Source organism: Chiloscyllium punctatum, chromosome 30, assembly GCF_047496795.1.
Source record: "Chiloscyllium punctatum isolate Juve2018m chromosome 30, sChiPun1.3, whole genome shotgun sequence".
NCBI classification, from domain to species: Eukaryota; Metazoa; Chordata; class Chondrichthyes; order Orectolobiformes; family Hemiscylliidae; genus Chiloscyllium; species Chiloscyllium punctatum.
The window spans coordinates 38,771,231-39,059,588 of record NC_092768.1 but is presented as its reverse complement, the minus strand read 5'-3'; the positions used below and the strand labels follow the sequence as shown (position 1 = coordinate 39,059,588).

Below are 288,358 nucleotides of genomic sequence, written 5' to 3'. Positions count from 1 at the left end.
GCAGTGGTGAGAGTGTCTCTTATTGGTGATGGTCATTGTCTGGTATATTTATATTATTTTGGTTACTTGTGGTTGGTTAAATTAAAAGTGAGGGAAATGTCTCTTAAGAATTGGAGAAGAGGTATGTCCTTCCACTATCTTTCTAAATGGTGCGAATGTTACTTGTCACTTCTCAGCCCAGCCTGAATATTGTCCAGGTCGTGTTGCATTTGAGCACAGCCTCCTTCAGTACTTGAGGAGTCGCGAATGGTGCTGAACACTGTGCAACCATCAGTGAACATCCCCACTTCTGACCTGATGACAGAGGGAAGGTCATCGATGAAGCAGCTGAAGATGGTTGGGCCTAGGACACTACCCTGAGAGATGTCCTGGAGCTGAGATGACTGACTCTCCACAACCACAACTCCATTTGTATATATCACTACCTTTTCTCTGCATCTCCATCCTTTTAATTTGATTTTCCTGACTAATTCGCAACTTCTGAAGTTCAAATTCTCTCTCCTTTCTCTTGCGCTTTGCTCAGCTCTTTCTTTCTTTTTCCTCTCTCTCTCTCTCTCTCTCTCTCTCTCTCTCTTCTCTCATGGTTCTTCTTCTCTTCCTTTATCAACTAACTCCATTTCTCTCAATTGCAATTTAAGTTTTTCTAACTCTATTGCACTGGTCTGTTTCTCTGAGACACCAAAGTGTTTGACCAACTCCATGACAATTTCAGCTTTACTTTTGTCCCTGGTTAAACCCAATTCGAACCTACTTACTAATTTTTAAAATATGTCCTTCCACTATCTTTCTAAATGTTTTTGCCAAATTTGGGAAACAAATTTTCTTCAAACCCCAGAACCTCCTCTGCAATTCTTAAGAGCCATTTCCCTCACTTTTAATTTAACCAACCACAAGTAACCAAAATTATATAAATTGCCTCACTTAGCATTTATTTAAAAATCCAGGAGACTAATCAGCAAATGGTTAAATCTGCTGGGATCTTTCAAACCCCAAATCTGTTCAAATCTGTCCTAATCTCAGACTGGATCTGTGTAAACCTGTCCAAATCACAGACCCAAGCCCCCAGACTGTTAGGACATGGGGTAAACTCTTCTGCTAATTAAACCAAACACACAGAAAAGCTCATCTCACCTTGTAATCTGTTAAAATATGAGTGACAGAGAACTCACAAATTTCACTATTTAAAGAAAATAACATCAGTTTATTTTTTTAATTCTAAAATTGAACATTAACCAACAACTGTTCACAACTCTGAGCCCCCCTTTCTCATATCTGTTTATTACCTGCCTCCAACTGTATAACAATATACTGTTCCAGTAAGACACTTATTAAAATTACATCAACTTAATTTCAAAACCACACAACAGCTGTCATCATCGGTGTCTTTCTTCTTCTGGATGAAGATCTCTCTGGGTCGTCATCTTTCTTTATCCTTTGATCATGCTTCATATGAAAAGGTTCCTTTGATAGATAGTCTTTCCTAATTTCTTGGATCTGTGTTGATGGCAGTTGCTCTGTCTGATTTTCAAAATGCCTTCCTTTTTTATATTGCCAACATTGGATCATCTCATTGGGTCAATGTTCGCAAGACAATAAATTGAAACTTGATTATGTTTTAGTATCCTGGGGCATAATTTCAACTGATTGGTTAAATTCAAATTGCTGTCAAAACAGCAATCGCACAGCTAATTGATGCATGTTTCAATTTCAGAACTGCCTGTAATATACATCTGCTTATTAACTTGGTCTCTGTGTTAAACATGAAGCTTAGATAAGCACTTTATCTCTTAAAGGGACCTCGCACTCTTTCCTCCTATCATTTTAACAAACAAATTCCTTTCCACTTCAGGAGTACTCTACACAACTTCATAACAATATATTTGTGATTATTTCTGACACCGGCACTTGGAATTTAGACGATCTGCCTAATTTTGTCCAAAGACCTGAAGGCACAGGACCAGAACTGGATCATCTAGCTCATTAGTTCCTGCTCCATGATTTGATTAAATCATGGCTGATCTGATAATCTTACAACTGCATTTTCCTTCCTGACCCTGACTGATTAAAAATCTGTCTGTCTCAGCCTTGAAAATACTTAATAAACAAGCCTTGAAAGACCAATGTGGTACAGAATTCCAGAGATTCATCCCCCAAAAAAACACTCCTTAAATCGCTAACCGCTTACTCTGGGTTTAAGCCCTCTTGTCTTCAACTCTTCTACAAAGAGAAATAATCTTTTCACATCTCCCCGTCTAATTTCTATAAACATTCTGGTGATCTGAATACTGACTGATGCCAGTGCCATTCTTGAAGGACATTCTTCATTTGGACAAGCACTGTCAGTCTGGAGATTTCCAGACTGCTTTCTGAGATCTTCCCCGGTCATGGCATACAGGGGGGAGATTTTGTGTCCCACATTGTTGACAGGTACCTGGAGGCCCTACTGAGCAGGGTGATGCAGAGGAGGGGTGTCCTCTTTCCTCAGGACCACAGAGAATGCTATGGGAATAGATCCGGCCAGTCTGCCCTGACATTGCCAGTCAGGTCAGTGCAGTGTGGGCTGATTGGAGGAATGTCCAACAGTGTAGGAAGGGGATCAGTGACAATGTCCACTCAGACAGTGTGGGGGTCCCCATTTCACTCCAACACCTCACGTTCACTCTATCTCTGCAACTGGACCCAGCTCCCACCAAGGTTAAATTCCACCCACTCTCACTTTTGCATGCAACATCTTCCCCCAATCGTTCCCACCGACCCCAACATCAGAAACCCTGAATGCTCCCTCTGTGCTGCCTGCTCAGTGCTTGGGACAACTCCCCACTTGCCCCCACCTGCACCAGCACCAAGAGCTGTACAACCCCCTTCTATCTCCTTTAATAATTCCCTTTCTCTCATCCCCAGGGTAAAACCCCCACTGTCGGGCAGGAAGAACCGAGACAGGCAGTGGGCTGTCTGACATTCAGTTCCTCACCCTTCATGAGGAAAGGATCTGACAGACTGAGTATACTTCACAGGGAAATCAGGAAGGCAGAAAGGGGACATGGGGAAGCTTTGGCAAACAGGGGTTAATGACAATCGAAAGGGGTTCTGGAAATACATTAAGGACAAAAGGAGAGAACAGAGTCCCTTAAAGATCAGCAAGGACACCTATGTGTGGAACCACATGAGATGGGGGAGATACTAAATGAGTTGTATCAGTGTTTATTGTGAGGAAGGATATGGAAGATCGGGGACATGAGGAAATAAATAGTGACAACTTGAAAAATGTTCATATTACATCCTTCTGACAGCAGGGAGACCAGAATTGCACACAGAATTTCATAAGTAGGCTAACCAATGTCCTGTACAGCCACAATGGGACCTCCCAGCTCATGTACTCAATACTCTGACCAACACGGCGAACATACCAAATACCTTCTTCACTGTCCTATATACTTGGAACCCCACATTTGAGGAACTATGAGCCAGTACTCCAAGGTCTCTTTGTTCAGAATCACTCCTCAGATCTTACCATGAAGTATATAAGTCCTGCCCTTTCCAAAATCAGCACCTCACATTTCTGTAAATCAAGCTCCATCTGTCACTCCTCACCCCACGGGCCCATCTGATCAAGACCCCATTGTACTCTGAGGTCACCTTCTTCACTGTCCACTCCACCAAAACTGTTGGGGTCATCTGCAAACTTACTCACCACACCCTGCGATGTTCTCTTACCATTTTGGGAATACACGACACACCCCTTTTTCCTGTCAAAGGGGGTAACCTCCCATTTCCCACATCCCATTCCTTATCCTCCTGATTTTCCTCAGATATTGCGTTCCCAGTCATGGTTGCCATATCATCATTGTATCTGTCATTTAGGTCATTCCAAAGCCTTGAGTTGAGCCTTCCGTTGTTTACCTCATTGTGAGTGTTACATCCATCCAAGTGGGGACACCTGAACTTGCTCTTTTTGACATCATTCCATTTCCCAAGCACACTGGATGCTCCACTTTCTTTCCTCTGCCTTCTCGTCTTCCTCATGGCTTTTTAACTCACTGTCACCAACTTTACTTCCTTTAGTTTGGTTCCCATCCATCTGAACTCATCTCATCAGCATCAGCAAATCTCCACATAGGCATTTCACTTGCAGTCCCAATAGGGTGTAACCAAGTGGTAGTGTCCCTTCGCTAGACCGCGAGGCCTGGTTCCAGTCCTACCTGCTCCAGAGGTATGGAACAACATTCATTAGGAAAATGGGTAAAATAAAACAAAAGTTCCCCTTGACAAGTCTCACCTGCCCCAGGATTAGATTGAATTCCTCGGAAGTCTCATGCCGTCCCCCAGCATTGCTTCTCTCACCATAGATTGAAACAACTGATCCTCCTGTTCTTATACTCACTTCTTCCTTTGGATTGTTTAATGTCCTATTCTTTAATCAGCCGAAACCTCATGCTACAACAATCACCGTCCTTTAAAAGTTCCCTGTTAACTTGGTGCCTCCCTCATTCCTGAGAACAAAGTCTCACAATGTCTCCTCTCTGACTGAACTGGAAGCATGACAGAGAATCATAGAGTCACAGAGATATACAGCATGGAAACAGACCCTTCGGTCCAATCCGTCCATACTGACCAGATATCCCAACCCAATCTAGGCCCACCTGACAGCACCTGGCCCATATCCCTCCAAACCCTTCCTAAACATATACCCGTCCAAATGCCTTTTAAATGTTGTAATTGTACCAACCTGCACCACTTCCTCTGGCAGCTCATTCCATACACATACCATCCTCTGTGTGAAAAAGTTGACCCTTAGGTCTCTTTTATATCTTTCCCCTTTCGCTCTAAACCTATGCCCTCTAGTTCTGGACTCCGCGACACCAGGGAAAAGACCTTGAGTATTTACCCTATCCATGCCCCTCATGATTTTGTAAACCTCTATAAGGTCACTCCTCAGCCTCCAACACTCCCTGGAAACATCCTTTTAAATCTTTTCTGAACCCTTTCAAGTTTCACAACATCCTTCCGATAGACAATATTCCAACAGTGGCCTAACCAATGTCCTGTACAGCCGCAACATGACCTCCCAACTCCTGTACTCAATACTCTGACCAATAAAGGCAAGCATACCAAACGCCTTCTTCACTATCCTATCTACCTGTGACTGTACTTTCAAGGAGCTATGAACCTACACTCCAAGGTCTCTTTGTTCAGCAACACTCTCTAGGACCTTACCATTAAGTGTATAAGTCCTGCCAAGATTTGCTTTCCCAAAATGCAGCACCTCATATTTATCTGAATTAAACTCCATCTGCTATTCCTCAGCCCTTGGCCCATCTGGTCAAGATCCCATTGTAATTCAGCGTAACCCTCTTCGCTGTCCATTACACCTCCAATTTTGGTGTCATCTGCAAACTTACTAACTGTACCTCTTAAACTCACATCCAAATCATTTATATAAATCATTTACATGAAGCGTAGTGGCCCAATCCTTGTGGCACTCCACTGGTCACAGGCCTCCAGTCTGAAAAACAACCCTCCACCACCACCCTCTGTCTTCTACCTTTGAGCCAGTTTGGATCCAAATGGTTAGTTCTCCCAGTATTCCATGAGATCTAACCTTGCTAACCAGTCTCCCATGGGGAACCACAGGATTCCCTCCAACAACTTGCCCACCACTGAGGTCAGGCTCACTGGCCTATAGTTCCCTAGCTTGTCCTTACTGCCCTTCTTAGACAGTGGCACCATGTTATCCAACCTCCAGTCTTCCAGCACCTCACCTGTGACTATCGATGATACAAATATCTCAGTAAGAGGCCCAGCAATCACTTCCCTAGCTTCCCACAGAGTTCTAGGGTACACCTGATCAGGTCCTGGGGAGTTATCCACTTTTTTGCGTTTCAAGACATCCAGCACTTCCTCCTCTGTAATATGGACACTTTTCAAAATGTCATCATCTATTTCCCTATATTCTATATCTTCCATGTCCTTTTCCACAGTGAATACTGATGCAAAATACTCATTTAGTATCTCCCTGATCTCCTGCAGCTCCACACATGGGAGAAAATCTTCTTCAGCACACTCTCACACTCTTGGACTTTACTATTCTGTATACTCCTGATATTCCCGTTTGGCTTAGTTCCTAATTTTGTTTGTTTAAATACCTTTCCCCCCGTCCCACATTTCATATCATAGAAAACGAGAGATGCTTTATGGCTGATTTCTTTACCCAGCAGTCTATACGGTGGGGAATATCCCCTCCCAAGGTCACAGGGGAGTGGTGCACAGACACACTGACAGCCAATGTTTGGAGCATGCCCAGTGCGAGCAGTATACACACATAAGCACATCTTGTTCCCTGTCTGATCTTCCTTTGTGTGATCGGCCCAGACCAGGTCTAATATTGATCATTACACCCATCACACACACTCTCATCCTCACTGACTGAATATCAATGGGATGGGAGAGATCTCCAGAGTCTCCATAAGGTGTAAGGATGGAGGGGAGTGTGGGAATGAGGATCTCTGACACAATCTCCATCCCCTCACACTTGTTGTGTTCTCACTCTCTGAGAATGGATTCTTCCCCATCCTAATGGACATTTATTTTGTTTCTGCAGGTTCACCAAGCGGGACCTACACAACAGCTCCCAGTAAGTGACTGAGGGGACAGTGTTGGGAATGATGGAGAGGGATTGGAATGTGGAGAATTAAACTTCCTGGGAATTACTCAGTAGTGGAATCCTCAACATCCAGATCCTCAGCCTGCAGTTGTTCCTTCTTTTGTCCTTGCTCTTCAATCTCTCTTCCTCAATCATTTTTCATCCACTTGCTCACTGTCCAGGTCTCTCACCATCCTCCCCTCAGCCACAGCCCTCCCCACCCTCTCCCTCACCATGTTCTGGTGTATGTGAGGTGTGACAGTGCTGTGCCTTTAAGAGATGTGTTTTGTCCTGTTTCTCTTGCAGAGGGGTGTTGTCACACTGGGACCTAAATGTCTCATTCAGACAAGCAGGTGGTGAACAGCTTTGAATCCTGAGTGGGTGGGGTTGGGCTGCGTGGGCTGGGTTTGGTGAAGTCTTTGCTGGCTGCTGGAGCTGAAAACTTGAGTTCTCTGCTGCTGGAGTGAAACCTTCGACAGAGAGGCTTCCTTTCAGGAATCAACTTGGGCAAATGTTTATTTGGGTGTTTCCTCCAACTGAGCTGGAGAGAGGCACCATGTGAGAATAATAACTTCTGCTCAATTTCATTTGTCAAGAGTTTAAGGGATGCTTTTCAGTTTATCAATAGGATTAAAGTTATGCCTTTCTTTTGAATTTTAACTGCACTGCAAAAATAAAGTGTGTTTTGTTTAAAGCCTAGCGATGGGCCAAGCAAATCACATCTGGAACACAGCACCTTGACTTGCCTTTCAATAAATATAAAAGTTCGGGTCGAGGCAATTTCCACAATATACTTTGTGAGGGAACTGGTCTGATCTGTAATAAATTGGGACGTCTGGTCTGGGATCAGAACCTCCAACTCCAAGTTGGGTTCAGGAGGATAGTCCTCAAAGGCAGCAAATGGTGAGTGTTGGTATTCTCTTTTGATGTGTTGCATTCAGTTGGTTTGAATAGGGGTGTGTTGTATAATAATGGCTGTTCTCAGAGGTTAAACGTTTCTGGGCTGTGGGGCAAGTCGTCACTTGGGGTGGATTGCAGATGGTGAATAATGGAAAGCTTTTGGAGTTGGCAGATGAGCTACAGTTACCTGAAGATGTGAGGAAAGTGGGAGATAATGGCAGTGAGAGCTCTGCATTTCTGGCAAATGTAGGTGCTCTCAGAATCGTTGGAAATGGCAAAACTTCAATTGCACATGAAGCAGCTAATAATCGAGGCAACAGTAAAGGAGAGAGAGAATTGCAGTCGAACAAAGTGCAAAAGAATTAGAACAGCTTGAACATGAAAAGGAAATGAAACAGTTTGCTTTACAATTGCAAGCAGAACAAAAAGAGAAAAAGAATATTGTCTTTTATAACTGATGACTGAAAATGTAAAATACTATTTAAACTCTCTTGTCTTTACTAATGTTGACTGGTTGATAGAGTCATAGAGTCATCGAGATGTACAGCACGGAAACAGACCCTTCAGTCCAACCCGTCCATGCCGACCAGATATCCCAACCCAATCTAGTCCCACCTGCCAGCATCCGGCCCATATCCCTCCAAATCCTTCCTATTCATATACCCATCCAAATGCTTCTTAAATGGTGCAATTGTACCAGCCTCCACCACTTCCTCTGGCAGCTCATTCCAGACTTGATGTGAATTTGTATTATTTTCTATCGTTATTTGGAGATCGAATACAGTTGTGTTGTTTAATCATTGTATATGAATGCCAAAAGGAAATCAATAGCTAACTGTTGAAGTAAATAGAAACTGCACCAGTCTTCTGTGTAATACAGACAGGTAAAACATAATTTGAACATTTGTACAGGGCTATTCAAACAGATTTATTAGCATTTTACAGGTCTTATGTTTTCTCCAAATTAGTTTGCAGATTATGAATGATGTCACGAGTGCCCAATAAGTGGACAATATGTGACCTGTGACAATGTTATCTTGTTAACCTCGGAAATCATTATGCAAAACAATCTGACAGCAATTATTCAAAATTCCAATTCCAGTCAACAAATCCTAAATGGCTGCAATTAGTTAAACATTCTATAAGATTTACAGTCAATTTTCTATGTCCTCTTACTGAAATGGAATGAATTTTATTCAGTTGACAATAAAATAGCTTATTTCATCCAGTTTATTTTAATCTTTGCAAACAATTGAATTCCTGAATAAAGCAGTGCAGAGTCAGGCTTGTGGTTTTGGATGAGTCAAAAATGATCAAGTAACAGCTATAATAACTTTTTTTTATTCAGGCTGTTTAATTGGCCAGTTTAACTTTTTACTAAATATCATAATTGGTTTCCTCAGTGGGCAGTATCTACATAGACAGAAAATCTGATCATTGAAATGATGTTGAAAAATATTTAATGAACCAACTTTGATTCTACAGGTATTGAACAAGAATCTTACTAAAGATCCTCACTAAATATAATGTTCTCCACCAAAATGTGCTGAGGGGCTAAGGTGAGGATTGAAAACATTGGAGGGCAGAGGAGGTGGAAGCCATAGCATTTGCAAGGGAGTGAAGGAGTGCAGGCTTAGAAAATCAGCAAATGCAATCAATAAAGTTGAAAGTTAGGAATATGAGGATAAGGAAAGGAGATGAAGGAGCAGCAGTCGAAAGCTAGTGCTTCCAAATATATATGTTGGACGATAACCTGATGTTGTGCAATCTTGTAGAATGGGTTGCAGGTTTCAGAGGGTCCCAGACTATGGGCCACAAAATCTTCTTGATGGAGCAACACCACCACCTGCTGCCTAACAACGGGACTTCATGTATTTGTTCATCTCCTGCATTACCGGCGGTGGACAGTTGGTGGTGGTATTGTCCATCTTCCACCATCCAAACCCACACAATGGAGTTAATGTACTTCTTTCAAGCCACCGTACTGCCATCGTTGATTATGATGTATCTCTCGAAACACAATTTGTCAAATAAAAAACTTTTCTATTCTACAGACATGATCCTGAACTTCCAGTCACATTGTTTTAATTGTCCCAATCTCACTTCAACTTCGATTTGAACAAATCAGATTTACAAATGCCACAGGGACATGTAATAGGACAGCAAATTATTGCAGATACTGGAATTCTAAAATATAAATTCCAAATTCTGGAAATCCCCAGCAGGTCAGGCAGCATCTGTAATGAGAAAAATAGAGTCAAAGCTTCAGGTTCAAGATCTACACCAATCCTGAAGAAGGGTCTTGTTTCTCTCTGCACAGATACTGAGAGACATGCTGAGCATTGTCAACACTTGCCATTTTCTGCTGGAGCAAAACAACCTCTTTGTCCATCCTGCAAAAAGCCATCAGAGCTCCTCATTCTCCAACAGCAAGAAACCCAGAGGCAGCTGCTTGGGGTCTCGTTTAGCACAACTTTAAACTTTAATTTTATATCATCTTAATGTATGAAGGAAACATTCACAGCTTGCTCAGCAATCAAACTACACAAAGCAACACATTGATAGCTTTTTAAAAATTGAGTAATTGATAAAAATAACCAATGAAATGTGTGAAGGTGCAGAGCGAGCTAAAAATCTTTGTCTTTTTGCTTAAGGATCAGAGCTCGAAGGGGACAGCCTGAAACTCAGATCTGGGTCATCAGGGAGGGGGAGGAGATTCAATAAGGAGTTGGGTTTAAGTAACACTGAGTTTACATTCTCCTCTGGTGGTGCACTCTCTGAGCTGCTGTAGATGGAATTCATACAAAAGAAGGTGTAGGAAGTGGGTTTCCCTCCCAACTGGGTTTTCTTCCCCTCCTGGTCCAGGGTTCACACAGTGGGTCACACACCAACAGTCCCCTACTCCCACATTATACCATTGTGAAGGAGAAGGTTGGTTTGGGAGATGGTTGACTCAGGGCCTCACACCAGCCAGAAACAGTCCATTGTTAATTTTCTTGAAATAGTGTCCATGTGGTCAGGTCAAGTGCAAATGAAAAATAATTTTGGTAACTTACTGGGATAAGAGCATTGCAAGTGTATCATAGAAATGAAACATTTGTTGTCACCAAAACAGAGAAAATGAGTTTGTAAATTAAACAGAAAGCACGGAATGAAGAAATATGAAGAGCTAATAAAGACATTGATCGGCCAAGGATCATTACTACTATTCATGGTCAGAGTTCAGTTACCTTCCAATCAGCAATCAGATAATTAGTGAATTACAAACAGGAAGGATATAAAAGAGAAATATTCAAATAGTCACGGTCCACTCGGGATAGAGAGATATTGGAATGGTCACGGTCCACTCGTGATAGAGAGATATTGGAATGGTCACGGTCCACTCGGGATAGAGCGATATTGGAATGGTCACGGTCCACTCGTGATGGAGAGATATTGGAATGGTCACGGACCACTCGGGATAGAGAGATATTGGAATGGTCACGGTCCACTCGTGATGGAGAGATATTGGAGTGGTCACGGTCCACTCAGGATAGAGAGATATTGGAATGGTCACGGTCCACTCGGGATAGAGAGATATTGGAATGGTCACGGTCCACTCGGGATAGAGAGATATTGGAATGGTCACGGTCCACTCGTGATAGAGAGATATTGGAATGGTCACGGTCCACTCGGGATAGAGAGATATTGGAATGGTCACGGTCCACTCGGGATGGAGAGATATTGGAATGGTCACGGTCCACTCGGGATAGAGAGATATTGGAATGGTCACGGTCCACTCGGGATAGAGAGATATTGGAATGGTCACGGTCCACTCGGGATAGAGAGATATTGGAATGGTCACGGTCCACTCGGGATGGAGAGATATTGGAATGGTCACGGTCCACTCGGGTTAGAGAGATATTGGAATGGTCACGGTCCACTCGGGATAGAGAGATATTGGAATGGTCACGGTCCACTCGTGATAGAGAGATATTGGAATGGTCACGGTCCACTCGGGATGGAGAGATATTGGAATGGTCACGGTCCACTCGGGTTAGAGAGATATTGGAATGGTCACGGTCCACTCGGGACAGAGAGATATTGGAATGGTCACGGTCCACTCGTGATAGAGAGATATTAGAATGGTCACGGTCCACTCGGGTTAGAGAGATATTGGAATGGTCACGGTCCACTCGGGATAGAGAGATATTGGAATGGTCACGGTCCACTCGGGATTGAGAGATATTGGAATGGTCACTGTCCACTCGGGATAGAGAGATATTGGAATGGTCACGGTCCACTCGTGATAGAGAGATGTTGGAATGGTCACGGTCCACTCGGGATAGAGAGATATTGGAATGGTCACGGTCCACTCGGGATAGAGAGATATTGGAATGGTCACGGTCCACTCGGGATAGAGAGATATTGGAATGGTCACTGTCCACTCGGGATAGAGAGATATTGGAATGGTCACGGTCCACTCGGGATAGAGAGATATTGGAATGGTCACTGTCCACTCGGGATAGAGAGATATTGGAATGGTCACTGTCCACTCGGGATAGAGAGATATTGGAATGGTCACGGTCCACTCGTGACGGAGAGATATTGGAATGGTCACGGTCCACTCGGGATAGAGAGATATTGGAATGGTCACGGTCCACTCGTGATAGAGAGATATTGGAATGGTCACGGTCCACTCGTGACGGAGAGATATTGGAATGGTCACGGTCCACTCGGGATAGAGAGATATTGGAATGGTCACGGTCCACTCGGGATAGAGAGATATTGGAATGGTCACTGTCCACTCGGGATAGAGAGATATTGGAATGGTCACTGTCCACTCGTGATAGAGAGATATTGGAATGGTCACGGTCCACTCGTGACGGAGAGATATTGGAATGGTCACGGTCCACTCGGGATAGAGAGATATTGGAATGGTCACGGTCCACTCGTGATGGAGAGATATTGGAATGGTCACTGTCCACTCGTGATGGAGAGATATTGGAATGGTCACGGTCCACTCGTGATAGAGAGATATTGGAATGGTCACTGTCCACTCGGGATAGAGAGATATTGGAATGGTCACTGTCCACTCGTGATGGAGAGATATTGGAATGGTCACGGTCCACTCGTGATAGAGAGATATTGGAATGGTCACGGTCCACTCGGGATAGAGAGATATTGGAATGGTCACGGTCCACTCGGGATAGAGAGATATTGGAATGGTCACGGTCCACTCGTGATGGAGAGATATTGGAATGGTCACGGTCCACTCGTGATAGAGAGATATTGGAATGGTCACTGTCCACTCGGGATAGAGAGATATTGGGATGGTCACGGTCCACTCGGGATGGAGAGATGTTGGAATGGTCACGGTCCACTCGTGATAGAGAGATATTGGAATGGTCATGGTCCACTCGTGATAGAGAGATATTGGAATGGTCACTGTCCACTCGGGATAGAGAGATATTGGAATGGTCACGGTCCACTCGGTATAGAGAGATATTGGAATGGTCACGGTCCACTCGGGATAGAGAGATATTGGAATGATCACGGTCCACTCGTGATAGAGAGATATTGGAATGATCACGGTCCACTCGGGATAGAGAGATATTGGAATGGTCACGGTCCACTCGTGATAGAGAGATATTGGAATGGTCACGGTCCACTCGGGATAGAGAGATATTGGAATGGTCACGGTCCACTCGGGATGGAGAGATATTGGAATGGTCACGGTCCACTCGGGATAGAGAGATATTGGAATGGTCACGGTCCACTCGGGATAGAGAGATATTGGAATGATCACGGTCCACTCGGGATAGAGAGATATTGGAATGGTCACGGTCCACTCGGGATAGAGAGATATTGGAATGGTCACGGTCCACTCGGGATAGAGAGATATTGGAATGGTCACGGTCCACTCGGGATAGAGAGATATTGGAATGGTCACGGTCCACTCAGGATAGAGAGATATTGGAATGGTCACGGTCCACTCGGGATAGAGAGATATTGAAATGGTCACGGTCCACTCGGGATAGAGAGATATTGGAATGATCACGGTCCACTCGGGATAGAGAGATATTGGAATGGTCACGGTCCACTCGTGATAGAGAGATATTGGAATGGTCACGGTCCACTCGGGATAGAGAGATATTGGAATGGTCACGGTCCACTCGGGATGGAGAGATATTGGAATGGTCACGGTCCACTCGGGATAGAGAGATATTGGAATGGTCACGGTCCACTCGTGATAGAGAGATATTGGAATGGTCACGGTCCACTCGTGATAGAGAGATATTGGAATGGTCACGGTCCACTCGGGATGGAGAGATATTGGAATGGTCACGGTCCACTCGGGATAGAGAGATATTGGAATGGTCACGGTGCACTCGGGATAGAGAGATATTGGAATGGTCACTGTCCACTCGGGATAGAGAGATATTGGAATGGTCATTGTCCACTCGGGATAGAGAGATATTGGAATGGTCACTGTCCACTCGGGATAGAGAGATATTGGAATGGTCATTGTCCACTCGTGATGGAGAGATATTGGAATGGTCACGGTCCACTCGGGATAGAGAGATATTGGAATGGTCACGGTCCACTCGTGACGGAGAGATATTGGAATGGTCACGGTCCACTCGTGATAGAGAGATATTGGAATGGTCACGGTCCACTCGTGACGGAGAGATATTGGAATGGTCACGGTCCACTCGTGATAGAGAGATATTGGAATGGTCACGGTCCACTCGGGATGGAGAGATATTGGAATGGTCACGGTCCACTCGGGATGGAGAGATATTGGAATGGTCACGGTCCACTCGGGATAGAGAGATATTGGACTGGTCACGGTCCACTCGTGATGGAGAGATATTGGAATGGTCACGGTCCACTCGGGATAGAGAGATATTGGAATGGTCACGGTCCACTCGGGATAGAGAGATATTGGAATGGTCACGGTCCACTCGGGATAGAGAGATATTGGAATGGTCACGGTCCACTCGTAATGGAGAGATATTGGAATGGTCACGGTCCACTCGGGATAGAGAGATATTGGAATGGTCACGGTCCACTCGGGATGGAGAGATATTGGAATGGTCACGGTCCACTCGTAATGGAGAGATATTGGAATGGTCACGGTCCACTCGGGATGGAGAGATATTGGAATGGTCACGGTCCACTCGGGATGGAGAGATATTGGAATGGTCACGGTCCACTCGGGATAGAGAGATATTGGAATGGTCACGGTCCACTCGTGATAGAGAGATATTGGAATGGTCACTGTCCACTCGGGATAGAGAGATATTGGAATGGTCACGGTCCACTCGTGATGGAGAGATATAGGAATGGTCACGGTCCACTCGTGATGGAGAGATATAGGAATGGTCACGGTCCACTCGGGATAGAGAGATATTGGAATGGTCACGGTCCACTCGTGATGGAGAGATATAGGAATGGTCACGGTCCACTCGTGATAGAGAGATATTGGAATGGTCACGGTCCACTCGGGATAGAGAGATATTGGAATGGTCACAGTCCACTCGTGATGGAGAGATATTGGAATGGTCACGGTCCACTCGGGATAGAGAGATATTGGAATGGTCACGGTCCACTCGGGATAGAGAGATATTGGAATGGTCACGGTCCACTCGGGTTAGAGAGATATTGGAATGGTCACGGTCCACTCGGGATAGAGAGATATTGGAATGGTCACGGTCCACTCGGGATAGAGAGATATTGGAATGGTCACTGTCCACTCGGGTTAGAGAGATATTGGAATGGTCACGGTCCACTCGGGACAGAGAGATATTGGAATGGTCACGGTCCACTCGGGACAGAGAGATATTGGAATGGTCACGGTCCACTTGGGATAGAGAGATATTGGAATGGTCACGGTCCACTCGGGATAGAGAGATATTGGAATGGTCACGGTCCACTCGGGATAGAGAGATATTGGAATGGTCACGGTCCACTCGTGATGGAGAGATATTGGAATGGTCACGGTCCACTCGTGATAGAGAGATGTTGGAATGGTCACGGTCCACTCGGGATAGAGAGATATTGGAATGGTCACGGTCCACTCGGGACAGAGAGATATTGGAATGGTCACGGTCCACTCGTGATGGAGAGATATTGGAATGGTCACGGTCCACTCGGGTTAGAGAGATATTGGAATGGTCACGGTCCACTCGGGACAGAGAGATATTGGAATGGTCACGGTCCACTCGTGATAGAGAGATATTGGAATGGTCACGGTCCACTCGGGTTAGAGAGATATTGGAATGGTCACGGTCCACTCGTGATGGAGAGATATTGGAATGGTCACGGTCCACTCATGATAGAGAGATATTGGAATGGTCACGGTCCACTCGTGACGGAGAGATATTGGAATGGTCACGGTCCACTCGGGATAGAGAGATATTGGAATGGTCACTGTCCACTCGGGATAGAGAGATATTGGAATGGTCACTGTCCACTCGGGATAGAGAGATATTGGAATGGTCACGGTCCACTCGTGATGGAGAGATATTGGAATGGTCACGGTCCACTCGTGACGGAGAGATATTGGAATGGTCACGGTGCACTCGTGACGGAGAGATATTGGAATGGTCACGGTCCACTCGTGACGGAGAGATATTGGAATGGTCACGGTCCACTCGTGACGGAGAGATATTGGAATGGTCACGGTGCACTCGTGACGGAGAGATATTGGAATGGTCACGGTGCACTCGTGACGGAGAGATATTGGAATGGTCACGGTCCACTCGTGACGGAGAGATATTGGAATGGTCACGGTCCACTCGGGATAGAGAGATATTGGAATGGTCACTGTCCACTCGGGATAGAGAGATATTGGAATGGTCACTGTCCACTCGGGATAGAGAGATATTGGAATGGTCACGGTCCACTCGTGATGGAGAGATATTGGAATGGTCACGGTCCACTCGTGACGGAGAGATATTGGAATGGTCACGGTGCACTCGTGATAGAGAGATATTGGAATGGTCACGGTCCACTCGTGATGGAGAGATATTGGAATGGTCACGGTCCACTCGGGATAGAGAGATATTGGAATGGTCACGGTCCACTCGGGATAGAGAGATATTGGAATGGTCACGGTCCACTCGTGATGGAGAGATATTGGAATGGTCACGGTCCACTCGGGATAGAGAGATATTGGAATGGTCACGGTCCACTCGTGATAGAGAGATATTGGAATGGTCACGGTCCACTCGGGATAGAGAGATATTGGAATGGTCACGGTCCACTCGGGTTAGAGAGATATTGGAATGGTCACGGTCCACTCGGGATAGAGAGATATTGGAATGGTCACGGTCCACTCGGGATAGAGTGATATTGGAATGGTCACGGTCCACTCGTGATAGAGAGATATTGGAATGGTCACGGTCCACTCGTGACGGAGAGATATTGGAATGGTCACGGTCCACTCAGGATAGAGAGATATTGGAATGGTCACGGTCCACTCGTGATGGAGAGATATTGGAATGGTCACGGTCCACTCGGGATAGAGAGATATTGGAATGGTCACGGTCCACTCGTGATGGAGAGATATTGGAATGGTCACGGTCCACTCGTGATGGAGAGATATTGGAATGGTCACGGTCCACTCGTGATGGAGAGATATTGGAATGGTCACGGTCCACTCGGGATAGAGAGATATTGGAATGGTCACGGTCCACTCGTGATGGAGAGATATTGGAATGGTCACGGTCCACTCGTGATGGAGAGATATTGGAATGGTCACGGTCCACTCGGGATAGAGAGATATTGGAATGGTCACGGTCCACTCGGGACAGAGAGATATTGGAATGGTCACGGTCCACTCGTGATAGAGAGATATTGGAATGGTCACGGTCCACTCGTGATAGAGAGATATTGGAATGGTCACGGTCCACTCGTGATAGAGAGATATTGGAATGGTCACGGTGCACTCGGGATAGAGAGATATTGGAATGGTCACGGTCCACTCGTGATAGAGAGATATTGGAATGGTCACGGTCCACTCGTGATGGAGAGATATTGGAATGGTCACGGTCCACTCGGGTTAGAGAGATATTGGAATGGTCACGGTCCACTCGTGATGGAGAGATATTGGAATGGTCACTGTCCACTCGGGATAGAGAGATATTGGAATGGTCACGGTCCACTCGGGATAGAGAGATATTGGAATGGTCACGGTCCACTCGTGATAGAGAGATATTGGAATGGTCACGGTCCACTCGTGATGGAGAGATATTGGAATGGTCACGGTCCACTCGGGATAGAGAGATATTGGAATGGTCACGGTCCACTCGGGATAGAGAGATATTGGAATGGTCACGGTCCACTCATGATGGAGAGATATTGGAATGGTCACGGTCCACTCGGGATAGAGAGATATTGGAATGGTCACGGTCCACTCGTGATAGAGAGATATTGGAATGGTCACGGTCCACTCGTGATAGAGAGATATTGGAATGGTCACGGTCCACTCGGGATAGAGAGATATTGGAATGGTCACGGTCCACTCATGATCGAGAGATATTGGAATGGTCACGGTCCACTCGGGATTGAGAGATATTGGAATGGTCACGGTCCACTCGGGATAGAGAGATATTGGAATGGTCACGGTCCACTCGGGATAGAGAGATATTGGAATGGTCACGGTTCACTCGTGATGGAGAGATATTGGAATGGTCACGGTCCACTCGTCATAGAGAGATATTGGAATGGTCACGGTCCACTCGGGATAGAGAGATATTGGAATGGTGTTGTGGTTCTGTTCACCGAGCTGGGAATTTGTCTTGCAAACATTTCGTCCCCTGTCTAGGTGACATCCTCAGTGCTTGGGAGCCTTCTGTGAAGCGCTTCTGTGCTGTTTCCTCCAGCATTTATAGTGGCCTGTCTCTGCCGCTTCCGGTTGTCAGTTCGAGCTGTCCGCTGTAGTGGCCGGTATATTGGGCCCAGGTCGATGTGTTTGTTGATAGAGTCTGTGGATGAGTGCCATGCCTCTAGGAATTCCCTGGCTGTTCTCTGTTTGGCTTGCCCTATAATGGTAGTGTTGTCCCAGTCAAATTCATGTTGCTTGTCGTCTGTGTGTGTGGCTACTAAGGATAGCTGGTCGTGTCGTTTCGTGGCTAGTTGGTGTTCGTGTATACGGATCGTTAACTGTCTTCCTGTTTGTCCGATGTAGTGTTTTGTTCAGTCCTTGCATGGGATTTTGTACACTACATTAATTTTGCTCATGTTGGGTATCGGGTCCTTTGTTCTGGTGAGTTGTTGTCCGAGAGTGGCTGTTGGTTTGTGTGCTGTTATGAGTCCTAGTGGTCGCAGTAGTCTGGCTGTCAGTTCAGAAATGCTCTTGGTGTATGGTAGTGTGGCTAGTCCTTTGGGTTGCGGCATGTCCTCGTTCCATTGTCTCTCCCTTAGGCATCTGTTGATGAAATTGCGAGGGTATCCGTTTTTGGCGAATACTTTGTATAGGTGTTCCTCTTCCTCTTTTTGTAGTTCTGGTGTACTGCAGTGTGTTGTGGCCCTTTTGAATAGTGTCCTGATGCAACTTCGTTTGTGTGTGTTGGGGTGGTTGCTTTCATAGTTTAGGACTTGGTCTGTGTGTGTGGCTTTCCTGTAAACCTTTGTGGTGAATTCTCCGTTTGGTGTTCTCTGTACCATCACGTCTAGGAATGGGAGTTGGTTGTCCTTTTCTTCCTCTCTAGTGAATCGGATTCCTGTGAGTTTCACCTCCATCAACAAAACACTAGCCAAAGAAACAATAGCCAACCTGCTGGACAGACATAACAGACAACAGGATGTTGAACCTATCAACAAAGACGGCATACTTAAACTACTGGACTTGTGCCTCACAACACACTTCACATTCAATAACAAAATATAGGAACAAATCAACGGAACACCCATGGGCTCACCGATCTCTGGACTCATAGCAGAAGCAGTAATGCAAAGGTTAGAACAGACAGTCTTACCACAACTTCAACCCAAACTCTGGGTCAGATACGTGGATGACACCTTTGTAATAATTAAAAACACAGAAATAGAGAACACACACCAGATCATCAACGCCACACTCACAGGAATCGTGCGACCACTAGGACTCATAACAGCACACAAACCAAGAGCCACGCTCAGACAACAACTCACCAGAACAAAGGACCCGATACCCAACATGAGCAAAACTAATGTAGTGAACAAAATCCCATGCAAGGACTGCACAAAACACTACATCGGACAAACAGGAAGACAGTTAACGATCCGTATACACTAACACCAACCAGCCACGAAATGACACGATCAGCTATCCTTAGTAGCCACACACACAGACGACAAGCAACATGAATTTGACTGGGACAACACTACCATTATAGGGCAAGCCAAACAGAGAACTGACAACCAGAAGCAGCAGAGACAGGTCACTATAAATGCCGGAGGAAACATCACAGAAGCGCTTCACAGGAGGCTCCCAAGCACTGAGGATGTCACCTAGAAACGTTTGCAAGACAAATTCCCAGCTCGGCGAACAGAACCACAAAAACGAGCACCTGAGCTACAAATCTTCTCCCAAACTTTGAATATTGGAATGGTCACGGTCCACTCGTGATAGAGAGATACTTTTGAATCAGGTTGTATGGATATATTGTGAAATCTATGGAGCAGCTGAGCATTCTGGGATATTACCATTGCCTCACACGAGCCCAACCCATTCCGTATAATCTGTGATGAACAGATTGAACAACTAGAACAACTAGATTTCACAGCCCCACGCAGGGAGAGGGTCCTTGGAAATAACACACAGAGTCCGATCGTGGGTCAGAGCCTGTGGGAGGCTGACAGAGTGGTCACTGACAGACATGGACTACATCCCCCAGAATGCAGCCTGTGATCAAAATAAATGACCACATGGAACAGGGCTGTCGTTCCAGGACAGTGGGAACGTGAGAGCTGGAATTCTGACCCGGATCAGAGAGCCTGTTCTTTATCTGCTCCCGATTGAGGTGTGAGGCAGCCACTGGAGAAAGGGGCAGTGCTGCCTGAGTCTGGGACCCTCTGACAGCACAGGCCCTGGGGATCAGCACCGTGTGTAACCCCCTCTCCCTGGACCTGATACAGGATCCCCATTCACCTTTGATCAGATTGTTTCACAGTTTAAGTTAAGAATTAATTATTGATTAATTATTGCGTTAGTGACAGGAATTCACATCTTTCAATAGTTTATTACTGTTGAGGTCAGTGATGGTGGCTCTGAGAAGGGATCGATGAGATTTGGATTTGATGGAAAGGATTATATCAGTTTAGACCCAGACAGAATGAGATGGATCACACCCAATTCCATTGCAGTGATGACTAAAGAGGAATGGGATTCTGATGATTCCTGGAACAATTACTGAGAAACACAGCAGCAGGGACAGTTTGTTGAGCATTTAAAAAGATATCTGGAAGTTGGAAAGGAATATTTCACAAGGAAAGGTATGTATTTCGGTTTTGATCCCATGTTCTGATCTAACCTCACTGATCTATGAAACCGTTCTCCCATTCCATTCAGTATCTGTCTATTGTTTGTGTTTTCACCCTTTCCCATCACAGTTCAGCCTGAAGTGTTCATCTCCAGGAGGGAGCCCAATGGTCAGGACAAGCCACTCACTCTCTCCTGCCTGGTCACTGGGTTTGATCCTGTAGACATCGAGGTGACCTGGCTAAGGAATGGAGAGGTCATGTCTGAGACCCAATCTTCGGGGGTTCGACCGAACCACGATGGGACCCATCAGATCCAGAAAGAGATTGGGATCAATGCTGGGGATGAGGATCAATGCTCCTGTCAAATTGAACACAGCAGCCTGGCAGAGGCCCAGCTCTATCAGTGGGGTAAGGGACTGGAGTGTGTGTCTGTGTGTGTGTGTGCGCGCACGCGCATGTGTGTGTGTGTGTGTGTGTCTCTGTGTGTGTGTGTGCGTGCGCATGTGTGTGTGTGTGTGCGCGCATGTGTGTGTGTGTGTGTGTGTGTATACGCGTCTCCCTTATTCTATTCCACAATTTAACGAGTTGCTGTCTGATCTGTCCCTCCCCTCCTTCACTGACGTTTGCCGTCCTTCCCCAACAAAACCCTCCTGATCTCAGGCTGGAAATACCCCACTGATCCTCAGTGCTCAGCGTTGTGGTGAGACAGTCCATCGTTTCCACACCCATTTTTATGGGCAAATGTTTCCTAATTTCACTCCTAAATGAGCTCACTCTATTGACGATGTTTCTGTCTTGTCCAGGATTCTAGCACCAGATCTTTCACAGCCCCAGAAATGGGATCTTCAGGAATGACACTGAAGAGTGAAATCAGGTGAGGGTCAAACCAACATTCCAACCAATTCCATCAATTCCCAGTGGGCAAAATTGTCCCCAAATAACACAGGCCTGGGAATGGATTTGGGAACAGAGACAATCTTGATATTATTCCAATATGTTTCAGAAATCCCAGAAAACAATGTGGGACATTTCCATCTCTTACCTGTGCTTGTGTTAGACACTGTAATGGCTGCGATATTTGGAATAATCATCTGGAAAAGGCCGTGGAGAGGTAAGAAATAAGGAGTGGAAAATGTCAAACTGAGGGGTCAGGGTGGTTGTGGGGAATATCCAGGATACAAAACAAAGGGAATGAGTTGAGTTTGTAGCGCAGGTTGAAATCGGTAGGTTTATGGTTCTGGGCATCACAGAGACATGGTTACAAGGAGATCGGGGTTGGGAATGAAATATCCAAGAAACAAGTCCTCCCAATAAGACAGGCAGGTGGGCAGAAGAGGCAGGATTGCCTTGTTCACAAGAAATGAAATTCAAATTACAGCAAAAAGCAACATCTGGACAGAAGGTGTGGAATCTGTCTGTATCCAGTTCAGGAACCACAATGACATCATAACCCTGATGGGATTTGTGTACCGTTCCCAGCAGGAATCAGGATGTGGGGCAGAAAATAAAGCTAGGGATAGAAAAGGTCTGTAAGAAAGGCACTATTCCAATAATCATGAGGGACTTCAATAAGAAGGTGCTCTGGGAAAATCAGCTCGGCAGTGGAGCCTAAGAAATGAGCTTGTGTGGAATGTCTATGAGATGTCTTTTACAGCAGCTGGTGGTGGAGCCCCCAGAGAACAGGTCGTTCTGGGTTTGATGATGTGTAATGAGGCAGACCTGAGGTGAAGGTGAAGGAACCCTGAGTCGTCAGTGATGATAATATGGAAAGGTTCACCTTGCAGTTTGAGAGGGAGAAGCTTGAATCAGATGTTACAGTATTACCATTGAGTAAAAGGTAACCACTAAGACATGAGGGAGGAGCTTGTCTGAGTGAATCGGAAGGGGAGCCCAGCAGCAATAAGAGGAGTTTCTGGGGGGTGATCCAGGAGATACAGCTAAAACTCATACCAGGGAAGAAGAAACATACTAAAGGGAGGATGAGGTAACCACGGCTGACAAGTCAAGTCAGGACAGAGTAAAAGTCAAATGATAAAGGATAGAGTGTGGTGAAAATTGGGATAACTTTAAAACCCAGCAGAGGACAATTGAAGAAGCAATAAGGGGGAGAAGTTGAAATATAAGTGAGGCTAACTAATAATATGAAAGAAGGTTGCAAGAGATTTTTTGATGACTAAAAATGTGAGAGACAAGAGTGGTCTTTGGATCACTGGAAACTGAGGCTGGAGAAACAGTAATGAGGCCCAAGGAAATGGTGGAGGAACTGAATAGATACTTTGTATCAGTCTTCCCAATGAAAGGCCCGACCCTCTCCCACCTCAGCCCTGTTGGTGGATATAAAGGCATGGCCTCCTCCCTTCTTCGGGGAGTCAATAATCAGCTCATTAGTTTTGCCAACATTGAGAGAGGGAATGTTATCATTGCACCATGGCACTGAGCACTCTAACTCCTTCCTGTGTTCGGACTCCCCACTGTTTGATACCCATCCTACCACAGTGGTGTCATCAGCCAATGTGCAGATGGTGTTTGTTGGGAAGTTGGTAACACAGCTATGAGGGTACAGGGAGGATGGTAGAGGACTGAGTACGCAACATCGTGGGGTGTCAGTGGTAAGGATTATCATTAGATTAGATTAGATTACTTACAGTGTGGAAACAGGCCCTTCGGCCCAACAAGTCCACACCGCCCCGCCGAAGCGTAACCCACCCATACCCCTACATCTACATCTACCCCTTACCTAACACTACGGGCAATTTAGCATGGCCAAATTCACCTGACCTGCACATCTTTGTGACTGTGGGAGGAAACCGGAGCACCCGGAGGAAACCCACGCAGGCACGGGGAGAACGTGCAAACTCCACACAGTCAGTCGCCTGAGGCAGGAATTGAACCCGGGTCTCCGGCGCTGTGAGGCAGCAGTGCTAACCACTGTGCCACCGTGCTGACCTGTTTTGCTGGTAGGCAAATTGGAGGGGATCAAGGGGGAGACTAGAGTTGGTGTGAGTCATGGAGGAGGTGCTGTTATCTATCTTCACTGATTGTGGTCTGTAGGTCAGGAAGCTGAGGGTGGAGGCAAGACCTAGGTCTTGGTGTTTTGAGATCGGACTGGAGCAGGTTATGGTGTTTAAGGAGGAGCTGTAGTCATAGGTTTCCTTAGTGTCCAGATGTTCCCGGGATGAGTGTCGGGATACGGACACTGACCTGTTTTGCTGGTAGGCAAATTGGAGGGGATCAAGGGGGAGACTAGAGTTGGTGTGAGTCATGACCAGCCTCTCGAGCACTTCATGATGATGGAGGTCAGAGCCACTGGGCAGTCCACATTAAGGCACATTGTGTGGGTTTTCCTTGGCACCAGGATGATGGTGGTCTTCTTCAAGCAGTAACATGGATTGGGAAATGGTTCACATAACACCCCTGTTCAAAAGCAAAAGAAAGAAATAATTGGCCCTTTAGCCTGCCCTTGGTCATTGGTGAGATTTGAGAGTCTATAATGAAGGATGAGAATGTGGAGTATTGGAAGTGAAGGTAAGGTCAGGCTGAGCCAACATGTCTGACAGATCCGTTAGAATTCTTCGAGGAGGTAATGAGCAAGTTTGACAAGGAGAGGCAGTGAATATATTCGGATTTCTAGAAGACCTTTGACAAGGTGCCACACAGATGGCTGCTCAAGACAACAAGAGCCCACACTGTTCGGGGCAAGGTACCGGCACGGTTACAGGATTGGCTGACTGGCAGAAGGCAGAGAGTAGGGATAAAGGGATCTTTTTAAGGATGGTAGAATTCTGTAGGATTCAGTGTTGGGACCACAACTGTTCACGTTGTACAATAAAAGGATCTGGATAAAGGTAAACAATCAGTGGAGATATAGCCCAAAGAGAGAGAAAACCAGTTGTACAGACAAAGGAGTGGATAACAGAGCCTGGGAGAATGAGTCACTGCGAATGGGGATTATTAATGGCTGACAGGGGTTGTGTGTGTGTGTGTGTCTGTGTGTGTGTGTGTGTGTGTGTGTGTGTGTGTGTATGTGTGTGTGTGTGTGTGTGTGTGTGTGTCTGTCTGTATGTGTGTGTGTGTGTCTGTATGTGTGTGTGTGTGTGTGTGTGTGTGTGTCTGTGCATGTGTGTGTGTGTGTGCGTGTCTGTATGTGTGTGTGTGTGTGTGTGTATGTGTGTGTGTCTGTGTGTGTTTGAGTGTAACATGGGGAAAGATACTCAAGCCTGAAATTGTTAAACTCTGTATTGAGTCCACACGGCTGCAGGGTTCCCAAGCAGAAAGTGAAGTGCTGTCCTTCAAGCTTGTGCTGAGCTTCACTGGTGCACTGCAGCAAGCCTGAGACAGAGATGTTGGCCAGGGAACAGGGTGATGTGTTGAATGATAGGAACTGAAATCTCCAGGTCGTTTTTGCGACTAGAGCATGTGGTTGTGTGGAGCGGTCACCCAGTGTACGCTTTGTTTCCCCAATGGAAAGGGGACCACAGTCTCAACAGTGAATACAGTCGCCGGGATTGAGTGGAATGCTTCACCTGGAAGGTGTGTTTGGATTCTGGGATACGGAGGACAGTGGAAGTAAATGGGTAGGTGACACACCTTCTGCCATTGCAGGGAAAGGTGCTGTGGGGCTGTGGGGGGAAGGGGATGCAGAGGTCAGTGGCGGGCTTGGGGAAGGGGTTGGGAGTGAAGAAGGAATGGACCAGGGTTTCCCAGAGGGAATGGTCCTTGTAGAAGGTCGGGAAGGGTCAGGCAGTGGAATGTGGGTTTGGTGCTGGCATCCTGCTGGAGGTGGAAATGGCAGCTAATGATCCTCTGGATGTAGATGGTGGTGGGACAGTGGGTGAAGACAAAGGAGACCCTATCACTGTTGTGGGAAGAGAGGGGGGGTGAAGGCCAAAGTGTGGGAGATGGGTCAGACCCGGCCAACTGCCCTGTCAACCACGGTGTTGGGAACTCCTCGTCTGAGGAAGAAGGTGGACATTTCTGAGGCCATCTTGTTGAAGTTGGCATCATTCAAACAGATGCAGTGGAGACAAAGTCACTCAGAGAATAGAACAGTCTTTCCAGGAAGCAGGATGTGAGGATGTCCAGTCAAGGGACCTGTGGGACTCGGTAGGTTTGCAGTGGGTATTGTCACCAGGCTCTCCCAGAAATGGAAACGGGTGTTAAGGAAGGGAAGGGTGGAGTCAGAGATGGACCAAGTGAAGGTGAGAGCAGGGTGGAAACTGAAAGGGAAATTGATAAACTTGATAAACCAATTCCAGACAAGAGAGAGAAGCAGCATTGGTGATATCATTGACCTACCGGAGAAACAGTTGTGATGGAGGCCAGAACAAGAGTGGAACAAGGAATGTTCCAAGAGGCAGGCATGTGGATATGTCTGGTACGCATACCTTTGACCTGAAGAAAGAGTTGAAAGAAATTTTAAGGATGGGCTTGGCCAGGAGGAGGGTGGTGATGGATGGAGATGGTTCAGACCATTTTACCAGGAAGACGGGGAGAGCCCTGAGACCATCCTGATTGGGGGTGGACGTGTAAAAGGGGATGATACACCCAAAGTGAAGAGGAGGTGGCCAGAGCCCATGAACTGGAAATTCTGAAACTGACATAAAGCAGAGGAATGTCAGCTGTAAGGGAGAAGGGACTGGATAAGGGCAGATCACAAAACAAAGTTGAGGAAGGATAAGATGGTTCCTGTGCAGCTGGAGCAGTGAGTCTGCCCAGGCAGCCCAGTGTGGGGATTTTGGGAAGGAGGTAGAAGTAAGATGTGTGGAGTTAGGAGACTATGAGCTTGGATACACTGAGGGTGAGATTCTTGGATGAGATGAGGTTGGTGACCATTGTGGACACAATGCACTGTTGTGCCAATAGTAGGGTCATGGGTCAGGGGGAAATAGGAGGAGGGACCAGAGAGCTGGTGCTCATCCTGTGCAATGTAGAGATCAGTACATCAGGCAACAACCACAGGTCTGAGCCAGCATGAGGCGCTGCTGTTGGACAGAGGTTGGGAATGTACATATGACAATGTATGACACTGAGTGTGGATCTCAGGAAATGATGAGAACAGCTGTCCGGGGACCGTTGAACAGCACAGCGATACCTGTGATGCTGGATGGATTCAACACAAAGGATGGAAGTGGAGTTGGAATCCACGTGGGGGGAGTCTGAGCCAGAGGCAGTCTCTGAGAAATATGATGTGATTGTGGACAGGGGTTTTCACAAATACCTTGTCAAACACCAGGAGTGACAGCAAAATTAACGGTGGTGAACAAGAAATAAGAAAGATTGGAATGAAAATCCTGTCAGAGACAGGAGCAGCACTTCTTCAAATTGGCCGTACCCAGAAGAGACGTGGCAGAGAGTTAAACAGTTAACAAAAAAAAACTGAATTAACTGTGTGCGGAGGCTGGAAATCCAACAAAAACAGAAATTGCTGGGAAAACTCAGCAGGTCTGACAGCATCTTTTGAGATAAATGTTGTGGGGGATGGAGATGGGTAAACAATAGGTGGAAATAGTCTAAAGAGAGAGTTATAGTGTTAGACAAACAAAGGTGTGGATAATGGTTAGTCTGGGAACATTAATAGCTGCTACTGGGACGATTTGCATCTGACAAAGGGTTATGTCCAATAGCAGCTGATGTGATAACAAGGCCTGGTTTGTGGGGGTGGGGAAAAGTGACATTTAGCTTGGATCCATTTATGTATCTGAGACATTTTCACTCTCTCAGAACCCGGTCCCACCCTCCCAGACACTTAAACCTGTCAAAATAATTCCCCTCCCTACCCTGAAGTGATTGCCTCATGTCTGTCCATTCCTGATCTTGTGGGTTTCCTGGGCTCCACTGCAGGACATTTCCGGAGCCTCATTGCGGGATAACAGGATCTCCTGTTCCAGTGTGAACATGAACATCATTGTCCATCCTTCTATATCACAGCTTAATACCATCACCTCAGTATTTTGTCACCAAACCAGTTTGGAATACCTGCTTAGTTGGCTACCTTTTTCATACTTCTGTTATGCTTCTCGCATTCACTTTGTTACCTTGTTCTGAAAGATTCAAAGCAGTTCCCAATTGTATGTTGTATTTGCATCAGTCATAAATACACTTCCTTATTTGTCAGTATTTTGACATCTTTTGCCAACAGGAAGCTGTATTTCATTTTGCCCTACTTTTACTACTGAGAAAACACACTTGACTGTGCCTGAAATGCCCCCTCTTCATTCAACTGTGATTTTCCTACCAATCTTTGACTCCAGTTTGTCTTTATAGATACATTGCTACCCCCATTAAACTGTCATTCCCACAATTGTTCTTATGAACATCAGAATAGGAGTACACCAACTCGGTCTGCTCAGTTGCTCAGTATGATCATGTCTGATTGAATAATACAATACATTTTACTCACCTCATCCCCAAAACCATGTATGTCATTAGAAACCAAATTTATCAATCTGTGATCTGAACAAACTCAGGCTGAGCATCCTCCAAGTATGATTCACAACCCCTCATTAAAAAAACTCCTCACATTGGACCTTAATCACATCTACCTTATTTGTCCCCACTTGTGACATTCAGTTCTGGTTTCCCCATCAGGGCAAACACACTACAATACATCTCTTAGCTCTCTTTTGTCAAGTTTGGTTTTCCAAACCTCGAGCAAATTTGACAAACACATTGTGATTTACAAATTCAAATTGATTTTATCATAAATATGTAGTAGAGAAAATGTTAGATTTCAAAGTCTAATCAGCTTCTGTTTCTCGGTTTTATTCTCACTCTCTTCTAAAATAACCATGTGATATTTGCAATCTTCCAGTCAAAAGGAATAGAAAATTAAGGTATTCATGAATGCTTCAAATATTTCAACATCCAACTCCTTCAATACTTCAAAATGAAGAATATCAAGCATTGAGGTTTATCCATTTTCAGCCTCATTAATTTCTGCTGTGTACAATCTTATTACTAATGTTACTTCCCTCGAACTCCATTCTCCTTGGTGACTTAGATTTCTACTTCTTGGAGACTGATGGTATCTTCCTCAGTGAAGACAAACATAAGGTATTCCTTTAGCTTCTCTTCTATTTCTTTATTCTCCATTTTAAAGTCTCTTGACTCTACTTTTAGTGGACCCACGTTTGTGTTGGGCAAGCATTCCCTTTTATATATGACAAAGGCTTTTAGCATCGGTTTGTGTGTCTTATTCTGCCTGAGTACAGTGAATTGTATTCTCCTGTTGCTTAACAGTATTTGCATCTTATATTTTGTACTCTCCAAACCTTCCAATACTCAGAATTACTGTTATTTCTGGCAATTTTGTAGGCATTTGTTTTTTCTCTGAGTCCTGAACTTCTTTTGACAGGCTGGTTGATGCAATTTTTTTCTTTACTGCCCATTAACAGAATGCATACTGGCTGCAAGTTGTGTGATAGTCCTTTAATGACTGTCCATTGCTATGTAGAGTCATGCCGTTTATTGTATTTTTCAACTGCACCAAAACTAATTTGGACCTCAGGTCTTCATAATTCGCCTTACGTGAAAATTAACACCCTTGCTAGAATGTTACCATGATTTTAAAGATTCTATAACATTCTGTCGTTTTAACATCACTCATTTCTGAAGTCTTTTTTTAAAATAATAACAAGATTATTAATTAACCATTTCTTCTTCCAAAATACTAGATCCAGAATAACACATCCTCTCATTGACCCTCCGACACTGTGTTTGAGAAAACCACCCGATAAAGACTCCACAATCTCGTTCTTCACAGCTTCGGCGTTCAACTGTGTTGTGTTTTCTCATTATATATGCGGATAGAAGTCACCCATGGCAACTTAGATGTCCATGTGACATAACACTCTCATGTCCTGATGAAAATTATGCCACACCCCCACCGCTGTTTGGTGGCCTCTAAATGAATCTAACTAACGTCTGCTGCCCTCTGCTATCTTTTAGCCACATCTGAAGAGATTCCACACACCACTCCTGATCCAAGCTGTTCCCTTGGTAATCCATTCATGGCATTCCGGAATATTGTTCTAACACAACCTCCCTTTACAACTTGTCATCTATTCTGAATCTTCGAATTTCCTTGACGATTCAGTTCCCAGTTCTGCTAAGCATGTGACCTTTGTTTCTGTAATAGCAATTAGCTCATAGTGAGCTCTATTCGAACGTTTTGCTTGATTGAAGCTGAAAAATATGTTGCTGGAAAAGCGCAGCAGGTCAGGCAGCATCCAAGGAGCAGGAGAATCGACGTTTCGGGCGTAAGCCCTTCTTCAGGCTTATGGCCGAAACGTCGATTCTCCTGCTCCTTGGATGCTGCCTGACCTGTTGCGCTTTTCCAGCAACACATTTTTCAGCTCTGATCTCCAGCATCTGCAGTCCTCACTTTCTCCGTTTTGTTTGATTGCCTTGCTGTGAATGTTCCATCCATTCGGGGGAGTGCCATTAACTTTACCTTTTTGACACCATTTCACTTTCAGACCATGCACGATGTTCAGCTCTCTGTCCTGCCTTCTCGTCTTCCTTGCCTTTGTTCTGCTTCCTGTTATCAAAATTACTTCCTTCCAATTAGGTTTGCATTCCCTAATGAGCTGGTTTAAACCACACCAACAACTCGAGGAAATCTCGCTGTGGGGATATCAGCTCCGACACTGTTAAAGGTGTAATCCGCCCAGCAGGTGATCGCGGAACATTTGCACTTCATTGTTCTTTACACTACCGCTATTCAAGTATAATTTGGTTCCACATTTTATTAATTAAAAACCACCATCTCCCTGCCCACACTCCCTATCCAACGAAGAGAAGTTACACAGCAATGGCTAGTTTACCTACCCAGAAATCCCCGCGGTTGAGAACCTCCCCTATACAGGCCACAACAGGGAAGTACGCAGACGCAGTAACTCCCTCACTCTGGAGCATGCGCATTGTGACAGAGGGCTGGGTGATGCTGTTTCTCCCACGTGCTGTTGGTGAGGATGTGGGAACGAGAAGGGAACCTTGGAGCCGGAGGGTGGATGGGGAATGGTTCAAAACATTTATTAAAGGCTGCAAACCTCGATTAAAGTCCTGCCTCCGACCGAAGGAAGGGCAGGAAAAAGGAGCAAACCCTGAATGGTCAATGTCAGGGTAGCACAGGGTAGCTCAGTGGTTAGCGCTGCTTCATTACAGCTCCAGGGACGGAGGTTCGATTCCAGACTCGGGGCCATTGTCTGTGTTGAGTTTCTCTGTGGGTTTCCTACCACAGACCGAAGATGTGCAGATTAGCTGAATTAGCCATACTTTAAATTGCCCACGGTGTTCAGGCAAGGTGGGTTGGCCGTGGGGAATGCCAGGTTACAGGGTAGGGAATGGCTCTGGGTGGGATGCTCTTTGAAGGATCTGTGTGGACTAAATGGAATCCTATGAGTTTGAAAAGCCAGCAAAAGCTGACAGCCTCTGGGAATATTCAAGTTTCCAAAGAATCAAGTTGCTCCAGTTAAGATTTTATTTCTTACCTTTTTTTGTTGTATTTGAATAAAGTGTCTGCATGCTTCATTTATGGTTGGCTGTTGGTGTGTAGTCCTTTCCCGATTACACTGAAAAATACCTGGGTAAGTAAATTTTGCTCATTTTTCCCAAGGACTTGAACAATTGGGGCATTGAGTTAATTGCTTTTGCCATCTTTAAATATTGTTAATAGTTTTTGATGGCTTGCTAACAGTGACCTGTTTGAATTGTTTACTTTGGGGACTGAGTGTCCACCTTTTGAAACCGGAGTATGTACCTAATCTTCTGTATTATTGAGGTGTATCTGCCCCATGTGGTGATTTGTTTGGAAGGAAATATTGAGTTGCCCTTTACACTTTGTAAAGCAGTCTTGAATCTCTCTACTTTTGAGTTGTCTGGGCTTGAATCTTTGCAAGGACCTGTTTGGGCAAAATTGTCTGTCTTGGCATAGGTGTTGCCACCATACCTTGCTTTTTGACCAGTGTTTCAGCCCTGTTATTTCAGTTGTTATGATTGTATTTCTGGCTTTCTTTTTTAATGACTAGTTTTCTTGAACAATAGCAGGCTACTCCATCTAAGATGGACAGATTTGTATTGAGCAAATGTATCAAGATTTTAGTATGTAGATTTAGGTCATAGGCCAGCCATGTTTAATTGAACGATGGAACAGCCTCGAGGGGCTGAATGGCCTCTCCCTGTCCTCAGTTTATATGAGCTGCAGATTTGGAAATATTGCATTTGATCCTTGCCTCCAAATCACTGATGTACACTGTGAACAGCTGGAAGCTAAGTACAGATCTTTGTGTTATCCCATGAAGCACAACCTGCCAACATGAGAATGACCTGTATCTCTGGTTCTGTCTGTTTGCCAATCATTAATCTGTGCCAGTCCTATCCAATTCTGTACATTTAATCTTTCTAACTAGGTTGCTCAGAGGACTTCTTCAAACATATTCTAAAAATTAAGTTTATCACATCATTGGCTCTCTTCTTAAAATTCTGTTTTAAGGAAGCTCCAACAATTTTGTCCAACACAATTTCTCTTTTGCAAATCCACACTGACTGTGCCCAAACCAATCTTCAACACCTAGGTGTGTATTTATCCCATCCTCCACAATAGATTTATATGATGTGGAGGTGCCGGTGTTGGACTGGGGTGAACAAAGTCCGAAATTAGACAACACCAGCTGATAGTCCAACAGGGTTAATTGAAATCACAAGCTTTTAAAGTGTAGCCCCTTTGTCAGGTGAAGTGAGTGAGAAAAACACAGAACACAGTTTATCGGCAGAGAGATCAAGGCCAGAGAAATCAGATCATATAAATGGTGTGAGTCAGGTGTTACACAATAAGCCTCTGCAGGTGATGAAGAGTATTATACAGTGTGAGTAAAGTGTCAACAGCTGAATAACAACTGAAAGGATAACCTCAAATCAGTTTAAGTAAGGCAGAGAGATAATTACAAAAAAATGAAAATAAAGTGGTGTTGGATACAACCCAAATGACTGGAGTAACAGGGAACACAAACGGAAGGTACTGGAAAAGCACAGCAGGCCCGGCAGTATCTGGGAAGAAAAACCAGAGGAAGGATCACCGGACCCAAAACGTTAACTCTGAATCTTTTTCACAGATGCCACTAGACCCACTAAGCAAACCCCCTCCTGGTTTACAGTATCCGTAGTTCTTTTGGTTTTTGTTTGACTGGAATAATATGATCGGTATAAGAATCGCATGTTACAGGTCTAACAAAAGTAATAAATCTAAAACTATATGATGTAATTAAGATAGATCATAATTTATCATGGTGATTGTGTCAAAATAGGACAGAAAGAAAGGTTTTACAGACACAGAACTGTGGTGGGGTCACATGTAAATGACATGAACCCAAGATCATGGTTGAGGTCATCTTCATGGGTATTGAACTTGACTATCAGTTTTTGCTCATTGATTCGGTAGATTTGTAGCATTTTTTCCTGTTACTATGTCGGACTGACATGTTTGTAATTCCTTATTTTCTCTCTGGCTCCCTTCTTAAATAATAGTGACATTCACTTAATTCCAATCAGCGAGAACAGATCATAAAAATGCATCAATTATCTCTATAGCCATCTCCTTCAATATATTGGGATGAAGACTCAGGTCTGAGGGATTTATCCATTTCCAGCTGCATTAATATCTCCAGTATAACCATATCATCTCTCAAATTTCTGGAGATCTCTGGTATCTTCCTTATTGAAAATATATATAAGGCTTCTCTGCCATTTCTATATTCATTAATATAAATTTTCTGTAACATATTCAACTTTATTTCAGTCGTGTTTTTTGTTTATATCTCTATGTAAGCTTTTACAGTCTATTTACATATTTAAGTTGCTAAATTATGTTAAAGTTCTATTAGTTTATCAGACTCTCGGGCCTCTGTCATTGTATTCTATGAACCTTGCAAACCTGAGAATTGCTGCTATTTCTGGCAACTTTACAGATCATTCCTTTTAGTGCAAGGCAACTCTGAACTTCATTTGTTAACCTCCGTTGACTGGCTTTTTTTTTCCAGTTTTTGCAGCATGAACAAATGGATAGCTGCTGTAAGTCATGTGACCAAGCTTTCCAAACAAACCCATCCATTACTTTGTACAGTCATGCCTTATAAAGTATTTTTCCAATTCACCTGAGTCATTTGTTACTCTTGCCTCCTTCATTTCCTTAATTAGAATGAACTTCTTCACTTTTAAACATTATGTTTAAACATTATGTTCCATTTGGGTCTTGAAGAATGAGATTACTAATTAGCATTTTTATGTTACAAAATACTAGATAAAAAATGACACATGATCTAGTTGGTTAACCAAGATATTGCTTGACAACCCTATCCCAAATACATTCCATTGAGGTGAGGATTAGTGTACCAAGTAACTTATCTTCTAACTTCCCAAAGCCTAGCCACTATCTGCAAGGCACAAGTCAGGAGTGTGATGGAATACTCTACACTTGTCAGGATGAGAAAATCTCAAAGAACACACAAGGAGCTTGAAGCCATCTCTCATAAAGCAACCAGTTTGATTGGTACCTAATCCTCAAATATCCACACTCTCCATCACCCACTCAGTTGCATCACTGTATACTAGCGATAAGATTCACGACAGAAATTTGCCAAAGATCCTGAGACAGCACCTTCTGAACCCATTACCACTTCCTTCCAAAAGGACAAGAGCAACAGATGCATTCCAAGCCACAGATACTTAGCATCACCACCACCTACAGTTTCCCCTCTAAGCCATTCACCATTCTGTGTTGGAACTATATCACCGTTACTTTATTGTTGCTGAATCAAAATCCTGTAATTCCCTCTTCAATGGCATAATGGCTGTAACTAGAGCAGATGGACTGCTGATGTTCAAGAAGGCAGCTCACAGCTGTCTTTTCAAGGGTAGCTAAGGACGGGCAGTAAATTCTAGCCCAGCCAATCTCACTCTCATCCATCAGCGAATTGAAATAAAATATTGTCCTTCACTGCATTATGCATAATTAGTTTACCCAGTGCATATGCAGATTGAAGTCACCCAGCTGTCTTGCCCATGTTAGAACATAATGTCATCTCCTGATTAATACCACACTCCACACCATTACTACTGTTGGTGGCAAATAAACAAATCCAGCTGATATTGCTGCCTCTTCCTGTTTCTTAGCTCCACGCAGACAGCTTACACACACTTACTCTGCTGATCTGAAACCCTCCCTCATTACTGTATGATCCCATCTATTATTATCAGCACAACACCACTTCCTTTTCCTTCTATCCATCTTTAAATACTGCATTCCCAGTCCTGGTTACCATGCAGCCATTGTTTCAGCAGCAACATTAGATCACACCCACGATCTTTATTTGTGCCTTTAGATTGATTATATTGCTGTGAAAGCAGTGTGCTTTTCGGTCAAGTGCCTTTAACTCTGGATTTTTGACATCATTCTATTTTCAAACCTTAATCAGTGCTCTACTTTGTTCTCCTACCTGCTATTCTCCCAAGAATCTTCTTGATATCCTTTTACCAACTTCACTGCTTTCTAATTTGGGTTACCCCTCAAGTTTCCTTTCCCTGACAAGGTGGTTTAAACCCACCCCTTATCAGCAGGAACAAATCTCTGAGAGAATATTGGGTCAGGTCCCATGAAGCTTTCACCCATCCAGCTTGACCAGGTTCCACGTGCCACAGAACCAGACTGAATTCCTCAGAAATCTGAAACAATCTGAAATATCAACCCTGGCTGATATTTTTGCATCATTGTTAGCCATGGGTGAGGTGCTGGAAGATTGGAGGGTAGGTATTCACTAGTGTTGACATAACCTCCAAAGCTGAAAACTTAGACTTTTGTTCACCATCAATATTCCATTCCATTTCTGTTGAAAGGTAATCAACACCATTAGTAAATGTTGTTTTTCTTGCTCCACAGATCCTGTTGACTTCAGCTGAACATATCCAATATTTTCTATATTTGTTTCAGTTTCTAATGTCGGGGTGGAATGACCAAATGATTCACTTGACACCCAGGAGTTCACTGCCAGCACCAAAGAGTTTATTCCATTGGGGAAGAAAAACAGCTGAAAATCCAAAGAAGTCTTCACTAACAACGAACAATATACGACCGGTGCTTAACGTTTACAAACTAATTGTTAATTAATTACATATAATTTCAATTCAGGTAATTGTCTGTCTAAACAGCTACAGATGGACATGCTTGTGGTCAGCCCCCAGTCCTCCATAGTCTCATGTTTCCCAGACTCTCCTCACTCCCTTCTTGGGGTTTTTCACAATGGACAATGTATTCAAGTACATTCCCGCCCAGGTATTTGTCAGCTGCACCATGTTAACTGTAAATTAATTGGATATTCACCTATCACTTAAGGACTTTTTAAGTTCCTCATTAACCTCATTACATGAAATGCAAAAAAAATTTTACTAGTTGTTATAATATCAGTTCCAATGAAGTTATATGGTTTCCACTTAATGTTCGAATTCTTTAACTACTGAGTTGTGAGCAGTGTCTTTCTCACCACATTTATGAGACACCCTGATCTTTACCCTTGGGTGTCTTACAATATGTTCATTTAACCTGCATTCTAGTTTCTGTACCTGTTCTCCCTGTAATGATATAGAGGCTGCTTTTACTTACTGACACTGGTTTCCCCTCCTGATTTTATTTAGATCTTTCCCCTTAATGTTTTCAGTGGGTTTTTTTTGTATATAGATGAATATATAACTACCTCAGAATCCATTCCGATGAATATTTGAAGGATCTTAATGAAAACCTACGATTAGTATTGTAACAGATTGATTAAATAATTCAAGACAGACTCACTAATTAAATGTCGTGTTAAAATTTCTTATCTATGTCTTTTGGTTAAACAACTGCAGCTGCATATTCGATCTCAGTTCTGGTACCTTGGGTCCACAGAGCAACTATGTTGTGCAGGCTACATTCAGCAAATATTTTTCCAAGGTCTCTAAGACAACTGTCAGCCACGTTCTGCTGTTTCACCCACGTGCAGTCATTGGCCGTTTTGTGTTGCTCAGTCATGGTTACCCGAACAATCCCCCTTTTGATAAGAGACACCATCCGAAGGCTCTTAAACCCATTTATCACTTGGTATTACTCGCCTCATTTGTGCTCACCACTCATATGATTTGAAGAATCCAGGTCACTTAAATCAAACCAAATTGCCTGGATGTGGATGTTTTCCATGGTTTTTATTGTTCCTTTACTAAGGTTGTTCCTTTTCTTCAGTCAAACATGCCAAGTGAATGATCTTAACACTGTATACCATTGAAGTTTTATGCCCAGACAACATTCCAGCAACAGTAGTGAAGACTAAGGCTCCAGAATGAGCCATGCACCTAGCCAAGCTGATCTAGTGCAGCTACAACATTAACATCTACCAAGAATGTGGAAAATCATCCAGTTGGGTCCTGTACACAAAAACCCTAGCCATCCTCTTTCCACCCTGTTAGTCTACTCTCAATCATCAGCAAAACTATAAAACGTGTCATTGACAATGCCATCAAGTGGCACTTACTCCACAATAACCTTATCACTCAGTTTGGGTTGCACTTGGCCCATTCACCTCCTTCTGTCATTACAGCCTTGGTACAAAATGGACAACAGAAAATTCAAGAGGGAAAGTAAGGATGACTGCCAATGATTTCAGTGTTTTATTTGACTGAGTGTAACCTTAATGAGTCCTGTAAAACTAGTCAATAGGAATCGGGGAAAACTCCCCACTGGTTGGAGACATGTCCCGCACAATAAATAATGATTGTAATTGTTAGGAATCACTCACCATATCCAGAAGCCATCACTGTATGAGTTCTTCAGGGTGGTGTACTTTGCCCAACCATCTCCAGCTGTTTTGTCAATGATCTCTCCCCCCCCCCCCCACCGTCCATCATAAGGACAGAGGTGGGGATACACAATATTCAGCACAATTCATGTCTTTTCAGATACTGAGCAGTCAAAATACAGCAAGGCCTGGTCACGATCCCAACATCTACTATTAAGTAGCAAGTATCATCCAGCTGACACACGTGTTAGACAATGACCATGCAGCTAGTCACCCCAGCTCCACGCCTGCTGACTGCTGTCCCACCTCACTCTGGGCTGGTAGCTAGTGGGCCCAGAACAGAGTCAACTAGTGTGCCCAAAGTGGGGATGCCAGCAGCCCAGAGTGAAGTGGGGACAGTAGCCAGTGGGCCCAGGGGAGGGGCAACCAGCATCTCTAGAGTGGGGAGGCCAGTAGTCCGGAGCAACGATGAGTACTGGTTGGTAACCAGTGGAAAGCCCTTGTGGAAAGACTAATGTCTATCTTATTAGCTTTGTTTTGTATTTTCTTGATTTCTATTATGTATATCTCTAATGTAGTGTAATGTTTTTTTGTTTTATCTTTTTTTTGTACTAAGATTTGTACCTAAGCTGGTGCAGTGTGTTGGTGACATTGTACACTTTACACTGTACTCCTGGTCTTTTGTAACTTGAATACACAAGACAATAAACCTAATTCTAATTCTGTTGAAAATACACAATGTAAAGTCCTTGAGGAAAAATAAGATTGACTTTTCAAAATCTCAATCTAAAACCTGAAAGTGTACTTTCCCGATTCAAATGCTGACTAACCTATCATGTATTTGGACTATTTTCAATTTGTATCTGTTTTATTTTAGTTTCAGAGAAGAAAATTATTTAATAATTCCATATCACTTTTCTTATTCTTGAGTAATCTGTCCATACTGCACACAGCGATGATCAGTACCATGGATAGGGCAAGGAGGAAGGTCATGAATGTATCGAAAGAAAATCAGGAACTACCTTCAGAAACAAATAGTAACGATCACACATTCCTAAAATATCAGTTTCGGGAGGTTAAACACTACATTAACATTTCTACTCAGTTATTCCTATCATTATATGTTATGATTTTACTCTTTGAAAAATGTTTTCTTCAAATAATCAAATAGTAGATGACAAGTGTGCTTAATTATTGGACAATATGTAGTTCCTGGCAATGTTGTCCTTTTGTAGGATTTTATAATCGTAAGATAAATAAGTTGTTTAACATTCTACTTTGAAATAATTATTGCACTGGTTTAGAATGTTAATTTCATGGTGAGCAAAGGCTTGAATTCTGTTTGAAAGTGTTTGAACATAATTGGATTTCCCATAAAGTCTGAAGAAGTGGTCCTGCCTTCCATTAGTTAACTCAACTTTATCAAGCAATCGGGCTTGAAACTGTACAAAATTTAATCAGCAATTAATTACTTTACAAAAAAAAATTAATCCAGCTTCATGTAACCTTTAATAACAACTAAATTCTTGGTTAAATCTCCACAAAGAGTAACTAGAGGATGGGTGTCTCACTTTACCAAGTAATGTTTCACAATACTATTTGAGTATTATGTGTTTAATATGTTTTCAAACTCATGTTTCGTGCCAAACATCACTTCATTCGTGAACATCTTATTTCCCCACTCCACCTTGGTGACTGGTCCATGATTGCTCCCAGTTAAACAATGCCTTGATTTTGAAAATTTTCATACATGTTTTAAAATCCCTCCATGGTCTCACTTCTCCCTGTCTCCGTAACATCCTCAAGCCCACAACCCTTCAGGGTCTCTGTACTCCTCCAACTCTGGCTTCTTCAAATTGCCTCTGTCTTAATTCCTCCACCAACAATGTGTGTCTCTACAACTCATTGGACCCTGAAGTAGGGAATGCCCTTCCAGAACATCTCTACCTCATTCAATATTGTTTTAAGATGCTCTAAAACCACCTCTTTGACCAAGCGTGCAGTCACCTGATCATTTTATAAAAAAGCTTCATTCACAGGATGAGGGCATCAACAGCTAGGCCAGCATTTATTGGCCATTCCGAATTGGAATAATTAAGAAGCATTCATCAACAATGGTTTCATCAACATCACCCAGTAGCTGCTTAAGTGCTTTGGTCTTAAAGTGTGTTTGCTATTTATTCTTCTGAAGTGTCTACTTCATCAAAGATACTATATAAATGCAAGATATTGTTGTTGCTTAGATATATTTTAGAGGGTGTGATGTGCTTACCATTGCTGGGACAAGCAACAGCTGGTTTGTAAATCAGGTGCCCCTAAGCTAATGTAAAAGGTGATGTTTCGATGTTAGGTATGCAATTTGCGTCACCCTATTAGTCTCCAATAATATGGAGGATGTGTTCTGTGTATATTGTAAAATATAACCGACAATTCCTGGCAGCGGGGGCCTACAGGTGAAAGCCTCCCTGTACCTTGATGACGTTGCTGTTTTCTGCTCGGATCCGCTGTCCGTGCACAGACTCATGTGCATCTGTGACCAGTTCGAACGGGCCTCGGGGGGCCAAGGTAAACCGAGGCAAGAGCGAGGCCATGCTCTTCGGGAACTGGGCCGACCAATCCTCTATCCCCTTCACCATCAGGACTGACCACCTGAAGGTGCTGGGTATTTGTTTCGGGGGGGCTGGGGCGTGCGCCAAGACCTGGGAGGAGCGGATCAGGAAGATGAGACAGAAACTAGGCAGATGGGGGCAATGGTCGCTCTCCATCGTGGGAAAAAAACCTGGTCATCAGGTGTGAGGTACTCTCAGTATTGCTATATGTGGCACAGGTCTGGCCTATCCCCAGGACCTGTGCCGCCGCAGTCACCCGGGCCATCTTCCAATTCATTTGGAGATCAAAGATGGACCGGGTCCGAAGAGACACAATGTCCAAAGACCGGTGCAATGGGGGAAAAAACACGCCCAATGCCACCCTCACCCTGATGGCCACCTTTGTGTGTGGATGCATCAAGCTGTGCGTGAATCCCCGGTACGCAAACACAAAGTGTCACTACGTACTGAGGTTCTACCTGTCCCCGGTGTTGCGAAGGATGGGCCTGGCCTCGCTGCCGCGGAACGCTCCGAGTAGTTGGACCGTTCCGTATCACCTGTCCTTCGTGGAGAAATTTATGAGGAAAAACACCTTTGACCACAAGTCCATCAGGAAGTGGTCAGCACAAAGTGTCCTTGAGACCCTTCTAGGAAAAGGAGAGGGCGGATCCTGTCGAGCGGTTCCCTGAGCAGACTGTCAAAGCCATTTGGCAGAATGCCTCATCGCCAGAACTTTCCAACAAGCACCAAGACGTGGCTTGGCTGTTGGTGAGAAGGGCTCTGCCTGTGAGATCCTTTATGCATGCCCGGACTCTCTACCGCACCGCACGCTGCCCTCGAAGTGGCTGCGGTGGGGACGAGACTGTCACACACCTCCTTCTGGAATGTGCCTATGCAGAGGAAGTCTGGAGAGGAATGCAGTGGTGCTTGTCGAGGTTCGTCCCGAGCAGCGCCGTGACGCGGGACTCCGTGCTGTACGGCCTGTTCCCCGGGACTCACACTGAGACGAACACCAACTGTGCCTGGAGGATCATCAACTCGGTGAAGGACGCTCTCTGGGCGGTCCGAAACCTGTTGATCTTCCAGCTGAAGGAGTTGACCCCGACCGAGTGTTGCAGACTGGCACATTCCAAGGTCCAAGACTACGTGTTGAGGGACGCGCTGAAGCTTGGGGCAGCTGCCGCCAAGGCACGGTGGGGAAAGACCACCGTGTAAGATCGGCCTGCCTAAAGAAGAACAGGGGGCCCATGCGGACATTTTTTGGGCTCTGCTGATGCCTCATCTAAATATATGTACAAGATTGAAAAATGCACAGGCCTGTATATTACAATGATAAATTCTGATCTGTGTATAAATGTTGACATATGTGTGGCATGACTAAATGTACAGACCATCAAATCATTTTATGAATAAAGTATATTTCTGAAATAAAAAAAATATAACTGACAATTATAAATGTAGTGAGGCAGCTCAGAGAGCCACAGACTGCACTGAAAGGATGTGACTGACTTTGGACTTTGTGTCATGCAAATTGGATCCAATGTGGAAATTTTTTTAAAATTTTTCGACGGTAAATATGCAAATAGGAAAAAAGTCTTTTCCTATTTTTATCATTAAACTGATTGTAAATGCTGCTAATTGTGGTTAGTCATCAATAAATAATTGTTCGTTGTTGATTGAATTCATTGCTAATAATTTCATGAGATTTTCAGGGTCAGTTCAATGTGATCTGGGAGAGTTAAGGCTATTCATGGGTCACAGGTCAGTATCAGTCACTGCTAACCCTTGGCTGGCTGGGAATCCCATGGACCCTGGTGTCCTTCCTGGTACTGAGTCTAATTTAGGACACAGTCACAGGGGAGACACTCAGACCCTGGGGGAGAGAGGGGTGTGCAGAGAGAGAAACGAAGAGTGTGGTTTGGGGGCTTCATGGAGTGGATTAATGACAGAGAGTGGTGTGGGACGTTTAGTTCCAGAGGAACCAGTATGGGAGTTGGTGGTGAGAGTCTGGTACAGAGAATCCAGCATGGAGATTCAGCTGGTTCCCTGCAGTCATGGGAGAACCCATCTCCCCATTGAACCTCATGGAGCATTCCATGTGCTGGAGGCAGACCCACAATGTCATTAGGGAGGGAGGGAATTCCAAGATTTGGAGCCAGTGACAGTGAAGGAATGGATGGTCAGGATGGTGAGTGGCTTTGAGGGAACTTGCAGATGATGGTGTTCCTCGGTGAAGCTACCGAACAGGCCGAGGTGTGCAGCAAACAACAGGAGCAGCAGAGACAGAGCTCAGTGATTCCACAACCAACAGATCAGATCTGCTGTCCTACCACATCCAGTCATGGTCATTCAACAACTCAATGTAGGAGGAGGAGGCTCCACTTGGGTTGCTGGATTCCTGCTCCAGGGACAATCCCGATGTACTGTCACCTCCCCCAGTTGGAAGGACTGAGCCATATGTTTACTGTGAGAGAGGGATCCCAGGGTCCTAGTGCTGTCCTGATGCTCTTTGAGCTGGTGGGGGAGGCCTCTTCTCAGCCCCAGCCTTACTGACTCAGAGCCTGAACCTCAGCCTGACTGTGCTGGAGCTTCCCCGTCACTGGGACCGAGTCATCACTTTGCACCTGTTCCATTTTTCTGCTTCTGCAGCTTCACATCAAACAATGGATCAAATTTCTCAACAAATCGGGTCCAGTCTCCAAAGATTGTTGTGTTACTGGTTTTTCCAGTTTGTAAACAGAAGCTGTTTCCCCTCAGAGTGTTTAATTCCCAGTCCCTGATTGGAATAGGGACAGTGTATTCCCAGAATGTTATGATCCTTTCCTTTCCCTCCCTGTGTTTTCCCTGAGTCCCTCCCGATGAGGACAGAACTCAGCTTTCCATTCTGTCTCTCAGTTCTGCAGCTCAGGATGAGGACAGGAACTTTCCCGGGATTTTACGTGAGGGGGTTAGCAGTGTTTCATGAGGGAACTGGTCTCTCACCAGTATAGGCCTCTCACCAGTGTAACAATCCCTGAGAGACTGGGAGCTCAGGTTGATAACTGTCCCTGGGAGGCAGGGAGATGAGCAGATTCTTCACCATCTCCGGGCTGCTATTGAAAGCAACCAGGAAGATGGGAAAAGGGAATAGGCTCCCAGTAATGGACTCCCAGTGGGAGCAGGGTGCCAGATGAAAGGGTGATGAGTGATTGTGTTAATAAGCAGTATTCCCACTCAGGGGCAGGGTGCTGACAGGCAGCATTTATATAGCAGCCAAGGACTACACTGTGCTCATCGCTGTCTGGCCTGTGTTATACAATGTTCACTGATACTGATCCTGAGAGTGAATGAAGCTCAAGTCTATAAAAAGAGAGGTTAATCAATTACAACTACAGCCAGTACGTCTGGTAAAACAACATGGCCAGCGTCACTGGCATCACAATTAGCATTGCTGGTTGTATGAATGGTATTGTTGGTACCATGTATTAGTGTCACCACAGACACTGTGACTGATCATGACCAGTTACACAGATACCATGGGCCGTATTTCCAGTGTTACATCCCTTATTACTGATATACTGGCACCCGTGACCACGTCCATCTCAAAGGGCAAGGGTAATAGATCGATGGTAACACTACCACCTGCAAGTTCCCCTCCAGACTACTCATCATCCTGACTTGGAAATCTATCCAGGATGAGGAGGAACCAGCGTGGGGCGGGGACCGCCCAGAGAGCGTCCTTCACCGAGTTGATGATCCTCCAGGCGCAGTTGATGTTCGTCTCGGTGTGCGTCCCGGGGAACAGGCCGTAGAGCACGGAGTCCCGCGTCCCGGCGCTGCTCGGGACGAACCTCGACAAACACCACTGCATTCCTCTCCAGACTTCCTCTGCATAGGCACATTCCAGAAGGAGGTGTGTGACAGTCTCGTCCCCCCCGCAGCCACTTCGAGGGCAGCTTGCGGTGCGGCTGAGAGTCCAGGCGTGCACAAGGATCTCACAGGCAGAGCCCTTCTCACCACCAGCCAAGCCATGTCTTGGTGCTTGTTGGAAAGTTCTGGCGATGAGGCATTCTGCCAAATGGCTTTGACAGTCTGCTCAGGGAACCGCTCGACAGGATCCGCCCTCTCCTTTTCCCGAAGGGTCTCAAGGACACTACATGCTGACCACTTCCTGATGGACTTGTGGTCAAAGGTGTTTTTCCTCATAAATTTCTCCACGACAGACAGGTGATACAGAACAGTCCAACTACTCGGAGCGTTCCGCGAGAGTGAGGCCAGGCCCATCCTTCGCAAGACCGGGGACAGGTAGAACCTCAGTACGTAGTGACACTTGGTGTTTGTGTACCAGGGATCCACGCACAGCTTGATGCAGCCACACACAAAGGTGGCCATCAGGGTGAGGGGAGCATCGCTGAACATTTATCATAATTTTTTTTTATTTCAAAAATATACTTTATTCATAAATGATTTGATGGTCTGTACATTGGATCATGCCATACATATGTCCATATTTACAAACACAGATTTGACTTTATCCTTGTCCTTTACAATCCTGTGCATTTTTTCAATCTTGTATATATACATATATTTGGCTGAGGCATCAGCAGAGCCCAAAAAAACGTCTGTATGGGCCCCCTGTTCTTCTTTCGGCAGGCCGATCTTACACGGTGGTCTTTCCCCACCGCGCCTTGGCGGCAGCTGCCCCAAGCTTCAGCGCGTCCCTCAGCACGTAGTCTTGGACCTTGGAATGTGCCAGTCTGCAACACTCGGTCGGGGTCAACTCCTTCAGCTGGAAGATCAACAGGTTTCGGACCGCCCAGAGAGCGTCCTTCACCGAGTTGATGATCCTCCAGGCGCAGTTAATGTTCGTCTCGGTGTGAGTCCCGGGGAACAGGCCGTAGAGCACGGAGTCCCGCGTCACGGCGCTGCTCGGGACGAACCTCGACAAGCACCACTGCATTCCTCTCCAGACTTCCTCTGCATAGGCACATTCCAGAAGGAGGTGTGTGACAGTCTCGTCCCCCCCGCAGCCACTTCGAGGGCAGCGTGCGGTGCGGCAGAGAGTCCGGGCGTGCATAAAGGATCTCACAGGCAGAGCCCTTCTCACCACCAGCCAAGCCACGTCTTGGTGCTTGTTGGAAAGTTCTGGCGATGAGGCATTCTGCCAAATGGCTTTGACAGTCTGCTCAGGGAACCGCTCGACAGGAGCCGCCCTCTCCTTTTCCCGAAGGGTCTCAAGGACGCTACGTGCTGACCACTTCCTGATGGACTTGTGGTCAAAGGTGTTTTTCCTCATAAATTTCTCCACGAAGGACAGGTGATACGGAACGGTCCAACTACTCGGAGCGTTCCGCGGCAGCGAGGCCAGGCCCATCCTTCGCAACACCGGGGACAGGTAGAACCTCAGTACGTAGTGACACTTGGTGTTTGCGTACCGGGGATCCACGCACAGCTTGATGCAGCCACACACAAAGGTGGCCATCAGGGTGAGGGTGGCATTGGGCGTGTTTTTTCCCCCATTGCACCGGTCTTTGTACATTGAGTCTCTTCGGACCCGGTCCATCTTTGATCTCCAAATGAATTGGAAGATGGCCCGGGTGACTGCGGCGGCACAGGTCCTGGGGATAGGCCAGACCTGTGCCACATATAGCAATACTGAGAGGACCTCACACCTGATGACCAGGTTTTTTCCCGCGATGGAGAGCGACCGTTGCCCCCATCTGCCTAGTTTCTGTCTCATCTTCCTGATCCGCTCCTACCAGGTCTTGGCGCACGCCCCAGCCCCCCCGAACCAAATACCCAGCACCTTCAGGTGGTCAGTCCTGACGGTGAAGGGGATAGAGGATTGGTCGGCCCAGTTCCCGAAGAGCATGGCCTCGCTCTTGCCTCGGTTTACCTTGGCCCCCGAGGCCCGTTCGAACTGGTCGCAGATGCACACGAGTCTGTGCACGGACAGCGGATCCGAGCAGAAAACAGCGACGTCATCCATGTACAGGGAGGCCTTAACCTGCAGACCCCCGCTGCCAGGAATAGTCACCCCTCTCAGGCTCGCATCCTTCCTGATGGATTCGGCAAATGGCTCTATGCAACACACAAACAAGGCGGGTGAGAGGGGGCATCCCTGCCTGACTCCAGATCTTACAGGGAAGCTATCTGATTCCCACCCATTGATTGAGACTGCACTGACAATGTTGGTGTAGAGCAGTCTGATCCAATTTCCGATTCCCTCCCCAAAGCCCATTTTGGAGAGGACATCCCTCATATATGTATGCGATATCCTGTCAAAGGCTTTCTCCTGGTCCAGGCTGATGAGGCAGGTGTCCACCCCCCTGTCCTGCACGTAGGCGATCGTATCCCTGAGGAGTGCGAGACTCTCAGAGATCTTCCTGCCCGGGACAGCACAGGTTTGGTCCGGGTGGATCACCGATCCCAGAGCAGACCTGACCCGGTTGGCGATGACCTTTGACAGGATTTTGTAGTCTGCATTTAACAGTGAGATCGGTCTCCAATTTCTAATTTCCTCCCTCTCCCCCTTCCGCTTGTAGACGAGGGTGATGATGCCTTTCCTCATGGATTCACTCATGGTACCTGCCCGAAGCATACTGACATACACCTCCAGCAGGTCCTGGCCGATCAAGTCCCAAAGAGCGGAATAAACCTCGACCGGTAAGCCGTCGCTTCCGGGAGTTTTATTCTTTTCGAAGGACTCGAGGGCCTTGGTCAGTTCATCCAGAGATAGCGGCTGGTCCAGCCTCTCTCGTGTTCCGTCATCTAGGACCTCCGTGATAGAGGACAGGAACGACTGGGAGGCCGCGCTGTCGGTCGGCTTCGAGTCATACAGGCTGGCGTAGAAGGATTTGCTGATCCTCATGACGTCAGCCTGAGATGACGTTACCGAGCCATCTTCTTTCTTCAGGCTGCTGAGCACCGAGCTCTCTTTGTGCACCTTCTGGAAGAAGAAACGTGAGCACGTCTCGTCCTGCTCCACCGAGCGGACCCTGGACCGGAAGATTATCCTGGAGGCCTCCGAGGCAAAGAGCGAGGCTTGCTGGCCCTTCACCTCCTTGAGGTCCTCCGTGACATCCACCCCCATCGTCTGCAGCAGGAGCAGGTTCTGCATACTTTCCTGGAGCTGGGACAGTTTTCCCCGCCTCTCTCTCGCCTCCTGGACACCTTTGAGGATTAAGAACCTCTTGATGTTCCCTTTTACCGTTTCCCACCAGTCCGCTGGAGACTCAAAGAGGGGCTTCACGGTTCTCCAACCTGCGTAATCCCTCTTGAGCTCTTCGATGTTTCCCGGGGTCAACAGCTTAGTGTTCAGTTTCCACGTTCCCTTGCCCGCCCGCTGTTCGTCCTGTAGGTGACAGTCGGCCAGCAGGAGGCAGTGGTCAGAGAAGAACACCGGCTTGACGTCGGTGGATCTGACCGAGAGCGTTCGGGACACAAACAGGTAATCTATCCTTGAGCGGATAGACCCGTCTGCCCGTGACCAGGTGTATCTACGCTGCGCTCCGTCTGCAGGGGCGCTGAAGACGTCGTGCAGCTTGGCGTCTTTGACCGTTTCCATCAGGGCCCTGGACGTAGCGTCCGGTTTACTGTCCCCCCCGCCGGATCGTCCATCAGCATCAATGATGCAGTTGAAGTCTCCGGCCAGAATGACCGGCCTGGACGTAGCCAGCAGCAGTGGAAGCTGTTGCAGGACGGCCAACCGTTCACTCTTACCCACTGGGGCGTACACGTTGATTAGTCTCACGGGAGCGTTTCTGTATTTGACGTCCACGACGAGGAGGCGCCCGCCCACTACCTCCTTAACCTCGGAGATGGTGAAGTTGCCTCCCCGACCACAGGATACACAGGCCGGAGGCGCGGCTATCGTTGCCCCCCGACCACACTGACGGCCCGTGGGCCCACAAGCTCGACCATCTCCTGTAACTGCTGAGGTGCGGTATCCCACACTCCTGCAGAAACAGGATATCGGCTTTGACGTTGGCCAGGAAGGCCAGCGTTGAAACACATCGCGTAGCCGCTTTAATGCTACGCACATTTATGCTGGCAATTTTAAACCCCATTTTAACAGTTTACGGGGTTACCAGTGTCCATTTTCTTCTGGTCTTGCTCCAGTGGGGTAGCTGCGTGCATCCCCGTGGTGACAGCAAACTGCTGGACCTTCCCGGGGCTGAGGTAGTTGTCCGGCTCCACGCTGGAGTCATTTCCCCGCTCTGGTGTCATCGTGTCAGACCCAGGGTCCGCATCGCCCCGTTCTCCATCTGACAGCAGGGCTGTCACTGGGACGCTGCTCCCAGTTCCCTGGAGCTGTGGGCCGGTGGGTACCCCTTGGTTCTCACCGGGTAGGGGGAGGCCTTCACCCATCCCCTCAGAGGGATCGTCTTTTCCTTCTTGGGCGGTGTTGCCCTCCTTTCTCCCCACGGCGCTCTGCCTCTTCCTCCGGAGGCGACCCTTCTTGCGCCCGTCCTCACCCTCAGAGGAGCTGCCTGTATCCTCCTCTTGGAGGTGTCTCTTCCCCCTTCGCTTGGTGGCTTTGGGGCCCTCGAGAGGTTTCCTTTTCCTGTTTTTAACGATAATCCACTGCTCTGCCTCCTTTGATCCCTCCTCTTCCATTTCCTCCGTCTGTCTTGCAGGAGCTTGGGTCGGCTGCTGCATCTCCCCGCTGTCTGCCGCCTGCTCCTCTACAACCTTCCCTTCCTTCTGGGTGCCTCCAGGCACCGTTCCTTTGCTGATTCGCGGTACCTCGTTGGACTTTGTCGGTCCGCGGCTCGTGTTGCCACCTCCGGCCATCTGTGCGTAGGTGGCGGCTCCTCGTCTTGGGCAGGCCTTGTACATGTGGCCCGCCTCCCCGCACAGGTTGCAGCTCTTTTCCTCCCGACAGTCCTTTGTCAAGTGACCCTCCTGTTTGCAGTTCCTGCAGATGGTCACTTTGCAATCCACCGCCACGTGTCCCGACTTCCCGCAGGTTCGGCACACTTTGGGCTGCCCTGCATATGTCAGGTAGCCTCTGCTCCCTCCGATTGCGAAGCTCGAGGGTGGGTGGAGGATGTTCCCACTGTCATCGGCCCTCAGAGTTACCCTGACCTGCTTCTTACTGGTCCAGATCCCAAAGGGGTCGATCACATCGGTGGCTTCTCCCTCGACTTGGACGCACCTTCCCAGGAAGGTCAGGACATCAGCCGCTGGAACGTAGGGGTTGTACATATGGGTTGTAACAACCTGGTTCCTCTGTGCAGGAAGCACACACAATGGGGTCGCCGACAAGATGGAAAACAGCGGCTCCCCTTCCTTCTCCTTGAAGACCTTCAGGAGCTGTTCGCACTGCTTTACGCTTCTGAAGGTCACATCGAAGTAGCCTGCCCCAGGGAAATCCTGCAGGAATTCCCCTTTTTTTTTTATTTCAAAAATATACTTTATTCATAAATGATTTAATTTCCTGTACATTGGATCATGCTAATACATATGTCCATATTTACAAACACAGATTCGACTTTATTCTTGTCCTTTACAATCCTGTGCATTTTTTCAATCTTGTATATATACATATATTTGGCTGAGGCATCAGCAGAGCCCAAAAAAACGTCTGTATGGGCCCCCTGTTCTTCTTTCGGCAGGCCGATCTTACACGGTGGTCTTTCCCCACCGCGCCTTGGCGGCAGCTGCCCCAAGCTTCAGCGCGTCCCTCAACACGTAGTCTTGGACCTTGGAATGTGCCAGTCTGCAACACTCGGTCGGGGTCAACTCCTTCAGCTGGAAGATCAACAGGTTTCGGACCGCCCAGAGAGCGTCCTTCACCGAGTTGATGATCCTCCAGGCGCAGTTAATGTTCGTCTCGGTGTGAGTCCCGGGGAACAGGCCGTAGAGCACGGAGTCCCGCGTCACGGCGCTGCTCGGGACGAACCTCGACAAGCACCACTGCATTCCTCTCCAGACTTCCTCTGCATAGGCACATTCCAGAAGGAGGTGTGTGACAGTCTCGTCCCCCCCGCAGCCACTTCGAGGGCAGCGTGCGGTGCGGCAGAGAGTCCGGGCGTGCATAAAGGATCTCACAGGCAGAGCCCTTCTCACCACCAGCCAAGCCACGTCTTGGTGCTTGTTGGAAAGTTCTGGTGATGAGGCATTCTGCCAAATGGCTTTGACAGTCTGCTCAGGGAACCGCTCGACAGGATCCGCCCTCTCCTTTTCCCGAAGGGTCTCAAGGACGCTACGTGCTGACCACTTCCTGATGGACTTGTGGTCAAAGGTGTTTTTCCTCATAAATTTCTCCACGAAGGACAGGTGATACGGAACGGTCCAACTACTCGGAGCGTTCCGCGGCAGCGAGGCCAGGCCCATCCTTCGCAACACCGGGGACAGGTAGAACCTCAGTACGTAGTGACACTTGGTGTTTGCGTACCGGGGATCCACGCACAGCTTGATGCAGCCACACACAAAGGTGGCCATCAGGGTGAGGGTGGCATTGGGCGTGTTTTTTCCCCCATTGCACCGGTCTTTGTACATAGAGTCTCTTCGGACCCGGTCCATCTTTGATCTCCAAATGAATTGGAAGATGGCCCGGGTGACTGCGGCGGCACAGGTCCTGGGGATAGGCCAGACCTGTGCCACATATAGCAATACTGAGAGTACCTCACACCTGATGACCAGGTTTTTTCCCGCGATGGAGAGCGACCGTTGCCCCCATCTGCCTAGTTTCTGTCTCATCTTCCTGATCCGCTCCTACCAGGTCTTGGCGCACGCCCCAGCCCCCCCGAACCAAATACCCAGCACCTTCAGGTGGTCAGTCCTGACGGTGAAGGGGATAGATGATTGGTCGGCCCAGTTCCCGAAGAGCATGGCCTCGCTCTTGCCTCGGTTTACCTTGGCCCCCGAGGCCCGTTCGAACTGGTCGCAGATGCACACGAGTCTGTGCACGGACAGCGGATCCGAGCAGAAAACAGCGACGTCATCCATGTACAGGGAGGCCTTAACCTGCAGGCCCCCGCTGCCAGGAATAGTCACCCCTCTCAGGCTCGCATCCTTCCTGATGGATTCGGCAAATGGCTCTATGCAACACACAAACAAGGCGGGTGAGAGGGGGCATCCCTGCCTGACTCCAGATCTTACAGGGAAGCTATCTGATTCCCACCCATTGATTGAGACTGCACTGACAATGTTGGTGTAGAGCAGTCTGATCCAATTTCCGATTCCCTCCCCAAAGCCCATTTTGGAGAGGACATCCCTCATATATGTATGCGATATCCTGTCAAAGGCTTTCTCCTGGTCCAGGCTGATGAGGCAGGTGTCTACCCCCCTGTCCTGCACGTAGGCGATCGTATCCCTGAGGAGTGCGAGACTCTCAGAGATCTTCCTGCCCGGTACAGCACAGGTTTGGTCCGGGTGGATCACCGATCCCAGAGCAGACCTGACCCGGTTGGCGATGACCTTTGACAGGATTTTGTAGTCTGCATTTAACAGTGAGATCGGTCTCCAATTTCTAATTTCCTCCCTCTCCCCCTTCCGCTTGTAGACGAGGGTGATGATGCCTTTCCTCATGGATTCACTCATGGTACCTGTCCGAAGCATACTGACATACACCTCCAGCAGGTCCTGGCCGATCAAGTCCCAAAGAGCGGAATAAACCTCGACCGGTAAGCCGTCGCTTCCGGGAGTTTTATTCTTTTCGAAGGACTCGAGGGCCTTGGTCAGTTCATCCAGAGATAGCGGCTGGTCCAGCCTCTCTCGTGTTCCGTCATCTAGGACCTCCGTGATAGAGGACAGGAACGACTGGGAGGCCGCGCTGTCGGTCGGCTTCGAGTCATACAGGCTGGCGTAGAAGGATTTGCTGATCCTCATGACGTCAGCCTGAGATGACGTTACCGAGCCATCTTCTTTCTTCAGACTGCTGAGCACGGAGCTCTCTTTGTGCACCTTCTGGAAGAAGAAACGTGAGCACGTCTCGTCCTGCTCCACCGAGCGGACCCTGGACCGGAAGATTATCCTGGAGGCCTCCGAGGCAAAGAGCGAGGCTTGCTGGCCCTTCACCTCCTTGAGGTCCTCCGTGACATCCACCCCCATCGTCTGCAGCAGGAGCAGGTTCTGCATACTTTCCTGGAGCTGGGACAGTTTTCCCCGCCTCTCTCTCGCCTCCTGGACACCTTTGAGGATAAAGAACCTCTTGATGTTCCCTTTTACCGTTTCCCACCAGTCCGCTGGAGACTCAAAGAGGGGCTTCACGGTTCTCCAACCTGCGTAATCCCTCTTGAGCTCTTCGATGTTTCCCGGGGTCAACAGCTTAGTGTTCAGTTTCCACGTTCCCTTGCCCGCCCGCTGTTCGTCCTGTAGGTGACAGTCGGCCAGCAGGAGGCAGTGGTCAGAGAAGAACACCGGCTTGACGTCGGTGGATCTGACCGAGAGCGTACACTTTTTTTTTATTTCAAAAATATACTTTATTCATAAATGATTTGATGGTCTGTACATTGGATCATGCCATACATATGTCCATATTTACAAACACAGATTCGACTTTATTCTTGTCCTTTACAATCCTGTGCATTTTTTCAATCTTGTATATATACATATATTTGGCTGAGGCATCAGCAGAGCCCAAAAAAACGTCTGTATGGGCCCCCTGTTCTTCTTTCGGCAGGCCGATCTTACACGGTGGTCTTTCCCCACCGCGCCTTGGCGGCAGCTGCCCCAAGCTTCAGCGCGTCCCTCAACACGTAGTCTTGGACCTTGGAATGTGCCAGTCTGCAACACTCGGTCGGGGTCAACTCCTTCAGCTGGAAGATCAACAGGTTTCGGACCGCCCAGAGAGCGTCCTTCACCGAGTTGATGATCCTCCAGGCGCAGTTAATGTTCGTCTCGGTGTGAGTCCCGGGGAACAGGCCGTAGAGCACGGAGTCCCGCGTCACGGCGCTGCTCGGGACGAACCTCGACAAGCACCACTGCATTCCTCTCCAGACTTCCTCTGCATAGGCACATTCCAGAAGGAGGTGTGTGACAGTCTCGTCCCCCCCGCAGCCACTTCGAGGGCAGCGTGCGGTGCGGCAGAGAGTCCGGGCGTGCATAAAGGATCTCACAGGCAGAGCCCTTCTCACCACCAGCCAAGCCACGTCTTGGTGCTTGTTGGAAAGTTCTGGCGATGAGGCATTCTGCCAAATGGCTTTGACAGTCTGCTCAGGGAACCGCTCGACAGGATCCGCCCTCTCCTTTTCCCGAAGGGTCTCAAGGACGCTACGTGCTGACCACTTCCTGATGGACTTGTGGTCAAAGGTGTTTTTCCTCATAAATTTCTCCACGAAGGACAGGTGATACGGAACGGTCCAACTACTCGGAGCGTTCCGCGGCAGCGAGGCCAGGCCCATCCTTCGCAACACCGGGGACAGGTAGAACCTCAGTACGTAGTGACACTTGGTGTTTGCGTACCGGGGATCCACGCACAGCTTGATGCAGCCACACACAAAGGTGGCCATCAGGGTGAGGGTGGCATTGGGCGTGTTTTTTCCCCCATTGCACCGGTCTTTGTACATAGAGTCTCTTCGGACCCGGTCCATCTTTGATCTCCAAATGAATTGGAAGATGGCCCGGGTGACTGCGGCGGCACAGGTCCTGGGGATAGGCCAGACCTGTGCCACATATAGCAATACTGAGAGTACCTCACACCTGATGACCAGGTTTTTTCCCGCGATGGAGAGCGACCGTTGCCCCCATCTGCCTAGTTTCTGTCTCATCTTCCTGATCCGCTCCTACCAGGTCTTGGCGCACGCCCCAGCCCCCCCGAACCAAATACCCAGCACCTTCAGGTGGTCAGTCCTGACGGTGAAGGGGATAGAGGATTGGTCGGCCCAGTTCCCGAAGAGCATGGCCTCGCTCTTGCCTCGGTTTACCTTGGCCCCCGAGGCCCGTTCGAACTGGTCGCAGATGCACACGAGTCTGTGCACGGACAGCGGATCCGAGCAGAAAACAGCGACGTCATCCATGTACAGGGAGGCCTTAACCTGCAGGCCCCCGCTGCCAGGAATAGTCACCCCTCTCAGGCTCGCATCCTTCCTGATGGATTCGGCAAATGGCTCTATGCAACACACAAACAAGGCGGGTGAGAGGGGGCATCCCTGCCTGACTCCAGATCTTACAGGGAAGCTATCTGATTCCCACCCATTGATTGAGACTGCACTGACAATGTTGGTGTAGAGCAGTCTGATCCAATTTCCGATTCCCTCCCCAAAGCCCATTTTGGAGAGGACATCCCTCATATATGTATGCGATATCCTGTCAAAGGCTTTCTCCTGGTCCAGGCTGATGAGGCAGGTGTCTACCCCCCTGTCCTGCACGTAGGCGATCGTATCCCTGAGGAGTGCGAGACTCTCAGAGATCTTCCTGCCCGGTACAGCACAGGTTTGGTCCGGGTGGATCACCGATCCCAGAGCAGACCTGACCCGGTTGGCGATGACCTTTGACAGGATTTTGTAGTCTGCATTTAACAGTGAGATCGGTCTCCAATTTCTAATTTCCTCCCTCTCCCCCTTCCGCTTGTAGACGAGGGTGATGATGCCTTTCCTCATGGATTCACTCATGGTACCTGTCCGAAGCATACTGACATACACCTCCAGCAGGTCCTGGCCGATCAAGTCCCAAAGAGCGGAATAAACCTCGACCGGTAAGCCGTCGCTTCCGGGAGTTTTATTCTTTTCGAAGGACTCGAGGGCCTTGGTCAGTTCATCCAGAGATAGCGGCTGGTCCAGCCTCTCTTGTGTTCCGTCATCTAGGACCTCCGTGATAGAGGACAGGAACGACTGGGAGGCCGCGCTGTCGGTCGGCTTCGAGTCATACAGGCTGGCGTAGAAGGATTTGCTGATCCTCATGACGTCAGCCTGAGATGACGTTACCGAGCCATCTTCTTTCTTCAGGTTGCTGAGCACCGAGCTCTCTTTGTGCACCTTCTGGAAGAAGAAACGTGAGCACGTCTCGTCCTGCTCCACCGAGCGGACCCTGGACCGGAAGATTATCCTGGAGGCCTCCGAGGCAAAGAGCGAGGCTTGCTGGCCCTTCACCTCCTTGAGGTCCTCCGTGACATCCACCCCCATCGTCTGCAGCAGGAGCAGGTTCTGCATACTTTCCTGGAGCTGGGACAGTTTTCCCCGCCTCTCTCTCGCCTCCTGGACACCTTTGAGGATAAAGAACCTCTTGATGTTCCCTTTTACCGTTTCCCACCAGTCCGCTGGAGACTCAAAGAGGGGCTTCACGGTTCTCCAACCTGCGTAATCCCTCTTGAGCTCTTCGATGTTTCCCGGGGTCAACAGCTTAGTGTTCAGTTTCCACGTTCCCTTGCCCGCCCGCTGTTCGTCCTGTAGGTGACAGTCGGCCAGCAGGAGGCAGTGGTCAGAGAAGAACACCGGCTTGACGTCGGTGGATCTGACCGAGAGCGTTCGGGACACAAACAGGTAATCTATCCTTGAGCGGATAGACCCGTCTGCCCGTGACCAGGTGTATCTACGCTGCGCTCCGTCTGCAGGGGCGCTGAAGACGTCGTGCAGCTTGGCGTCTTTGACCGTTTCCATCAGGGCCCTGGACGTAGCGTCCGGTTTACTGTCCCCCCCGCCGGATCGTCCATCAGCATCAATGATGCAGTTGAAGTCTCCGGCCAGAAGTCTCCTGAACATTTATCATAATCTAAGATCAGCCTGAAAAATCACACAACACCAGGTTAGAGTCCAACAGGTTTATTTGGAAGCCCTACCTTTGGAGCACTGCTCCTTCAAATGGTGGTTGTGGAGCAGGACCAGAAGACACAGAATTTATAGCAAAAGGGTTACAGAGTCACGGAGTTGTAATGACATATTAAACAAACTTAGATGAAGTCTTGCATCTTTTAGGATGGGACATGTTGGTTTCAGCTCTTTAATATGCAAATTTGAAAACTCCTTTGAAGGTACATTCTCAAGATCGCTTCAGTTTATCTAACAATAGATGGTATCCCAGCTCAGACAATGTATTAAAGGGGTGAACTTAAATCTGTCCCAGTGTTGAGTCAGTTTTATTTCTAAAGTGGGACTTTTAGAATCTGACATGGATTTATGCAGTTTTTGAGCAAAAAAAAATGTAATTCAGCAACTGCAGATCCACCCCATAAATGTATATGTGCGCGCGTGCAGGAGAGAGAGTGGGTGTGTGTATGTGAGTGTGTGCATGTGGGTGTGAGTGTGTGTGAAAGAATGTGTGTATATGTGTGCGTAGGTTTGGTCAAGTGTGTGTCTGAGTGTGAGAGGGTGTGTGCATGTGGGTGTGGGTGTATGTGAAAGAATGTGTGTATATGTTTGTGTAGGTTTGGTCAAGTGTGTGTCTGAGTGTGAGAGGGTGTGTGCATGGGTGTTTGTTTGGAGGAAAAGGTAGATTTTCACTCCCCCCCACCCCCGCCACCCCCCTCACAAACAGCAGCCTGGCCAGGCACTAAGTGAAAGTGCAATATCTTCTGGGGTGTGGGTACATTTTATTTTGTTCCAAAACTGCAGACTTACAGACATTATCAACCATCCAATTCTGAACACACATTGAATAAACCTCACTTTGAGCTTCCTGGTTAGTTTGGGGAAGGCTTGTTGGGGAGTTGGATGGTCTTAACTCCCCCAGTTCACATTGAATTGAAGCTCAACATCTGCTGATTCCAAGAGCCACAAGCTGCTGAGTGAATGAACTAAACCTTTCTTGTGAAATTCATTAATGAAAAACGTGGACAAATCAACCACTGACAATTATTTATTAATGACACACTACAGTGATCAGTATTTGCTGACACTGACTCCCCCCTCCCTCCCCACCCCCTCCAGCCGGTGTGTCCAAAGGCAGCACCTGTCAGAAGGAAACATTGACAATGAAGGTTCCTCTCCATCTGTCCCATCCCAGAAGCTTGTGTGCTCAGCCCTGGGTGAAACATTCAGCTGGTGAGCCTGTCCTTTCCTCCCTCCAATAGCTGCTGGGTCACCAGTCAGTGAAGTATTCCTGATTCCCAGCAGCTGCCCAGCCCCCTCTTCACAATCATTCAGATCCTTCCAAAAGGATGCATGGAAGCACGGATGGTGTTTCCATGTTCACACTGGAACACGAGAATCCCGCTATTCCTCAATGAGACTCCTGGAATGTCCTGGAGTGGATTCCAGGGAACCCACGAGGTCAGGAATGGACAGAAACAAGGTAATTGTTTCAGGGAGGGAAGGAGAGGGGAATTAGACTAGCAGTTATTAACAGTGTCCGGGAAGGTGAGGCAGGGCCAGGAGGAGAATGAAATCAGTCTGACAGCATTTAACAGTGTCTGGGAAGGTGGGACAAAGTCAGGAGGGGATTGAAATTGGACTGTCAATTGGACTACTACAGCTGTAACTGTATCTGTGAGGGTGAGACAGGGCAAGGAGAGGGTTGAAATTAGTCAGACAGGTTTTAAAGGTGTGTGGGAGGATGTGACAGGGACAGGAGGGGAGGGGAATTCGTCTGACAGGGTTTAACAGTGACTGGGAGAGTGGGACAGGGTCAGGAGGGGAGGGGAATTAGTCTGACAGGGTTTAACAGTGACTGGGAGGGTGGGACAGGGTCAGGAGGGGAGGGGAATTAGTCTGACAGGGTTTAACAGTGACTGGGAGGGTGAGATAGGGACAGGAGGGGAGGAGAATTAGTCTGACAGGGTTTAACAGTGACTGGGAGGGTGAGATAGGGACAGGAGGGGATGGGAATTAGTCTGACAGGGTTTAACAGTGACTGGGAGGTTGAGATAGGGACAGGAGGGCAGGGGAATTCGTCTGACAGGGTTTAACAGTGTCTGGGAGCGTGGGACTGAGTCAGGAGGGAGGGGAATTAGTCTGACAGGGTTTAACAGTGTCTGGGAGGGTGGGACAGGGTCAGGAGGGGAGGGGAATTAGTCTGACAGGGTTTAACAGTGACTGGGAGGGTGGGACAGGGTCAGAAGGGGAGGGGAATTAGTCTGACAGGGTTTAACAGTGTCTGGGAGGGTGGGACAGGGTCAGAAGGGGAGTGAAGAAGTTCCAAATAAGTCTACAGAGAGAAATTGACATATCATTTACTCAATTATGAAGAAGCTGGAATAGAGATGTCCAAAACTGAGAAAATAAACAAAAGAATGTTTGAAATGGAAATAGATATAAAATTAGGCACATGAAACATTCACTCTCACTCACTGGACCCAGGATTCAATCACCCTCAGCACTGACTAACCACATTCACACAGCACAGTGCAGAGGGAGTCAAGGGTGAAGGAGTCATAGAGTCGTAGAGTCATAGTGATGTACAGCATGGAAACAGACCCTTCGGTCCAACCCATTCATGCCGACCAGATATCCCAACCCAATCTAGTCCCACCTACCAGCGCCCAGCCCATATCCCTCCAAACCCTTCCTATTCATATACCCATCGAAAAGCCTCTTCAATGTTGTAATTGTACCAGCCTCTACCACTTCCTCTGGCAGCTCATTCCATACCCGTACCACCCTCTGTGTGAAAAAGTTGCCCCTTAGGTCTCTTTTATATCTTTCTCCTCTCACCCTAAACCTATGCCCTCTAGTTCTGGACTCCCCGACCCCAGGGAAAAGACTTTGCCTATTTACCCTATCCATGCCCCTCATAATTTTGTAAATCTCTTGTAAATCTCTTTACTCAGAGAGTAGTAAGGGTATGGAATGCTTTGCCTGCAACGGTAATAGATTCACCAACTTTAAGTACATTTAAGTCGTCATTGGACAAGCATATCGACGTACATGGAATCGTGTAGGTTAGATGGGCTTCAGATTGGTATGACAGGTCGGCGCAACATTGAGGGCCGAAGGGCCTGTACTGCGCTGTAATGTTCTATGTTCTATAACGTCACCCCTCAGCCTCCGACGCTCCAGCAAACACAACCCCAGCCTGTTCAGCCTGTCCCTATAGCTAAAATCCTCAAACCTTGGCAACATCCTTGTCAATCTTTTCTGAACCCTTTCAAGTTTCACAACATCTTTCTGATAGGAAGGAGACCAGAATTGCATGCAATATTCCAACAGTGGCCTAACCAATGTCCTGTACAGCCACAACATGACCTCTCAACTCCTGACCAACAAAAGAAAGCATACCAAACACCTTCTTCATTATAATATCTATCTGTGACTCCACTTTCAAGGAGCTATGAACCTGCACTCCAAGGTCTCTTTGCTCAGCAACACTCCCTAGGACCTTACCATTAAGTGTATAAGTCCTGCTAAGATTTACTTTCCCAAAATGCAGCACCTTGCATTTAGCTGAATTAAACTCCATCTACCACTTCTCAGCCCATTGGTCCATCTGTTCAAGATCCTTGTAATCTGAGGGAACCTTCTTCGCTGTCCATTTCACCTCCAATTTTGGTGTCATCTGCAAACTTGCTTACTGTACCTCTTATGCTCTCATCCAAATCATTTATGTAAATGACAAAAAGTAGAGGACCCAGCACCGATCTTTGTGGCACTCCACTGGTCACCGACCTCCAGTCTGAAAAACAATTCTCAACCACCACCCCCTGTCATCTACCTTTGGGCCAGTTCTGTATCCAAATGCTAGTTCTCCCTGTATTCGATGAGATCTAACCCTGCTCACCAGTCTCCCATAGGGAACCTTGTTGAATGCCTTACTGATTACATCTACTGCTCTGCCCTCATCAATCCTCTTTGTTACTTCTTCAAAAAACTCAATCATGTTTGTGAGACATGATTTCCCACACACAAAATCATGTTGACTATCCCTAATCAGTCCTTGCCTTTCCAAATGCATGTACATCCTGTCCCTCAGGATTCCCTCCAACAACTTGCCCACCACTGAGGTCAGGCTCACTGGTCTATAGTTCCCTGGCTTGTCCTTACCGCCCTTCTTAAACAGTGGCACCACATTAGCCAACCTCCAGTCTTCCGGCACCTCACCTGTGACTATCGATGATACAGATATCTCAGCGAGAGGCCCAGCAATTGCTTCTCTAGCTTCCCACAGAGTTCTCGGGTACACCTGATCAGGTCCTGGGGATTTATTCACCTTTAACCGTTTCAAGACATCCAGCACTTCTTCCTGTGTAATCTGGATATTTTGCAAGATGTCACCATCTATTTCCCTACAGTCTATATCTTCCATATCCTTTTCCACAGTAAATACTGATACAAAATACTCATTTAGCACCTCCCCCATTTTCTGTGGCTCCACACAAAGGCCGCCTTGCTGATCTTTGAGGGGCCCTATTCTCTCCCTAGTTACCCTTTTGTCCTTAATATATTTGTAAAAACCCTTTGGATTCTCCTTAATTCTATTTACCAAAGCTATCTCATGTCCCCTTTTTGCCCTCCTGATTTCCCTCTTAAGTATACTCCTACTGCCTTCATATTCTTCAAAGGATTCACTCGATCTATCCTGTCTATACCTTACATATGTTTCTTTCTTTTTCTGAACCAAACCCTCAATTTCTTTAGTCATCCAGCATTCCTATACCTACCAGCCTTCCCTTTTACCCTGGATTCTTATTATCTTATTTCTGAAGGCTTCCCATTTTCCAGCTGTCACTTTACCTGCGAACATCTGTCCTCAATCAGCTTTTGAAAGTTCTTGCCTAATACCATCAAAATTGTCTTTCTCCAATTTAGAACCTCAACGTTTAGATCTGGTCTGTCCTTTTCCATCACTATTTTAAATCTAATAGAATTATGGTCGCTGGCCCCAAAATGCTCCCCCACTGGCACCCCAGTCACCTACCCAGCCTTATTTCCCAAGAGTAAGTCAAGTTTTGCACCTTCTCTCGTAGGTACATCCACATACTGAATCAGAAAATTGTCTTGTACCCACTGAATAAAGTCCTCTCCATCTAAACCCTTAACACTATGGCAGTCCCAGTCTATGTTTGGAAAGTTAAATCCCCTACCATAACTACCCTATTATTCTTACAGATAGCTGAGATCTCCTTACAAGTTTGTTTCTCAATTTCTCTCTGACTCTTAGGGGGTCTGTAATACAATCCCAAAAACGTTATCATCCCTTTCTTATTTCTCAATTCCACCCAAATAACTTCCCTGGATGTATTTCCGGGAATATTCTTCCTCAGCACAGCTGTAATGCTATCCCTTATCAAAAATGCCACTTCCCCTCCTCTCTTGCCTCCCTTTCTATCCTTCCTGTAGCATTTATATTCTGGAACATTAAGCTGCCAGTCCTGCCCATCCCGGAGCCATGTTTCTATAATTACTATGATATCCCAGCCCCATGTTCCTAACCATGCCCTGAGTTCATCAGCCTTCCCTGTTCGGCCCCTTGCATTGAAATAAATGCAGTTTAATTTATTAGTCCTGCCTTGTCTTTGTTGGCCCTGACTGTTTAACTCACTTCTGTTCTCAACAGTACCAGTCTCAGATTGATCTCTTTCCTCACTATCTCCCTGGGTCCCACGACCCCCCTCCCCCAATCGTACTCATTTAAATCCTCTTCAGCAGCTCCAGCAAATTTCCCTGTCAGTATATTAGTCCTTTTCCAATTCAGGTGCAATCCATCCTTCTTGTACAAGTCACCTCTACCCCAAAAGAGATTCCAATGATCCAAAAATGTGAATCCGTCTCCCATACACCAGCTCCTCAGCCATGCATTCATCTGCTGTATCCTCCTATTCCTGCCCTCACTAGCTCGTAGCACTGGGAGTATTCCAGATATAACTACTCTCGAGGACCTCCTTTTTAAATTTCTGCCTAATTCTCTTGTATCTCCCTACAGAATTGCATCCATTTCCCTTCCCTTCCAATGTGGGCAATGATCTCTTGCTGGACCTCTGTCCCCCATGAGAACATTCTGCACCCTTTCTGAGACATCCTTAAACCTGGCACCAGGGAAGCAACACACCATTCAGATTTTTCTCTGCTGGCTACAGAAACGTCTGCCTGTACCTCGGACTACAGAATCCCCTAACACAATTGATCTCTTGGAAGCTGACGTACCCCTTGTTGCATTAGAGCCAGTCTCAATACCAGAAACTTGGCTATTTGTGCTACGTTCCCCTGAGAATCCATCACCCCCTACATTTTCCAACAGCATACCTGTTTGAAATGGGTATATCCACAAATATTCCTGCACTAGGTGCCGATCTCTCTTACCTTTCTTGGAGTTAGCCTATCTATATGATTGTATCTGAGACATTCCCTCCTTCCCAGAACTGCCATCCATCACATACTGTCGCTGTTCCAAATTCCTTATTGCTTCTAACTGTCTCTCCAAATGATCCATTCGATCTGATAAGATTCGCAGCTAACAGCATTTATGGCAGATATACTCCGCAGTAACCCTTGAACTCTCTTTATATTCCCACAAGAAGTACTTATCACTCTATTAAAGGCCATTTTTGCTCCTTCACAATCTACAGACACAGAAAATAACACTTATTCCTCTACAAACACTGCCCGGGTTAAATTAATAGTTATGGCTTATATTTTAAGTTTAATCAAGAGACATATCTCCAAAAACATATAATGAAGAAAGAACCCACTCTACTCACTACTGCAGATTCTCTGTCAGCCACACTTAAAACACGATTAACTTATCTGATTCTGTGCTGTAAACTTCGCTCAACAGTTCCTAAAAGATTAGTTGTGAATCTCACTGTTTGATCATTTTCCCAGATGCACTTTGATGTCCAGCGATACACAAATTCAAACATCAAAGGCACTAACTGTGCCGGTTCTCTCTCTCTCCTGCAATGTCCTCACCATGTGCTTCCTTTGTATGTTCTTCTCCCTTTTAAGTTCAAGTCTTAGATAGATAGTGTTGTGATTAGCTAGGGAGTCAAAAGTTATGAAGAAATGGCAGATTATCCATCATCCTGTTGAATGGAGACAAGGCCAATGGGCCCAACAAGTCCATCCCTACCCTCTAAACAGTAGCCTACATAGCCCCCTATCCTATTACTGACTAACACACCTACACATCCCTGAACACAAGGGGTCAATTTTACATGACCAACTCACCTAACCTGCACATCTTTGGACTGTGGGAGGAAACCCACGCAGACACGGGGAGAATGTGCAAACTCCACACAGACAGTTGCCCGAGGCTGGGATTGAACTCAGGTCCCTGGCACTATGAGGCAGCTGTGCTCGCAACTGAGCCACCCACATGAACATCAGCCCAGATTGGGGGCTGGACCTTCAGTTAGCTCGGCTCTCACCAACTCCCTCCCTACACCTTTCCATCTGTCTTTCATAAGCTCGTTCTGAAAAAGGGGCATTGGACACATAACCTAAATATTGTTCTCTCTCCAAAGTTGCTGCCAGACCTGCCGAGTTTCTCCAGCAATTTCACCTTTTGTTGATCCCACTCTCGTAACCTGCCCAAACCGGTTGTTTCTCAGCCCATCAATCTTCCCAATCTGCCTGATGGCAGTCTGTGAGAGAGGGGAACCCTTCACATTGAGGACATCCTGCAGAAGGCAATGTCAGAGCACTGCAGCCTTTTCCCCCGGGAGTAATCAGGGACCCTGTTCATCCTGTGGCTACCCCTCAACAACACGGAGGGTGGAAAATGAGAAAATGTGGCTTGGTAGCATCCTCTGTTCGGTCAAATACTCCTTGAAGAGACAGGAGATGTTTAGCACTGCCTGAAGGGGACAGTATCGACGTGTGTAGTTGTTACTGACTGTAACCTGACTGAGAGACATCTTCCCAGAAACTAGTGACGAGTGACTCCTTATCTCTTGAATTGGATGTTCCTCTGAGACTAACCAGATCTCTGCTTCTGCAATCCGGAAATGATCGAGGATCAACATGAAATGCTGCTTCGAGAAAGTTGTCTTTGATGATTTCCGGTTTATTAACAGCTGTTGAGCTCTTTCTCCTCGGAGTAATCAAGTCCCTGTTTAGGAAACAGGGTCACTGGATTCCCAGAATGTTGTTGATCCTTTTCTTCATCTCCCTGTGTTTTTCCCGGGTCTCTCCCGGTAAGTACAGAATTCAGCTTTCCATTCTCTCTCTCTGTGTCTGGGGTGAATGTGAATCTCTTGGGGAGAGTTTGAAATGGGGGATGTTTGATCAGCCGCCTGTTATACAGCCAGCCTGATCTTTCAGACCACCAGGAGGTTGGAAGAACACAGCAAGCCAGGCAGCATCAGGAGGGACACAAGTGGACGTTTCGGGTGTAATCTTTCTTCAGGAATGGAGATAGGGATGGGGGGAGCTGCAGGTACAGGAGGGAGGGTTATGGGTGGGGAGAGGGGCAGAATGGTGAGGTGAATACAGGTAGTGGGTATGACCTGGTTGGTCGATGGGAGGGATGAATCCGGTTCGTAACTGGAAGGAAGGCCTGAGGTTGTTGAGTCCTCCTTGGCTGTGGGCTGCCCCAATGGAAGTGTCCTTCCTCCAGTTTGTGGTCTGATTCACTGTGGCAATGGAGGAGGCCGAGGGTAGACATGTTGGAGAGGGAGTGGGAGGGGGAACTGAAATGGGCAGTGACTGGGAGGTCAGTTCGGCCTTTACAGGCCTGGCTGAGATGCTCCACCACCAAGAATATCTTCCCCTCCCCACCCCTGTCTGTCTTCCATAAGGATCATTTCCTCTGTCACTCCTTGGTTTGTGCAACTTCTCTCCCCACCAACTCCCTAACCTCACCGCCCCATACCTCCCCCTGCAACCGTACAAGATGCAAAACCTGCCAGTACACTCCTTCGCTCACCTCCATCCAGTCCTTCAGGGTGAGACAGAGATTCACCTACCTCTCCTCCAACCTAGTTTACTGTAAGGAGTGCTCCTGATGTGATCTTCTATACATTGGCAAGACCAAACGTAAACTAACAGCACAATTCACCGAGCATCTCAGCTGGGCCCATAAGGACCAGCCTGACCTCCAGGTCATTGCCCATTTCAATTCCCCTTCCCACTCCCTGTCTGACATGTGCATCCAGAGGGAAAAATGGTGGCCTGGAGTTCTGATGCCGTGTGGTATGAAGCCAAGACAAGAGAAGGGGATGAAAGAAAAGGCTAAAGGTGAAAAAAAAGGAAAAGGGACAGACGAAGCTCTGGCTGAGGTATCCTACTGTGCCGCCATCTTGTTTAGAATGTTGTGGATGTCGTGCCAATCAAGCAGCTGCTTTTGGATGGGGTTATGGACCAGACCAAATCCCCTCAAAATATTTTAAAAAGGTATCTTAGACCCCAGCCTTTTCTTATTTTAAATGGAAATATAATATGCTGTGTTCCAAATGAAACGTGATTGATCAAACTATTCAATATTAAGCAAAAGGCTTTGGTTAAAATACGACAAAAGAAAGATGAATTTAGGGTAATAACTCTATTGGAAAACTTGACAGAATAATTGATACAATATCTATTACTAATTGACTGTTCCAATGTAGTAGCATCCCATACACACACCCCTTGGCAAAAAGGCAAATTATCTGTTGTGATTCTGTTCGCCGAGCTGGGAATTTGTGTTGCAAACATTTCATCCCCTCTCTAGGTGACATCCTCAGTGCTTGGGACCCTCCTGTGAAGCGCTTCTGTGATGTTTCCTCCGGCATTTATAGTGGCCTGCCTCTGGCGCTTCCGGTTGTCAGTTCCAGCTGTCCGCTGTAGTGGCCGGTATATTGGGTCCAGGTCAATGTGTTTGTTGATAGATTCTGTGGATGAGTGCCATGCCTCTAGGAATTCCCTGGCAGTTCTCTGTTTGGCTTGCCCTATAATAGTAGTGTTGTCACAGTCGAATTCATGTTGCTTGTCATCTGCGTGTGTGGCTACTAAGGATAGCTGGTCGCTTAGCTATCACCTAGACAGGGGACGAAACGATTGCAACACAAATTCCCAGCTCGGCGAACAGAACCGCAACAACGAGCACCTGAGCTACAAATCTCCTCCCAAACTTTGAGGCAAATTACCTGTCTCCTAGGTAACTCAGCAGCAGAGAGAAACCCCAGCTTTCAGCTGTAACTGCGAGACAGAAAAGATATCTGCTCCTTATTCAAAACTCCAGCAGCCTCTGTCAAATCTAAAAGCTAAAAAAACTAGCAATATTGGTCTGTGACAGCTAGCCACACCCAGCCAGGCTGCTACTATTGTTCCAACTTTTAAAAAACCCAAGGCCCCCCAAGTTGTTTAGTTTATGGGTCTTCACTAGCCAGCTTGGTACCTGTGCCCTAAAGCCTCTCCTCAAAAAAAAAGCAAAATAACCTCTTAAAGCCACAGCACCATCATAATGGTGTCAAGCTTCTTGAGTGTTCTTGGAACTGCACTCATCCAAACAAGTGGGGAGTATTCCACCATATTCATGGCTTGTGCCTTGTAGATGATGGACAGGCTTAGGGGAGTGAGAAGGTGACTTACTCACCGAAGTATTCCTTGCCTCTGACCTGAACCTGTAGCCTCTGTGTTGATATGGTTTTGGTCAATGGTAAGCCCCAGGATGTTGATGTGGAATATTCAGGTGATGCTAACACCATTGAATCTCAAAGGATCGTGTTTAGATTTGTATCTTATTGGAGATGGCCATTGCCTGGCATTTGTGTGGTGTGACTGTTACTTGCCACTTGTCAGCTCAAGCCTGGATATTGTCTAGATCTTGTGGCACTTGAACATTGACTGATGAACAAAAGTGTAATCAGCTGCGAACATCCCCACTTTTGACCTTATGATGGAGGGAAGGCCATTGATGAAGCAGCTGAAGATGGTTGCCCTGGGACATGAACCTGAGGAACTCCTGCAGAGATGTCCTGGATCTGAGATGACTGACCATCAACAACCATATCAATATTCCTGTGTGCCAGGTCTGACCCAAACCACTCACTGCCCCCTGATACACATGGATTCCAGTTTTGCTAGGGCTCCTTGATCCCACACTCGGTTTAGTGCAGCCTTGAGTTCAAGGGCTGTCACTCTCACCTTCCCTCTGGAATTCAGCTCTTTAGTCCATGTTTGATCCAAGGCTGTAATGAGGTCAGGAGCTGAGTGGCCCTGACAGAACCCAAACTGGGTGTCACTGAGCAGGTTATTGCTGAGGAGGTGCTGCTTGACAGCATTGTTAATGACCCCTTCCATCACTTTACTGACGATCGAGAGTAGGCTGATGGAACGGTTATTGGCCAGGTTGGATTTTTGTTCACACTGATTTTTGGGCGTTGGACATACCTGGGCAGTTTTTCACATTGTCGATAGGTGCCTGTATTGTTGCTGTACTGCAACAGCTTGGCTAGGGGAGCATACGTCTCCAGTACTATTGCTGGCATGTTGTCATAGCCTTTGCAGTATCCAGTGCCTCCAACCATTTCTTATTATCACATGAAGGAAATCAAATTGGTTGAAGTCTGCGATGATGGGGATGACTGGAGGTGGCGAGATGGAACATCCATTTAGTATTTATTGCTGAAGATTGCTGTGAGAGATTTAGCCTTACCTTTCGCACTGATATTCAGGGCTCTTCCATCATTGAGGATGGGGATATTTGTGCAGCGTCCTCCTCCGGTGAGTTGTATAATTGTCCACCATCATTCACAACTGGATGTGGCATGAATGCATTGTGGCTGTTGATTGTGGGATCCCTTAGATCTGCTGATCACTTGCTGCTCATACTATTTGGCATGCAAGGAGACCTGTTTGGTAGCTTCACCATATTTGGCATGCAAGGAGACCTGTTTGGTAACTCCACTATAATTGGCATGCAAGGAGACCTGTTTGGTAACTCCACTATAATTGGCATGCAAGGAGACCTGTTTGGTAACTCCACTACAATTGGCATGCAAGGAGACCTGTTTGGTAACTCCACTATAATTGGCATGCAAGGAGACCTGTTTGGTAGCTTCACCATATTTGGCATGCAAGGAGACCTGTTTGGTAGCTTCACCAGGTTGACACCTTTATTTTTAGAAATGTCTGGTGCTGCTCCTGGCTTACCTTCCTGCACTCTCCATTGTTCATCGTGGAATGGGGTTCTCAGTCTAGCTGAGTTTCTGGATTAACAGACTAGCAATATTACCACTTCCATTGCCTTCCCTTAGGTGTACACTAGGTGTTCCCCAGGTCACTATTCCAGGCTGCTGACAGACCGAATGTGTTCCAGTTAATAGTAGACCCGGTGTGTCCCATGTTACTGTTCCAGGTTAGTAATAGAGTCATAGAGTCATAGAGATGTACAGCATGGAAACAGACCCTTCGGTCCAACCCGTCCATGCTGACCAGATATCCCAACCCAAACTAGTCCCACCTGCCAGCACCCGGCCCATATCCCTCCAAACCCTTCCTATTCATATACCCATCCAGATGCCTCTTAAATGTTGCAATTGTACCAGCCTCCACCACATTGTCTGGCAGCTCATTCCATACACGTACCACCCTCTGCATGAAAAAGTTGCCCCTTAGGTCTCTTTTATATCTTTCCCCTCTCACCCAAAATCTATGCCCTCTAGTTCTGGACTCCCTGACCCCAAGGAAAAGACTTTGCCTATTTACCCTATCCATGCCCCTCATAATTTTGTAAACCTCTATAAGGTCACTCCTCAGCCTCCGATGCTCCAGGGAAAACAACCCCAGCCTGTTCAGCTTCTCCCTATAGCTCAAATCCTCCAACCCTGGCAACATCCTTGTAAATCTTTTCTGAACCGTTTCAAGTTTCACAACAGCTTTCCAATAGGAAGGAGACCAGAATTGCACGCAATATTCCAACAGTGGCCTAACCAATGCCCTGTACAGCCCCAACATGACCTCCCAATTCCTGTACTCAATACTCTGACCAATAAAGGAAAGTATACCAAACACCTTCTTCACTATCCTATCTACCTGCGACTCCACTTTCAAGGAGCTATGAACCTGCACTCCAAGGTCTCTTTGTTCACCAACAAAGGTTCCCTAGGACCTTACCTTTAAGTGTATAAGTCTTGCTAAGATTTGCTTTCCCAAAATGCAGCACCTCCCATTTATTTGAATTAAACTCCATCTGCCACTTCTCAGTCCATTGGCCCATCTGGTCCCGATCCTGTTGTAATCTGAGGTAACCCTCTTCGCTGTCCACTTCACCTCCAATTTAGGTGTCATCTGCAAACTTACGAACTGTACCTCTTATGCTCGCATCTAAATCATTTATGTAAATGACAAAAAGTAGAGGACCCAGCACCGATCCTTGTGGCACTCCACTGGTCAAAGGCCTCCAGTCTGAAAAACAACCCTCCACCACTACCTTTGAGCCTTTGAGTCTTCTACCTTTGAGCCAGTTCTGTATCCAAATAGCTAGTTCTCCCTGTATTCCATGAGATCTAACCTTGCTAATCAGTCTCCCATGGGGAACCTTACTGAAGTCCACATAAATCACATCTACTTCTCTGCCCTCATCAATCTTCTTTGTTACTTCTTCAAAAAACTCAATCAAGTTTGCGAGACATGATTTCCCACGCACAAAGCCATGTTGACTATCCCGAATCAGTCCTTGCCTTTCGAAATACATGTACATCCTGTCCCTCAGGATTCCCTCCAACAACTTGCCCACCACTGAGGTCAGGCTCACTGGTCTATAGTTCCCTGGCTTGTCTTTACTGCCCTTCTTAAACAGTGGCACCACGTTTGCGAACCTTCGGTCTTTTGGCACCTCACCTGTGACTATCGATGATACAAATATCTCAGCGAGAGGCCCAGCAATCACTTCTCTAGCTTCCCGCAGTGTTCTCGGGTACACCCGATCAGTTCCTGGGGATTTGTCCACCTTTAACCATTTCAAGACATCCAGCACTTCCTCCTGTGTAATCAGGACATTTTTTGCAAGATGTCACCATCTATTTCCCTACAGTCTATAGCTTCCGTATTCTTTTCCACTGCAAATACTGATGCAAAGTATTCATTTAGTATCTCCCCCATTTTCTGTGGCTCCACACAAAGGCTGCCTTGCTGATCTTTGAGGGGTCCTATTCTCTCCCTAGTTACCCTTTTGTCCTTAATATATTTGTAAAAACCCTTTGGATTTTCCTTAATTCTATTTGCCAAAGTTATCTCATGTCCCCTTTTTGTCCTCCTGATTTCCCTCTTAAGTATACTCCTACTTCCTTACTACTCTTCTAAGGATTCACTCGATCTATCCTGTCTATGTAGGTTTGCTCACTGAGCTGTAGGTTTGATACAGACGTTTCATTACCTGGCTCAGTAACATCATCAGTGGCAACCTCCAAGTGAAGCGAAGCTGTTCTCTCCTGTTTTCTATTTATATGTTTGTCCTGGATGGGGTTCCTGGGGTTTGTGGTGGTGTCATTTCCTGTTTGCTTTCTGTGTCCCAGGTTACTGTTCCAGGTCAGTGATATTCTCGGTGTGTCCCAGATTACTGTTCCAGGTCAGTGACATACTCGGTGTGTCCCATGTTACTGTTCCAGGTCAGTGATATACTCGGTGTGTCCCAGGTTACTGTTCTAGGTCAGTGACATACTCGGTGTGTCCCATGTTACTGTTCCAGGTCAGTGATATTCTCGGTGTGTCCCAGATTACTGTTCCAGGTCAGTGACATACTCGGTGTGTCCCATGTTACTGTTCCAGGTCAGTGATATACTCGGTGTGTCCCAGGTTACTGTTCTAGGTCAGTGATATACTCGGTGTGTCCCAGTTTACTGTTCCAGGTTAGTGATATACTCGGTGTGTCCCAGGTTACTGTTCCAGGTCAGTGATATACTCGGTGTGTCCCAGGTTACTGTTCCAGGTCAGTGATATACTCGGTGTGTCCCAGTTTACTGTTCCAAGTCAGTGATATACTTGGTGTGTCCCAGGTTACTGTTCTAGGTCAGTGATATACTCGGTGTGCCCCAGGTTACTGTTCCAGGTCAGTGATATACTCGGTGTGTCCCAGTTTACTGTTCCAGGTTAGTGATATACTCGGTGTGTCCCAGGTTACTGTTCCAGGTCAGTGATATACTCGGTGTGTCCCAGTTTACTGTTCTAGGTCAGTGATATACTCGGTGTGTCCCAGGTTACTGTTCCAGGTCAGTGATATACTCGGTGTGTCCCAGTTTACTGTTCCAGGTTAGTGATATACTCGGTGTGTCCCAGGTTACTGTTCCAGGTCAGTGATATACTCGGTGTGTCCCAGTTTACTGTTCCAGGTTAGTGATATACTCGGTGTTTCCCAGGTTACTGTTCCAGGTCAGTGATATACTCGGTGTGTCCCAGTTTACTGTTCTAGGTCAGTGATATACTCGGTGTTTCCCAGGTTACTGTTCCAGGTCAGTGATATACTCGGTGTGACCAGGGTACTGTTCTCGGTCAGTGATATACTCGGTGTGTCCTAGGTTCCTGTTCCAGGTCAGTGATATACTCGGTGTGTTCCAGGTTACTGTTCCAGGTCAGTGATATACTCGGTGTGTCCCAAGTTACTGTTCCAGGTCAGTGATATTCTTGGTGTGTCCCAGGTTACTGTTCCAGGTCAGTGATATATCGGTGTTTCCCAGGCAACTGTTCCAGGTCAGTGATATACTTGGTGTGTCCCAGGTTACTGTTCCAGGTTAGTGACATACTCGGTGTGTCCCAGGTTACTGTTCCAGGTTACTGTTCCGGTTTAGTAATGGACCCGGTGTGTTCCAGGTTACTGTTCCAGGTCAGTGATATACTCGGTGTGTCTCAAGTTACTGTTCCAGGTTAGTGATTTACTCGGTGTGTCCCCGGTTACTGTTCCAGGTCAGTGATATACTCGGTGTGTCTCAAGTTACTGTTCCAGGTCAGTGATATACTCGCTGTGTCCCAGGTTACTGTTCCAGGTCAGTGACATACTCGGTGTGTCCCAAGTTACTGTTCCAGGTCAGTGGTATACTCGGTGTGTTCCAGGTTACTGTTCCAGGTCAGTGATATACTCGGTGTGTCCCAAGTTACTGTTCCAGGTTACTGTTCCAGGTTAGTAATGGACCCGGTGTGTTCCAGGATACTGTTCCAGGTTAGTGACATACTCGGCGTGTCCCAGGTTACTATTCCAGGATACTGTTCCAGGTTAGTGACATACTCGGCGTGTCCCAGGTTACTATTCCAGGTTAGTGACATACTCGGCGTGTCCCAGGTTACTATTCCAGGATACTGTTCCAGGTTAGTGACATACTCGGCGTGTCCCAGGTTACTATTCCAGGTTAGTGACATACTCGGCGTGTCCCAGATTACTATTCCAGGTTAGTGATCTTCTGTTGTATTGATCTTCTGGGATTGTATCCCAGCTTCCCCCCACCGTGTCCACACTGACTCCATTGAGTATCTGAGTGAGTCTGATTTTGTGTTTACTCCCTGTTCTGAGAGGCTACAGCAGCTAATTCCATCCCAGTTGTATCTGATTCTGTTTATTATATCAGACAGGATTCTGACAGTGTGATAAAGTAGTGAATTATTGAAGATTGCCACTGTTTGGATGCGGCCTCACTTTTCGCTAATGTTTATTTGCCTGTTCCTGAAGTGTGCCTTCCAGACATTAACATGTTTAACGTGGTTTTCATGATAGTCTCTGACATTAGTGATTTTCCTCAGTTTTGCGGTGTTATTATTATGGTCAGTGCAGCCTGTCGTTATGATGTTGTTTCTGACGGTGATTAGTAATCAGCTCCTTTCTTTGATTTACAGCCACTAATGACCTTACTGTGATTTACACAATTGTTTCTGGAATTAATGATTTTCCTGAAGCTACAAGCACTGCAATAGTCAATGGAGTTACAATAAGTTATCGTGACAGCAAAACCCATCGATGCATCCCCAGGCTGCAGTTCATAAAAGAATATTTTGACATGAAATTCTGGGATTACATCACAGACCTTGTAATAGAGCATACTGAAATGGCAAACAAAACTCTGAATGTGATAACGAAGAGGACAAACCAGACATCAGGTAAGAACAGGCGTGTCTGAAATTCCCTGTTTGCTATCCTTTTACATCACAAAACCTAATCCATTCCCCAGCACTGACTGTTGGGCCCCAGGGCTGGGAAAGACATGCCTTTGTGCTTCTCCTGTTTCCTTGTACCTTTTTTCCATCACCTCCTCAGCCCTGACATTTACCAAACTCCTCACATCCTTGGGTATTGAAGAATGGGAGCCAATGTTACAGAAGAGCCAAATTGTTTTACGTACTTTCAGCAAAACTTCTTGGCCTTTGTGCTCTGTTCCTGTATTTAAAACACTCATTGAAAGCTTAGGTTTCAGTTTGACTCACTTTATCACCACAGTGACACAACTTCATAAGAAACATTGAAGATAGGTGCAGGGATAGGCCATTTGTCCCTTTGAGCCTACAGCACCATTCAATATGATCATAGATAATCATGCAATCTCAGTGTCCCATTCCTGTTATTTATCCTGCATTGTGTGATAAATATTTTCTCATTTTGATTTAAACAAATCAGATTTACAAATGCTGCAGGAACATAGAATCGGACAGCAAATTATTGCAGATACTGGAATTCTGAAATATAAATTCCAAATTCTGGAAATCCCCAGCAGGTCAGGCAGCATCTGTAATGAGAAAAAGAGAGTCAAAGCTTCAGGTTCAAGATCTACACCAATCCTGAAGAAGGGTCTTGTTTCTCTCTGCACAGATACTGAGAGACATGCTGAGCATTGTCAACACTTGCCATTTTCTCCTGGAGCAAAACAACCTCTTTGTCCATCCTGCAAAAAGCCATCAGAGCTCCTCATTCTCCAACAGCAAGAAACCCAGAGGCAGCTGCTTGGGGTCTCGTTTAGCACAACTTTAAACTTTAATTTTAAATCATGTTAATGTATGAAGTATACATTCACAGCTTGCTCAGCAATCAAACTAGACAAAGCAATACATTGATAGCTTTTTAAAAATTGAGTAATTGATAAAAATAACCAATGAAATGTGTGAAGGTGCAGAGCGAACTAAAAATCTTTCTTGTCCTTTTGCTTAAGGATCAGAGCTCGAAGGGGACAGCCTGAGGCTCAGATCTGGGTCATCAGGGAGGGGGAGGAGATTCAATAAGGAGTTGGGTTTAAGTAACACTGAGTTTACATTCTCCTCTGGTGATGCACTCTCTGAGCTGCTGTAGATGGAATTCATACAAAAGAAGGTGTAGGAAGTGGGTTTCCCTCCGAACTGGGGTTTCTTCCCCTCCTGGTCCAGGGTTCACACAGTGGGTCACACACCAACAGTCCCCTACTCCCACATTATACCATTGTGAAGGAGAAGGTTGGTTTGGGAGATGGTTGACTCAGGGCCTCACACCAGCCAGAAACTGTCTATTTTTAATTTTCTTGACATGTGGTCAGGTCAAGTGCAAATGAAAAAAATAGTTTTGGTAATTTATTGGAAATGTATTTAATAAGAGCACTCTCAGCGTATCACGAAATATAATACTCCTCACCAGTGGGTGGCATGGTGGCTCAGTGGTTGGCATTGATGCCTCACAGCACCAGGGTCCCAGGTTCAATTCCTTTCTGTGTGGCGTTTGCACGTTCTGCCCGTGTCTGTGTGGGTTTCCTCCAGGTGCTCCTGGTTTCCTCCCACAGTCTAAAGATGTGCAGATCAAGTGAATTGGCCATGCTAAATTGCCCATAGTGCCAGGCGCATTAGTCATAGGGAAATGGGTCTGGGTGGGTTACTCTTTGGAGGGTCAATATGGACTTGTTGGGCCAAAGGGCTTGTTTCAACACTGTAGGGAATCTAATCTAATCAAAACACAGAAAGTGAGGAATGAAGAAATTAATTGGATAAGGATCATTCCTATTATTCATGAACTACATACTATTTGTAGTTCAGATATTTCCCAATCAGTAATCATATAACCGGTGAATCGAGAACAGGAGGGAAATAAAAGAGAAATATTTGAATGGTCATGTTCCATTCATGGAGGCTGACAGGGTGGTAACATACAGATATTGACTACATTCCCCCAGAATGCAGCCTGTGATTGAAATAAATGACAATATGGACTAGAAAAATCACTCCAGGACAGTGGGAATGTGAGAGCTGGAATTCTGACCCGGATCAGAGAGCCTGTTCTTTACCTGCTCCAGGTTGAGGTGTGAGGCAGCCACTGGAGAAAGGGGCAGTGCTGCCTGAGTCTGGGACCCTCTGACAGCACAGGCCCTGGGGATTAGCACCGTGTGTAACCCTCTCTCCCTGGGCCTGATACAGGATCCCCAATCTGCTTTGATCAGACTGCATTTCTCAGTTTCAGTTCACGATTAATCACTGATGATCAATCCCTGTCTGGTCACTGACAGGAATTCACACTCTCCAATGGATACATTCTGTTGAGGTCAGTGATGGTGGCTCTGTGAAGAGATCGATGAGATTTGGATTCGATGGAAAGGATTATATCAGTTTAGACCCAGACAGAATGAGATGGATCGCAACCAATCACTTTGCAGTGATGACGAAAGAGGAATGGGATTCCGATGAATCCTGGAACAATTACTGGGAAACACAGCTGCATGGAATCTTTGTTGAGCATTTAAAGAGATATCTGGAAGCTGGAAAGGAATATTTCACAAGGAAAGGTATGTATTTCAGTTTTGATCCCATGTTCTGATCTAACCTCACTGATCTATGAAACCATTCTCCCATTCCATTCAGTGTCTGTCTATTGTTTGTGTTTTCACCCTTTCCCATCACAGTTCAGCCTGAAGTGTTCATCTCCAGGAGGGAGCCCAATGGTCAGGACAAGCCACTCACTCTCTCCTGCCTGGTCACTGGGTTTGATCCTGTAGACATCGAGGTGACCTGGCTAAGGAATGGAGAGGTCATGTCTGAGACACATTCCTCGGGGGTACGACCGAACCACGATGGGACCCATCAGATCCAGAAAGAGATTGAGATCAATGCTGGGGATGAGGATCAATACTCCTGTCAAATTGAACACAGCAGCCTGGCAGAGGCCCAGCTCTATCAGTGGGGTAAGGGACTGGAGTGTGTGTGTCTGTCTGTCTGTCCTGTCTGTTCCACCATTCATTGAGGTTGCTCTGATCTGTCCCTCACTCCCTTTACCCATTCCTGCTCCATGTCTTTTGCTGCTCTTCCCCAACAAAACCCTCCTGATCTCAGGCTGGAAATATTCAATTGATCCTCAGCGCTCACAGCAATTTGGTTAGAAAACTCCAGATTTCCATTAGCATCACTAGGAGGCCTCTGATTGGGCTGTTAACCTGATCCAATCAGGGTGTCCTGACTGACATTTTAAAAAGTATGAGTGTCAGAGGTATTGAGGGTCTGGCAGCTGAATGTGAATTAGGTACTACTAAAGTCTAGGACTGTTCTTGTGTAAATAAAGAGTGACTTGGTGAGTGAATGCTAGCTTCTGTAGGTTTATTTCAGTGGCAATGGGAGTAAAGCATGATCGTGAAGAAACTTGCTCTCAACAGGCGCCTTTCAGTCAGGGAAGCATTTGGTACATCATGCCTTTGTTTGGGAAACTTGACTCGTTCAATCCTGCCATCGAGGACTGGGCCCAGTGTGTGAAAATAATGTGGCATATTTTCTGGGCAAATGGCATTGTGGCAGGTGAAAAGCAACAAGTAATTCTCCTGACAGCTTGTGGAGCTGCAGCTTTTTCTGTTATTAGGATTCTAGCTTTCCCTGTGGCATCAGGTACTAAAACCTTTCAAGCATTGATAGGAATAATTAAGGAATATTATGAGCAAAAGCCTCCTCTAATTCTGAGATGCTATCATTTATATTTGGCAATTCAAGAACCAGGGAAATCCACACTGGGATATCTGACTAGGTTAAGAAGACTGGCAAAAGTATGTGAAATTGGTTTAACCCTTAATGAGATGCTAACCCTTAATGTGAAATTACTGATGTAACTATGATGTAATACTGATATAACTATGATGCAATTAATGATGTAACTATACAAAAACACCTACTGGCTGAATCCCAACTGCACTTCAAGCAGGCACTACAACTGGCTTTATCATTGGAAAATGCAGCAAGTGGAGCTCATGAATTACAGGGTATTCCAATGGAAGTGGACACCCTGGACAGTCCGACTGAACTTAGAGGACACCACCTGGGTACATGCAATTGCATAGCTTCACTCAGGACATATCGATCAGAGGGACTTGAGGTTGGCTCACAGTAAAACACTAAACCAAGCCTCAACAAACAGTTAAAATGTTGATCAGGATCCTGGCCATTAAGGCATTGCAGTTTCTGTCGGTGAGTGGACAGCAAAAGTGTCCTACATGACTTAAATTGAGTGAGATAAATTATAGCCCCATATCCAGTTGGGTATCCTGAAAAATCCACCTATATCTGGTTTGGAACAGTTAAATTGCATCGCGACATCAAAATCAGAACCAACCAATTTAAATGTCTGGTTAAATGGTCATTCTGTTCTGATGGAGGTCGATCCAACTGCAGCTGTATCAGTGATCCCAGAACCAGCCTTTAATATAATTCACTCTGAACTCCAACCCTTAACTTTGCACAAGATCTTGGCCAGACTAAGAACGTAAACTGAGGAAGCTTCAGAGAATAGGGGTACAACTTCAGTTCCGCTCTTTCACGGAAGGCAGCTGGTTCAGTTACCAATGATTGTGCTAAAAACCTCAAATCCAAGCTTCATGGGGAGAAATCAGTTGTGAGAGATTCGCCCCGAATGGCTCAGTATGTTTTAATTAGAAAATGGCTGCTTGAGTGAAATTCAATGTAATTACCTGGAGGTCATCCAGGAAGATCTAGGGGTTATCAGAAGAGCCAAACCACCTTGCATGTTGACCAGGAATCAATCCCATGATGCTGTAAGGCCTGTCCAGTGCCATTGGCCTTACAGGCAAAAGTCAAGGCAGAAATTAGAAGGCTGGAAAGTGAAGGAATTGTCAAACCCGTCCAGTTTGTGGAATAGGCAGCAGTGATTGGAATGGTTCTGAAGCCCAGTGGGTTGGTTTGCCTTTATGGGGATTTTAAACAAAGTGTAAACTGCTTTTGACAGCAGAATAGATAGCCAGGCCCTCAGGATTTATGCACAATGTTGGTGCAGGATGGGAGTTCTCCTTCACAAAGCTGGACATGAGCCACGCTTTCTTTCAATTGTGATTAGACCACGATCCCAGACGTATGCTCCAATTAATATCCATCAGGGATTGTACCAAGATACAAGACTGCCATTTGAGGTATTGTCAGCCTGTTCGATCTTTCAGTGGACAATAGAGAACATCCTGCATGGTCTACCCCTGGTCGCCATTTACTCAGATGGTAAATGAGCCAATAACAGGGAAAACTAATAAGGAGCAGTCAGAGAACTGGATATAGTCCGAAGGTGGTTTTCCAAGGCAGGCATTGGAAGGGATAAAAGGCATAAAAAGGGAAAAATGTGTATGCCAAATGATCTACTTGGGATACAGATTCAACAACTCTGGGTTACACCTGTTGGAAGATAAAGCGAAGGAGATCAAAGGTGCTCTGGTTCCTACGTCTGTCCAGGAACTTACATCATATCTTGGGCTGGTAAATTATTTTGGAAAGTTTGTACATAACCTGGTCTCCGTCCTGGCACCATTATATCAACTCATGACAGAAAGGATCAGCCTGGGAAATGGTTGCAAACATAAGACCGAGCTTTCAATGAAGGAATGATACAAATGTCATCCTCGAAGGATTGGCACTCTATGATCCCAAGAAAGATCTAGTATTGACATGCGATGTTTTCCCGCACAGCATTGGAGTTGTATTAGCTCATGGTGGCTCAGTGGAGAGGAACATCCAAGAGCATATACATCTAGGACTTTGGCCAATGCAGCACATAAGTACACCCAGATACAGAAGGAAGGATCGATGGTCATATCTGGAATCAGGACATTCCACCAATACCTTTATGAATTAAAATTTGTGATAATCATGGACTACTTGGTGTGCTTAAAGAAGACAAGGCAGGGCCACCCTGTAATTTTGGGCCACCATCAATGGTGGGTTCTAATACGAAGTGCTTACAATTGCAAGCCAGAACACTGCCTGGGAGGCTGAGTAGTGAATGTGGATGCATTGAACTGCCTACCATTAGCAAATACCCCACTGGGTAGCACCCCCAATGGAAAAGTTATAATGGTATTAAACTTTTTGGACAAGCTCCTAATCAGAGCTGACTATCGGGCTTTGGACACAGAAAGATCCAATCCCTTCAAAACAGAAATAACCTGTATTTATGAGGGAAACCAAAAGGCACTTGAAATCCTTTGAATTGAAAAATGTTTGGACCCAGAGATACCAGCTCATGGCAGAGGATGGAATATTGTTAGAACTTGTTAGCGAAAGTGTGATTATCCTGAGTAAAGGCCGCTGCCAAACTCCAGCTGAACTCCACCAGGGATCTCTAAAATGAAATGTGCGGGGAGACATTGCATGTCAACACTAGATCTTCATTGGGATCACAGAGTGCCAATCCTTAGACAATGACAGTTGTTTCATGACTTCATTGAAATCTCGGGCTTATGTTTGCAAGCAAGTTAAAGTGTTCGGCTATAGTGCATGTTTCGAGCATTTCAGTGAACATCACACACACACACACACACACACACACACACACACACACACACACCCACCCTGTGGCTGAACACTTTAACTCCCCTCTCACTCTGCCAAGGTCATGCAAGTCTCTGGGCCTCCTCCACCGCCAAACCCTGACCACCCGATGCCTGGAGGAAGCACGCCTCATCTTCCACCTTGGGACCCTTCAACCACACAGGATCTTTGTGGATTTCACCAGTTTCCTCATTTTCCCTCCCCACACCTTAATCCCAGAAGCAACCTTCCAACTCAGCACCGCCCTCTTGAACTGTCCCACCCTGTCCATCTTTCTTCCCACCTATCCACTCCGCCCTCCTCTTCGACCTATCATCTTTACCCCCATCTTCATCTACCTATTGCATTCCCAGCTACCTTCCCCTCACCCAACCTCCCCTCCCATTTATCTTGGGCCACAAGCCTCATTCCTGATGAAGAGCTTATGCTCGAAATGTCGATTCTCCTGCACCTCAGATGCTGCCTGACTGGCTGTGCTTTTCCAGTGCCACACTCTTCGACCCTGACCAATGAAGGCAAGATGCCATACACCTTCTTTACCACCCTCTCTACTTGGGTGATCACTTTCAGGGAGTTATAGACTTGAACCTCAAGATCCTTTTGTCTATCAATGCTGTTCAGAGTCCTGCCATTAACTGTATCCTGTTCCTTAACATGTGATCTCCCAAAGCACAGCACCTCACAATTACCTGGATTAAACTCCATCTACCATTTTTACGCCCATATCTGCAACTGATTTATATAAATGATGAAAAGCAATGGAGCCAGCACCGATCCTTGTGGCACACCACTGGTCACAGGCTTTCAGTCCAAAAAGCAACCCTCTTAGACCAACCTTTGTCTCCCACCTTGAAGCCAAGCTTTATATTCAGTGAGCTAGCTTCCTCTGGGTCCCATGTGATCTAACCTTACTAACCAGTCTACATGCAGAACTTGGTCAAACACTTTGCTGAAGTCCATATGGACAACATCTACCCCCCTACCTTCACCAATCTTCTTTGCTACCTCTTCAGAAAACTCAGTGAGGTTACAGAGACACAATTTCCCATGCACAAAGCCACGTTGACTATCCCTAATCAGTCCTTGCTTTCCAAATGCATGTAAGTCCTATTCCTCAGAATCTCCTCCAACTATGTACCCACCACTGACGTATGGCTCATTGGTCTATAGTTCCCTAGCTTTTCATGACAGCCTTTCTTAAATAGTGGCACCACATTAGCCACCCTCCAGTCTTCTGGCACCTCTCCCTTGGCTATTGATGATCCAAACATCTGAGCTAGGTACGCAGCAATCTCTTCCCTAGCTTCCCACAGAATTCTGGGTAACACCTGATCAGGTCCTGGGGATTTATCTACCATTATACATTTTAATCTTCAGCACCTCCTCTTCTGTAATGTGCACTGTTTTAAAGACATCACTATTTATTTTCCCAAGTTCCCTTGCTTCCATGCCCTTCTCCACGATACGTACTGACACAAAATATGTGATTAGTATCTGACTAATCTCTTATGGTTCCACACATAGACAGCCACATTGATCTTTAAGGTGCCCTATTCTCTAACTATTTACTCTTTGCTGAAATATACTTTTAGAGTCTCTTTGGATTCTCCTTAACTGCATTTGCTAAAGCTGTCTCATGTCCCCTTTTTGCCCTCCTGATTTCCCTCATAAGGAGACTCCAACTGCCCTTATACATTTCCGGGGATTTACTCAATCCCTGCTGTCTATACCTGTCTATGCCTCTTTCTTTTTCTTGACCAGAACCTCAATTTCTCAAGTCTTCCAGCATTCCCTACGTCTCCCAGCCTTGTCCTTCTATTATCATGCAGTGGTCAAACCCCTTTGTTACGTAACAATGTATTTTCCTAACTCTAATAGTGAACATTAAACCAAAATAAATTCACATATCCAAACCCCCCTCCCCGCTTCTCTTAAGTTCTTACGATCTGACCCCAACTCTACAAAAAAAAGCTATTCCAATAACACACTTATTAAACATTAAATTAACTTAATCTCAAGACCACATACTCTCTATCTTCTTCGGTGTCTTCAATCGTCCCTCTGCTGATCTTCTTGGGGTTGTCTTCTTTCTTGGTTACTGTGAGGATGTTTCACATGCAAAGGTACCTTTGATAGAGACTGTTTCTAATTTCTTTGAGAGCAAGATGTCAGATGGGCAGTTGTTCAGTGGATTGATGGCAGTTGCTTTCTGATAAATTTTCAAAACTCCCAGTTTTTATAGCCTCCATGACACAGTAAATTGTTATAATTTGATTGGTTTCCAGGTGTCAAAACAATAAACACAAACTCAATTGGGTTTTTAGTATCCTCGGCACAATTTAAACTGATCAGTTAAATTCACATTGTTTTCAAAACAGCAAGCAAAACTCAGGGTAGACAGGCAGGAGGCTGGAAGAACACAGCAGGCCAGGCAGCATCAGGAGGTGGAGAAGCCAACATTTCAGGTGTAACCCTTCTTCAGGTTGGGGGCTGGGTGTAAGGGGAGCTGCAGGTAACTATTTAACAGCCATTTGCTGGATGTATCTATTTTGGAACAGCTCGTCTCCCAGTCTTTCCATTCAGGCAACTTAGCCTGTACTTGAAGTTTACTTCAAACTTCAGAAAACACTTTCTATTTTAAAGTGAACAGACAGGCTTTTGACTTTGTTACACTTCACACTAATAGGAGCATACGGACTTTTGGACCCTCGATATCTTATTCTCAAAGGCCTCCCACTTCCCATTCATCCCTTTACCTGCAAATAGCCTCCCTCCAATCACCTTTTGCAAGTTCCTGTCTGATACTGTCCAAATTATCCTTACTCCAATTTAGAACTTTAACTGTTTGATCAGTTCTATCCTTTTCCACCACTACTTTAAAACTATTGGAATTATGATCACTTGCACCACAATGCTCCCCCTGGACATCTCATTCACTTGCCCTTCAAATTTTCCCAACAGAAGTTCAAGTATTACTCCTTCTCCAGTTGGTACATCCACATATTGAAGAAGAACGTTTTCTTGGACATACTTAACAACTTCCTTCCAATCCAAGCCTTTAACACAATGACAGCCCTAGTCTATGTTTGGAAATTAAAACCTACTGTTACCACCTGAATATTCTTACAGATATGAGATCTCCTTACACATTTGGTTTTCAATTTCCTGCTGCCTACTGGGGGCTATAATACAATCTCAACCAGGTGATCATCTCCTCCTTATTTCTCAGTTCCACCGATATAACTTCACTGGTCAATCTCCCAATATTTGCCTCCCTAAGTAAAGGTGTAATTTTATCCTGAACCAAAATCTTGTCCTCCTCTCTTGCCTCCCCCCCCCCCCCCCCCAACCCAGCTTCTGTCCTTCCTATAGCATCTATACCTTGGAACATTGAGATACCAGTCCAGTCCATCCCTGAGCTATGTCTCTGTAATAGCGGTGAAACCCTAGTCCCATGTTCCCAACCATGCCTTACCTATCAGACCTCTTACATTGAAGTAAATGCAGTTTATCATTCTGACCTTGGTCACTGCCAAGCTCTTGCCTGTTTTGACGATTTGAGCTGTTTCCCCTTACCTGCTGTACCAGCCTCAGCCCTTTCTCTTTCCTCACTGTTACTTTGATTTCAGTCATTCCCCTTCCTAGTTTAAAGCCTCTGCTGTAGCACGATAAAGCCTCCCAGTTAGCACAAGTAACGGACCACAATTTATAAACCAGAAATTTTGTCATGTTTTTAAAATGGGATGAGATTCTTCAGATAAGGACAGCTTCATACCACCCAACATTGAATGGCCTGGCAGAAAAAGCAGTCCAAACTTTAAAGGCTGTCTTGAAAATCAGCCTACCCTCTTTATAGTTACCAAGGTATCATGGTCCTTATTTGATTATGGGATTAACCCACATGCAACAGCAGAGTTGGGACCAGCAGAGTTGCTAATGGGTAGAAGACTCTCTACCAGGTTGAATCTGATCTTCCCGGACCTGTGGGGGTCGGGTGTAATGACCTCAGAAACACCAATACTGGACACAAGTCTCCATCAAACAAGAGAAACTGTTTGATGCAGGGAATTAAGGATCAGACCAGACCCCTGCAAAATATTTTAAGGAGGCAGCCTGGAGCCTAACTTTATCTTATTTTAGAGGCACATGTAAAGTGCTGTGTTCCAGATGCAATTCGATTGGTCACACTACTCAGCTTTAGGCAAAACACACTTTATCGAAACACTAGAGCTAAAATATAACTGAAGAAAGAGGAATTTAGAATACCATAAATCTATCAGAAAAATTAACAAATCAATAGACACAGTACCGATTACTCATTAATGATTCAATGTAGTAACATCCCATAAACGCACCCCTTGGCAAAGTTCAGAAAATAGATTTGTCTCACAGGTAACTGCAGCAAGCCAGAAGGAAAAGCTTCAAGAGAAAGCTCAGAGAGAGGAGCAGCAGGGAGACATTTACTGTAATTCCAAGCCTGTTGAGACTCCAACAGTAACTGATGCTGAATCACAAAGCTAAAAAACTACAAACTAGAAATCTAGGTCCGAGAGCTGGCCACACCCATCCAGGCTGCTTCTATTGTTCCTGCTTTAAGAACCCAAGGCCTCATAAGCCAGTCACTTCACTGGCTTTCCAATCAGACAACTCGACACCTCTGCCTTACAACCTCTCTTTAAAAAGAAGCAGACAAAATAACCTCGTAAAGTCATAGTATCATCACAGTAAGGGGAGGAGGTTTGGTGTAAGAATAATGGAAATGGCCCTATCTGGGAAAGAGGCATGCTCCATGTGAGATCAGGACCAGTGATGTGGAAAGGTCAGGCAGGTGCAATGGTCCTGAACCAGCACAAGGTCCGTTTGAAAGTTGTAAATTTGTAAACAATGCAGGAGCAAAACGTACCCTGCCCCTCTGAGCAGTCAGAAAGGCTGCCAGAACCCATGGGTTCCCTATCTCTGTCAAATATTGTTGAGAGTTTAGAATCGGAGATGGACATGATGGAGGAGCCAACTCGATGCCTTTGCCACTGGAAGAAGAAAATAAAATCTGCCGAGGCACTCCTGGCACAAGAGGTGAGCTCCTGTGCATTCGATGCTGGTGTTATTATCTGCTGAACACAGAGGAAGCTGCCCCAGTGTTAAAACGCCCCAGGATGCTCTCCAAGGAAAATGGCTGGCCTATGTTCTCAGACTCAGAGGGGGAGGGAAGTTGTGATTGTAACGAGGCTAGCCAGCAGGACCTCAGAGAATATGAGTTCCCTGATTGATCCAGCCCCAATCAGAGAGCCCTGGCTGACAAATACTAAGGGGAGTGTCAGAGATGATGACACTCTGCTACCTGACTATTTGTATATGAATAGTCCTTGACTTTAGGACTGACTCTGAAAGAGTCAGTCCTAAAGTCAAGGACTATTCATATACAAATAAAGGGTGACTTGGTGAAGGATACCATCCTCTGTGCAGTTATTACATCGATCCCATCAATGAGATCTCGAGTGCAAAATTTATTGAACCAAGTCCATCAATTCCCAATGGGTGGGTTAAACTAAAACTGACCCCAACCAACACAGACCGAGAATGGATCCAGGAATAGAGATAATCCTGATATTATTCAATGTATTTCAGAAATCCCAGAAAACAGTGTGTTACGTTCCCATCTTATACTTTTGATTGGATTAATCGCTGCATTGGCTACAATATTCGGAATAATCATCTGGAAAAGGCCCTGGAGGGGTAAGATTCAGAGAGAGGGGAATGTGGAAGTGAGGGGACAGAGTGAGTGTGGGGGAATCTCCAGTACTGGGAGTCCAGGGCACTGTGGGGAATGGAACTGATTGAATTCCCACACAGATACACACGTATAAATACATCTTATTCCCTGTCTGATCATCCTTTGTGTGATTGGCCCCAACCAGGTCTAATATTGATCATTAAACCCATCATACACACTTACATCCTCACTGACTGAATATCAATGGGATGGGAGAGATCTCCAGAGTCTCCATAAGGTGTGAGGATGGAGGGGAGTGTGGGAATGAGGATTTCTGACACAATCTCCATTCCCTCACACTTGTTGTGTTCTCACTCTCTGAGAATGGATTATTCCTCATTCTAATGGACATTTATTTTGTTTCTGCAGGTTCACCAAGTGGGACCTACACAACAGCTCCCAGTAAGTGATTGAGGGGAGAGAGTATTGGGAATGATGGGAGAGGGATTGGAAGGTGTAGATGGGACATTCATCAGTTTCCTCATGGTTCAGTTCTTCATGACTCTCTTATCCTTCATGACTCTCTCGTCCTTCTCTTCCTCAACTCCATCCCCCCCAACCTCTCCTTCCAATCCTCCCCCCCTATTTTTCCATTCCCTACTCCCTCTCCCTCCACTCCTTCACCCTTAATTCCTTCTGCATTTTGCTGTGTGAATGTGGTTAGTCAGTGCTGAGGGTGATTGAATCCTGGGTCCAGTGAGTGAAAGAGAATATTTCAGAGTGTGTAGCTTTATATTTCATTCCATTTCAAACATTCTTTTTTATTTTCTCAGTTTTGGACGTCTGTATTCCAGCTTCTTCATAATTGAGTCAATGATATGTCAATTTCTGTCTGTCGACTTATTTGGAAATTCTTCACTCCCCTCCTGACCCTGTCCCACCCTCCCAGACACTGTTAAGCCCTGTCAGACTAATTCCCCTCTCCTCCTGAACCTGTCCCACCCTCCCAGACACTGTTAAGCCCTGTCAGACTAATTCCCCTCTCCTCCTGAACCTGTCCCACCCTCCCAGACACTGTTAAACCCTGTCAGACTAATTCCCCTCCCCTCCTGACCCTGTCCCACTGACGTTTAAAACTTGACAGACTAATTTCAGCCCTCTCCTGGCCCTGTCTCACTCTCCCAGATACCGTTACAACCTGCCAGTCCAATTTCACTCCCCTTCTGACTCACCCTCCCAGACACTGTTAAACCCTGTCAGACTTATTTCACCCCCATCGTGACCCTGTCTGACTGACCTTTAAAACTTGACATACTAATTTCAGCCCTCTCCTGGCCCTGACTCACCCTCCCAGATACTGTTAAACCCTGTCAGACTAATTCCCCTCCCCTCCTGACTCACCCTCCCAGACACTGTTAAACCCTGTCAGACTAATTCCCCTCCCCTCCTGACTCACCCTCCCAGACACTGTTAAACCCTGTCAGACTAATTCCCCTCCCCTCCTGACTCACCCTCCCAGATACTGTTAAACCCTGTCTGACTAATTTCACTCCCCTCCCCATCCTGAAGAGATTGCCTTGTGTCTGTCCATTTCTGACCCTGTGGGTTTCCTGAGCACCACTACAGGTCATTCCCGGAGCTTCATTGTGGAATAATGGGATCCTCCTGTTCCAGTGTGAACATGGACATCAACGTCCACCCTTCCACATCACAGCAGACACACAGAATTACAGCTCATTGCTCACACCCAGTCGATTCAGGATTGAGATTGACTTTTCCTGAAAATGTGTTTCCACAGATTGAGCAGTGGATTCCAGATCCACATGTTTGGATCCTTATTCTGCAAGTGGGACCTTCTCAAGTCGTGTTTCCATCCCGCCTCAGAAATGTGAGCAGTGTCACGGTCAGAGGGATCTTCATGGATGCTTCCTCCCTCACACTTTCTCATCTTCACTGTCTTCAGTGGGTCAGTGATTGACCTGAAATGTAGCAATGTCCTGAACTCCCTCTGAGTGAGTTTTTGTATTGGAGGACATGAATCATTTCTGCACTTTATACAACGAAATTTTAACTTTTATGTTAAAGTCTCTATGAATTTTGTAACTTTTTTTGTATTGATATCTCTCTCACTATTTAACTTCTCCTCTTCTATTTTTATCCTCATCTATTTTAAGCTGAACTGATCTGTTTTGCACTTTACATAAACAGCGTGATCAAATGTGAACGTTTATGTAAACTTCCTTGATTTTATTTGTTCACAATCATGTATTTATGGCAGCAAACATCTGTCATTATTTATCATCAACAATTAACTGCAGATACTGATCATTGCAGTTGCCAATCAATAAATTATTCTTGATCATTGATTTGTCTGAATTCTTCATTAATGATTTCACAGGAAAGGGTTAATTCATTCACTCTGCAGATTGTGGATCTTGGAATCAGCAGTGTCTGAGCTTCAGTTCAGTGTGAACTGGGAAGGGGGTTATGACCATGTAACTCCCCAGGAAGCCTTCCCCAAACCAAGCAGGATGCACACAGGAAAAACTCACAGAACTGTACATGCTGTAAATCAGAAACAACAATGGAAATGGCTGGAAAAGCTCAGCAGGTCTGGCAGCATCTGTGCAGAGAAATCAGAGTTACCGGTTCAGGTCTGGTGACCCTTCCTCAGAACTGGTCTGATTTCTTTGATTTCTCTTGACAGATGCTGCCAGACCTGCTGAGCTTTTCCAGCAATCTCTGTTTTTGTTCAGGATGCACAAAGTGATGTTTATTTAATATGTGTGTTTCAGAGTTGGATGGTTGATAATGTCTGGGAGTGTTCATTCCCCGGGGTGGGGGGTGATGTATCCTTTCGGAAGGATCTGAATGAGTGTGAAGAGAGGGCCAGGCAGCTGCTGGGAAGTAGGAATACTTCACTGATTGGTGACCCAGCAGCTATTGGAGGGAGGAAAGGATGGGCTCACCAGCTAAATGTTTCACCCAGGGCTGAGCACACAAGCTTCTGGGATGGGACAGATGGAGGGGAACCTTCATTGTCAATGTTTTCTTCTGACAGGTGCTGCCTTTGGACACACTGCCTGGAGGGGGAGGGGGGAGTCAGTGTCAGCAGCTGAGGCTCTGTCTCCCTCCCTTCTGTGACCTGGGGCTCAGTGCCCCCTCCAGGTCCCCTGTCCACTCCCTCAGCTGCTGTCACACCCACCACTACCCCACTAGACACACACACACACACACACAGACACACACACACAGACACATACATACAGAGACACATACTCAGCGACACAGACACACACACACAATCACATACATACAGACACACACACACACACACACACACAGACATATACTCAGCGACGCAGACACACATGCATACACCGAGAGACCGTGTATTCAATGCTAACATCTGTCAGAAAAAAACATTGACAACAAATACTCCCACCTCAGTGAGTGATGTTTGTGTCATGTAGTGGTTTTGAGTTTTATTGGCGAAACTCTAAGAAAAACATAAGTGGTCGTGTGATGATGGCAAGTCAGTGTTTACAAAATAAAAGTTGCATTTCACAAATGATATCTCTTTTTATTTAAAATACATTAAATGTGTCAACTCTCATTTGCAGTTAAAACTTAATTACTAGATACAGTTCACAGAACCAATTCCTCAACAAAACTGTTCCTTGCAGTCTGTCCCACTTTCCCCTGAAGCCTTCCCACCTGGTGTGGGCACAAGTTGGGGATCTTGGTTGTTTGAGTGAAAGCTGCTTCTTGTTCCTGCCCCATTACCACTGGCCCTCCTCAGGAGTGAGCTTGTACATTGGTTCACAGTCTCATGACAAATTAGACAAGAACTTTCCAGTGTGGTTTATGTGACCAACACAACACTGCACACTTCTCACATCTGTTCATCCCCATGTCTTTGTTACAGCTCTCACCTTGTCAGGATCAGGGTGAAATCCTCTCCCTATCGAACATTTCCCGTGCACTCGACTTCAGTTTCCTTCACCTTTTCCTTTTTCAGCTTCCACTTCATCTGTCAGGACCCCTCCGCAGTCGCATTACATTTTAATCAGAGTCTGTGCAATGGCTTCTTTCACTGTCTTTCACATCTATATATGAGAAGCTAATCCACAATAATATCCACTGTCAGAAGATCCCTGATGTTCTCATGCTGTCTGCTTTGATGCTGTTCTGGAACAATCATTGAAATCCTTTGGATCTATGCAGCCTCTCAGATTTCCAGGTGTTTTTTCCCCATGGCTGCGATGCTGCAAATGCATTCTGTAGGAGTTGTCCCTTTCTTGATAACTCCCTTTATTTCCCCCAGCTCGACTATCTTTCCTTTCAGATCGGATAGGAGGGCAGCTGGATCTCTCCTCAGCAAGTGCTGCACTGGTCTCACACTCTCATCCTCTTTGAGATGATATGTGTTGCCAATCTAAGCTTTAGACTTGCTTCAGCTGGGATGGATGGATTGTAACTCAATGTCTACGATCTGGATCTGCTGGTCTTTATTGTGACAATCACATTGGTTTCTCAGCTTCATTTGTCCTCTTAGGAAGAGTGATGTATCATTAGATGGTCTCAAATTTACCTTTGATGGATTCATTTTCAGGTCATAAATAGAGCCACTTCACACTGTGTCTATCAAGATTATGATGTTACATGAATCACTGGTGTCTGTCTGACAGTTCACATTCACCTGATGCTCTCCTTCTGCAGTCATCATTCTAACAAGAACAAACCATTTGTTACCTTGAGACCCAGTGATGCTGAGAGGTTATATGGTTTAGAATGACCCGTTTAGAATCACCATCTGACATGTCTCCAGCAATAATCAGTTTGGGCCTGCTTTTCCTCTTTTGAGCTGAAAACTTGTGTTTAAAGTGAATCAGATTCTTGCGTGTAGACCACACATTTCCCAACACTTGATGTCCTTCCTTTTCTGGGTTGTCCTCTGCAACATTTACATCCTGTCCACTGGGCTTGATGTTTCTGCTGGCCCTTCAGCAAATGTTTCTTCTTGTTTTTCCCATTATGCTGTTCTTGTTTACCGGGACAGAGTCTCAGCATAATACAAAACCTTGTCTTTGTCCGTTAATCCTCTCCAGCTTTGATTGACAACCTCAGAGCTTCTGCACATGGCAATAGATTTCTCGAACAAGTTTTTCCTCTCTTAGAAGCTGCGCTGCCATGGTGGGACCTCTCAAAAGACATTCTTATCTCCAACAAGATTAACTTTCTATTATCCAGACTCTGAGATCCCAGCCAGATACCTCAATGCCATCACCGTACTGATCCATATTCTTTGTCTCCTTCAGGGATCTGATGTCCAGCACAGCTCCGTTCTGTGTAATCAGTAATGGAGTGCTCAAAGAATAGCTTCAAGGCTTTCAAAATGTCTCCAGCCTGATGTTTCTGTCCCCCGTGAGGTCTAGAATGTAGTCCAGCTTGTAGCTGTAGCTGGACCTGATGGGATGCATCCCAGTGTATTCAAGAAGTAGCCACAGAGATAGTTGATGCATTGAATCTTCTGGAAATTACTCGATTCTGGAAAAATTCCAGAAGATTAGAAAACTGCCACTTTTACTTAAAAAAGAAAGGAAACAAAAATGATAACTTTTGGCTAGTCAGCTCAATGCCTATTGTTGGGAAAATGAATCTAGAAATAAACAGCATGACCAAGCAGAATCAGCATGGCATTGTGAAGAGGAAATCCTGCCTGAAAAATAAACAGAAATCTTTGAGGAAGGAACCAGCAAGATAGATACAGCGGAAGCAGTGGGTGAAATGTCTGGATTTTTGATAATGGCCCATATATGAGGCTACTTAATAAGATAAGAGCCCATAATGGTGGAGGTAGTATATTAGTATTGATGGAGGATTAGCAAAGGAATTAAAGAGAGAGAGTTCCAATAAAGGAAGCATTTTCACAATAGCAGCCTGTAACCCCTCCACAGGGATCAGTGTTGGGGCAACAACTATTTACAAAAGATATTAATGACATGGAAGAGAAAAGTGAATGTAATACAGTCTGGTTTGAGAATGACACAAAAAGATGTGGGATGGCAAGTGATGAAGATGACATGAAGTGTCTGCAGAGGGATATAAAGAGATTGACTGAATGGGCCAATACTTGGCCGATGGAATGTCATGTGGGAAAATGTCGGTTTTGCACTTTGTCAGGACAAACTCAGGGACTGAATATCATTCAAATGGAGAAAGCCACAGGAAAGAGGGATTTCAGGGTCTTCACCCCCGATCACAAAAAGATGGTGTTCAGGTTCAGCCGGAAGGCAAATGGAATGTTGGCCTTGATTTCAAAAGGATGGAGTGTAAAAGTAAGGAGGTTTTGTAAAAACTATAGACGGCACTGGTCAGACCCAGTGGGAAGACGGTGATCAGGTTTGGGCCCTTTATCTAAGGAAGGATATCCTGGGAGTAAGGGCAGTCTGAAGAAGGTTCACTCGGCTGGTCCCAGATATGGAGGTTCAGTCTGATGGGGAAAGCTTGAGTAGATTAGCCTGCACTCATTGGAACATAGAAACATGAGGTGGCCGTTCCCCAGAGGAGGGGGAGTCCAAAACTAGAGGATAGAGGTATAAGAGGGGAAAGATTTAAAGGGACCTGAGGGGCCAGTTTTTCACACAAGGAGTTGTGGGTATATGGAACCAGCTGCCAGAGGATGTGGTAGAGATGAGTACAATTACAATATTCAAAAGGCATTCGGACAGGTCCATGGACAGGAAAGGTTGGGGGGAAGTACAGGACAAACACAGACAAATGGGATGAATCTAGTTTAGGGAACCTGGTGGGCATGGACATGTTGGGCTGAAGGGTCTGTTTCCATGCTGTATGTTTCTCCAACTCTCTCTGACTCTACGCCTGCTCCAGAAATAACTCTCAGACCATGGGCCCTTCAGGACCCCACTCTGGAGCTCAGGGACACCTGGTCCTTGCCTTGCATCATCCAGGTCACTGTGTGCAGCGATAAACAGTATCTTCCATATCCTGACAGACTGACCTTAATACATAACACTGGAGACATGGGGAAATGTACAAGTTTAAACGGATGCAAAGAGGGATGGATCCACCCGGATAGAGATGAGAGTTCAGGGTCTCACATGACCAGCTTTTATAATTGGATAGGGATCACTGTCCTTTCTAATGAAGAGTGGGAGCGGGGCTGTCGGATGGAGAATGAGGATTTCCCTCCCAATTCAGCTGCAACACACGGTCTGTGCTTTCACCTCCTGGAGCGATCCCCGTTCCTGATGTGGGCAGCGTCTCAAACCTGCAGCTCTTGGTGTCAAACCCCTGTGTGTCTGCCTTTCAGTCTCCCGGTAACTGGTGACAGGCTCACGGTTTCACATTTAATTGGGTGGTTTTAATCTGATACGAACCAATCATTCCCCCCTCTCTGTTTGAGTTGGAGGAAGTGATCAAATTTCCATCGAACTTGGAGAATGGACTCACTACAGACGTTTTTCTTTGTCATTTCCAGTCCATTATCAGCAGCTTTTACCCCAATCCGTTTTTGATGGGAATAACGACAGTGGATTCCCAGAATGTTGCTGATCCTTTTCTCCATCTCCCTGTGTTTTTCCCGGGTCTCTCCCGGTAAGTACAGAATTCAGCTTTCCATTCTCTCTCTCTGTGTCTGGGTGAATGTGAATCTCTTGGGGAGAGTTTGAAATGGGGGATGTTTGACCAGCCGCCTGTTATACAGCCAACCTGATCTTTTACACATTGAAGGCAGCACAGTCTGGAAGACTCTGATGGGATTTGTGTCCAGGTCTCCTGACAGCAGGATGTAGAAACCCCGAGATCAGAGAAGCTCCGAACAAATGGGAAATGGTTCCAATGGACAGTTTTAATTTTCACATCGATTGGGAGAAGCCAAACAGCTTCATCATTCCTGGTCTAAAGTCTTGTAAACACTGTGGGGAGGAGAAGGATACTCCATGTTTAACCCAGCCCAGGCTCAGCTGTGATGCCCTCATGGTTGAATAGGCCAAGTTATTCCAGACACCAACATCTTAATGGTCTCCTCTACCTTGGGGAGACTGGACACCTCCTCGCAGAGCGCTTTAGGGAACATCTCCGAGACACCCGCACCAATCAACCACACTGCCCTGTGGCCCAACATTTGAACTCTCCCTCCCACTCTGCCGTGGACATGGAGGTCCTGGATCTCCTTCACCGCCGCTCCCTCACCACCAGACGCCTGGAGGAAGAACGCCTCATCTTCCGCCTTGGAACACTTCAACCCCAGGGCATCAATGTGGACTTCAACAGTTTCCTTATTTCCCCTTCCCCCCACCACACCCTAGTTCGAAACTTCCAGCTCAGCATTGTCCCCATGACTTGTCCTACCTGCCTATCTTCTTTTCCGCCTATCAACTCCACCCTCCTCCCCTGACCTATCACCTTCATCCAGAGATTGATAGATTCTTGTTGTCTCGGGGAATTAAGGGCTACGGGGAGAATGCGGGTAAGTGGAGTTGAAGTGCCCAGCAGCCATGATTGAATGGCGGAGTGGACTCGATGGGCCGAATGGCCTTACTTCCACTCCTATGTCTTATGGTCTTCATCCCCTCCCCCACTCACCTATTGAACTCTATGCTACTTTCTCCCCACCCCCACCCTCCTCTCATTTACCTCTCCACCCTTCAGGCTCTCTGCTGTATTCCTGATGAAGGGCTTTTGCCCGAAACGTCGATTTTACTGCTCCTTGGATACTGCCTGAACTGCTGTGCTCTTCCAGCACCACTAATCCAGAATCTGGTTTCCAGCATCTGCAGTCATTGTTTTTACCAATATCTTAATGGCCATCCCCCTGTTTGACAGAGAGACTGTTCACACAGTGACTGTCCCTCATGGTCTCACACTTCATCCTCCCAATATTCCTGTTTCTCTTCATTTCAATTCGGATTCACTCACTCCACATCTTTCCTGGTTATAGCAATAAAGCACAAACCTGCCCTTGGGTTATCCTGAATTCCTCACACCAGATGCTCCGCAGTCAGGAAGGTTTCCTCAATGTCTTTCTTCACTTTATTCCAGGTCACTGTTCCAGGTTAAACAGGGAGCTCCAGGATTATGAAACAACAAAAGTAATCGAATAGTGATATCTTTCCAAATGATGGTGTGTGGCCTGGAGGGGAATTTCCAGGGGTTAGTGTACTCTTGCATCTGTTGCTGTTGTCCTCCTTGAAGATAGATGTCACAGGTTTGGAAGGTACTGTCAGGCACTTGGAGACAGTACACACTGCTGTGTGTCAGTACTGTAAGGAGTGAGTGTTGTGGATGGGCTAACAATTAAGCAGGACGTGAGTCAGCAGTTACTCACTGCAGAATTCCCAACACCTGACCTGCTCTTGCATACAGTATACATGTGGTTCATCCACTTCAGTTTCTGGACAATTCAGAGATTACAACACCATTGAATATCGAAGGGAGATAGTCACATTCTCACCGGTTTCAGTTGGTCAGTACATGAAGCCTGTGTGTGCTGCCAGTATAACTTGCCACTTACCAGCCGAAGCCTGAATATTGTCACAAGTGTGGCACTGGAAAAACACAGCAGGTCAGGCAGCATCCGAGGAGCAGAAGAGTTAATGTTTCGAGCGTAAGCTCTTCCTGAATATTGCCCAGGTGTTGCTGCATTTGGAAATGGATGGTTTCAGTCCCTGAGGAATCACAAGCAATGCTGAACATGGTGCAATCATCAGTGAACATCCCTATTTCTGACCTTATACTGGAGAGAAGGTCCCTGAGGAGTTCTTGTAGTGATGTCCTGGAGCTGAGGTGCCTGACCTCCAACAACTACAACCATCTTCTTCTGTGCCCGGTATGACTCCAACCGGCAGAAAGTGTTCCCCCTGAGTCCCACTGATTCCAGTTTTGCCAGGACTCCTTGATGCCACACTTGGTCAAACATAGCCGAGATACCCAGGGCTGCCACTCTTGCCTCCCCTCTGGAATTCAGCTTTTTTGTCCATGTTTGAACTAAGTTTATAACGAGGTCAGGAACTCAGTGGCCCCAGGAGAAGTGAAACTGGGTGTCACTGAGCAGGTTATTGCTGCTTGATGGCACTTTCTAACAGTTAACTGATGATCGAGAGTAGGCTGATGGGGTGGTTAATTCACTGGGTTGGATTTGTCCTGCTTTTTTGTGTACAGGTCATGCCTGAGCAATTTTTCACATTGTCATGTTGAGGCTGGTGTTGGAGCTGTACTGGAACATCTTGGTTGGGTGTGTAGGGATTTCTGGGGCATATGTCTTCAGTACTGTGTAGATGTTTATTAACCCCTTCTTTAACTGATATTTGCAGACACCGACTCACTGACTGTGATCTACACGGCAGTCTCTGGCATTAAGGATTTTCCGGAGGTGACTAACATTGCGATAGTCAATGGAGTTCAACTCAATTATCATGACACTAATGTTCGTCGGATGGTCCCCAGACAGCAGTTCATGGTGGAATATTTTGATGCAGAATACTGGCAATATCTCACAGGTCTCGGGAATACACGATCAGACATGGCAAAGGAGAATCTGAATACAATGATGAAAAGTACAAACCAGACATCTGGTAAGATCGGTGATGGGGAATTTCTGAAGGGTAATGTTGACTGTGGTGTAGGTGGTGTCCCTCTGGGTTCTGCATCAGAAGGTTGTAGGTACAAAGCCCCAGCCCAGGGCATAAACACAGCAATTACACTGAACATGCCAGTTCAGGCTTTACAGAATGCTGTGCTGTTGAAGTTGCTGTCTGTCAGATGAGATGCTGAACAGAGTCTCCGTTGGCTTTATGTCAATGAACCTTTGAAGAAGAGCAGGGAAGTTATCCCCAAAACCCTGGTCAGTATCAAACTTCAATTATCATCATTTGAAAGTGTGTAGGAGCTTTTCTGTATGCAAATTATCTCCCACATTGCCTCCTTTTAAAACAATTACTAAAGGTAATGAATTACATCACACTTCAGCATTCCTAGAGATCAAGAAACTTGCTTTTTAAAAACAAGCTTAATTTTATTTGTTCTTTCCAATGAGTGACAGGCAGGTACTGAGCCTGAGTTATCCTGTTCGCTGTAACACTTGTACATTCCACGTGTGACACTGTGTGAGCCAGAGGTATGCAGAGTGATACTCTGTTCTTTCTGCCTATTCTGAGTGAGAAATTTATGAAGTTGTGTCATAATAATGAAGATCAGGAGATGGTTTATGATTGAGTGAGTGGGAATCTGGTGAGATGGGTGTGATCCTCCAGGAACAAGCAGCTTGTTGGAGAATTCCTGTCATCTCACTGGGTCTCAATGTCTGTTCATATATCAGGTGGGCGGGGGGCATTGATCTTCTCCTGTATTACGGAATGGACAATGTGAATCCAGCAGGCAGTGTGAGAGGACAATGAGAAGCTCTGTAGAAAATATCTGAGAGAGGTAAGGCAGTGAAGATGACCAAGTCCATTCTCCAGCACTCACCTCTTGTTCACTCCACTCAGTCCATCCCCCAGCACTGACCCCTGGGTCACTCCACTCAGTCCATCCACCAGTGCTGACCCCTGGGTCACTACACTCAGTCTATCCCCCAGCACTGACCCCTGGGTCACTCCACTCAGTCCATCCCCCAGCACTGACCCCTGGGTCACTCCACTCAGTCCATCCCCCAGCACTGACCCCTGCATCACTTCACTCAGTCCATCACCCAGCACTGACCCCTGGGTCACTCAGTCCATCCCCCAGCACTGACCCCTGGGTCACTCCACTCAGTCCATCCCCCAGCACTGACCCCTGGGTCACTCCACTCAGTCCATCACCCAGCACTGACCCCTGGGTCACTCAGTCCATCTCCCAGCACTGACCCCTGGGTCACTCCACTCAGTCCATCCCCCAGCACTGACCCCTGGGTCACTCCACTCAGTCCATCCCCCAGCACTGACCCATGGGTCACTCCACTCAGTCCAACCCCCAGCACTGACCCCTGCGTCACTTCACTCAGTCCACCCCCAGCACTGACCCCTGGGTCACTCCACTCAGTCCATCCCCCAGCACTGACCCCTGGGTCACTCAACTCAGTCCATCCCCCAGCACTGACCCCTGGGTCACCCCACTCAGTCTATCTCCCAGCACTAACCCCCTGATATCATTCGTTACTGGACTATAATTTCCAATTCTATTTGATCCTAGATTACTCTCCCCTCAGATCAGACAGGTTGTCATTTATTTGCAAAAAATTGAATACTATTTCCTGTTTGGTCACCGATAGGAATTCACACATTTCAATGGATAACAATTGTTGAAATCACTGATGACGGCTCTATTAAGAGATCGATGCGAGTTGGATTTGATGGAAAGGATTACCTCAGCTTAGATCCAGATAGAATGAGATGGATCGCAACCAATCACAATGCAGTGAAGACTAAAGAGAAATGGAATACTGATGAATCCTGGAACAAATATTGGGAAACCCATCTAGAGCAAGGGTTTGTTCAGGATTTAAAGAGATATTTGCAAGCTGGAAAGCAGTATTTTGGAAGGAAAGGTATGTATTTCAGTTTTGCTCCATGTTCTGATCTAACCTCACTGATCTATGAAACCATTCTCCCATTCCATTCAGTGTCTGTCTGTTGTTTGTGTTTTCACCCTTTCCCATCACAGTTCAGCCTGAAGTGTTCATCTCCAGGAGGGAGCCCAATGGTCAGGACAGGCCACTCACTCTCTCCTGCCTGGTCACTGGGTTTTATCCTGTAGACATCGAGGTGACCTGGCTAAGGAATGGAGAGGTCATGTCTGAGACCCAATCCTCGGGGGTTCGACCGAACCACGATGGGACCCATCAGATCCAGAAAGAGATTGAGATCAATGCTGGGGATGAGGATCAATACTCCTGTCAAATTGAACACAGCAGCCTGGCAGAGGCCCAGCTGTATCAGTGGGGTAAGGGACTGGTGTGTGTGTCTGTGTGTGTGTATGTGTGTGTGTGTCTGTGTGTGTTTGTGTGTGTGTGTCCATTTTTTTTACAACACCTAAACTTTTAAAACTATGAACATACTTTGATAGCTCTCTCTGAGATTGACCTTAGATTTTCTTAGACTCACACTTTCCCAGACTGGGTAAAATGATGGTGGGTGGAATTCCCCCTTTTCGTGAGGAGGGGAGGTGATGACGTGGTGGTATTATCACCAGACTATTAATCCAGAGACCTGAGTAACATCCTGGTGACCTGAGTTTGTATTCCATTTGTTAGATGGTGGAAGTTGATTTGAATGAAAATCTGGAATGAAGAGTCTAATAATGACAATGAAACCATTGTTGTGTAAACTTGTTTGGTTCATGAATTCCCTTTTGGGTGGAAATCAGCCGTTCTCACCTCCATGTGACTCCAGACATACAGCAGTGTGGGTAACTCTCAACTGCCCTCTGACCAATTAGGATTGATTTATAAATGCTAGACCAGCCAGTAACACTGCTGTTTATGATTTATAGAAATTATATAAAGTTGACTGTTAGAGGGTTATTCAGTAAGTTCTCAGATGATATGAAATGAGTGAGGTGGGACAGAGTGAGGAGGATAGCCTTCGATTACAGGAAGATATAGATGTTCTGGTCAGGTGGGCTGGTCAGTGCCAAATGGAATTCACTCTGGATAAGGCAAAGGTGATGCACTGGGGCAGGACAACCAAGGCAAGGGAATCCATGATGGATCCTGGGAAGCACCGAGAATCAGAGGGACCTTGATGTGGCTGGTCACTGGTCCCTTAAGGTATGAGGACAGGTAGATAAAGTGGTTAAGAAGGCATGTGTTACACTTGCCTTTTATTAGCTGTGTCATAGATTTGAAGATAAAGGATGTTACACTGGACCTGTATCAAAACATGGTTATATCACAGCGAGATTATTGTGTACAGTTCTGGAATCCATATTACGGCACGGTGGCTCAGTGGTTAGCACTGCTGCCTCACAGCGTCAGGGACCCAGGTTCGATTCCCACCTCGGTGGACTGTCTGTGTGGAGTTTACACATTCTGCCCGTGTCTGTGTAGGTTTCCTCGGGGTGCTCCGGATTCCTGCCACAGTCCAAAGATGTGCAGGCTAGGTGAATTGGCCATGCTAATTTGCCCATAGTGTTAGGTGCATTAGTCAGAGGGAAATGTAGGGAAATGAACAAAGAACAAAGAATATTTACAACACAGGAACAGGCCCTTTGGCCCCCCAAGCCTGAGCCGATCCAAATCCACTGTCTAAAACTGTCGCTCAATTCTTAAGCATCTGTATCCCTCTGCTACCCTCTTACTCATGCATCTGTCCAGACGCACCTTAAATGAATCTATCGTGCCTGCCTCTACCACCTCTCCTGGCAACGCGTTCCAGGCACCTACCACCCTCTGTGGGAAGTATTTGCCGTGTGTATCCTCCTTAAACTTTTCACCTCTCACCTTGAAGGTGTGATCTCTCGTTATTGAATCCTTCCCCCTGGGAAAAATTTTATTCCTATCCACCCTGTGTATACCCTTCATGATTTTGTAGACCTCAATCAGGTCCCCCCTAAATCTCCTTTTTTCTAATGAAAACAATCCTAACCTACTCAACCCCTCTTCATAGCTAGCACCTTCCATACCAGGCAACATCCTCGTAAACCTTCTCTGCACCCTCTCCAAAGCTGAAAATATGTTGCTGAAAAAGCGCAGCAGGTCAGGCAACATCCAAGGAGCAGGAGAATCGACGTTTCAGGCATGAACCCTTCTTCAGGAAGGCTCATGCCCGAAACATCGATTCTCCTGCTCCTTGGATGCTGCCTGACCTGCTGCGCTTTTCCAGCAACACATTTTCAGCTCTGATCTCCAGCATCTGTAGTCCTCACTTTCACCCTCTCCAAAGCGTCCACATCCTTTTGGTAATGTGGCGACCAGAACTGTACACAGTATTCAAAATGCGGCTGAACCAATGTCGTGTACAATTTTAACATGACCTGCCAGCTCTTATACTCAATACCCCGTCCGATGAAGGCAAGCGTACCATATGCCTTCTTGACCACTCTATCCACCTGTGCAGCCATCTTCAGGATACAATGGACCTACACACCCAGATCTCTCTGCCCATCAACATTTCCCAAGACTCTTCCGTTTACAGTATATTTCGCTCTAGAATTAGACTTCCCAAAATGAAACACCTCACATTTGTCTGGATTGAACTCCATCTGCCACTTCTCCGCCCAACTCTCCAGTCTATCCATATCCTCCTGTATTCTTTGACAGTCCCCTATGCTTTCTGCTACCTCAGCAATCTTCGTATCTTCTGCAAACTTACTGATCAGACCAACTCTGTCCTCTCCAGATCATTTATGTATATCACAAACAACAGTGACCCCAACACTGACCCCTGTGGAGCACCACTGGTCACCTTTCTCCATTTGGAGAAACTCCCTTCAACTACTACTCTCTGTCTCCTGTTGCTCAACTAGTTCTTTATCCACCTAGCTAGAACACCCTGCACACCATGTGACTTCACTTTCTCCATTAGTTTACTGCGGGGAACCCTATCAAATGCCTTACTAAAGTTCATGTATATGACATCTACAGCCTTTCCTTCATCTATCAACTTGGTCACTTCCTCAAAGAACTCTATTAAGTTGGTAAGGCACGATCTCCCCACACAAAACCATGTGGCCTATCACTGATAAGTGCATTCTTTCCTTAATATAAATCGATTTTATCCTTCAGTACCTTCTCCAGCAAGTTTCCCACCACTGACGTCAGGCTCACTGGTCTGTAGTTACCTGGAATATCCCTACTACCCTCCTTGTACAGGGGGACAACATGAGCAACCCTCCAGTCCTCTGGCAGCTCACCTGTGTTTAAGGACGCTACAAAGATATCTATCGGGGCCCAAGCTATTTCCTCTCTCACCTCCCTCAGCAACCTGGGTTAGATCCTATCCGGTCCTGGAGATTTGTCCACCTTAATATCCTTTAGCCTATCCAACACATCTTGCCTCTTTATGTCAAAGTGATCCAGAGTAAACAAACTTCTCTCTCTAATCTCATGTCCCTCTCCTCAGTGAACACTGATGCAAAGTAATCATTGAAAATCTCACCCACTTTCTCAGGTTTGACGCACAACCTTCCTTCCTTATCCTTTAGTGGACGAACCCTTTCTCTAGTTACCCTCTTGCTTCTTATATATGAATAAAAGGCTTTGGGATTCTCCTTATTTCATGAGCCCTTTTAGCCCACTTGATTCCTCGTTTAAGATTGGTCCGACTCTCCCAATATTCCTCCAAGGCCCGTTCTGTTCTAAGCTGCCTGGACCTTATGTATGCTTCCCTTTTCCTCTTGGCTAGTTGCATGATTTCTCCGATCATCCACGGTTCACGAATCTTGCCTTTCCTATCCCTTGCCCTCAACGGGACATGCCTATCTGCACAATCTTCAACCTGTCTTTGAAAGCCTCCCACATCTCAAATGTGGACTTCCTTTCAAATAGCTGTGTCCAATCCACATTTCCCAGCTCCTGCCTAATTTTGATATAATTCGCCTTAGCCCAGTTTAGTACTCTTCCGTTAGGACCACTCTCATCTTTGTCCATGAGTATTCTAAAGCTTACACAATTGTGGTCACTATTCCCAAAGAAAACCTCCCACTGCAACTTCTACCACCTGGCCCGATTCATTCCCCAACACCAGGTCCAATATGGCCGCTTCCCTTGTCAGGCTATTGACATACTGCTCCAGAAAACTTTCCTGGATGCTCCTTACAAAATCTGCCCCATCCAGACCTCTGACACTAAATGTATTCCAGTCAATGTTGGGAAAATTAAAATCTCCCATCATCACCATATCTTTCCATAATCTGTTCACCTATTTGTTCTTCTAAGTCACACTCACTGTAGGGAGGCCTGTAGTACAGCCCCAACAATGTAACTGAGCCCTTCTTATTTCTCCACCCCACCCATAATGCCTCACTACCCAATCCCCCGTAGTGTCCTCCTTTAGCACAGCCGTGATATCATCGCTCACCAGCAATGCAACTCCTCCCTCACTTTTACTTCCCTCCTTGTCCTGTCTGAAGCATCTATATCCTGGAACATTTAGTTGCCAATCATGCCCTTCCTTCAACCAAGTCTCTGTGATCTCAATAACGCCATACTCCCAGACACCAATCCAAGCCCTAAGTCCATCTGCCTTACCTACTATACTTCATGCATTAAAGTATATGCACTTCAGGCTGCCAGTTCTTTTGCATTCATCTGCTGTCTGCCTACTCTTCCCCTCGGTAATGCTAACTTCATGATCCTTACAGTCTCAGTTTCCAACTCACTGTCTACTAGTTGTCTCTTCTGGTTCCCAGCCCCCTGTTGCATTAGTTTAAATCCTCCCCAACATCAGTAGCAAAAACTCCCCCAAGGACATTAGTTCCGTCTGGTTCAGATGTATACCGACAATTTGTAATTGTCCCGCCTTCCCCAGAACCAGTCCCAATGTCCCACAAATCTGAACCTCTCCCTCCTACCCCATCCCTCAAGCCACATGTTCATCCTGCCTATTCTTTTGTTTCTACCCTGGCTAGCATGTGGCACTGGTAGTAATCCCGACATCACTACCTTTGAGGTCCTCCACTTTAACTTCTCTCCTAGCTCCCTGAATTCTGCTTTCAGGACCTCATCTCTTTTTTTTACTTATATCGTTGGTGCCTATATGCACCAAGAGAACTGACTGTTCACCTCCCCTTTTAGAATGCTCTGCAGCCAATCGGTGACATCCCTGACCCGAGCACCTGGGAGGCAAAATACAATCCAGGAGTCTCGTTTCCGGCCACAGAATGGCCTATCTACTCCCCTTACAATAGAGTCCCCTCTGACTATGACCCTACAAGTCTTTTTCCCACCCATCTGAACAGCAGTGCCCGCCATGGTGCCATGATCCTGGCAACTGCTGCCCTCCCCTGGTGATCCATCTCCCCCAGCAGTATCCAAAGCAGTATACCTGTCTTGGAGGGAGATGACCGCAGGGGACACCTGCACTGCCTTCCTGTTCTTTTTCTGCCTTTTGGTCACCCATTCACTGTCTCCCTCAGCAGTTCGAACCTGCGGTGTGACCATATCACGAAACGTGCTATCCACGACCTCCTCAGCATCTCGGATGCCCCACAGTGAGTCCATCCGCAGTTCCAGAGCCGTCACACGGTCAAACAAGAGCTGCAGCTGGACACACTTCTTCCAAATGTAAGAGTCAGGGACGTCAGCCACATTCCTGAGCTCCTACGTCAAGCAAGAGGCACATGCCACGGGTCTGAGTCCCCTGCCATTGGAAGCCTTAGTTTTATATCAACTAACTAAAACCAAACAATGCACTTAAATATATGAAGGAAACAAAAGTAAAAGAAAGCCTTACCTTACAGAGTCCTTTTCTTCTGGTTAGAGTTGGGGGGGGGGGGGGGGGGGGGCGTGTTTCGGGAGAGAGGTACTACACGTGTAGTATCTCGGGTTTAGCCGCTGCCCAAATTTATACTAAGTCCTTACTTTCCCGGCAACCTCCTCGTCTCCACCACTCCCTCTGCTCTGTCTCCTGCTGCTCCCGGACAGGAAAAAGGCCTCAGGCTTCGAAGGTAAGAATTTTTAATGTTCTCTTACTTTCCCGGCAACCTCCTGGTGTCCAACATCACCTCCATTCTGTCTCCCACTGCTCCCAGACAGGAAGAAAAAGACAAAAAAATGGGTCTGGGTGGATATTCTTCGGAGGGTCGGTGTGGACCTCTTGGGCTGAAGGGCCTGTCTCCACACTATCGGGAATCTAATGTAATCAAAGAGAAATTACAGGCACAATGTGTCATCAAGATGGCGGTGGAGTATAGCTCCACGTCTCCTCTGAATGGTTTTCCATTTTTTTGGTCTTTCTATTTGGACTCACCTCTTTTCCTGAGCTTGGACAGCATCAGCAGCAGCAAAGTATCCCAGTGTGGACTCGACTGGGCCTAGTGTGGACCTTGTGATGGTGGGAAGTGAGCCTTGCTTACTTACTTTACCAGGACCGAGCATGGGGAGCTGGCATCGAAATTGGCAGCTGTACCCAGCAGGGGCGATGTTGGTAGGGTAGGCTCAGCAGCGAAAGGTGGCACCTGAGGATCAGTAACTTCGTCATTGGTTGGACCTTGCTCTAGTGATGGAGATACAGTGGTGGGAGGGCCTCATAATGACATTGATGAGTTTGGCCAAATGGTGAGAGATGCGACTCTGATGTTGGTGGATCTGGTGCAGGTGGCAGCAAGGCGGTGGCAGAGGAGAATTGGCCCAGATATACAAGATGGCGCGTGAAGAGTGGCAGTTTCAACGTTGGTTGGGTCCAGTCTAGAGAGTGGGAGAGGCAGTGGGAGAGGGATAGTGGTGCAGCATCATCGATGATCGGGACTCATGGACTCTCTTGAAGCTTTAACTCTCATTTTTTTGGTTTTTTAAAAATAGAATCCCAACAGTGTCGAAACAGGTCCTATGGCCCAACAGGTTTACACTGATCCTCCAAGGAATATCCCACATGAACCCATTCCCCATTACTCTACATTTACCCCTGACTAATGCACCTGACCCACATTCCTGAACACAATAGGCAATTTAGCATAGCCACTTTACCTGACCTGCACATCTTTGAACTGGGGGAGGAAACCTATGCAGACCTGGGGAGTATGTGCAAACTCCACACAGACAGTAGCCCGAGGCTGGAATCGAACCTGGGTGCCGAGCACTGGGAGGCAGCAGTGCTAACCCCTGAGCCACTGTGCTGTCCCCTTGTTCTTAAAACTAATCAAAATGGTGTCAGATTGTGGTGACAGTGAAAAATCTTCTCACTGTATTTTACTGTTTTCTCACTGTAAAATACACATGACAATGAAATCATTCGTTCGTTCACGTGATAGGACTGTCGAGGGTGCAGAGGAGATTTACCAGGATATGCCTGGTCTGGAGAGTTTCCGTTATGAAGAGAGATGAGACAGACTGGGATTGTTTTACATACAGCAGAGGAGATCGAAGGGGGAGGGGACATGATTGTGATATATAAAATCATGGGGAGCACAGATAAGGCAGACAGAAGAAACATTTCCCCCTGTGGGGTGGAGAGATCAATGAACAGGGGGAATAGATTTTAGATAAGTCTGAGAACATCCTCATTAATACTGAGAATGTTCCGAGGAGCTGTGAGGAAATGTGGGTCGTGGGAATCTGGAACTCACTGCCTGTTCGGATGTTGGGGCAGAAACCCTCATTAGCATTTAAGAAGTATTTAGATGTGCCCTTGTGATTCCAAGGCTGACAAGGCTATGGCCAAGTGCTTGAAAATGGGATTAGAACAGTTTGTTGGTTGTGGTTAACATGATGTGCTGAAGGGTGTCTCTCTGTGCTGCAGACATCTCTGTCTCTGTGACCCCCACATCCCAGAAGCAGATTAATGAGGTTAATGTGACCAGTGCTTATCATTCACTCTACTGACTCTCCACTATACTCCCCCTCCAAGAACAGTCTGTCTGATGTGAGGTTTGATGTTCAGGACACAATGTCATTCTCTGGATAGAGTCTAACCGAAGATGCACTTTGCCACTTTGTATTGTAACCCCCTTGAGGTAACGGCCAACACTCTATTAACTTTCTGTGTTTTTTAATGAAGCATGCATGAGATGTTTATAATGTTTCTACATGGCCTTGCTAAATGCACTATATTTAACATCTTATAATCTCACAACAGCACGAAAGGGTTCAAATTTGTCTTCCTCAGATCTAAAGTGGATGAATGCACACTTCCCCAATTGGATAAAACGGAAGCAGATGGAATTCACTCATTTACTCTGTTACTGTACCTTCAGTCTGTCTCTTAACCTAGCGCCTTCCGTAAACATGGATATTATCCCCCTAGATTGGGACAACACGGTGTTTGCACCCCCTTCAATAAGATCTTTAGAGACTTCACTGGAGAGTGAAACTGGGTGACGGTCAAACCAATGTTAAACCAACCCCATCAAGTCCCAACGGACAAGTTCTTTTCAATTGTCTCGAATCGACACAAATTAGGAACGGATCCAGGAACAGAGACAATCCTGATGTTATTCAAATGTATTTCAGAAGTCCTGAAAAACAGTGCAGGATATGCTCATCTTGGAATTGTGATTGGATTAGTCGCTGCAATGGCTGCAATATTCGGAATAATCATCTGGAAAAAACCCTGGAGAGGTAAGAATCAGAGAGAGGGGAATGTGGAACTGAGGGGACAGGATGAGTGTGGGGGAATCTCCTGTACTGGGAGTACAGGGCACTGTGTGGAATGGAACTGAATAAACCCCCCCACACACATACACACGTGTACACACGTCCTGTCCCCTGTCTGACTTTCGTTCAGGTGATCGGCCCAGTCCAGGTCTAATATTGATCATTAAACCCTTCACACACTCTCACCTTCTCACTGACTGAATATCAATGGAATGGTAGAGATCTCCAGCATCTCCATAAAAGGTTAGGATGGAAAGGAATGTGGGAACTAGGATTTCTTACAGAACCTCAATTGTCTCACACTGTGTTGTCATCGTTTGAGAATGGATTATTCCCCATTCTAATGGACATTTATTTTGTTTCTGCAGATTCACCAAGTGGGACCTACACAACAGCTTCCAGTAAGTGACTGAGGGGACAGAGTGTTGGGAATGATGGAGAGGGATTTGCAAGTACAGAGTTACATTCCACTGAGTGTTACTCAGGCTGACACATATACCACCCTCCGCACTCTGAAGACCCTCAACCTCTTAACCCACTTCTTCCTCATTTTCACATCTTCCCCACTCCCCATTCATCTCCATCCAATTCTTTGCTCTTTCATCCGTTATCCCCATCCATCACCATTCACTTCCTGTTCCCTCAGACCCCAGTGTCCCACTGCCTCACCCTTCACTTCCCCATCCCCCACACTGCACTCCCTGACCTCACCATCCACTCTCTCCCTCCAATCCCTCTTCCTCCACTCCCTTTGTGCTGTGCCCTCTGGGTCTGCTTTGTTAATGCTGAAGGGAATTGAATCCTGGGTCCTGTGACTGAGCGACAATAACTCAAAATGGTCAAGTTTATATTTTGTTCCATTTCTCACAGTCCGTTTTTATTTTCTCAGCTTCTGACATCTCTGTTCCAGTTCCTTCATGATTCGGTGAGTGACATTTTAACGTAGCACCAGTGATGTATAACATTTTCACCCCCCTCCTGACCCTGTCCCAACCTCCCAGTCACTGTTAAACCCTGTCAGACTAATCCCCTTCCACTCCTGACCCTGTCCCATCCTCCCAGACACAGTTAAACCCTGTCAGACTAATTCCCCTCCCCTCCTGACCCTGTCCCACCCTCCCAGACACTGATAAACCCTGTCAGACTAATTCCCCTCTGCTCTTGACCCTATCCCACCCTCCCAGACACTGATAAACCCTGTCAGACTAATTCCCCTCCCCTCCTGACCCTGTCCCACCCTCCCAGACACAGTTAAACCCTGTCAGACGAATTCCCCTCCCCTCCTGACCCTGTCGCACCCTCCCAGACACTGCAAAACCCTGTCAGACTAATCCCCTTCCGCTCCTGACCCTGTCCCACCCTCCCAGACACTGATAAACCCTGTCAGACTAATTCCCCTCCCCTCCTGACCCTGTCCCACCCTTCCAGACACTGTTAAACCCTGTCAGACTAATTCCCCTCCCCTCCTGACCTTGTCCCACCCTCCCAGACACTGTTAAACCCTGTCAGACTAATTCCCCTCCCCTCCTGACCCTGTCCCACCCTTCCAGACACTGTTAAACCCTGTCAGACAAATTCCCCTCCCCTCCTGACCCTGTCCCACCCTCCCAGTCACTGTTAAACCCTGTCAGACTAATCCCCTTCCACTCCTGACCCTGTCCCATCCTCCCAGACACAGTTAAACCCTGTCAGACTAATTCCCCTCCCCTCCTGACCCTGTCCCACCCTCCCAGACACTGATAAACCCTGTCAGACTAATTCCCCTCTGCTCTTGACCCTATCCCACCCTCCCAGACACTGTTAAACCCTGTCAGACTAATTCCCCTCCCCTCCTGACCCTGTCCCACCCTCCCAGACACAGTTAAACCCTGTCAGACGAATTCCCCTCCCCTCCTGACCCTGTCGCACCCTCCCAGACACTGATAAACCCTGTCAGACTAATCCCCTTCCGCTCCTGACCCTGTCCCACCCTCCCAGACACTGATAAACCCTGTCAGACTAATTCCCCTCCCCTCCTGACCCTGTCCCACCCTCCCAGTCACTGTTAAACCCTGTCAGACTAATTCCCCTCCCCTCCTGACTCCATCCCACCCTCCCAGACACTGTTAAACCCTGTCAGACTAACTCCCCTCCCCTCCTGACCCTGTCCCAGCCTCCCAGACACTGTTAAACCCCGTCAGACTAATTCCCCTCCCCTCCTGACCCTGTCCCACCCTTCCAGACACTGTTAAACCCTGTCAGACTAATTCCCCTCCCCTCCTGACCTTGTCCCACCCTCCCAGACACTGTTAAACCCTGTCAGACTAATTCCCCTCCCCTCCTGACCCTGTCCCACCCTTCCAGACACTGTTAAACCCTGTCAGACTAATTCCCCTCCCCTCCTGACCTTGTCCCACCCTCCCAGACACTGTTAAACCCTGTCAGACTAATTCCCCTCCCCTCCTGACCCTGTCCCACCCTTCCAGACACTGTTAAACCCTGTCAGACTAATTCCCCTCCCCTCCTGACCCTGTCCCACCCTCCCAGTCACTGTTAAACCCTGTCAGACTAATTCCCCTCCCCTCCTGACTCCATCCCACCCTCCCAGACACTGTTAAACCCTGTCAGACTAACTCCCCTCCCCTCCTGACCCTGTCCCAGCCTCCCAGACACTGTTAAACCCCGTCAGACTAATTCCCCTCCCCTCCTGACCCTGTCCCACCCTCCCAGACACTGCAAAACCCTGTCAGACTAATTCCCCTCCCCTCCTGACCCTGTCCTATCCTCCCAGACACTGCAAAACCCTGTCAGACTAATTCCCCTCTCTTCCTGACTCTGCCCTATCCTCCCAGTCACTGTTAAACCCTGTCACACTAATTCCCCTCCCCTCCTGACCCTGTCGCACCCTCCCAGTCACTGTTAAACCCTGTCAGACTAATTCCCCTCCCCTCCTGACCCTGTCCCACCCTCCCAGTCACTATTAAACCCTGTCAGACTAATTCCCCTCCCCTCCTGACCCTGTCCCACCCTCCCAGACACTGTTAAACCCTGTCAGACTAATGTCCCCTCCCCTCCTGACCCTGTCCCAGCCTCCCAGACACTGTTAAACCCTGTCAGACTAATTCCCCTCCCCTCCTGACCCTGTCCCACCCTTCCAGACACTGTTAAACCCTGTCAGACTAATTCCCCTCCCCTCCTGACCTTGTCCCACCCTCCCAGACACTGTTAAACCCTGTCAGACTAATTCCCCTCCCCTCCTGACCCTGTCCCACCCTTCCAGACACTGTTAAACCCTGTCAGACTAATTCCCCTCCCCTCCTGACCCCATCCCACCCTCCCAGACACTGTTAAACCCTGACTAATTCCCCTCCCCTCCTGACCCTGTCCCACCCTCCCAGACACTGTTAAACCCTGTCAGACTAATGTCCCCTCCCCTCCTGACCCTGTCCCACCCTCCCAAACACTGTTCAACCCTGACAGACTAATTTCACTCCCCTCCCCATCCTGAAGTGATTGCCTCATGTCTGTCATTCCTGACCTTCACTGCAGGACATTCCTGGAGCCTTATTGTGGAATAATGGGATTCTCTTGTTCCAGTGTGAACATGGACTTCATTGTCCATCCTTCCATATCACAGCAGACACACAGAATTACAGCTCATTGCTCACATCCAGTTCTTTCAGGATTGAGATTGAGTTTTCCTGGGAATATTTTTCCACAGGTTGAACGGTGGATCCTGGATCTGCAGGTTTGGATCCTGATCCTTCAAATGAGACCTTCTCAAGTCGTGTATCCATCACGTCTCAGAAATGTGAGCAGTGTCACCGTCAGAGGGATCTTCAAGGATGGTTTGTACCTCACACTTGCTCATCATCACTGTCTTCAGTGGGTCACTGATTGACCCGAAATGAAGCAACATCCCGAGGCAACTCAGAGGCACAGTATTTATTGGGGTGAAACTGATACATTTTTTTGCACATTACGTGCCAAATTTGAACAACTCTCTAAATATCTGTATAAATATGTTGACAAAAATTTCTATTCATCTGTTACTGTTCTATTTTTATTCGAACTTAATTTAAGCTGAACTGACCAACTTCGCACTTTCTGTAACACTGTTATTTTATTTTATCACCATAATGTATTATGATGGCAGCAATTTGATCCTACTTATTATCAATGTTTAGCTACAGATGCTGAGAATTGTGGTTTGTCATCAATAAACAGTTATTGGTGTTGAATGTGAGGAAAGGGCAGGCTCACCAGCTGAATGTTTCACCAGGGCTGAGCACACGAGCGTCTGGGATGGGACAGATGGGGAGGAACCTTCATTGTCAATGTTTCCTTCTGATAGGTGCTGCCTTTGGACACACTGCCTGGAGGGGGAAGGGGGGAGTCAGTGTCAGCAGCTCAGGGGGGTGAAAGGGGACCTGGAGAAGGCCCTGGGACACAGAGGGAAGTGAGACAGTAACTGAGCTGGAGGGGGAAGGGGAGTGACATCCAGATGAACAGGAGGGGGAGCACCCTGGGGCTGGGAGAGCAGGTGAGTGGCACTCTCACTCTTGTCCCCATGTTGCACCTTCGGGTGTTAATGTGGGGGGTGTCCCAAGTCTGGGATGATAATCCGATCCCCCGCTCTCCATCTCCGAGCCCCTCTTGGTCTGAGGGAGGCATTAGGGCAGCCATGAAGCTGATGGGGTGGGGTTAGTGGGAGGGTGGGTGATAAACCGATCTGATCTGTCAGGGCCTGAGGGACCTCCAACAGTTCAAGGACTTGCTCCATAGTCTTCAGTGACACAGGGACCACATCAGACCCATGTTGGCACTCTGCTGGAAGAGGTGTTCATTACTGACCTGAGCAATGGACTGGTGGCTCAACATGACAGGCACCTTGACTCTCTGCACTTGAGCAGCAGGAGATGGGGGAGGTTCAGACAAGGGCTTCTACAGCAGCTGGGCCTTTGGAGAAAAAGCATTCCTGATGCATTGCCTGGTCCAAAGCAGACCCATCTCAATCCTTCCGACCACATGGAGGATGCTGCAAGGCCCCATAACCAAAGGCCAATACAAACCCAGCTGTTGGAGACAGCTGCTCGGGCAGGAATACAAAGTAGCCCAATAGAAGGCCTCCTGGCAGCTCCGAGTACAGAAACAGGGCAGGCCCAAGGGAGAGCAGCTGGAGCTCTCATGGATGCAGCTCCTGGCCAGCAGCTCCCCAGGGAGGAGTTCTCAGCTGCTGGGCATGTCTCTGGGACAGGAGGGGGGCAGGATATGGGCACAGGGGGAGATACAGGAAGCATGAGGGTGACAGCTCTAACAGGGGGATGTCTGTCTGCCCTCCCCACTCCTGCCCTGTGAGAGTGACCCTCAGGCACTGATGAGCGTGTGGCTTTTTAACGTTTCATTTTGAGGAAATCCCCTATTTAAAGAGAGTTCTATTTCTAAATTATAAATTGTTTCTCTTCTGTTGGAGTCCATTATTTTATTTACAGATTGACCTGGAGTCAGTTTAAATCACACAAAACAATTTTTATTGACATGTAACACTCAGACATTCCAACCAAACTGTTGGGGGATGCTACAGAAAATACAAATGACTAAACATGAGCCCAGACACACGAGTGGCTCTGAGTGTAGTGTACTTTTGTGGAGACCAGGTGTTGGAATAAAAGTTAATTCAATTCCTCCTCCCTCCGTGACCAACGGCTTGTCCTTACTTTCCACAAGCGAACATAACTGGTACAACATGAGAGTTACAGATTCCCAGTATGAACATAACATCCTGTCACTGCCGTGAAGGAGCTACCTGGGCCAATGGCACTTTAAAGGCCTTCAGTGAATTCCCGGTCGTTTGGGAATATCAATTGTGGATATGTCCCGAAATAACAGGAAGTGTGGAATATTTCTCCAATGACATTCCCCTTTTGGTCACCCTCCCTGTCTCTCCTCTGGAGAGAGGAATGGGTCATTGTTTTGTTCCTATTTCGCAGGCTGACCCAGAACCTTTCTGGGTGTGATCTTCCTGGTAACTGGTGACAGTTCCCTCCCTGGCCCTTTAATTGGCTATTTTACTGAGACTAACCAATCATTCACCCTCTGCAGCCCGGAGATGGTTGAAGTCGGAAGTGAAACTGAAAAGGGAGCCTCGATCGACGGGGATTATTTTGATTTAATTCAAACCTGTGTTCAGATTCCAGTCCCTGATGGGAATAACGACAGTGGATTCCCAGAATGTTGCTGATCCTTTTCTCCATCTCCCTGTGTTTTTCCCGGGTCTCTCCCGGTAAGTACAGAATTCAGCTTTCCATTCTCTCTCTCTGTGTCTGGGGTGAATGTGAATCTCTTGGGGAGAGTTTGAAATGGGGGATGTTTGATCAGCCGCCTGTTATACAGCCAGCCTGATCTTTTACACATTGAAGTTAAAAGTCACACAACACCACTTTCTAGTCAAACGGGTTTATCCGGAAATACAAGGTTTCGGAGCGCTGCTCCTTCATCGGGGGAGCTAACGGGGCAGGATCACAGGACACAGAATTCAGAGCAAAAGCTCAAAGTGTCATCCAACTATGGACCAACCGAGATTGCTGTTAAATCTTTAATAACTCAGGTTTCGATTTAGTAATATGTAAATCCCAGAAATTCTTTCAGGTCGCATTCTCGAGATAACTTCAGGTTTTATCTCAAATAATGTGACATTTCAGCTCAGACAAAAGGTGTAAGGTTAGAGTCTGTGTGTATTCCAACATTGAGTCAGACTGGTTCTATTTCCAAATAGGAATTTATAAAATGTCACATGGACTGACTGCCGACAGATTGTACGTGAGCGAGCATGTGAGAATGTGTGAATGTATGTGTGAATGTGTGTGTGCGTGTTTCATAGTGTGCGCGCGAATATGGCAGAGTATATACCTTTGAGAGGGTGAGCTTGTGAGTTCGTATGTATGAAGTGCGTGTGCAAGAGTGTGTGTGTGAGTGATCATGTCCAAGAGTGTGTGTATGTGTACCTGTGTGTGTGAGTGTGATCATGTCCAAGAGTGTGTGTGTATGTGTACCTGTCTGTGTGTATGTGTGCCTGTGTGTGTGATCGTGTCCAAGAGTGTGTGTGTATGTGTGCCTGTGTGTGTGAGTGTGATCATGTCCAACAGTGTGTGTATATGTGTACCTGTGTGTGTGTGTGTGTGTGTGTGAGTGATCGTATCCAAGAGTGTGTGTGTATGTGTACCTGTGTGTGTGAGAGTATATAGTGTAGTGGGGTCACCTGGAGTGTGCCAGGAACCCAAGATCCCGGATGAGGCTGTCTTCATGGATACTGAACCTGTCTATCAGCCTCAGGACATGGTGTAGTTTCCCTGCTCCTGTGAAACACTGGACCACAAAGGGTACCATATCAGTCACATCCCGTGTCTGTCTCCTGAGGAGGTCAGTTCAGTTTCTCACTATGGCACATCGGAACTGGCGATCGATGAGCTGAGCGTCGTATCCTGTGCTTATGAGGATGTCCTTCAGGTCCTTCCATGCCTCAGGGAATCCTTCTCACATGAGTTCCTCCTCATCTGAGCAGATTCAGTGTATGTGTAGGGCTTGTCCATAGAGGATGACTATTTTAATTTGTTTAATTTTGAAGCTAGGGAAGTGTAACATCGTGAGGTTATCTGTACGTTTGCAGTAGAGTGAGGTACTGAGGTGTCTCACTCTACTGCACGTGTGTCCAAGAATGAGACAGATATTAAAAAGTGGTCCATGGTAAAGCTGATGGTGGATGAAACGTGTGGATATCACTGTGTAATTATTTCAGTGACTCCTCCCCATGGGTACAGATAAAGAAAACATCATCAGTGTATCTGCTCTATAGTGTTGGTCTGAGGCCCTGTGCAGCAAAGGAATCTTGTTTGAACTTGTGCATGAAAACGTTGCCATATTTGGGATGCAGGTTTGGTCCCCATGGCTGTTCCGTGTGTCTTGATGAAGAACTGGTTGTCAAAGGTGAAAAAGTTGTGTTCGAGGATGAAGTGGATGAGCTGTAGGATGGTGCCTGGAGATGGGCAGTTGTTGGTATTGAGTACTGAGGCTGGTGCCCTGATACTGTCATTGTGGGGATGCTGGTGTAGAGTACTGAAACGTCAGTTGTGACAAGGAATGTTCCTGGCTTGCTTGGTCCATGACAACCAGTTCTTCATCTGGACACAAGACCTCTTTGCTGCACAGGACCTCCAACCAAACGCTGTACACCAGATACATTGACAAGATTTTCTTCCTCTGTACCCATGGTGAGGAGTCACTGAAATAACCACACAGTCATGTTAATGAGTCTCATCCCACCATCATGGACTACGGTTTACTGTCTGTCTCATTCTTGGACACATGCATCTCCATCAAGGATGGGCACCTCAGTGCCTGACTCTACTGTAAACCCACTGTTAACCTCACAATGCTGCACTTCTCGAGCTTCTACCTGAAGCATATTAAAACAGCCATCCCCTCCGGACAAGCCCTACGCATACACAGGACCTGTTCAGACGAGGAGGAATGTGACGGACACCTGAGGGTGCTGAAGGATGCCCCTGATAAGAACAGGGTACGATGCTCAGCTCATTGATTGTCAGTTCTGACATTCCACAGCAAGAAACTGGAATGACATCCCCTCAGGAGACAGACACGGGATGTCAAGTACTTCCCAGGAGTGAAGAAACCACGCCATGTTCTTCGCAGCCTGCAACAGATTGAGGATGAGCACCTCGCCAAGACCTTCCCTACACCTCCAATTCTTGCCTTCAAACAACCACCAAACCTTAGACAGACCACTGTTCAGAGCTTTCAGGACAACATTGACCACAAAACCATACAACCCTGTCATGGCAACCACTGCATGACATGTCAGAAGGTTGACATGGATACTCCCAGTACCCGTGGGGCACCACCCACCACATACACAGCAGGTACCCATGTGACTCAGCCAACATTGTCTATCTCATACGCTGCAGGCAAGGATTCCCTGAGGCATGGTAAAATGGAGAGACCATGCAGATGCTACGATAATAGACGAATGGACACCGCATAACAATCGCCAGACAAGGACATTCCCTCCGAGTTGGGGAACACTTCATTAGTCAAGGACATTCAGCCTCAGATCTTCAGGTGATATGCAACAATGAGGAGTGGCCAAGCAGAGCTGATAGCCAAGATGGTACCCATGGGGATGGCTTCATCCGGGACCTTGAGTTCATGTCACACTATAGCTGACACCACTACAAACACGCGCACACACATGCACGCATGGCCACAGTATCACACTCACACAGATACTGTCTCATACTCATACTGTCACTCAGTCTCACACACACTCATGTGCACACCCTCCCATAGGTATATACTCCATTACGGTCACGCACGCACACTATCAAGCACACGTACACACACACAGACACACATTATCTCCCTCTCTCCTGCACATACACACACACACACTCCTGCACACACAAACTCTCACTGTAATTGTACCAGCCTCCACCACTTCCTGTGGCAGCTTATTCCAAATATGCCCCATCCTCTGCGTGATAAAGCTGCACTCATCAGGAAAGTGGGGAGTATTCCATCAGCCTTGTGGCTACTGTCTAGTAGCTGTTGGAAAGGTTTTGGGCAGTAAGGAGGTGAATTATGTATCACAGTATTCCAGGATTCTGACCTGCTGTTGTAGTCCCTGTGTTTATATGATGACTCCATTTAATTACTGATTATTAGTAATATCCAGGATGTTGATAGTGGGGGATTAAGTGATGGTCACACCATTGAATGTCAAGAGTGGTGGTTCGATTGTCTCTTATCGGTGATGGTAATAGCCTGGCATTTATGTGGTGCAAATGTTACTTGCACTTGTCAGCCCAAGCCTGGATGTTCAGGTTTCAGTGTCTGAGGAGTTGCTAACGATGCCGAACATCATGCAATCAAAGGTGAACAGCCCCATTTCTGACTCAATGATGGAGGGATAATCATTGATGCAGCAGCTGCAATTGGTTGGGCTGAGGACATTCCCCTGAGGAACCTCGACAGAGATGTGCTGGAGCTGAGGGGACTGACCTTAAACTACCACAACCGTACCCCTGTTTGTCGCATATGACTCCAACTAGCAAAGAGTTTACCCCGATTCCAATTGGTTCTAGTTTTGCTTGGACTCCTTGATGCCATACTTGGTCAAATTTGGTCTTGATATCAAGGGTTGTCGCTCCCACATCACCTCCAGAATTCTGCTCTTTTTTCCATTTTTGAGCCAAGGCTGCGGTGAGGTCAGGAGCTGAGTGACCCTGGTGGAATGCCAACTGGGCATCGCTGAGCAGGGTATTGCTGAGCAGGTGCTGCTTGATAGCACTGTTGATAACACCTTCCATCACATCCCTGATGATCAAGAGTAGATTGATGAGGTGGTGGTTATTCGGGTAGGATTTGTTCTGCTTTCTGTGTACTGTATACCAGAGCAATTGTTGACTAGTTGCTGATGTTGCAGTTGAACTGGAATGGCTCGGGTCAGGGTTGGCAGGTTCTGTTTTCAGTACTGGATTGTTATCAGGGTCCATAGCCTCTACAATATCCCATGCCTCCAACTGTTTTGGAATGAATCAAATTGATTGATGACTGGCATCAAATGGGAATGTTCAGTGATGATTGCACAGTAGATGCAGGGGACCTTGGAGGAGGCTGAGAAGGAACTTTCATTCACCACTTCTGGCTGTAGGTTGATGCAAATGTTTCAAAACTATCTTCAGCACTGATGTGCTAGGCTCTCCCATCTCATGCAACCAACACTCAGACGATCATCTATTCAGTCCCCCTGGAAGCTCCGTGTATGTTGGAATCCCATAGCTGCCACCATCTGTTAGGTTCTGTTCCTGAGGTTTCACACAAGAGATGCAATTCGCGCACACAAACTTCTGCAAACAGTTAAAGTTTATTAAAGCCTGTACAAGCGAGGTGACCCCCTTTGACACTCTTCGCAAGTGTGCAAAGTCAAGTTAAAAGAAGCCCTGAGCAAAGGAACACGTTCCCTTTGTACAGGGCAGTTGGTAATGCTCACAGGTACACTGGCCACTCCCCTTCCCATAGCCACATGTTACCCCAGGTACAGTGTCAGGATGAGGTCATCCTTGGGGATAATGTAAATGTAAATGCCCTAATCCTGAGGAATTGTTCTGCAAACTATTTCCTCACTTAGTGATTCCCCAAGACATTGTTGGTGTGATATACTTAAGTATCAGGAGATGATCACACAAGCAAACTTAATTGGCTGGGGGATGACTATGAAAGTATTTCTATATGGAAAGGGCTGAGTGAGAGTTTCATTTGATAATAGCAGTAAAATAGTAGTAAATGGTTGCCAAAATGAAGTGTGGATTACAATGGTTAGTCATCCACATTCCTGCATGAGACAGAATGTTGCTCCCACTCACTTGCAGAATGTTCAACTTCTTGGAGAAGGACAGTACAGTTTCACCCTTTAACATTACACTAATGTCCAGAGAGAGAGTACAATTTAATCTTTTAACATAACATTATCACTACATTCAATTACCTCTTGACCACTTTCTCATCTCACTTCCTCCTTAACAGCACTGCCCATATCTCTGTACTGCCTTGATCTCCTGTTTAGAATCTCAGATTAGGATCCTGATGTTGAAATGGGAGTGGTTGACCAAAGGAAGCTGTCATCATGTGGTCATGATACAATTGGATCAGTTGGTGCTGTTTGGAAATGTTGTTAATTTATTATTAATCAATTATTTCATTTGTTTATTTGACAGACACTGGGTCCTTTACTGTGCTGTACACAAGAACCTCTGGGATGACGAATGGCCCTGAGTTTGTTGGGGTGGCAATGCTCAATGGAGTTCCACTCTCCTATTATGACAGTGACACCCTCAAGATGGCTTCCAGGCAGCAGTTCATAACAGACTATCTCAATGCGGACAACTGGGATTATCTCAACCTCCTGGGGAAGAAACGTTATGATGTGATGAACGAGATTTTGAATATGTCCATGATATCGATGAACCTGACAACTGGTACGATGAGTCAAACTGTCATCTCCAACCGACAGCTAAGTGACAGTGGCTGTCCGGGGAGCTGGTTGCTGCTTCTTGGGCATGAAGCAATGTTTTTCATGTTGTTCTGCTCAGTCTCTAACTCCAGATGTTTCCACTGTCCCCAGTCAGCCCCATCTGAAATCCTGCTTCATTCTTGATTATATCCACTCATGGATCCTCCCACTTCCCCACAATCTGACCCTCGATTTCTGCAGGTTTCTGTTCTTCCCACTTCTATCCAATGGGTATCTGTCGGTAAAGGTGAGGCAGAACTGCTGAGCAAGTTGACAGAAAGAGAAATATGCAGAGAAAGGAAAAGAAAAGTGACCAATGGGCAGGAAAAGAGAGATGGAATACCAGAGAAACTTCAACAAAGAGGTAGCAGCAGATATGATGGAGAAAGGGGAAAGAAGCCTGAGCAGACAAGGTGATAGTGAAGTGATAGAGGGGAAAGTCTGGTAAAAGAAAGCAGCACAGACACAACATGCAAGGGACTCATTCAGCCCATGGTACCTCTGCCAGCTACTTGCACGAGAAGTTTGGCATCTTTCCACCGTATATACTCGTGTAAAAGTTGCATTTTTTGAATTTTTTAAGCTGAGATTGAGGTGGTCGGCTATTACACGAGCATTGTCTTCGAGGGGACGGAATTTATGTTTGGTATGAGTGAAAAACCATGGACAAACAAGAGCCAGATCTCAATATAAAATAATAAACAGCAAAAGGAAAAAGAACGATGGCCATTATTGAATATTTATCTCTGAAATAACTGTCTCCATTCTGCCTGCTACGATGGAACGGTACTGTCGTACCCCATTCCAGTTCCCACTAACCGTAAAGTACATGTAGGTCTACACATGTCACACATACTCAAGTAATAGTGGAATTTTTGACTATTTTTTAAGGTTAAACTTATTGGGTCGACGATTTCAGGAATACTACATCTGAGGGGCTGAAATTCATCCAATCACAATCTATACCGTATCGTTAGCAAAAGCCCAATTGATGGTGAAACGAAAAAGGCAAAAAAGACAAGAATTACAGTAATTCTGAAAACCTGGAGCAGTGCATGATGGCTGGTGGACTGGAAGATCCAGAACGGAGCAGTACGGCCAGCAGACTGGAAAGCTGGAGCGGTGTGCAATGGGCAGGCACACTGACTTATAAAGAAGAACTAGGGTCAACTTTTACATGAGATATATGGAAAATTCCAGATTTGTTGACCAAAAATAGGGGGTCGACTTTTACATGAAATCAGCTGACCCTCGAGTAGATGTGGTATTTGAGAGGGGTGATGGCCTGACTCACAGCTTTGCTGAGGTCACTTCTGCACTTCTTTCAGCAGCAGAACAAGCTGCTTCTAGGAAGGCAAAGTCTGTAACAAGCAACCCACCGGAGCTGTCCCTCTGGTGGTAGGTGAAGGTTTCTGTCACTATCTTGTTTATAGGGTCAGTAATTGCTTTGGAGTGTCTGAAACAAAATGTCATCGTGGTGGCAAAATGTTGCCCTGAAGCTGATCTCACCATTTACGATATTTCCCTTGTGTTGCAATTGATGCTGAAGGCTGTCAAGTCAGTTTCTAACAGCATCCTTGAGAAGAGATTTTGGGTGCCTTGCTGGTCTCTTTGCACTGGCTTCTGCCCCCTATGGCATATCCTTGGGAATACAGCTGCCTCCTTCCATCCTGGACACAAGCCCAAGCCCATGAAGCCTCGTTTCCATGATTAACCTCCATGCCTTTCTTTCCATGTTGTGCCATAGATGCAGGATAAATCCCAGAGATGGGAATTAGTCTCTGTAGCCTTTTATCCTGATAGATGTAAGTTGTCCAGGCTTTATTGTCGTAGAGAAATATGCCAAGGACACAGACAATGTCGGTAAGGTTCCTGGTTCTGCAGGTCAACTTATTGTTCCTCCCCCAGTTTGATGAGACGGCCGATGATGCTGTGGCTGTCCTTCCAATACATGTGCTCAGCTCTTTGCCAAGAAATAGCTTGTCTATCACCAGCTGAATTTCCTGACTGCTTCCAGTGGTGTGCTGTTGATCATCAGCAGAGATACACAGCCTTTCCTGTATCTAATTTTGTCTTGAAACCAATGGTGAGGTAGAACATGACACAGGCGTGGGGTATAAGATTCATGAAGCTTGGAGCTGTTCTTCGATCTGAACAATGAATGCAGCAACATTCATCAGCCTATCGACGTGTGGGATAAAGACATACTGCATTTTTTTGTCTTGACTTTCAGGTTTGTTCATTTGAGGAGTTCCTAATCAGATTGTAAAGATTTAAAATCTTTTCGTGTCATCAGGGAAAGCCTAGATCAACACGACAAAAAAAGGAATACGAAACAAAATATGGGTTAGGACTCAGGCCAGTTCCGGCCAGGCCAATCTTATTCCATCTGTTACAATTGAGAAATCCATTGAACTGATTGGTACTGTGCACATTTCCATGGAAGCACTGAATGACAGGATGAAGCTCAGCAGGTCAGCTGATTCTCTCCAAAACCCAACAGAGCCTGGTCTCCTCATGGTGTCAAATACTTTCATGGAATCTCCAAAAGCAAGGTAGAATTTATTCCTTTTTTAGTTGCAGTCTGCCTTCTCTTGAAGCTGAGATTGTGTCATATTGACAGCTGAGTCATATTGACAGTATCTGTCTGATCTGAAGCCCCATTTTGTTCCTTGTTGTATGCTGTTGGCTGGTTGATGAAGCCTTTGACTCGCGCTGGAAAAGAGCCCATTGCTTGTGAAATGCCATAATAGTTGTTTCAATTCCTTCAAGGGCCTTTATTCTTGTATAACTGGCTGAAGTTTAAATCGCACACACCCTGTGGAACAGAACTTTCTGTCTCTCTTATCGAAGTGATGGACAGAGAGGCATCAGAAGAAGTAGGGTTTTCCATACGTTCATAACCTCGACTGGTATTCCATCCTTCCAGATACTGTCATGGATACACAGGAGTCAATGGCTTTTTCAAGCAACATTCCTGATGAAGAGTTTATGCTTGAAACATTGACTCTCCTGCTCCTTGGATGCTGCCTGACCCGCTGTGCTTTTCCAGCACCACACTTTTTGATTCTGATCTCTAGCATCTGCAGTCTTCACTTTCCCCTTTTCAAACAGCATGACAGGGAGCCACAGGAGATCATTAAACACCAGCAGAGAGAATATCTGGATCACGTATGGACAGTTAGAGTAGCCAGTCTGTCCAGTGAGTCATTCGCTTCTTCCTATCAGCAAGTCCGTTCCTGTCTGTGGATCTCAAGAAGTAAGTTTGCTGGTGCTGTGCCTGAGTGTTCTTCTGATATTATCACCATGAAGGTTACCATTGTCACGAGCAGCCGGATTTCTCCCCATGAATTCATGCAATACTTGGAGGGGCAGTACCTTACTGCATTCTGCACAACTGCCTTCTCCAGTGTCAGACGGGCACATGCTTCAGTATTAAAAGACAGTTTATAAGCCAGGTGAGTTGTGCTGTTCACTTTGATGACGGGAGTCCCTTCTGTAAGGTTGGGTCTTGTTCATGTTCATGTTTCTTTGCCAGATATCGTCATTGCAGCTTTGTTGTTAACTGTCTGCAGAGTTCGACCTCAGTGCTTTCTGTTGAGTCTTCATGTGGAAGGGACTGTCCAAAACTTCTGAGCATTTTTGATACTTGTCATCAGTTTTTATGTTGAACATGCTAATGGCTAGTGTGTCACTGTATTTGGACATGTTTGTCATGTACTGGTGTGCACCTTGAAAAGTTGACGTTAGCAACATAATGTCCATGCTCTGTACAAAGTCCAATAAGCTGTCCATTTTGTCAATGTCAGAAAATAAGTCTGATCCAGTTCTTGCTTTAAAATTCCCAAGAGAAATTATTTGTCCTGGGGTGGCAACTGCCGTATAATATTGCCTGGAGTATCAGAAAGTGATCCTTTTCAGCATTGACACCCAAGATTGCTGTGCAAGTACTCACCGTATTGACAAAGCTTTAATCTGCTGGGAGACAATGGGAAATGAAGCTTTTAACGGATGTGACAGGTAATTCCATTACGTGTATCAATCTGTTAGTGACATCGAAACCTCATTTACAGTGGTCATCTATTACTTAGGTCGTGTCTGTAGAAAGTGTACTTTGCCTCATTTATTAATTCAGTGTCAACCAATCTTGGGAATTTGAGAGCAGCAATCTCAACATTGTGTAGCTCACAAGAACATAAGAGCTCGGACCAGGCGTAGGCAATTCAGCCTCTCAGGCCTGCTCTGCCATTTGACGAGATCATGGCTGATCTCATCTCAGTCTCAACTTCACCTTCCCACCTGCTCTGCATAACCCTTCAACCCATCCCTAATTAAAAATCTTTTATCTTCTCCTTAAATTTACTCTCAGTCCCAGCATCTCCCACATGCTGCAATAAAGAATTCATAGATTCTTTGAGAGATGTATTTCTCCTCATTACTGTTTAAAATCTGCTGCCCCTTATCCGAAACTGTACTGTCTCGTTCCAAGTTGTCCCACATTCGAAGACACCCTCTCTACGTTGACTTTGCCAATCCCCTTTCATACTTCTCCACAAGCCTGAATAAGTCAATCCCACAATCCAGCTGTCTTCCTTTTCTGCTGAATCACTCTCAAACGAATCCCATGTCCAAATCTTACCATATCCCTGAACAAATTTGAAATTGATCACATTGCTTCCATAACCAGATTTAAATTGCAACATATTCTGAAATTCACACTTTTTCCTCATAGCCCTGTAGGAATTGAAAGTAACCCTGTCCCCTCTGATCAGACTATTATCCTGAACCCTGTATTTTTATCTGGGGAAAGATGCTCTTTCACCTCTAATCAGAATGTGACTCGAAATCCTTCTGCTTTTCCCTCAAACCAGACAGTGTGGGATGATATATTAATTATTGATGATCAATCCCTGTTTTGTCATTGACAGGAATTCACACTCTCCAATGGATACGCACTCTTGAAGTCAGTGAAGATGGCTCAGTGAAGAGGTTAATGAGATTTGGATTTGATGGGAAGGACTTTATCAATTTAGAACCAGACAGAATGAAATGGATGGCATCCAATCACTTTGCAAGAATGACTAAAGTGAAATGGGATTCAGATGAATCCTGGAATAACTATTGGAAATGGCAATTGGAAACAGAACTATTCGACCTTTTAAATAAATATTTGCGAGTTGGAAAGGAATATTTTGAAAGGAAAGGTATGTATTTCAGTTTTGCTCCATGTTCTGATCTAACCTCACTGATCTATGAAACCGTTCTCCCATTCCATTCAGTGTCTGTCTGTCTGTTTGTGGTTTCACCCTTTCCCATCACAGTTCAGCCTGAAGTGTTCATCTCCAGGAGGGAGCCCAATGGTCGGGACAAGCCACTCACTCTCTCCTGCCTGGTCACTGGGTTTTATCCTGTAGACATCGAGGTGACCTGGCTAAGGAATGGAGAGGTCATGTCTGGGACACATTCCTTGGGAGTTCGACCAAACCACGATGGGACCCATCAGATCCAGAAAGAGATTGGGATCAATGCTGGGGATGAGGATCAATACTCCTGTCAAATTGAACACAGCAGCCTGGCAGAGGCCCAGCTCTATCAGTGGGGTAAGGGACTGGAGTGTGTGTGTGTGTGTGTCTGTGTGTGTGTGTGTGTGTGTGTGTGTGTGTGTGTGAGAGAGAGAGAGAGAGAGACAGATTAGACAATTCAGAGGACACCGATTCACTATTCACCTGCAAGTACCCACCTTGCTCACGATGTTGATGTCTTGTGTTGGTCTCACCGAGTTAAATATCCTAATTCTAAGTTTGAAAAGTTCTCTGGATCCTGAGCTTCCACAGCCATTTGGCAGAGAATCCCAGAATCCCAGGGCCCTGTTATTGGTGAAGTACTCATCGATTTCACTCTTAAATAATCTCATCCGAAATACAAGAAGATTCTGTTGCATTCAAGGCTTCATAGAACATTCCAGCGCAGTCCAGGTCCTTTGGCCCTCGATGTTGCACCGACCTGTGAAACCAATCTGAAGTCTATCTGACCTGTACTATGCCATTTTCATCCATATGTTTATCCAATGACCATTTAAATGCCCTCAATGTTGACACGTCTACTACTGTTGCTGGCAGGGCATTCCATGCCCTTACTACTCTCTGGGTTAAAAAACTACCTCTGATATCTGTCCTTTTATCCATCACCCCTCAATTTAAAGCCATGTCTCCTTGTGCCAGCCATCGCCATCTGAGGAAACAGGCTCTCACTGTCCACCCTCTGATTATCTGAAATGTCTCAACTAATTCACCTCTCAACTTTCTTCTCTCTAACGAAAATAGCCTCACGTCCCTCAGCCTTTCCCCATGAGTCCTTCCCTCAATACCTGGCAACACCCTAGTAAATCTCTGCACCCTTTCCAAAGCGTCCACATCCTTCCTGTGATGTGGTGAGCAGAACTGAGCGCAGTAATCCAAGTGTGGCCGCACCAGAGTTTTGTTTAGCTGCAGCATGACCTCATGGCTTTAAGCTCAAACCCGCTACCAATAAAATTTAACACAACAATTTAAAAACCCGATCTGAATGGCAATTTTCAGGGATTTATGCCTGGACACCGAGATCCTCCTGCACATCGACACTACCAAGAATCTTACTGTTAGCCCAGTACTCTGCATATCTGTTACTCCTTCTAAAGTGAATCACCTCACACTTTTCTGCATTAAACTCCACTTGCCAACTCTCAGCCCAGTTCTGCAGCTTATCTATGTCCCTCTGGAACCTGCAACTTCTTTCAACACTATCCACAACTCCCCCAAACATAGTGTCACCCACAAATTTACTAACCCATCCTTCTACACCCTCATTCAAGTCATTTATCAAGATGACAAACAGCAGTGGCCCCAAAACAGATCCTTGTGGTACATCATTAATAACTGAAGTCCAGGATGAATATTCCCCATCAACCACCACCCTTTGTCTTCTTTCCGATCCAAACCACCAAACCACCTTTAATCCCATGTCTCTGAATTTTCTGTAATAGCATTAACAAACACCTTACTGAAATCCATATACATCACCTCAACGGCTTTCCCCACATCCACCTGTTTGGGCACCTTCTCAAAGAACTCAATAAGGTATGTGAGGCACGTCCTCCCCTCACAAAACCATGTCGACTATCCCGAATCAAATTATTCTTCTCCCGATGATGATAAACCCTCTCTCTTCTGATCCTTTCCAACACTTTACCCACAACAGACGTAAGGCTGATTGGTCTATAATTACCAGGGTTGTCTCTGTTCCTTTCTTGAACAAGGAGACATTTGCTCTCCTCCAGTCTTCTGGCACTCATCCTGTTGACAATGGCAACATTTAAATCAAAGCCAAAGGCTCTGCAGTCTCCTCCCTGGCTTCCCAGAGAATCCTCGGATAAATCTCATTCGGCCCAGGGGTCTTATCTATTTCCACACTTTCTAGAATTGCTAACACCTCCTCCTTGTGAACCTGAATCCTGTTGAGACTGGCTTCAGCACCAGACATGGGCCCAGATAGTTCAACAGCCAGACAGTCAGAGATCGGACAGATCCCAAGAGAGGAGGGTCTGGACCCCTCAGAATTCCTGACTCACTGAATGCGATTTGTCCAGGAGGATTCAGCTTCCCATGGACAATTGTCTCGCATCTGGAACTCTCTGGAAAGATCTCAGGTTCTGAGTTTGAGTTGGAGATTTTGAAGGGTTCTGACTCACTTCTGTACTCAGACAGGAAGCATGAGAGGGATTGGAAGCTTCTTTAACTCCTAGTGTGATGATGCTGCCACTTTAAAAGGTTGTTGGTGTCCTAGTTTTTGTTTTGAAGAGAGGTTGTAAGGCAGAGGCACCAAACATGCTGCTGGTGATGACTGAGGTAAACATGTTGTGAGGCCTTGGAGTTTTATTTTAAGCTGGAACAATAGAAGCAGTCTGAATGGGCGTGGCCAGCTCTCACAGATCCAGATTTCTCAGTTTGGTTTTTTTCAGTTACATCAGAAGCCTTTGGGGTCTCAAAAGAGTTGGCAGCTTCAGTGAGTGTCACCTGGCTACTAATCTCTGCATTTTTTTCTTGATATTGTTTCAGTACCCTTTGCAGGACCCAGTGTCTTCAACTGTTCCTTGATATCATATGGAGTGAATTGAATTAGCTGAAGACTGGTATCTGTAATGCTGGGGTCCACTGGAGGAGGCTGAGATGATACTTCTGACTGAAGATCGCTGTGAAACCACCAGGCCTACCTTTCACACTGGTGTAATGGGCTGTTTCATCAGTGAGAGTGGGAATATTTGTGGAGCCTCCAGTGAGTTGGCTGGATGTGGCAGGAGTGCAGAGCTTAGATCGGATCTGTTGGTTGTGGGATCACTTAGCTCTGTCTATCACTTACTGCTTATGTTATTTGACATGCAAGTCATCCTGTTTGGTGGCTTCACCAGGTTGGCACCTCATCTTCAGGTACGTCTGGTGCTGCTCCTGGCATGCCCTCCTGCACTCCCCATTGAACCAGGGTTGATCCCCTGACTTGGTGTTAATGGTTCAGTGGGGGCTATGCCAGACCATGAGGTCACAGATTGTGCTGGAGTATGGTTCTGCTGCTGTTGGTGGCCCACAGTGCCTCATGGATACCCAGGCTTGAGCTGCTAGATCTGATCCAAGTCTGTTCCATTTAGCACCGTGATAGTACCACACAATACGATGGAGGTTATTCCCAATGTGACAGTGGGACTTTGCCTCCACAAGGACAGTGCGATGGTCACTCTCACTGAGACTGTCATGGACATTTGCACCTGCAGCTGGTAGATTGGAAAGATGGAGTCAAGTATGTTTTTCCCTCTTGTTAGTTCCCTCACCACCTGCTGCAGACCCAGTCTAGCAGCTATGTCCTTTAGTACAAGTCTGATGTTGATCAAACCCATCACACACACTCACATCCTCAGGGAATATCAATGGAATGGAGGAGATGTCCAGAATCTCCATCAGGTTCTGACACAATCTCCATTCCCTCACACTGGTGTGTTCCCACTCTCTGGGAATGGACTTTCCCTGATTGTGTTGACGGGTATGGAGTTATCATCTGGGATTTGGATTTTACAACAGAGGCAGATGGATATGGTCTTAACTCCCCCAGTTCACATCGATTAGATTACATTACATTACTTATCGTGCGGAAACAGGATTTCGGCCCAACAAGTCGACACCGACTCACCACCCATCCAGACGCATTCCCCTACATTTACCCCTTCACCTAACACTACGGGCAATTTAGTATGGCCCATTTACCTAACCTGCACATTTTTGGACGGTGGGAGGAAACCCACGCAGACACAGGGAGAATGTGCAAACTCTGCACAGTCAGTCGCCTGAGGCAGGAATTGAACCCGGGTCTCTGGTGCTGTGAGGCATCAGTGCTAACCACTGTGGCACCGTGCCACCCAAATTGAACTCAGCAACTGCCACAAGCTGCTGCTGTGTAAATGAATATAATTATTCTTGTGAAATCATTAATAAAAATATCAAAATCAATAATCAATAAATAACTTTTAATGATTACAAATGACACATATTGGTAATTGTAGTTAAACAATGGTAATAAGTAGTGATAGATTTTAGAATTCAACAATAACTCAGATTTAAAATATTTATATATTTATTTAAGAATTAGAATATGTAAAACTGATATTTATGTACAAAGATTTACATAGCATTTGAAATTTGTTAAGGTCAGATGCAAGATCGATTTCTTTCAATATAAAAACTGTCTCCGAGTTACCTCAGGATGTTGCTTCATTTCAGGTAAATCAGTGACCCACTGAAGACAGTGAAGATGAGAAAGTGTGAGGGAGGAACCATCTGTGAAGATCCCTCTGACCGTGACACTGCTCACATTTCTGAGACGGGATGGAAACACGACTTGAGAAGGTCTCACTTGAAGAATCAGGATCCAAACCTGGGGATCTGGGATCCACTGCTCAACCTGTGGAAACACATTCCCAGAAAAATTGATCTCAGTCCTGAAGGAATTGAGTGTGAACAATGGACTGTAATTCTGTGTGTCTGCTGTGATATGGAAGAATAGACAATGATGTCCATGATCATACTGGAACAGGAGAATCCCAGTATTCCGCAATGAGGCTTCAGGAATATCCTGTGCTGGGGGCCAGGAAACCCACAAGGTCAGGAATGGAGAGACATTAGGCAACCACTTCAGGGTGGGGAGGGGAGGGGAGTTAGTCTGACAGGGTTTAACAGTGACTGGGAGCATGGGACAGGGTCAGGAGGGGAGAGGAATGAGTCTGACAGGGTTTAACAGTGTCTGGGAGGGTGGGACAGGGTCAGGAGGGGAGGGGAATTAGTCTGACAGGGTTTAACAGTGTCTGGGAGGGTGGGATGGGGTCAGGAGCAGAGGGGAATTAGTCTGACAGAGTATAACAGTGACTGGGAGGGTGGGACAGGGTCAGGAGGGGAGGGGAATTAGTCTGACAGAGTATAACAGTGACTGGGAGGGTGGGACAGGGTCAGGAGGGGAGGGGAATTAGTCTGACAGGGTTTAACAGTTTTTGGGAGGGTGCAACAGGCTCAGAAGGGGAGGGGAATTAATCGGGAACAGGGTTTTACAGTGTCTGGGAAGGTGTGACAGTGTTCGGAGGAGAGGGGAATTAGTCTGACAGGGTTTAACAGTGACTGGGAGCATGGGACAGGGTCAGGAGGGGAGGGGAATTAGTCTGACAGGGTTTAACAGTGACTGGGACGGTGGGACAGGGTCAGGAAGGGAGGGGAATTAGTCTGATAGGGTATAACAGTGACTGGGAGGGTGGGACAGGGTCAGGAGGGGAGGGGAATTTGTCTGACAGGGTTTAACAGTGACTGGGAGGGTGGGACAGGATCAGGGGGATGTGAAAATGTTACAAATAAATCTAAATAATCTAAATCTAAATAAACCTAACTCAGAGAAAAGTCGACATGTCACTTACTGAATCATGAAGAAGCTGCACCAGAGATATCAGAAGTTGAGAAAATAAAAACAGAATGTGAGAAGTCATACTAAATATAAAATGAGACTGTGTGAGATATTCTCTATCACTCACTGGACCCAGGATTTAATCGCCCTCAGCATTAAGTAACCAGACTCTCCGAGCACCACCCAGTGGGAATTAAGGGTGAGCGAGTGGAGGGAGGGGCAATGGGGGAAGAGAATGGAGGGTGACAATTCGAAGGAGAGACACTGGGGACATGGAGTAGAGAAACCGGACGATAAGAGAGTGTTGGCTGAGAAACAGCATTGTGAGGAGATGGACCCATCACCCTGAGCAACACCCAGGCAAATATAACTCTACACTCGAATAGGGGCAGCACGGTGGCTCAGTGGTTAGCACTGTTGCCTCACAGCACCAGGGACCCGGGTACAATTCCCACCTCGGGTGACAGTGTGGAGTTTGCACATTCTCCCCGTGTCTGTGTGGGTTTCCTCCGGGTGCTCCGGTTTCTGCCCACAATCCAAAGGTGTGCAGGTCAGGTGAATGGGCCATGTTACATTGCCCATAGTGTTAGGTGTGTTAGTCAGGTGTAAATATAGGGTTGGGGATTGGGTCTGGGCGGGTTACTCTTCAGAGGGTTAGGCTGAAAGGCCTGTTTCCATACTGCAGGTGATCTGATCTACACCTCCCATTACCTTCTCCATCATTCCCAACACTCTGTCCTCTCAGTCACTTACTCGGAGCTGTTGTGTAGGTCCCCTTTGGGGAATCTGCAGAAACAAAATAAATGTCCATTAGGATGGGGAATAATCCATTCTCAGAGACTGTAAACAGATGTTCAAAGGCTTCAGGCCCTGACAACATTCAGGCAATAGTACTGAAGGCTTGTGCTCGAGAACTTGTCACTCCCGTATCCAAACTGTTCCAGTAAAGTTACAACACTGGCATCGACCCAACAATGTAGAAAATTGCCCAGATATATCTTACACACCAAAAGCAGGACAAATCCAATCTGCCCCATCAGTCTACTCTCGATCATCAGTAAAGTGATGGAAGGGGTCATTAACAATGCGATCAAGCAGCACCTGCTCAGCAATAACCTGCTCAGTGACGCCCAGTTTGGGCTCTGCCAGGGTCACTCAGCTCCTGACCTCATTACAGCCTTGGTTCGAACATGGACAAAAGAGCTGAATTCCAGAGGGGAGGTGGGAGTGACAGCCCCTGACATCAAGGCTGCATTCGACCCGAGTGTGGCATCATGGAACTCGAGCAGAACTGGAATCAATGGGTACTGGGGGAAAACTCTCCAGTGGATAGAGTCATACCTGACACACAGGAAGGTGGTCTTGGTTGTTGGAGGTCAGTCATCTCTGCTCCAGGAAAGCTCTGCAGGAGTCCCTCAGGGTAATGTCCTAGGCCCAACCGTCTTCGGCTGCTTCATGAATGACCTTCCCTCCATCATAAGGTCAGAAATGGGAATGTTTCCCAATAATTGCACAATGTTCAGCACTATTTGTAACTCGTCAGACACTGAAGCAGTCCATGTTCAAATGCAACAAGGTCTGGACAATATCCAGGCTTGGGCTGACAAGCGACAAGTAACATTTGTGCCACACAAATGCCAAGTTATAACCATCACCAACAAGAGACAATCTCACCACCATCCCTTGGCATTCAATGGTGTTGCCATCACTGAATCCCCCCAACTGTCAACAGCCTGTGAGTTATCATTGATCAGAAACTCAGTTGGACTCACCACATAAATGCAGTGTCTACAAGAGCAGGTCAGAGGCTAGAGATACTGCAGCGAGTAACTCGTCTCCTGATTTCCCAAAGCCTGTCCACCACCTGCAAGACACAAGTAAGGAGTGTGATGGAATACTCCCTGCTTGCCTGGATGAGTACAGCCATCTCAACACTGAAGAAACTTGATACTATCCAGGACCTAGCAACCCAACTGATTGGCACTGCATCCACCAACATCCAGTCCCTCCATCACTGACACTCAGTTACAGCAGTGTTTGCTATCGACAGAAAATCATCAAAGATCTTTAAACAGTGCCTTCCAAATCCACAACCACCTCCATCTGGAAGGTCAAGATCAGCAGATATATGGGAACACCACCACCTTCATGTTTCCCTCCAAGCCACTCACCATCCTGACTCAGAAATATATCACCATTACTTCACTATTGCTGGTCAAAATCCTGGATTTCCCTCCCTCATGGCATTGTGGCTCAACCCACAGGAGGGAGACTGCAGCAGTTCAAGAAGGCAGATCACCACCACCTTCTCAAGGGCAACTAGGGACGGGTAATAAATGCTGGCCAGTCACAGACACCCACATCCCACAAAAACAGAATCAATACAAAAACTAGGGGGAGGTGTGATACATGGTTATTGTCTCTGGAGAAGGAATCCCGTGACCAAAGTATCATTCCAGAATGAGAAGCCTCTTTCTCCTCCAGGGAGTTGTTCAATGTTCACACCTGGATGTGACAGGACAGCAGAGCTTCGATCTTATCTATCGGTTGTGGAATCACTAAGTTCTGACTCTGCTCCCTCTGCTGTTTACTGCACAATCAGTCCTGATCTGTCACTTCACTGACCAACACCATCACTTACAAGTTCCCCTCCAAGCCACACACCATCCTGACTTGGAAGTATATTGCACTTGGTTCACTGTCACTAGGTCAAAATCCTGGAATTCCCTCCCACCACCACATGAGCTGCTGCTGTTCAGGAAGGTAGCTCACCCCAACCTTCTCAAGGACCATTAGGGATGGGAAATAAATTCCAGCAGCCAGTGATTCCCACATCCCTCCAGTGAATAAAAAAGACATCACTTTTCATCTCTCCCTGGTCCTGCTCCTGTGATCCCTCCCACATTCCTCATTGAACCGGGGTTGGTCCCCTGGCTTGGTGGTAATGAGAGACTGGGGGTTGGGTTGAGCCATGAGGTGACAGTTTGTATTGGATGGCAGTTCCGCTGGTGTTGATGACCCACAGTACCTCATGGACACATAGTCTTCATCTGCTCGATCTGTTCACATCCCACAGGAGGGGAGGTGGGTGGGGGTGTGCCATGAGGTTTCATGGGGAAATGTGTTCTCACAAGATGGTTATTGGTAGGAGCAGGGTGCAGTGAACAGTCTGTTTCCACCCCACCCCCACCCGACACTGGGTTCTCTGTACTTGACTCTAACCATCAAACCCCCTCCCCCACCCCCCACACTGGGTTCCCTGTACTTGATTCTAAACATCAATTCCCCTCCCCCACCTCCACACTGGGTTCCCTGTACCTGACTCTCACCACCAATCCCCCCCTCCCCCCTAACACTGGGTTCTCTGTACCTGACCCTCACCATCAATCCCCCCGACACTGGGTTCTCCGTATCTCTCATCATCAATCCCCCCTGACTCTCCGGGTTCTCTGTACCTGTACCAACCGGATTCACTGTAATTAAAAGTTTCAATCAATTCCGAAAAAAATCCTTTTCACAATAGCGCACAGGCCAACCTGACTCTCTGTAATTAATCCACTCCATGTTCCCTCACATTAAACTCTCTGTCAGGTTTAGCTCATTGATCACTGACTGGGTAAAGAATCTCTCTCACTGTAACTGTGTCCTCCTGTTCTGAATCTCTCGGTTTAGTTTAAAACCAATCTCAGATTTCTCGTTTCCAGACTGTTTAATGTTTTATAAATCCCATCAGGTGCTTCCTTTCCTGGTAGAATAGCCCAATTCTCCTTGTCACATGACCCAGAACCTTGACCCTGGGGGTGAGCCTGGGTGTTTCTCTCTCTGCACTCCCCCCTTCCACACTTGCCCCTCCCAAGGTCTGTGTGTCTCCTCTCTGACTGTGTCATGAATTAGACTCAGTACCAGGAAGAACACCAGGGTCCATGGGATTCCCAGCCAGCCCAGGGTTAGCAGTGACTGATACTGACCTGTGACCCATGACCCAGGGTGGCACCATGCCTCAGTGGTTAGCACTTATGCCTCACAGCACCAGGGACCTGAGTTTGATTCCAGCCTTGGGTGACTGTCTGTGTGGAGTTTCCCTGAGTCTGCATGGGGTTCCTCCGGGTGCTCCAGTTTCCTGCCACAGTCGAACAGGTGCACCCTGGGTGGATTGGTCATGCTCAATTGCCCACAGTGTCCAGGGTTTATTTTTTGGCTGATGTGTCCAGGGATGTGTATGTTGGGTGGATTAGCTGTAGGGATTCTATGATTCGTGAATGGCCTTTAATCTCCCAGTTCCCAGAGAGAGAATGGAAAGCTGAATTCTGTACTCATCGGGAGAGACTCAGGGAAAACACAGGGAGGGAAAGAAAAGGATCACAACATTCTGGGAATACACTGTCCCTGTTCCAATCAGGGACTGTGAATTAAACATTCTGAGGGGAAACAGCTTCAGTTTACAAACTGGAAAAACCAGTAATACAACAATCTTTGGAGACTGCACCCTATTTGTTGAGAAATTTGATCCATTGTTTGATGTGAAGCTGCAGAAGCAGAAAAATGGAACAGGTGCAAAGTGATGACTCGGTCCCAGTGACGGGGAAGCTCCAGCACAGTCAGGCTGAGGTTCAGGCTCTGAGTCAGTAAGGCTGGGGCTGAGAAGAGGCCTCCCCCACCAGCTCAAGGAGCATCAGGACAGCACTAGGACCCTGGGATCCCCCCCTCTCACAGTAAACATATGGCTCAGTCCTTCCAACTGGGGGAGGTGACTGTACATCGGGATAGTCCCTGGGGCATAGAGTCATAGAGATGTACAGCTCAGAAACAGACCCTGCAGTCTAACTTCTCCATGTATCTGACATTGTACCTATTACCCGTGTGTGTACATCTTTCTACAGTCCTGAGTGAGCTGTGTATGGGTGCACACTGAACACTCTATCTGTATCATCCACCGACATTTCCGCCACCTCCAAAAAGACCCCACCACCAGGGATATATTTCCCTCCCCACCCCTTTCCGCCTTCCGCAAAGACCATTCCCTCCGTGACTACCTGGTCAGGTCCACACCCCCCTACGACCCACCCTCCCATTCTGGCACTTTCCCCTGCCACCGCAGGAACTGTAAAACCTGTGCCCACACCTCCTCCCTCACCTCTATCCAAGGCCCTAAAGGAGCCTTCCACATCCATCAAAGTTTCACCTGCACATCCACCAATATCATTTATTGTATCCGTTGCTCCCGATGTGGTCTCCTCTATATTGGGGAGACTGGGCGCCTCCTAGCAGAGCGCTTTAGGGAACATCTCCGAGACACCCACACCAATCAACCAAACTGCCCCGTGGCCCAACATTTCAACTCCCCCTCCCACTCTGCCGAGGACATGGAGGTCCTGGGCCTCCTTCACCGCCGCTCCCTCACCACCAGACGCCTGGAGGAAGAACGCCTCATCTTCCGCCTCGGAACACTTCAACCCCAGGGCATCAATGTGGACTTCAACAATTTCCTCACTTCCCCTTCCCCCACCTCATCCTAGTTTCAAACTTCCAGCTCAGTTACTGACTCCTTGACTTGTCCTACCTGCCTATCTTCTTTTCCACCTATCCACTCCACCCTCTCCTCCTTGACCTATCACCTTCATCTCCTCCCCCACTCACCCATTGTACTCTATGCTACTCTCTCCCCACCCCCACCCTCCTCTAGCTTATCTCTCCATGCTGCAGGCTCACTGCCTTTATTCCTGATGAAGGGCTTTTGCCCGAAACGTGTTCAGGGACGCGCTGAAGCTTGGGGCAGCTGCCGCCAAGGCGCGGTGGGGAAAGACCCCCGTGTAAGATCGGCCTGCCTAAAGAAGAACAGGGGGCCCATGCGGACGTTTTTTTGGGCTCTGCTGATGCCTCAGCCAAATATATGTATATATACAAGATTGAAAAATGCACAGGATTGTAAAGGACAAGGATAAAGTCGAATCTGTGTTTGTAAATGTGGACATATGTATGGCATGATCCAATGTACAGACCATCAAATCATTTTATGAATAAAGTATATTTTTGAAATAAAAAAAAGTTGATTTCGCTGCTCGTTGGATGCTGCCTGAACTGCTGTGCTCTTCCAGCACCACTAATCCAGTATTTGATTTTCAGCATCTGCAGTCATTGTTTTTACCTACTCTATCTGTATCTGTCTATCTCCATTCCCTTATCCCGGTTCCGTAACTTCACTATCAGCCTCTTCTCGGCCACTTTGTGTAATTGCCTGTCCTGAAGTCTGCATTGGAGGATGGTCACCGGAAGATCTGAAGCTGAATGTCCCTGACCGCTGAAGTGTTCCCCAACTTTTTTTTATTTCAACTGGGAGGGAGCACACGCCTGCCTGGTGATTACTGCGCTGTTTCCCTGTGGGTAACTCAACCTGTCTGAGTGTGATCCTCCTGGTAACTGGTGACAGAAATCTGTTCCTCTCTTTATTGGGTATTTTATTGAGACTGGGACCAATCATTGACTCTCTGCTTCTGCAGCTTGAAGTTCAGGAAATGATCTGCAGCTCAGCATTGACATGGAGTGGCGGGGGAGAAGGTGGTTTGTTCTTACAGACTCTAACAGCAGTTGATCCCGTTCCCTCACCCTGAGTATTTTATTCCCAATCCCTGATTATTTTATTCCCAATCCCTGATTCTCATCAGGACAGTGGATTCCCAGAATGTTGCTGATCCTTCTCTCCATCTCCCTGTGTTTTTCCCGGGTCTCTCCCGGTAAGTACAGAATTCAGCTTTTCATTCTCTCTCTCTCTCTCTCTGTATCTGGGGTGAATGGGAATCTCTTGGGGAGAGTTTGAAATGGGGGATGTTTGACCAGCCGCCTGTTATACAGCCAGACTGATCTTTTACACATTGAAGGCAGCACAGTCTGGAAGACTCTGATGGGATTTGTGTCCAGGTCTCCTGACAGCAGGATGGAGAAACCCCGAGATCAGAGAAGCTCCGAGCAAATGGGAAATGGTTCCAATGGACAATTTTAATCTTCACATCGATTGGGAGAAGCCAAACAGCTTCATCATTCCTGGTCTAAAGTCTTGTAAACACTGCGGGGAGGAGAAAGAGACTCCATGTTTAACCCAGCCCAGGCTCAGGGATCCAAGATGGAGGTGACTCAGCAAGTCTGAGTCGAAAGTGCTCCACCACATCTCCTCCACTTCCCGCTCCTCCGCCCTTGAACCCCGCCCCTCCAACCGCCACCAGGACAGAACCCCACTGGTCCTCACCTACCACCCCACCAACCTCCATATACATCGTATCATCCGTCGTCATTTCCGCCACCTCCAAACAGACCCCACCACCAGGGATATATTTCCCTCCCCTCCCCTATCAGCATTCAGAAAAGACCATTCCCTCCGTGACTCCCTCGTCAGGTCCACACCCCCCACCAATCCAACCTCCACTCCCGGCCCCTTCCCCTGCAACCGCAAGAAATGCAAAACTTGCACCCACACCTCCCCCCTTACTTCCCTCTAAGGCCCCAAGGGATCCTTCCATATCCGCCACAAATTCACCTGCACCTCCATGCACATCATTTACTGCATCCACTGCACCTGATGTGGCCTCCGCTATATTGGGGAGACAGGCCGCCTACTTGCGGAATGTTTCAGAGAACACCTCTGGGACACCTGGACTAACCAACCCAACCACCCCGTGGCTCAACACTTCAACTCCCCCTCCCACTCCACCAAGGACATGCAGGTCCTTGGCCTCCTCCAGCGCCAGACCATAGCAACATGATGGTTGGAGGAAGAGCACCTCATCTTCCGCCTAGGAACCCTCCAACCACAAGGGATGAACTCAGATTTCTCCAGTTTCCTCATTTCCCCTTCCCCCACCTTGTCTCAGTTAAATCCCTCGAACTCAGCACCGCCTTCCTAACCTGCAATCTTCTTCCTGACCTCTCCGCCCCCACCCCCACACTGGCCTATCACCCTCACCTTGACCTCCTTCCACCTATCACATTTCTAACGCCCGTCCCCCAAGTCCCTCCTCCCTACCTTTTAGCTTAGCCTGCTGGACACACTTTCCTCATTCCTGAAGAAGGGCTCATGCCCGAAACATCGATTCTCCTGCTCCTTGGATGCTGCCTGACCTGCTGCGCTTTTCCAGCAACACATTTTCAGCTCTGATCTCCAGCATCTGCAGTCCTCACTTTCTCCTATATAGTGCTTCTCCCAAGACCGAGGCAAAGTGGGCCATCCTCCTCCACCACACTCACCAAATCAATTAAAAATAGTTTTTATTTAATGTGATTATGGCTTGGCTGGTGGTGAGAAGGCCTCTGCCTGTGAGATCCTTTATGCACGCCTGGACTCTCTGCCGCACCACACGCTGCCCTCGAAGCGGCTGCGGGGGGGGAGGAGACTGTCACACACCTCCTTCTGGAATGTGCCTATGCAGAGGAAGTCTGGAGAGGAATGCAGTGTTGTTTGTCAAGGTTCGTCCCGAGCAGCGCCGTGACGCGGGACTCCGTGCTCTACGGCCTGTTCCCCAGGACTCATATCGAGACGAACATCAACTGCGCCTGGAGGATCATCAACTCGGTGAAGGACGCTCTCTGGGCGGTCCGAAACCTGTTGATCTTCCAGCTGAAGGAGTTGACCCCGACTGAGTGTTGCAGACTGGCACATTCCAAGGTCCAGGACTACGTGTTGAAGGACGCGCTGAAGCTTGGGGCAGCTGCCACCAAGGCGCGGTGGGGAAAGACCACCATGTAACATCTGCCTGCCTAAAGAAGAACAGGGGGCCCGCGCAGTCATTTGGGCTCTGCTGACGCCTCAGCTAAATATATAGGTATATGATGGATAAATGTACAGACCTGAGTCTAAAAATGATAAATTCTGATCTCTGTATGTAAATGTTTACGTATGTACGGCATGACCAACTGTACAGACCATCAAATTATTTTATGAATAAAGTGTATTTTTGAAATAAAAAAAAGTAGTTAGTGGTTTAGTACTAAATTTATACAGTTTAGTCTCCTGTAAAAATGACTCGGGGAAAGGAGCCTCTCCCCAGCTGCAGCAGAGGCGTCCGCAGCTGCCCGGGGGACTTACCTACGGTGGCGAGCCTCGCGTAAATAATCTCCAAACCCGATGCGAAGATCGATGCTTTCATAGAAGAGTCCCGAAGTCAGTGGAATTCATTCTGGGCCGCGCTGTAAAAGCACGGCCGAGACATCAAAGAAATCGAGCGCCGAGTCGGAGGGGCATAGCTAAAGGCCGTGACCTCCGAGGCCATTGCAGAATTGGACGTGGATCGGGTCCGGACTCTCGAGCAGCGAGTCCGGACCTTAGAGAATCACATTGTCTCGAGGTCGTCGAAAAAATATTTGCTTGCTGGACCTTCCCGAACAGGCATAAGAAGGCCAGCTTATAAGGTTCCTTGAACAGTGGCTTCCGTAGTTATTGAATCTGGAGGCTGGATCAGGCCAGGTAAAGGTAGAATGGGCCTACCAGGTTGCAATACACGGGCCCGGCTCGAACCAGCGCCCCCACCCGGTCCTGTTCCGGCTGCAGAGCTATAAGGTGAGGCAGATACTCTTGGAAGCCTCCAGAAATCTTGGGAAAGGTCCACAAGCCATGACTCATAAAGGATCCAAGATTATGTTATTTCAGGACTTTTCCCCAGCTTTGGTCCAAAAGAGGAAGGTGTTTGATGAAGCAAAGAAGTATTTAAGGGATTTAAACATTCAATACTCCTTGCGCTACCCAGCTATACTACGCTATAGCCATGAAGGGTCCGTGTTTAACTTCGGATCACCGGAGAAGGCCAAGGAACTTTTGGACTCTCTTAGACAAATCATAAGAGTTAATCGATGTTGTTTCGCCCTACCCCACCCCGGTTTATCCCCCACCTTTTTTTTCCTTTCATTATCTTACTGTTTATTATTATCTCCGCGGGGGTGGGAAGAAGGGCTTATTTATTCATCCTTTACTTAGCGATTTCCTTTCCCTTTTTTTTATATATGTATATTATATATATATAGGCCAGAGGGTCTAGTTAATGTAGATGGGGGAAATGGTGGCTACCCTATTTTATCTTTGTCCTTGGGAGTGGGATTGTTTTCCCCTGTTATTTTGTAATATATTTAATTATTATTTGCTGAGACTGTAATTTTATAGTCATATATGTTCATATATGGTATTAACATTACCAAATATATTCAGGTGTTGGTGTGGGTGGGGGGGGCTGGTGAATAGGGTACTCACTGTTAGTTCTAGTTCAGTAGTATACTTGCATTTTCTTTATCCTATCGTGGGGTACCTGGGTCAAGGGTGGGGCACTGGTTGGGAGAGGTGATGATGGGTGTTTTGGAAAGGAAGTGATGCACCCTGGGAATAAGGGGGAAGATCTCCATTTAAATACGTTTTATACTTTTTTTTACAATTTAGAAATTTTTTTTATTATATTGATCTGAGTGTACTAAAGAGCTTTTATTTTTGTGAATTTTATATGTTCTATGCTCGTGATGTTTTGGATAAGTACAGGTTTTGTTGTGATCTGATGTTAACACACTCCGAGCAGGTATATCACTGCTCAATTTATGTGTTGTCCGTTGGATTTTTTTTTCTCTTGAATAATGTAAGAATTTTCATGATACACTCTGGTTAGTTGTAAGTTAGATGAGTGGTTAGTTGAGTTTTGTCTTTTTTTTTCTCTTGGTATTTCTTTTTTCTTGTCTGATAGATTTTGGTGATCATTTATTTAAGATTTAACTGTATATCAATGTCTATACTTGGGTCTTTTTTTTAGTTTTCTTTTGTAAACTTGTGAAAAAAAACCCAGCCCTGGCTCAGCTGTGATGCCCTCATGGTTGAATAGGCCGGGTTATCTCAGACACCAACATCCTACTGACCGTGTATAAAGGGCTGATTAAAAAGCTCAGTGAAGGACAGTGAGGATCCTGCTCTGGATTGTCCACCCCCCTGTTTGACAGAGAGACTGTTCACATAGTGACTGTCCCCCATGGTCTCACGCTTCATCCTCCCAAAATACTCCTGTTTCTCTTCATTTCAATCTGGATTCACTCACCCCATATCTTTCCTGGTTCTGGATAAACCTGCCCTCGGATTATCCTGAATTCCTCACTCCAGATGGACCATGGGCAGGAGAGTCCCTTCAATATTTTTTTTCCATTTATGCCAGATTCCTGTTCCAGGTTAGTGATTTTCTGTTTAATATCCAATCCCTGGATTGTGTCCCAGCCTCTCCCTGTGTCCACACTGACTCCATCGAGTATCTGAGTGACCCTGATTCTGTGTTCCCTGTTCTGAGAGGCTGCAGCAGCTAATTCTGACCCAGTTGAATCTGATTCTGTTGATTATATCAGACAGGAGTCTGACAGTGTTATAATTTGGTGAGTTATTGGAGATTGTCACTGTGCGGATGGGCCTCACTTTGACCACCTGGAAGTGTGTGTAATTGTTTTCAGCCTGACCTTTACAGATATAACATGTTGAAAGTGATTTTGAGGGCAGTCTCTCTCATTAGCGATGTCCCTGATGTCTGTGATGTGATTCTAGTTTTGTAGCCCAGGTATATTAATATGATGTTTATTTTCATGTTGAGTAATTTCCTGCTTTCATTGTTTGCTTTATAGAGACTAATGTAATCACTGTGATTTACACAGTTGTTTCTGGAATTAAGGATTTTCCTGAGATTATAAACAGTGCAACAGTCAATGGAGTTATAATAGCTTCTCGTGACAGTAAAACCCAACAGTGCATCCCCAGACAGCACTTCATGGCAGAATCCTTCAATGTGAATTTCTGGGATTATCTCACAGACCGGGCAAAAATACGTGCAAACATAGCAAAGGAAACGATGAGTACAATAATGAAGAGGACAAACCAGACATCTGGTAAGATGTGGCTGATTGAATTTCTCTATTGGTTGTCCCCTTTTAAAACCTCATTCATTCCCTAACACTGACATTTGGTCCCCAGGGAGAGACGTAATAGACCTTGATGCTTCCCTTATCTCTGTGAGCCTTTTCCACCCACAGTGCACCACCAACATTCACCCCACTTCTTCATATCTTTTGAGCGCCCGAAATAGGGAATTGTAGACACAGTGCAGTCAAAATGTTTTCCATGGGTTTAACAAATCGTCTTTAGATTTTGTACTCCATTCGTCTATTTGCAAAGCCTATTGAAATCTCAGCTTTCAGTGTGACCCACCTTCCAACCATTGCTTTCTCAGATGTTAGACTTTATCTGTGAGAGTCTGAGTCACGGAGCAGATTCAGATAACCTTTAATGTGATCGATAGCTTCAGTTACAGCATTGCAAAAAGGCACATCAAAAGCTTAGAGTGTGCAGGTCCCCCTCCCCCACCAATAACAATTGGTCAGTGATGTTGAGTTATCCCTCTGTAATTGGCTCTCTATACAGCATCTTACACAGTTCAAGTTTACCTCAATGTATTTCATCATATCACTGAACAACAAAGAGATGGACAGGTTATTGACCCACCCCTGGTCCTTCATGACGTTTTCTCAGACTTTCTTATCTTTCTTCTTGAGGTTTTTCACAATGGATACTGTATTCCAGTGACATCTCCCAGCTGCACCATGTTAACTGCCAATTTACTGGATACTTGCTTCAGGAATCTTTCACATTTCTCATCACAGGAAATACAAAAGAATATTGATTTTTAAATGGTCCCAACAAAGTTAGGTAGTTTCACCAAATGTTAGAATTCTTCAGCTAACAAACTGTGTCATAAAGTGTTCATTCAATCCACATTTCAAAATCTGCTGATCTCTGTTTTCATTCCTGTAGTAATGGGGAGGCGGGGTGGGGGGGGAGTGGGGATTGTGTTTACTGTCTGAAACTGGTTTGAATCTTTTCCTCCAGTACTTGTAGTGTTTTTTTTATATATATGTAGATTCACAACTACTTCAGAATCGATATCTATGATTATCTGAAGAATCATAAATGAAACCTACTCTTAATATTGTAACAGATTGATTAAATAATTCAAGAGAAACAACTAATTAGTGCGAAATGTTCTTACCTAAGGAAGCAACTGCAGCTGCACATTCTCTCTCAGTCAGTAACCTTGATTATACAGAGTTACTATTGTCCTACATGTGAAGGCTACGTGAAGCAAACATTGTCCCAGGTACTGTAACTACTGTCAGCCATGTCCTGCTGAATTAACCATGGGCAGCCAGCAGCCATTTTGTGCTGCTCAATCATGGGAGCCCGACCAACAGACAATGACACACAACTTGGTTCTTCCTGTTATGTGAACATCTCTGTTTCTTCAAACCTGGCCCTATGCAGTAACATCTTACAGGCACCCCGAAAGTAGAAATGTCACTGCAACATATCACAGGGTAGGAAAGTATCGCAGATGCTGGAAATCTGAAATTTAAACAGAAAATGCTGGAAATTCAAAGCTGGCCAGGCAACATCCATCGAGAGATAAGCAGAGACAATCAAGAGTTGTGTAAAGATTTGTAGCTTGGGTGCTGGTTGCCACGGGAAGGGTATGGTCGCTGAACTAGAAAGTTGATTTGCAGACATTTCATCCCCTGTCTAAGTGACGTCTCCAGTGCTTCAGAGCCCCCTGTGAAGCGCTGCTGTACTGTGCGTTCTGGGATTTATTTGGCTCTGTTCCTTCTGATTCCAATTGTTCATTGTAGTGGCCGGTATATTGGGCCGAGGTAATGTGTTTGTTGATGGAGTCTGTAGATGACTGGCGTTCTTCTAGAAATTCTCTGGCTGTCCTCTGTTTAGCTTGTCCTATGATGGTTGTATTGATTCAGTCGAATTTGTGGTCCTTGGCTTCTGTATATTTGGCTATCAGGGACAGCTGGTCAGGTATTTCGTGGCTAGTTGGAGTTCATGGATGTGGATTGCTCATTGTCTGCCTGTTCTATGTAGTGTTTCATGCAGTCTTTGCATGGTATCTTTTAAATTACCTTAGTCTCGCACATGATGGGTAAAGGGGCTTTTGTTGAAGGTTAGATCCAAGGGAGTTAAAGGGAGAGTATTGGCTTGGATAAAGGATTGACTAACTGACACAAAACAGAGGATCAGGAAAAATAGGTCCTTCTCTGGATTGTGACCTGTAGCTACTGGATTAGTGGTGCTGGAAGAGCACAGCAGTTCAGGCAGCATCCAAGTAGCTTCGAAATCGACGTTTCGGGCAAAAGTCCTTCATCAGGAATCTTTTTGTTTCACGACATGGTTGAAGAGCTTCAGGGCAGAGGAAATGACCTGGGAGTTGCAGTGGGAGAGGGACTACCTGAGATTCTTGTAGAGAGAGGAGGAAAACTTCTTCAAGGCAGGCATCCTTGCAAGAGGATTCGCAGTAGGGTAAAATCAATGAGGTAAAAACAATGACTGCAGATGCTGGAAACCAGATTCTGGATTAGTGGTGCTGGAAGAGCACAGCAGTTCAGGCAGCATCCAAGTAGCTTTGAAATCGACGTTTCGGGCAAAAGCCCTTCATCAGGAATTTTTGACCTGTAGCTAGTCTTGTGCTGCACGGGTTAGTTGTCAGAATTCAAGTATTTACAAGCTGTATAAATGAACTGCAAGCAGGGTCAGAGGGTATCATAGTTAAACTCGTGGATGATACTGATATTGGTGGGAAACCAGGCTATGATGAGGAGATAATAAGTTTCCAGATGGATATTGGCTAGGAGAATGGGCCAGACTCTGACAGGTGGAGGTTAATGTGAATAATTGTGGGGTTGTTCATTTTGGTCGGAAAATAAGGAGACAAATTGTCATTTCATTGGGAAGCAGGTTCACAGTGTGTCAGTACAGAGGGATCTGTGTGTTTTTGACCATGAATTGCAGGAAGTGGATATGCAGGTGCAGCATATAACAAGAAAGGCAAATGGGATACTGGCATTTATTGCAAAGAACATATGACAGAGGAGGAGGTGCTGGATGTCTTGAAATGGGTAAAGGTAGATAAATCCCAGGACCTGATCAGGTGTACCCTAGAACTCTGTGGGAAGCTAGAGAAGTGATTGCTGGGCCTCTTGATGAGATACTTGTATCATCGATAGTCACAGGTGAGGTGCCAGAAGACTGGAGGTTGGTTAATGTGGTGCCACTGTTTAAGAAGGGTGCTAAAACAAGCCAGGGAACTATAGACCGATGAGCCTGACCTCGGTGGCGGGCAAGTTGTTGGAGGGAATCCTGAGGGACAGGATGTGCATGTATTTGGAAAGGCAAGGACTGATTCGGTATAGTCAACATGATTTTGTGCGTGGGAAATCATGTCTCACAAACTTGATTGACTTTTTTGATGAAGTAACAAAGAGGATTGATGAGGGTAGAGCGGTAGATGTGATCTATATGGACTTTAGTCAGGCGTTCGACAAGGTTCCCCATGGGAGACGATTAGCAAGGTTAGATCTCATGGAGTACAGGGAGAACTAGCCGTTTGGATATAGAACTGGCTCAAAGGTAAAAGGCAGAGGGTGGTGGTGGAGGGTTGTTTCTCAGACTGGAGGCCTCTGACCAGTGGAATGCCACAAGGATCGGTACTGGGTCCTCTACTTTTTATCATTTACATAAATGATTTGGATGCGAGCATAAGAGGTACAGTTAGTAAATTTGCAGATGACATCAAAATTGGAGGTGTAGTGGACAGTGAAGAGGGTTACCTCAGATTACAACAGGATCTTGACCAGATGGACCATTGGGCTGACAAGTGGCAGATGGAGTTTAATTCAGATAAGTATGAGATGCTGCATTTTGGAAAAGCAAATCTTAGCAGGACGTATACACTTAATGGTAAGGTCCCAGGGAGTGTTGCTGAACAAAGAGACCTTGGAGTGCAGGTTCATAGCTCCTTGAAAGTGGAGTTGCACATAGTTAGGATATTGAAGAAGGCGTTTGGTATGCTCCCCTTTATTGGCCAGAGTATTGAGTACAGGAGTTGGGAGGTCATGTTGTGGCTATACAGGACATTGGTTAGGCCCCTGTTGGAATATTGCATGCAATTCTGGTCTCCTTCCTATCAGAAAGATATTGTGAAACTTGAAAGGGTTCAGAAAAGATTTACAAGGATGTTGCCAGGGTTGGAGGATTTGAGTTATAGGGAGAGGCTGAACAGGCTGGGGCTGTTTTCCCTGGACCATCGGAGGCTGAGGGGTGACCTTATTGAGGTTTACAAAATTATGAGGGGCATGGATAGGGTAAACAGACAAAGTCTTTTCCCTGGGGTCAGGGAGTCCAGAACTAGAGGGCATTGATTTAGGGTGAGAGGGGAAAGATATATAAGAGACCTAAGGGGCAACTTTTTCACACAGAGGGTAGTACGTGTATGAAATGAGCTGTCAGAGGAAGTGGTGGAGGCTTGTACAATTGTAACATTTAAGAGGCTTTGGATGTGTATATGAATAGGAAGGGTTTGGAGGGATAGGGGCTGGGTGCTGACAGGTGGGACTCGATTGGGTTGGGATATCTGGTCTGCATGGACAGGTTGGACCGAAGGGTCTGTTTCCATGCTGTACATCTCTATGACTCTATGACTGTAAGTGTTGTTACAATAATATAAGGCATTGGTGAGTCCACACCTGGAGAATGATGTCCAGTTGTGGTCTCCTTACCTAAGGGTGAAATTGCAGGCAGTTCAGATGAGGTTCACCGGGCTGGTTCCAGGGATGAAAGGGTTATTGTATGAGAAGCAATTGAATAGCTTGGGCCTGAACTCACTGGAGATCAGAGGAATGAAGGAGCATCTGATTGAGGAATATAAAATGCTCAAGGTGAATGGGAAGGTCGATGTCAAACAGATGTTCCTCTGTGGGACAGTCTCGAACAAGAGGTCATAGACATAGAGAGAGAGGAGATAGATTCAAAACTCATTTGAGAAGAAACTACCTTTTTCAGAGGGTTGTGAATCTGTGGAACTCACTGACCCAGAGTGGGGCAGAACCAATCAATAAATTCAAGAAAGAAATGGCTGCATTTCTGATGGAAAGCAGGATAAAGGGGGATGGGAGCAGGCAGGAAGGTGGAGTTGAGACCAGGATAAGATCAGCCATGATCATGTTAAATGGTGGAGTGGACTCAAAGGGCTGACTTGCCCACTCTCCCTCTGAACTCCCATGTTACTAGAATTAACTGGTAATGTGTTTGAAAGCAGCATATCAAGTGTAGCACTGGAATCTATTACTTGTTGTCTTGAAAACAGAAAAAAATGAATTGTAAAGTAAACAATGCTAGGAATGAAGAAATATATAACAAAATGAAGAAATTGATGGAAGGATCATTAACATTAATCTTGTTTAGTTCTTAGCCAATCAGCAAACAGTCAGCTAACGAATGAATTGAGGACCGGAGATACATCAAAAAGAACATTTGACTGTCATGGTCCATTCATAATCTGGAGATATTTTTGAATCACGTTGTGCAGATATATTGTGACCCTTTTGGGGCAGCTGGAACCTGAAACAGGGCATTCTGGGAAACCACCACTGCCCCAAAAGAGGCCAACTCATTCTGTTTAATTTGTGATGAATAGATTAAACAATGAGAACAAAGTTTAAAAACACTGTAATAATTAGAGGAAATTGTACAGAAGGTAGATTCATAGGATCATACAGCACAGAGACAGACCTTACAGTCAATTCTTCCATGCAGACCAGATATCCTAAGCTGATCTAAGTCCCATTTGTCAGCATTTTAGAGTCATAGGGATGTACAGCATAGAAACAGACCTTTCGGTCCAAGTCATCCATGCCGACCAGATATCCTAAATTAATCTGGTCCCTTTTGCCAGCACTTGGCCCATAATCACTCTCAACCCTTCCTATTCATAAACCCATCCAGATGTCTTTTAAATGCTGCAATTGTACCAGCCTCCACCACTTCCTGTGGCACCTCATTCTATACATATACCACCCTCTGCATGAAAAGGTTGCCCCTTACGTCCTTTCCCCTCTCTCCCTGAACTTATGCCCTCGAGTTCTGGACTCCCCCACCCCAGGAAAAAGACCTTGTCTATTTATCCTATCCATGCCCTCATGATTTTATAAACCTCTATCAAGTCACCCCATAGTCTCCAACGCTCCAGGGAAAACAGCCCGAGCCTGTTCAGCCTTTCCCTTCAGCTCAAACCCTCAACCCTGACAAAATCCTTGAAAATCTTTTCTGGACCCTTCCAAGTTTCACAACATCCTTCCCATGGGAAGGAGACCAGAATTGCATGCAATATTCGAAAAGCAGCCTTACCAATGTCCTATATAGTCACAACATAACTCCCAACTCCTGTACTCAATACGCTGACCAATTAAGGAAGGCATACAAAATGCCTTCTTCATTATCCTATCTACCTGCAACTCTACTTTCAGGGAGCTATGAACCTGCACTCCAAGGTCTCTTTGTTCAGCAGCACTCCCTCGGACCATATCATTAAGTGTATATGTCATGCATATTTGCTTTTCCAAAATGCAGCACCTCACATTTATCTACACTAAACTCCATCTGCCACTCCTCAGCCTGTTGGCCCATCTGATCAAGATCTCATTGTAATCTGAGGTAACCTTCTTCAATGTCCACCACATCTCCAATTTTGGTGTCATCTGCAAACTTACTAACTATATCTCCAATGTTCACACCCAAATCATTTATATAAATGACAAAAAGCAGTAGAGCCATCATTGATCCTTGTGATATACCACTGGTCACAGGCCTCCAGTCTGAAAAGCAACCTTTCACCCCACCCTCTGTCTTCTACCTTTGAGCCAGTTCTATATTCAAATGGCTAGTTCCCCTGTATTCTTTGAGATCTAACCTTGCTAACCAGTCTTCCGTGTGGAACTTTGTTGAATGTCTTCCTGAAGTCCGTATAGGTCACATCTACCACTCTGCTCTCATCAATCCTCTTTGTTACTTCCTCAAAAAACTCAATCAAGTTTGTGAGACATGATTTCCCTCACACAAACCTATGTCGACTATCTCCAATCAGCTTTTGCCTTTCCAAATACATGTAAATCCTGTCCCTCAGGATTCCATCCAACAATGTGCCACCACCAATGTCAGGGTCACCGGTCTGTAGTTCCCTGGGTTTTCCTTACCACCCTTTTTAAATAGTGGCACCATGTTAGCCAATCCCCAGTCTTCTTGTGACTATCGATGATACAAACATCTCAGCAAGGGGCCCAGCAATCACTTCCCTAGCTTCCCACAAAGTTCTAGAGTATACCTGATCAGGTCCTGGGGATTTATCCACTTTTATGTGTTTCATGACATCCAGCACTTCCTCCTCTGTAATCTGGACATTTTTCAAGATGTCACCATCCATTTCCCTACATTCTATATCTTCCATGTCCTTCTCCATAGTAAACCCTGATGCAAAATACTCACTTAGCATCTCCCCCATCTCCTCTGGCTCCATACAAAGGCTGCCTCTCCCTACTTACCCTTCTGTCCTTATTTGTAAAAACCCTTTGGATTCTCCTTAACCCTATTTGGCAAAACTATCTCTTGTCCCCTTTGTGCCCTCCTGATTTCTGTCTTAAGTATACTCCTACTGCATTTATACTCTTCCAAGGATTCACTTGATCTATCCTGTCTATACTTGTCATATGCTTCCTTCTTATTCTGAACCAAACCCTGAATTTCTCTTGTCATCCAGCATGCCGATACCTACCAGCCTTTCTTTTCACCCTGACAGAAATATACTGCCTCTGGACTTCTATTGTCTCACTTTTGAAGGTTTCCCATTTTCCAACCATCCCTTTACCTGCGAACATCTGCCCCCAGTCAGCTTTTGAAAGTTCTTGCCGAATACCATCAAACTTAGCCTTCCTCCAGTTTAGAACTTCAACCTTTAGGTCAGGTCTATCTTTTTCCATCACTATTTTAAAACTAATAGAATTATGGTCGCTGGCCCCAAAGTGCTCCCCCACTGACACCTCAGTCACTTTTACCTTATTTCCCAAGACTCCGTCAAGTTTTCCTCCTCCTCTAGGTGGTACATCCACACACTGAATCATAAAATTTTCTTGTACACAAATTCCTTTCCATCTAAACCCTTAACACTATGGCAATCCCAGTCCATGTTTGGAAAGTTGAAATCCCCTTCCATAACCACCCTATTATTCTTACACGTAACTGAAATCTCCTTATAAACTTGTTTCTCATTTTCCACTAACTACTAAGGCATCTGCAATCCCAGAAAGGTGATCATCCCTTTCTTATTTCTCATTTCCACCCAAATAACTCACCTTGATGCACTCCCAGGAATATCCTGCTTCAGTTATACTATCCCTTATCAAAAATGCCGCTCCCCTTCCTCTCTTCCCCCCCACCGCCCCCCACCACTTGCAATCCTTCTCTCACATTTGTATCCTGGAACATTAAGCGACCAGGCCTGATCATCCCTGAGCCACATTTCTGTAATTGCTATGATATCCCAGTCCCATGTTCCTAGCCATGCCCTGAGTTCATTTGCCTTCTCTATTCGGCCTCTTGCATTGAAGTAAATGCAGTTTAATTTATCACTGCTATCTTGTTGCCTGCTATGTTCCTTCCTGCCTCAGCTGTTTGACTAACTCCCTTTCCCAACTGTACCAGCCTCAGCTTGATCACTTTTCTCAATATCTCCCTGGGTGCACCCCCTCCCCCCACCTTACTCATTTAAATCCTCCTGAGCAGCTCTAGCAAATCTCCCTGCCAGTATATTAGTCCCCTTCCAATTTAGATGCAATCTATCCTTCTTGTACAGGTCACTTCTACCTCAGAAGAGATTCCAATGATCCAAAAATGTGAATCCCTCTCCCATATACCAGCTCCTCAGCCACGTATTCATCTGCTCTATCCTCCTATTTCTACCCTCACTAGCTCGCAGCACCAGGAGTAATCAAGATATTACTACCCTCGAGGACCTCTTTTTTAAATCTCTGCCTAACTCTCTATATTCTCCATTCTGAATCTCATCCTTTTCCCTTCTTATGTCGTTGGTTCCAACATGTACAATGACCTCCTGCTGGTCCCTCTCCCCTTTTGAGAACATTCTTCACTCTGTCTGAGATATCCTTGATCCTGAGACCAGGGAGTTAACACACCATTCCGATTTTTCACTGCTGGTCACAGAAACGTCATCTGTGCCTCTGAATAGAGAGTCCCCTGACACAATCGAGTGCTTGGAACCCGACGTACCCCTCATTACATGAGAGCTGGTCTTGATACCAGAAACTTGGCTGTTCCTGTTACATTCACCTGAGACTCCATCACCCCTTACATTTTCCAAAACAACATACTTGTTTGAAATGGGAATAGCCACAGGAGACTCCTGCACTTCGTGCTTAACTCTCCTACCTTTCCTGGAGGTAACCCATCTACCTGACCGTATCTGCGGCTTTTCTGCCTTCCTGTAACTGCCATCCGTCACAACCCTTTGCTGTAGTAAATTCCTCAATGCCTCCAACTGTAGCTCCAACCGATCCATGCGACTCAATAGGATTCGCAACCAAACACATTTCCTGCAAACATAATCATCAGTGACATGAAAACTCTCCCTAACCTCCCACATCCGACAGGAAGAGCATACCATTTTACTAAAGGCCATCACTGCTCCTTCACAATCTACAGATCCAGAAAATATCACCGTCTTATTGCGCTGGAAAGCAGTGCTCCAGGGTAACTGGGAACGTTTGGTTTATATTTCTAAACTTTTAATCAAGAGACAGGTTTCAGTTAAACAAATAATCAAAAAAGAATTTACTCTATTCAGTTCTGCAGACTTCCAGCAAAGTTACACATTAAAAATTATGATGGTATCTGTTCCTGTGCTGGTTCCTCCAAGGTCAGCTGTGAATTTCGCTGTTTGTTAATTTTCCAAGACACACTCTGATATCCACAGATACGTGAACTCTTTGTCTGCCTTTCCTCCTTTTAAAAGTGCTGTTGTTTTGACTTTTCTTTCTCTACAAAGTTCCAAAACAATGCAACAGCATATACAACAGTAATTGCTGCTCCTGGAATTTGAGAAAATCACCCAAACACCTAAAATACCTCAAAAGAAAAAGCAGCTCTTCCAGACACAATTTTTTTTCCTGTCCTCCATCTTGGATTACCCAGAACAGCCCAGATCCTTCTCAACTCTTCCTTTTTATAAACCTATCCTGATGCCTTTTAAATACTGTTATTATACCAGTCTCCATCACTCCCTCTGGCAGCTCATTCCATATTTGCACCATCCTCTGTGTGAAAAAGTTGCCTCTTAGATCGCTTTTATATCTTTTCCCTCTCACTTTCAACGTATTCCCTTTAGTTTCGGACTCCCCTATCGTGGGGAAAAAGAATTTGGCTATTCACCTTATCCATGCCCCTCATGATTTTATAAACTTCTATAAGGTCACCCCTCAGCCTCCAATGCTCTAGGGAAAATAGCCCCAGTCTATTCAGTCACTCACTACAGCTCCAAAACTTGTAAATCTTTTCTGAACCCTTTCACATTTCTTAAGCAGGAAGTCAAGAATTTTACATAGCATTCAAAAACTGGCTGAATCAATGTCCTGTACAGCTGCAACATGATATCCCAACTGCTGGACTCAATCCACTGACCAATAAAGGCAAGTAGACCAAACACCTTCTTCACTATCCTGTCAATCTGCAACTCCACCTTCAGGAACTATGACTCTACACCCCAAGGTTTGTTTGTTTGGCAACACTCCCCAGCACCCTACCATTAACTGTACAAGTGCAACTATGATTGACCCAAAATGCAACAACTTTTATTTAAATTAAACTCCTCAGCCCTGTTTTGGTGGCATCTGCAAATGAACCATTACTAACCATTCCTCCGATCTGCATATCCAAATCATTTATAAAACTGACAGAAGATGGACACAGGTAGTGAGTAACTTAAAGAGATTGATCCTCATCTCCCTTCCACTATGCTCAGGGGAAGAGATTTCACAGCCCCACGCAGGGAGAGGGTCCTTGTAAATAACACACAGAGTCCGATCGTGGGTCAGAGCCTGTGGGAGGCTGACGGCGTGATCACGGACAGACATGGGCTACATCCCCGAGAATGCAGCCTGTGATTGAAACAAATGACCAGAAGGACTGGGCCTGTCGTTCCAGGACAGTGGGAATGTGAGCGCTGGAATTCTGACCTGGATCGGAGAGCACATTGCTTATTTGCTCCAGGTTGAGGTGTGAGACAGCAGTTGGAGAAAGGGGCAGTGCTGCCTGACTCTGGGACCCTCTGACAGCACAGGCTTTGGGGATTAGCCCCATGTGTAACTCCCTCACCCTGGGCCTGATACAGGATAATTTGATCGGATTGTTTCTCTGGTTAAATAATTTGTTAATTATCTATGTCTGTTTCATCACTGACAGGAATTCACACTTTTCAACAGATAACTACTGTTGAGATCAGTGATGACGGCAGCATTAAGAGATCGATGAGATTTGGATTTGACGGAAAGGATTTTATCAGTTTAGACCCAGACAGAATGAGATGGATCACGTCCAATCCCATTGCAGTGATGACTAAAGAGGAATGGGATTCTGATGAATTCTGGAACAACTACTGGAAAAGACACCTGGAAGAACTCACTGTTGAATATTTAAACAGATATCTGGAAGCTGGAAAGGATTATTTCAAAAGGAAAAGTATGTATTTCTGTTTTGCTCCATGTTCTGATCTAACCTCACTGATCTATGAAACCGTTCTCCCATTCCATTCAGTGTCTGTCTATTGTTTGTGGTTTCACCCTTTCCCATCACAGTTCAGCCTGAAGTGTTCATCTCCAGGAGGGAGTCCAATGGTCAGGACAAGCCACTCACTCTCTCCTGCCTGGTCACTGGGTTTGATCCTGTAGACATCGAGGTGACCTGGCTAAGGAATGGAGAGGTCATGTCTGAGACCCAATCTTCGGGGATACGACCGAACCACAATGGGACCCATCAGATCCAGAAAGAGATTGAGATCAATGCTGGGGATGAGGATCAATACTCCTGTCAAATTGAACACAGCAGCCTGGCAGAGGCCCAGCTCTATCAGTGGGGTAAGTGACAGATGAAACCATTTAGAGGACACTTTTTCACTTCCTTGTTTGCAACTACCCACCTTCTTCTCTGTGTTGATATGTCATGTTGGTCTCACTGAGTTAAAGATTTCAATTGTAAGTTTGAAAGGATCTCCGAATCCCAAACTTCCAGAGCCTTTCGGGGATTCCAGATTCCCACAGCCCTGTGAAGTACTCGTTGATTTCACTCCGGAATAATCTCACCAGAATTATGAGCATATTCCCTTGTATTCCAGGCTTCAGCACCAGACATGGACCCAGATTGTCCAGCAGCCAAACACCCTGAGAGAGGAAGGTCTGGACCCCTCAGAATTCCTGACTCATGGAATGGGATTTGTCCGGGAAGTTTCAACTTCCAATGGACAATTACTTCGCATCCGGAACCCTCTGGAAAGATCTCCAGGTTCTGAGGTTACGGATTAGAAGCTTCTTTAACTCCTACTGTGATGATGCTGTCACTTTAAAAGGTTGTTGGTGGCCTAGTTTTTGTTTTGAAGAGAGGTTGTAAGGCAGAGACACCAAACGCACTGCTGGTGATGACTGAGGTAAACAAGTTGTGAGGCCTTGGGGTTTTATTTTAAGTTGGAACAATAGAAGCAGTCTGAATGGGTGTGGCCAGCTCTCACAGATCCAGATTTCTCAGTTTGGTTTTGTTCAGTTACATCAGAAGCTTTTGGGATCTCAAAAGAGTTGGCAGCTTCAGTGAGTGTCACCTGGCTATTACTCTCTGCATATTTTTCTTGATATTGTTTCCTCCGGGATTGGAGAACTGCATGTAAGAATCTGTGACTGAATTTACCTTTTTGCCAAGGTGTTTATGGGATGTAACAATTGGAACAGTTAATTAATAATAGGTACTGTATTCGGTTACATTTTTCAATTGTTAAGTTATTCAAAATTCCTTTTTCTTTTGTTTTTATTTTAATGACAGCGTTTAAGTAAATTGTGTTTTGCTTAACATTGAGTTGTTTGAACACTTGCATTGTATCTGGAACACTGCATTTCCCATATAGCTTTAAAATAAGAAACCGTTCAGATCTAGACTACCTTCTTCAAATATTTTGAGGGGGCCTGGTCTGGTCCCTAACACCAGAGAACTAGAAAACCGACCATCTCCAAACGTACTGCTGATCCCTCCATTCACACACTGACGAGGATATCTGGTCAGTGTGGGCAAGTTGGACTGAACACGCAAACTTGTTGTGTGACTCTTTAACTCTTTGACTCCATCCCCTCAAACCCATGACCTGACATTCTGCAACCAACACTTGACCTCTCCCCAGCACCAACACCAGCTCACCGCCTCCAGACGTCTGTCAGACTCGCAGTGCATCACCCTGGACAGACAACTGGGACACAACACAGAACTCCACAACTGGATACCTAACAAGGCCCCCTCACCAGCCCACTGTGGCACCCAAACCCCATTCCATTGGTACTCAACATCCCCGATACTCACCAGTGAGTTCCCAAACTGCCCCTTGCCCAACCACTGAGGAAGTGCCTTTCTGGGACACCTAACTACACCTCTCCAACCATTCACTCACTCCTTCACCTCACCCAAGGCTGATCTACCCCACCAGCACTAGTAAGGACAGGACACAGAGATATCGGGGAGAATGGGAACTGAATTGTCTGGGGAGGTAACCCCCAGGACAGGTACAACACGATGTTTAAACCCCTATCAATGGGATCCTTGGTGACTTCACTGGAGAGTGAAATCAGGGGAGGGTCAAACCGGCATTTCAACGAATCCCAACAATTCCCAACAGCTCGGAGGGTTATAATTGTTCCCAATCAACACAGGGTTAGAAATAAATCCAGGAACAGAGAGAATCCTGATATATTTCCAATGTGTTTCAGAAAATCTGGAAAGCAATTGGCTGCATTCCCAACTTGGAAGTATCATTGCATCAATGGTCATTCTATTGGTTGTTATTGTCGGGATAATTGGAATAATCATCTGGAAAAGGTCACGGAGAGGTAAGAATCAGAGAGAGGGGAATGTGGAACTGAGGGGACAGGGTGAGTGTGGGGGAATCTCCAGTACTGGGAGTACAGGGCGCTGTGGGAATGGAAGTGACTGACTCCCCACACACAGATACACATGTATAAACACGTCTCGTTCCCAGTCTGATTTTCCTTTGTGTGATCAGCCCAGAACAGGTCTAATATTGATCATTAAACCCACTGCACCCAATCAGATCCTCACTGACTGAATATTAATGGAATGGAAGGGATTTTCAGCATCTCCATAAAGTGTAAGGATGGAAGGGAGTATGGGAATGAGGATTTCTGTCTCAATCCCTGTAAAACCTTCCTTCCTGCCTTGTTTGGGTACCATCTCCTTGATACATTTTGAAGATCTCTCTCCCTTAATTAGTTTGTGCAGTTTTGGATGACTTATTACTTTGGTTTGACCCTCGGCGTGTGACTCTGATACCGATCATGTTATTCCAGGCACTTGGTTTGTCTCCAGTACCACTGTATTTTTAATGTTTTGGAATGATCTCTCTGCCTCATTTAATGGGATTCTGGGTCATCCCTTCTCTTGTTATCCAGTTGTTGAAACTTTCCTCCCACCATCTGACATTTGTAATCACCTGCAGAGACTCCACTCACCCCATTTGATGATCTTTTGATCTCTCTGCCCATTGATCTCCCTGATGATAAATTCGGTGTCTGTGTGCTTCTCTCTCACTTCACCTGAGGAAGGGGCTACGCTCAGAAAGCTTGTGATTTCAAACAAACCTGTTGGACTGTAACTTGGGGCCGTGTGTGATTTCTGACTGTGTTCACACGAGTCCAATACCAACACCCCCACATCGATCTCCATTCCCTCACACTTGTTGTGTTCTCACTCTCTGAGAATGGATTATTCCCCATCCTAATGGACATTTATTTTGTTTCTGCAGGTTCACCAAGCAGGACCTACACAACAGCTCCCAGTAAGTGACTGAGAGGACAGAGTGTTGGGAATGATGGAGAAGGTAATGGGAGGTGTAGAGTAGATTCCCTACAGTGTGGAAACAGGCTCTTCAGCCCAACAAGTCCACACAACCTCCAAAGAGTAACCCACCCAGACCCATTCCCCAACCCTATATTTACACCTGACTAACACACCTAACACTATGGGCAATGTAACATGGCCCATTCACCTGACCTACACACCTTTGGATTGTGGGCAGAAACCGGAGCACCCGGAGGAAACCCACACAAACACGGGGAGAACGTGCAAACTCCACACTGTCACCCGAGGTGGGAATTGTACCCGGGTCCCTGGTGCTGTGAGGCAACAGTGCTAACCACTGAGCCACCGTGCTGCCCCTATTCGAGTGTAGAGTTATATTTGCCTGGGTGTTGCTCAGGGTGATGGGTCCGTCTCTTCACAATGCTGTTTCTCAGCCAACACTCTCTTATCGTCCGGTTTCTCTACTCCATGTCCCCAGAGTCTCTCCTTCAAATTGTCACCCTCCATTCTCTTCCCCCACTGCCCCTCCCTCCACTCGCTCACCCTTAATTCCCACTGGGGGGTGCTCGGAGAGTCTGGTTACTTAATGCTGAGGGCGATTAAATCCTGGGTCCAGTGAGTGATAGAGAATATCTCACACAGTCTCATTTTATATTTGATATAACTTCTCACATTCTGTTTTTATTTTCTCAGCTTCTGATGACTCTAGTGCAGCTTCTTCATGATTCAGTAAGTGACATGTCATCTTTTCTCTGACTGAAATTTATTTAGATTTAGATTCTCTAGATTTATTTGTAACATTTTCACATCCCTCCTGACCCTGTCCCACCCTCCCAGACACTGTTAAACCCTGTCAGACTAATTCCCCTCCCCTCCTGACCCTGTCCCACCCTCCCAGACACTGTTAAACCCTGTCAGACTAATTCCCCTCCCCTCCTGACCCTGTCCCACCCTCCCAGTCACTGCTAAACCCTGTCAGACTAATTCCCCTCCCCTCCTGACCCTGTCCCACCCTCCCAGTCACTGTTAAACCCTGTCAGACTCATTCCCCTCCCCTCCTGACCCTGTCCCACCCTCCCAGACACTGTTAAACCCTGTCAGACTCATTCCCCTCCCCTCCTGACCCTGTCCCACCCTCCCAGACACTGTTAAATCCTGTCAGACTAATTCCCCTCCCCTCCTGACCCTGTCCCACCCTCCCAGACACTGTTAAATCCTGTCAGACTAATTCCCCTCCCCTCCCCACCCTGAAGTGATTGCCTTGTGTCTCTCCTGACCTTGTGGGTTTCCTGGGCCCCACTGCAGGATATTCCTGGAGCCTCATTGCGGAATAACGGAATGCTCCTGTTCCAGTATGATCATGGACATTATTGTCTATCCTTCCATGTCACAGCAGACACACTGAATTACAGTCCATTGTTCACACTCAATTCCTTCAGGATTGAGATCAATTTTTCTGGGAATGTGTTTCCACAGATTGAGCAGTGGATCCCAGATCCCCAGGTTTGGATCCTGGTTCTTCAAGTGAGACCTCCTCAAGTCATGTTTCCATCCCGTCTCAGAAATGTGAGCAGTGTCACAGTCAGAGGGATCTTCACAGATGGTTCCTCCCTCACACTTTCTCATCTTCACTGTCTTCAGTGGGTCAGTGATTGACCTGAAATGAAGCAACATCCTGAGGGACCTTGGAGACAGTTTTTATATTGAAAGAAATCGATTTTTCATCTGACCTTAACAAATTTCAAATTTCTGTACATAAATATCAGTTTTACATATTCTATTCTTAAATAAATATATAAATATTATAAATCTGAGTTATTGTTGATTACTAAAATCTATCGCTACCTCTCACCATTCTTTAACTACAATCACCAATATGTGTCATTTGTAATCATTAAAAGTTATTTACTGACTTGCTAATTGTGATATTTTTATCAATATTTCACAAGAATAATTATATTCATTTACACAGCAGCAGCTTGTGGCTGTTGGAATCAGCAGTTGCTGAGCTTCAATTCAATGTGAACTGGGGGAGTTAAGATCACATCCATCAGCCTCTGTTGTAAAATCCAAATCCCAAATGATAACTCCATACCCATCAACACAATCAGGGAAAGTCCGTTCCCAGAGAGTGGAAACACACAAGTGTGAGGGAATGGAGATTGTGTCAGAACCTGATGGAGATTCTGGAGATCGTTTCCATTCCATCAATATTCCCTGAGGATGTGAGTGTGTCTGGTGGGTTTGATGATCAAAATCAGACTTGTACTAAAGGACATAGCTGCTAGACTGGGTCTGCAGCAGGTGGTGAGGGAACGAACAAGAGGGAAAAACATACTTGATTCCATCTTTTCAATCTGCCAGCTGCAGGTGCAAATGTCCATGACAGTCTCAGTGAGAGAGACCATCGCACTGTCCTTGTGGAGACAAAGTCCCACTGTCACATTGGGAATAACCTCCATCATATTGTGTGGCACTATCACTGTGCTAAATGGAACAGACTTGGATCAGATCTAGCAGCTCAAGCCTGGATATACAGGAGGCACTGTGGGCCACCAACAGCAGCAGAACCATACTCCAGCACAATCTGTAACCTCATGGTCTGGCATAGCCCCCACTGAACCATTAACACCAAGTCAGGGGATCAACCCTGGTTCAATGGGGAGTGAAGGAGGGCATGCCAGGAGCAGCACCAGACGTACCTGAAGATGAGGTGTCAACCTGGTGAAGCCACCAAACAGGACGACTTGCATGTCAAATAACATAAGCAACAAGTGATAGACACTCAGTTACAGCAGTGTTTGCTATCTAGAGAAATTCATCAAAGATCCTTCAACAGTGCCTTCCAAATCCACAACCACCTCCATCTGGAAGGTCAAGGTCAACAGATTTATGGGAACACCACCACCTTCATGTTCCCCTCCAAGCCACTCACCATCCTCACTCGGAAATATATCACCATTCCTTCACTATTGCTGGTCAAAATCCTGGATTTCCCTCCCTCATGGCATTGTGGCTCAACCCACAGGAGGGAGACTGCAGCAGTTCAAGAAGGCAGATCACCACCACCTTCTCAAGGGCAACTAGGGATGGGTAATAAATGCTGGCCAGTCAGAGACACCCACATCCCACAAAAACAGAATCAATACAAAAACTGGGGGGAGGTGTGATACATGGTTATTGTCTCTGGAGAAGGAATCCAGTGACCAAAGTATCATTCCAGAATGAGAAGCCTCTTTCTCCTCCAGGGAGTTGTTCAATGTTCACACCTGGATGTGACAGGACAGCAGAGCTTCGATCTTATCTATCGGTTGTGGAATCACTAAGTTCTGACTCTGCTCCCTCTGCTGTTTACTGCACAATCAGTCCTGATCTGTCACTTCACTGACCAACACCATCACTTACAAGTTCCCCTCCAAGCCACACACCATCCTTACTTGGAAGTATATTGCACTTGGTTCACTGTCACTTGGTCAAAATCCTGGAATTCCCTCCCTCCACCGCATGAGCTGCTGCTGTTCAGGAAGGTAGCTCACCCCAGCCTTCTCAAGGACAGTTCAGGATGGGAAATAAATTCCAGCAGCCAGTGATTCCCACATCCCTCCAGTGAATAAAAAAGACATCACTTTTCATCTCTCCCTGGTCCTGCTCCTGCGATCCCTCCCACATTCCTCATTGAACTGGGTTGATCCCCTGGCTTGGTGGTAATGAGAGACTGGGGGTTGGGTTGAGCCATGAGGTGACAGTTTGTATTGGATGGCAGTTCCGCTGGTGTTGATGACCCACAGTACCTCATGGACACACAGTCTCCATCTGCTCGACCTGTTCACATCCTACAGAAGGGGAGGGAGGGGGTGTGCCATGAGGTTTAATGGGGAAATGTGTTCCCATATGATGGTTATTGGTAGGAGGAGAGTGCAGAGAATGGGCTGTAACCACCCCCCCCCTCACACTGGGTTCTCTGTACATGACTCTCACCATCAATCCCCCTCCCCCCGCCACACTGGGTTCTCTGTTCCTGACTCTCACCATCAATCCCACCCCCACCCCTCACCCCCACAGTTTGCTCTCTTCAGCCGACTCTTCCCACCAAACCCCATACAGGATTTTCTGTGATTATATGACTCTGTAATAACTCCTTTTCACAAAAGCCTACAGGCCAACCTGACTCTCTGTAAGTAATCCACTCCATGTTCCCTCACATTAAACTCCCTGTCAGATTTAGCTCATTGATCACTGACTGGGTGAAGAATCTCTCTCACTGTAACTGTGTCCTCCTGTTCTGAATCTCTCGGTTTAGTTTAAAACCAATCTCAGATTTCCCTTTTCCAGACTGTTTAATGTTTTATAAATCCCATCAGGTGCTTCCTTTCCTGGTGGAATAGCCCAATTCACTTTGTCACATGACCCAGAACCTTGACCCTGGGGGTGAGCCTGGGTGTTTCTCTCTCTGCACTCCCCCCTTCCACACTCTCCCAACCCCCAGGGTCTGAGTGTCTCCCCTGTGCATGTGTCCTAAATTCGACTCAGTACCAGGAAGAACACCAGGGTCCATGGGATTCCCAGCGAGCCCAGGGTTAGCAGTGACTGATACTGACCTGTAACCCATGACCCAGGGTGACACCATGCCTCAGTGGTTAGCACTTCTGCCTCACAGCACCAGGGACCTGAGTTTGATTCCAGCCTTGGGTGACTGTCTGTGTGGAGTTTCCCTGAGTCTGCATGGGGTTCCTCCGGGTGCTCCAGTTTTCTGCCACAGTCGAACAGGTGCACCTTGGGTGGATTGGTCATGCTCAATTACCCACAATGTAACATTTTCACATCCCTCCTGACCCTGTCCCATCCTCCCAGACACTGTTAATCCCTGTCAGACTAATCCCCATCCCCTCCTGACCCTGTCCCACCGGTCCCAGTGACGAGGAAGCTCCAGCACACTCAGGCTGAGGTTCAGGCTCTGAGTCAGTAAGGCTGGGGCTGAGAAGAGGCCTCCCCCACCAGCTCAGGAGCATCAGGACAGCACTAGGACCCTGGGATCCCCCCCCTCTCACAGTAAACATATGGCTCAGTCCTTCCAACTGGGGGAGGTGACTGTACATCGGGATAGTCCCTTTATATTTTACAATATACACATCACGTTAATCAGACAGCTCAGTCAAGGGGTTTTAGGTTTTATAAGGTCATCAATCTCTTCCTGTAGTGTGGTGGGAGGGCTGCAGACAAAGACCTTGCTTCATTCAGCATCTATGGGACTTGAAATCCCTTTACATGAAATGCCCCACTCTGGGTCTCACATATTATTGGTGAATGAGGGTTGGCTCTGAAAGGGTTAATGCTGAGGAGTACATTAAGCACTGCCCAATATGATGATGTCACATTGCCTTGGGTGAAAGGATCAGATGTGGATGTTGAAGGGGTGAGACCCAGCATGAATATCTCCCTTATCGTCTTTAAACCAATGTCCCCCCCCCACCCCCCACGCCAGTGTATCCTGGACCGAGCTGTTACCATGAAGTAAACTCAGTCCTGTTTAAAACAAGAGCCTGTTCTCATTAGCTTCTCATGTGGTTTTCCTCAACTAACAACTTGACCAACCAGGTCCTGGAGATTCCAACCAGGAAAGAGGATGGTCATATTTAATCTCTCAGATGGAACTGGAGGAGCTATGGGGAAGATCCATCTTACCCTACGTGTCTGAAAGGTCAATAGTTCATGGTGTCAATTCCTTCAAACATCCCTGTAAGTGTTCTTGAAGAGCTCTAGGTTAATGAGGTCTGGGAACCACTCTGTGGTAGACTGGAATTTTACCTTCCTAACATCTCAATCATTGCACAATGAAGAACCAACGCCATCCAGATAATGAACCATCACTGGATATCTTTATCTAACACTGTATCTATATCTGTTTGTGTATGTCCATCAGTATGTTGTGTGTGGGTGCAAACAGATGTCTCTGCCTTTGTACTTATCCCCATCCGTGTATATCTTTCTACACTCCTGAGTGAGCTGGGTATGAGTGCACACTGACACATCTAACACTGACCTATATCTGTCCATCTCCCTTTCATTATCTGCCTTTTCTCTCTCACTCTGTGCAATCCACCTACTGACAGGATCCTGCTCTCTGTCTGTGAAATGTGGATCATGTATTCAGACCACATTATGATCTGGAATCACTTTCCCCTGAGCTACCTGACACTGCCAATGGAGATCAGGTGGTTCAACAAGATCCTGACACTGAAGTCCATCGAAAAGCTGAGCTGCCAGCTATCGATGCTCTGACCATGAATCACGGTGACAATGTTCAGCTCATGGGGTTCCAGTGTCTGAGGATCCAATCCTGAAGATGGTCTTCACTCTTTCAGTTAAAGTCACCTGCCAGTATCCTCTGAGTAGTTCAAGGTGTGAAATGTAAGTTGCTTGTCCCACCTTCTCAATGTAATCTTTCAATCCTGGCATGGGATATTACTCTCTCGGAACAGTTAATTACTAATATTTATTGCTTCAATTATTCTGTTATGTTTTTAATAGAGTTGTTATTTTGTTGTATTTTGACTACAGTGGGTGAATAAAGTGTGTTCTGCTTTAAATCCGGTAGTTTGACCAATCAAATTGCATCTGGAATGTAGCATCTCATGTTGAGCTTTAAAATAAGAAAAAGTCAGTGTCCAGACTATCTTCTGAATATTTTGAGGGGATTTGGTCGGGTTTATAACACAATCCCCTGGATGGTCTTGACTGTATGCCCTCAAGACAGTGTTTAAATCCGGGTGTTCCCCAACAGGAAACCCTGGATGAATCAGGACATACAGAACCTGCTAAAAACCAGGTGTGAGGCCTTCACATCAGGAGACCCACTTAAATATAAGGAATCCAGGTGTGACCTTCCCAGAGCCATGAAGACAGTCAAGGACCAAAACTGATCCAAACTAGAGACCCAGACAGACACCCGGCAACTATGGCAAAGACTGAATGACATCACAGGTTTGAAAAAGAGACAGTGCAAGACAGCAGACGATGACACATCCCTCCCAGATCGTCTCAACACCTTCTGTGCTCGCTTTGGGCAGAATTTTGGCGGAGAGGTAACACCTATTCCAACAAGTCCTGATGACCCTTTCCGAACAGTCATTGCATCAGAGGTCAGATCAATTTTCCTTTGTGTGAATCCAAGGAAAGCGATGGGACCAGACGGAGTACCAGGCCGTGCACTCAGAGCATGCACAGAGCAACTGACAGAGGTCTTCTCGGACATCTACAATCTCTCCCTGGAGCAGGCCACTGTCCCCTGCCTGTTTCAAGAGGGGGCCAACATCATCCCTGTGCCTGAGAAGGCTCATGCTGCCTGTCTCAATGATTACCGCCCACTGGCCCTAACTTCGGTGGACATGAAGTGCTTTGAAAGGCTGGTCATGGCATTAATCAACTCCAGCCTCCTCACAATTCTCAACCCACTCCAATTTGCCTATCGGACCAACAGATCCACATCAGATGCCACATCACTCGCCCTTCACTCCTCCCCAGAACATCTTGACACCAAGAGCTGCTACGTAAGAATCCTACTCGTTGACTACAGTTCAGGCTTCAACACTATCATCCCCTCGAGACTGATGACTAAACTTAGTGATCTCAGACTGAGCTCCACTCTCTGCACCTGGATCCTGACTGTCCTGACCCACAGGCCACAATCAGTGAAGATTGGGAACAATATTTCATCCTCATTAACACTCAACACTGGAGTCCCCCAGGGGTCTGCACTCAGTACCCTACTGTACTCACTGCATACCCATCACTGCGTCACCAAATACCAGACTAATTCCATTTACAAGTCCGCTGATGACACCACCACAGTCGGCCGAATCTCAGATGGCAATGAAACAGACTACAGATGGGGAAGTGGAAGACCTGGAAAATAGTGCACTGAGAACAACCGAGCTCAATGCTGGCAAACCAAGGAACTCATTATTGACTGTTGGTGGGATGTTACTCATGCCCCCCCCCCCCAAATCCCCGACGCACATTAACAGCATAGAGTTGGAACGAGTGGAGAGTGCCAAGCTCCTGGTAGTGACCATCAACAACAAATGTTCTTGAACTCTTCATGTGGATACATTCATTACAAAAGCCCAACAACGTCTTTTCTTCCTCAGACAGCTGAGGAAATTCGGCATGATGCACGTCTTTTATAGGTGTACTATTCAAGAGTATTCTGTCTGGATGTATCACTACCTGGTATGGCAGCTGTACCATTCAAGATCGGAGACGGTTACAAAGAGTGGTGAACTCAGCCCGGACAATCACAAAGGCCAACCTCCCATCTACAGAATCCACCTACCAGGCCCACTGTCAAGGAAAGGCCGCCAGCATTCTCAAAGATCCATCCCACCCTGGAATGTTTTTCTACAACCTCCCCTACAACCCCCTACCATTGGGGAGAAGGTAGCGAAGCCTGCACACAGGGATCTGCTGGTTACTAAACAGTTTCTACCCTATTGTTGTTCGAAATCTGAATGGACTCACAAACTCTTAACATTCGCCTGTCACTGTTTTTTTTTGTTTTTGCCGCGGTTTACCTATTATTGACTTCTCTATGCTACTTAACTCTGTGGTCTGCCTGTATTGCTCACAAGACAAAGCCTTTTACTGTGCCTCAGAACACGTGACAATAAATTCAATTCAATTTAAAGTTTGATGTCATTGTTCTAATGCTCCCCCATTTCTGGATGGTACACAATTAATTTAAATTATTTGGACTTCTGAGCTCTTTATAATTTCCTTGAATAAGTTTGATGAAAAATTTGATCCTTTCCAATTGCATTCCTACGGGTTGTCTGTAACGATGGAAAAAAATTGAGTAATTCTTCTACACTCCTTTCAGCCATGCTATCTCATTCTGGAATGGCCTCTGGAAATCTCAGAGACACATCCATTATGGTCAACAAATACCGATCCCCACATTTTGTTTTAGGGTTGGGTCTGATGCAATAATCAAAACTTCTGTAAAAGATTCATCAAATGCTGGAATAGGTATTAAAGGTGTTGGTTTTATTAATAAATGAGTTTTCCAATTGTCTGACATGTCTGACATGTCTGGCAAAATGCAATGACATCTTTCTGCAGTCCAGGTCAAGAAAAATAGACTTCTATTTTTGCTTGAGTTTTACTTATTCCCAAATGACCTCCTGCTGGTAACTCTCATGGTGCTACCTACAACATCTCCTTTATATCACACACCAGTAATACAACTTGATGAGCTTCTGCCCATTTTTCACCCACTTGAACATGTGGTGGTCTCCATTTCCTCATCAATACTTCGTTTTTAAGATAGTGACTTGTGGGATATGCGCACATTTGCCTTTTTGGTTCAACTGTTTTATCTTTCCACCTTTCAATTGTAACTTAGCGAACTTCTCTGAAGTAGAAAATGCCCGCTTTGTTATTCAACTGTACTTGCTTTTTCTCAACAACTTGAACAAATATCGTTTCTGATAATTGAATTTTAACTTCCTTATCTTTTCTCTTTGATCTCTCCTTCTGTTCTACCTGTGGTTTTGTGACCTTGTTATCACACATTCAGGAAAGATCCCAGGATAAACTGTTCTGGAACCGAGAATTTCTCTTACTCCTCCCATCATTTTTCAGCCGACTCTCTAACTTAGCCTTACAAGGAAGAACACTCTATTTCACACCATGAACTCCATCTATTCTAGCAATACTCTTTCTAATTACACATCTCCTTATCTCTCCCTAACAAAGATTGATGTGCTTTCATATCTCTGAGAATCTTAATTTTTTTCCCACTCCTCTTGGTAAACATGAGGAAACTTTCCTCACACAAGTGTTGCAAAGTTGAGGAGAATACTTGTGGATTGGAAGGCAGAAAGTTAGAATTTGGAGTTTGTAAAATGCTAAGGGTGGATGGGGGAATGCATTGCATGGTCCCTTTAAAAGATTGTGTGCTTTATCCATGCTGAGAGATTTAAAATGTATGTCCGTAAGCAGCAGCTTGAAAGTTTGCAAGTACACAGACAGCACTCAAACTAACACATTACATGGAAAGACCATGCAGTTGGCAGGCTAACCGCCAGGTTTTCTTTCAATACAACAGGCTTTTGAATTTAGCCAATTAATTTGAGCAGCGACTTAGATACCAAAAATCTATTAAATTTAAGGCTGATGATTTTAACAACAGAAGACCAATCCTATTGTGTGAAATATTGATATGTCATCAGGGGGGTAAAGGAAGGGGGCAGTTGGATAAAGACCCCAGAGCTAACTGCCCTCCAGCAGAGCCAACAGCCCTCAGCTCTCAGGAGAGAATCGCTGGCTCTCACAGCCTCATCTACGTCTTAGAGAAACCACCATCAAAATAAAAATGGTACAGCTCGTTAATATTCCCGACTGAAGAATTGTTGGAGAAGGCACAGAACATTCCAGAAGACATGGCTGTAATTTTGAAAGACTAATTTTTTTTTTGTGTATAAATGGGACTGGTCTTTATTGGAACAGCATATCATTAGAATCTTGCTGTAATTGGGCATAATTATAAGTTAATCAGGATTTATTCTGCTTGTTAATACTTTAGTTAATTTGCTCACTGTTCGAGTGAGGTAAATAGATGGTGACGAGTTGATTTTAAAGTGAGTGTCAGGGATTTATTTTATTGAACCACTTGAAGTTGCTGAGAAGCAGGATACACCACTCTGCACACCCCCCTTTTACAGATTATGAGGTGAGGGGCTCCTCTTTGGGCATTTCGGTTTAATTCACAGGGCGGGGGTCTCAACCTCCACTTTATAACAGAAGGAAATTCTTCGCAGTTTTAACTCTCTGCTCTTCATCATGAGTTACCAATACTTCACAAAGTGAATTGTTGAACTCCAACAAATAAGTCTCTCCAAGACTGTGATCTGTGTCTGATTTATTTTCATGGCCTTATCCACTTCACAATGTTACTTTGATTTTTTCAAACTTTGACCAAGTTCTTCCGTTAGATTTTGAAATTGTTTTCTGTCAGCTTCTGGTACAAGTTAATCTGAACATGAGATGGCTGTTTTTAGAATCATCGATTCATAGACTCCCTACAGTGTGGGGACAGGCCATTTGGCCCAACAAGTCCACCCTGACCCACCGAAGGGTATCCCACAGAGACCCCACACCCTGTGTCCTGCCAACGGGAGAAAGGTCAGTTTTCCCTGTGTCTGTTTCACAGCGAGTAACTCAACCTGTCTGTGTCTGATCTCCCTGGGAACTGGTGACAGGAATCTGTTCATCTCTTTATTGGGTTTTTTTACTGAGACTGGGACTGAGACTGGTTCGGCAGCTTCAAGTTCAGCAAATGATCAAATTACTTTGTCGATTGGGAAATGGCATCATGGGGAGGAAAGAATGTTTAGTTTGTTAATTTTTCAGTTTGTGAACAGCAGATATTTTCCAATCACTTTTTATTCCCAATCCCTGATTGGAATAGGGAGAGTGGATTCCCAGAATATTGCTGATCCTTCTCTCCATCTCCCTGTGTTTTTCCCGGGTCTCTCCCGGGAAGTACAGAATTCAGCTTTTCATTCTCTCTCTCTCTCCCTCTCTCTCTGTGTCTGGGGTGAATGTGAATCTCTTGGGGAGAGTTTGAAATGGGGGATGTTTGATCAGCCGCCTGTTATACAGCCAGCCTGATCTTTTACACATTGAAGGCAGCACAGTCTGGGAGACTCTTGATGGGATTTGTGTCCAGGTCTCCTGACAGCAGGAACCCCGAGATCAGAGAAGCTCCGAGCAAATGGGAAATGGTTCCAATGGAGAATTTTAATTTTCACATCGATTGGGAGAAGCCAAACAGCTTCATCATTCCTGGTCTAAAGTCTTGTAAACACTGCAGGGAGGAGAAAGAGACTCCATGTTTAACCCAGCCCAGGCTCAGCTGTGATGCCTTCATGGTTGAATAGGCCGGGTTATTCCAGACACCAACATCCTACTGGCCGTGTATAAAGGGTTGATTAAAAAGCTCAGTGAAGGACAGTGAGGTTCCTGCTCTGGATTGTTTGACAGAGACTGTTCACACAGTGACTGTCCCCCATGGTCTCACACTTCATCCACCCAAATATTCCTGTTTCTCTTCATTTCAATCCAGATTCATTCACACCACATCGTTCCTGGTTATGGTGATAAATCTGCCCTTGAGTTATCATTAATTCCTCAGTCCAGATGGACCATGGCCAAAATCCTGCTTCAAGTTTTCCTGGGATATTGTTCCAGGTTAGTGATACATGAGGTGTGTCCCAGGTTCCTGTTCCAGGTTCATGATTTTCTGTTTAACATTCCAATCCCTGGATTATGGTGCCAATCTCTTCCATGTGTCCCATACTGACTCCATCGAGTATCTGAGTGACCCTGATTCTGTGTTTTCTCCCTGTTCTGAGAGGCTGCAGCAGCTAATTCTGACCCAGTTGAATCTGATTCTGTTGATTATATCAGACAGGATTCTGACAGTGTTATAATTTGGTGGGTTATTGGAGATTGTCACTGTGTGGATGGGCCTCACTTTGACCACCTGGAAGTGTGTGGAATTGTTTTCAGCCTGACCTTTACAGATATAACATGTTGAAAGTGAATTTGAGGGCAGTCTCTGATGTGATTCTGGTTTTGTAGCCCAGGTACATTAAAACTAATGTCGTTTACAAAATATCATACAAGGACTGTAACAAACACTACATTGGACAAACAGGCCAAAAACTAGCCACCAGGATACATGACCACCAACTAGTCACAAAAAGACATGACCTTCTCTCACTAGTGTCCTCACATACGACTGATGAAACTCTGGAAATGAACCATCCAGCTCAGCGAGCAAACCTACATCCAAAACCTCAACCTGAGCTGCAAATCTTCTCAAAACACGCTAATCTCTCTCATTCAATCGATATTCAGTGAGAATGTGAGTGTGTGCAGTGGGTTTACTGATCGATATTAGACCTAGCCTGGGTCAATCAATCAAAGGGAGATCAGACAGGGAACAAGATGTGTCATTAAGTGCGTATACGTGTGTGGGGATTCCCCACAGTGCCCTGTCCTCCCAGTACTGGAGATTCCTCCACACTCACACTGTCCCCTCAGCTCTACATTCCCCTCTCTCTGATTCTTACCTCTCCACGGCCTTTTCCAGATGATTATTCCAAATATTGCAGCCATTGCAGAGACTAATCCAATCAAAAGTACATGATGGGAACGTTCCACGCTGTTTTGTCGGATTTCTGAAACACAATATAATAAATCAGCATTGCCTCTGTTCCCATTTCCAGTCCCAGTTCTGTATTGATTGGGACAATTGGGACAATTGTAACAGATCCCACCCATTGGGAACTGATGGGATTAGTTGACGCATTGTATTGACCTCGCCCAAATTCACTCTCCAAATGTTTGTTCCTTCATCAATGACACACACACACACACACACAGACACACTCCAGTCCCTTACCCCACTGATAGAGCTGGGCCTCTGCCAGGCTGCTGTGTTCAATTTGACAGGAGTATTGATCCTCATCCCCAGCATTGATCTCAATCTCTTTCTGGATCTGATGGGTCCCATCATGGTTCGGTCGAACCCCCGAGGATTGGGTCTCAGTCTTAACCTCTCCATTCCTTAGCCAGGTCACCTCAATGTCTACAGGATAAAACCCAGTGACCAGGCAGGAGAGAGTGAGTGGCTTGTCCTGACCATTGGGCTCCCTCCTGGAGATGAACACTTCAGGCTGAACTGTGATGGGAAAGGGTGAAACCACAAACAAGAGACAGATACTGAATGGAATGGGAGAACGGTTTCATAGATCAGTGAGGTTAGATCAGAACATGGGATCAAAACTGAAATACACCCCTTTCCTTCTGAAATATTCCTTTCCAACTTCCAGATATCTCTTTAAATATTCCACACATTCTTCTTCCAGGTGTCTTTTCCAGTAGTTGTTCCAGGAATCATCAGAATCCCATTTCTCTTTAGTGATCACTGCAATGGGATTGGGTGCGATCCATTTCATTCTGTCTGGGTCTAAACTGATAAAGTCCTTTCCATCAAATCCAAATCTCATCGATCTCTTAATGCTGCCGTCATCACTGATCTCAACAGTAGTTATCTGTTGAAAAATGTGAATTCCTGTCGGTGATCAAACAGTCATAGATAATTAATAATAAATTTTACCAGAGGAACAATCTGATCAAAGGTGAATGGGGATCCTGTATCAGGCCCAGGGAGAGGGGGGTTACACACGGTGCTGATCTCCAGGGCCTGTGCTGTCAGAGGGTCCCAGACTCAGGCAGCACTGCCCCTTTCTCCAGTGGCTGCTTCACACCTCAACCTGGAGCAGGTAAGGACGGGTTCTCCGATCCGGGTCAGAATTCCGGCGCTCACATTCCCACTGTCTGGGAATGACAGGCCCATTCCATGTGGTCATGTGTTTCGATCACAGGCTGCATTCTGGGGCTATTGTCTGTGACTATCCGTGACCACTCTGTCAGCCTCCCACAGGCACTGACCCACGATCGGACTTGGTATATTATTTATAAGGACACTTTCTCTGCATGGGGCTGTGAAATCTGAGCGTGGTGGAACTGAGATGAAGGTAGAATATAGAATATAAATATTACTGCGCAGTACAGGCCCTTCGGCCCTGGATGTCGTGCCAATCTGTGAAACCAATCTGAAGCCCATCTAACCAACACAATTCCATTCTCGTGCATATGTCTCTCCCTTGACCATTTAAATGCGCTTAAAGTTGGCAAGTCTACTACTATTGCAGGCAGTGTGTTCCACACCCCTACTACTCTCTGAGTAAAGAAACTACCTATGATATCCATCCTATATTTGTCACCCCTTCTGCTAGCCATCACCATCTGAGGAAAAAGGCTCTCATTGTCCACTCTACTTCACTCTCTGATTGCTTGTATGTCTCAATTAAGTCGCCTGTCAACCCTCTTCTCTCCAATGAAAACAGCCTCAGTTCCCTCAGCCTTTCCTTGTTAGACCTTCCCTCCATAACAAGCAACATCCGAGTAAATTTTCTCTAAACCATTTCCAAAGTTTCCACATCCTTCCTATAATGCGGTGACCAGAATTGTACACAATCCTCCAACTGTGGCCACACCAGAGTTTTGGACAGCTGCAGCATCACTTCACGGTTCCAAAACTCAATCCCACTACTAATAAAAGCTAGCACACTGTATGCCTTCTTAACCTTATCCAACCTGGGTGGCAACTTTCAGGGGTCTATGCACATGGATACCGAGATCTGGCTGCTCGTCTATATTACCAAGAATCCTTCCATTTGCCCAGTACTCTGCATTCCTGCTGCTCCTTCCAAAGTGAATCACCTCACACATTTCCGCATTAAACTCCATTTGCCACCTCTCAGCCCAGCCCTGCATCTTATCTATATCCCTCTGGAACCTGCAACATCCTTCTGCACTATCCACAACTCTACCGATGAGCGTAATCCACATATTTACTAACCCATCCTTCTGTGCCCTCATCCAGGTCATTTATTAAAATAGCAAACAGTAGTGGACTCAAAACAGATCCTAGTAACTGAACTCTGGGATGAATGTTTCCCATCAACCACCACCCTCTGTCTTCTTTAGCTGGCCAATTTCTGTTCCAAATTTCTAAATCACCTTCAATTCTATGCCACCAGATTTGTGCAATAACATACTGTGGGGAACCGTATCAAACACCTTACTGAAATCCATATACACCACATCAACCACTTTATTCTCATCCACCTGTTTGGTCACTTTCTCAAAGAACTCAATAAGGTTTGTGAGGCACAAACTACCCTTCACAAAACCGTGTTGAATATCCCCAATCAACTTATTCCTTTCTAGATAATTATCTCTTATAACATTTTCCAACAATTTACCCACAACCGAAGTAAGGCTCACTGGTCTATAATTACCAAGGTTGTCTCTGTTCCCCTTCGAGAACAAGGGGACAACATTTGCTATTCTCCAGTCTTCTGGCACTATTCCTGTAGACAATGATGACATAAAGATCAAAGCCAAAGGCTCGGCAATCTCCTCCCTGGCTTCCCAGAGAATCCTACGATAAATCCTATCTCACCCGGGAAGCTTATAGAGTTTTACACTTTCCAGAATTACAACACCTCCTCCTTGTGATCCTCAATCCCATCTAGACTAGTAGCCTTTATCTCAGTATTGTCCTCGACAACATTGTTTTTTTCTTGTGTGAATACTAACGAAAAATATTCATTTAGCACTTTCCCTATCTCTTCTGACTCCACACACAACTTCCATTACTGTCCTTGATTGGCCCTGATCTTACTTGAGTGTCATTCTTTTATTCCTGATATACTGATTGAAAACTTTAGGGTTTTCCGGGATCCTATCTGCCAATGACTTCTCATGGCCCCTCCTGGCTTTTCTTAACTCTCTGTAGGTCTTTCCTGGCTAACTTGTAATTCTCAAGTGCCCTAACTGAGCCTTCATTTCTCATCCTAACATAAGCCTTCTTCTTCTTCTTCTTGCCAAGAGATTCAACTTCCTCTGTAAACCACGGCTCCTGCGTTCAACAAGTTCCTCCCTGCCTGGCAGGTACATACTTACCAAGGACCCGCAGTAGCTGTTCCTTGAATATTTCAATTGTGCCCAACCCCTGCAGTTTCCTTCCCTATCTTTTGCATCCAAAATCTTGCCTAATTGCATTGTTATTGCCCTTTCCCCAGCTATAACTCTTGCCCTTCGGTGTGTACGTATCCCTTTCCATCACTAAAGTAAACATAACTGAATTGTGGCCACTATCATCTGGCTGGGTTCATTACCCAGTACCAAATCTAATGTGGCCACGCCCCTTGTTGCCCTGTTGACATAATGTGTCAGGAAGCCCTCTTGCACACATTGGACACAAAATGACCCATTTAAAGTGCTTGAACTGTCGTATTCCAAGCCAATATTTGGAAAGTTAAATGTCCCCATAACAACTACCCTGTCACACTCGCTCCTATTGAGTATCATTATCCTTTCCTCTACATCTCTGGAACTATCCAGAGGCCTATAGAAAACTTCCAACAGTGTAACCACTCCTCAGTACTACCTCAGTCGACGGGTCTTCAAATGTCCTTTCTGCGACCGCAATACTGTCCTTGACTAACAATGCCACACTTGCCCCTCTTTACCATCTTCACTGTTCTTACTGAAACATCAAAATCCCGGAACCTGCAACAACCATTCCGGTCCCTGCTCTAGCCATGTCTCTGAAATGGCCACAACATCGAAATCCCAGGTACCAACCCATGCTGCAAGGTCACCCACCTTATTCCACATGATCCTGGTATTGAAGTAGTCACACTTCTTGCTTGCTGATGCCCTCTTCAAACCTTAGTTCAGATCTCACTACTCTCAAACTCCTCTATACTCGAACTACAATTTGAGTTCATATACCCCTCCTGAATTAGTTTAAACCCTCCCAAAGAGCATTAGCAAATTCCCCCCACCTCTGGTATCCCTCTGGTTCAGGTGAAGAGAATCCTGTTTGTAGAGGTCCCACCTACCCCAGAAAGAACCCCAATTATCCAGGTGTCGGAAACCCTCCCTCCTGCACCATCCTTGTAGCCATGTGTTCAACTCCTCTCTCTCTCCCTATTTCTCACCTCACTAGTACGTGGCACAGGCAACTAACCAGAGATAACAGGTCTGCACCCTAACTCCCTTTCTTCCTTAAATTCCCATCTCTCTCCCTACCTATGTCATTGGTGCCTATGTGGACCACAACTTGGGGATGCTCCACCTCGTCCTCAAGGATTGGAATGTTAAACAGAAAATCATGAACCTGGAACAGGAACCTGGGACACACCTAGTGTATCACTAACCTGGAACAATATCCCAGGAAAACCTGAAGCAGAATTTTGGCCATGGTCCATCTGGACTGAGGAATTAATGATAACTCAAGGGCAGATTTATCACCATAACCAGGAACGATGTGGTGTGAATGAATCTGGATTGAAATGAAGAGAAACAGGAATATTTGGGAGGATGAAGTGTGAGACCATGGGGGACAGTCACTGTGTGAACAGTCTCTCTGTCAAACAATCCAGAGCAGGAACCTCACTGTCCTTCACTAAGCTTTTTAATCAGCCCTTTATACACGGCCAGCAGGATGTTGGTGTCTGGAATAACTTGGCCTATTCAACCATGAAGGCATCACAGCTAAGCCTGGGCTGGGTTAAACATGGAGTATCCTTCTCCTCCCCACAGTGTTTACAAGACTTTAGACCAGGAATGATGAAGCTGTTTGGCTTCTCCCAATCGATGTGAAAATTAAAATTCTCCATTGGAACCATTTCCCATTTGCTCGGAGCTTCTCTGATCTCAGGGTTTCTACATCCTGTTGTCAGGAGACCTGGACACAAATCCCATCAGAGTCTCCCAGACTGTGCTGCCTTCAATGTGTAAAAGATCAGGCTGGCTGTATAACAGGCGGCTGATCAAACATCCCCCATTTCAAACTCTCCCCAAGAGATTCATATTCACCCCAGACACAGGGAGAGAGAGAGAGAGAGAGAATGGAAAGCTGAATTCTGTACTTACCGGGAGAGACCCGGGAAAAACACAGGGAGATGGAGAGAAGGATCAGCAACATTCTGGGAATCCACTCTCCCTATTCCAATCAGGAATTGGGAATAAAAAGTGATTGGAAAATATCTGCTGTTCACAAACTGAAAAATTAACAAACTAAACATTCTTTCCTCCCCATGATGCCATTTCCCAATCGACAAAGTAATTTGATCATTTGCTGAACTTGAAGCTGCCGAACCAGTCTCAGTCCCAGTCTCAGTAAAAAAACCCAATAAAGAGATGAACAGATTCCTGTCACCAGTTCCCAGGGAGATCAGACACAGACAGGTTGAGTTACTCGCTGTGAAACAGACACAGGGAAAACTGACCTTTCTCCCGTTGGCAGGACACAGGGTGTGGGGTCTCTGTGGGATACCCTTCGGTGGGTCAGGGTGGACTTGTTGGGCCAAATGGCCTGTCCCCACACTGTAGGGAGTCGATGAATCTATGATTCTAAAAACAGCCATCTCATGTTCAGATTAACTTGTACCAGAAGCTGACAGAAAACAATTTCAAAATCTAACGGAAGAACTTGGTCAAAGTTTGAAAAAATCAAAGTAACATTGCGAAGTGGATAGGCCATGAAAATAAATCAGACACATATCACAGTCTTGGAGAGACGACTTCGTTGGAGTTCAACAATTCACTTTGTGAAGTATTGGTAACTCATGATGAAGAGCAGAGAGTTAAAACTGCGAAGAATTTCCTTCTGTTATAAAGTGGAGGTTGAGACCCCCGCCCTGTGAACTAAACCGAAATGCCCAAAGAGGAGCCCCTCACCTCATAATCTGTAAAAGGGGGTGTGCAGAGTGGTGTATCCTGCTTCTCAGCAACTTCAAGTGGTTCAATAAAATAAATCCCTGACACTCACTTTAAAATCAACTCGTCACCATCTATTTACCTAACTCGAACAGTGAGCAAATTAACTAAAGTATTAACAAGCAGAATAAATCCTGATTAACTTCTAATTGTGCCCAATTACAGCAAGATTCTAATGATATGCTGTTCCAATAAAGACCAGTCCTACTTATACATAAAAAAAATTTAGTCTTTCAAAATTACTGCCATGTCTTCTGGAATTTTCAGTGCCTCCTCCGACAATTCTTACAATTGAAAGGTGGAAAGATAAAACAGTTGAACCAAAAAGGCAAATGTGCGCATATCCCACAAGTCACTATCTTAAAAACGAAGTATTGATGAGGAAATGGAGACCACCACATGTTCAAGTGGGTGAAAAATGGGCAGAAGCTCATCAAGTTGTATTACTGGTGTGTGATATAAAGGAGATGTTGTAGGTAGCACCATGAGAGTTACCAGCAGGAGGTCATTTGGGAATAAGTAAAACTCAAGCAAAAATAGAAGTCTATTTTTCTTGACCTGGACTGCAGAAAGATGTCATTGCATTTTGCCAGACATGTCAGACATGTCAGACAATTGGAAAACTCATTTATTAATAAAACCAACACATTTAATACCTATTCCAGCATTTGATGAATCTTTTACAGAAGTTTTGATAATTGCATCAGACCCAACCCTAAAACAAAATGTGGGGATTGGTATTTGTTGACCATAATGGATGTGTCTCTGAGATTTCCAGAGGCCATTCCATAATGAGATAGCATGGCTGAAAAAAGTGTAGAAGAATTACTCAATTTTTTTTCCATCATTACAGACAACCTGTAGGAATGCAATTGGAAAGGATCAAATTTTCCATCAAACTTATTCAAGGAAATTATAAAGAGCTCAGAAGTCCAAATAATTTAAATTAATTGTGTACCATCCAGAAATGGGGGAGCATTAGAACAATGACATCAAACATTAAATTGAATTGAATTTATTGTCACGTGTTCCGAGGCACAGTAAAAAGCTTTGTCTTGTGAGCAATACAGACAGACCACAGAGTTAAGTAGCATAGAGAAGTCAATAATAGGTAAACTGCGACAAAAACAAAAAAAAACAGTGACAGGCGAATGTTAAGAGTTTGTGAGTCCATTCAGATTTCGAACAACAATAGGGTAGAAATTGTTTAGTAACCAGCAGATCCCTGTGTGCAGGCTTCGCTACCTTCTCCCCGATGGTAGGGGGTTGTAGGGGAAGTTGTAGAAAAACATTGCCAGGGTGGGATGGATCTTTGAGAATGCTGGCGGCCTTTCCTTGACAGCGGGCCTGGTAGATGGATTCTATAGATGGGAGGTTGGTCTTTGTGATTGTCCGGGCTGAGTTCACCACTCTCTGTAACCGTCTCCGATCTTGAGTGGTACAGCTGCCATACCAGGTATTGATACATCCAGACAGAATACTCTTGAATAGTACACCTATAAAAGACGTGCATCATGCCGAATTTCCTCAGCTGTCTGAGGAAGAAAAGACGTTGTTGGGCCTTTGTAACTAGTGTGTCCACATGAAGAGTTCAAGAACATTTGTTGTTGATGGTTACTCCCAGGAGCTTGACACTCTCCACTCGTTCCACCTCTATGCTGTTAATGTGTGTGGAGGAGTGGGGGGTGGGGGGTGGGGGGGGTGGTGCATGAGTAACATCCCACCGACAGTCAATAATGAGTTCCTTGGTTTTGCCAGCATTGAGAGCTCGGTTGTTCTCAGCGCACCATTTTTTCAGGTCTTCCACTTCCCCATCTGTAGTCTGTTTCATTGCCATCTGAGATTCGGCCGTCTGTGGTGGTGTCATCAGCGGACTTGTAAATGGAATTAGTCTGGTATTTGGTGACGCAGTGATGGGTATACAGTGAGTACAGTAGGGGACTGAGTGCAGACCCCTGGGGGACTCCAGTGTTGAGTGTTAATGAGGATGAAATATTGATCCCAATCTTCACTGATTGTGGCCTGTGGGTCAGGACAGTCAGGATCCAGGTGCAGAGAGTGGAGCTCAGTCTGAGATCACTAAGTTTAGTCATCAGTCTCGAGGGGATGATAGTGTTGAAGCCTGAACTGTAGTCAACGAGTAGGATTCTTACGTAGCTGCTCTTGGTGTCAAGATGGTCTAGGGAGGAGTGAAGGGCGAGTGATGTGGCATCTGATGTGGATCTGTTGGTCCGATAGGCAAATTGGAGTGGGTCGAGAATTGTTGGGAGGCTGGAGTTGATTAATGCCATGACCAGCCTTTCAAAGCACTTCATGTCCACCGAAGTTAGGGCCAGTGGGCAGTAATCATTGAGACAAGCAGCATGAGCCTTCTCAGGCACAGGGATGATGTTGGGCCCCTCTTGAAACAGGCAGGGGACAGTGGCCTGCTCCAGGGAGAGGTTGTAGATGTCCGAGAAGACCTCTGTCAGTTGCTCTGTGCGTGCTCTGAGTGCACGGCCTGGTACTCCGTCTGGTCCCATCGCTTTCCTTGGATTCACACAAAGGAAAACTGATCTGATCTCTGATGTAATGACTGTTCGGAAAGGGTCATCAGGACTTGTTGGAATAGGTGTTACCTCTCCACCAAAATTCTGCCCAAAGCGAGCACAGAAGGTGTTGAGACGATCTGGGAGGGATGTGTCATCGTCTGCTATCTTGCACTGTCCCTTTTTCAAACCTGAGATGTCATTCAGTCTTTGCCATAGTTGCCGGGTGTCTGTCTGGGTCTCTAGTTTGGATCAGTTTTGGTCCTTGGCTGTCTTCATGGCTCTGGGAAGGTCACACCTGGATTCCTTATATTTAAGTGGGTCTCCTGATGTGAAGGCCTCACACCTGGATTTTAGCAGGTTCTGTATGTCCTGATTCATCCAGGGTTTCCTGTTGGGGAACACCCGGATTTAAACACTGTCTTGAGGGCATACAGTCAAGACCATCCAGGGGATTGTGTTATAAACCCGACCAAATCCCCTCAAAATATTCAGAAGATAGTCTGGACACTGACTTTTTCTTATTTTAAAGCTCAACATGAGATGCTGCATTCCAGATGCAATTTGATTGGTCAAACTACCGGATTTAAAGCAGAACACACTTTATTCACCCACTGTAGTCAAAATACAACAAAATAACAACTCTATTAAAAACATAACAGAATAATTGAAGCAATAAATATTAGTAATTAACTGTTCCGAGAGAGTCATATCCCATGCCAGGATTGAAAGATTACATTGAGAAGGTGGGACAACCAACTTACATTTCACAGCTTGAACTACACAGAGGATACTGGCAGGTGACTTTAACTGAAAGAGTGAAGGCAATTTTGGCTTATATGACAGCGAGCAGACTTTACCAGTTCAAAGTTATGTCTTTTAATACGAAAAATGCCAATTTTTGAAGACTAACTAAGAAAGCCATTTTGGGATTGTTTGATTGTGTGGTGTACTTGGATCTTGTCATTTTCAGACACATGTGGAAGGATCATTTGGAGTATCTCTCAGAATTATTCAATCAACTTCAGAAGGCGTGCTTGGTGTTAAACCTGGTGAACAGTGAGTTCACAAAAATCCAAGTCATGTTCTTCCGGCATATCATTGGACAGATGGTCCCATAAGCTGTGAAAGGAGAGGGTAATGGGGAGGTTTCCACACAATCAACAAAAAGAGGGCTGAGGAGTAGCAGATGGAGTTTAATTCGGATAAATGTGAGGTGCTGCATTTTGGGAAAACAAATCTTGGCAGGATGTATACACTGAATGGTAAGGTCCTAGGGAGTGTTGCTGAACAAAGAGACCTTGGAGTGCAGGTTCATAGCTTCTTGAAAGTAGAGTTACAGGTAGATAGGAATGTGAAGAAGGCGTTTGGTATGCTTTCCTTTATTGGTCAGAATATTGAGTACAGGGGTTGGGAGGTCATGTTGCAGCTGTACAGGACATTGGTCAGGCCACTTTTTCAATATTACACACAATGATGGTCTCCTTCCTTTCAGAAAGATGTTGTGAAACTTGAAAGGCTTCAGAAAAGATGTATAAGGATGTTACCAGGGTTGGAGGACTTGAGCTATAGGGAGAGGCTGAACAGGTTGGGGCTGTTTTCCCTGGAGCTTCGGAGGCTGAGGGGTGACCTTATAGAGGTTTACAAAATTATGAGGGGCATGGATAGGATAAATAGACATGGGCTAGAGGAGTCCAGAACTAGAGGGCATAGGTTTAGGGTGAGAGGGGAAAGACATAAAAGAGATCTCAAGGGCAACGTTTTCACATGGAGTATGTTACGTGTATGGAATGAGCTGCCAGAGGAAGTGGTGGAGGCTGGTACAATTGCATTTAAAAGCCATCAGGAAGGTTAAATGAACAGGAAGGGTTTGGAGGGATGTGGGCCAGGTGCTGGCAAGTGGGACTGGATGACGTCAAGATAACTGGTCAGAGTGGATGTGTTGGACCGAACTGTCTGTTTCTGTGCTGTATATCTCTGTGACTCTATAACCGGTTTTTATCGAATGATTGAGATAGATTTTTCTTGGGAATATGCTTCCACAAATTGAACAGTGGATCCCAGATCCACCAGGTCAGAATCCTGATTCTTCAGATGAGACTTTCCCCAGGAGTGTCTCCATCCAGTGTCAGCAAGGTGATGGCTCTCAGAGTCGAAGGGACCTTCAGGGCTGGTTTCCTCACCCTTTCTCATCTTCAACAACTTGTTCCCAATGACAGACATCTGTGTTGCTTTGTGTCAGAGTCACTTTTAAACAGACATTATAATCTTACTGTTCACTCAGAAATTACCCAGATAAGACCATCTTCAGGATTGGACCCTCAGACACTGGAACCCCATGAGCTGAACATTGTCACCATGATTCATGGTCAGAGCATCGATAGCTGGCAGCTCAGCTTTTCGATGGACTTCAGTGTCAGGATCTTGTTGAACCACCTGATCTCCATTGGCAGTGTCAGGTAGCTCAGGGGAAAGTGATTCCAGATCATAATGTGGTCTGAATACATGATCCACATTTCACAGACAGAGAGCAGGATCCTGTCAGTAGGTGGATTGCACAGAGTGAGAGAGAAAAGGCAGATAATGAAAGGGAGATGGACAGATATAGGTCAGTGTTAGATGTGTCAGTGTGCACTCATACACAGCTCACTCAGGAATGTAGAAAGATATACACGGATGGGGATAAGTACAAAGGCAGAGACATCTGTTTGCACCCACACACAACATACTGATGGACATACACAAACAGATATAGATACAGTGTTAGATAAAGATATCCAGTGATGGTTCATTATCTGGATGGCGTTGGTCCTTCATTGTGCAATGATTGAGATGTTAGGAAGGTAAAATTCCAGTCTGCCACAGAGTGGTTCCAGACTTCATTAACCTAGAGCTCTTCAAGAACACTTTCAGGGATGTTTGAAGGAATTGACACCATGAACCATTGACCTTTCAGACACGTAGGGTAAGATGGATCTTCCCCATAGCTCCTCCAGTTCCATCTGAGAGATTAAATATGACTATCCTCTTTCCTGGTTGGAATCTCCAGGACCTGGTTGGTCAAGTGGTTAGTTGAGGAAAACCACATGAGAAGCTAATGAGAACAGGTTCTTGTTTTAAACAGGACTGAGTTTACTTCATGGTAACAGCTCGGTCCAGGATACACTGGCGTGGGGGGTGGGGGGGACATTGTTTTAAAGACGATAAGGGAGATATTCATGCTGGATCTCACCCCTTCAACATCCACATCTGATCCCTTCACCCAAGTCCATGTGACATCATCATATTGGGCAGTGCTTAATGTAATCCTCAGCATTAACCCTTTCAGAGCCAACCCTCATTCACCAATAATATGTGAGACCCAGAGTGGGGCATTTCATGGAAAGGGATTTCAAGTCCCATAGATGCTGAATGAAACAAGGTCTTTGTCTGCAGCCCTCCCACCACACCACAGGAAGAGATTGATGACCTTATAAAACCCCTTGAGTGAGCTGTCTGATTAACGTGATGTGTATATTGTAAAATATAAAGGGACAATCCCGATGTACCGTCACCTCCCCCAGTTGGAAGGACTGAGCCATATGTTTACTGTGAGAGGGGGGGATCCCAGGGTCCTAGTGCTGTCCTGATGCTCCTTGAGCTGGTGGGGGAGGCCTCTTCTCAGCCCCAGCCTGACTGGCTCAGAGCCTGAACCTCAGCCTGACTGTGCTGGAGCTTCCCCGTCACTGGGACCGAGTCATCACTTTGCACCTGTTCCATTTTTCTGCTTCTGCAGCTTCACATCAAACAATGGATCAAATTTCTCAACAAATCGGGTGCAGTCTCCAAAGATTGTTGTATTACTGGTTTTTCCAGTTTGTAAACAGAAGCTGTTTCCCCTCAGAGTGTTTAATTCCCAGTCCTTGATTGGATTAGGGACAGTGTATTCCCAGAATGTTGTGATCCTTTCCTTTCCCTCCCTGTGTTTTCCCTGAGTCTCTCCCGATGAGTACAGAATTCAGCTTTCCATTCTCTCTCTGGGAACTGGGAGATTAAAGGCCATTCATGAATCATAGAATCCCTACAGCTAATCCACCCAACATACACATCCCTGGACACATCAGCCAAAAAATAAACCCTGGACACTGTGGGCAATTGAGCATGACCAATCCACCCAGGGTGCACCTGTTCGACTGTGGCAGGAAACTGGAGCACCCGGAGGAACCCCATGCAGACTCAGGGAAACTCCACACAGACAGTCACCCAAGGCTGGAATCAAACTCAGGTCCCTGGTGCTGTGAGGCAGAAGTGCTAACCACTGAGGCATGGTGCCACCCTGGGTCATGGGTCACAGGTCAGTATCAGTCACTGATAACTCTGGGCTGGCTGGGAATCCCATGGACCTTGGTGTTCTTCCTGGTACTGAGTCTAATTCAGTACACAGTCACAGGGGAGACACTCAGACCCTGGGGGTGGGGGGAGTGTGGAAGCGGGGAGTGCAGAGAGAGAAACACCCAGGCTCACCCCCAGGGTCAAGGTTCTGGGTCATGTGACAAGGAGAATTGGGCTATTCTACCAGGAAAGGAAGCACCTGATGGGATTCATAAAACATTAAACAGTCTGGAAACGAGAAATCTGAGATTGGTTTTAAACTAAACCGAGAGATTCAGAACAGGAGGACACAGTTACAGTGAGAGAGATTCTTCACCCAGTCAGTGATCAATGAGCTAAACCTGACAGAGAGTTTAATGTGAGGGAACATGGAGTGGATTAATTACGGAGAGTCAGGTTGGCCTGTGGGCTATTGTGAAAAGGAGTTATTACAGAGTCATATAATCACAGAGAAACCTGTATGGGGTTTGGTGGGAAGAGTCGGCTGAAGAGAGCAAACTGTGGGGGTGAGGGGTGGGGGTGGGATTGATGGTGAGAGTCATGTACAGAGAACCCAGTGGGGGGGTGGGGTGGTTACAGCCCATTCTCTGCACTCTCCTCCTACCAATAACCATCATATGGGAACACATTTCCCCGTTAAACCTCATGGCACACCCCCTCCTTCCCCTTCTGTAGGATTTGAACAGATCGAGCAGATGAAGACTATGTGTCCATGAGGTACTCTGGGTCATCAACACCAGCGGAACTGCCATCCAATACAAACTGTCACCTCATGGCTCAACCCAACCCCCAGTCTCTCATTACCACCAAGCCAGGGGACCAATCCCAGTTCAGTGAGGAATGTGGGAGGGATCACAGGAGCAGGACCAGGGAGAGATGAAAAGTGATGTCTTTTTTATTCACTGGAGGGATGTGGGAATCAATGGCTGCTGGAATTTATTTCCCGTCCCTAACTGTCCTTGAGAAGGTGGGGGTGAGCTACCTTTCTGAATAGCAGCAGCTCATGTGGTGGTGGGAGAGAATTCCAGGATTTTGACCTAGTGACAGTGAACCAAGTGCAATATACTTCCAAGTCAGGATGGTGAGTGGCTTGGAGGGGAACTTGTAAGTGATGGTGTTGGTCAGTGAAGTGACAGATCAGGACTGATTGTGCAGTAAACAGCAGAGGGAGCAGAGTCAGAACTTAGTGATTCCACAACCGATAGATAAGATCGAAGCTCTGCTGTCCTGTCACATCCAGGTGTGAACATTGAACAACTCCCTGGAGGAGAAAGAGGCTTCTCATTCTGGAATGATACTTTGGTCACGGGATGCCTTCTCCAGAGACAATAACCATGTATCACACCTCCCCCCAGTTTTTGTATTGATTCTGTTTTTGTGGGATGTGGGTGTCTCTGACTGGCCAGCATTTATTACCCGTCCCTAGTTGCCCTTGAGAAGGTGGTGGTGATCTGCCTTCTTGAACTGCTGCAGTCTCCCTCCTGTGGGTTGAGCCACAATGCCATGAGGGAGGGAAATCCAGGATTTTGACCAGCAATAGTGAAGTAATGGTGATATATTTCCGAGTCAGGATGGTGAGTGGCTTGGAGGGGAACATGAAGGTGGTGGTGTTCCCATATATCTGCTGATCTTGACCTTCCAGATGGAGGTGGTTGTGGATTTGGAAGGCACTGTTGAAGGATCTTTGATGAATTTCTCTAGATAGCAAACTCTGCTGTAACTGAGTGTCTATCACTTGTTGCTTATGTTATTTGACATGCAAGTCGTCCTGTTTGGTGGATTCACCAGGTTGACACCTCATCTTCAGGTACGTCTGGTGCTGCTCCTGGCATGCCCTCCTGCACTCCCCATTGAACCAGGGTTGATCCCCTGACTTGGTGTTAATGGTTCAGTGGGGGCTATGCCAGACCATGAGGTTACAGATTGTGCTGGAGTATGGTTCTGCTGCTGTTGATGGCCCACAGTGCCTCATGGATACCCAGGCTTGAGCTGCTAGATCTGATCCAAGTCTGTTCCATTTAGCACAGTGATAGTGCCACACAATACGATGGAGGTTATTCCCAATGTGACAGTGGGACTTTGCCTCCACAAGGACAGTGCGATGGTCACTCTCACTGAGACTGTCATGGACATTTGCACCTGCAGCTGGCAGATTGGAAAGATGGAATCAAGTATGTTTTTCCCTCTTGTTGGTTCCCTCACCACCTGCTGCAGACCCAGTCTAGCAGCTATGTCCTTTAGTACAAGTCTGATTTTGATCATCAAACCCACCAGACACACTCACATCCTCAGGGAATATCGATGGAATGGAAACGATCTCCAGAATCTCCATCAGGTTCTGACACAATCTCCATTCCCTCACACTTGTGTGTTTCCACTCTCTGGGAACGGACTTTCCCTGATTGTGTTGATGGGTATGGAGTTATCATTTGGGATTTGGATTTTACAACAGAGGCTGATGGATATGATCTTAACTCCCCCAGTTCACATTGAATTGAAGCTCAGCAACTGCTGATTCCAACAGCCACAAGCTGCTGCTGTGTAAATGAATATAATTATTCTTGTGAAATATTGATAAAAATATCACAATAAGAAAGTCAATAAATAACTTTTAATGATTACAAATGACGCATATTGGTGATTGTAGTTAAATAATGGTGATAAGTCGTGATAGATTTTAGTATTCAACAATAACTCAGATTTATAATATTTATATAGTTATTTAAGAATTAGAATATGTAAAACTGATATTTATATACAGAAATTTACATAACATTTGAAATTTGTTACGGTCAGATGAAAAATCGATTTCTTTCAATATAAAAACTGTCTCCGAGATCCCTGAGGACATTACTTCATTTCAGGTAAATCAGTGACCCACTGAAGACAGTGAAGATGAGAAAGTGTGAGGGAGGAACCATCTGTGAAGATCCCTCTGACGGTGACACTGCTCACGTTTCTGAGACGGGATGGAAACACGACTTGAGAAGGTTTCACTTGAAGAACCAGGATCCAAATCTGGGGATCTGGGATCCAGTGCTCAATCTGTGGAAACACATTCCCAGAAAAATTGATCTCTGTCCTGAAGGAATTGAGTGTGAACAATGAGCTGTAATTCAGTGTGTCTGCTGTGATATGGAAGGATAGACAATAATGTCCATGATCATACTGGAACAGGAGAATCCCGTTATTCCGCAATGAGGCTCCACGAATGACCTGCAGTGGGTCCCAGGAAACCCACAAGGTCAGGAATGGAGAGACATGAGGCAATCACTTCAGGGTGGGGAGGGGAGGGGAATTAGTCTGACAGGGTTTAACAGTGACTGGGAGGGTGGGACAGGGTCAGGAGGGGAGGGGAATTAGTCTGACAGGGTTTAACAGTGACTGGGAGGGTGGGACAGGGTCAGGAGGGGAGAGGAATTAGTCTGACAGGGTTTAACAGTGACTGGGAGGGTGGGACAGGGTCAGAAGGGGAGGGGAATTAGTCTGACAGGGTTTAACAATGACTGGGAGGGTGGGACAGGGTCAGGAGGGGAGAGGAATTAGTCTGACAGGGTTTAACAGTAACTGGGAGGGTGGGACAGGGTCAGGAGGGATGTGAAAATGTTACAAATAAATCTAGAGAATCTAAATCTAAATAAATTTCAGTCAGAGAAAAGATGACATGTCACTTACTGAATCATGAAGAAGCTGCACCTGGGTCATTAGAAGCTGAGAAAATAAATGTGAGAAGTTATATCAAATATAAAATGAGACTGTGTGAGATATTCTCTATCACTCACTGGACCCAGGATTTAATCGCCCTCAGCATTAAGTAACCAGACTCTCCGAGCACCCCCCAGTGGGAATTAAGGGTGAGCGAGTGGAGGGAGGGGCAGTGGGGGAAGAGAATGGAGGGTGACAATTCGAAGGAGAGACACTGGGGACATGGAGTAGAGAAACCGGACGATAAGAGAGTGTTGGCTGAGAAACAGCATTGTGAGGAGATGGACCCATCACCCTGAGCAACACCCAGGCAAATATAACTCTACACTCGAATAGGGGCAGCACGATGGCTCAGTGGTTAGCACTGTTGCCTCACAGCACCAGGGACCCGGGTACAATTCCCACCTCGGGTGACAGTGCGGAGTTTGCACATTCTCCCTGTGTCTGTGTGGGTTTCCTCCGGGTGCTCCGGTTTCTGCCCACAATCCAAAGGTGTGTAGGTCAGGTGAATGGGCCATGTTACATTGCCCATAGTGCTAGGTGTGTTAGTCAGGGGTAAGTATAGGGTAGGGGAATGGGTCTGGGTGGGTTACTCTTTGGAGGGCCGGTGTGTCTGTTGGGCTGAAGAGCCTGTTTCCACACTGTAGGGAATCTACTCTACACCTCCCATTACCTTCTCCATCATTCCCAACACTCTGTCCCCTCAGTCACTTACTGGGAGCTGTTGTGTAGGTCCTGCTTGGTGAACCTGCAGAAACAAAATAAATGTCCATTAGGATGGGGAATAATCCATTCTCAGAGAGTGAGAACACAACAAGTGTGAGGGGATGGAGATCGATGTGGGGGTGTTGGTATTGGACTCGTGTGAACACAGTCAGAAATCACACACGGCCCCAAGTTACAGTCCAACAGGTTTGTTTGAAATCACAAGCTTTCTGAGTGTAGCCCCTTCCTCAGGTGAAGTGAGAGAGAAGCGCACAGACACCGAATTTATCATCAGGGAGATCAATGGGCAGAGAGATCAAAAGATCATCCAAATGGGGTGAGTGGAGTCTCTGCAGGTGATTACAAATGTCAGATGGTGGGAGGAAAGTTTCAACAACTGGATAACAAGAGAAGGGATGACCCAGAATCCCATTAAATGAGGCAGAGAGATCATTCCAAAACATTAAAAATACAGTGGTACTGGAGACAAACCAAATGCCTGGAATAACATGATCGGTATCAGAGTCACACGCCGAGGGTCAAACCAAAGTAATAAGTCATCCAAAACTGCACAAACTAATTAAGGGAGAGAGATCTTCAAAATGTATCAAGGAGATGGTACCCAAACAAGGCAGGAAGGAAGGTTTTACAGGGATTGAGACAGAAATCCTCATTCCCATACTCCCTTCCATCCTTACACTTTATGGAGATGCTGAAAATCCCTTCCATTCCATTAATATTCAGTCAGTGAGGATCTGATTGGGTGCAGAGGGTTTAATGAATAATATTAGATCTGTTCTGGGCTGATCACACAAAGGAAAATCAGACTGGGAACGAGACGTGTTTATACATGTGTATCTGTGTGTGGGGTGTCAGTCACTTCCATTCCCACAGCGCCCTGTACTCCCAGTACTGGAGATTCCCCCACACTCACCCTGTCCCCTCAGTTCCACATTCCCCTCTCTCTGATTCTTACCTCTCCGTGACCTTTTCCAGATGATTATTCCAATTATCCCGACAATTACAACCAATAGAATGACCATTGATGCAATGAGACTTCCAAGTTGGGAATGCAGCCAATTGCTTTTCAGATTTTCTGAAACACATTGGAAATATATCAGGATTCTCTCTGTTCCTGCATTTATTTCTAGCTCTGTGTTGATTGGGAGCAATTATAACCCTCCGAGCTGTTGGGAATTGTTTGGATTGGTTGAAATGCGGGTTTGACCCTCTCCCGATTTCACTCTCCAGTGAAGTCACCAAGGATCCCATTGATATGGGTTTAAACATCGTGTTGTACCTGTCCTGGGGGCTACATCCCCAGACAGTTCAGTTCCCATTCTCCCCGATATCTCTGTGTCCTGTCCTTACTAGTGCTGGTGGGGTAGATCAGCCTTGGGTGAGGTGAAGGAGTGAGTGAATGGTTGGAGGGGTGTAGTTAGGTGTCCCAGAAAGGCACTTCCTCAGTGGTTGGGCAAGGGGCAGTTTGGGAACTCACTGGTGATTGTTGGGGATATTCAGTACCAATGGAATGGTGTTTGGGTGCCACAGTGGGCTGGTGAGGGGGCCTTGTTAGGTATCCAGTTGTGGAGTTCTGTGTTGTGTCCCAGTTGTCTGTCCAGGGTGATGCACTGCGAGTCTGACAGACGTCTGGAGGCGGTGAGCTGGTGTTGGTGCTGGGGAGAGGTCAAGTGTTGGTTGCAGAATGTCAGGTCATGGGTTTGAGGGGATGGAGTCAAAGAGTTAGAGTCACACAACAAGTGTGTGTCTTCAGTCCAACTTGCCCACACTGACCAGATATCCTCATCAGTGTGTGAATGGAGGGTTCAGCAGTACATTTGGAGATGGTCAGTTTTCTAGTTCTCTGGTATTAGGGACCAGACCAGGCCCCCTCAAAATATTTGAAGAAGGTAGCCTCGATTTGAACGGTTTCTTATTTTAAAACTGGATGGGAAGTGGAGTGTTCCAGATGCAATGCAAGTGTTCAAACAACTCAATGTTAAGCAAAACACAATTTATTTAAACGCTCTAATTTAAATACAAACAAAAGATAAAGGAATTTTGAATAACTTAACAATTGAAAAATGGAACCGAATATAGTACCTATTATTAATTGACTATTCCAATTGTTACATCTCATAAACACCTTGGCAAAAAGGTAAATTCAGTCACAGATTCTTACATGCAGTTCTCCAATCCCAGAGGAAACAATATCAAGAAAAAAATGCAGAGAGTAGTAGCCAGGTAACATTCACTGAAGCTGCCAACTCTTTTGAGAACCCAAAGGCTTCTGATGCAGCTGAAAAAAAAACCAAACTGAGGGATCTGTTTCTATGAGAGCTGGCCACACCCATTCAGACTGCTTCTATTGTTCCATCTTAAAAAAAACTCCAAGGCCTCACAACATGTTTCCCTCAGTCATCACCAGCAGCATGTTTGGTGCCTCTGCCTTACAACCTCTCTTCAACACAAAAACTAGGACACCAACAACCTTTTAAAGTGGCAGCATCATCACACTAGGAGTTAAAGAAGCTTCTAATCCCTAACCTCAGAACCTGAGATCTTTCCAGAGGTTACCAATGCTCGGTAATTGTCCATCGGAAGTTGAAACTTCCCGGACAAATCCCATTCAGTGAGTCAGGAATTCTGAGGGGTCCAGACCCTCCTCTCTCAGGGTGTGTCCAGTCTCTGACTGTCTGGCTACTGGACAATCGGTGCCCATGTCTGGTGCTGAAGCCTGGAATACAAGGGAATCTTCTTGTAATCCTGGTGAGATTATTCCGGAGTGAAATTGATGAGTACTTCACCAATAACAGGGCTGTGGGAATCTGGAATCCCCAAAAGGCTCTGGAAGTTTGGGATTCGGAGACCCTGTCAAACTTAGAATTGAAATCTTTAACTCAATTGAGACCAACATGACATATCAACACAGAGAACAAGGTGGGTAGTTGCAAACAAGGAAGTAAAAAAGTGTCCTCTAAATGGTTTCATCTGTCACATGTATACACACACACACAGACACACACAGACACACACACACACACAGACACACACACACAGAGACACACACACACATAGACACACACACAGACTCTGGATTAGTGGTGCTGGAAGAGCACAGCAGTTCAGACAGCATCGGATGAGCAATAAAATCAACGTTTCGGGCAAAAGCCCTTCGTCGGGAATAAAGGCAGAGAGCCTGAAGGATGGAGACACACAGACTCTCCAGTCTCTTACCCCACTGATAGAGCTGGGCCTCTGCCAGGCTGCTGTGTTCAATTTGACAGGAGTATTTATCCTCATCCCCAGCATTGATCTCAATCTCTTTCTGGATCTGATGGGTCCCATCGTGGTTCGGTCGAACCCCCGAGGAATGTGTCTCAGACATGACCTCTCCATTCCTTCGCCAGGTCACCTCGATGTCTACAGGATCAAACCCAGTGACCAGACAGGAGAGAGTGAGCGGCTTGTCCTGACGACTGGGCTCCCTCCTGGAGATGAACACTTCAGGCTGAACTGTGATGGGAAAGGGTGAAACCACAAACAATAGACAGACACTGAATGGAATGGGAGAACGGTTTCATAGATCAGTGAGGTTAGATCAGAACATGGGATCAAAACTGAAATACATACCTTTCCTTATGAAATAATCCTTTCCAACTTCCAGATATCTGTTTAAATGTTCAACAGATGTTTTTTGCAGATATGATTCCCAATAGTAGTTCCAGGATTGATCTGAATTCCATTTCTCTTTATTGATCGCTGCAAAGTGGTTTGCGGCAACCCATCTCATTCTGTCTGGTTCTAAACTAATGTGGTCCTTTCCATCAAATCCAAATCTCATCGATCTCTTCACAGAGCCATCTTCACTGACCTCAACAGAATGTATCCATTGGAGAGTGTGAATTCCTGTCAGTGACCAGACAGGGATCAATCATCAATAAATAATAGATAATCACACACTGTCTGATCAGAGGGAAAGGGGATCAAATATCAGATGGAAATAGGGGATGAGGGTCACAGTCTGATCAGAGGGGAAAGGGTTCCAATCTCAAGTTAAAGTTGCAGAATTAGTTGACAGTCCTAAGGTCAGTGCTGGGGGATAGACTGAGTGGAGTGACCCAGGGGTCAGTGCTGGGGGATAGACTGAGTGGAGTGACCCAGGGGTCAGTGCTGGGGATGGACTGAGTGGAGTGACCTAGGGGTCAGTGCTGGGGGATGGACTGAGTGGACAGACCCAGGGGTCAGTGCTGGGGGATAGACTGAGTGGAGTGACCCAGGGGTCAGTGCTGGGGGATAGACTGAGTGGAGTGACCCAGGGGTCAGTGCTGGGGGATAGACTGAGTGGAGTGACCCAGGGGTCAGTGCTGGGGGATGGACTGAGTGGACAGACCCAGGGGTCAGTGCTGGGGGATGGACTGAGTGGAGTGACCCAGGAGTCAGTGCTGGGGGATGGACTGAGTGGAGTGACCCAGGGGTCAGTGCTGGGGGATGGACTGAGTGGGGAGACCCAGGGGTCAGTGCTGGGGGATGGGCTGAGTGGAGTGACCCAGGGGTCAGTGCTGGGGGATGGATTGAGTGGAGTGACCCAGGGGTCAGTGCTGGGGGATGGACTGAGTGGAGTGACCCAGGGGTCAGTGCTGGGGGATAGACCGAGTGGAATGACCCAGGGGTCAGTGCTGGGAGATGGACTGAGTGGAATGACCCAGGGGTCAGTGCTGGGGGATGGACCGAGTGGACAGATCAAGGGGGGTCAGTGCTGGAGGATGGACTGAGTGGGGTGACCCAGGGGTCAGTGCTGGGGGATGGACTGAGTGGACAGACCCAGGGGGGTCAGTGCTGGCAGATGGACCGAGTGGAGTGACCTGGGGGATAATGTGGACAATTGACGGTGAGATTTTACCTGAAGTCTGGTTTGTCCTTTTCATGATCGATTTCAGATTCTCCTTTGCCAGCCCGGTGTGTGTGATCGCCTGATCTGTAGCATCGTCCCAGAATTTCATACTGAGTGAATCAGCCAGGAACTGCTGCCTGGGGACACAGCGACGGGTATCACTGTCAAAGTAACCTGTTTGTATTCCGTTGACCATCGCAACAACAGTGACTTCAGGGAAATCTTGTTCTCCTGAGACAATTGTATATTTTATAGTTCGAGAGTTAGTCTCTGTAATATAAACAGTTCGAGGAGCTGGTTATCAAACTGCAGAACACGCACTGGAAGGGAATCTGGGAGGGAGAGGAACTAGCAAACAAGACAGCATGTGGCTGGGGTGGGGGGAGGAAGAGAGACTTGGGGGATAAAGAGAGCCAGACTGAGGAGGGACAGAGATTGGGGAGGGACTGAGACTATATAGAGACTATATAGGGACAGCGAAAATAAATACTGGGGATGGGGGAAGAGAGAGACACACTGTGGAGGAACTGGGAAATGAGGAAGAGAGACTGTACAGCATGGAGGAGAGACACTGAGGAGTGAGGAGAGAATGTGGAGGGTTTGGAAATGAGATAAGGAAGGTCAGGGGTGAAGAGAGAGCATTGGGATGAGGACCAAAGAGATTGGGACCTGGAGGAATAGAATGGGAGGGATTACAGATCGAGAAGGGCGAGAGGCAGGCGTAGAAGGCAAAGATATTGCAGGGGAGGGAAAGGGATTGGGAGGAGCAAAGGGACTGATGAAGGGGATAAAGACTGTGAAGGAGGGGGAGAGAGAGATTACACAGGACAGAAAGAAACTGGGATGAGGAGCGGGGTGGAGGGGGGGGGGGTAGAGACCCGGGAGGGAAATGAGACTCTGGGGAAGGTTGGATGAAAGACTGGGGAGGGGATGGGAAAGATGCTGAGGGTAGGGAGGGGGATAAGAGCTGGGAGGAGGTGGAGAGACTCAGGAGGGAAAGAAAGAAAGAAAGAAAGAAAGAAAGAAAGAAAGAAAGAAAGAAAGAGACACTGGGGAGGGGAAAGAGAGAGAGAGAGAACAGTGGGAAGGAAGAGAGAGATTGTTGGGGGAAAGCAAGAGACTAGGAAGATTGCTCAATGATTTGGTTGATGTTTCCTAGTTCTGCCATTGGATGTTTAAAAATGTCCAATTTCACTTCATTTATCCCTGTCATTTAAACAGGAGCTGTGCCACATCATTTCATTTGGTATTCGAACTGGGGTTTGCTTCATTAATTGGGTGGCACTGGTGTTGGACTGGGGTGGACAAAGTTAAAAATCACACACCACCAGGTTCCAGTTCAATCAGTTTATTTGGAAGCACTAATTTTCGGAGAGCTGCTACTTCATCAGGTGATTGTGGAGAATAAGATTGTAGGACACAGAATTTACAGCAAAAGTTTACAGTGTGATATAACTGAAATCATACATCGAAAAGGACATGGATTGTTTGTTATGTCTCACACACAGACGGACACACACAGACACTCCTACACACACACACACACACACACACACACACAGACACATGTGCGCACACACAGACGGACACACACAGACACTCCTACACACTTATACACACACACACATACACACACACACATACAAGTTTGTTGGTGAATTTGTACTTGCAGAATTACATTTTTTTTGCTCAAAAACTGCATAAATCCATGTAAGAGTCTGTCAATCTGTTTTTAAATTTGAATCATTCTGACCATTGTGGCACAGACATTCTCAAACAGGGAGTTTACACCTTCAGTACATTATCCGGGCCAACACGACACCATTTATTAAAATGCACTTGAGGATGTAACTTCTAAAAAAATTTAAAACACTATTATCCCCTCAAGACTGATGACTAAACTTTGTGATCTCAGACTGAGCCCCACTCTCTGAAACTGACCTGTTTCCTGACCCACAGGCCATAATCAGTGAAGATTGGGGACAATATTTCATCCTCACTAACACTTTATTCTGGAGCCCCACAGGGGTGTGTACTCAGTCCCCGACACTACTCGCTCTATACCAATGACTGCCTCACCAAATACCAGATTAATGCCATTTATAAGTTTGCTGATGACACCACCATAGTCGGTCGAATCTCAGATGGCGACGATACAGACTACAGATGAAAGACCTGGAAAAATGGTGCACTGAGAACAACCGAGCTCTCAATGCCGGCAAAACCAAGGAACTCATTATTGACTTTCGGTGGGATGTTACTCCTGCCCCCCTGCACATTAACAGCACAGAGCTGGAACAAGTGGAGAGTGTCAAGCTCCTGGGAGTGGTCATCCACAACAAGCTTTCTTGGACTCTTCACATGGATTGGTCACAATGGCCCAACAACGTCTCTTCTTCCTCAGGCAGCTGAGGGAATTTGGCATGATGCTCTGCCAACTTTTATAGGTGCGCCATTGAGAGCATTCTGTCTGGATGTATCACTACCTGGTATGGCAACTGTACCATTCAAGATCGGAGACGGTTACAGAGAGTGGTGAACTCGGCCTGGACAATCATAAAGACCAACCTCCCGTCTATAGAATCCATCTACCAGGCCCGCTGTCAAGGAAAGGCCGCCAGCATTCTCAAAGATCCATCCCACCCTGGCAATGTTTTTCTACAACCCCTACCATTGGGGAGAAGGTACAGAAGCCTGAACACATGGACCAGCTGGTTTTGAAACTATTTCAACCCCACTGTTGCTCGAATACTGAATGGACTCACAAACTCTTAACATTCGCCTGTACCTGCGTTTTTGCTTGTGCTGCTGTTTATCTATTATTTACTTAGCTGTGCTACTTAACTCTGATCTGCCTGTATTGCTCACAAGACAAAGCTTTCACTGTGCCTCGGTACACGTGGGAATAAATTCAATACAATTTTGCTGTCAGCCCTGAGCTGTTCAGTTCCCTGACAACCAATCACCTTGTTGTTGGCGGGCAGAGGAGCTCTGTCATTACAACTGGCCATGAGGCCACAAACCAATCAGCTTCACTTTAAACCACTCCTCAGCCCCAGTTTGCTGCACATTACTGGAGTACTGATCCGTATGATATCACTCAGGTTTACCTCATCGAATGTGAGTTCCCTGATTGTGGCTGTTAACTTCATCCAATCAGGGAACGCCAGCTGACAGATATAAACAGGAGGGTCAGGGGTTCTGTTCACTCTAGGAGCTGGCTTTGTGCTAGCTGAGTCACTGTCATGTGCTATGTACCTGTAAATAAAGGGTGACTCCAGTTTGGGGGGAGAAAGTGGAGTCCCACACTAGTGTTCTGGAATTAAACATAGGAAGTCAATACGTAAGAAACAAACAAACGACAGGCAAAAGTAGACATTGGGCCACTTCAAACTGATGCTGGAAGCCTAGTGATGGGAGGTAAGGAAATAGCAGGAGAACTTAACAAGTACTTTGCGTCAGTCTTCACAGTGGAAGACATGAGTAATATCCCAACAATTAAAGGGAGTCAGGGGGCTGAGTGGAGTATGGCTGCCATCACAAAAGAGAAAGTGCTAGAAAAGCTAAAAGGTCTTAAAATTGATAAATCTCCTGGCCCCGATGGGTTACATCCTAGAGTTCTGAGGGAGGTGGCTGAGGAAATAGTGGAGGTGTTGGTTGAGATCTTTCAAAAGTCACTGGAGTCAGGGAAAGTCCCGGATGATTGGAAGATTGCTGTTGTAACCCCCTTGTTCAAGAAAGGATCAAGACAAAAGATGGAAAATTATAGGCCAATTAGCCTAACCTCGGTTGTTGGTAAAATTCTAGAATCCATCATTAAGGATGAGGTTTCTAAATTCTTGGAAGAGCAGGGTCGGATTGGAACAAGTCAACATGGATTTAGTAAGGGGAGGTCGTGCCTGAAAAACCTGTTGGAATTCTTTGAAGAGGTGACAAGTAAGTTAGACCAGGGAAAACCAGTGGATGTGGTCTATCTAGACTTCCAAAAGGCCTTTGATAAGGTGCCACACGGGAAGCTGCTGAACAAGGTGAGGGCCCATGGTGTTTGAGGTGAGCTACTGGTATGGATTAAGGATTGGCTGTCTGCCAGAAAGCAGAGAGTTGGGATAAAAGGTTCTTTTTCGGAATGGCAGCCGGTGACAAGTGGTGTCCCGCAGGGTTCAACTTTGGGGTCACAGCTGTTCACGTTATATATTAATGATCTGGATGAAGGGACTGGGGGCATTCTAGTGAAGTTTGCCAATGATACAAAGTTAGGTGGACAGGCAGGTAGTACTGAGGAAGTGGGGAAGCTGCAGAAGGATCTAGACAGTTTGGGAAAGTGGTCCAGGAAATGACTGATGGAATTCAACGTGAACAACTGCGAGGTCTTGCACTTTGGAAAAAAGAATACAAGCATGGACTACTTTCTAAACGGTTACCGAGCCAGGTAATGAAATGTCAGGATATCAAACCATCAGCTCAGCGAGCAAACCTACTCCCTAAACCTCAACCTGAGCTACAAACCTTGACAAACCTTGCACTGTTAAGAAGGTTTTAGATTAGGAACCTGGACACAAATCCCATCAGAGTCTCCCAGACTGTGCTGCCTTCAATGTGTAAAAGATCAGGCTGGCTGTATAACAGGCAGCTGGTCAAACATCCCCCATTTCAAACTCTCACCAAGAGATTCACATTCACCCCAGACACTGAGGGAGGGAGAGAGCGAGAGAGAGAGAGAGAGAGAATGGAAAGCTGAATTCTGTACTTACCGGGAGAGACCAGGGAAAAACACAGGGAGATGGAGAGAAGGATCAGCAACATTCTGGGAATCCACTCTCCCTATTCCAATCAGGGATTGGGAATAAAAAGTGATTGGAAAATATCTGCTGTTCACAAACTGAAAAATTAACAAACTAAACATTCTTTCCTACCCATGATGCTATTTCCCGATCGACAAAGTAATTTGATCATTTCCTGAACTTGAAGCTGCCGAACCAGTCTCAGTCCCAGTCTCAGTAAAAAACCCAATAAAGAGATGAACAGATTTCTGTCACCAGTTCCCAGGGAGATCAGACACAGACAGGTTGAGTTACTCGCTGTGGAACAGACACAGGGAAAACTGACCTTTCTCCCGTTGGCAGGACACAGGGTGTGGGGTCTTTGTGGGATACCCTTCGGCGGGTCAGGGTGGACTTGTTGGACCAAATGGCCTGTCCCCACACTGTAGGGAGTCTATGAATCTATGATTCTAAAAACAGCCGTCTCATGTTCATATGAACTTGTACCAGAAGCTGAAAGAAAACAATTTCAAAATCTAACGGAAGAACTTGGTCAAAGTTCAAAAAAAATCAAACAAAGTAACATTGCGAAGTGGATAAGGCCATGAAAATAAATCAGACACAGATCACAGTCTTGGAGAGACGACTTTGTTGGAGTTCAATAATACCACTTTGTGAAGTAATGAGAACTCATGATGAAGAGCAGAGAGTTAAAACTGCGAAGAATTTCCTTCTGTTATAAAGTGGAGGTTGACCCTGCCCGCCCCCACCCCCCAATCCCCAATCCCCAGTCCCCAATCCACAATCCCCAATCCACAATCCCCAATGAGGAGAACCTCACCTCATAATCTGTAAAAGGGATTGCGCAGAGTGGTGTACCTCAGCAACTTCAAGTGGTCCAATAAAATAAATCCCTGACACTCACTTTAAAATCAGCTCGTTACCATCTATTTATCTCACTCGAACAGTGAACAAATTAACTAAACTATTAACAAGCAGAATTAATCCCGATTAACTTCTAACTATTCCCAATTACAGCAAGATTCGGAAGGTATGCTGTTCTAATAAAGAACAGTCCCACTTATACATAAAAAAATTTAGTCCAACTGCTTGTTCTGTGGCGCTGTGGAGTCCGTGGACCATGTATATATTGGGTGTGGGCATTTGCACTCCCTTTTTGATTTTCTTAAAAACCTTCTCCTCTGCTTTTGGTTGCACTTCAGTCCCACGCTCCTGATCTTCGGGCACCCGGTACGGAGGAGGGAGGGCAGGTCCGAAGACCTCCTCGTGGGTCTGCTCCTGGGCCTGGCCAAACTGGCCATCAACAGGTCCAGGCAGCGGGCCGTGGAGGGGGTCGTTAGGGCCGAATGCCTGCCCCTCTTCCGCGGTTACATTAGAGCCCGGATGTCCTTGGAGAAGGAGCACGCGGTGTCCACCAACACCCTGGAGTTGTTCAGGGAGAGGTGGGCGCCGCAGGGAGTGGAGTGCATCATTTCTCCCTCCAACTCTATTTTGATTTAGTCCTTACCCTCCTCTTCACTGTTTTGATCACACAGCATTGCCCTTTTGTTTGAAGGCAGTGCTTGTCACTGGCCACTCGGGTGTTTCCTATCTTCCTGGTGGTGGAAATTGAATAAAGATTCGTGCACTTTGTGTCTTTCACTGTGTCTCACACCTGCACACACACACACCATGGGTGGTGGGGAAAAAAATAAGCACTACCGCAGTTAGGCAGTAGCGCAAAAAAAAATTAAAAAATTTAGTCTCTCAAAATTACATCCATGTCACGTGCCTTCTGGAATGTTCTGTGCCTTCTCCAACAATTCTTCTGTCAGGAATATTAACTAGCTGTACCACTGGTACCATTTTTATTTTAATGGCACTTTCTCTAAGACATAAATAAGGCTGTGAGAGCCAGTGATTCTCTCTTAAGAGCTGAAGGCCGTTGGCTCTGCTGGAGGGCAGTTAGCTCTGGGGTGTTTATCCAACTGCCCCCTACCTTCATCTCCTTGATGACATATCAATATTTCACACAATAGGATTGGTCCTCTGTTGTTAAAATCATCAGCCTTAAATTTAATAGATTTTTGGTATCTAAGTACCTGTTCAAATTAATTAGCTAAATTCAAAAGCCTGTTGTCTTGAAAAAATAACTGGTGTTTAGCCTGCTAACTGTATAGCCTTTCAATATAATGTTTCAATTTGGGTGCTCTCTGTGGATTTGCAAACCTTCAAGCTGCTGTTCACAGACTTCCATTTTAAATCTCTAAACATGGAAAAAGCACTAGATTTTTAAAGGGACCAAGCAATGCTTTCCCCCATCCACCCCGCGCCTTTTACAAATACCAAATTCTAACTTTCTACCTTCCAATCCACAAGTACTCTCTTCAACTTTGCAGCACTTGTGCGAGGAAAGTTTCCTCATGTTTACCAAGACGAGTAGGAAAAGAAATTAAGATTTTTAGAGATATGGGAGCAAGTCAATCTTTGTTCGGGAGAGATACAGAGATGTGTCATTAGAAGAAGTATTGCTCGAATACATGGAGTCCATGGTGAGAAACAGAGTGTTCTTTCATGTAAGGCGAAGTTCGAGGGTCAGATGAAAAGTGGTAGACGGAGAAACAGAGAAATTCTCGGTTCCAGAACAGTTCATTCTGGAATGATTCCTGAATGTGTGATAACAAGGTCACAAAGCCACAGGTTGAACAGAAGGAGAGATCGAAGAGAAAAGGTAAGCAAGTTAAAATTCAATTATCAGAAACTATATTTATTCAATTTGTTGAGAAAAAGCAACAACAGTTGGAGAACAAAGCATATGTTTTCTAGCTCAGAGATGTTAACTAAATTATAACAGAAAGGTGGAAAGATAACACAGTTTTACCAAAAAGGTGAATCTGCGCCTATCCCACAATGTCACTCTCTTAAAAATGAAATGTTACTGAGGAAATGGAGACCATCACGTTTCAAGTGGGTGAAAAATGGGCAGGAGCTCATCAGGCTGTATTACTGGTGTGTGATATAAAGGAGGTGTTGTGGGTAGCACCATGAGAGTTACCAGCAGAAAGTCATTTGAAAGTAAGGAAAATAGAAGTTTATTTTTATTGGCCTGGACTGCAGAAAGATGTTCGGCGAAAGTGAGGACTGCAGATGCTGGAGATCAGAGGCAAGGTTACAGTGGTGCTGGAAAAGCTCAGCAGGTCAGGCCGCATCCGTGGAGCAGGAAAATCCATGGTTCTGGCAAACGCCCTTCAAAATGTTGTTGCATTTTGCCAGACGCGTCAGGCATGTCAGATAATTGGAAAAAACATTTACTGATCAATCCAACACCTTAATACTTATTCCAGAATTTGATGAAGCTTTTACAAAAGTTTTAATTATTTGCATCATATCCAACCCTAAAACAAAAAGTGGGGATCAGTATTTGTTGACCAAAATGGATGTGTCTCTGAGATTTCCAGAGACCATTCCAGAATGAGATCTGTGCATGATCTGAGTGCACGGCCTGGTACTCTGGTCCCATCGCTTTGCTTGGATTCACACGCAGGAAAACTGACGCAGCGACGGTTGGGAGAGGTTCATCAGGACTTGTTGGAATAGGTGTTACCTCTCCACCAGAAGTCTGCTCAAAGTAAGCATAGAAGGTGTTGAGACGATCTGGGAGGGATGTGTCATCGTCTGCTGTCTTGCACTGTCTCTTTTTCAAACCTGTGATGTCATTCAGTCTTTGCCATAGTTGCTGGGTGTCCGTCTGGGTCTCTAGTTTGGATCAGTTTTGGTCCTTGGCTGTCTTCATGGCTCTGTGAAGGTCACACCTGGATTCCTTATATTTAAGTGGGTCTCCTGATGTGAAGGCCTCACACCTGGTTTTTAGCAGGTTCTGTATGTCCTGATTCATCCAGGGTTTCCTGTTGGGGAACACCCGGATTTAAACACTGTCTTGAGGGCATACAGTCAAGACCATCCAGGGGATTCTGTTATAAATCCGACCAAATCCCCTCAAAATATTCAGAAGATAGTCTGGACCCTAACGTTTTCTTATTTTAAAGCTCAACATGAGATGCTACATTCCAGATGCAATTTGATTGGTCAAACTACCGGATTTAAAGCAGAACACACTTTATTCACCCACTGTAGTCAAAATACAACAAAATAACAACTCTATTAAAAACATAACAGAATAATTGAAGCAATAACTATTAGTAATTAACTGTTCCGATAGAGTAATATCCCATAAATATATTCTTGGCAAATTGTAAATTCAGAAAACAGACTGTTCTCACGTGTAACTGCAATAACAGGAAGAGAACCCCCAGCTTTTGGTTGCAACTGAGAGAGGGATAAATAGATTCCACGTCTTCAAAACCCAACAGCAACTGTTGAAAGGTATAAAAAAAATCCTGGTTCTGTGGGAGCTTGACCCCACAGGGTCATTCAGGCTGCTTCTATTATTCCAACTTATAAAAACCCCAAGGCCTCACAAGTTGTTTACTCTCACGGCTCAGCTGGACTGCTCAGTACCTCTGCCTTAAAATCTCTCTTCAGTAAAAACCAGGGTAAAATCCACCACTTAATGCCACAGTGTCATCACAACTGGGAGAACAAAATTGTATTTGTACATTTTTTTCAATTTGGGATGTACCTAATAAATCAGCTAAATTTGAATTAGTATTCGGACATGAGGTGGGGGGGCCATTTAAATTAATTCAGGAAATATTGAAGAGACTAAGTATTAGGACTACATGTTAATTATTTGGGAGAAATTAAAAAGAGTGGGCGAGTTGGCACGACAGTGTGTAAAACCAGCACACCACGTGGTGATTCAGGAAGCAAACATGTGCTCAAACATGTGTAGTTTTGCTCATGGGGATAAGGTGATAGTGTTACTGTCAGTGGTAGGTGAACATTAAAAGGCAAGGGTTCGTTGGCTTTATTGAATCAAAAGGAAATTGAGTGAGGGGAATTATTTGATAAGAACGTCAGGTAGAAAGGAAACAGGGTGTGAATTTGCTCAGAAGGTGTTTGAGAAGGAAGAAAAGTGAGATGAGAATGGATACTTGTTACAACTCAGAGGGAAGACCCAAATCCAAATGAGTCTGAATTTAATTTCCCTCAAATTAAATTGGACAATGAAGAAACTTGCACTAAATTACTGAGTTCCCGTCCAGAAGAAAATCAAACTGACCTGAAAGTTTGATTGCAATCACATAAAGATATAGCTGTATATGGGAATAAGCCGGGAAGTAGTCAAGTAATTGCTCATGATGGAGATATAGGAAATGCTTTTCCACTGAAGAAACATTCTTGTAGACTTAATATTTTGAAATTGCTAAAAGTTCCAAAAGAGTTTGAAAACATGCTCAGCAATGATCGAATTAAATGAGTTGCAGTGAATGGAGCTCACTCACAGTGATAGTACCAAAACCAGATGGTCCCCAACAATTTTATGTGGACTATCGAAAATACAATGCAGTGATGGAACCTGCTTTGGACCCTATGCCAAGATTGAAAGATTACATTAAGAAGGTTGGACAAACAACATACATTTCACAGCTTGAACTACTCAGAGGATACTGGCAGGTGACTTTAACTGAAAGAGTGAAGGCAATTTTGGCTGATATGACAGCGAGCAGACTTTACCAGTTCAAAGTTATGTCTTTTAATACGAAAAATGCCAATTTTTGTAGACTAACTAAGAAGGCCATTTTGGGATTGTTTGATTGTGTGTGGTGTACTTGGATGATCTTGTCATTTTCAGACACATGTGGAAGGATCATTTGGAGTATCTCTCAGAATTATTTAATCAACTTCAGAAGGCGTGCTTGGTGTTAAACCTGGTGAACAGTGAGTTCACAAAAATCCAAGTCATGTTCTTCCGGCATATCATTGGACAGATGGTCCCATAAGCTGTGAAAGGAGAGGGTAATGGGGGGGTTTCCATACAATCGACAAAAAGAGGGCTGAGGAGTAGCAGATGGAGTTTAATTCGGATAAATGTGAGGTGCTGCATTTTGGGAAAACAAATCTTGACAGGACTTACACACTGAATGGTAAGGTCCCAGGGAGTGTTGCTGAACAAAGAGACCTTGGAGTGCAGGTTCATAGCTTCTTGAAAGTAGAGTTACAGGTAGATAGGATTGTGAAGAAGGCGTTTGGTATGCTTTCCTTTATTCGTCAGAATGTTGAGTACAGGAGTTGGGAGGTCATGTTGCAGCTGTACAGGACATTGGTCAGGCCACTTTTTCAATATTGCATACAATGATGGTCTGCTTCCTTTCAGAAAGATGTTGTGAAACTTGAAAGGCTTCAGAAAAGATGTATAAGGATGTTACCAGGGTTGGAGGACTTGAGCGATAGGGAGAGGCTGAAAAGGTTGTGGCTGTTTTCCCTGGAGCGTTGGAGGCTGAGGTGTGACCTTATAGAGGTTTACAAAATTATGAGGGGCGTGGATAGGGTAAATAGACATTGGCTAGAGGAGTCCAGAACTAGAGGGCATAGGTTTAGGGTGAGAGGGGAAAGACATAAAAGAGATCTCAAGGGCAACGTTTTCACATGGAGTATGTTACGTGTATGGAATGAGCTGCCAGAGGAAGTGGTGGAGGCTGGTACAATTGCATTTAAAAGCCATCAGGAAGGTTAAATGAACAGGAAGGGTTTGGAGGGATGTGGGCCAGGTGCTGGCAAGTGGGACTGGATGACGTCAAGATAACTGGTCAGCGTGGATGTGTTGGACCGAACTGTCTGTTTCTGTGCTGTATATCTCTGTGACTCTATAACCGGTTTTTATCGAATGATTGAGATAGATTTTTCTTGGGAATGTGCTTCCACAAATTGAACAGTGGATCCCAGATCCACCAGGTCAGAATCCTGATTCTTCAGGTGAGACTTTCCCCAGGAGTGTCTCCATCCAGTGTCAGCAAGGTGATGGCTCTCAGAGTCGAAGGGACCTTCAGGGCTGGTTTCCCTCACCCTTTCTCATCTTCAACAACTTGTTCCCAATGACAGACATCTGTGTTGCTTTGTGTCAGAGTCACTTTTAAACAGACATTATAATCTTACTGTTCACTCTGAAATTACCCAGATAAGACTATCTTCAGGATTGGATCCTCAGACACTGGAACCCCATGAGCTGAACATTGTCACCATGATTCATGGTCAGAGCATCGATAGCTGGCAGCTCAGCTTTTCGATGGACTTCAGTGTCAGGATCTTGTTGAACCACCTGATCTCCATTGGCAGTGTCAGGTAGCTCAGGGGAAAGTGATTCCAGATCATAATGTGGTCTGAATACATGATCCACATTTCACAGACAGAGAGCAGGATCCTGTCAGTAGGTGGATTGCACAGAGTGAGAGAGAAAAGGCAGATAATGAAAGGGAGGTGGACAGATATAGGTCAGTGTTAGATGTGTCAGTGTGCACTCATACACAGCTCACTCAGGAGTGTAGAAAGATATACACGGATGGGGATAAGTACAAAGGCAGAGACATCTGTTTGCACCCACACACAACATACTGATGGACATACACACACAGATATAGATACGGTGTTAGATAAAGATATCCAGTGATGGTTCATTATCTGGATGGCGTTGGTTCTTCATTGTGCAATGATTGAGATGTTAGGAAGGTAAAATTCCAGTCTACCACAGAGTGGTACCCAGACCTCATTAACCTAGAGCTCTTCAAGAACACCATGATCCACTGACCTTTCAGACACGTAGGGTAAGATGGATCTTCCCCATAGCTCCTTCAGTTCCATCTGAGAGATTAAAGATGACCATCCTCTTTCCTGGTTGGAATCTCCAGGACCTGGTTGGTCAAGTGGTTAGTTGAGGAAAACCACATGAGAAGCTAATGAGAACAGGCTCTTGTTTTAAACAGGACTGAGTTTACTTCATGGTAACAGCTCGGTCCAGGATACACTGGCGTGGGGGGTGGGGGGGAGGACATTGTTTTAAAGACGATAAGGGAGATATCCATGCTGGGTCTCACCCCTTCAACATCCACACCTGATCCCTTCACCCAAGTCCATGTGACATCATCATATTGGGCAGTGCTTAATGTACTCCTCAGCATTAACCCTTTCAGAGCCAACCCTCATTCACCAATAATAGGTGAGACCCAGAGTGGGGCATTTCATTTAAAGGGATTTCAAGTCCCATCGATGCTGAATGAAGCAAGGTCTTTGTCTGCAGCCCTCCCACCACACGACAGGAAGAGATTGATGACCTTATAAAACCCCTTGAGTGAGCTGTCTGATTAATGTGATGTGTATATTGTAAAATATAACCGACAATTATAAATGTAGTGAGGCAGCTCAGAGAGCCGCAGACTGCACTGAAAGGATGTGACCGACTTTGCACTTTGTGTCATGTAAAGTGGATCCAATACTGAATTTTTTTACAACTTTTACAAAGCAAATATGCAAATGAGAAAACAATCTTTTCCTATTTATATCATTAAACTGACTGTAAATTCTGCTAATTGTGGTTAGTCATCAATAAATAATTGTTCGTTGTTGATTGAATTCATTGCTAATAATTTCATGAGATTTTCACTCAGCAGCTTGTGGGTCCTCGTATCAGCAATTGTTGAGATTCAGTTCAATGTGATCTGGGAGAGTTAAGGCCATTGATGGGTCACAGGTCAATATCAGTCACTGCTAACCCTGGGCTGGCTGGGAATCCCATGGACCCTGGTGTTCTTCCTGGTACTGAGTCTAATTTAGGACACAGTCACAGGGGAGACACTCAGACCCTGGGGGATGGAGGGGTGTGCAGAGAGAGAAACGAAGAGTGTGGTGTGGGGGCTTCATGGAGTGGATTAATGACAGAGAGTGGTGTGGGACATTTAGTTCCAGAGGATCCAGTATGGGAGTTGTTGGTGAGAGTCTGGTACAGAGAATCCAGCATAGAGATTCAGCTGGTTCCCTGCAGTCATGGGAGAACCCATCTTCCCAGTGAACCTCATGGAGCATTCCATGTGCTGGAGGCAGACCCACAATGTCATTAGGGAGGGAGGGAATTCCAGGATTTGGAGCCAGTGACAGTGAAGGAATGGATGGTCAGGATGGTGAGTGGCTTTGAGGGAACTTGCAGATGATGGTGTTCCTCGGTGAAGCTACAGAACAGGACGAGGTGTGCAGAAACAACAGGAGCAGCAGAGACAGAGCTCAGTGATTCCACAACCAACAGATCAGATCTGCTGTCCTACCACATCCAGTCATGGTCATTCAACAACTCAATGTAGGAGGAGGAGGCTCCACTTGGGTTGCTGGATTCCTGCTCCAGGGACAATCCCGATGTACCGTCACCTCCCCCAGTTGGAAGGACTGAGCCATATGTTTACTGTGAGAGGGGGGGATCCCAGGGTCCTAGTGCTGTCCTGATGCTCCTTGAGCTGGTGGGGGAGGCCTCTTCTCAGCCCCAGCCTTACTGACTCAGAGCCTGAACCTCAGCCTGACTGTGCTGGAGCTTCCCCGTCACTGGGACCGAGTCATCACTTTGCACCTGTTCCATTTTTCTGCTTCTGCAGCTTCACGTCAAACAATGGATCAAATTTCTCAACAAATAGGGTGCAGTCTCCAAAGATTGTTGTATTACTGGTTTTTCCAGTTTGTAAACAGAAGCTGTTTCCCCTCAGAATGTTTAATTCCCAGTCCTTGATTGGATTAGGGACAGTGTATTCCCAGAATGTTGTGATCCTTTCCTTTCCCTCCCTGTGTTTTCCCTGAGTCTCTCCCGATGAGTACAGAATTCAGCTTTCCATTCTCTCTCTGGGAACTGGGAGATTAAAGGCCATTCATGAATCATAGAATCCCTACAGCTAATCCACCCAACATACACATCCCTGGACACATCAGCCAAAAAATAAACCCTGGACACTGTGGGCAATTGAGCATGACCAATCCACCCAGGGTGCACCTGTTCGATTGTGGCAGGAAACTGGAGCACCCGGAGGAACCCCATGCAGACTCAGGGCAACTCCACACAGACAGTCACCCAAGGCTGGAATCAAACTCAGGTCCCTGGTGCAGTGAGGCAGAAGTGCTAACCACTGAGGCATGGTGCCACCCTGGGTCATGGGTCACAGGTCAGTATCAGTCACTGCTAACCCTGGGCTGGCTGGGAATCCCATGGACACTCGTGTTCTTCCAGGGACTGAGTCTAATTCAGGACTTTTTTTAAATTTCAAAATAGACTTTATTCATAGAAATAAATCTTTCGTACTTGTACAATTTGCCATGTCGTTCATAGATATATACATTGCAAGTCTTAACATTACAAAGAACAGATTGAATTAATCGAATTTACAGTTATCCTATTTACAGTTCCCTTTATTAACCATCCAGTCTCTTAGTATTTGGCTGTGGCTTCAGCAGAACCCACCTACTGAGTGGGTGCCCTGTTATATGAAAGCAAATGAACCTTCTTTAACCCCCAGTTTATGGGGTGACCATTGTCCATTTGACTGTCCTGTCTCTGGGGTAGCTTGTCTACATCCCCATGGTAAGCACGAACTGCTGGACCTTCGCTGGGCTGAGGTAGCTATCCAGCTCCTCACTGGGGTCATTTACCCGCTCTGGTGTCATTGAGCCAAGGCAAGGGTCCTCACTGTCCAGTTCTGTGTCTGACAATGGGACTGTCAGAGGATCACAGCTCTCGGTTGCCTGGAGTTGTGGGGCAGTGGGTACCCCCTGGTTCTCACTGGGTGGAGGGTGGACTTCGGGGGGGTCCGTGGTTTCCTGGTTGGGAGGAAATGCCCTCCTCTTTACCGACGGCGCTCTGTCTCTTCTTCTGGTGGTGATGACCTTCTGTGCGTCCATCTTCCCCCTCTGAAGAGCTGGCCGTCCTTCCCTCGTGCAGCTGTCTTTTCCCCTTGTGCTGGGAGGCTTTGGGGGCCAGGCAGGATTTTCTCTTCCTGTTTTTAACAGGTATCCACTCCTCTGCCTGCTTGATTACCTCCTCCTCCATTTCTTCCATCTGCCTGGCTAGAGCTAGGATCAGCTGCTGTAACTCTCCACTGGCTGCCGCCTCCTCCACTCCAGCCTGTTCTTCTTTCTGGGTGCCACCAGACTCCGTTTCCCTGCTGTCCGGGTGGACCTTACTGGTCTTTGGGGGTCCACGGCTCACATTGCCACCTCCAGCCATCTGTGCGTAAGTGGGCCCCCCCCCCCGTCTTGGGCAGGTCTTATACATGTGGCCCGCCTCTCCGCACAGGTTGCAGCTCTTTTCTTCCTGACAGTCCTTAGTCAAGTGACCCTCCTGTTTGCAGTTCCTGCAGATGGTCACCTTGCAATCCGCCACCACGTGTCCCGCCTTCCCGCAGGTTCGGCACACTTTGGGCTGCCCTGCATATGTCAGATAGCCTCTGCTCCCTCCGATTGCGAAGCTCGAGGGTGGGTGGAGGATTTTCACACTGTCATCGGCCCTCAGAGTTACCCTGACCTGCCGCTTACTGGTCCAGATCCCAAAGGGGTCGATCACATCGGTGGCTTCTCCCTCAACATGGACGTAACTTCTCAGGAAGGTCAGGACATCAGCCGCTGGAACATAGGGGTTGTACATATGGATTGTAACAACCCGATTCCTCTGTGCAGGAAGCACACACAATGGGGTCGCCGACAAGATGGAAAACAGAGACTCCCCTTCCTTCTCCTTGAAGACCTTCAGGAACTGTTCACACTGCTTCACGCTTCTGAAGGTCACATCGAAGTAGCCTGCCCCAGGGAAATCCTGCAGGCAGTACACATCCTTTTTTTAATTTCAAAAATATACTTTATTCATAAAATAATTTGATGGTCTGTACAGTTGAATATGCCATACATATGTAAACATTCCATTTGTTTGCATACCGAAAACAGAGTAATCATTCCTATTTACAGGTCTATACGATTACGTTTTTAGCTGAAGCATCAGCAGAGCCCAAATGACTGCGTGGGCCCCCTGTTCTTCTTTAGGCAGGCAGATGTTACACGGTGGTCTTTCCCCACCGCGCCTTGGCGGCAGCTGCGCCAAGCTTCAGCGCGTCCCTCAACACGTAGTCCTGGACCTTGGAATGTGCCAGTCTGCAACACTCAGTTGGGGTCAACTCCTTCAGCTGGAAGATCAACAGGTTTCGGACTGCCCAGAGAGCGTCCTTCACCGAGTTGATGATCCTCCAGGCGCAGTTAATGTTCGTCTCAGTGTACGTCCCGGGGAACAGGCCGTAGAGCACGGAGTCCCGCGTCACGGCGCTGCTCGGGACGAACCTCGACAAGCACCATTGCATTCCTCTCCAGACTTCCTCTGCATAGGCACATTCCAGAAGGAGGTGTGTGACAGTCTCGTCCCCCCCGCAGCCACTTCGAGGGCAGCGTGCGGTGCGGCAGAGAGTCCGGGCGTGCATGAAGGATCTCACAGGCAGAGCCCTTCTCACCACCAGCCAAGCCACGTCTTGGTGCTTGTTGGAAAGCTCAGGCGATGAGGCATTCTGCCAAATGGCTTTGACAGTCTGCTCAGGGAACCGCTCGATAGGATCCGCCCTCTCCTTTTCCCGAAGGGTCTCAAGGACATTACGTGCTGACCACTTCCTGATGGACTTGTGGTCAAAGGTGTTTTTCTTCATAAACTTCGCCATGAAGGACAGGTGATACGGAACGGTCCAACTACTCGGAGCGTTCCGCGGCAGCTAGGCCAGGCCCATCCTTTGCAACACCGGGGACAGGTAGAACCTCAGTACGTAGTGACACTTGGTGTTTGCGTACCGGGGATCCACGCACAGCTTGATGCAGCCACACACAAAGGTGGCCATCAGGGTGAGGGTGGCATTGGGCGTTTTTTTTCCCCCATTGCACCGGTCTTTGTACATTGTGTCTCTTCGGACCCGGTCCATCTTTGATCTCCAAATGAATTGGAAGATGGCCCGGGTGACTGCGGCGGCACAGGTCCTGGGGATAGGCCAGACCTGTGCCACATATAGCAATACTGAGAGGACCTCACACCTGATGACCAGGTTTTTTCCCGCGATGGAGAGCGACCGTAGCTTCCATCTGCCTAGTTTCTGTCTCATCTTCCTGATCCGCTCCTCCCAGGTCTTGGCGCACGCCCCAGCCCCCCCGAACCAAATACCCAGCACCTTCAGGTGGTCAGTCCTGACGGTGAAGGGGATAGAGGATTGGTCGGCCCAGTTCCCGAAGGGCATGGCCTCGCTCTTGCCTCAGTTTACCTTGGCCCCCGAGGCCCGTTCGAACTGGTCACAGATGCACACGAGTCTGTGCACGGACAGCGGATCCGAGCAGAAAACAGCGACGTCATCCATGTACAGGGAAGCTTTAACCTGTAGGTCCCCGCTGCCAGGAATAGTCACCCCTCTCAGGCTCGCATCCTTCCTGATGGACTCGGCAAATGGCTCTATGCAACACACAAACAAGGCGGGTGAGAGGGGGCATCCCTGCCTGACTCCAGATCTTACAGGGAAGCTATCTGATTCCCACCCATTGATTGAGACTGCACTGACAATGTTGGTGTGGAGCAGTCTGATCCACTTTCTGATTCCCTCCCCAAAGCCCATTTTGGAGAGAACCACATTGGTGATCATGGTATCGGCCTAACGCCAATTCAGTTATGAGCCAACCTCAGAGCTATGGCCTCAGCAGCCACTCACAGCCCTGGCCAGGGCTTTCGCAACACAGTCAGGGTGACTGTCAGGAAGGTGGAGGAGCACACACCAGTCACTAGGAGAGTGTTTCTGAAGATTTTGCTGCAGTGCTGTGGGTTTGAATTCACCCTGATCAAACCTGTGCTGTGCCGGGCAGGAAGACAGCTGAGAGTCTCGCACTCCTCAGGGATATAATTGCCTACCTCATCAGCCTGGACCAGGAGAAAGCCTTTGACAGGATATCACACAGGTTTATGAGAGATGTTCTCTCCAAAATGGGCTTTGGGGAGGGAATCTGCAATTGGATCAGACTGCTCTACACCAACATTGTCAGTGCCGTCTCAATCAATGGGTGGGAATCAGATAGCTTCCCAATCAGATCTGGAGTCAGGCAGGGATGCCCTCGCTCTCCTGCCTTGTTTGTGTGTTGCATAGACCCATTTGCCAAGTCCATCAGGAAGGATGCGAGCCTGAGAGGGGTGACTATTCCTGGCAGCGGGGGCCTGCAGGTTAAGGCCTCCCTGTACATGGATGACGTCGCTGTTTTCTGCTCGGATCCACTGTCCGTGCACAGACTCATGTGCATCTGTGACCAGTTCGAACGGGCCTCGGGGACCAAGGTAAACCGAGGCAAGAGCGAGGCCATGCTCTTCGGGAACTGGGCCGACCAATCCTCTGTCCCCTTCACCGTCAGGACCGATCACCTGAAGGTGCTGGGTATTTGGTTCGGGGGGGCTGGGGCATGCGCCAAGTCTTGGGAGGAGCGTATCAGCAAATTGAGGCAGAAACTGGGCAGATGGAAGCTACGGTCGATCTCCATCGTGGGAAAAAAACCTGGTCATCAGGTGTGAGGCATTGTCATTGCTATTATACGTGGCACAGGTCTGGCCTATCCCCAGAACCTGTGCCGCTGCAGTCACCCGGGCCATCTTCCAGTTTATATGGAGGTTAAAGATAGACCGGGTCCAAAGGGGCTCACTGTACAAAGATCTGGGCAACGGGGGAAAAAATACATCCAATGCCACCCTCACCCTGATGGCCTCCTTTGTGTGTGGCTGCAACAAGCTGTGTGTGGATCCCCGGTACGCAAACACCAAGTGTCACTACGTACTGAGGTTTTACCTATCCCCGGTGTTGCGAAGGATGGGCCTGGCCTCGCTGCCGCGGAACGCTCCGAGTAGTTGGACCGTTCCGTATCACCTGTCCTTCGTGGAGAAGTTTTTGAAGAAAAACACCTTTGACCACAAGTCCATCAGGAAGTGGTCAGCACGTAATGTCCTTGAGACCTTTCGGAAAAAGGAGAGGGCGGATCCTATCGAGCGGTTCCCTGAGCAGACTGTCAAAGCCATTTGGCAGAATGCCTCATCGCCAGAACTTTCCAACAAGCACCAAGACGTGGCTTGGCTGGTGGTGAGAAGGGCTCTGCCTGTGAGATCCTTTATGCACGCCCGGACTCTCAGCCGCACCACACGCTGCCCTCGAAGCGGCTGCGAGGGGGACGAGACTGTCACACACCTCCTTCTGGAATGTGCCTATGCAGAAGAAGTCTGGAGAGGAATGCAGTGGTGCATGTCGAGGTTCATCCCGAGCAGCGCCGTGACGCGGGACTCCGTGCTCTATGGCCTGTTCCCCGGGACGCACACCGAGATGAACATTAACTGTGCCTGGAGTATCATCAACTCGGTGAAGGACGCTCTCTGGGCAGTTCGAAACCTGTTGATCTTCCAGCTGAAGGAGTTGACCCCGACCGAGTGCTGCAGACTGGCACATTCCAAGGTCCAGGACTACGTGTTGAGGGATGCGCTGAAGCTTGTAGCAGCTGCCGCCAAGACGCGGTGGGGAAAGACCACCATGTAACATCTGCCTGCCTAAAGAAGAACAGGGGGCCCATGCGCAGTCATTTGGGCTCTGCTGACGCCTCAGCTAAAGATATGGGCATATGATTAAAAAATGTACAGAAAAATGTACAAAATGATAAATTCTGATCTCTGTATGTAAATGTTGACATATGTATGGCCTGACCAACTGTACTGACCATCAAATTATTTTATGAATAATGTATATTTTTGAAATATAAAAAATAAATTAGCAGGGCAGGAGCACCCTCATTAAACAAGCTGGGACTGATTGTGGGACCAGGAAGCTTTCCAAATTGTCAAAAATTCACAAACTGTTTTTCATTTTTCTTCAGCCAAAAGTTACAAAACATCACACACGAGTCAAACCCTGGTGTTGTAATGCTTACAGATCCAAACTGTATTTGCTTAACACTTTTATGTAAATCTTGAACTTTAAGTGCAATAGAGCAGGGGCATGATCGACTCTGAAGAGAATGACAGGATTGTGGGACAAGAGACTTTGGTTCAAATGAGCAGCTCTGGAATTGACACACCTCTCTCTCCCGAAGTGGATTCCTGCTGTTCTTCAATGTGGAACGACAAGTCAGAGACAAAAACACTGCAGATACTGGAATCCAAAATAATCAGGCAGGAGGCTGGATCCGGAGGGGGAGAAAGTCTACATTTCAGATGTAACCTTTCTTCAGGAGTGGGGGTGGGGGTGGGAGGACCTGCAGGTAAAGGGGGTGGTGGGGGCAGGGTGGTGAAGTGGGGGATAGGTGAAGACAGGTAGAGGATACGACCTGGTTGGTCAATGGAGGGAGTGAATCTGGTGGGTGTCAGGGAGCAGTGGAAGGGAGGTGGGGGGGTGGGCTGGGAAGGGAGTCAGGGAATGGTACAGGAGGTTATTTTGAACAATGAGTTTCTCCGCCCCCTTGTCATCCAGAAGCCCTCTGCTGCATCATCTCCATTCCAGGTTCCACGGCTCCAAACACCCCACACCCCAATGCAATAAAGACAGAGTCACCCTTGTCCTCACCTATCACCCCACCAGTCTCCACATCCAATGCATCCTCCTTAAACACTTCCACCAACTCCAACTAGACCCCACCCCCTCCACACCACCCTCTGCCTTTCACAAGGACCATTCCCTTCAGCAGCTCTTGGTTTGCACCACTCTGCATCGGGGAGACCAAACCTAAACTTAGGGAACGGTTCATCGAGCATCTTAGGAGGGACCGCAGGGACTGACCGGATCTCCCATTTTAATTCCCCATCCCACTCCCTTTCCAACACGACCAGCCTTGGTCTCCTCCATTGCCACAATGAACCCAACTGCAAATTGGAGGAACAACACCTCATCTTCCTCTGGACAGCCTCCAGCCTGAGGACTCAACATTGGGCTCTCCAGTTTTAAGTAACCTCCCTCCCCATCTCCCCCGACCCCCCCCCCCCACCCCCTTCCCAACCCCTCCCCCATCCCTTCCACTGCTCCCTCCCACCAACTGGATTCATTCCACCCATTGACCAAACGGGTTGTAACCTCTACCTGTCATCACCTCTCCCCATTTCACCACCCTGCCCTCACCACCCCCTTTATCTGCACCCCACCCCGAACACCCACCCCTAGTCCTGAAAAAGGGTTACACCTGAAACGTTCACCTCTCCACCTCCTGATGTTGCCTGGCCTGCTGTGGGATTACAAGAGAGGGCAGCACCGTTTCTGTGCCAAGAAGCTCAGGTTACTGTGTACCCAAATGTTTAATGGAATTTCACAGGGAAGGTGGGGCTTAAAAACACTCGGTGAGACAAATCAGGAAAAACAGGCTGTTCTTTGCCAGTGGGGACTGGACTGAAGGACATAACACACTCGAACATCACTGGTGTCTGAGCACTCTGACACAATGGCTCTCCTCAAGCTCTTCCCCACAGACTACACCTTGGCCCTATCGCTGCTGACCCTCTTTCTCTTCCTGGTCGTGTCCGTAATTCGGCGGAGAGTTCCCATGAATTTCCCTCCCGGACCAACCCCGCTTCCTCTGATCGGAAACCTGCACCAACTGGACCTCAAGAGGCTGGACTGGTCTCTCATTGGGGTAAGTGAGAATCCTTCACTGGGGGAATGTCTGAGGGATGGGGCGGTGTGAGGGAACAGCTCCCAAGGAGAAGCTCACAGAGACCGAGAGAGACACAAACCGAAGCAGATCCGTCATCCCTGACCGAGGAATCTGTTAGCCCTGGGGACTGTGTTCTGAGAGTCTCTGATCTCTGGTCGGACTTTAATTCTAAACAGAACAGGAGGCAGAAAAAAAACAAAGCAATTGCAAAGTTATGGCACCTCAGAGAGTGACCAATCTGGGAAATGTTCAATTTAATTAACATGTGACAGTAAAGCGAGAGCGACGCTGGACGATGGACCGAATGGCCTCTGACCGTGCTGGATTTGGTCTGAATCCTGAAGCCTATTTGAGAGTTTATCAGATCCTTACAACCAGATATTTAAAGCAGAGAGGGGATCGATATAAAATGATGGAAGAAGATTTGGGAGAATCGAAAATCTCTGGATTTTTTATTTCAGGCCATTATAACCAGATATTGACATTGTGAAAGTTCTGGAAAGTTCAGGAAAACACGGTGGGCGGCACGGTGGCACAGTGGTTAGCACTGCTGCCTCACAGCGCCAGAGACCCGGGTTCAATTCCCGCCTCAGGCGAGTGACTGTGTGGAGTTTGCACATTCTCCCCGTGTCTGCGTGGGTTTCCTCCGGGTGCTCCGGTTTCCTCCCACAGTCCAAAGATGTGCAGGTCAGGTGAACTGGCCATGCTAAATTGCCCGTAGTGTTAGGTAAGGGGTATGGGTGGGTTACGCTTCGGCGGGGCGGTGTGGACTTGGGCCGAAGGGCCTGTTTCCACACTGTAAGTAATCTAATCTAAAACTGAATTCATGTCCTGATCAAAAACCGAAGTGAGGTCAGTGCAAAGGGAAGGGACTGGTTTGTGAGAGTGAGTGTTCCTTTGAGGAATATCCCAGAGCCAAGTGCCCATCAAATACGTGTCACAAGGGAAAGAAAAAAAAAGTCTTAAAATTCAGTCCAATAATCATGAACAAAATGAGGACTGATTTTTCTTTTTGTTTTGCAAATACAATCACCGCTTCCCAACGCAATTTAAAGTGCAAGGGGCCATCCCACCAGAGGGGGGCCCAAGGTTGGGAATGGGGTGGAGCAGGGTTGCAGGGGGAGGATTGGGAAAGCAACAGCTCTAAGGAATTTGGGACTTGGGAGATATGGCATGATTTGGAGGAGTCAGTGTTGGATTGGGGCGGACAAAGTTAAAACTCCCACAACACCAGCCAATAGGGCTGCTTCTGTATCAGGTGGGTGTGGAGCAGATTCAGAAAACACAGGATTTATAGCAACAGGATTGCAGTGTCATGGAGTGTCATATTAAACAAATAAAGATCTAGTCTTTCATCTTTTAGAATGATCATGTTCGATTCAGTTCTTTCATCTGTAAATCCCAGAACTTCTTTTAAAGTTACATTCTCGAGATATCTTGAACAATAGGTACCACCTCAACTCAGATAATGCATTGAAGGTGTGAGGTTAAAATCTGTCGGTGTCCCAGTGTACAGAATCTTACATTTATTTATGCAGTTTTTGAACAAAATAAAATGTAACACTTCAAGTACAAACTCACCCCACAAACATATATTCTGGATTAGAGGTGCTGGAAGAGCACAGCAGTTCAGGCAACATCCGAGGAGCAGTAAAATCGACGTTTCAGGCAAAAGCCCTTCATCAGGAATAAGGGCAGTGAGCCTGAAGCATGGAGAGGGTGGGGTGGGGTGGGGTGGGGAGAAAGTAGCATAGAGTACAATAGGTGAGTCGGGGCGGGAGATGAAGGTGATAGGTCAGGGAGGAGAGGGTGGAGTGGATAGGTGGAAAAGGAGATAGGCAGGTCGGACAAGTCCAGACAAGTAATGGGGACAGTGCTGAGCTGGAAGTTTGAAACTAGGATAAGGTGGGGGAAGGGGAAATGAGGAAGCTGTTGAAGTCGAGTTTGTTTCACGACATGGTTGAAGACTCGACTTCAACAGCTTCCTCATTTCCCCTTCCCCACCTCATCCTAGTTTCAAACTTCCAGCTCAGCACTGTCCCCATTACTTGTCTGGACTTGTCCGACCTGCCTATCTCCTTTTCCACCTATCCACTCCACCCTCTCCTCCCTGACCTATCACCTTCATCTCCCCCCCCCCACTCACCCATTGTACTCTATGCTACTCTCTCCCCACCCCCACCCTCCTCTAGCTTATCTCTCCACGCTTCAGGCTCACTGCCTTTATTCCTGATGAAGGGCTTTTGCCCAAAACGTCAATTTTGCTGCTGCTCCTTGGATGCTGCCTGAACTGCTGTGCTCTTCCAGCACCACTAATCCAGAATCTGGTCTCCAGCGTCTGCAGTCATTGTTTTTACCTACTTTCTCCCCACCCCACCCTCCTCTCGCTTATCTCTCCACGCTTCAGGCTCTCTGCCTTTATTCCTGATGAAGGGCTTTTGCCCGAAACATCGATTTTACTGCTCCTCGGATGCTACCTGAAATGCTGTGCTCTTCCAGCACCACTAATCCAGAATCTGGTTTCCAGTATCTGCATTGTTTTTACCACAAACTTATATGTGTGTGGGTGCAGGGGAGACTGAGTGTGTGTCTGTGCATGTGGGGATGAGTGTATGTGAGAGAGTGAGAGTGTGGGGGGTGTATGTGTGAGTGTATGAGAGAGGGTCTGTGTGTGTGTGGTGTGTGTGTTTGCGTGTATGTATGAGAAAGTGTGTGTGTGTATATATTCAAAGTTTGGGAGAAGATTTATAGCTCGGGTGCTCGTTGTTGTGGTTCTGTTCGCCCAAGCTGGGAATTTGTGTTGCAGACATTTCGTTCCCTGTCTAGGTGACATCCTCAGTGCTTGGGAGCCTCCTGTGAAGCACTTCTGTGATCTTTTCTCTGGCATTTATAGTGGTTTGAATCTGCCACTTCTGGTTGTCAGTTCCAGCTGTCCGTTGCATTGGTCGGTACATTGGATCCAAGTCGATATGCTTATTGATTGAATCTGTGGATGAGTGCCATGCCTCTAGGAATTCCCTGGCTGTTCTCTGTTTGGCTTGTCCTATAATAGTAGTGTTGTCCCAGTCGAATACTGGCCGACATTGGCCTTCCTGGCCAAAGTTAAAGCCGACGTCCTGTTTCTGCAGGAGTGTGGGATACCGCACCTCAGCAGCTACAGGAGATGGTCGAGCTTGGGGGCCCATGGGCTGTCAGTTTGGTCGGGGGGCAACGATAGCCGCGCCTCCGGCCTGGGTATCCTGTTGCGAGGAGGCAACTTCAACATCTCCGAGGTTAAGGAGGTGGTGGGCGGGCGCCTCCTCGTCGCGGATGTTAAATACAGAGAAGCTCCCCTGAGACTAATCAACGTGTACGCCCCAGTGGGTAAGAGTGAACGGTTGGCCGTCCTGCAACAGCTTCCACTGCTGCTGGCTACGTCCAGACCGGTCATTCTGGACGGAGACTTCAACTGTATCATTGATGCAGATGGACGATCCGGCGGGGGGGACAGTAAACCGGACACTACGTCCAGGGCCCTGATGGAAACGGTCAAAGACGCCAAGCTGCACGACGTCTTCAGCGCCCCTGCAGACAGAGCACAGCGTAGATACACCTGGTCACGGGCAGACGGGTCTATCCGCTCTAGGATAGATTACCTGTTTGTGTCCCGAACGCTCTCGGTCAGATCCACCGACATCAAGCCGGTGTTCTTCTCTGACCACTGCCTCCTGCTGGCCGACTGTCACCTCCAGGACGAGCAGCGGGCGGCCAAGGGAACGTGGAAACTGAACACAAAGCTGTTGACCCCGGGAAACATCGAAGAGCTCAAGAGGGATTACGCAGGTTGGAGAACCGTGAAGCCCCTCTTTGAGTCTCCAGCGGACTGGTGGGAAACAGTAAAAGGGAACATCAAGAGGTTCTTCACCCTCAAAGGTGTCCAGGAGGCGAGAGAGAGGCGGGGAAAACTGTCCCAGCTCCAGGAAAGTATGCAGAACCTGCTCCTGCTGCAGACGATGGGGGTCGATGTCACGGAGGACCTCAAGGAGGTGAAGGGCCAGCAAGCCTCGCTCATTGCCTCGGAGGCCTCCAGGATAATCTTTCGGTCCAGGGTCCGCTCGGTGGAGCAGGACGAGACGTGCTCAAGTTTCTTCTTCCAGAAGGTGCACAAAGAGAGCTCCGTGCTCAGCAGCCTGAAGGAAGAAGATGGCTCGGTAACGTCATCTCAGGCTGACGTCATGAGGATCAGCAAATCGTTCTACGCCAGTCTGTATGACCCAAGGCAACTGACATCGCGGCCTCCCAGTCGTTCCAGTCCTCTATCATGGAGGTCTTAGACGACAGAACACGGGAGAGGCTGGACCAGCCGCTATCTCTGGATGAGCTGACCAAGGCCCTCGAGTCCTTCGAAAAGAATAAAACTCCCGGAAGCGACGGCTTACCGGTCGAGCTGTATTCTGCTCTGTGGGACTTGATCGGCCAGGACCTGCTGGAGGTGTATGTCAGTATGCCTCAGGCAGGTACCATGGGTGAATCCATGAGGAAAGGCATCATCACCCTCATCTACAACTGGAAGGGGGAGAGGGAGGAACTCAAAAATTGGAGACCAATCTCACTGTTGAATGCGGATTACAAAATTCTGTCAAAGGTAATCGCCAACCGGGTCAGGTCTGCTCTGGGGTCGGTGATTCACCCTGACCAAACCTGTGCTGTACCGGGCAGGAAAATTGCTGAGAGTCTCGCACTCCTCGGGGATACAATCGCCTACGTGCAGGACAGAGGGTTGGACACCTACCTCATCAGCCTGGACCAGGAGAAAGCCTTTAACAGGATATCACACAGGTATAGGAGAGATGTTCTCTCCAAAATGGGGTTTGGGGAGGGAATCGGAAATTGGATCAGACTGCTCCACACCAACATTGTCAGTGCAGTCTCAATCAATGGGTGGGAATCAGATAGCTTCCCTGTAAGATCTGGAGTCAGGCAGGGCTGCCCCCTCTCACCCGCCTTTTTTGTGTGCTGCATAGAGCCATTTGCCGAATCCATCAGGAAGGATGCGAGCCTGAGAGGGGTGACTATTCCTGGCAGCAGGGGCCTGCAGGTTAAGGCCTCCCTGTACATGGATGACGTCGCCGTTTTCTGCTCAAATTCGCTGTCCGTGCGCAGACTCAAGAGCATCTGTGACCAGTTCAAACGGGCCTTGGGGACCAAGGTAAACTGAGGCAAGAGCGAGGCCATGCTCTTCGGGAACTGGGCCGACCAATCCTCGATCCCCTTCATCGTCAGGACCGACCACCTGAAGGTGCTGGGTATTTGGTTCGGGTTGTCTGGGGCGTGCGCCAAGACCTGGGAGGAGCGTATCAGCAAAGTGAGGCAGAAACTGGGCAGATGGAAGCTACGGTCGCTCTCCATCACGGGAAAAAACCTGGTCATGAGGTGTGTGGCACTGTCATTGCTATTATATGTGGCACAGGTCTGGCCTATTCCCAGAACCTGTGCCGCTGCAGTCACCCGGGCCATCTTCCAGTTTATATGGAGGTCAAAGATGGACAGGTCCGAAGGGACTCGATGTATAAAGATCCGGGCAATGGGGGAAAAAATACACCCAATGCCACCCTCACCCTGATGGCCACCTTTGTGTGTGGCTGCATCAAGCTGTGCGTGGATCCCCGGTACGCAAACACCAAGTGTCACTATGTACTGAGGTTCTACCTGTCCCCGGTGTTGCAAAGGATGGGCCTGGCCTAGCTGCCGCGGAACGCTCCGAGTAGTTGGACTGTTCCATATCACCTGTCCTTCATGGCGAAGTTTATGAAGAAAAACACCTTTGACCACAAGTCCATCAGGAAGTGGTCAGCACGTAATGTCCTTGAGACCCTTCGGGAAAAGGAGAGGGCGGATCCTATCGAGCGGTTCCCTGAGCAGACTGTCAAAGCCATTTGGCAGAATGCCTCATCGCCAGAACTTTCCAACAAGCACCAAGACGTGGCTTGGCTGGTGGTGAGAAGGGCTCTGCTTGTGAGATCCTTTATGCACGCCCGGACTCTCAGCCGCACCACACTCTGCCCTCGAAGCGGCTGCGAGGGGGACGAGACTGTCACACACCTCCTTCTGGAATGTGCCTATGCAGAGGAAGTCTGGAGAGGAATGCAGTGGTGTTTGTCGAGGTTCATCCCGAGCAGCGCCGTGACGCAGGTCTCCGTGCTCTACGGCCTGTTCCCCGGGACTCACACCGAGACGAACATTAACTGTGCCTGGAGGATCATCAACTCGGTGAAGGACGCTCTCAGGACGGTCCGAAACCTGTTGATCTTCCAGCTGAAGGAGTTGACCCCGACTGAGTGTTGCAGACTGGCACATTCCAACGTCCAGGACTACGTGTTGAGGGATGCGCTGAAGCTTGGGGCAGCTGCAACCGAGGCGCGGTGGGGAAAGACCACTGTGTAACGTCTGCCTCAGCTAAATATGTGGAGGGTCAATGTACAGACTTGTATATATGAATGATTACTCGATCTCTGTATGCAAAGAAATGGAATGTTTATGTATGAATGGCATGACCAATTGTGCAGATCATCAAAATATTTTTATGAATGTATATTTCTGAAATATAAAAAAAATCCTGGTTCAAGAACGTCACTGAATGAATGAAGAACATTCAGAAGGTGAACAGCTAGTGGCTATGCACCAGCTGGGTGGGGCCCTGCAGTTTGAGTTGAGGGAGCTGTGTTCCAGGTTGGTACCTGTGCCACCACGACACCCTCCCGGGCACCCCCCCACCACCCAAGTACCCACCTGTAACCTCCTCCTCATTGCTCCGGACGTCTCCTACAACATCACTCAGATCAGCCTCGACTTCCCTCCAGCTCCCACCTCCACTTCTGGCTCCGCCCTCTCTGCAAACAAGACTCAGACTTCATTTCCCAGGGTCACCCCTTGGTCCTACTGCCAACCCTCAGCCTGTCAGCCAGTGCACCCACTCTCCCTCCGCACCCATCCACCTCCACAATGCACCCTACCCCTCCACCTCTTCCTCTTAACCTCACCCCTCCCACCCCAGCACCCCTTCCCCCCACACCCCCACAACACTCCCCAGCCCACTCCCCTCCCAATCTCCTTTCTCCCCCACACTCACTTCCCCCGACCACCACCACATCCAAACCTCACCCACCACATGCCATCACCCTTCTCCCCTCCCCCACATCAGCCACCTCAGGATTCCACCCCAAAATTCCCAACTTCCCTCTGACGACCCCCTCTTCCACCTCCAAGGTTCCTCCTCCACTTGGTCACCACCCGCCCTTGTCCTCTTCATTCCAGACGGCTGACGTGACATCCACCACCTCAATTTCTCCAACCCTCCCCCCACCCCCTCCAACCTCACCCCCTCCGAACGTGCAGCACACCACTCGCTCCTCACCAAACGCACTGACAAAGATAGTTGTCTGGACAACGGACCTCAATGTTCCAGAGGCTGAACGTCAACTCTCCGACACCACGTCCTACCCCCCCCCTTGCCCGCGACCCCCTCCCCCCCCACCTTCGCGACCCATCAAGCTGAATTCACTCACACTGTCTGTGCCCTCATTGTCTCCAGTGATCTCCCCTCCCCAGCCCCACACTGCCCAGTCTACCTACTCCCCAAGATCCACAAGCCCAACTCCCCCAGCTGACCCATCGTCTCGGCATGCCCCTGTCCCACCGAACACATCCCGTCCTACCTTGGATCAGGCATTTCCCACCACACCCACGACACTAACCACACCCTCCATCTCTTCAGCAACGTCCAGTTCTTTGGCCCCCAGCGCTTGATCTACTCTCTGGATCTGCCGTCCTTATTTACATCCATACCCCACAAAGATGGCCTCCAGGCCCTTCGCCTCTTCCTGTCAAACAGACTCATCCATTCCCCCCTCCACCAATACTCTCCTCCACCTCGCTGAAAGGGTCCTCACCCTCAATAACCTTTCCTTTAACTCCTCCCATTTCCTCCAAATCAAGGAGGTGTCCATGGTCACCCGGATGGGCCACAGCTACACCTGTCTCTTTGTTGGCGATATTGAACAGTCCCTCTTCAGTACTTATACAGGCACTGTGCCATTACTCTTCCACCATTACATCGATGACTGCATTTGGGCAGCATCCTGAATCCAGACTGAACTGGAGCTATTCAGCGATTTCACCCACAACTTCCACCCCTCCCTCAAATTCATTTGGTCCATTCCGGACACCTCCCTCCCCTTTCTTGACCTCACCATTTCCATCTCCAGCGACAGTCTCCAGATGGATGTTTACTACAAACCCACAAACTCCCGTAACTACCTGGACTACACCTCTTCCCACCAGTATCCTGCCAGAACTCCATCCCATTCTCCCAATTCCTCTGCCTCTGCTGCATTTGCTTGGACGAGGAGACATTCCTCTCCCAAGCATCCCAGATGTCCAGCTATTTTGAAGACCGAGCTATTCCTCCCTCCATCATCCAGAGAGCCCTCTGCTGCACCACCTCCATTCCCCACTCCACTGCTCGAAACCCCCACCAACACAATAAAGTCTGAGTCCCCCTTGTCCTCACCTACCATCCCACCAGTCTGTGTATCCAACACATCATTCTTAAAGACTTCCGCCAACTCCAACTAGACGCCACCACCCAGTATATCTCCCCCTGCCCACCCCCCTCTGCCTTCTGCAAGGACAGTTCCCTTCGACAGTCCTTTGTTTGCACCACTCTCCCCACCAACACCCCCGAACCCCCAGGTATCTTCCCCTGCAACCAGAAATGATTCAAAACTTGCCAGTACCCCACCTCCCTCACCTCCATCCAGGCCCCAAACAGTCCTTCCGGGTGAGACAGAGATTCACCTGCCTCTCCTCCAACCTAGTTTACTGCATCAGGTGCTCCCGATGTGGTCTTCTCTACATCGGCGAGACTGAATGTAAACTTAGGGAATGGTTCACCGAGGATCTCTGCCGGGCCCGGAGCTGCTTTAATCCCACTTCCCACTCCCTTTCTGACATGACCATCCTTGGCCTCCTGAAATGCCACAACGAACCCAATAACAAATTGGAGGAACAGCACCTCATCTTCCGCCTGGGCTGCCTCCTGCCTGGTGGACTCAACATTGAGTTCTCCAATTTCAAATAACCTCCCTCCCCATTCCCCCAACTCCCTTCCCAGCCCCTCCCCCATCCCTTGCACTGCTCTCTCCCACCAACTGGATCCATTCCTCCCATTGACTAACCAGGTCATACCCTCGACCTGTCTTCACCTATCTCCACTTCACCACCCTGCCCCAACCTCCCCCTTTATCTACACCCCACCACTCCCAAAGCCCACCCCAGTCCTGAAGAAGTGTTGCACCTGAAATGTTGACCTCTCCACTGCCTGGTTTACTGTGTTCTTCCAGCCACCTCCGGCTTGTCCATTGCAGAACCTCAAAGGAAACAATCTCCAGATTACCCACAGTGCCACACACGGGTCAGGAATCAAGATGGAAGATAAGCAGATGGATACGTGCCAGGGGATATGGCATTTGGAGGGGGTGAAAGTTTGGGGGAATTAGGCTCCTCAGAGGTTAGTAACAATTCTGGAGCAGTTGAGACTTGTCCAGGCCGGATGGTTTGCACCTGAATAGAGGCTAGACCAGGGTCCTGATGGGATAGTATATTCACGTTATTGAGGAGGGCTCAGATTAATTTTTCGGGGGGAATGGGAATGAGAAGATAACACTCGAGAGGAAAATCCAGGAATTGGAAGACACGGCTAGCAAGAGAGTGAAAAAGGTAACTTACATTCTGAGTAAGAGGAACAGCAGTAAGGTCTCAATGACCATCACTGGGCCTGCCCATGAACTCATGGAGTTTGGTCAATGATATTGGTGAGCCGCTGATGCAGATAGCCAGCCACATTGGAACACGATCACATGGAAATAAGTTCGACCTGAATCTACAAGGACAAAGTATTGCTGTTCCTTCAGTGTCACTGGCTCAACAGTGGATGTGCAAAGAGACTTGAGAGTTTGGGTGCACAGATCTTTGAAATAACATAAGTAGGTTCAGATTATAATCAAGAAAGTTGGTTGAATGTTGGCCTTCATACCTGGAATACAAAAGGATGAATAAATTATGCTGCAGTTAGACAGGACCCTGGTCAGAGCCCACGTGGAGCATTGTGAGCAGATCTGGGCTCCACACCTTAGGAAGGATGGAATAGCCTTGGAGAGAACACAGCGAAGGTTTACAAGAATAATACATGTCCTTCAGGGGTTAGGTTATGAAGAGAGATGATCCAAATAAGGCCTGCTTTCTCTTAAATTTAGAAGGATAAAGGGTGATCTGATTAAAGTCTTCGAGATTATTAACATGAAAAGGGTGGATAAAGATAAACTATTTCCACTGTTTGGAGAGTCTCGAACAAAAGGACACAGTCTGGGCCAGACAGTTCGGGAGGGAGATATGAGAAAGGGTGGTAGAATACTCTTCCACAAATGGCAGTGGGTGTGGGATCAGTTATTAGTTTTAAACTTGAGGTAGATACATTTTTATGAAGCAAAACCATGAGGGGATATGGGCCAAAAGGAGGAACATGGAGTTTGGCCAAAGATTATTCATGATGTCATTGAGTTGTGGAGGGAGCTTGAGGGGCTGAATGGCCTCCTTCTGTTTCTATGTTCAACATTCTGGAATTCCTTTCCCAACACCATTGAAGGTTTACCCACCTGCACTGCATTGGGTCAAGAAGGCAGCTCACCAACACCTTCTGAAAGGAAAATACAGATGGGCATCAAATTCTTAAGAATTGGGGATTAATCTTCTTTCCTTCATATTTCGCCCCTGACTTGTGCTACAGCTGATTAGAAATGAAACCTTAATGAAATAAATCTCTCTTTGGTAGCTTGCAGAGAAGTATGGCAGTGTATTTTCAGTGGAGCTCGGCCCGCTGAAGGCAGTGGTGTTGACTGGTTACGACACAGTGAAAGACGCTCTCGTGAATCACGCTGATCAATTCAGTGGGAGGCCACACTTACCGATATATGACGCAGTTTCATTCCAAACTGGTAATTTCTCTCTTTCATTTCTTCACCTCAGCTCACCCGATCATGCTGGTTAAAGTGATACAAAATGTTCTGGAATTGAACTGTAGCCTTTTAGCCACTATTTCCCTCAATTTATAAATACCCAAGCTTTTCGTTCTCAATAATCCTGGGTTAGACCAATGTTTATCAGTGAAATGGTCCTGCTCCCTGCCCTTTCCCTGCATCCCTGAAAAGTCTTTCCCTCGTCAGGCACTTATTCAAATCTTTTTTGAAAACTTCCATTGAATTTCCATTGATCAGGCACTTCTGACCATCACCATTCAATGTGTCTTTCACAAACCCTCTTTGTTTCTTTTGCCAATGCTATGAGCTCTGTGCCATCTGATTCTCAGTCCTCCAGCCAATGGGAAACAGTGTCTTTTCATTGACTCTGACGAGTTCCCTTATGATCTTGGATATTTCCATGCAAAAGCTCACACAACCTTCTCTTCTCCAAGGTGAACAGCACCACCTTTGACAAGCGATCATCTATCATTCGTCTGATGGTGACCCTCGCTCAAGTATTTCCCAACAATGTGGCGCTCAGAATTGAATACAATGCTCCACTTGAAGCCAAACAAATGTTTTATTAAATTTCAACATAATTTCCTTTGGTTTTGCTGAAGAAATACACATTTTGACAATCTGAATTCTTGCAATGTGCTAGAAAATGCCAAAGTAATGCCAACCAAAACTTGTGCTGCGTGAGAGGAGGGCTACTAGCAATTAAAATCACTACATTCCACATCCACAGAAATACATAGTGCAACTTTGGCATCTCATTCAAAACCCCAATATGTTCGGGCTTCCTGCTGTCATATTAAATGGCAGGGATCGGATCCCGAGCTGCTAACAGACCTCACACCCCTCCCTTGGTTAAGCTGCTGGGTTGGTAGTCCGACCCTGTTACCTTCCTACTTTTTATTTCCTGCCAGTTGGCCACTTGCCAATACCCTGCTGTCTCAAGGTACTGCACTTCTTCATCACCTCCCTCAATATAATGGGAGTCATTGAATACCTGGGACAATCCCCTGCATCAACAATTTGTCTGACTCCATAAATGTTGCTCAAGCTACAGAACATTAATCTTCACGTGATATATTCGAGTTGTTCAATATTAAATGAACAAATAAAAAGGGCACATTTTACTGTGGGACAACCTTAAATATGAATTGACAAACACTGAAATTGGGAGTCATAGATCATAGAGTCATAAAACACTGAAACAGACCCTTCGGCCTAACCAGTCCATGCTGAACGTAATCCCAAACTAAACTTATCTCACTTGGCTGCGCTTGGTCCACATTCCTCCAAACATTTCTTATTCGTATACTTATCCAAATGTCTTTTAAATGTTATAACGATATCCACTTCTACCACTGCCACTGGAAGTTCATTCCACACACAAACCGCAGTCTGTATAAAACAACTGCCCCCATGTCTTTTTTTAAAACCTTTCTACACACCTCTAAAGAATATCCCCCTTGCCTTGAAATCCTCCATCCTGGGGAGAAAAGACACCTGCCATTCACCTTATCCATGTCCCTCATGATTTTATACACCTCTGCAAGGTCACCCCTCAACCTCCCACACTCCAGTGAAAAACGTTGCAGCCTATGCAGCCTCTCCCCATCCCTCAAACTCTCTAATCCTGGGAACATCCTGGTGAATCTCTTCTTAACCCCGTCCAGCTTAATAATATCCTCCCTGCAACAGGGAGACCAGAATTGGGCAGACTACATCAAAAGAGGCCGCTTGGTTACAAAAATCAGAGGGAAGATGAGATTTGGATTTACAGCTCTCATTGTTATCTGGAATGCAGTACCTGGGATGGTTCTGGAAGCAGGGTCAACAGGAACATCTCAAGGGGAATTGAGAATGAAAACATCAAGAAGAATTTTGTGAAGTCAGACCAATGGGCTCACTCCCCCAAAGAGTACTCATGGATACAATGACCTTCCCCTTGGTTATAGAATGGTGTAATTCTCAGGAAAGGAAAGGGTGTTAGAAACCTGGGGTTTGGCCGCACTCACAGCAGAACCCGTGTACAATATTTGATCAGCTTTTCGTGTGTCACTTTCAGGCGTGATATTCAGTGAGGGGAAGTTGTGGCAGGAGAACCGAAAGTTTGTGATCTCAGCTCTCCGAGGATTTGGCATGGGCAAGAAATCTATTGAAGACAGGATCAGTGAAGAGGCCAGCTTTCTTGTCGATGTGTTTGAGAGTCACAAGGGTGAGTGCTTGGTGGGTCATGACATGCTGGGATTCATGGTTCCCTCGAAATTGACATCTACAGAAAAGATTTTCACTTGAATAAAAGATCCCAACACCAACTTCAAGAGAATGTTCCAGGGCAGCATCCACATACCAATGCTGCTGCTGCTGTGAAGATTCAGGACTATACTTCCCCTCAGTTTAACTCGGTCCTGCCTGATCAGCAGAGACTCTGCCACTTTGGTTCTTTGGTCATCGCCTCCAGGTGTTGGTGACAAAGACTCTCATGTATACGGCAGAGGTGTGGCTGTCGAGGTACCGAGACTTGCTGAGCTATGGCAGTGGTGAGGCTCCCAGGTCAGTCACTGTTGGGGTGGCCCTTGGGGGCCCTCTGGTTCCAGGTCCCAATACAACTTGGAGATGAGTGGAAAGCACCCTTGTGGGATTTCTTATTTTAAAATGTGGGCTGGTCTGTGCACACCGATTCTCACAGGACACAACAGGCTGTGACACTGGTGCAGTGGCAAGGGAGTTTGAAGGTAATTTGAGTCCAGACTCTGGTGTGTAAGCACGGACACAACATGGTCTGTGTCTGGTTGTCTGCTCCTGCACAAAGCTTACTGAATTACTTCCATTCCTTCAGTGTGGACGGTGGTTGCTAAAAGTTAGGTGCGATGGTGTATTAACAGCCTTTCTCATGCTCTTCCCAACTCTCGGGTCAATTTAGGCATTTGTTTGTTCAAGCCATTGGTCCATTTCGCCCCGAAGATCGGTTTGTTCTTCCTCGACTTGGTCTGACATAATTGACGGGCGAAATCACTGTTGTCCCTCTCTCTCACTGAGTAGACATGACTGGTGCTGAGTTTAACCTTAAACATGCCTCAGGTGAGGGATGAGATTGAAAAGGTGGGACCTTTATAGCAATCACAGCCAGTGTGAGAATTGAGACCATGCTATGTGTTCAAACCTTTACACATGGCATTGGCACCGCTGACTGCCAGTAACATTTTGCCCGGGTCTAGTTGCCTCTTGAGAAGGAGATGGTGAGCTGTCTACTTGAACAATTCCAGTTCACATGCTGTAGGTTGACCCACAATGTCCTGACAGAGGGAATTCCAGGAGTTTGATTCAGTGATGTTAAACAATGATACATTTCTTCTTCCCACACTCCAGTCTCTTCAGAGATGTAGCTTTGAAACCCATCGCTGCCAAGTCATTTTAAGCTGAAGGATTCTGTGTAACCTGAGGTGGAGGATGGGAAAAAATTGTGGCTGTAACAGCTGCTCCATATTGGAGATATTGCAGTGTTGGAGATGATCTCCTGGAATCTTTGGAGCAGTAATTACTGTTTTATAAGCTTTTGCTTTGATTATTTTGGGAAGAAATCAAAACAACAATGGTTTTAAAAATGATGAAGCGAGACAAAGCAGATATCACATGGGAGGTTAGAAATGGAGGCATCAAACCAAAACAGCTGAGCAACCCAGGAATGACCCTGGACAGCTGTGTGACCCAGCAGTGAATGTGCATACCTGAGTTACACAGCAATGGCCCTGTACAGCTGTGTGACCCAGCAATGACCCTGTACAGCTGTGTGACCCGGCAGTGAATCGGCACAACTGTGTGACCCAGCAATGGCCCTGTACAGCTGTGTGACCCAGCAGTGACACTGTACAGCTGTGTGACCCGGCAGTGAATCGGCACAACTGTGTGACCCAGCAATGACCCAACACAGCTGCGTGACCCGGCAGTGAATGTGCACAACTGTGTGACACAGAAATGACCCTGTTCAGCTGTGTGACCCAGCAGTGACCCTGTACAGCTGTGTACTGGATTAGTGGTGCTGGAAGAGCACAGCAGTTCAGGCAGCATCCAATGAGCAGCGAAATCGACGTTTCGGGCAAAAGGCCTTCCTGATGAAGGGCTTTTGCCCGAAACGTCGATTTCGCTGCTCGTTGGATGCTGCCTGAACTGCTGTGCTCTTCCAGCACCAATAATCCAGTATTTGGTTTTCAGCATCTGCAATCATTGTTTTTACCCTGTACAGCTGTGTAACCCAGCAGTGACCCTGCACAGTTGTGTAACCCAGCAGTGACCCTGCACAGCTGTGTGACCCAGCAGTGACCCTGTACAGCTGTGTGAGACAGCAGTGATCCTGTACAGCTGTGTGAGACAGCAGTGATCCTGTACAGCTGTGTGACCCAGCAGTGATCCTGTACAGCTGTGTGACCCAGCAATAACCCTGTACAGCTGTGTGACCCAGCAGTGACCCTGCATAGCTGTGTGAGACAGCAGTGATCCTGAACAGCTGTGTGACCCAGCAGGGTCCTATACAGCTGTGTGGCCCAGCAATGACCATGTACAGCTGTGTGACCCAGCAGTAACTCTGTACAGCTGTGTGGCCCAGCAGTGATCCTGTACAGCTGTGTGACCCAGCAATGACAATATACAGCTGTGTGACCCAGCAGTGACCCTGTACAGCTGTGTGACACAGTAGTGACCCTGTACAGCTGTGTGAGACAGCAGTGATCCTGCACAGCTGTGTGACCCAGCAGTGATCCTGTACAACTGTGTGACCCAGCAATAACCCTGTACAGCTGTGTGAGACAGCAGTGATCCTGTAAAGCTGTGTGGCCCAGCAGTGATCCTGTACAGCTGTGTGACCCAGCAATGACAATATACAGTTGTGTGACCCAGCAATGACCCTGTACAGCTGTATGACCCAGCAGTGATCCTGTACAGCTGAGTGACCCAGCAATAACCCTGTACAGCTGTGTGACCCAGCAGTGACCCTACATAGCTGTGTGACCCAGCAGTGACCCTGCACAGTTGTGTAACCCAGCAGTGACCCTGCACAGCTGTGTGACCCAGCAATGACCCTGTACAGCTGTGTGAGACAGCAGTGATCCTGAACAGCTGTGTGACCCAGCAATGACCCTGTACAGCTGTGTGAGACAGCAGTGATCCTGAACAGCTGTGTGAGACAGCAGTGATCCTGCACAGCTGTGTGACCCAGCAGTGATCCTGTACAGCTGTGTGACCCAGCAATAACCCTGTACAGCTGTGTGACCCAGCAGTGACCCTGCATAGCTGTGTGACCCAGCAGTGACCCTGCACAGCTGTGTGAGACAGCAGTGATCCTGAACAGCTGTGTGACCCAGCAGTGGTCCTACACAGCTGTGTGACCCAGCAATGACCATGTACAGCTGTGTGAGACAGCAGTGATCCTGTAAAGCTGTGTGGCCCAGAAGTGATCCTGTACAGCTGTGTGACCCAGCAATGACAATATACAGCTGTGTGACCCAGCAGTGATCCTGTACAGCTGTGTGACCCAGTAGTGACCCTGTACAACTGTGTGACCCAGCAATAACCCTGTACAGCTGTGTGAGACAGCAGTGATCCTGTACAACTGTGTGACCCAGCAGTGATCCTGTACAACTGTGTGACCCAGCAATAACCCTGTACAGCTGTGTGACCCAGCAGTAACCCTGTACAGCTGTGTGAGACAGCAGTGATCCTGTAAAGCTGTGTGGCCCAGCAGTGATCCTGTACAGCTGTGTGACCCAGCAATGACAATATACAGCAGTGTGACCCAGCAATGATCCTGTACAGCTGTGTGACCCAGCAGTGACCCTGTACAGCTGAGTGACCCAGCAATAACCCTGTACAGCTGTGTGACCCAGCAGTGATCCTGTACAGCTGTGTGACCCAGCAGTGACTCTGCACAGCTGTGTGACTCAGCAGTGACCCTGTACAGCTGAGTGACCCAGCAATAACCCTGTACAGCTGTGTGACCCAGCAGTGACCTTGCACAGCTGTGTGACCCAGCAATGACCATGTACAGCTGTGTGACCCAGCAGTGACCCTGTACAGCTGTCTGAGACAGCAGTGACCCTGCACAGCTGTGTGACCCAGCAGTAACCCTGTACAGCTGTGTGAGACAGCAGTGATCCTGTGCAGCTGTGTGACCCAGCAATGACCCTGTACAGCTGTGTGACCCAGCAGTGACCATGTACAGCAGTGTGACCCAGCAGTGACCCTGCACAGCTGTGTGACCCAGCAGTGACCCTGTACAGCAGTGTGACCCAGCACTGACCCTGTACAGCTGTGTGATCCAGCAGTGACCATGTACAGCTGTGTGAGACAGCAGTGATCTTGTACAGCTGTGTGACCCAGCAATGACCCTGTACAGCTGTGTGACCCAGCAATAACCCTGCACTGCTGTGTGACCCAGGAGTGACCATGTACAGCAGTGTGAGACAGCAGTGATCCTGTAAAGCTGTGTGGCCCAGCAGTGACCTTGCACAGCTGTGTGACCCAGCAGTGCTACTGTGCAGCTGTGTGACCCAGCAATGACAATATATAGCTGTGTGACCCAGCAGTGACCCTGTACAGCTGTGTAATCCAGCAGTTACCCTGCACAGCTGTGTGACCCAGCAGCGACAATGTACAGCTGAGTAACCCAGCAGTAACCCTGCACAGCTGTGTGACCTAGCGGTGACCCTGCACAGCTGCTTGACCCAACAATGACCCTGTACAGCTGCGTGACCCAGCAGTAAACCTGTACAGCTGTGTGACCCAACAGTGACCCTGTACAGCTGTGTGAGACAGCAGTGATCCCGTACAGCTCTGTGAGACAGCAATGACCCTGCACAGCTGTGTGACCCAGCGGTGACTCTGTACAGCTGTGTGAGACAGCAGTGATCCTGTACAGCTGTGTGACCCAGCAATAACCCTGTACAGCTGTGTGACCCAGCAGTGACCCTGCATAGCTGTGTGACCCAGCAGTGATCCTGCACAGCTGTGTGAGACAGCAGTGATCCTGAACAGCTGTGTGACCCAGCAGTGGTCCTATACAGCTGTGTGACCCAGCAATGACCATGTACAGCTGTGTGACCCAGCAGTAACTCTGTACAGCTGTGTGAGACAGCAGTGATCCTGCACAGCTGTGTGAGACAGCAGTGATCCTGAACAGCTGTGTGACCCAGCAGTGGTCCTATACAGCTGTGTGACCCAGCAATGACCATGTACAGCTGTGTGACCCAGCAGTAACTCTGTACAGCTGTGTGAGACAGCAGTGATCCTGTCCAGCTGTGTGACCCAGCAGTGATCCTGTACAGCTGTGTGACCCAGCAATAACCCTGTACAGCTGTGTGACCCAGCAGTGACCCTGCATAGCTGTGTGACCCAGCAGTGACCCTGCACAGCTGTGTGACCTAGCAATAACCCTGTACAGCTGTGTGACCCAGCAGTGACCCTGCATAGCTGTGTGACCCAGCAGTGATCCTGCACAGCTGTTTGAGACAGCAGTGATCCTGAACAGCTGTGTGACCCAGCAGTGGTCCTATACAGCTGTGTGACCCAGCAATGACCATGTACAGCTGTGTGACCCAGCAGTGACCATGTACAGCAGTGTGACCCAGCAGTGATCCTGTACAGCTGTGTGACCCAGCAGTGACCCTGTACAGCTGTGTGACCCAGCAATGACAATATACAGCTGTGTGACCCAGCAGTGATCCTGTACAGCTGTGTGACCCAGCAGTGACCCTGTACGGCTGTGTGAGACAGCAGTGATCGTGTACAGCTGTGTGACCCAGCAGTAACTCTGTACAGCTGTGTGGCTCAGCAGTGATCCTGTACAGCTGTGTGACCCAGCAATGACAATATACAGCTGTGTGACCCAGCAGTGATCCTGTACAGCTGTGTGACCCAGTAGTGACCCTATACAGCTGTGCGAGACAGCAGTGATCCTGTACAGCTGTGTGACCCAGCAGTGATCCTGTACAACTGTGTGACCCAGCAATAACCCTGTACAGCTGTGTGACCCAGCAGTAACCCTGTACAGCTGTGTGAGACAGCAGTGATCCTGTAAAGCTGTGTGGCCCAGCAGTGATCCTGTACAGCTGTGTGACCCAGCAATGACAATATACAGCTGTGTGACCCAGCAATGACCCTGTACAGCTGTGTGACCCAGCAGTGACCCTGTTCAGCTGAGTGACCCAGCAATAACCCTGTACAGCTGTGTGACCCAGCAGTGATCCTGTACAGCTGTGTGACCCAGCAGTGACTCTGCACAGCTGTGTGACTCAGCAGTGACCCTGTACAGCTGAGTGACCCAGCAATAACCCTGTACAGCTGTGTGACCCAGCAGTGACCCTGCATCGCTGTGTGACCCAGCAGTGACCTTGCACAGCTGTGTGACCCAGCAATGACCATGTACAGCTGTGTGACCCAGCAGTGACCCTGTACAGCTGTGTGAGACAGCAGTGATCCTGTACAGCTATGTGACCCAGCAGTGACCCTGTACAGCTGTCTGAGACAGCAGTGACCCTGTACAGCTGTGTGTCCCAGCAATGACCCTGTACAGCTGTGTGACCCAGCAGTGACCATGTTCAGCTGTGTGAGACAGCAGTGATCTTGTACAGCTGTGTGACCCAGCAATGACCCTGTACAGCTGTGTGACCCAGCAGTGACCCTGCATAGCTGCGTTACCCAGCAATGACCCTGCACAGCTGTGCGACCCAGCAGTGACCCTGCACAGCTGTGTGACCCAGCAGTAAACCTGTACAGCTGTGTGCTACAGCAGTGATCCTGTACAGCTGTGTGACCCAGCAATGACTCTGGACAGCTGTGTGAGACAGCAGTGATCCTGTACAGCTGTGTGACCCAGCAGTGATCCCGTACAGCTGTGTGACCCAGCAATGACCCTGTTCAGCTGTGTGACCCAGCAGTGACCCTGTACAGCTGTGTGACCCAGCAATGACCCTGCACAGCTGTGTGACCGAGCAGTGACCCTGAACAGCTGTCTGAGACAGCAGTGATCCTGTACAGCTGTGTGACCCAGCAATGACCCTGCACAGCTGTGTGACCCAGCAATGACCCTGTACAGCTGTCTGAGACAGCAGTGATCCTGTACAGCTGTGTGACCCAACAATGACCCTGTTCAGCTGTGTGACCCAGCAGTGATCCTGTACAGCTGTGTGCGACAGCAGTGATCCTGTACAGCTGTGTGACCCAGCAATGACTCTGGACAGCTGTGTGAGACAGCAGTGATCCTGTACAGCTGTGTGACCCAACAATGACCCTGTACAGCTGTGTGCGACAGCAGTGATCCTGTACAGCTGTGTGACCCAGCAATGACCCTGAACAGCTGTGTGACCCAGCAGTGACCCTGTACAGCTGTCTGAGACAGCAGTGATCCTGTACAGCTGTGTGAGACAACAGTGATCCTGTACAGCTGTGTGACCCAGCAATGACCCTGGAGAGCTGTATGATTTTGCTGTTTAGTAACAAATGTATCTGGACATTGGCGTTCATTCTGAGAAAAATGAACAAACAGTAACATTCGAAGCTGCCCTTTGAGACACCATGTGGGGATCTCACAACAGGGGAGCAGCGAAGTGGCTCGCTTTAAAGTGTAACCTTACTGTCATTTATGGTAAATCTACAAACAGTGAGTACAATGGGTACTTTTTGATTATGTGTTTTTATTGACATCTCTCTCTTCAATAAACTTGAATGATATAAAACATAGGTACTAAGTTCTCCTTTTTTGAACGGTACGACAGGCTATTTTCTGCATCTGTCGATTAAGGTGTAAAGATGGCTTTTAGTAGAGTGATGTGCTCTTACTGTTGGATGTGGGAGATTGGGGAGAGTTTCCAAGTTACTGATGATTACATCTGCAGGAAGTGGGTTGTTTGCGAATTCTATTGGATTGCATGGATTGGTGAGAGTGGCAGGTTGAGGAAAAGAGGGATTTACAGGAGCGAGGGGTGTGGTGGATGGCAGTTTCAGGAAGGGAGAAAAACTGCACAGACAGTCAGGTCGATGGGTTAACTCCAGGAAAGGTAGGCAGATAGTGCAGCAGTCTCCTGTGGCTATTCCCATCTCAAACAAGGATGTTGTTTTGGAAAATGTAGGAGGTGATGGGCTCTCAGGGAAATGTAGCGCCAAGTTTTTAGTAGCGAGACTGGCTCTAATGTAACAAGGCGGGATGTCTCCTTCAGAGTGATTTCTTGTAACTAAGAGGATTGATGTGGGCAGAGTGGTGGATGTGATCCAAATGGACTTCAGTAAGGCATTCAACAAGCTTCTGCATGGTAGACTGGTTAGCAAGGTTAGATCACATGGAATACAGAGAGAACTGGCCATTTGGATATAGAACTGGCTCAAAGGTAGAAGACAGAGGGTGTTAGTGAAGGGTTGCTTTTCAGACTGGAGGCCTATGACCAGTGGAGTGCCACAAGGATCAGTGCCTGGGTTCATTGATTTTTATCATTTATATAAATGATTTGGATGTGAACACAGGAAGTATTGTTGGTATGTTTGCAGATGATGCCAAAATTGTAGGTGTTGCAGACAGCAACCAAGGTTATCTCAGAGTACTACAGGATCTTGGCAAGATCGGCCAGTGGACGAAAAGTGGCAAATAGAGGTTAATTTTAATAATGCGAGATGCTGTATTTTGGAAAGGCAAATCAGGCAGGTCTTATGCGCTTAATGGTAAGGTCCTAGGGAGTGTTGCTGAATAAAGAGACCTTGGAAGGTAGGTTCATAGTTCCTTGAAAGTGGAGTTGCAGGTAGATAGGATAGTGAAGAAGGCATTTAGTATGCTTTTCTTTATTGCTAAGAGCATTGAGTATAGGAGTTGGGAAGTCATGTTGTACAGGACATTGGCTAGGCCACTTTTGGAAGATTTTGTGCAATTCAGGTCTCCCTCCTCAAGGAAGGATATTGTGAAATTTGAAATGGTGTAGAAATGATTCACAAGGATGTTGCCAGGGTTGGAGGGTTTGAGTTATCGGGAGAGGCTGAAGAGGCTAGGGCTGTTTTCCCTGGAGTGTCGGAGGCTGAGGGATGACCTCATAGAGGTTTATAAAATCATGAGAGGCATGGATCAGGTAAATAGACAAGGCCTTTTCGCTGGGGTAGGGGAGCCCAGAACTGGAGAGAGCATAGGTTTAGGGTGAGAGGGGAAAGATATAATGGATGCCTAAAGGGGCAACATTTTCATGCAAAGGGTGGTACATGTATGGAATGTGCTGCCAGAGGAAGTGGTGGAGGCTGATATGGTTACAACATTTAAAATTCATCTGGATATGTGTATGAATAGGAAGGGTTTAGAGGGATATGGGCCAAGTACTGGCAAAAGGCACTAGATATAGATCGAATGGTCTATTTCCATGCTGTACATCTCTATGACTATGACTCATCTAAAAGCTGCAATTTTGACTTCCTGCTTCCTGATTAATCTTAAATCTTCCCAATTCTGACAAACCTCAGCAGGTTGGGGCGTATCTGTGGGAGGGAAAACAGCGTTAACCTTTCGAGTCCCCTTCTTCAGAACAGGAACATTGAATAGGGAACTGGACAGATTCCTGAAGAAGCAGGGAATAGAGGGATATGGAGTGTGTGGAGGCAGAAGGGTTTTAGTTCAGAAAGGTTTCATGCATCAGTACAGACTCGATGGGCCGAAGGGCCTGTTCCAGCAATGAACTGTTGTTTGTTAAAACACTAACTCTGCTTTCTCCCCAGGGATGCTGCCAGATGTGCTGAGTTTCTCCAGCAATTTCTGTTGTCGCTTCAGATTTGTAGCCTCCACTGTTCTTTGTTTTATATGAGTAACTTGTGCTTTGTAAAAGAGGACAATGATTGAAGTATTATTACTGTTTAGAGGCCTTTTTGTAATGGAATTCTCTGTTTATTCACAGGTCAGCCTTTTGAAACTGCACAGATTATGTACTTGGCTGTGAGCAATATCATCTGTTCCATTATATTTGGAGACCGTTTTGATTATAACAATGAAGTATTTATCCATCTAACAAGCATGGTTAATGAGAACACGAGACTGTTGGGAACAGCTCCAATACATGTAATTGTCGTTTTGTGGTATTGGACTCAGGCTGATTGTTGAGGCATTTGCAATTTGTTGTGCGTGACTATTTCCACATCTGACTTGTTACAGGTTGAAGACTCTTGTTAACATTGTGTCTCAGTCATAAATGCTGATATGTGATACAGGCTTACGTGGGCTAAATTGGAAAACTTTTGGTCAGAAAATAAATGAGGAAATCTATTTTAAAATAAAGGAAAGAACTGCGGCATTGCTGGCAATCAGAAAATTGTTGGGAAGTTGCTGGAAAGACTCAGGAAGTCTGGTAGTCTCTGAGGAGAGAAAGTTTCAGGTCCAATGGCCCTCCTTCAGCACTGATAAAATTAACCTGGCCTGACACTGAATGTGTTGTCACCGTATGAGTTTTCTGAACTCATTTAGAATGAAATGAGGCATTTTATAGAATCACAGAAAGATTCCCCGAAGTGGAATCATTCTCCCAGACTTTTGATATGGAGAGGGAGTGGGTGGGATCGGGGTGTGGTGGGGGGAGGTGGGGTAATGCTTTCAAGAGATGTGATTCCCTCAGCTTCCCACATGAAGGAAAATGATGCAAGTGACATCAACTTGGCGGAGCCAGGTTCAAATCCTGCTGTGGTGGATGGCGGAATTTCAATTCACTTTAACAAAACAAATCTGGATTTAAGAGTATAATGATGAATATAATTGGCAAGAAAAGCCCAGCTGGTCCACTAATTTGGAGGAAATCTGCTGTCCTTACTTGGTCTGACCTGTATCTGATTTTTGGAATCCATGTGTAACAGATGATAGCTGATAGGTCACCCATTCTGGATGAGAGCTAAAGCATTCAAACTAAATCTGTAAATTTGGAGGGTTTATGGGTTGGGGTGGGGGCACTGAGGAGAGGAGAGGAAGTGCGGTGTTGCCATGACAATCTCCTATCTCCCATGAAGCATCACTGAATGTAAGTAGTTGCTGCACTGACCGTGGACGAGCAATCACTGGAACGATCACTCCAAAGGTCTGATCCTTATGTTCTTGTTCCAATCCAGCTGTACAACTCTTACCCATCTCTGGGATTTCTGATTCCGAGCCGCAGGAAGATTATTCAAAATCTCGTGAAGATGCATGAAATCCTTGAAGGTTTCTTCAAAGCTGCCAAAGAGACGTTGAGCGAGAACAGCATCCAGACACTCATCGAGGCCTTAATTCTGAGGCATCAGCAGGTACAGTGACACACCTCTTCAGCACGAAGGGGTATCTCCCCAGATTTCAGACTCCACACCAGGACTTTGTGGGTTTTGATGGAGGAAGATTCTGTGTCAAACATCTGTTAAAATGTTGCTCAGTGCTGCCCCTCGTTTCTGGATACCATTACAGATGTGTAGCTTCAAGCGCTCACTGTATCTGATTATTTATCTCATCGTAGTGCTCATGACATCACGTGGATGCTCAATGTGTCCAGAATATAGCATTGATGGTGTGTGAGCTTCAATCTTGCAACAGTCAACATGGAAAGTCTCATGAGTAATATAACTGAGGAGAGGTCTTTCCTAATTTTACACATGATTTTCCCCGAACACTGCCCTTGAAATTACACCTGAATCTGTTGTTCAGTGCTTCGGAGCCACATAATTCTCATTTTGACTGGGAAATCAATCTCTTTAATGAAATTAAACCCCACATTCATTAAGTTCTGCCCCTTCATCCCTGTTGAGCTGCCAGAGTGAATTGAAACCTAATGGTGAACTCAGACAGGAAAGGCAACTTTCCTTCAGAGAATTGGAGGGTGATACAGCAGAGGGGAAGGTCGCTCGGCCCATCATATCGATAACTGCTCCCTGGTAGAGCTATCCCACTCCCCTATTCTTTCTCCACTGCCTTGTCACTTATTTCCCTTCAAGTATATCCCCGACTCTCGTGTGAATGTAGCTTTGTGTCTGTGTCAGGAATTCCAGTCACTCAGCATCGCATTGCAGTAGAGTGCTCCTTGTTGCCCCCTCCTACTGGACTGGTCCCTGACCCACCCTGCTCCTGCAATCAGTCTCTCCTTACTTATCCAGTCAAACCCATTCATGATTTCCAACGGTTCTATCGAATCTCCCCTTAATCTTCTCCCCTTCAGTAAGTCTGCCCTGCACCCACGCCCCAGCATTGACATTTTCCCAAGAGTGTGACACCAGAACTGGATGCAATATTCCAGCTGAGGCCTCACCAGATTTTAATATATATTTGTATATAAAACAGAATTGTGTGGGTTAACGTACTCAGTCCAACAAAAGCTGTAAAGTTGCTTTAAAGGGCTTCTCGACCTGTCCCTCCACCTTCAAATTGGTGAAGTCTATTGCCTCCCCAAAGCCTGACCATGAGTGAGTGTATTTCTCCTCCCTCCACTTCCCAGCCCTACATTGTATTCCATCTGCCAAGTCTGTCATTGTCATCGTGACGTTCATGACCAGAGGCTGGAAGGATCACTATCCTCAGGCACACATACCCTGTCCAGACATTTATGGAGCTGAATATTTTCCTGAAGGAGGCGACACACTCTCCTTTGTTTCATTTTGTCTTGAAGGAGCTGGGAGGTGAAGATTTAGAGAGTAAGAAAAAGGATATCGTGGTTACAATCACTGACCTGTTTGCTGCTGGCACAGAGACTACCTCCACTACCCTCTGCTGGGGACTTCTTCTGATGGTAAACTACCCAGAAATCCAGAGTAAGGAATCCTTCACTCTGTGATTGTTAGTTTGGTGGTTGTGCCTAAATTGGCATCTGAATCTAATAAAATATTGTTGCTTGTATAATTGTATCTTGTTGCTTGTAATGTATATTGATGGTTGGGAGGGGAATTCAGACATGGTCTGATTGATGCGTTTGTGGATGACACACAGTTCAGGGGAGCTGTGGATGGTAAGGAGGATTGTCAGAGGATACAACAGGTTAGAGATTGGTTGGAGAGTTGGGTGGAGAAATGGCAGATGGAGTTTAATCCAGACAAATGGAAGGTGATGCATTTCGGGAGATCAAATGCAGGAGGGAAGTACTGCACACAGTAAATGGCAGAAACCTTCGTAGCACCAACATACAGAGGCATTTGGTGTGCAGGTCCACAGTTCCCTGAAAGTGAGAACACATACGGAGGTCAAGAAGACATCTGGGCGTGCTTGCCTTCACTAGTCAGGGATAGAGGATGAATAATTAGCAAGTCATGTGGCAGTGGTGTGGGACTTTAGTGAGGCCGCATTTGAAATATTGTGTACAGTTCTGGTCGCCACACTCCCAGAAGGATGTGGAGGCTTTGAAGAGGGTTCTGAAATGGTTTATAAGGATGTTGCCTGGTGTAGAGGGCATTAGCCATGAGGAGACAGTGGAAAAACTCAGTTGTTTTCACTATAATTTCAAAGGATGAGGGGTGACCTGATAGATGTTTACAAATTATGAGAGGCATGGATAGATGGAGTCCTTAATGACAGGTCCTGGGTGACATCAATTTAAGGTAAAAGGGGGTAAGTTAAACAAAAATATGAGAGTCAAATTTGTTTTTACCCAGAGGGTGGTAAGTGCCTGGTGGAGATGGTGGAGGTGGAGACAATAGTAAAGTTTAAGAGACATCTTGACAGTTGAGGAACAGGCAGGGAATAGAGGGATACTGACCACGTAGAGGCAAAAGGGTTTTAGTGAGAAAAGCATCACGTGTCAAGCACAGTGTGGTTGGGCCGAAGGGCCTGTTCCTGGGCTCTACTCTCCTTTGTTTTGTTTTAGTCAGTCCTTTATGTTCCCAGAGGGAGGTTAGTTCCTGTCATGAGTGTCTTGGCACATGGCATTTCATATCTACATCTGGTGCTCAAACCCACCCTCCCCTCAGGGTAAAATACTGACCCCTGTAAGAATCTGATTGAGAATAAGACAAGATATTGTCAGTCAGGAACCCAGTGACCATCAAGAGCAATACTGAAACAGCTCTGGACTCAGCACTATATTGGCCATCTCAATCAGAAACACCTCCAATGTTTGGGATTAGAAAGAGCTGATCATTAGTGAGCCAGCAAGTGGAGTCTTCCTGAGCTTGAGCCCAAGGTGACACCTCTGGGCACAGAGGAGACAACTTTCATTGCAGGTTCCGGGATGATACCCAGGGTGACGTTCATAAAGACACAAAATCAATATTGACACATCTCATCAATCCACATTTTAAGTTCTGTATTTGATGTCTGCCCTGGAATTGGAGCACAAAAACTTTATTAAGTACCAGAGAAAATGCTCGACCTTGGAGTGCAGGTTTGAAAGAGAGCAGAGCTGTAACCTGTTCACAGTGTGGCACAGTCATACTCCTGCACCTACACACCAATCCCACTAGGTGGAGCCTTGCAGTCCAGCACTGAGCTCCATACCTGGATCGATGTTCTGAGAATTATCCAATTTATCACAACTTTCCTGAGTTTAAGCCAGGTGAACACCCCAGTAGCTGCACAGTGAACCGTCCAATCTTGTGGATCGTTGTGGTCAAGGGGAACCAACAGCATGGAATGTGGAGACAGAGCATTGATAAGCCTCGAACAAGTTGTATCCAAGACCTCTCTCACCTCCCTCAGGGACATCGGGAATCCAACAGAACTGGCAGATCCTCTGTCAGTCTGATTCACTTGGGTAAATAATTACCTCACTGTCTGATTCCAAATTGGACTGAAGGCAAGAAGGCTTTATGTAGGTTGAGGTGAACAGTTATCCCAATAAACAGGTCACTGCAGAGGGGATGGGCCACTTGGATTGATTTGTTATACTTTCGATCTAGGTTGAGGAGGGATACTCTGGGGGTGGCCCTAAAATGTCCCTCCTGGGATCATCCTGCCTCTGCCGAGTTTCCTGCCCAGCACTTTTTTTGTGGAAATTATGACTCGACAAATCAGCACTTTCAATTGGAACCTTCTCAAGGGTAATAAATATGAATAGTGGCATGGAATTATTTTAAATAGATTGTCAAATTGTCCTCAGTAGTGAACAATAAAAATTTACCTTGGAGGTTAGCACACAGTGGGTGGGATCATATCAACTGTGTGTTTGGGGCAGTTTGATGTTTATGCCTGTCAGAGTTGATGAGACAAAATATTGAGAGGGGAATGTACTGACAATGGAACTGATCGAGCCCGGTCCATGTCACTCAACAACACAAAGTTCTCCACTTCAGTTCAGTCTGCAGTAAACTGTTTCCCACCATCCAAAGATCTTTACCTTTTTGTCTATTTCAGGGAAAGTTCAAGATGAAATTGATCGGGTGATAGGAGCTGGTCGATTCCCGAGGACAGAAGACCAGAGACACATGCCCTACACTGAGGCTGTGATTCACGAAATCCAGAGGTTTGCCAACATTGTCACGAACCTTTCTCATTCGACAACCGAGGAAACACATTTCAGAGGGTGTTTCCTTCCAAAGGTATCAGAGATACAAGGCTTACTTTTCACAATTTGTGCCACTTGGAGCATTGTTCGAGACAAAAGAAACTGCAGGATCTGGAAACCAAAATAAACAAACAGGAGGCTGGAAGGACACAGCAAGTCAGGCAGCATCAGGAGGTGGGGAAGTGGGTGTTTCGAGTGTAAGCCTTCTTCAGGACTGGGGGTGGGGGTGAGGGGATAGGGTTGGGGAGGGTTTTGGGTGGGGAGAGGGTCAGATTGGTGAGGTAGGAATAGGTGAACACAAGGAGAGGGCATCATCTGGTTGGTCGATGGGAGGAATGTATCCAGTTGGTAAAAGGAAGGAAGGGTCGATCCTAGGAGTGGAAGGGAGGGGGAGGGGCTGGGAAGGGAGTCAGGGGATGGAGAGGGAGGTTATTTGAAATTGGAGAACTCAATGATGAGTCCTCCTGGCCATAGGCTGCCCAGGCAGAAGATGAGGTGTTGTTCCTCCAACTTGTGGTCTGGCAATGGAAAAGGTTGAGGATGATCATATTGGAGAGGGAGTGGGAAGGGGAATTAAAATGGACAGTGACTGGGAGGTCAGGTCGGCCCCTCTGGGCCCGGCTGAGATGTTCAGTGAACAGTTCCTTAAGTTTACATTTGGCCTCCCCAGTGTAGAGAAGACCACATTGGGAGGACCTGATACAGTAAACTAGGTTGGAAGTGAGGCAGGTGAACCTCTCTCTGACCTAGAAGGACTGTTTGGGGCCCTGGAGGGAGGTGAGGAAAGTGGTGTACCAGCAGGTTTTGTACCTTTTCCGGTTGCAGGGGAGGTACCATGGGTTGAGTGTGGGGTGATGGGGATATGTTGGTGGGAAAGTGGCACAAACTAAGGACTGTTGAAGGGAACGTTTTTTTCCTGAGGGCAGAGAGGGGTGGGGAGGGGGAGATGTTCTTCGGGTTGGGTCTAGTTGGAGTTGGCCAACCTGCCCTCCCAACCACCGCCTATTTCAATTCCCCTTCCCATACCCTCTCCGACATGTCCATTATCCTCCGCCTCAACATTGAGCTCTCCAATTTCAAACAACCTCCCTTCCCAGACCCTCCCACTCTCTTCCACTGCTCCCTGCCACCCGGCCCACTCCCTACCCAAAACCCTCCACCACATCCCCCCCCCCACCTTTATCTGCAGCTCCCCTCACCCTCACCCCAGTCCTGAAGAAGGGTTCTACTTGGAACATTGTCACCGTGGTAATAATATTATGGTACTTTCTGAATAAATACAGGAATTGAGTTAGAAGGGAAACAAATTAAAAGGGGGAATTTCAATGTTGAGAATTGCTAATAAAAAAGTCACATCGAAGGTTCCCATCACACAACCTCAACGGTGAAAAATGAGGCCATTTCTCCCATCTTATCTGTACTAGCTCTCTTTAGCATTTTGACAGAACCAAACGTCTGCCTTTCCCCCATAAGCCATTGGTCCTATTGAAATAATCATCAAGTGCTCTCCTGAATGCCTCATGTGAACCTGCCTTGACCATACTTCATTCCAAACCCAGTCACGAACTGTGGGAAGAGGTTTGATTTTAAATCTCACCTCACATTTGTGTTTTTTAAAATGCGTCAAATCGCACCTCACACATGCTTTTTTTCAAAATGTGGTTAAAATGTGCCATCTGACTCTTAATCCTGTTACAAACACTTTGCACTCATCAATGAAAAGGGTAACATTATTGTTAATGAATGAGAGGAAAGTGCTGATTGGTTGGCCAGTAGACTCTGATTAGCAGAGGTCAAAGCAAATGCACCAGTTAATGATGACTGGCGCTTAACTGCCAAGCTCTGTTTAAGTTTCAAACTGGGCAGGTTGACTATGATTGCCCTGAAGAGTGAACTGGATAAAGGCAGTCACCTATTTTATTGAGTTGAACAGGCACAATCTATGTACGTGTTCCTTCTGTCAGCAAGCAGCAGGGCCCTGTGCACTAATCTACCCAGCCTCCACTGCAGGTAAATATGTCCCACTGCAGGCCAAACAGCAATTTGAATTTGAGGAATTGAGTTTCTTTAATCGTGGGGAAGAGCCATTACATTTGACAATAAGGTGGAGTCGGTTATAACCTGAGGTATCTAGTGAAACTAACAGGATCAGGGAGAAAACTGGGTTTTCCACATCCTGCATGACTCACTCTCCATTAAACACAGGCACAGTAACACATTCAGAATGGCTTTCCGTGTTTTTCAGGGAACGTATGTTATTCTTTTATTGACCTCGGTGCTGTACGATAAAACCCAATGGGAAAAGCCCCACCAGTTTAACCCGGCTCACTTCCTGGATGCTGATGGGAATTTTGTGAAGAGAGAAGCCTTCATGCCTTTCTCTGCAGGTAACCGGTTGGAAAAGGGGCCGTGTGTTCCCTTACTAAAATATTCCCATTTCTGAAGTGAGGCAACTGACTGTGGAGAGCCAGCTCTGATTTGAACTGGGAGCAAGCTCCAAAATTTCCCAATGGGTTGAGCTCCCCCATTTGGCTCTTACTTCATCCATGGTCTGTAGGTGTCACTGGCTGGGCCCAGTATTTATTGCCCATTCCCCAAGTCGCCCCCTTGAGAAGGTGGTGGTGGGCTGGTGTCTTGACCCGCTGCAGTCCGTGCGCTGTAGACAAATGTTGTTACGGAGGGAGCTCCACGATTCTGAGCCAATGACACTGAAGGAATGGGGAGATGGAAAAGGCAGGCCAGTGGATGTGAAGAATGTGGGATGAGCCATAATCCTATTGAATGGCAGAACAGTCTCGAGGGGCCGAATGGTCTGCTCCAGTTCTTATTTCTCGTGGTCTTAAGGTCCGGATGGTGAGTGGCTCGGAGGGACTGTAGAGTTTCAAGAAGCCAGTTCACCATCACCTTCTCAACGGGACAAATCAGGAATGGGCAGTAAGTACTGGGCCCAGCCAGTGACATTCATGTTCCATGAGTGAATAAAGAAAAGGGAAGTTAAATTCGAAGGCTATGACCAGTAATGTCAATTAATTCAGCTCAGGAGGTGCCACAGGTCCTGCGATCCCATCAGGGTTTGGTGGGACCACACTCAATCACAGTTTTGGTCTCTCCACCCAAGGAAGGGTAAAGTTAGCTTAGAGAGAGTCACTGAGCTGGTTCCTGGAACAGGGTCTTGGTGCTCTATTCCTTAAATACTTTGAAATAAGGATAATTCTTCAGGCCCTGGAGAGGGGATGTGTCATCGAGTCATAGAGATGTACAGCATGGAAACAGACCCTTCGGCCCAACCCATCCGTGCCGACCAGGTATCCCAATCCAATCTTGTCCCACCTGCCAGTACCCGGCCCATATCCCTCCAAACCCTTCCTATTCATATACCCATCTAAATGCTTCTTAAATGTTGCAATTGTACCAGCCTCCACCACATCAGCTGACAGTTCATTCCATACACACACCACCCTCTGGGTGAAAAGGTTGCCCCTTAGGTCCCTTTTATATCTTTCCCTTCTCACCCTAAACCCTCTAGTTCTGAACTCCCTGACCCAATGCAAAAGACTTTGCCTGTTTACCCTATCCATGCCCCTCATAATTTTGTAAACCTCTATAAGGTCACCCCTCAGCCTCGAACGCTCCAGGGAAAACAGCCCCAGCTTGTTCAGCCTCTCCCTATAGCTCAAATCCTCCAACCCTGGCAACATCCTTGTAAATCTTTTCTGAGCCCTTTCAAGTTCCACAACGTCTTTCTGATAGGAAGGAGACCAGAATTGCATGCAATATTCCAACAATGGCCTCACAAGTCCTGTACAGCCACAACATGATCTCCCAACGTCTGTACTCAATACTCTGACCAATAAAGGAAAGCATAACAAACGCCTTCTTCACTATCCTATCTACCTGCGATTCCACTTTCAAGGAGCTATGAACCTGCACTCCAAGGTCTCTTTGTTCAGCAACATTCCCTCGGACCTTACCATTAAGTGTATAAGTCCTGCTAAGATTTACTTTCCCAAAATGCAGCACCTCCCATTTATCTGAATTAAACTCCATCATTTCTGTTCAATGGACAGTCTCACAGTAAAGGAGTGTCCATTTAGGATGGGGAGAGGACAATGTTCTCTCACTCAGAGGGGGGTGTGACGATGGAATTCCCTGCCCTGAGGGTCTGTGGATGTTCAGTCATTGAGTAGATTCAGGACCGAGTAATTGGATCTGAATTAAATGGATAGGAATGGGGAAGGTTTGGGAAGGTGGGGTTGAGGGAGCAGATCAGCCAGGTTCTTATTGAATGAGCAAAGAGCATGAAGGGCCGAATGTACTCCCAGCTGTTCGGGTTCTGTCTGTACAGGGATCGAGAGACACTGCTGGGAATGGAATTGCTTGCATTTGGTGACCATTGGGATGGTTTCAGCGATGGGGGTTTGGAAGATGGTGGTCTATGAACGGACTGTGTGTGTGTGTGTGTGTGTGTGTGTGTGTGTGCTTGTGTCTGTGTGTGTGAGTGTGTGTGTGTGTATGTGTTTGTGTGTGTGTGTGTATGTGTGTGTCTGTGTGTGTGTACATGTGTGTATATGTATGTGTGTGTGTGTATGTCTGTGTGTGTGTATGTGTGTGTCTGTGTTTATGTGTGTGTATGTGTGTGTGTATCTGTGTGTGTGAGTGGGTGTGCATATGTGTGTGTGTGAATGGGTGTGTGTGTGTGTGGGGGGGTCAGTGTGGGTCTGAGTGTGTGTTGGTGTGTGTCTGTGTCTATGCGTGTTTGTGTGTGTCTGTGTGTGTGTATGTCTGTGTCTGTGTGTATGTATATGTGTGTGTCTGTGTGTGTGTATATGTGTGTGTATGTGTGTGTGTGTATGTATGTCTGTGTGTGTGTCTGTGTGTGTGTGTGTTTGTGTGTGTGTATGTGTGTGTCTCTGTGTGTGTGTGTTTGTGTGTGTGTGTATATGTGTGTGTATGTGTGTGTGTGTGTATGTGTGTCTGTGTGTATATGTGTGTGTATGTGGGTGTGTCTGTCTGTGTCTGTGTGTGTGTCTGTGTGTCTGTGTGTGTGTATATATCTGTGTCTGTGTGTGTGTATATGTCTGTGTCTGTGTGTGTGTGTGTGTGTGTGTGTGGGTGAGGTACTGACCGCCCCCTGTTCTTTTTCAGGTCACAGGGTGTGCGCTGGTGAGGCACTGGCTAAAGTGGAGCTTTTCCTGTTCTTCACCACCCTGCTGCAGAAGTTCCACTTCCAGGCCCCTCCAGGGGTGACAGACCTGGACACCAGCCCGAGAATCGGCTTAGTGTCCAACCCAAAACCCCACCGGGTTTGTGCTGTGTCTCGCTGATGGGACCCAGCGACAGGCCCAGTCGGTCTTTCACTGCTGGGTTTATAAAGGTGGGAGCTGCAGCACAAAGTGTGAGGCAGCACCAGAAGCGGATTACCCTGTCTCTATGTGACGTGGCACACAATCATTTACTCTTCGTACAAATCTATATCATCCCAACTTCACTTCTGTCACGATAATGTTTCCAGGGAATCAACTGAGAATGTTCTCCCATTACAAAAGGAGGCAGACATTTCATTGAGGGTTTGAATACTCTTTGCAAGTTAACTCAGACCCCATTCCAAACCTGTGTGACTGATTCATTTTGAGGAGAATCCTTGCTTTTTGGAGCGTTACATTCATTGAGTTATTTGAACTGATGCATTGCAATGACTGAATGATTAAACCATGTTCCCGAATCTTGCAATAATTCGCATTTCCCTCTGAACTGTTTGTTTGGCAGGTTTCACACAACCTAGTCAGACTGGTCGGTCTAGGTCCATGGAAACCTAATTGTGTAAAAACTGTCAGATTAATATGAATAACTGAATGGTTGAACCATGTTCACTATTAGAGTCGTACAGTCATAGAGATGTACAGCACGGAAACAGGCCCTTCAGTCCACCTTGTCCATGCTGACCAGGTAGCCCAACCTAATCTAATACCTTTTGCCTGCACTTGGTCCATATCCCTCCAAACTCTTCCTATTCATACACCCATCCAGATGCCTTTTAAATGTTGTAATTGTTCCAACCTCCACCATTTCCTCTGGCAGCTCATTCCATACACTCAACAGTCTCTATGTGAAAAAATTGTCCCTCAAGTCCCTTTTAAATCTTGCCCCTCTGACAGTAAACCTAAATCCCTCGTGTTTTACACTCCCGACCTTGCGGAAATGACATTGGCTGTTCACCCTCTCCATATCCTTCATGGTTTTTGTAAACCCCTCGAAGGTCATCCCTCAGCCTCCGACACTCCAGTAAAAACAGCCCCAGCCTATGCAGCCTCTCCCTGTAGCTCAAATCCTCCAATCCTGGCAACATCCTTGTAAATCTTTTCTGAACCCTTTCAAGTTTCACAACATCCTTCCTATAGCAGGGAGACCCGAACTGAACACAGTATTCCAAAAGGGCCCTAACCAAGGTCCTGGACAACCACAGCATGATCTCCAACACCTACACTGAAGTGAATTGTTAATCTGCGACAGCGCATTTTGCTCTCTGTAATAATTGGGGAGTCACAGCTGGAAAGGAGAATTGTTTCTTATTGGACACCAAAATAGAGCCACGACTTGTTTTGTATATGAGCTAGTCCCAGCCTGGGGCAGACAGTTTTGTAGACGCACCCCTGAGTCCGCAGCACGATGGTCCTGTGGTTAGCACTGCTGCCTCACAGCGCCAGGGACCCAGGTTCGATCCCAGACTCGGGCGATTGTCTGTGTAGAATTTGCACAGCCTCCCTGTGTCTGTGTGGGTTTCCTCCCACGATCCAAAGATGTGCAGGTAAGGCTGGATTGGCTGTGCTCAATTACCCCACAGTGTTCAGGGATGTGGTTAGATGCATTAGTCAGGGGTAAATGTAGAGTAATAGGGTGGGGGAATGGGTCTGGGTGGGTTACTCTTCAGAGGGTCAGTGTGGACTTGTTGGGCTGAATGGCCTGTTTCCATCCTGTGAGGATTCTACTCTATGAATAGTGCCCAGAGTGTGGGGCCTGGACTGGTGGCTGGTTGCTTGCTGTTTTGAGTTCAGAGCATGGAGATGAGCAGGTTTGTACTTTACCTCTGTTACACAGGCTCATGTATATAACACTGAGAGGTCACATGATCGAGAATTCATGGTGCCTTTTTGAACACCTCTGTATCCCTGGGTCTGTCACTTATACAGATCTCTGCTCGCAACTCACAGCATCCCTGGGAATGGGGCAGACCAAAATTAATCTTTGTGTATTTAGGGAAGAGATAGAATCCCCACAGTGTGGGAACAGGCCATTCGGCCCAACAGGTCCATACCAATCCTCCAAAGAGCATCCTACCCACACCCATCCTCAACCCTAACCCTGCTCTCCTCGTGGCTAAGGCACCATCCTGCACATCCCTGGATACTGTGGACTATTTAACACTGGCCAATCCACCCTGACCCACAGCCCTGAACACTCTGGGCAATTTACTGTGCCAATTCATCGAATCTGCACATCCCTGGACACAATGGGCAATCCACCTAAGATGCACATCGTTGGACTATGGGAAGAAACTGGAGCACCTGGAGGAAACCTACTCAGACACGGGGAGAATGTGCAAACTCCACACAGACAGTTGCCCGAGGGTGGGATTGAACCCGGGTCCCTGCCGTTGTGAGGCAGCTGTGCTAACCACTGAGCCACCGTGCTGTCCCTAGATCTCCACTGTCTTTCTCTCCCTTCCATGTCACCTTCTCCTGCTATTGCTGAAGGCATCTCACTTACATAACAATGTAGGAACACAAGAAGTGGGAATGGGACTGACCAATTGAACCCCTTGATTGAATATGACCAAGGCTGAACTCATCTTGGCTTCAACTCCACTTTGCTGCCCACTCTCCATATCCCTCCAACCCATCACTAATTAAACATCTGTCTATCTCCTCCTCAACTTTAATCAATGTCCTGGCATCCACCACATCCTTCCACATTCAACAGAGATTTGCCTGCACTTCCACACACTACTGTGTCCGTTGCTCCCGATGCGGTCTCCTCTACATTGGGGAGACAGAATGCCAATTTGTGGAATGTTTCATGGAATATCTCTGGGATACCTGCACCAAAAAACCCCACCACCCTATGGTTGACCACTTCAACTCCCCCTCCCACTCCCGCAAGGATTTGCAAGTCCTGGGTCTCCTCCACCACCAAATTCTGGCCACCCGACGCCTGGAGGCAGAATGCCTCATCTTCTGCCTTGGGACCCTCCAACCACACGGAATCAATGTTGATTTCACCAGGTTCCTTAATTCCCCTCCAATTCCAGATCCAACTTTCCAACTCGGCACCTCCCTCTCGTACCTGTCCATCTTCCTTCCCACCTATCCGTTCCACCCTCCACTCTGTCACCGTTACCCTCCCCTTCATCGAACTATCACATTCCCAGCTGCCTTCCCCCCCACCCTCACCCACTCTCCCATTTATCTCTCAGCCCCCTTGGGCACCCCTTCTCATTCCTGCTGAAGATCTTATGCTCGAAACGTTGAGTCTCCTGCTCCTCAGATGCTGCCTGACCAGCTGTGCTTTTCCATCACCACACTCTCGACTCTGATCTCCAGCATCTGCAGTCCTCACTTTCTCCTGCTGCCAGATCTGCTGAGTTTCTCCACCCAGACCCCGATGTTTGCAGCAGATTTCCAGCACACACTGTATTTGACATTACTTTTCCCAGGTCTCGGACCTCAGTGGTATTTCGAAACAGGGGCTCGGAAAAATTGCTTGAGTGAAGGAAAATGCAGAAGTGGCATTCATGGGGTGGTAATAAATGGCAGAGAGAAAATCATACGTGTGGAGAGAATTGCAAGTAAGTGTAGGAATTATGTAGGGTAGGGACAATCACGTGGCAGTTACTGTGGTATAGAACAACGTGAAAGGGGGGAAGTGATGATTGGAAGGGGGTATCTGTGGGGTGAGAGAACGAAAGCTCAATAAACATGGGCCTGCCCAGTGCAAAATGGCAGAAGTTCCCTCAAGGATGCTCCCTCTGCTGGACAAATACAGAACCGTCTTCTCTGTGGATTGTAAACCAGGGGAGGGGGTGGGGACGTGTGGGTGGGGGCTACAGAGAGAAAGAAAGAGAGAGACAGGATCCACCAATTTTGGCATCATCCGCAAACTTACTCACCATATCTCCTGTATTCACATCAACATCATTGATATAAATGATGAAAAACCATGACCTGAATGAGCGGTGGGGCAGCATCTACAGGCTGAATGGTCTACTCCTGTTGCTACCTTGTGAGGGGAGCATTGTAACTGTGCAGGCAGCTGGGGTGAATATCTTCCTTAATGCTGGAAAACGGTCAGCTCCAGACACAGTTAGCTCCACAGACCGCAGCAGATGGACCACTGCCTCTCTCTGCTGGAGTAACCCCTGCACTGCACATTAGGGCCAGTTGAAGTTCCAGCACAAAAACAAGTGAAAAGCCCTTCCTCGTGAAGGGTTTATGCCTGAAACGTCCACTCTCCTGCCCCTCGGATGCTGCCTGACCGGCTGTACTTTTCCAGCACCACACTCTTCAACTCTGACTCTCCAGCATCTGCAGTCCTCACATTCTCCTACGTTATTATCAGTACACCTCACAAACCTGCTCCTGTTTTGATTACCACCTCTCATCCCCAGGAACACAGGGACAGCAGACCATTTATCCCGCCATGTAATGTAGCCATGGCTGATTGAACAGTTACCATTTACTCGCACTATCGCCATAGTCCCTTTTACCAGTGATACCTAAAACTCTAAACTTTAAAGACAACTAATTCCTGATTTCTTAGGATTCAAATTCCAGCATCTGTCGCAATGGGATTCGAACCTGCACCTCAGAACATCTCCTGAGCTGTGGTTAGTCCCAATATCCCATCGCCTCCCCAAAAAGCCACGCTCTTTTTCCCTTTTATGTCACGAATGGATCAAACTTTCTGTCAAAATGATGGATGGAGACTGCTTCAAACGCTCCATTCTGTGGGGAATTCCCTACCTGCAACACGACATGGAAACAAATCCTCCAATGTTCCATGCTCATTCCCATGCAACAATTGTAAATGTTTCCTCTGGAGTTATCCGAAAAACAGGAATAGTTTCTGCATGCCCACTTCTTCAAATTCCTTCCCAAATTTAAAGATGCCCATTTGTTATCCCCAACACACCACAGTATAAAGTCTGAGATTGACATCATTTCCTGGCTGTGGCAGCTCCTTAACCTGAATCAATGATATGGAAACATGGGTGGGAGGGTGGCTCAGTGGTTAGCACTGCAGCCTCACGGCACCAGGAATCCAGTTTCGGATCCACCCTCGGGCAACTGTCTGTGTGGAGCTTGAACATTCTCCCCGTGTCCAATAGTGTGCAGGTTAGGGTGGATTGGCCATGGGAAATGCAGGGTTATAGGGTAGGGGGTGGGTCTGGTTGGGATGCTCCCTGGAGGGTCAGTATAGACTCAATGGGCCTAATGACCTGCTTCCACACTGTAGGGACTCTATGGTTTCTGAGCAATATTTCCCACATTTTCTCCAATGATGTCTATTTAATATGAAGATTGGGGATCCCCACTGGCAAAACATGCAATGCTGACACGAGAAACAGCACAAGTGATTTGGATCTGGAATACATTGCTGCAGAGCACACAGGAGGCTTGATCAGCTTTGGCTTTCTGAGGAGAATTGATTAACTATCTGAGGTAGAAATAGGGCAATCCAGTCTTACAGAGAGCTCTTCCTGGGGTGTAAGCACTCTCTTGATTCTCTTATTCCCCAAGTGTCATCGATGCACATTGGCACATTTTGACCTGGCTACAGAATTGGCTATTTGCCAAGAAACACCGAGTGGAGATAAGGGCTTCTTTTTCAGGTGGGTGACCTATAACCAATGGGGTTCTCCAGAGGTCAGTGCTGGGACCACAAGTGTTTCTATTAACCACTTGGAGGAAGGAAGGGAATGTACCATCACCAAACTTACAGACAACATAAAAATGGGTGGAAAGGCAGGCAGTTAATGGAGGGAACTGAAAGAACTTTGGATGCTGTAAATCATAAACAAAACACCAATTGCTGGTTTCATCCCACCATCAGACTGACCATCAGACTATTCCTTCGTAGCTGTCTCATTCTTCGACACATGCATCTCCATCAAGGATATGGACCTCAGTATCCCACTCTCCCCAAACCCACAGATAATCTCGTAATGCTACACTTCCCCAGCTTCCACCCACAACCTATTAAAACAGCCATCCCCTGTGGACAAGCCCTACACATTCACAGGATCTGTTCAGATGAGGAGGAACATAACAGACACCTGAAGGTGCTCAAGGATGTTCGTAAAAGAACAGGGTACGATGATCAACTCATCGACTGCCAGTTCCGATGTGCCACAGCGAGTACCCGTAATGACCTCCTCAGGAGACAGATACGAGCTGCAACCAACAGTATCCTTCGTTGTTCAGTACTTCCTGGGAGCTGAAAAATGACACCGTGTTCTTCGCAGCTTGCAACATGTTATCGATGAGGATGAGCATCTCGCCAAGACCTTCCCTATGCCTTCAGTTCTCGCCTTTAAACAACCACCAGACCTTAAACAGACTGCCCAGCCTTCAGGACGACATCGACCACAACACTGTACATCCCTATCATGGCAACCCTGCAGGACATGTCAAAGTGAGGACACAGATACCACCATTACACGTGGGGACACCACCCACCGTGTACTGGCTGTATCCCAATCTTTGTCTCGGCCAGCATTGTCTACCTCATACGCTGCAGGCAAGGATGCCCCGAGGTATGGTTTATTGGTGAGACCAAGCAGACGCTACAACAACAGATGACACCACACAGCAATCACCAGGCAGGGGTGTTCGCTCCCAGTTGGGGAACACTTCAGCAATCAGGGAAATTTGGCCTCAGATCATCGGGTGACTGTGTGAGTATGTAAGAGTGTGTGTCCTCCAATGCGGACTTTGGGATATACAACAACTCAGAGTGGCCGAGCAGAGGCTGATAACCAAGTTCGGTATCCATGGGGATGGCCTCAACTGGGACCTTGGGTTCATGTCACACTACAGGTGACCCCACTACACTACACACTCTCCCTCACACACAAGAACACATAGACACACACTCTTACATACTCACACAGTCATTCAGACCCTCTCTCATACACACTCTCTCTCTCAACACACAAACATACACCTCCCACACTCATACACATTTTCACCAAGCTTTCACACATGCAAACACACTCTCTCACTTTCACTAACACTCACCCACTCACATGCACATACCAACTCTCTCCCTCTCTCTCAAACACATGCACACACATATTAGTCTATGGGGTGAAGTTATATTGATAGAATTATATTTGCAGATACATTCTATTTTGCTCAAAAAATGCACAATCTGCAGGCAGTCAATACATGTATGTTTTGTAAATTTCATGTTGGAAATAGAATCAAAGCCCTTCTTCAGGAAAGGTTGGGAAATAGACAGACTCTAACCTCACACCTTTAATGCATTGTCTGAGCTGAATTATCACCATTTGTTATGAAACCTTAAGTTATCTTGAAAAGGTGATTTACATATTAATGAATTGAAATATTCTAATGATGAAAGACTTAACAACAATCCAGGTTTGTTCAATATATCATTTTAGTTGCATGACACTGAAAACTTTTGCTATAAATTCTGTGTCTTCTGGTCCTATTCTCCACAGCAACCTGATGATGGAGCAGCACTCTGAAAGCACTGTCTGCTGAACACGAGTATCAAAACCTAACTTTTTTAATTTCAAAAATATACTTTATTTATAAAATACTTTGATGGTCTGTACAGTTGGACATGCAATACATATGTAAACATTCCATTTCTTGGCATACCAAAACAGAGTAATCATTCCTATTTACAGGTCTGTACGATTACATTTTTAGCTGAGGCATCAGCAGAGCCCAAATGACTGCGTGGGCCCCCTGTTCTTCTTTAGGCAGGCCGATCTTACACGGTGGTATTTCCCCACCGCGCCTTGGCGGCAGCTGCCCCAAGCTTCAGCACGTCCCTCAACACATAGTCCTGGACCTTGGAATGTGCCAGTCTGCAACACTCAGTCGGGGTCAACTCCTTCAGCTGGAAGATCAACAGGTTTCGGACCGCCCAGAGAGCGTCCTTCACCGAGTTGATGATCCTCCAGGCGCAGTTAATGTTCGTCTCGGTGTGAGTCCCAGGGAATAGGCCGTAGAGCACGGAGTCCCGCGTGACGGCGCTGCTCGGGACGAACCTCGACAAGCACCACTGCATTCCTCTCCAGACTTCTTCTGCATAGGCACATTCCAGAAGGAGGTGTGTGACAGTCTTGTCCCCACCGCAGCCACTTCGAGGGCAGCGTGCGGTGCGGCTGAGAGTCCGGGCATGCATAAAGGATCTCACAGGCAGAGCCCTTCTCACCACCAGCCAAGCCACGTCTTGGTGCTTGTTGGAAAGTTCTGGCGATGAGGCATTCTGCCAAATGGCTTTGACAGTCTGCTCAGGGAACCGCTCGACAGGATCCGCCCTCTCCTTTTCCCGAAGGGTCTCAAGGACGCTACGTGCTGACCACTTCCTGATGGACTTGTGGTCTAAGGTGTTTTTCCTCATAAACTTCTCCACGAAGGACAGGTGATACGGAACGGTCCAACTACTCGGAGCGTTCCGCGGCAGCGAGGCCAGGCCCATCCTTCGCAACACCGGGGACAGGTAGAACCTCAGTACGTAGTGACACTTGGTGTTTGCGTACCGGGGATCCACACACAGCTTGATGCAGCCACACACAAAGGTGGCATTGGGTGTATTTTTTCCCCCGGGGAAAGACCACTGTGTAACATCTGCCTAAAGAAGAACAGGGGGCCCATGCAGTCAATTGGGCTCTGCTGACACCTCAGCTAAATATATGGGCATATGATTGAGATAACAATGATAAATTTTGATCTGTGTATGAAAATGTTGACATATGTATGGCATGACCAACTGTACAGCCCATCAAATTATTTCATGAATTAAGTATATTTTTAAAATTAAAAAAAAGTGCCATTCCCAGGATAAGGCTATCCCATTGCATTTTGGGTGTGCTGACGCCTGCGATGTCCCCAAATGCGGGATACTCGACTGCAAAATTTGTGATAGTGGGGGACTGCGTTCGCCCTCTCCCCTGATTTACAAACTAATGGCAGAATCTGAATTGTGCTTTTTCTGTAGGCAGTGCTGTTATACTGCAACTTGCCTTCTCACGGCTCCGTTAACGCCCAGGTTTGCTCGGGCAGTCTTTGGTATACCTTTCTTCCCTCTCCAAGCAAGAGCCGTCCCAAGTTTAAAACCATTAAGCACCCACCAAAACACCTTCCCACTTAACTGCTCTCAGTCACCATCTGAGAGCTCAAACATCGAAGAGCTCAAGAGGGATTACGCAGGTTGGAGAACCGTGAAGCCCCTCTTTGAGTCTCCAGCGGACTGGTGGGAAACGGTAAAAGGGAACATCAAGAGGTTCTTTATCCTCAAAGGTGTCCAGGAGGCGAGAGAGAGGCGGGGAAAACTGTCCCAGCTCCAGGAAAGTATGCAGAACCTGCTCCTGCTACAGACGATGGGGGTGGATGTCACGGAGGACCTCAAGGAGGTGAAGGGCCAGCAAGCCTCGCTCTTTGCCTCGGAGGCCTCCAGGATAATCTTCCGGTCCAGGGTCCGCTCGGTGGAGCAGGACGAGACGTGCTCACGTTTCTTCTTCCAGAAGGTGCACAAAGAGAGCTCCGTGCTCAGCAGCCTGAAGAAAGAAGATGGCTCGGTAACGTCATCTCAGGCTGACGTCATGAGGATCAGCAAATCCTTCTACGCCAGCCTGTATGACTCGAAGCCGACCGACAGCGCGGCCTCCCAGTCGTTCCTGTCCTCTATCACGGAGGTCCTAGATGACGGAACACGAGAGAGGCTGGACCAGCCGCTATCTCTGGATGAACTGACCAAGGCCCTCGAGTCCTTCGAAAAGAATAAAACTCCCGGAAGCGACGGCTTACCGGTCGAGGTTTATTCCGCTCTTTGGGACTTGATCGGCCAGGACCTGCTGGAGGTGTATGTCAGTATGCTCCGGGCAGGTACCATGAGTGAATCCATGAGGAAAGGCATCATCACCCTCGTCTACAAGCGGAAGGGGGAGAGGGAGGAAATTAGAAATTGGAGACCGATCTCACTGTTAAATGCAGACTACAAAATCCTGTCAAAGGTCATCGCCAACCGGGTCAGGTCTGCTCTGGGATCGGTGATCCACCCGGACCAAACCTGTGCTGTACCGGGCAGGAAGATCTCTGAGAGTCTCGCACTCCTCAGGGATACGATCGCCTACGTGCAGGACAGGGGGGTGGACACCTGCCTCATCAGCCTGGACCAGGAGAAAGCCTTTGACAGGATATCGCATACATATATGAGGGATGTCCTCTCCAAAATGGGCTTTGGGGAGGGAATCGGAAATTGGATCAGACTGCTCTACACCAACATTGTCAGTGCAGTCTCAATCAATGGGTGGGAATCAGATAGCTTCCCTGTAAGATCTGGAGTCAGGCAGGGATGCCCCCTCTCACCCGCCTTGTTTGTGTGTTGCATAGAGCCATTTGCCGAATCCATCAGGAAGGATGCGAGCCTGAGAGGGGTGACTATTCCTGGCAGCGGGGGCCTGCAGGTTAAGGCCTCCCTGTACATGGATGACGTCGCTGTTTTCTGCTCGGATCCGCTGTCCGTGCACAGACTCGTGTGCATCTGCGACCAGTTCGAACGGGCCTCGGGGGCCAAGGTAAACCGAGGCAAGAGCGAGGCCATGCTCTTCGGGAACTGGGCCGACCAATCCTCTATCCCCTTCACCGTCAGGACTGACCACCTGAAGGTGCTGGGTATTTGGTTCGGGGGGGCTGGGGCGTGCGCCAAGACCTGGGAGGAGCGGATCAGAAAGATGAGACAGAAACTAGGCAGATGGGGGCAACGGTCGCTCTCCATCGCGGGAAAAAACCTGGTCATCAGGTGTGAGGTCCTCTCAGTATTGCTATATGTGGCACAGGTCTGGCCTATCCCCAGGACCTGTGCCGCCGCAGTCACCCGGGCCATCTTCCAATTCATTTGGAGATCAAAGATGGACCGGGTCCGAAGAGACTCAATGTACAAAGACCGGTGCAATGGGGGAAAAAACACGCCCAATGCCACCCTCACCCTGATGGCCACCTTTGTGTGTGGCTGCATCAAGCTGTGCGTGGATCCCCGGTACGCAAACACCAAGTGTCACTACGTACTGAGGTTCTACCTGTCCCCGGTGTTGCGAAGGATGGGCCTGGCCTCGCTGCCGCGGAACGCTCCGAGTAGTTGGACCGTTCCGTATCACCTGTCCTTCGTGGAGAAATTTATGAGGAAAAACACCTTTGACCACAAGTCCATCAGGAAGTGGTCAGCACGTAGCGTCCTTGAGACCCTTCGGGAAAAGGAGAGGGCGGATCCTGTCGAGCGGTTCCCTGAGCAGACTGTCAAAGCCATTTGGCAGAATGCCTCATCGCCAGAACTTTCCAACAAGCACCAAGACGTGGCTTGGCTGGTGGTGAGAAGGGCTCTGCCTGTGAGATCCTTTATGCACGCCCGGACTCTCTGCCGCACCGCACGCTGCCCTCGAAGTGGCTGCGGGGGGGACGAGACTGTCACACACCTCCTTCTGGAATGTGCCTACGCAGAGGAAGTCTGGAGAGGAATGCAGTGGTGCTTGTCGAGGTTCGTCCCGAGCAGCGCCGTGACGCGGGACTCCGTGCTCTACGGCCTGTTCCCCGGGACTCACACCGAGACGAACATTAACTGCGCCTGGAGGATCATCAACTCGGTGAAGGACGCTCTCTGGGCGGTCCGAAACCTGTTGATCTTCCAGCTGAAGGAGTTGACCCCGACCGAGTGTTGCAGACTGGCACATTCCAAGGTCCAAGACTACGTGTTGAGGGACGCGCTGAAGCTTGGGGCAGCTGCCGCCAAGGCGCGGTGGGGAAAGACCACCGTGTAAGATCGGCCTGCCGAAAGAAGAACAGGGGGCCCATACAGACGTTTTTTTTGGGCTCTGCTGATGCCTCAGCCAAATATATGTACAAGATTGAAAAATGCACAGGATTGTAAATGACATTGATAAATTCGAATCTGTGTTTGGAAATGTGGACATATGTATGGCATGATCAAATGTACAGACCATCAAATCTTTTTATGAATAAAGTATATTTTTGAAATAAAAAAAAAAATTGTCAGTGCAGTCTCAATCAATGGATGGGAATCAGATAGCTTCCCTGTAAGATCTGGAGTTAGGCAGGGATGCCCCCCTCTCACCCGCCTTGTTTGTGTGTTGCATAGAGCCATTTGCCGAATCCATCAGGTAGGATGCGAGCCTGAGAGGGGTGACTATTCCTGGCAGCGGGGGCCTGCAGGTTAAGGCCTCCCTGTACATGGATGACGTCGCTGTTTTCTGCTCGGATCCGCTGTCCGTGCACAGACTCGTGTGCATCTGCGACCAGTTCGAACGGGCCTCGGGGGCCAAGGTAAACCGAGGCAAGAGCGAGGCCATGCTCTTCGGGAACTGGGCCGACCAATCCTCTATCCCCTTCACCGTCAGGACTGACCACCTGAAGGTGCTGGGTATTTGGTTCGGGGGGGCTGGGGCGTGCGCCAAGACCTGGGAGGAGCGGATCAGAAAGATGAGACAGAAACTAGGCAGATGGGGACAACGGTCGCTCTCCATCGCGGGAAAAAACCTGGTCATCAGGTGTGAGGTCCTCTCAGTATTGCTATATGTGGCACAGGTCTGGCCTATCCCCAGGACCTGTGCCGCCGCAGTCACCCGGGCCATCTTCCAATTCATTTGGAGATCAAAGATGGACCGGGTCCGAAGAGACTCAATGTACAAAGACCGGTGCAATGGGGGAAAAAACACGCCCAATGCCACCCTCACCCTAATGGCCACCTTTGTGTGTGGCTGCATCAAGCTGTGCGTGGATCCCCGGTACGCAAACACCAAGTGTCACTACGTACTGAGGTTCTACCTGTCCCCGGTGTTGCGAAGGATGGGCCTGGCCTCGCTGCCGCGGAACGCTCCGAGTAGTTGGACCGTTCCGTATCACCTGTCCTTCGTGGAGAAATTTATGAGGAAAAACACCTTTGACCACAAGTCCATCAGGAAGTGGTCAGCACGTAGCGTCCTTGAGACCCTTCGGGAAATGGAGAGGGCGAATCCTGTCGAGCGGTTCCCTGAGCAGACTGTCAAAGCCATTTGGCAGAATGCCTCATCGCCAGAACTTTCCAACAAGCACCAAGACGTGGCTTGGCTGGTGGTGAGAAGGGCTCTGCCTGTGAGATCCTTTATGCACGCCCGGACTCTCTGCCGCACCGCACGCTGCCCTCGAAGTGGCTGCGGGGGGGACGAGACTGTCACACACCTCCTTCTGGAATGTGCCTACGCAGAGGAAGTCTGGAGAGGAATGCAGTGGTGCTTGTCGAGGTTCGTCCCGAGCAGCGCCGTGACGCGGGACTCCGTGCTCTACGGCCTGTTCCCCGGGACTCACACCGAGACGAACATTAACTGCGCCTGGAGGATCATCAACTCGGTGAAGGACGCTCTCTGGGCGGTCCGAAACCTGTTGATCTTCCAGCTGAAGGAGTTGACCCCGACCGAGTGTTGCAGACTGGCACATTCCATGGTCCAAGACTACGTGTTGAGGGACGCGCTAAAGCTTGGGGCAGCTGCCGCCAAGGTGCGGTGGGGAAAGACCACCGTGTAAGATCGGCCTGCCGAAAGAAGAACAGGGGGCCCATACAGACGTTTTTTTGGGCTCTGCTGATGCCTCAGCCAAATATATGTATATATACAAGATGGAAAAAATGCACAGGATTGTAAAGGACAAGAATAAAGTCGAATCTGTGTTTGTAAATATGGACATATGTATGGCATGATCCAATGTACAGACCATCAAATCATTTATGAATAAAGTATATTTTTGAAATAAAAAAAAAAGGTGGCGCTCCCAGGATGAGGCTGTCCCATTGCACTTTGGGTGTGCTGACGCCTGCGATGTCCCCAAATGCGGGATACTCGACTGCAAAATTTGTGGTAGTGGGGGACTGCGTTCGCGCTCTCCCCTGATATACAAACTAATGGCAGAATCTAAATTGCACTTTTTCTGTAGGCAGTGCTGTTATACTGCAGCTTGCCTCCTCACGGCTCCGTTAACTTCTCTCTCCAAGCAAGATCCGTCCTAACTTTAAAACCGTTAGGCGGCCCCCATACCTCTACTGCATATGTGACCATTTCCCTCTATTGCCTCACGATATCTCTCGACATGCTACTTAAACACCTTCCCTCTTAACTGCTCTCAGTCACCATCTGCTCCATGTCTTACCACCATTTGCTGCTTCGTCAACCTACCAAGCAAGGGCATCAACACCCTGAGCGACAAAGTGCAAAATCCAGCCCACCTCACGCCTGGGGGGAGCAATCTTCCACCTTCGGACCCTCCAACCACACAGCATCAATGTTGACTTCAGCCGTTTCCTCATCTTCCACCCCCACCTCATCTCAGACGCGCCCCTCCACTTGACTTGTCCCACCTGTCCATTTTCCTTCCCACCTATCCACTCCACACTCCACACTGACCTATCCCCATCAATGCTCCCCAACCCCCACCCACTTGCATGTACCTATCACCTTCACAGCAAGCTTCCCCCAGCTCCACAACCACCTCCAGTCCAATTACCGCTTTCGCTCTGCTCCAAGTCTCCAGTCTGCTCCAATTCAGCTCTCAGCCATTATGTACTGATACAGGCCTCAGCCATTCTGTACTGACCCAGGCCTCGAATCCTCTCCAATCCAGCTCTCAGCCATCCTGTATGGATACAATCCTCTAATCCGCCCCCATCCAGCTCTCAGCCATTCTGAACAGATACTGGCCTCTAATCCACTCCAATCCAACTTTCTGCAATTCTGTACTGATTCAGGCCTCTAATGCAGACTCATCCAGCTCTCAGCCATTCTGTACTGACACAGCCCTCTAATCCGCCTTTATACAGCTCTCAGCCATCCTGTACTGCTCCAGGCCTCTAATCCACTCCAATCCAGCTCTCAGTCATCCTGTGCTCATCCGGGCCTCGAATCAGCTCCAATCCAGCTCTCAGCCATTCAAGGCTGTTGCATCTCTCCATCGGCTCTTCTTCAGCTCTCAGCTGCTCCACACTGATCCAGGCCTCTGACTCACTCTGTTTTGCCTCAAAGCTGCTGTGCACTGATCCAGGCCTCTGGCTCACTCTATTCTTCCTTACAGCTGCTGCACACTAATCCAGGCCACCAGCCAATTCTGTTCTGCCTCTCAGCCTCTCCACACCACACTAGGCCTCCAGAACACTGTGTGCTGGCTCACAGCTGCTCCACACTAATCCAGGCCTCCAGCCTACTCTGTTCTGCCTCTCAGCCTCACCACACCACTCTAGGCCTCCAGCCCAATGTGTGCTGGCTCACAGCTGCCCTGCACTGATCCAGGTCTCCAGCCCACTTTGTTCTGCCGCACAGCTGCTCCGCAGTAATCCAGGTATCCTAATTTAATCTTGTCCCATTTGTCAGCACTTGGCCCTTATCCCTCTGAACCCTTCCTATTCATTTCGCCATTCAGATGCCTTTCGCATGTTGTAATTGTACCAACCTCCATCACTTCCTCTGGTAGCTCATTGCGTCCACGCAGCACCCCTCTGTGTGCAATAGTTGCCCCCTAGATCCCTTTGAAATCTTTCCCTTCTCACCCGAAACCTATGCCCTTTAAATTTGGAATCCTTTACCCCAGGGAAAGCAGCAGGTAAATCAGATACGGAAGAAAAGGACGATTACATTTTAATCACAGGCCAATTTATTTTACACAGAGGGTGGCGAGTGCTCGGAATGTGCAGCCAGACGAGGCGGTGGTCTCAGTTTCGTGTCTCGTCCAACATAATGTTGAAAAATATGTTTCCCTGGCACCCTTAATCTTGTATGTGATTTCAACCTGAAGTCCCTAATCTGATTGAAGAGAGATTTGCAAAGCTGCAGCTAGACATTGTAGAAAGTCGAGGCAAATTGGTTTTAAAAACTGCTTCCAGTTTTCACAATCAAAGATTGTAAGTTGCTTTTATTCGCGTTGACATCAAATTCGGACGAGTGTTTGAAAAGAAAGTTGGAACTTTCCTTCCTCTTTTTCCGCGAATCAGGAGGCAGCCTGAAGGAAACAGGGGCGGGGCCCGTCCTTTGAAGGGATACATGCAGATAAGCAGTGCAGGCGCAGCCGTGGGTGGTATTTGAGTAAAACGGGAGTCCTGGAGACATTCGGTGATCCATTTGAAGAATGAAGCTGATCGACAGGCAGGGCAGGTTGAGTAAGTGAATGTTCGATGTTGCAAAAGTGAGTGAGTGTGAGAGTGAGAGGGAGCGGCTGTTGTGGGGTGTGAGCGAGTGTGAGCGCTGAGCATACTTACCTGGCAGGGGAGCTGACATGATCAGTGCGGTGGCGCTCCCAGGATGAGGCTATCCCATTGCACTTTGGGTGTGCTGAGGCCTGCGATGTCCCCAAATGCGGGATACTCGACTGCAAAATTTGTGGTAGTGGGGGACTGCGTTCGCGCTCTCCCCTGATATACAAACTAATGGCAAAATCTAAATGGCACTTTTTCTGTAGGCAGTGCTGTTATACTGCAGCTTGCCTCCTCACGGCTCCGATAACTTCCCTCTCCAAGCAAGATCCGTCCTAACTTTAAAACCGTTAGGCGGCCCCCATACCTCTGCTGCATATGTGACCATTTCCCTCTATTGCCTCACGATATCTCTCGACATGCTACTTAAACACCTTCCCTCTTAACTGCTCTCAGTCACCATCTGCTCCATGTCTTACCACCATTTGCTGCTTCGTCAACCTACCAAGCAAGGGCATCAACACCCTGAGCGACAAAGTGCAAAATCCAGCCCATCTCACGCCTGGGGGGAGCAATCTTCCGCCTTCGGACCCTCCAACCACACAGCATCAATGTTGACTTCAGCCGTTTCCTCATCTTCCACCCCCACCTCATCTCAGACGCGCCCCTCCACTTGACTTGTCCCACCTGTCCATTTTCCTTCCCACCTATCCACTCCACACTCCACACTGACCTATCCCCATCAATGCTCCCCAACCCCCACCCACTTGCATGTACCTATCACCTTCACAGCAAGCTTCCCCCAGCTCCACAACCACCTCCAGTCCAATTACCGCTTTCGCTCTGCTCCAAGTCTCCAGTCTGCTCCAATTCACCTCTCAGCCATTATGTACTGATACAGGCCTCAGCCATTCTGTCCTGACCCAGGCCTCTAATCCTCTCCAGTCCAGCTCTCAGCCATCCTGTATGGATACAATCCTCTAATCCGCCCCCATCCAGCTCTCAGCCATTCTGAACAGATACTGGCCTCTAATCCACTCCAATCCAACTTTCTGCAATTCTGTACTGATTCAGGCCTCTAATGCAGACTCATCCAGCTCTCAGCCATTCTGTACTGACACAGCCCTCTAATCCGCCTTTATCCAGCTCTCAGCCATTCTGTACTGCTCCAGGCCTCTAATCCTGTCCCATCCAGCTCTCAGCCATCCTGTACTGCTCCAGGCCTCTAATCCACTCCAATCCAGCTCTCAGTCATCCTGTGCTCATCCGGGCCTCGAATCAGCTCCAATCCAGCTCTCAGCTCTTCAAGGCTGTTGCATCTCTCCATCGGCTCTTCTTCAGCTCTCAGCTGCTCCACACTGATCCAGGCCTCTGGCTCACTCTGTTTTGCCTCAAAGCTGCTGTGCACTGATCCAGGCCTCTGGCTCACTCTATTCTTCCTTACAGCTGCTGCACACTAATCCAGGCCACCAGCCAATTCTGTTCTGCCTCTCAGCCTCTCCACACCACACTAGGCCTCCAGAACACTGTGTGCTGGCTCACAGCTGCTCCACACTAACCCAGGCCTCCAGCCTACTCTGTTCTGCCTCTCAGCCTCACCACACCACTCTAGGCCTCCAGCCCAATGTGTGCTGGCTCACAGCTGCCCTGCACTGATCCAGGTCTCCAGCCCACTTTGTTCTGCCGCACAGCTGCTCCGCAGTAATCCAGGTATCCTAATTTAATCTTGTCCCATTTGTCAGCACTTGGCCCTTATCCCTCTGAACCCTTCCTATTCATTTCGCCATTCAGATGCCTTTCGCATGTTGTAATTGTACCAACCTCCATCACTTCCTCTGGTAGCTCATTGCGTCCACGCAGCACCCCTCTGTGTGCAATAGTTGCCCCCTAGATCCCTTTGAAATCTCTCCCTTCTCACCCGAAACCTATGCCCTTTAAATTTGGAATCCTTTACCCCAGGGAAAGCAGCAGGTAAATCAGACACGGAAGAAAAGGACGATTACATTTTAATCACAGGCCAGTTTATTTTACACAGAGGGTGGCGAGTGCTCGGAATGTGCAGCCAGACGAGGCGGTGGTCTCAGTTTCGTGTCTCGTCCAACATAATGTTGAAAAATATGTTTCCCTGGCACCCTTAATCTTGTATGTGATTTCAACCTGAAGTCACTAATCTGATTGAAGAGAGATTTGCAAAGCTGCAGCTAAACATTGTAGAAAGTCGAGGCAAATTGGTTTTAAAAACTGCTTCCAGTTTTCACAATCAAAGATTGTAAGTTGCTTTTATTCGCGTTGACATCAAATTCGGACGAGTGTTTGAAAAGAAAGTTGGAACTTTCCTTCCTCTTTTTCCGCGAATCAGGAGGCAGCCTGAAGGAAACAGGGGCGGGGCGCGTCCTTTGAAGGGATACATGCAGATAAGCAGTGCAGGCGCAGCCGTGGGTGGTATTTGAGTAAAACGGGAGTCCTGGAGACATTCGGTGATCCATTTGAAGAATGAAGCTGATCGACAGGCAGGGCAGGTTGAGTAAGTGAATGTTCGATGTTGCAAAAGTGAGTGAGTGTGAGAGTGAGAGGGAGCGGCTGTTGTGGGGTGTGAGCGAGTGTGAGCGCTGAGCATACTTACCTGGCAGGGGAGCTGACATGATCAGTGCGGTGGCGCTCCCAGGATGAGGCTATCCCATTGCACTTTGGGTGTGCTGAGGCCTGCGATGTCCCCAAATGCGGGATACTCGACTGCAAAATTTGTGGTAGTGGGGGACTGCGTTCGCGCTCTCCCCTGATATACAAACTAATGGCAAAATCTAAATGGCACTTTTTCTGTAGGCAGTGCTGTTATACTGCAGCTTGCCTTCTCACGGCTCCGTTAACTTCCCTCTCCAAGCAAGATCCGTCCTAACTTTAAAACCGTTAGGCGGCCCCCATACCTCTACTGTATATGTGACCATTTCCCTCTATTGCCTCACGATATCTCTCTACATGCTCCTTAAACACCTTCCCTCTTAGCTGCTCTCAGTCACCATCTGCTCCATGTCTTACCACCATTTGCTGCTTCGTCAACCTACCAAGCAAGGGCATCAACACCCTGAGCGACAAAGTGCAAAATCCAGCCCACCTCACGCCTGGGGGGAGCAATGCCTCATCTTCCGCCTTCGGACCCTCCAACCACACAGCATCAATGTTGACTTCAGCCGTTTCCTCATCTTCCACCCCCACCTCATCTCAGACGGGCCCCTCCACTTGACTTGTCCCACCTGTCCATTTTCCTTCCCACCTATCCACTCCACACTCCACACTGACCTATCCCCATCAATGCTCCCCAACCCCCACCCACTTGCATGTACCTATCACCTTCACAGCAAGCTTCCCCCAGCTCCACAACCACCTCCAGTCCAATTACCGCTTTCGCTCTGCTCCAAGTCTCCAGTCTGCTCCAATTCAGCTCTCAGCCATTATGTACTGATACAGGCCTCAGCCATTCTGTACTGACGCAGGCCTCGAATCCTGTCCCATCCAGCTCTCAGCCATTCTGTCCTGACGCAGGCCTCTAAATCGCACCCTTCCCCATCCAGCTCTCAGCCATTCTGTCCTGATACAGGCCTCTAATCCTCTCCAGTCCAGCTCTCAGCCATCCTGTATGGATACAATCCTCTAATCCGCCCCCATCCAGCTCTCAGCCATTCTGAACAGATACTGGCCTCGAATCCACTCCAATCCAACTTTCTGCAATTCTGTACTGATTCAGGCCTCTAATGCAGACTCATCCAGCTCTCAGCCATTCTGTACTGACACAGCCCTCTAATCCGCCTCCATCCAGCTCTCAGCCATTCTGAACTGATCCAGGCCTCTAATCCTGTCCCATCCAGCTCTCAGCCATCCTGTACTGATCCAGGCCTCTAATCCACTCCAATCCAGCTCTCAGTCATCCTGTGCTCATCCGGGCCTCGAATCAGCTCCAATCCAGCTCTCAGCCATTCAAGGCTGTTGCATCTCTCCATCGGCTCTTCTTCAGCTCTCAGCTGCTCCACACTGATCCAGGCCTCTGGCTCACTCTGTTTTGCCTCAAAGCTGCTGTGCACTGATCCAGGCCTCTGGCTCACTCTATTCTTCCTTACAGCTGCTGCACACTAATCCAGGCCACCAGCCAATTCTGTTCTGCCTCTCAGCCTCTCCACACCACACTAGGCCTCCAGAACACTGTGTGCTGGCTCACAGCTGCTCCACACTAATCCAGGCCTCCAGCCTACTCTGTTCTGCCTCTCAGCCTCACCACACCACTCTAGGCCTCCAGCCCAATGTGTGCTGGCTCACAGCTGCCCTGCACTGATCCAGGTCTCCAGCCCACTTTGTTCTGCCGCACAGCTGCTCCGCAGTAATCCAGGTATCCTAATTTAATCTTGTCCCATTTGTCAGCACTTGGCCCTTATCCCTCTGAACCCTTCCTTTTAATTTCGCCATTCAGATGCCTTTCGCATGTTGTAATTGTACCAACCTCCATCACTTCCTCTGGTAGCTCATTGCGTCCACGCAGCACCCCTCTGTGTGCAATAGTTGCCCCCTAGATCCCTTTGAAATCTCTCCCTTCTCACCCGAAACCTATGCCCTTTAAATTTGGAATCCTTTACCCCAGGGAAAGCAGCAGGTAAATCAGACGCGGAAGAAAAGGACGATTACATTTTAATCACAGGCCAGTTTATTTTACACAGAGGGTGGCGAGTGCTCGGAATGTGCAGCCAGACGAGGCGGTGGTCTCAGTTTCGTGTCTCGTCCAACATAATGTTGAAAAATATGTTTCCCTGGCACCCTTAATCTTGGATGTGATTTCAACCTGAAGTCACTAATCTGATTGAAGAGAGATTTGCAAAGCTGCAGCTAGACATTGTAGAAAGTCGAGGCAAATTGGTTTTAAAAACTGCTTCCAGTTTCACAATCAAAGATTGTAAGTTGCTTTTATTCGCGTTGACATCAAATTCGGACGAGTGTTTGAAAAGAAAGTTGGAACTTTCCTTCCTCTTTTTCCGCGAATCAGGAGGCAGCCTGAAGGAAACAGGGGCGGGGCGCGTCCTTTGAAGGGATACATGCAGATAAGCAGTGCAGGCGCAGCCGTGGGTGGTATTTGAGTAAAACGGGAGTCCTGGAGACATTCGGTGATCCATTTGAAGAATGAAGCTGATCGACAGGCAGGGCAGGTTGAGTAAGTGAATGTTCGATGTTGCAAAAGTGAGTGAGTGTGAGAGTGAGAGGGAGCGGCTGTTGTGGGGTGTGAGCGAGTGTAAGCGCTGAGCATACTTACCTGGCAGGGGAGCTGACATGATCAGTGCGGTGGCGCTCCCAGGATGAGGCTATCCCATTGCACTTTGGGTGTGCTGAGGCCTGCGATGTCCCCAAATGCGGGATACTCGACTGCAAAATTTGTGGTAGTGGGGGACTGCGTTCGCGCTCTCCCCTGATATACAAACTAATGGCAGAATCTAAATTGCCCTTTTTCTGTCGGCAGTGCTGTTATACTGCAGCTTGCCTTCTCACGGCTCCGTTAACTTCCCTCTCCAAGCAAGATCCGTCCTAACTTTAAAACCGTTAGGCGGCCCCCATACCTCTGCTGCATATATGACCATTTCCCTCTATTGCCTCACGATATCTCTCTACATGCTCCTTAAACACCTTCCCTCTTAACTGCTCTCAGTCACCATCTGCTCCATGTCTTACCACCATTTGCTGCTTCGTCAACCTACCAAGCAAGGGCATCAACACCCTGAGCGACAAAGTGCAAAATCCAGCCCACCTCACGCCTGGGGGGGAGCAATCTTCCGCCTTCGGACCCTCCAACCACACAGCATCAATGTTGACTTCAGCCGTTTCCTCATCTTCCACCCCCACCTCATCTCAGACGCGCCCCTCCACTTGACTTGTCCCACCTGTCCATTTTCCTTCCCACCTATCCACTCCACACTCCACACTGACCTATCCCCATCAATGCTCCCCAACCCCCACCCACTTGCATGTACCTATCACCTTCACAGCAAGCTTCCCCCAGCTCCACAACCACCTCCAGTCCAATTACCGCTTTCGCTCTGCTCCAAGTCTCCAGTCTGCTCCAATTCAGCTCTCAGCCATTATGTACTGATACAGGCCTCAGCCATTCTGTACTGACGCAGGCCTCGAATCCTGTCCCATCCAGCTCTCAGCCATTCTGTCCTGACGCAGGCCTCTAAATCGCACCCTTCCCCATCCAGCTCTCAGCCATTCTGTCCTGATACAGGCCTCTAATCCTCTCCAGTCCAGCTCTCAGCCATCCTGTATGGATACAATCCTCTAATCCGCCCCCATCCAGCTCTCAGCCATTCTGAACAGATACTGGCCTCGAATCCACTCCAATCCAACTTTCTGCAATTCTGTACTGATTCAGGCCTCTAATGCAGACTCATCCAGCTCTCAGCCATTCTGTACTGACACAGCCCTCTAATCCGCCTCCATCCAGCTCTCAGCCATTCTGAACTGATCCAGGCCTCTAATCCTGTCCCATCCAGCTCTCAGCCATCCTGTACTGATCCAGGCCTCTAATCCACTCCAATCCAGCTCTCAGTCATCCTGTGCTCATCCGGGCCTCGAATCAGCTCCAATCCAGCTCTCAGCCATTCAAGGCTGTTGCATCTCTCCATCGGCTCTTCTTCAGCTCTCAGCTGCTCCACACTGATCCAGGCCTCTGGCTCACTCTGTTTTGCCTCAAAGCTGCTGTGCACTGATCCAGGCCTCTGGCTCACTCTATTCTTCCTTACAGCTGCTGCACACTAATCCAGGCCACCAGCCAATTCTGTTCTGCCTCTCAGCCTCTCCACACCACACTAGGCCTCCAGAACACTGTGTGCTGGCTCACAGCTGCTCCACACTAATCCAGGCCTCCAGCCTACTCTGTTCTGCCTCTCAGCCTCACCACACCACTCTAGGCCTCCAGCCCAATGTGTGCTGGCTCACAGCTGCCCTGCACTGATCCAGGTCTCCAGCCCACTTTGTTCTGCCGCACAGCTGCTCCGCAGTAATCCAGGTATCCTAATTTAATCTTGTCCCATTTGTCAGCACTTGGCCCTTATCCCTCTGAACCCTTCCTTTTAATTTCGCCATTCAGATGCCTTTCGCATGTTGTAATTGTACCAACCTCCATCACTTCCTCTGGTAGCTCATTGCGTCCACGCAGCACCCCTCTGTGTGCAATAGTTGCCCCCTAGATCCCTTTGAAATCTCTCCCTTCTCACCCGAAACCTATGCCCTTTAAATTTGGAATCCTTTACCCCAGGGAAAGCAGCAGGTAAATCAGACGCGGAAGAAAAGGACGATTACATTTTAATCACAGGCCAGTTTATTTTACACAGAGGGTGGCGAGTGCTCGGAATGTGCAGCCAGACGAGGCGGTGGTCTCAGTTTCGTGTCTCGTCCAACATAATGTTGAAAAATATGTTTCCCTGGCACCCTTAATCTTGGATGTGATTTCAACCTGAAGTCACTAATCTGATTGAAGAGAGATTTGCAAAGCTGCAGCTAGACATTGTAGAAAGTCGAGGCAAATTGGTTTTAAAAACTGCTTCCAGTTTCACAATCAAAGATTGTAAGTTGCTTTTATTCGCGTTGACATCAAATTCGGACGAGTGTTTGAAAAGAAAGTTGGAACTTTCCTTCCTCTTTTTCCGCGAATCAGGAGGCAGCCTGAAGGAAACAGGGGCGGGGCGCGTCCTTTGAAGGGATACATGCAGATAAGCAGTGCAGGCGCAGCCGTGGGTGGTATTTGAGTAAAACGGGAGTCCTGGAGACATTCGGTGATCCATTTGAAGAATGAAGCTGATCGACAGGCAGGGCAGGTTGAGTAAGTGAATGTTCGATGTTGCAAAAGTGAGTGAGTGTGAGAGTGAGAGGGAGCGGCTGTTGTGGGGTGTGAGCGAGTGTAAGCGCTGAGCATACTTACCTGGCAGGGGAGCTGACATGATCAGTGCGGTGGCGCTCCCAAGATGAGGCTATCCCATTGCACTTTGGGTGTGCTGAGGCCTGCGATGTCCCCAAATGCGGGATACTCGACTGCAAAATTTGTGGTAGTGGGGGACTGCGTTCGCGCTCTCCCCTGATATACAAACTAATGGCAGAATCTAAATTGCCCTTTTTCTGTCGGCAGTGCTGTTATACTGCAGCTTGCCTTCTCACGGCTCCGTTAACTTCCCTCTCCAAGCAAGATCCGTCCTAACTTTAAAACCGTTAGGCGGCCCCCATACCTCTGCTGCATATATGACCATTTCCCTCTATTGCCTCACGATATCTCTCTACATGCTCCTTAAACACCTTCCCTCTTAACTGCTCTCAGTCACCATCTGCTCCATGTCTTACCACCATTTGCTGCTTCGTCAACCTACCAAGCAAGGGCATCAACACCCTGAGCGACAAAGTGCAAAATCCAGCCCACCTCACGCCTGGGGGGGAGCAATCTTCCGCCTTCGGACCCTCCAACCACACAGCATCAATGTTGACTTCAGCCGTTTCCTCATCTTCCACCCCCACCTCATCTCAGACGCGCCCCTCCACTTGACTTGTCCCACCTGTCCATTTTCCTTCCCACCTATCCACTCCACACTCCACACTGACCTATCCCCATCAATGCTCCCCAACCCCCACCCACTTGCATGTACCTATCACCTTCACAGCAAGCTTCCCCCAGCTCCACAACCACCTCCAGTCCAATTACCGCTTTCGCTCTGCTCCAAGTCTCCAGTCTGCTCCAATTCAGCTCTCAGCCATTATGTACTGATACAGGCCTCAGCCATTCTGTACTGACGCAGGCCTCGAATCCTGTCCCATCCAGCTCTCAGCCATTCTGTCCTGACGCAGGCCTCTAAATCGCACCCTTCCCCATCCAGCTCTCAGCCATTCTGTCCTGATACAGGCCTCTAATCCTCTCCAGTCCAGCTCTCAGCCATCCTGTATGGATACAATCCTCTAATCCGCCCCCATCCAGCTCTCAGCCATTCTGAACAGATACTGGCCTCGAATCCACTCCAATCCAACTTTCTGCAATTCTGTACTGATTCAGGCCTCTAATGCAGACTCATCCAGCTCTCAGCCATTCTGTACTGACACAGCCCTCTAATCCGCCTCCATCCAGCTCTCAGCCATTCTGAACTGATCCAGGCCTCTAATCCTGTCCCATCCAGCTCTCAGCCATCCTGTACTGATCCAGGCCTCTAATCCACTCCAATCCAGCTCTCAGTCATCCTGTGCTCATCCGGGCCTCGAATCAGCTCCAATCCAGCTCTCAGCCATTCAAGGCTGTTGCATCTCTCCATCGGCTCTTCTTCAGCTCTCAGCTGCTCCACACTGATCCAGGCCTCTGGCTCACTCTGTTTTGCCTCAAAGCTGCTGTGCACTGATCCAGGCCTCTGGCTCACTCTATTCTTCCTTACAGCTGCTGCACACTAATCCAGGCCACCAGCCAATTCTGTTCTGCCTCTCAGCCTCTCCACACCACACTAGGCCTCCAGAACACTGTGTGCTGGCTCACAGCTGCTCCACACTAATCCAGGCCTCCAGCCTACTCTGTTCTGCCTCTCAGCCTCACCACACCACTCTAGGCCTCCAGCCCAATGTGTGCTGGCTCACAGCTGCCCTGCACTGATCCAGGTCTCCAGCCCACTTTGTTCTGCCGCACAGCTGCTCCGCAGTAATCCAGGTATCCTAATTTAATCTTGTCCCATTTGTCAGCACTTGGCCCTTATCCCTCTGAACCCTTCCTTTTAATTTCGCCATTCAGATGCCTTTCGCATGTTGTAATTGTACCAACCTCCATCACTTCCTCTGGTAGCTCATTGCGTCCACGCAGCACCCCTCTGTGTGCAATAGTTGCCCCCTAGATCCCTTTGAAATCTCTCCCTTCTCACCCGAAACCTATGCCCTTTAAATTTGGAATCCTTTACCCCAGGGAAAGCAGCAGGTAAATCAGACGCGGAAGAAAAGGACGATTACATTTTAATCACAGGCCAGTTTATTTTACACAGAGGGTGGCGAGTGCTCGGAATGTGCAGCCAGACGAGGCGGTGGTCTCAGTTTCGTGTCTCGTCCAACATAATGTTGAAAAATATGTTTCCCTGGCACCCTTAATCTTGGATGTGATTTCAACCTGAAGTCACTAATCTGATTGAAGAGAGATTTGCAAAGCTGCAGCTAGACATTGTAGAAAGTCGAGGCAAATTGGTTTTAAAAACTGCTTCCAGTTTCACAATCAAAGATTGTAAGTTGCTTTTATTCGCGTTGACATCAAATTCGGACGAGTGTTTGAAAAGAAAGTTGGAACTTTCCTTCCTCTTTTTCCGCGAATCAGGAGGCAGCCTGAAGGAAACAGGGGCGGGGCGCGTCCTTTGAAGGGATACATGCAGATAAGCAGTGCAGGCGCAGCCGTGGGTGGTATTTGAGTAAAACGGGAGTCCTGGAGACATTCGGTGATCCATTTGAAGAATGAAGCTGATCGACAGGCAGGGCAGGTTGAGTAAGTGAATGTTCGATGTTGCAAAAGTGAGTGAGTGTGAGAGTGAGAGGGAGCGGCTGTTGTGGGGTGTGAGCGAGTGTAAGCGCTGAGCATACTTACCTGGCAGGGGAGCTGACATGATCAGTGCGGTAGCGCTCCCAAGATGAGGCTATCCCATTGCACTTTGGGTGTGCTGAGGCCTGCGATGTCCCCAAATGCGGGATACTCGACTGCAAAATTTGTGGTAGTGGGGGACTGCGTTCGCGCTCTCCCCTGATATACAAACTAATGGCAGAATCTAAATTGCCCTTTTTCTGTCGGCAGTGCTGTTATACTGCAGCTTGCCTTCTCACGGCTCCGTTAACTTCCCTCTCCAAGCAAGATCCGTCCTAACTTTAAAACCGTTAGGCGGCCCCCATACCTCTGCTGCATATATGACCATTTCCCTCTATTGCCTCACGATATCTCTCTACATGCTCCTTAAACACCTTCCCTCTTAACTGCTCTCAGTCACCATCTGCTCCATGTCTTACCACCATTTGCTGCTTCGTCAACCTACCAAGCAAGGGCATCAACACCCTGAGCGACAAAGTGCAAAATCCAGCCCACCTCACGCCTGGGGGGGAGCAATCTTCCGCCTTCGGACCCTCCAACCACACAGCATCAATGTTGACTTCAGCCGTTTCCTCATCTTCCACCCCCACCTCATCTCAGACGCGCCCCTCCACTTGACTTGTCCCACCTGTCCATTTTCCTTCCCACCTATCCACTCCACACTCCACACTGACCTATCCCCATCAATGCTCCCCAACCCCCACCCACTTGCATGTACCTATCACCTTCACAGCAAGCTTCCCCCAGCTCCACAACCACCTCCAGTCCAATTACCGCTTTCGCTCTGCTCCAAGTCTCCAGTCTGCTCCAATTCAGCTCTCAGCCATTATGTACTGATACAGGCCTCAGCCATTCTGTACTGACGCAGGCCTCGAATCCTGTCCCATCCAGCTCTCAGCCATTCTGTCCTGACGCAGGCCTCTAAATCGCACCCTTCCCCATCCAGCTCTCAGCCATTCTGTCCTGATACAGGCCTCTAATCCTCTCCAGTCCAGCTCTCAGCCATCCTGTATGGATACAATCCTCTAATCCGCCCCCATCCAGCTCTCAGCCATTCTGAACAGATACTGGCCTCGAATCCACTCCAATCCAACTTTCTGCAATTCTGTACTGATTCAGGCCTCTAATGCAGACTCATCCAGCTCTCAGCCATTCTGTACTGACACAGCCCTCTAATCCGCCTCCATCCAGCTCTCAGCCATTCTGAACTGATCCAGGCCTCTAATCCTGTCCCATCCAGCTCTCAGCCATCCTGTACTGATCCAGGCCTCTAATCCACTCCAATCCAGCTCTCAGTCATCCTGTGCTCATCCGGGCCTCGAATCAGCTCCAATCCAGCTCTCAGCCATTCAAGGCTGTTGCATCTCTCCATCGGCTCTTCTTCAGCTCTCAGCTGCTCCACACTGATCCAGGCCTCTGGCTCACTCTGTTTTGCCTCAAAGCTGCTGTGCACTGATCCAGGCCTCTGGCTCACTCTATTCTTCCTTACAGCTGCTGCACACTAATCCAGGCCACCAGCCAATTCTGTTCTGCCTCTCAGCCTCTCCACACCACACTAGGCCTCCAGAACACTGTGTGCTGGCTCACAGCTGCTCCACACTAATCCAGGCCTCCAGCCTACTCTGTTCTGCCTCTCAGCCTCACCACACCACTCTAGGCCTCCAGCCCAATGTGTGCTGGCTCACAGCTGCCCTGCACTGATCCAGGTCTCCAGCCCACTTTGTTCTGCCGCACAGCTGCTCCGCAGTAATCCAGGTATCCTAATTTAATCTTGTCCCATTTGTCAGCACTTGGCCCTTATCCCTCTGAACCCTTCCTATTCATTTCGCCATTCAGATGCCTTTCGCATGTTGTAATTGTACCAACCTCCATCACTTCCTCTGGTAGCTCATTGCGTCCACGCAGCACCCCTCTGTGTGCAATAGTTGCCCCCTAGATCCCTTTGAAATCTCTCCCTTCTCACCCGAGACCTATGCCCTTTAAATTTGGAATCCTTTACCCCAGGGAAAGCAGCAGGTAAATCAGACGCGGAAGAAAAGGACGATTACATTTTAATCACAGGCCAGTTTATTTTACACAGAGGGTGGTGAGTGCTCGGAATGTGCAGCCAGACGAGGCGGTGGTCTCAGTTTCGTGTCTCGTCCAACATAATGTTGAAAAATATGTTTCCCTGGCACCCTTAATCTTGTATGTGATTTCAACCTGAAGTCACTAATCTGATTGAAGAGAGATTTGCAAAGCTGCAGCTAGACATTGTAGAAAGTCGAGGCAAATTGGTTTTAAAAACTGCTTCCAGTTTCACAATCAAAGATTGTAAGTTGCTTTTATTCGCGTTGACATCAAATTCGGACGAGTGTTTGAAAAGAAAGTTGGAACTTTCCTTCCTCTTTTTCCGCGAATCAGGAGGCAGCCTGAAGGAAACAGGGGCGGGGCGCGTCCTTTGAAGGGATACATGCAGATAAGCAGTGCAGGCGCAGCCGTGGGTGGTATTTGAGTAAAACGGGAGTCCTGGAGACATTCGGTGATCCATTTGAAGAATGAAGCTGATCGACAGGCAGGGCAGGTTGAGTAAGTGAATGTTCGATGTTGCAAAAGTGAGTGAGTGTGAGAGTGAGAGGGAGCGGCTGTTGTGGGGTGTGAGCGAGTGTGAGCGCTGAGCATACTTACCTGGCAGGGGAGCTGATATGATCAGTGCGGTGGCGCTCCCAGGGCCTCCTCGTCGCGGATGTTAAATACAGAAACGCTCCCGTGAGACTAATCAACGTGTACGCCCCAGTGGGCAAGAGTGAACGGTTGGCCGTCCTGCAACAGCTTCCACTGCTGCTGGCTACGTCCAGGCCGGTCATTCTGGCCGGAGACTTCAACTGCATCATTGATGCTGATGGACGATCCGGCGGGGGGGACAGTAAACCGGACGCTACGTCCAGGGCCCTGATGGAAACGGTCAAAGACGCCAAGCTGCACGACGTCTTCAGCGCCCCTGCAGACGGAGCGCAGCGTAGATACACCTGGTCAGGGGCAGACGGGTCTATCCGCTCAAGGATAGATTACCTGTTTGTGTCCCGAACGCTCTCGGTCAGATCCACCGACGTCAAGCCGGTGTTCTTCTCTGACCACTGCCTCCTGCTGGCCGACTGTCACCTACAGGACGAACAGCGGGCGGGCAAGGGAACGTGGAAACTGAACACTAAGCTGTTGACCCCGGGAAACATCGAAGAGCTCAAGAGGGATTACGCAGGTTGGAGAACCGTGAAGCCCCTCTTTGAGTCTCCAGCGGACTGGTGGGAAACGGTAAAAGGGAACATCAAGAGGTTCTTTATCCTCAAAGGTGTCCAGGAGGCGAGAGAGAGGCGGGGAAAACTGTCCCAGCTCCAGGAAAGTATGCAGAACCTGCTCCTGCTGCAGACGATGGGGGTGGATGTCACGGAGGACCTCAAGGAGGTGAAGGGCCAGCAAGCCTCGCTCTTTGCCTCGGAGGCCTCCAGGATAATCTTCCGGTCCAGGGTCCGCTCGGTGGAGCAGGACGAGACGTGCTCACGTTTCTTCTTCCAGAAGGTGCACAAAGAGAGCTCCGTGCTCAGCAGCCTGAAGAAAGAAGATGGCTCGGTAACGTCATCTCAGGCTGACGTCATGAGGATCAGCAAATCCTTCTACGCCAGCCTGTATGACTCGAAGCCGACCGACAGCGCGGCCTCCCAGTCGTTCCTGTCCTCTATCACGGAGGTCCTAGATGACGGAACACGAGAGAGGCTGGACCAGCCGCTATCTCTGGATGAACTGACCAAGGCCCTCGAGTCCTTCGAAAAGAATAAAACTCCCGGAAGCGACGGCTTACCGGTCGAGGTTTATTCCGCTCTTTGGGACTTGATCGGCCAGGACCTGCTGGAGGTGTATGTCAGTATGCTCCGGGCAGGTACCATGAGTGAATCCATGAGGAAAGGCATCATCACCCTCGTCTACAAGCGGAAGGGGGAGAGGGAGGAAATTAGAAATTGGAGACCGATCTCACTGTTAAATGCAGACTACAAAATCCTGTCAAAGGTCATCGCCAACCGGGTCAGGTCTGCTCTGGGATCGGTGATCCACCCGGACCAAACCTGTGCTGTACCGGGCAGGAAGATCTCTGAGAGTCTCGCACTCCTCAGGGATACGATCGCCTACGTGCAGGACAGGGGGGTGGACACCTGCCTCATCAGCCTGGACCAGGAGAAAGCCTTTGACAGGATATCGCATACATATATGAGGGATGTCCTCTCCAAAATGGGCTTTGGGGAGGGAATCGGAAATTGGATCAGACTGCTCTACACCAACATTGTCAGTGCAGTCTCAATCAATGGGTGGGAATCAGATAGCTTCCCTGTAAGATCTGGAGTCAGGCAGGGATGCCCCCTCTCACCCGCCTTGTTTGTGTGTTGCATAGAGCCATTTGCCGAATCCATCAGGAAGGATGCGAGCCTGAGAGGGGTGACTATTCCTGGCAGCGGGGGCCTGCAGGTTAAGGCCTCCCTGTACATGGATGACGTCGCTGTTTTCTGCTCGGATCCGCTGTCCGTGCACAGACTCGTGTGCATCTGCGACCAGTTCGAACGGGCCTCGGGAGCCAAGGTAAACCGAGGCAAGAGCGAGGCCATGCTCTTCGGGAACTGGGCCGACCAATCCTCTATCCCCTTCACCGTCAGGACTGACCACCTGAAGGTGCTGGGTATTTGGTTCGGGGGGGCTGGGGCGTGCGCCAAGACCTGGGAGGAGCGGATCAGAAAGATGAGACAGAAACTAGGCAGATGGGGGCAACGGTCGCTCTCCATCGCGGGAAAAAACCTGGTCATCAGGTGTGAGGTCCTCTCAGTATTGCTATATGTGGCACAGGTCTGGCCTATCCCCAGGACCTGTGCCGCCGCAGTCACCCGGGCCATCTTCCAATTCATTTGGAGATCAAAGATGGACCGGGTCCGAAGAGACTCAATGTACAAAGACCGGTGCAATGGGGGAAAAAACACGCCCAATGCCACCCTCACCCTGATGGCCACCTTTGTGTGTGGCTGCATCAAGCTGTGCGTGGATCCCCGGTACGCAAACACCAAGTGTCACTACGTACTGAGGTTCTACCTGTCCCCGGTGTTGCGAAGGATGGGCCTGGCCTCGCTGCCGCGGAACGCTCCGAGTAGTTGGACCGTTCCGTATCACCTGTCCTTCGTGGAGAAATTTATGAGGAAAAACACCTTTGACCACAAGTCCATCAGGAAGTGGTCAGCACGTAGCGTCCTTGAGACCCTTCGGGAAAAGGAGAGGGCGGATCCTGTCGAGCGGTTCCCTGAGCAGACTGTCAAAGCCATTTGGCAGAATGCCTCATCGCCAGAACTTTCCAACAAGCACCAAGACGTGGCTTGGCTGGTGGTGAGAAGGGCTCTGCCCGTGAGATCCTTTATGCACGCCCGGACTCTCTGCCGCACCGCACGCTGCCCTCGAAGTGGCTGCGGGGGGGACGAGACTGTCACACACCTCCTTCTGGAATGTGCCTATGCAGAGGAAGTCTGGAGAGGAATGCAGTGGTGCTTGTCGAGGTTCGTCCCGAGCAGCGCCGTGACGCGGGACTCCGTGCTCTACGGCCTGTTCCCCGGGACTCACACCGAGACGAACATTAACTGCGCCTGGAGGATCATCAACTCGGTGAAGGACGCTCTCTGGGCGGTCCGAAACCTGTTGATCTTCCAGCTGAAGGAGTTGACCCCGACCGAGTGTTGCAGACTGGCACATTCCAAGGTCCAAGACTACGTGTTGAGGGACGCGCTGAAGCTTGGGGCAGCTGCCGCCAAGGCGCGGTGGGGAAAGACCACCGTGTAAGATCGGCCTGCCGAAAGAAGAACAGGGGGCCCAGACAGACGTTTTTTTTGGGCTCTGCTGATGCCTCAGCCAAATATATGTATATATACAAGATTGAAAAAATGCACAGGATTGTAAAGGACAAGAATAAAGTCGAATCTGTGTTTGTAAATATGGACATATGTATGGCATGATCCAATGTACAGACCATCAAATCATTTATGAATAAAGTATATTTTTGAAATAAAAAAAAAAAAAAAAGGTGGCGTTCCCAGGATGAGGCTATCCCATTGCACTTTGGGTGTGCTGACGCCTGCGATGTCCCCAAATGCCCGCAAAATACTCGACTGCAAAATTTGTGGTAGTGGGGGACTGCGTTCGCGCTCTCCCCTGATATACAAACTAATGGCAGGATCTAAATTGCCCTTTTTCTGTAGGCAGTGCTGTTATACTGCAACTTGCCTTCTCACGGCTCCGTTAACTTCCCTCTCCAAGCAAGATCCGTCCTAACTTTAAAACCGTTAGGCGGCCCCCATACCTCTGCTGCATATATGACCATTTCCCTCTATTGCCTCACGATATCTCTCTACATGCTCCTTAAACACCTTCCCTCTTAACTGCTCTCAGTCACCATCTGCTCCATGTCTTACCACCATTTGCTGCTTCGTCAACCTACCAAGCAAGGGCATCAACACCCTGAGCGACAAAGTGCAAAATCCAGCCCACCTCACGCCTGGGGGGAGCAATCTTCCGCCTTCGGACCCTCCAACCACACAGCATCAATGTTGACTTCAGCCGTTTCCTCATCTTCCACCCCCACCTCATCTCAGACGCGCCCCTCCACTTGACTTGTCCCACCTGTCCATTTTCCTTCCCACCTATCCACTCCACACTCCACACTGACCTATCCCCATCAGTGCTCCCCAACCCCCACCCACTTGCATGTACCTATCACCTTCACAGCAAGCTTCCCCCAGCTCCACAACCACCTCCAGTCCAATTACCGCTTTCGCTCTGCTCCAAGTCTCCAGTCTGCTCCAATTCAGCTCTCAGCCATTATGTACTGATACAGGCCTCAGCCATTCTGTACTGACCCAGGCCTCTAATCCTCTCCAATCCAGCTCTAAGCCATCCTGTATGGATACAATCCTCTAATCCGCCCCCATCCAGCTCTCAGCCATTCTGAACAGATACTGGCCTCTAATCCACTCCAATCCAACTTTCTGCAATTCTGTACTGATTCAGGCCTCTAATGCAGACTCATCCAGCTCTCAGCCATTCTGTACTGACACAGCCCTCTAATCCGCCTCCATCCAGCTCTCAGCCATTCTGTACTGATCCAGGCCTCTAATCCTGTCCCATCCAGCTCTCAGCCATCCTGTACTGATCCAGGCCTCTAATCCACTCCAATCCAGCTCTCAGTCATCCTGTGCTCATCCGGGCCTCGAATCAGCTCCAATCCAGCTCTCAGCCATTCAAGGCTGTTGCATCTCTCCATCGGCTCTTCTTCAGCTCTCAGCTGCTCCACACTGATCCAGGCCTCTGGCTCACTCTGTTTTGCCTCAAAGCTGCTGTGCACTGATCCAGGCCTCTGGCTCACTCTATTCTTCCTTACAGCTGCTGCACACTAATCCAGGCCACCAGCCAATTCTGTTCTGCCTCTCAGCCTCTCCACACCACACTAGGCCTCCAGAACACTGTGTGCTGGCTCACAGCTGCTCCACACTAATCCAGGCCTCCAGCCTACTCTGTTCTGCCTCTCAGCCTCACCACACCACTCTAGGCCTCCAGCCCAATGTGTGCTGGCTCACAGCTGCCCTGCACTGATCCAGGTCTCCAGCCCACTTTGTTCTGCCGCACAGCTGCTCCGCAGTAATCCAGGTATCCTAATTTAATCTTGTCCCATTTGTCAGCACTTGGCCCTTATCCCTCTGAACCCTTCCTATTCATTTCGCCATTCAGATGCCTTTCGCATGTTGTAATTGTACCAACCTCCATCACTTCCTCTGGTAGCTCATTGCGTCCACGCAGCACCCCTCTGTGTGCAATAGTTGCCCCCTAGATCCCTTTGAAATCTCTCCCTTCTCACCCGAAACCTATGCCCTTTAAATTTGGAATCCTTTACCCCAGGGAAAGCAGCTGGTAAATCAGACGCGGAAGAAAAGGACGATTACATTTTAATCACAGGCCAGTTTATTTTACACAGAGGGTGGTGAGTGCTCGGAATGTGCAGCCAGACGAGGCGGTGGTCTCAGTTTCGTGTCTCGTCCAACATAATGTTGAAAAATATGTTTCCCTGGCACCCTTAATCTTGTATGTGATTTCAACCTGAAGTCACTAATCTGATTGAAGAGAGATTTGCAAAGCTGCAGCTAGACATTGTAGAAAGTCGAGGCAAATTGGTTTTAAAAACTGCTTCCAGTTTCACAATCAAAGATTGTAAGTTGCTTTTATTCGCGTTGACATCAAATTCGGACGAGTGTTTGAAAAGAAAGTTGGAACTTTCCTTCCTCTTTTTCCGCGAATCAGGAGGCAGCCTGAAGGAAACAGGGGCGGGGCGCGTCCTTTGAAGGGATACATGCAGATAAGCAGTGCAGGCGCAGCCGTGGGTGGTATTTGAGTAAAACGGGAGTCCTGGAGACATTCGGTGATCCATTTGAAGAATGAAGCTGATCGACAGGCAGGGCAGGTTGAGTAAGTGAATGTCCGATGTTGCAAAAGTGAGTGAGTGTGAGAGTGAGAGTGAGCGGCTGTTGTGGGGTGTGAGCGAGTGTGAGCGCTGAGCATACTTACCTGGCAGGAGAGCTGACATGATCAGTGCGGTGGCGCTCCCAGGATGAGGCTATCCCATTGAACTTTGGGTGTGCTGACGCCTGCGATGTCCCCAAATGCGGGATACTCGACTGCAAAATTTGTGGTAGGGGTGGACTGCGTTCGCGCTCTCCCCTGATATACAAACTAATGGCAGAATCTAAATTGCCCTTTTTCTGTCGGCAGTGCTGTTATACTGCAGCTTGCCTTCTCACGGCTCCGTTAACTTCCCTCTCGAAGCAAGATCCGTCCTAACTTTAAAACCGTTAGGCGGCCCCCATACCTCTGCTGCATATATGACCATTTCCCTCTATTGCCTCACGATATCTCTCTACATGCTCCTTAAACACCTTCCCTCTTAACTGCTCTCAGTCACCATCTGCTCCATGTCTTACCACCATTTGCTGCTTCGTCAACCTACCAAGCAAGGGCATCAACACCCTGAGCGACAAAGTGCAAAATCCAGCCCACCTCACGCCTGGGGGGAGCAATCTTCCGCCTTCGGACCCTCCAACCACACAGCATCAATGTTGACTTCAGCCGTTTCCTCATCTTCCACCCCCACCTCATCTCAGACGCGCCCCTCCACTTGACTTGTCCCACCTGTCCATTTTCCTTCCCACCTATCCACTCCACACTCCACACTGACCTATCCCCATCAATGCTCCCCAACCCCCACCCACTTGCATGTACCTATCACCTTCACAGCAAGCTTCCCCCAGCTCCACAACCACCTCCAGTCCAATTACCGCTTTCGCTCTGCTCCAAGTCTCCAGTCTGCTCCAATTCAGCTCTCAGCCATTATGTACTGATACAGGCCTCAGCCATTCTGTACTGACCCAGGCCTCGAATCCTGTCCCATCCAGCTCTCAGCCATTCTGTCCTGACGCAGGCCTCTAATTCGCTCCCCCCCATCCAGCTCTCAGCCATTCTGTCCTGACACAGGCCTCTAATCCTCTCCAGTCCAGCTCTCAGCCATCCTGTATGGATACAATCCTCTAATCCGCCCCCATCCAGCTCTCAGCCATTCTGAACAGATACTGGCCTCTAATCCACTCCAATCCAACTTTCTGCAATTCTGTACTGATTCAGGCCTCTAATGCAGACTCATCCAGCTCTCAGCCATTCTGTACTGACACAGCCCTCTAATCCGCCTCCATCCAGCTCTCAGCCATTCTGTACTGATCCAGGCCTCTAATCCTGTCCCATCCAGCTCTCAGCCATCCTGTACTGATCCAGGCCTCTAATCCACTCCAATCCAGCTCTCAGTCATCCTGTGCTCATCCGGGCCTCGAATCAGCTCCAATCCAGCTCTCAGCCATTCAAGGCTGTTGCATCTCTCCATCGGCTCTTCTTCAGCTCTCAGCTGCTCCACACTGATCCAGGCCTCTGGCTCACTCTGTTTTGCCTCAAAGCTGCTGTGCACTGATCCAGGCCTCTGGCTCACTCTATTCTTCCTTACAGCTGCTGCACACTAATCCAGGCCACCAGCCAATTCTGTTCTGCCTCTCAGCCTCTCCACACCACACTAGGCCTCCAGAACACTGTGTGCTGGCTCACAGCTGCTCCACACTAATCCAGGCCTCCAGCCTACTCTGTTCTGCCTCTCAGCCTCACCACACCACTCTAGGCCTCCAGCCCAATGTGTGCTGGCTCACAGCTGCCCTGCACTGATCCAGGTCTCCAGCCCACTTTGTTCTGCCGCACAGCTGCTCCGCAGTAATCCAGGTATCCTAATTTAATCTTGTCCCATTTGTCAGCACTTGGCCCTTATCCCTCTGAACCCTTCCTATTCATTTCGCCATTCAGATGCCTTTCGCATGTTGTAATTGTACCAACCTCCATCACTTCCTCTGGTAGCTCATTGCGTCCACGCAGCACCCCTCTGTGTGCAATAGTTGCCCCCTAGATCCCTTTGAAATCTCTCCCTTCTCACCCGAAACCTATGCCCTTTAAATTTGGAATCCTTTACCCCAGGGAAAGCAGCAGGTAAATCAGACGCGGAAGAAAAGGACGATTACATTTTAATCACAGGCCAGTTTATTTTACACAGAGGGTGGTGAGTGCTCGGAATGTGCAGCCAGACGAGGCGGTGGTCTCAGTTTCGTGTCTCGTCCAACATAATGTTGAAAAATATGTTTCCCTGGCACCCTTAATCTTGTATGTGATTTCAACCTGAAGTCACTAATCTGATTGAAGAGAGATTTGCAAAGCTGCAGCTAGACATTGTAGAAAGTCGAGGCAAATTGGTTTTAAAAACTGCTTCCAGTTTCACAATCAAAGATTGTAAGTTGCTTTTATTCGCGTTGACATCAAATTCGGACGAGTGTTTGAAAAGAAAGTTGGAACTTTCCTTCCTCTTTTTCCGCGAATCAGGAGGCAGCCTGAAGGAAACAGGGGCGGGGCGCGTCCTTTGAAGGGATACATGCAGATAAGCAGTGCAGGCGCAGCCGTGGGTGGTATTTGAGTAAAACGGGAGTCCTGGAGACATTCGGTGATCCATTTGAAGAATGAAGCTGATCGACAGGCAGGGCAGGTTGAGTAAGTGAATGTCCGATGTTGCAAAAGTGAGTGAGTGTGAGAGTGAGAGTGAGCGGCTGTTGTGGGGTGTGAGCGAGTGTGAGCGCTGAGCATACTTACCTGGCAGGAGAGCTGACATGATCAGTGCGGTGGCGCTCCCAGAATGAAGCTATCCCATTGAACTTTGGGTGTGCTGACGCCTGCGATGTCCCCAAATGCGGGATACTCGACTGCAAAATTTGTGGTAGGGGTGGACTGCGTTCGCGCTCTCCCCTGATATACAAACTAATGGCAGAATCTAAATTGCCCTTTTTCTGTCGGCAGTGCTGTTATACTGCAGCTTGCCTTCTCACGGCTCCGTTAACTTCCCTCTCGAAGCAAGATCCGTCCTAACTTTAAAACCGTTAGGCGGCCCCCATACCTCTGCTGCATATATGACCATTTCCCTCTATTGCCTCACGATATCTCTCTACATGCTCCTTAAACACCTTCCCTCTTAACTGCTCTCAGTCACCATCTGCTCCATGTCTTACCACCATTTGCTGCTTCGTCAACCTACCAAGCAAGGGCATCAACACCCTGAGCGACAAAGTGCAAAATCCAGCCCACCTCACGCCTGGGGGGAGCAATCTTCCGCCTTCGGACCCTCCAACCACACAGCATCAATGTTGACTTCAGCCGTTTCCTCATCTTCCACCCCCACCTCATCTCAGACGCGCCCCTCCACTTGACTTGTCCCACCTGTCCATTTTCCTTCCCACCTATCCACTCCACACTCCACACTGACCTATCCCCATCAATGCTCCCCAACCCCCACCCACTTGCATGTACCTATCACCTTCACAGCAAGCTTCCCCCAGCTCCACAACCACCTCCAGTCCAATTACCGCTTTCGCTCTGCTCCAAGTCTCCAGTCTGCTCCAATTCAGCTCTCAGCCATTATGTACTGATACAGGCCTCAGCCATTCTGTACTGACCCAGGCCTCGAATCCTGTCCCATCCAGCTCTCAGCCATTCTGTCCTGACGCAGGCCTCTAATTCGCTCCCCCCCATCCAGCTCTCAGCCATTCTGTCCTGACACAGGCCTCTAATCCTCTCCAATCCAGCTCTCAGCCATCCTGTATGGATACAATCCTCTAATCCGCCCCCATCCAGCTCTCAGCCATTCTGAACAGATACTGGCCTCTAATCCACTCCAATCCAACTTTCTGCAATTCTGTACTGATTCAGGCCTCTAATGCAGACTCATCCAGCTCTCAGCCATTCTGTACTGACACAGCCCTCTAATCCGCCTCCATCCAGCTCTCAGCCATTCTGTACTGATCCAGGCCTCTAATCCTGTCCCATCCAGCTCTCAGCCATCCTGTACTCATCCAGGCCTCTAATCCACTCCAATCCAGCTCTCAGTCATCCTGTGCTCATCCGGGCCTCGAATCAGCTCCAATCCAGCTCTCAGCCATTCAAGGCTGTTGCATCTCTCCATCGGCTCTTCTTCAGCTCTCAGCTGCTCCACACTGATCCAGGCCTCTGGCTCACTCTGTTTTGCCTCAAAGCTGCTGTGCACTGATCCAGGCCTCTGGCTCACTCTATTCTTCCTTACAGCTGCTGCACACTAATCCAGGCCACCAGCCAATTCTGTTCTGCCTCTCAGCCTCTCCACACCACACTAGGCCTCCAGAACACTGTGTGCTGGCTCACAGCTGCTCCACACTAATCCAGGCCTCCAGCCTACTCTGTTCTGCCTCTCAGCCTCACCACACCACTCTAGGCCTCCAGCCCAATGTGTGCT

General features: G+C 47.3%; 6 protein-coding genes, 7 non-coding genes and 3 pseudogenes across 22 annotated transcripts; 14 read left to right on the top strand and 2 right to left on the bottom strand.

Annotated features, from left to right (window-relative positions):
* The first annotated feature begins 64,175 nt into the window (after positions 1 to 64,175).
* On the top strand, positions 64,176 to 87,716 carry LOC140455032 (class I histocompatibility antigen, F10 alpha chain-like). Of its 3 annotated transcripts, XM_072549705.1 has the most exons (7): positions 64,176 to 64,323; positions 72,929 to 73,189; positions 75,547 to 75,822; positions 75,940 to 76,218; positions 85,469 to 85,576; positions 85,983 to 86,015; positions 87,352 to 87,716. In XM_072549705.1, exons 1-7 carry the CDS (start codon positions 64,182 to 64,184, stop codon positions 87,354 to 87,356), a joined length of 1,104 nt encoding a protein of 367 aa, XP_072405806.1. In that variant the 5' UTR covers positions 64,176 to 64,181; the 3' UTR covers positions 87,357 to 87,716. The 3 variants fall into 3 exon arrangements, with proteins under 3 accessions (XP_072405806.1, XP_072405805.1, XP_072405807.1); XM_072549704.1 differs by lacking the exon at positions 87,352 to 87,716 and having other exon boundaries at positions 85,983 to 86,023; XM_072549706.1 differs by lacking the exon at positions 85,469 to 85,576 and having other exon boundaries at positions 64,178 to 64,323; positions 87,352 to 87,714.
* A 5,270-nt stretch (positions 87,717 to 92,986) lies between these two features.
* Positions 92,987 to 158,757, top strand: LOC140455576 (uncharacterized). Its single transcript, XM_072550497.1, has 16 exons — positions 92,987 to 93,173; positions 95,891 to 96,151; positions 97,828 to 98,103; positions 98,220 to 98,498; positions 106,663 to 106,770; positions 107,175 to 107,207; positions 107,696 to 107,724; positions 110,507 to 110,633; positions 136,486 to 136,566; positions 141,455 to 141,715; positions 153,183 to 153,458; positions 153,575 to 153,853; positions 155,738 to 155,857; positions 156,790 to 156,822; positions 157,539 to 157,574; positions 158,322 to 158,757. Exons 1-15 carry the CDS (start codon positions 93,122 to 93,124, stop codon positions 157,568 to 157,570), a joined length of 2,247 nt encoding a protein of 748 aa, XP_072406598.1. The 5' UTR covers positions 92,987 to 93,121; the 3' UTR covers positions 157,571 to 157,574; positions 158,322 to 158,757.
* Positions 112,844 to 129,145, top strand: LOC140455430 (class I histocompatibility antigen, F10 alpha chain-like). Of its 3 annotated transcripts, none has more exons than XM_072550304.1 (6): positions 112,844 to 113,068; positions 118,575 to 118,835; positions 123,799 to 124,074; positions 124,285 to 124,470; positions 126,964 to 127,332; positions 128,671 to 129,145. In XM_072550304.1, the coding sequence occupies exons 1-5, from the start codon at positions 113,017 to 113,019 to the stop codon at positions 127,020 to 127,022; spliced, it is 834 nt and encodes a 277-aa protein (XP_072406405.1). In that variant the 5' UTR covers positions 112,844 to 113,016; the 3' UTR covers positions 127,023 to 127,332; positions 128,671 to 129,145. The 3 variants fall into 3 exon arrangements, with proteins under 3 accessions (XP_072406405.1, XP_072406402.1, XP_072406403.1); XM_072550301.1 differs by having other exon boundaries at positions 112,851 to 113,068; positions 124,192 to 124,470; positions 128,671 to 129,131; XM_072550302.1 differs by lacking the exon at positions 126,964 to 127,332 and having other exon boundaries at positions 112,854 to 113,068; positions 124,192 to 124,470; positions 128,671 to 129,119.
* Positions 158,758 to 169,136: 10,379 nt separating the features above from the next.
* Positions 169,137 to 175,543, bottom strand: LOC140455575 (class I histocompatibility antigen, F10 alpha chain-like). The gene is made up of 5 exons (XM_072550495.1): positions 175,428 to 175,543; positions 170,698 to 170,985; positions 170,314 to 170,592; positions 169,982 to 170,089; positions 169,137 to 169,297 (listed from the first exon to the last, which is right to left on the bottom strand). Exons 1-5 carry the CDS (start codon positions 175,477 to 175,479, stop codon positions 169,137 to 169,139), a joined length of 888 nt encoding a protein of 295 aa, XP_072406596.1. The 5' UTR covers positions 175,480 to 175,543.
* A 10,261-nt stretch (positions 175,544 to 185,804) lies between these two features.
* Positions 185,805 to 216,493, bottom strand: LOC140455428 (class I histocompatibility antigen, F10 alpha chain-like). 5 transcript variants are annotated; one of them, XM_072550300.1, is made up of 8 exons: positions 216,410 to 216,493; positions 192,486 to 192,613; positions 191,216 to 191,491; positions 190,820 to 191,098; positions 188,559 to 188,678; positions 187,593 to 187,625; positions 186,848 to 186,883; positions 185,805 to 186,217 (listed from the first exon to the last, which is right to left on the bottom strand). In XM_072550300.1, exons 1-7 carry the CDS (start codon positions 216,466 to 216,468, stop codon positions 186,852 to 186,854), a joined length of 927 nt encoding a protein of 308 aa, XP_072406401.1. In that variant the 5' UTR covers positions 216,469 to 216,493; the 3' UTR covers positions 185,805 to 186,217; positions 186,848 to 186,851. The 5 variants fall into 5 exon arrangements, with proteins under 5 accessions (XP_072406401.1, XP_072406398.1, XP_072406397.1 ...); XM_072550297.1 differs by lacking the exon at positions 216,410 to 216,493 and adding an exon at positions 197,228 to 197,416; XM_072550296.1 differs by lacking the exon at positions 216,410 to 216,493 and adding an exon at positions 197,228 to 197,404 and having other exon boundaries at positions 192,486 to 192,746.
* Positions 214,484 to 249,074, top strand: LOC140455427 (cytochrome P450 2K1-like). Of its 2 annotated transcripts, XM_072550294.1 has the most exons (9): positions 214,484 to 214,807; positions 225,696 to 225,858; positions 227,960 to 228,109; positions 237,804 to 237,964; positions 238,999 to 239,172; positions 240,519 to 240,660; positions 243,191 to 243,375; positions 245,587 to 245,728; positions 248,487 to 249,074. In XM_072550294.1, the coding sequence occupies exons 1-9, from the start codon at positions 214,616 to 214,618 to the stop codon at positions 248,663 to 248,665; spliced, it is 1,488 nt and encodes a 495-aa protein (XP_072406395.1). In that variant the 5' UTR covers positions 214,484 to 214,615; the 3' UTR covers positions 248,666 to 249,074. The 2 variants fall into 2 exon arrangements, with proteins under 2 accessions (XP_072406395.1, XP_072406396.1); XM_072550295.1 differs by lacking the exon at positions 245,587 to 245,728 and having other exon boundaries at positions 214,485 to 214,807.
* Positions 249,075 to 257,406: 8,332 nt separating this feature from the next.
* Positions 257,407 to 257,547, top strand: LOC140455863 (U1 spliceosomal RNA; annotated as a pseudogene).
* A 4,841-nt stretch (positions 257,548 to 262,388) lies between these two features.
* On the top strand, positions 262,389 to 262,526 carry LOC140455762 (U1 spliceosomal RNA; annotated as a pseudogene).
* A 2,344-nt stretch (positions 262,527 to 264,870) lies between these two features.
* On the top strand, positions 264,871 to 265,034 carry LOC140455724 (U1 spliceosomal RNA). Its single transcript, XR_011952988.1, has one exon. It is a non-coding gene; the product is annotated as a U1 spliceosomal RNA (small nuclear RNA).
* A 2,393-nt stretch (positions 265,035 to 267,427) lies between these two features.
* LOC140455723 (U1 spliceosomal RNA) lies at positions 267,428 to 267,591 on the top strand. The gene has a single exon (XR_011952987.1). It is a non-coding gene; the product is annotated as a U1 spliceosomal RNA (small nuclear RNA).
* A 2,503-nt stretch (positions 267,592 to 270,094) lies between these two features.
* On the top strand, positions 270,095 to 270,258 carry LOC140455722 (U1 spliceosomal RNA). The gene has a single exon (XR_011952986.1). It is a non-coding gene; the product is annotated as a U1 spliceosomal RNA (small nuclear RNA).
* A 2,497-nt stretch (positions 270,259 to 272,755) lies between these two features.
* LOC140455741 (U1 spliceosomal RNA) lies at positions 272,756 to 272,919 on the top strand. The gene has a single exon (XR_011953004.1). It is a non-coding gene; the product is annotated as a U1 spliceosomal RNA (small nuclear RNA).
* Positions 272,920 to 275,416: 2,497 nt separating this feature from the next.
* LOC140455747 (U1 spliceosomal RNA) lies at positions 275,417 to 275,580 on the top strand. The gene has a single exon (XR_011953010.1). It is a non-coding gene; the product is annotated as a U1 spliceosomal RNA (small nuclear RNA).
* Positions 275,581 to 281,489: 5,909 nt separating this feature from the next.
* On the top strand, positions 281,490 to 281,631 carry LOC140455858 (U1 spliceosomal RNA; annotated as a pseudogene).
* A 2,392-nt stretch (positions 281,632 to 284,023) lies between these two features.
* Positions 284,024 to 284,187, top strand: LOC140455750 (U1 spliceosomal RNA). The gene has a single exon (XR_011953012.1). It is a non-coding gene; the product is annotated as a U1 spliceosomal RNA (small nuclear RNA).
* A 2,494-nt stretch (positions 284,188 to 286,681) lies between these two features.
* LOC140455755 (U1 spliceosomal RNA) lies at positions 286,682 to 286,845 on the top strand. Its single transcript, XR_011953016.1, has one exon. It is a non-coding gene; the product is annotated as a U1 spliceosomal RNA (small nuclear RNA).
* The last annotated feature ends 1,513 nt before the right edge of the window (positions 286,846 to 288,358 follow it).

What these genes read in the sequence shown, in the direction of transcription:
- LOC140455032 (XM_072549704.1), top strand. Translation starts at nt 64,182, where the DNA reads ATGATTTCCGGTTTATTAACAGCTGTTGAGCTCTTTCTCCTCGGAGTA. An exon ending in GGCCCAGCTCTATCAGTGGG is followed by an intron (nt 76,219 to 85,468) that starts GTAAGGGACTGG and finishes AATGTATTTCAG; the next exon opens with AAATCCCAGAAAACAGTGTG. An exon ending in CTGGAAAAGGCCCTGGAGGG is followed by an intron (nt 85,577 to 85,982) that starts GTAAGATTCAGA and finishes TTGTTTCTGCAG; the next exon opens with GTTCACCAAGTGGGACCTAC.
- LOC140455576 (XM_072550497.1), top strand. Translation starts at nt 93,122, where the DNA reads ATGTTGCTGATCCTTTTCTCCATCTCCCTGTGTTTTTCCCGGGTCTCT. An exon ending in AAGTACAAACCAGACATCTG is followed by an intron (nt 96,152 to 97,827) that starts GTAAGATCGGTG and finishes GGTCACCGATAG; the next exon opens with GAATTCACACATTTCAATGG. An exon ending in TTTTTCCCGGGTCTCTCCCG is followed by an intron (nt 136,567 to 141,454) that starts GTAAGTACAGAA and finishes TTTGCTTTATAG; the next exon opens with AGACTAATGTAATCACTGTG.
- LOC140455430 (XM_072550301.1), top strand. Translation starts at nt 113,017, where the DNA reads ATGTTGCTGATCCTTTTCTCCATCTCCCTGTGTTTTTCCCGGGTCTCT. An exon ending in TTTTTCCCGGGTCTCTCCCG is followed by an intron (nt 113,069 to 118,574) that starts GTAAGTACAGAA and finishes TTTATTTGACAG; the next exon opens with ACACTGGGTCCTTTACTGTG. An exon ending in GGAATATTTTGAAAGGAAAG is followed by an intron (nt 124,075 to 124,191) that starts GTATGTATTTCA and finishes TTCCCATCACAG; the next exon opens with TTCAGCCTGAAGTGTTCATC.
- LOC140455575 (XM_072550495.1), bottom strand. Translation starts at nt 175,479, where the DNA reads ATGTTGCTGATCCTTCTCTCCATCTCCCTGTGTTTTTCCCGGGTCTCT. An exon ending in AAGGAAAGGGGTGTATTTCA is followed by an intron (nt 170,593 to 170,697) that starts GTTTTGATCCCA and finishes TTCCCATCACAG; the next exon opens with TTCAGCCTGAAGTGTTCATC. An exon ending in GGCCCAGCTCTATCAGTGGG is followed by an intron (nt 170,090 to 170,313) that starts GTAAGGGACTGG and finishes ATTGTGTTTCAG; the next exon opens with AAATCCGACAAAACAGCGTG.
- LOC140455428 (XM_072550296.1), bottom strand. Translation starts at nt 197,279, where the DNA reads ATGTTGCTGATCCTTCTCTCCATCTCCCTGTGTTTTTCCCTGGTCTCT. An exon ending in GGCCCAGCTCTATCAGTGGG is followed by an intron (nt 188,679 to 190,819) that starts GTAAGAGACTGG and finishes AATGTGTTTCAG; the next exon opens with AAAATCTGAAAAGCAATTGG. An exon ending in CTGGAAAAGGTCACGGAGAG is followed by an intron (nt 187,626 to 188,558) that starts GTAAGAATCAGA and finishes TTGTTTCTGCAG; the next exon opens with GTTCACCAAGCAGGACCTAC.
- LOC140455427 (XM_072550294.1), top strand. Translation starts at nt 214,616, where the DNA reads ATGGCTCTCCTCAAGCTCTTCCCCACAGACTACACCTTGGCCCTATCG. An exon ending in TGTGTTTGAGAGTCACAAGG is followed by an intron (nt 228,110 to 237,803) that starts GTGAGTGCTTGG and finishes GTTTATTCACAG; the next exon opens with GTCAGCCTTTTGAAACTGCA. An exon ending in TGGGAACAGCTCCAATACAT is followed by an intron (nt 237,965 to 238,998) that starts GTAATTGTCGTT and finishes GTTCCAATCCAG; the next exon opens with CTGTACAACTCTTACCCATC.